This window comes from Bufo gargarizans, chromosome 2 (genome assembly GCF_014858855.1).
Source record: "Bufo gargarizans isolate SCDJY-AF-19 chromosome 2, ASM1485885v1, whole genome shotgun sequence".
In the NCBI taxonomy this organism is placed as follows: Eukaryota; Metazoa; Chordata; class Amphibia; order Anura; family Bufonidae; genus Bufo; species Bufo gargarizans.
Window position 1 is genome coordinate 505,465,067 of NC_058081.1, and position 257,340 is coordinate 505,722,406.

The following is a 257,340-nucleotide window of genomic DNA, read 5'->3' on the forward strand; positions in this document are numbered from 1 at the left end:
ATCCGTTTGAAGATGCCACAATATGGCTCAATCTTCAAGCGGATCCGTCCCCCATTGACTTTACATTGAAAGTCTGGACGGATCCGTCCGAGGCTATTTTCACACTTAGCTTTTTTTAGCTAATATAATGCAGACGGATCCGTTCTGAACGGAGCCTCCGTCTGCATTATTACGATCGGATCCGTTCAGAACGGATCGAATCGAACGCTAGTGTGAAAGTAGCCTTACTCATACAGCTTCCGGCCTGTAAGATCCAGGGGGCTGGATCTCACAGGCTCGTCACCGGAAGGCTGCGCCGATGCCTAAGGAAGGCATCGCGCTGCCTTCTATGCCATCGGGTCCCTCCTATACATTATAGGAACATATCAAAGGTTTTGATTGGAAGTGGTCGGAGTGTGGAGATCCCACTGATTGTTAGCATGGTCTCTCTCGTCGCGGCTTGGCATGCATGATCCCCATTTAGTATCTAATGGAAACAACACAGGATGCAGTGATGCAGGTAATATCAGCCCATGCATTGTGTCACAGTATGACTGTCAAGCAATTGTGATTATGGTCTCATTGATTGGTTTGTTTATAACCCCTCTGTTTCAAACTCATCATTTCATGAATATATGGTGCATGTAATATTAGTCCCTGCACTGTTGCATAGTATGAATGCTAAGGGACTGTGACTAATGTTGTTTCTATCTGTTGGTTACAACTCTGCTGAATTGTTTTGCCATAAACTCTGTATCTTAGGAGTACATGTGTTTACAACTGGTTCCATTTTTGTGCGTTTTGCCCCATATCAATGCGCTGTTAGTCCATTAAGAGGCCGCACACTTTTTATGTATTGACCCATTTAGGTATTGTCCCCTGATGAACCCTCTGTTGCATTAAGAGGGGGAAACACGTTGGGACCTGTGAAATTGGGATACATCTTGTAATTAAATCTTGTAATAGGATCTTTTCAAGGACAGTTCAGTCCTAGGTACGCAGACAGAGTACACCTACCACTAAGGTGTATCTCTGGGCTGAGCAGCTGTGGAGGGAAAGTTTAGGGATAGTTATTCCCTGTATCCCAGTTTCTCAGCCTTTTACCGCCCTTCTTTTACCGTTGATAGCTTTCTACGCCCCAATTAGGATGCTTTATCCAAGTTGTAATTTTATTTTATTGTGATTATAACTAAAAGTTAAGTTTTTAGGTCCTTGCCCTCAGTGATACATTATATACATTAGCAAGGATCAATTGCCAATATACCTTCAGTGGATACAGCAAGATAGCCTCAATAGAAAGTCTTTGGGCAGTGTGAAGAGAGAGTCAGATATTTGATCACTTCTCTATCCTCATTCTAGTGATCTCAGTGTTGCTCCCTAGGGCCATGCAGTGAAAGGGCACACCCTGGGTCTGGGGCTCCTACCTGCTTGTAGTTGGGGTGCCTGTGATGGTATAGGTGCAAAGCAGAGTGTGTAGAGTACAATGGCCACCGTATGGTGTAGGACCAAGCCAAAGGTAGAAGAATAGACATCTCTCTTTACTCAAGTGAAAAATGGGAGTTGTAGTACATCCAATTATAGCAAACACAGGTCCAGCTACACAATACAATTCACCCCCAGATAACGATGTATAGATCCAGGCAAGGTTGGAAGTTATGGCCCTCTTTCCTCTCCATCTTGCTAAAGTCTATCACTATCACTAGAATCTATGACTGGCAATAGTACTTGCAATAATGGCTTTATTGTCCTCTGCTGGATAAAGGGTTTTGAAGGCACCTCTGGCCAGAATGTGTGCCTTAGAGCAGTAAAGTCTTGGCAGCCTCTGGTAAAAGGTTACCTTACTGACTCCAATGCTCAGCCATACAAATTCTAAGTTCTTCAATTCTCTCTTTTGTCTTTCTCCTTCTTTAGATGAAACAGAGATCGGTGAGTCTCCTTAGCTTTCTGGGCCTAAGAAACGGGAGCATGAGGCAACAGCTTCCTCTCTCTTCAAACTCTCACTCTACACAATCAAACTGAGTTGCGGACTGATCCTAGATCCCCAACCAACTTTCTGCAAGGGCCGAGCCAAGATTGTTAACCCTGGCTGTGCCACCCATACACATCTATACTGGGCATAATACACAATAGTGTTATATATTTGGTGTTTATGATAGGGCAAATAATTTACAGGCAATCCTGATGCATCAATATGTAAGGGCACAACTACATGTAATGTATTTGCTGGGAAATTTGCAGCAGAAATCTGCAGCTGCAAATCTGCACCAAAACATGGAATTTTGTTGCAGATTTTGTTGCTCAGTTTCCTGTGGGAAAAAAAAAGCCTATCACGTAAAAAGAAAAAAAAACACCGCCCTCCCTAGGGTCTCCCATAATATTGCTTCCCTGATCCCCACATGGCCTCCACTGATTATGTGTGATCACATGTGGCCACTGTAGTTGGCTGTTATTAGCATCACTGGAGTTGAGTATACAGCTTGGGGGAGGGCATAGTGTGTTTTTTTTTTTCCGTTTTTTTACAATGAGTAAATGCAGATTTCACTTTTTATCTGTTGGTAGTCTGCAGCAAAATCGGCCCAAACTGGGGTTTATTACTGCTTTTGACCCCCCCACTGAACGCAGTGGGGAAAATCTGCAACACACATTAACATGCCGAGGATATAAAAATCTGCACCGCAGGTCAATTTCTGCATGGAAAATTTCCACAACATGTGGAAGAGGTGTTTTCAGATCTCATCCACTTTGTTGTTACCGTATTCCACAGCAAATTTTTCATCAGAAATTCCAGATGAAAAATATACAGCATTTCTAGTTAAGGTGGCTGCGACATAAATATACCTTTGTGCCTAAACTTTTAAAACCCCTGCAAACTTTTAATGCCCCTGCTATTACCACCAATGAGTGCTGACTTTATACTCGTCTCCCTCTCGATCTCTATGTCGTGCCTTGGAGCTTGTGTGTGTGTCTGAATATTCATACAGAAATATAGAAAACTCTGAAGGGTTCACAAACTTTCTGTACTTGGAGCATTTTTCTTCTAAGTCTGTGTTATACTGTTCTTCTGTTATTCATTTTGGACATGTATGAACATTCTGACGAATGGGTGCTAACATTCCTCATGTCAGCAGGCTGTGTAAGGCTAGCCGTACTTGATGCACGGTTTGACACTGGTACTCGCTACAGGTGTAGTCCAGCAACTAGCGGTGATCCGCCTGTATGGGCAGCCTAAGGACACACCTCCCACACTCAGCTGTCAATATATTCATACATTTCCGGAAGGAATAACAGAGGAGCAGCACAACTCATTGTTCTAAGTACAAATGCTCCAGAGTTGTCATTTCACTGGAGAATACAAGTATGTATGGCGGTTTCACACTATAATATAATAAAGCTGCTTTTTTTGTCTGCTTTCTTTTCAAGGAAAAAAACATTGTATCCAGATGTTGTATGCTGTCCAACAGGAATGAAAAAAATGCTTCACAAACACTGCAATTTTTTGTAGTTTTGATTTAAGACCGTGCACTACCCCATTACAGCGAACTTTGAAATTGTCATGTTATCTCATGATACTTATAATATTGTATAACACACATAAGTTTATATGGATTAGTCATGGTTAACAATCCTGACTCTGCCCCTGTAGGAAGCTGGGAGGTGGACTTAGGTCTGCCCCTAGTTTAAACATTTTTCTGTTACGGCGTTAACCATTGGAGATATTTTCTTATATATTTAAATAGTTTGGACTTTTTGGATGTGGTAATATGTGATATATTTATTTATTTATTTATTATTTATATACTTTATATATAAAATTGGAAAAGGGGGCGAGTTATACTTAATATTTTGGTGCTTTTTTAAATTTTAGATTTTTTTTAAAGTTTTTTTTCATAACTATTTCCCCACTTAGAGGCTAGAACCTGTGATCTTTTAATCCCCTGTCCTATTCACCCTGATAGAGCTCTATTAGGGTGAATAGGACTTCACACTCTCCCTGCTGCCCTGTGCATAGTGCACACAGCAACAGGGAGCTTACCATGGCAGCCAGGGCTTCAGTAGCATCCTGGCTGCCATGGTAACCGATCGGAGCCCCAGGATTGCACTGCTGGGGCTCCGCTCAGAAGCTGCCACTGCCACCAATGAAGAGGAGGGGAAGGGACCTGTGGCTACTGCTACCAATGATTTAAATAGTGATGGGGGTTGGGGGGGCGCACTGCGCCACCAATGATTTTAATACTTGGGGGTGGGGGGAGGGCACACTGCGCCACCAATGTTTTTAATACTGGGGAGGGTGCACTGCACCACCAATGATAATTAACGTTTAATACAGAAGGCGGGTGTGTCGGCGGCAGAATCACACAGCCGGCAACCTGCCTCTGACAGGGAGCTGCAATCAGCGGCAGCAGTTAACCCCTCAGGTGCGGTACCTGAGGGGTTAACTACTGCTGATCGCAGCTTCCTTTCATAGAGGCTGGGCAACGGCTATGTGATTCTGCGCCCAGCCTCCTGTATTTGAATTAAACTTTAAAGAGGACCTTTCATGGGTCCAAACATAATAAACTAAGTAGCAGAACATGTAGGGGTTAATGCAGGGATGTCCCTGCACTTACTATTATTTCTGTCCGGCGCTCCGTTGCGCCGCTGTGGCCCTCGTTACCTTCTCCCGCGCTATATGCTAATCACTAGCATCGGAACACCAGGGAGGAGACATCAGCTTCTCTCCCTGGGCGTTCCTTCTCCTTGGCTGTAGCGCTGTCCAATCGCAGCGCAGAACGTCACAGCCAGGGAGAAGGTGAGTTTTTTTTCTCCCTGGCTGTGACGCTCTGCGCTGCGATTGGAAGCGGAAGTCTCCTCCCTGGTGTTCCGATACTAGTGATTAGCATACAGCGCGGGAGAAGGTAATGGGGGCCACAGCGACGCAACGGAGCGCTGGACAGAAATAAAAGTAAGTGCAGAGATATCCCTGCATTAACCCATGTTCTGCTACTTAGTTTATTATGTTTGGACCCATGAAAGGTCCTCTCATTGGTGGTGCAGCACCGTCTCTCCTCATTGGCAGCGTGGCACAGAGGGGAGGGAGAGAGTGACTCCTTCTCCCCTGTGCTGCCGACTGCTGAGGGAACATGAGCGTGCTCATTTTCTGTGATAGCGTGCTGGACGGATTATCGGCAAGGTTAGATGCCAATACCAATAACTTTGAAAATCATGAATATTGGCCGATAATATTGGTAACCCAGATAATCGGTCGATCCCTAGAAGCTACATGTGCTCACTCCTCAAAGGACTTGGCCTACATCCCAGAGAATCACTATCTCTGAGGACAAAACCATCTCTACTTCACAGTGCTCCAGAGAAAGAAAGATCTTGAGGGTCCAGAATCTGCAAGGCCGAGCATTGGAGTCAGTCAGAAAGGTATTTGCTGTTTAAAGGGCATCTGTCAGCAGATTTGTACCTATTAAACTAGCTGACCCGTTACATGTGCACTTGGTAGGTGAAGACATCTGTGTTGGTCCCATGTTCATATGAGTCCACATACCTAAGAAAAATCATGCTTTAATATATGTAAAGGAGTAGTGATGGACGAACATCTGCTGGGACGGTTCGCGAACGCGATCAAATGTTTGCGAACCGCAAGTTCGCGGCGGGTCCCATTCATTTTAATGGCAGGCGAACCTTCAGCTCATATTTGCAGCCAAAAAATAATTACTAGAAGTGCGCAAATAGTCCCACAACATAGACAGTGACATACCAGCTGTATTATTCGAATTTGCGATCTCCATAAAAAAAAAAGTGGAATATCGGCAATAAAATTTTCGCGTACGCGCATGCGCAAATACACTATACAGTACCCAAATGCACTATAAAGAAAGTATATTGATATATAACACCCCGCTTCAATCTGTTTTTTTTGGGGGGGCGACTGGTATATCACACCAGTAGAAATTATTTGTTCCGATAACGCTTGTCCCTCTATATACCTGCAGTATCGCAGCAAAACCGCACCCAACTAGAAAGTATATTATAACATTGTACAAGGAAGGCAATCCATTAGAATATACATGAAGATAAAATGTAACATTTAATAATTTTACTATGAGGGTCCGTTCACATGTCCGTAAGTGTTTTGCGGATCCGCAAAACACGGACACCGGCAATGTGCATTCTGCAATTTGTGGACCGCATAACGCCGGCACTATAATAGAAAATGCCTAATCTTGTCTGCAATTGCGGACAAGAATAGGACATGTTCTATTTTTTTGCGGAAACGGAAGCACAGATGCGGTAGTGCGGATACGCAAATGCGGATGTGGATTCGCAAATGCGTATGCCGACAGCACATTCCGGCCCCATTGAAAATGAATGGGTCTGCACCGGTTCCGCAAAATCGCAGAACGGATGCGGACCCATTTTGCGGACGTGTGAATGGAAAAGATATACCTCAAAATGAAAATAAATTAAATTAGTAAAGTTAAGCAAAAAGCATAGCTGTGGTAGGCAATAACAAGTGCTCGGCGGCACCAAATCAGAAACCATATGTCCTACTACAACCCGGGGGGTTCCAGTGCACATCCATGAATCCCGGAGGGAAAGCAAAAAACATCCATCCCTGGGCTAGATGATGATGTGGTATTGAAGGACAGGGTGGGCAAAGAACTGTCCCTGATATTGCCCTACAGGGGGGTTGTATTCTTGCCCTGATAGCCTAACCACAGACCACCGGCCCTGATAAGAGCGACCCCGTCCAGAACCTTACCCTATATAAAAATGGCCCTAGTAAGCCCCTAGGCCCCTGACTTACAGGTGATCACTATATCGATCTATGTGTTTTTGACTCATTATAAAAGTATATTATAAGTATATCGCACCCCTCTGTGTATCACACCTATCGATAGCACACCTATACTAGTGCTTAAAAAGACTTTTGTGGCCCTATTAGCTAGTGTTTGGTGTCCCTAACAGCCTGTCCCTGCTCCACACAGCAACCTCTCCCTACACTGGCAAAACACTGAATGCAAAATGGTGGCCAGATCAGGTTTATTTATGGGGTAGGGGGTATGTCCATGTGCTGAAACATCTCAATTGGCTGTCCTGTACCACCTGATGGATGTGTCATGGGTCAAAGTTCTTCACTATGTAAAATAATATGGCGGGCGCGAATATCTCCATATGTTCGCATGTTCGGCAAATCGCGAACACGCAAAGTTCGCCGCGAAACGACCGCCGGGCGAAGCGCAAGGCCATCTCTATAAAGGAGCCTCTAGAAGCAATGGGGGCGTTGTCGTTACACCTAGAGGCTCTGCTCTCTCTGCAACTGCAGTATAAACATTATCACGCCCTGCCCTGTCAATCAAAGTGGAGAGGGCGCAACAATTGCAGAGACAGCGTTGCCTCTAGGTGTAACTGCAACTCCCCTGTTGCTCCTAGAGGCTTATTTGCATATGTTAAAAATGAATTCGTCTCCACAATGCGGTGACATATGAATGTGGGACCAACACATGTTTTATGTCTCTGTTTGACGTATATGTTACAAAAAAAAGATACAAAAACGCGGCACAACAGGTTCCTGAATCCCGCACAGTCCACTAAAAAAGTTGAATTTTTTTTTTTTTATAATGGAACCCTATAGTGAACGGATAGTCTGAGGCATCCGTTCGACGTATGTTTTTTGTAGAAGTTAAAAGGATGGGAAAAACATGATGTGAACCCACCCACATTCGCCTTCAGCTGCCAAGCACTCATGTAACAGGTCAGCCAGTTTCATAGCTACATAGCCCTTTAAGGCTAAGGCCTCATGCACACAAACATATTTTCTTTCTGTGTCCGTTCCATTTTTTTGGCGGACCGTATACGGAACTATTAATTTCAATGGGTCTGCAAAAAAAACTGAAATTACTCTGTGTGCATTCCGTTTCCGTATGTCCGTATTTCCGTTTCACAAAAAAATAGAACATGTCCTGTTATTATCCGCATTACCAACAAGGATAGGACGGTTCTATTAGGCGCCAGCTGTTCCGTTGCGCAAAATACGGAATGCACACGGACGTCATCTGTATTTTTTGTGGATCCATTTTTTGAGGACCGTAAAATACAAGCGGTCATCTGCATGAGGCCTAATAGAGACTTTGCTACTGTGAGAGGGACATTGCTTATACCCCGTTCCACATGGTTTGGCCCACTGTATCTTAATCCTTTATCTCTCAGTTGGAACTTACAGACAAGTTTGAAAGTCTTAGATTCTGCAGAGAGAGAGACTTTGGAAAGATAGAGAGGAATACTATAACTCCTATACTTATTATGTCTATCCATCGAACTGTGCATTTGTGAATTGTTTGGAACTGTGTTTTGATACAGTCGGTTGAACTACTACTCCCATTCTGCACTTTATTAAAGAAAGACTTCTTTATTTTCTACCTCTGGCATGGTTACTGACTCCAGCAACATACATTGGCCACACCACCCACATCTCCAGCCTGCACATGCACCAAACCACCAACACCAAGGGCACCTTAACTACCATCAGGCAGGTGCCCTAACATCAGGGATGACCCAAGGGAAGATAGGGTGATTCCTCCTGTCACTGCCTGGCCCTTGAAGGCATGGGTGTGAAGATGACCACTGTAAACTCCCATCCTCTTCTCTGCTCTTCCAGGGCTTACGGCAACAGTTTCTTGTATTTTTTTTTATGCTTTTTTTTTTTACTTGCAGCTTGCTCTGGGTGTGACATTTTTACACAGGTTTCCTACAGATTTCTCTATTGGTTAAAAAAACTTGTATAAAACGCATGAATTTTATGGCATTTTTGGCAAGCCAAGAAGCAGCAAGAAAGGGTACTCAGGGTTAACATACATCTCTTGGCTGGTCAGCACTAGCTCACTTGCATTGTTCTATTACATTACCGAAGCGGAATAATGAAAATGAGGGAAGATCCAGATCCATCAGATGACAGACAGTAACGACACCAGGCAGCAGGGGTAGACTGGGAACGTAAAGTGGCCCTGGAAAGAATGTAAAAGTGGACCTGTAAGAAACGTAAAAGTGGCTCCATGTTGAAGTTAAGTCCAAACTGACAGAAGGTGGGGCAACACAAGTAGATAGGGCCAACACATGTAGGCAGAGAGCACAGAAGTAAGCGGGGACAGCAATACGTCAGGGCAGAACAAAATACCCAAAGCAAAATCAAATACCACAGCACAGAGAAAATACTGCCACCACCGCTACAGTATGAAACGGTATCATTGTCCTGAGGACAGCAATACAATTGAATTTAGGAAGGCGACTGCTGGCCAGATGTATCATTAATTAATGCTGAGAGCATTAGATCTTTGTGTTCCTGGCTGGTGTCCATGAGAAGGCCTTGGGTGGCCCCTTGGGCATTGATGCAGCATGCCACTCAGGACACATGGGAACTGCAAAATTACTGTAAAACTGTATTATGTGTTGCATGTCATTTTGTATTACATCACCTGTTGTATCCCTGTTCATAGGCTGGTCAAGTGTATTTTATACACCCCACCACTAGAGGGGGATAGCACTTAGGCCTAGTGTGGTAGGTAGAGAGAGGAGAGAAGAGAGGAGTAGAGTTAGTTGTTAAGCTAAGACTACACATCACAGAGTAGTGGGTGAAGTCAGAAGCAGCAATCAGGTAGTGCCGAGGTATGAGGAGCGGGAGAGCGTTTTCCTCCTGTGGTCCTCTTAGTTCCTTTCATCCTACAACCAGAGGATAGATTTGCTTCCCTGGAAGAAATCCAAGCAGAGAGACATCGGTGATAACAGCCACTACCTAAGGCTTAACGGGCACCTTTGCAAATGGTGGAGGACAATCTAGCTACAGGCATCCTCACCATAAAGTATAGAAGACAGATTAGCTACCTGTTCAAGGGCTTGGAAGATACAGAAATAATAGGACTAAGCATACCAGAAAAGAGTACTACAGAACCACAGCCTGAGTCAGAACCTAGCCAAACCTATTAACAGTGGATCAACAGAATTCCTCTAAATATCAAGAGACTGTATTCTGTCCGGATGTATATGCCACTACGTAAACCAGCTACAGTAAAAGTTGTGAGTTGTATCCTACCACTGTCTACCTCATTCTTCAATATTACTACAACTGGTTGTACCACCAAAAACGGTACTGGTGTCACGACAAATACCACCAAGGGACCCAGCCGCAACAAGCACCCTAAGCACCACTGTCATCAAGGAAACCTCAACCTCCATCTAGGCTGGTGCTTCCCTACCACAGAGTGTGCCCCGGAGGATTTCATGCTGTCTTCCTCATCACTGTGCTGCTGGCCCAGGGAGGCTTTCTACGCCGGAAAATTTCCCTGTAGGGTCTATGGCCAGTCTGCTCCTGCCAGACAGACTCCATTGACTATAATGGGGTCTGGGTATTTTTAGTGGAAGCTGTGATGAAGTCTCCAACGAAGATGTGAGCATACCTTAATAGTTATTACCATTAATACATTCCAAATCCATTCCCAAGGGGGTCATCCCACAAGTTAAAAATTATTTTTGTACTCGCTTATCTGGTTATCTGGAGGACCTTCTTCCCTTTCCTGCATCTCCCAAGAAGCTTTGCAATTCACTCTTGTTAACCCCTTCCTCTCCGCATGGTGAAGTGGTAAAATGTGTAGGAGAAACGGAGTTTCTCTGCTGTCATGCAGGGTCATTATCAGACATTATAGTGTGATGTTCTTGGACTGACAACTGAGAGTTTTGTCCACTCACATGTGACCATTTGCTGGCTGCAGCAATACCATTACTAGGGATGATGACATGTCACTGATCTAGCCAGCAACTGTTCGCCGAGGTCACATGTCCTAGTTGAAAGATGGGTTTCGTCACAGTCAACACAGACACCAACAATCAAACATGGTGATCGTAGTTTGATGGTGTGGGATGTTTTTCTAGTATACTGGGCCTGGGTGACTTGCCATGAATTCTGCTCTCTAAAAGAAAATCTTGAGGGACAATTTCCTGTCATCTGTCCGTGATCTGAATCTCAAGTGAAACTGGATTATGCAGGAAGACCATGACCTGGGGAAATAAACAAATCCACTCTGAATGGCTAAAAAGTATGTATGTTTGTTCACTCTGTCAGAGTTGCTAACCTTTTTGGCTCATAGGTTGACCATATGGACAAATAAGACAACCACTTTAGCTCCAGTATTGCTGCATACCCTTCATATAAATGCATCCATCCTAAGGACTGCATGCTTAAACCCCCTCCCAATCTGACCCACATGGACACACAACAACCATATTTCTTGGCAAATAATTTTTTTGCCACTTGGCTACATTTACTACACACAGGAACGTTTGGGTGAACCTGATCAATTGTGGCACTTTATGCACAAAGGCATGTCCTGGCCCTCTCACAAACTAGGGACCAGCAGTGCTTGTGCACCGCCAGTGGTTTGCCCAGGGTAACCACTCGTCAACCCTGACCAACCTTCGTGATTGCATGAGTGCATCTGGGAGACCTAGACCAACCAAGCCCCATATAGCATAAGCATGTCTCCACCCAAACCAGAGAGCCATGACACCTAGCAACGCTCTAAAAACAGATATAGAAGAAATTTAGCAAGCTGGTGTAAAGGAAAATTGGCCTATTTGCTCATAGTAACCAATCAGATTCCACTTTTCATTTTCTAAAGGAGTTCTGAAAAATGAAAGGTGGAATCTGATTGGTTGCTATGGGCAACTAACCCATAGACCCTAGATAAATCTACCTCAAGGTATACAGTACACTAACTTACAACAAACCTGATTATAAGGTGGACTTTCAGGTCTTCTACACCTTAGGCTAGGGCTACACAATGACATTTGTCACAGCAATGTCGCACAATATTTTTTGTAATGATAGTCAATGGTATCGCACTGCAACATGACAATTGCATCCAAGTTGGTTGAAAAGTGTTAAAAATAGCCAAGCTGCACACTCAGCTATTTTCAGTAGTCCCTTGGAAATGAATAGTAAGCGTACTGCGCAAGCGCAGCCACCACTCCATTCACACCTATGGGGTTGATGGAAATAGCCGAGCCAACGCTCAGCTATTTTTGGCACTCCCACAGAAATTAATGGAGGGCGTCAGTGCCTACGCGTCGTGCTCCCCTTCAATTAGTGGCAGGGGCCTAGCTGTAGAGGAAGCAGGGGACCCTCAAAAGTATTATACAATGACATTATGTACAGTGACACTGTAGAAAATGGACACAGCGGATGCCGGGCATTGTCTGAGAGCACAATCTAGACTAGTTAGTTAAAAAATTTGCTGTGGGGTCCACTCAGTTGTAGTCTACTGCTTTGCAGGCTTCTTTTTAGAGATAGGTGTGGGTCCCAGAGGTGGGACCTGCACCTATCTGACATTGGTGGCATCTCCTAGCGATATGCCACCAATGTTTGAGATGACACAACCCCTGTCATCTCAAACATGGCAGGTATAGAAGGGAAGGGACCCTCATAGAAGGGACCCTCATTTATAGCCAGAGTAGAAAGTATGGAAAACCCAATCAATGCAGGAATTAAAGGGGTTTTCCAAGATTTCAAAAGTGATGACCTACTAATATCTGATCGGTTGGGGTCTGACCCCACTGATCAGCTGTTCTGCAGTAGCTCCAGCACCGGAAACCACAACTCTGCCCATTTTTGTAGTGGAAGAAGTTTGCTGCAGTGATGGGAGCAGCACCATACTTACCAGCACTGCCCACCGTACAATGGATGGATCTCTGTAGTTCTGTCGCTAGAGCTACTGCACAACAGCTGATTGGGGTTGGGGTGCGGGACCCCTGACAATCAGATGTTCATAGCTTATCCTTGCTAAATCGCTGACCACCCCTTTAAAGGGGCTTTCCAAGATTTTTGAGTGATTTTTGAGTGATGACCGACCTATTCCCTGCATAGGTCATCAGTATCTGACCAACTGTTTGAGAAAGCACTGGTGCTCACAGTAGCACCGCGGCCTTCTCCGTGAGCTGCTCCTAGGCTACATGAACATTTCGTCACTGGCCTAGAAAAAGTCGTGAGAAGGCCGCAGCATTACTGCAAGCGCCGGTGCCTTTTCAAACGGCTGATCAGAGCGGATTCCAGGTGTCGGACCCCCACCAAACAGATACTGATGACCTATCCAGAGGATATCCATACGTGTGCATGAGGCCTTATAGTATTGGTATCTTAGGGCCCAGGTGTGCCCTCTAGGCATCCTCTATACCCCCTGATGGCTACAACATTGGATCATGTACATGTGAGTACAGCCTGTAAGGTCTCCTGTACCCACAATCTCAGCATCACTGATGGCACAGTGCCAAGGCGGATGGGTGACTTGCTCGTAGTTTCTGTCGCCCCTTTCTTGGCCTATACACCAGCCTCCACATTGTTATATCCATTACACAATGCAAAGGCAACATATAGGGTTTGTATAGTAGGTAGTGGGGGAGGGGGAGCACATCACTACTCTGGCGATGGTCCCATGTACCCATAACTCTGCTTGGTGTGTAGTTTAGGTACCCTTTGGGTATGTTCACACAACAGATTTTTGGCACGGGTTTCAGCCGAATCTGCCCTGAAACCGCCTCCCATTCAATGGGGGGGCCGCGCCACAGTTCATTTTTTGAACGTGCAGTTTTTCAGGCTGTTCCAAGAACGTACATGTCCATTCTTGGCTTGGTTACCGCGTGGACACCTCAGAAAGTTGTAGCGGGATCCTCTGCTCATGGTTTACCTCCATTCAGAATCCGAACCGTGGCAGAAACCAGCTCGGTCAAAATCTGTGGTGTAAACGCACCCTTTTGGTAATTTGGGTTCCTCCTACATGAACGTTTCTGGTAACTTGTATTCTCTGAGATGGTTTCCAGCAGATGTAGGTTCCAGAGGTGTTAGACCGTGTTCAGCATATAATGGTAGACCTGAGTAAATAAACTGAGGATAGGTCATCAATTAAAAAAAATTCTCTGAAAACCCCTTTAATTACATGGACAGCCCATTGATTTCAGTTGGAACTGTGTAATACTCCAGTTCTCCTGTGGTGGCGCTGCAGATAGCATAGCTAATCAGTGTGATCAGCACATAATAATGCTAAAAACAACCCCTAGTGTGGACATTCTGGTACTTGCAGTTCCACAGTCTGTGCAATAGCTCAGATAACCAGTATAAGAGTAATATAAGAATAGCAAAGTCTTTCTGAAACTTGTAGTTCCACAGAAGCCAATATAAGAGTAACAGAAGACTTAGCAGTGTCATTCTGGAACTTGTAGTCCCATAGAAACTCTTTCATGGCTGGAGACCTTCAGTGGCTGCACAGAAAGCAGTTTTAGTAATGCAGCCTGCAGATGACACCTCAGCAGTCCACACCTCCAGCCTGCAGATTGTCTGAAGCAGTGAGGAGGCATCCAGTTACATGTGCCCAGCTGTATGTACGTGGCAGTCTCCCCAGCCTCCAGCAGGAGGGGCCAGGCTGGGTGTGATCACAAGGAGGGGGCTGCTAACTTTTCTGCACTACCCCCAAAGTTAGAAAGTTCTTTTTAGGTCTGGAGTCCCAGCCCCATTGACTCCTCATTGGTCTAGACGTACAAGGAAGCTGCGTTAAGTGACTTTACTCAGCGCTCATCAGCCTCAGTTGCCACCAGTTCACACTGACACCATGGCTAGTGCCAGGCACCGGAATAAAAACGCCGCTCCAGAGAGCAACTCCCAGGCTGCAGCTGGCAATGACGTGGCAAAGAAGACCCCCAAAGCCAACAAGGGCTCCTCGTCCTCGTCCTCCTCCTCATCGAGGAGACCTGGGGTCTTCAGCAAGCTCCTGAGCTGCCTCTTCTATGCGGTTGTGGTCGCAGTGGCTGCTTGCACCGGCTGGCTGGTGTATAGCCTCCTGGAAGAAGTCTCAGTGATGAGCAGCAAACTGGGCCACTTATCAGACCAGAAGGGAGAACTGGCAGAGACGGTGTACACCCTCCAGAAGCAGGTAAGTGGCTACATCTGCACAATTTCATTCATTACTGATCAGTTTGTGGGTCACCCAGCTTTCCCAGAGTCCTGATAGGCCAGGCCACCTAGGTATGTAGTCCTGCAGGTTTCCATGGAACAGCTGACTGACTTGCTATAGTAGTCTTTACCCAGAAACCTATAATTAAGAACCAGCTTTTCTTGTCTGTATATATCGCCAGCATATACTGCAGAGAAGGAAGACATATGAGACGAGGAGCAGTTGCACATAGCGACCAATTAGTCTCAGAGGCACGCTGACCGGTTGCTACGGGCAACTTCACCAGTGTTGGTAAATCTTCCCCGTCGTTGCAGTTGGGCGTGAATTCCCACCTGTAAGCCATCTCCATGGTGTTTGTTGAACAGGCTGCGCCCCAGTGCACTGTAGGTATTGGCCTAGGGTCAGATGAAATTAATGGGGCCCTTTGATGAGTACAGCACCTGATGTACTAGGTCAACTTTTGCATACCAGTTAGGCCTTATGCAATTTGCGGAACGGAACGGGCGGCCCATTGTAGAAATGCCTATTCTTGTCCGCAAACCGGACAAGAATAGGACATGTTATATTTTTTTTTTTGCGGGGCCACGGAATGGAGCAACGGATGCGGACAGCACACTGAGAGAGTGCTGTCTGCATCTTTTGCGGCCCCATTGAAGTGAATGGGTCCGCACCCGATCCGCAAAAACTGCGGCTCGGATGCGGACCAGAACTACGGTCGTGTGCATGAGGCCTTATAGTATTGGTATCTTAGGGCCCAGGTGTGCCCTCTAGGCATCCTCTATACCCCCTGATGGCTACAACATTGGATCATGTACATGTGAGTACTGCCTGTAAGGTCTCCTGTACCTACAATCTCAGCATCACTGATGGCACAGTGCCAAGGCGGATGGGTGACTTGCTCGTAGTTTCTGTCGCCCCTTTCTTGGCCTATACACCAGCCTCCACATTGTTATATCCATTACACAATGCAAAGGCAATATATAGGGTTGGTATAGTAGGTAGTGGGGGAGGGGGAGCACATCACTACTCTGGCGATGGTCCCATGTACCCATAACTCTGCTTGGTGTGTAGTTTAGGTACCCTTTGGGTATGTTCACACAACAGATTTTTGGCACGGGTTTCAGCCGAATCTGCCCTGAAACCGCCTCCCATTCAATGGGGGGGCCGCGCCACAGTTCATTTTTTGAACGTGCAGTTTTTCAGGCTGTTCCAAGAACGTACATGTCCATTCTTGGCTTGGTTACCGCGTGGACACCTCAGAAAGTTGTAGCGGGATCCTCTGCTCATGGTTTACCTCCATTCAGAATCCGAACCGTGGCAGAAACCAGCTCGGTCAAAATCTGTGGTGTAAACGCACCCTTTTGGTAATTTGGGTTCCTCCTACATGAACGTTTCTGGTAACTTGTATTCTCTGAGATGGTTTCCAGCAGATGTAGGTTCCAGAAGTGTTAGACCGTGTTCAGCATATAATGGTAGACCTGAGTAAATAAACTGAACAAATAATAGTGTCTCCAGTAGCTGTAATACACTAACGTTACACCGATATGCCATCTCTGGTGGAGGTGGATGACCCTCGTTTTATATATTTGCCACCACTTCATTCATGGTTGTGCTGTGTTTGCATTTAACCTTAGCTGTAACTTTTTTTTTCCCCAGATTTATTTTTGGGTCCTACGTAAATAAGTGGTGGACGGTAGGATGTGTACAGTATTTATGTACATGCACATATGCCTGGAATGAATGAATGGCTCAACTCCCCATAGCAGATGGCCATGTCCTTTACTAGAGGACACACGCAAGTTCTCTGGGTTGACTATATCCTTATGTACATTGGTGTTCCTGGTATTATCTCAAACTTGCTAGGGTGTAGTCTATTACTTTGTGTAATTAGAATCTTTATGGTCCAGATTACATACTGCACCATTCACCAGGACGAGTCCAGTAGACCATAAGCTATTGCAGGCTCTGTATGAGCTGCTTATGGACTGAAGGGACATTGTGAATTTAATATGTGGTAGGCAGTGCTAATAATTTGTATTCGTAGACAGTTGTTTTATGTATTTTGTATGGTACCCTAATAGGTCACCCATAAAGGGCCTATTGGGTCTCCATCAGACACCATATTATGGAGATATTCTTACCTAGAAGCATGAAGGAACAATAATCTGGTCAACAATTGTTTCACTGATGCAGCCATATACATTTTAGTCCAAAGTTACTATTACAGTCGTTCCAACTGGTCATACAGCTTCACCAGTGATATTTCTGGGAAAGCAAATGGGGTCGACTTCTTTCCAGACTATGGCTGTGTCTCATCAATCGCCAAAAAGATTAAGTTTCACCCAACAAGCGTTCATAATGGTTGACATTATTCATTTTCATCATGTTCAATCTAATGCAGTCGGGGAGATTTATCAAACTGGTATAGAGGACAACTGGCTTAGTTGCCCATAGCAACATAATAACATAGTACATAAGGCCGAAAAAATACATTTTGTCCATCCAGTTCGGCCTGTCATCCTGCAAGTTGATCCAGAGGAAGGCAAAAAAAAAACCTGTGAGGTAGAAGCCAATTTTCCTTACTTTAGGGGAATCAAAAATTCCTTCCCGACTCCAATCAGGCAATCAGAATAACTCCCTGGATCAACGATCTCTCTGATTTTCCCAACCAATCTGATTTCACCATTAATTTTTCAACGGCCACCACCGCTGCTGGATAGTGTGCAAGCACGGTGCAAATCTGCTGACAGCTGCCCTTTAGTCTTAAAGGGGTTCTGCGCTTTATTTAAATTGATGATCTAGCCTCTGGATAGATCATCAGCATCTGATCGGTGTGGGTCCGACACCCGGGACCCCCGGCGATCAGCTGTTTGTGAAGGCAGCGGAGTTCCAGCAGCGCCGTGGCCTTCTCACTGTTTACCGCTGGCCCAGTGACGTCACAACTGGTATCAACTTGCCTGGGCGGGGCTAAGCTCTGCTCACTTGAATGACAAGCTTAGCCCCGCCCAGGCAAGTTGATACCAGTCGTGACATCACTGGGCCGGCGGTAAACAGTGAGAAGGCCACGGCGCTGCTGGAACGCCGCTGCCTTCTCAAACAGCTGATCGCCGGGGGTCCCGGGTGTCGGACCCACGCCGATCAGATGCTGATGATCTATCCAGAGGATAGATCATCAGTTTAAACAAAGTGCAGAACCCCTTTTTAAATTTAGACCACTTAACACTTAACCAGGCAGGTAGAGATGTGCCAAATTTCTTACAATGGCACATTGCAATACTTTTCAGACACTTTCCTCTTGCCTATGCGAATTCTTGCTTTTCATACTTTAGACCAAAAAAATGGTAACGTCATTGATTAGTCTACAAAGATGACATGCATGCAGATGCCTTGTCATACTTCTGGTCCAGTGAAGACTGGGTAGGTCATCAGTATCTGATCGGTGGGGGTCCGACACCCAGGACCCCTGCTGATCAGCTGTTTGAGAAGGCAGTGGCGCTCATAGTAGCACCGCGGCCCTCTCTAGTCTAGGATACGTGATGTCAAATTCATCAGTTACATGGCCTAGGCACAGCTCAGCCCTATTGAAGTGAATGGGACTGAGCTGTAAAACCAAGCACAGCCGCTATCAAATGGACGGTGCTGTGCTTTTTGAGCACGGAGAAGGCCCCCGGCGCCTTCTCAAACAGCTGATCGGTGTGGGTCCCAGGTGTAGGACTTCCACCGATCAGATACTGATGACCTATCCAGAGAATAGGTCATCAGTAGTTAAAGTCTCTGAAAACCCTTTTAAGACTTTTCGAGACACTTAAAGGGAACCTGTCATCTTCAATTTAGCTATTAAACTTATCCTTTCTAAATCTTTATTGTGTGTCCCCAGTCATATAAATCACAATTTAGAATTAAATCTGCTGCCGATTTACCTAACTAACAATCTTATCTTCACTTCCCGGCATAATAAATTTGAGGTACTAAATTTGGGGTTCCTCAGGTGGGCCATAACTACTCTTGCAGCATGGGCATGATCTTCCTCTGTTTTGGAGATACTCTCACCCAGCTATCTGGCCATTATCAAAGTTGCTTGAATTGTTATCCGTGGCCAAGTTTCCTGCTTCTGAAACATGAACTTTAAGAACTGACCGTCCAAATGACAGATGCCATTGTCACGTGATAATCAACATTTCACCAGTTGGGTAGTTTTAATTTTATAGCTGATCGATGTATGTCTGTATATAATATGATTACGGGTTCAAGCTGGTTCCTGCTAATCCTAGGATGTTTTCATTGAACGAGAGAGCATCCTAATTGGAGGCGAGCAAGTCATAAAACCTGTGACATCTTTCATGATCCTGCCAATTGCAATGCTGGGTTGTCATTACATGTCAAGAATGCTGTTTTTCTAGTAGCTAATGCTCCAGGCGGTTCAGCTTGGCTACTTCCTTTCGAAGCCAACATAGCACATTTGCAACCCTGACGTGCACTGAAGCGTCTTCTCATTAGTCTATATAGGCAGAAAGAAAATTTCATCTATGTGGATTTCATGGGAGCGTTTTCAGATGTTCCTTTTTAATTTTACAGTTTTTCTTGGTTGGAATCAATATCAAAATAAAAATTTGCTAATTCATGAAATAAGTCAGTAACACTGATGGTTTGGTCTACATAATGGTACTACTAAATGATAAATACTGTATATTGTAAAATGATCTTTTACATAATGGATATTTCCATAGGGCCCCTGTCTGCCATAGATGTTGTGTTTTTTTTTAAGATCTTGGCATCCCAAACAGTGGTGTGTACCTAACATTGAGGCTGACCAAACGACTGTAACAGTCAGTAATAGTTAAAATGGTCCTCCTTTTAAGATTATTGACATTCTCTAACTTTAATTTCAGGTCGATTTACTTGAAAAAGCAGTTGGAAGAGTAGAATTTATCTCTAAAGACATTCAAGAAAAGCAGCAAAGACATGACACTTCTATCAAGAATTGTGAAAAGGAACTGGATGTTGTTGGTGTCATCCTTAAGAAGCTGCAGAAAGATCTATCGACTGTTATCCAAGATGTAAAAGATCAAGGTGATCGGGATCTTGACCTCTTTGACCAAACCATGCGGGAAAAATTTACAGAATTAAATAACTCCATTAATGAAGATCTCGCTGAACTTGCTGAGGTACAGAAGTCAAGCCAGGAAGAGCTTAACAATGTGAAGGCCAAAATTGCTTCGTTAGGAGACTTAAACGCCATCAGTGACGATTTGAAGTCCTTGAAAGAGCTCACCTCTGAATTAAAATCCTCATTTAAATCTAAGGAAGAGTCTATTGACTGGTTAATGAACAATGCCTTAAATATGGATTCTGTTACTGCCAACAGTAATCAAATTGAGATTCTCAAAAATGAACAGGATAACTTAAAGAGAGATGTAGAAGAACAAAAGGTGGCAGTGAAGAACATGAGAGAAAATATTCTGACAACTGAAGATTCCAGCCTGAAAGGAGAACTTGACAGAGTCCTCAAGGAATTTGAACAAATTGCCTCTTCTGTCAAAGAGATGGAAGGTAATTATATATCCGCTAACAATGATTTACTTAAAGAAATTGAGACAAACAGAGATAGTATGGAGTTGAGACTTAAAGCCTCTGGAAAGTATAATGAACAGTGATGCATCTGCTCTCGGATCTTTAAAGGACAGTTTTGAGGAATACAATAGAAGAATTAATGCTGTAGAAGAAGCCATCACTGGATTGAAGCACCTGTCTTCCGATGGTCAGGGAAGCCCTGAAGTATCTGAAACACTGTCGACACTGAAAGAAGCTCAACAAGCATTATCCCAAAAAGTAGATGAGCTGAGATCTTCAATGACAGCCCTACCAAACTCTGCTTCTGACTTTGAAAAATTGCAAGTGGAGGTGACTAGCGTCTTAGAAGGTCACAAGCTGCAGGTTGATGAGTTAAAAGATGACTATGAGAAACTAAAGAGTAGTGTTGGTTCTTCCGAGCAGGCGTCTGGCATTGATGGTTTGAGTTCCTCAATTAAAAAACTGGAGTCTGATTTACAGATGATGAGGGGGGCTGTGGACAGTTTGGTAGCCTATTCTGTGAAAACTGAAATCCATGAAAATGATTTGAGGTCTGTGAAGGAGACCCTTGAAGACCTTAAAGAAAGTACTGATAAACTGTTAGTTAAATATGAACAAATCCAAGAGAGTGTATAACTGAGCCAAATCTGAGCAGACCAATGTAGGGAAGTTAGTTCTAAATATTTTCTCATTAAAGTGTTTTTGTTTTGTTTTTTTCAGTATTTTTTTATTTCTTTATTTCATGAGAAACGTATTTATAATATCTTTTCCATATTTATTTATCGATAATGCATTGTGTGAAAGTAGACCTGTCCGCTCTTCTAACATATTTCAGTAAATTTATTGTATTCATTATGAAATAATAATTCTGGAGCCTCTTTTCTTAAAGGGCATCTGTCAGCAGATTTGTACCTATGAAACTGACTGGCCTGTTACATGTGCACTTGGCAGCTGAAGGCACCTGTGTTGGTCCCATGTTCATATGTGCCCGCATTGCTGAGAAAAATTATGTTTTAATATATGCAAATGAGCCTCTAGGAGCAATAAGGGCGTTGCCGTTACACCTTGTGGCGCTGCTCTCTCTGCACTTTGACAGGACTAGGCAGTGAAAATGTCATAATGCCTGGGCCTGTCAATCATAGTGAAGAGGGTGCAGCATTTGCAGAGCAGAGCCTCTAGGTGTAATAGCAATGTTCTCGTTGCTCCTAGAGGCTCATTTACATATATTAAAACATCATTTTTCTCAGCAATGCGGACATATATGAACATGGGACCAACACAGATGCCTTCAGCTGCCAAGTGCACATGTGACGGGTCAGCCAGTGTCATAGGTACAGATCTGCTGACAGATGCCCTTTAACAGTCTGTGGTATGCTGTCCCTCCATTAAAGGGGTTGTCCAGGTTCAGAGCTGAACCTGGACATACCTCCATTTTCACCCAGGCAGCCCCCCTGACATGAGCATCGGAGCAGTTCACGCTCCGATGCTCTCCTTTGCTCTGCGCTAAATTGCACAGGGCAAAGGCATTTTTCTGAGTTCCGGTGACGTACCGGGCTCTCTATGGGGCTGACAGGAAGCCCGGTGACGTCACCGGCACTGATGGGCGGGATTTGGCTCTTCCCTAGCCAGTAAAACGGCTAGGGCAGAGCTAAAGCCCGCCCCTCAGAGCCGGTGACGTCACCAAACACACCGCTGGGCGGAAGTTACCGCCCGGCAGTGTGTTATTGAAAACACAAGAGCCTGTTCCCTGCGCGATCTAGCGCAGGGCACGGGAGCGCATCGGAGCATGAGATGCTCCGATGCTAGGCTCAGGGGTGCTGCCGGGGTGAAAATAAGGGTATGTCCGGGTTCAGCTCTGAACCCGGACAACCCCTTTAATCTTCCTACAAATGGAAATTAACAGCTAGGTATTACCATTCCCCTTATCACTAGGGTGTGTCCCTATATACTTGACAATATCCAAACTGACCGTGTCGGTTTGTAGTGACTCATCTTATTGATAAGGGTAACTTTAATGCCAAGTTGTCAATGTATTCTTACATTTACAAAAGTAATAACAGAGGAGTGGCACAATGGAAAGTTCTAAGAAATGCTTCTTCAGATTTATCATTTCATGGGGGACATTAATACTAAAAATTAATTTTAAGTGAGCTGACAGATGCACTTTAATAGTACACCGTTTGGTGGTAAAAGCAGAATTGCGTTATGGATTCTGTTACCATGGACCATAATGCAATTCTATGATGGAATGCATAACGGAATGCTTTTAGAGGCATTCCATCATAATAGAAGTCTATGGCCTGCAAAACGGATCCGTCCCGTTTCCATTATGCAGGGGAGTCCTCTCATGCGTAACGGAAAGGATTCGTTAGGCAGGCCGAAGACTTCTATTATGACGGAATGAATAACGGAAAGCTATATAGACGGAAAACTAAAGTTATATCTCTTGAAACGCAACGATGAAAAAAGGAAGAAAAACGCTTGGTCAGTAAGGCCCAAAACAGGCTAGTCACTAAGGTGTTGTCTCAGGAAAAATAAAACGCCTATCCCTTATTTACAGGGTAGAAGATGTTATCACCATGGGTCCACCCACTGGAGTCTACACCAATCACAAGAATGGGGGACCCTCATTTGAATGGAGTGGTGCTTGCTCACGCACAAAGCCGCTCTATTCAACTCTGAGACTGTGGGAGCAGCACTCGACTATCCACCTAGTGTATATATGTATATAAGTTGGTCAGCATATATACTCAGCCAAGAAGATGGACTTCCTCCTAACAAGTGCCTACAGATCAGAAAGCTTGGCAGCTAGTGGTTAGAGCTAACTTCCTGAGATAACAGGCATATTATCCTAAGATGATATGGCGGTCAGCATCTTGTCCGCACCAATTCTCACTAACAAAGTGCTGTAGAGATGTCCTTGTTGGGCAGGTTGTTAGCTCTACAGCAACGAGGGGGGTGTTTATTATATAGACAGGTTATCTGAATGCAGCTTACTAAGGAAGGACGGGGTCAGCTGCTCATATGTATTTATAGCCGGGGCTTCGTCAGGGCTAATCACGGCACAATACCGCAGTCACATCTCCAAGAGATCAGTAGCCAAGAGTAGGAACCTATTACTGCAGGGGTACTGCTTATAATGATCATTTAAATTATCTTTTAGGCACATAGCCACAAGTGCCCAGGATTCATCTTCTGTCTGTGGTGACTTTTTTTTTTTTGTTTGTTTTTTTAACCCCTTCCTGACAGCGATTTGCGAGGTAAGACGGCCAGAAAATGGCTGTTTTTTATTTTTTTACGGTGTTCGCCTGATGGGGTAGATCATGTGACATTTTTATAGAGCCAGTCATTAGGAACGAGGCGATAGTGGAAACTTTTATTTTTCTAAAACACTTTTTTATTTTAAACAAAACTTTTTTTCACTTTTTATTTTTGGCCCCCTATGGGACTGCAACATTTTAGGGCCCCTGTTTCAGTGCAGTACAATACACTCTGTATTGTACTGCAATTAAAATGTCTTGGCTGGGCTTCATAGGCTTCCATACATGGCAGCACCCAAGGCCTTTGCAATGGCTGACAGCCATCAGCCCCTCAGCACGGGGGGCTGATGGAGAGAAACAGGGAGACCACCTCCCTCTGCGAACCTCCTATATGCCGTGGTCAGCATTGAATGCCCAACGCCGAGATGCAACCCTATCCCGGGCCTAGGAGAATGTGGTAATACTTGATGGTGTACCCAAACAACCTGGGGCCGAGTCGATGTTTCCCCGTTTTGTGGTCCACCAGAATAATGCTATATCAGGTAAACCAGCTGCGGGGTGAACCTGTTGAACAGTTGGTAGTGCCCGGGGCCTATTGAAAACTCGTGTTAGAGAGCCCACCAACATGTTCTCGGGGGTCATCTGGGACTGCAGAAGACACAGGACCGGATACTGCAACGGTTTTACTGGCCCAGTGTCTTTAGAGAGGTGGATGACTTTTGTAAGTCTTGCCAAACCACTAGCCCCCAGCACCTTTTCCGCAGTCCCTTAGTTCCCCTCCCGATTATCAAGGTACCATTTGAGAGAATTGCTATGGATCTCGTAGGCCCAGTACCGAAGTCCGCCAGGGGGCACCAACACATCTTGGTCCTCCTGGCCTACGCCACTTGGTACCCGGAGGCGGTGCCACTGCGACATACATTGGCCAAACGCATAGCAAAAGAGTTAATAGAGATGTTTTCCCGAGTAGGGATACCCAAAGAGGTTGTGACTGACCAGGGGATTCCTTTTATGTCCAAGGTCATGCGGGAGCTCTGTAAGTTGCTGAATATCAAACAGATACGGACATCCGTCTATCACCCGCAAACTGACGGCCTAGTAGAAAGGTTTAACAAACGTTAAAAACTATGTTAAAATGAGTAGTAGCTAAGGATGGAAAGGACTGAGACCTCCTTCTGCCCTATATTATGTTCGCAGTGCGAGAAGTGCCCCAGGCCTCTACTGCATTTTCACCCTTTCGAACTAGTATATGGCAGACATCCATGTGGTCTGTTGGACATAGCCAAAGAGTCGTGGGAGCAACAACCCACACCATATAAAAGTGTTGTTGAATACGTCACCCAGATGCAGGTATGTATGGAAACCGTGTTGCTGCTGGTAAATGAACATATGAAGGCAGCTCAGCGGGTGTATAATCAGCAGGCTCGGGTCCGGATCTTTAACCTGGGAGATTGGGTTTTGGTTCTGGTAACGACAGTGGACAGTAAGTTACTGGCTAGGTGGCAGGAACCCTACGAGGTATTCTAAAAGGTTGGAGAAGTAAACTACAAGGTACACCAGCCAGGGCGGTGGAAGCCAGAGCAGGAGTACCATGTGAATTTACTGTGGAAGGATAGGCAGACCAGTACTGAAGATGGCCTGCGGCCGAGTTTTCTAGGGGGAGAGGTTCCGGCCTCTAACTCTGATGTAAGGGAAGCGGCTGCCACAGTGAAGATTGCTGACAGCCTCTCCTCTAAATAGACTCAGGACGCCAGGGAGTTTGTCAGCAGGAACACCGATGTGTTCTCAGACCTCCCTGGACGCACTTCCATAATCCATCATGACATTGTCACCGAGCCTCAGGCCAAAATCCGGTTGAAACCATACCGGGTACCCCCATAAGAAGTCTTTAGCCCAGTCGAACCTCGATAATCTCGTGAACTTGAGACATGAGCTTAAAACCTTGCTAAATGTTAAAGCGGCCAATGCATATGCTAGACTCAGACATAAACAGTACGCCCACGGAGATAGGGGCAATAAGATGATGTCAGTCAAAAAGAGGATTGAGCAATCGCATATTAAACAGATGAAATCCCCAAAGGGCGATTTAGTTTCTTCCACCTCTGGCATTGCAGACATCTTAATTTCTTATTATCAATTCTTATATCTTATATAATATTCACTCACAAGAAACGGGTAATGCTCTCTCTGAAAGGAAAATATTCATAGAAAACTTCCTTTCTACTCTAAATATACCGGTACTAGGTAGTGCGGACACGGATCCACTCACTGCCCCAGTGACCATCGAAGAATTTCAGAAAGTTCTCCGTACTGTGCCGAATGGGAAGAGCCCAGATCCAGACGGGTTACCTGCCTCTTACTATAAGAAATTTTTAGCGGTATTAGGTCCTCATGCAGCAACATATTTCAACTCTTTAGTTGATGGTACTCCCCCAGCGCACCAGGCATTAGAGGCACATATTGTTGTACTGCCTAAACCAGGCAAAGCCCATCTAGTTATAGGCCCATCTCACTTCTAAAAGCAGACATTAAAGTATGGGCGAAATTGCTAGCTTTTAGAATTGCTCCCCTACATCCTGGGCTTGATACACCCTGACTAGTCTGGGTTTGTGGGGGGTAGGGAGTGCAGTGATAACACATTTAGATTATACCAAGCTATCGAATTCGCTTTAACACGCAAATCTCAACTAACGCTACTCAGCATTGATGCTGAGAAGGCGTTCAATAGAGTGGACTGGTGCTATATGGAGACAATTCTTCATAGATTCGGATTTCCACCCCAGTTAATCAAAGCAGTGCTGTCCCTGTACACCTCCCCTCAAGCCAGGATCAGAGTTAATGGTGTGCTCTGTCAGCCCTTCTCTATCTCAAACGGAACCCGGCAAGGGTGCCCCCTTTCACCCACGCTTTTTTATCTTAGGGCTCGAGGCCTTATTGCAGGCAATTAGACAAAATACCCAAATACGTGGTTTGGATGTAGGACCACAGACACACAAAATTGCTGCGTTCACGGACGACATGTTACTCCTGTTGTCGGACCCGTAGGAAGCTTTCCCCGTAATTCTAGACCTTTTTGAGATGTTTGGGCAGATGTCCAATTTTAAAATTAATCTATCTAAATGTACAGCTATGAGCATTAAAATACCTTCAAGTTCTGCTTCAAAATTAGCTGAAACATGTCAGTTTACATGGGCAGACTCACATATAAATTACTTAGGGATAAATGTCCCGAAGAATCTGAACCAAGCCTTCCAAATAAATTACCCTCCCCTCCTTTCCGACATACAAAAACAACTAAAATACCTTCAGATCCCCTATCTCTCCTGGATGGGCAGGAAAAACATGGTTAAAACTTATGTCATGCCTAAGTTACTCTATTTAATGCAAACACTCCCCATTCCCCTACCGGAATATTTCCTGCTATCAGTGCGACGAGTTTTTTCCTCCTTTATCTGGAAATCAGATAAACCACGCTTGGCCTACTCTATCCTAACCAGACCAAGACACCAAGGGGGTTTTGAGATGCCAGACATTAAAAAATACTACCTGGCCATCCAATTGAGACTTTATTCAGAACTCGTGGGGCTCACCCTAAAACCAGGTTGCTGCATCGCCAAGAATCTGCTCTCCCCCTCTTGCCTGGCATCCTTATGGAAAGTGCAGGCCCCGAGGAGTCCTGATCCCCCATTTCCTGCCCCCATTTCAGGGGTCCTTAACTCTTGGGCGAAGTTGGTTCTGAAGCTTAATCTCCCCAGAAGCCCCTCCCCTTTTATACCCATAAAACTTCTACCGTACTATTTTCAACCTGAATAAATGGATGCAGGCGGCATTTGGTCCTCCTTTGGAAATGCTAGTGTTGGGGATGTGCAATGAGCAGGACCGTGGTACGGTTAGGCGTACGCCAAAATTATGCAGTGGGTCCGGATATGGGTATATAGGTCTATAGTTTTTGTTCGTGACGCCAATTGCAGAGTGCGCAGGGTACAGTCTCAGGGCCCTTTAAGGTGTTGCAACTCACGTACCAGGTTAGGAATGCCAGAGTGAGGTAATGTCTTGGTGTAGTAGTAGGTATAGTGTCAACGGTGTCTCCTACCTTTAATGTCCATGCACAAGGTGTCCACAAATATAATCAATTGGGGGATATATGACCCTAATAATAATACTCAAGCTAGGCCCTGTGCCCAGGGGTGACTCCTAATGGTGGAGACCCCCCGTCCTCGAACCTTGCTGGCAACTCCTAGTTCGCCCTACAGTGTGCGGGCTGGTAATAACCTTATTGGTGGACTATATTGGGCATGGACAGAAAGGATATCCCCTGAATGCACAGTGTATACTACTCTATCGGTAAGGATACCAAAAGGTACACGGTGCAACTGACTACAACACAAAACAAAAAAACAACACCTAAGAGGATACCTAATAGAGACACAGACGTATCTGTGCTCAACCCCAACGCGTTTCCCCCACTGTGTGGGATCATCAGGGGGCAAATGGATAATATTAAATGATTACAGTGATGGATGTCCAGCAGAGGGAGGCCCAGACTGGGACCACCCCGATACACCTGTAGGACAAACCAAGGTTTAAAATGACGGTTAAGAGAGGATGTCAAATGACGGTCATAAACAAGATTTAAAAGATTGGACCAGATGACCTTACTGGGAGGAACGAAGGGAGGGAAGGAACAGGCATCAACAGTGAAGATGTCTGGGACACGCTAATTTAGGTATAATGGAACCACGATGGAAATCTGTAGGAAAAAAGAGAGAAACATACAGATGTATATCTATACACATATATCTGTCGCCAGACACCAAGATAGAATAAGTGAGGGACCATCAACAAAACGAGGGGCCTCATTAAAGAGGGGAAAAGTCTTAGAGATCGGCTGGTGACCAGTCACTTTACAACACCTGTCAAAGAGGGTACATGGCTGGACCGTCGGCCGTTAGGCGTTTATAGATGCGGCGGATGCAAAGCATGTGAATATGTTAATACAGCTAAGAGTATCATTGGATCAACAACGGGTCAGACCTTCTTGATACGTGATTTTATTAATTGCAGATCGAAGGACCTAGTATACCTCTGCCAGTGTAGTTGCCCCCTGGACTATGTTGGCAAGACAGTCAGAGAGTTCAGAAGACGAATTCTCGAACATGTGAATGACGTAAAGAATAAGGAAGTAACCCCGATTGCGACACATGTAAATGAGGTCCATGACGGTAACCCGAGGTCCCTCCGTTTTACTGTTCTTGACGTGGTTCATCCGTCCCCCCGTGGGGGTGACTGGGATAGGAGAATTCTACAAAAAGAATGTGAATGGATCCATAGACTCCGGTCCCAGTCCCCCCTAGGGCTCAATGAAAGACTCACATTCTCATGTTTCCTGTGACTGAGTTTACTTTCTGGCCCTATGGTCTATCCCTGGTATACTCTCCTGTCTTCCTTTCCCCTTCCCCTTCCCCTCTCCTTTATTCCCTTGCTACCAACGGGTTCGGCTGATTGTTTCGTCCCAATAGACTGTGCCTGGTGCGGGAAGCACCTATGTGTTATTATCATTGACAGTGAATAAATACATTTTTCACTGACTCATATATCTGTGACATATCTTTCATTATATCTATGACTGCACGTCTACATTTGTCCTATGCCCCTTTTGGCGTAACCACTCCCCATTAGGTATTTCTCATACCTCTCACCCCAATATGTGTAATAATCTGGCTAATTCTGGCTCGTTCGGAGATGTTTCATCTCCTCTTTATCATGAGGGATATCTCTTTGCCATATCGATTATACTATGGTTAATTTCTTTTTACTATACTCCAGATGCACATACTTTTATGGCCTGACCTGCTATGCGTTCCAGTGTGGAGCGCAGGTCCACCGGTGATGACGTATTAATGGGACGCCACTCACAGTCTGCAGTTTGCCAGCTTGCAGCGCAGGGTGCCTGACGTCACATCCGGGCGCCGATACCGGAAGTCCTGTGTGCGGCGTGCGTTCCACGGTGGAATGCACATATTACCATCGGCTGTCCAGTGCACAGCATCGCCACCACATGGGGTCATTATTCAATTCATTAATGGGCGGGACTGAGTATAAGAGGGGGTGGCCGTCCATGGCTAACTGTTGGACCCTGGGAGAAGTCATCTATCATGGGAGCATAAGCAGTCTGCCGGCACTAACAGTGAGTAACCCCAGCTACCACACTACATGTGTAGCAGGTCACTATGTTTATACGGGAACAAACGCCTGATTACATGCTTTTGTTATTTAGGGTATGCAGGAAGAATGGCCTCTTTATTCTCAGGGACAGTCTGATTTGTCTTAAGGTATGCCCATTTGCCTCATTTAGGCTCTGTCGTATAGCACTATGAGCGTTTCGCCTTATCTATTGGCCATCTTGACTTTTTTCAGTTTATCGTTTTTCGTGCTACATCACTTGGCTATACTGTATCAACAAGGTGGACGCTGGCCTTGTCTAAGAGTGGGGGTACATCCATATGCATTAAATACCTCCTCTGGACACAGTGAGTGACTCTCTTTAATGAGGCCCCTCGTTTTGGTGATGGTCCCTCACTTATTCTATCTTGGTGTCTGGCGACAGATATATGTGTATAGATATACATCTGTATGTTTCTCTCTTTTTTCCTACAGATTTCCATCGTGGTTCCATTATACCTAAATTAGCGTGTCCCAGACATCTTCACTGTTGATGCCTGTTCCTTCCCTCCCTTCGTTCCTCCCAGTAAGGTCATCTGGTCCAATCTTTTAAATCTTGTTTATGACCGTCATTTGACATCCTCTCTTGACCGTCATTTGACACCTTGGTTTGTCCTACAGGTGTATCGGGGTGGTCCCAGTCTGGGCCTCCCTCTGCTGGACATCCATCACTGTAATCATTTAATATTATCCATTTGCCCCCTGATGATCCCACACCGTGGGGGAAACGCGTTGGGGGTGAGCACAGATACGTCTGTGTCTCTATTAGGTATCCTCTTAGGTGTCGTTTTTTTGTTTTGTGTTGTAGTCAGTTTGCAGTGTCCCAGGGGGTCAGTAGTGTATGCTGGGCTCTGTAGTGCAGATTAACCCACTAACCTGGGATCCACTGTCGTCTTCAATCGGGGCAAATACTGGAACAGGCAGGTATTTAATGTTCGTGACGCCAGTGTCAATTAAACGGTGACACGCCGTGTATAGTAATGTGGAATAACGGAACAGCCACGGGTTAGCCAACCAAAACTGGAACTTTACTGAATGTCAGTGAGAATCATACATGGACGCAGTTGGAAGCGCAGTTCCATGGAAGACAGTTGGTTTCTATTTGAATACAGTTGGTTCTTAGAAGTACAGACCGGCCGGTTTTAGCAATGTTCTTTACAGAGTGTTAATTACAGGAGATGCAGTACAGGCGGCTTGCACACTATTCCTGACTGGTCCTGAAACATGTGACTTATTCTCCAAGGTCTAATGCCCTATATCTGGCGTATCCTTGAAGCTGTCTTTATCTAGTACCTCCTCTGTTATATTAAGTACCTCTTGCTTTATCAGATTGGCCTCTGTGGTATTCTGTGTCCTCAGGCTGTTTAGCTATGCCCTTCTTGCTTCTATGAATACGGACTCAGGAGGGGAACCTGCTCCTCGGATCTGGAATCCGGTCACAGGGCTTACTCTACCCTCTCAGCCCTGAGTCTAGAAACTTCTCCTCTCCTGAGCTAGGCCCTAGCCTATTTATACTGAACTGGGGGCTCCCTCTGCTGGCTGTGACAAGGATTGCCGGTAACCGGCCTGACTGGCTTAAAGGGAAATACACATTCAAATCTAGCAGTGTCGGGTAGCCTACCCGTATGCTGCAAGTTGCACCGTGTACCTTTTGGTATCCTTACCGATAGGGTAGTATACACTGTGCATTCAGGGGATATCCTTTCTGTCCATGCCCAATATAGTCCACCAATACGGTTATTACCAGCCCGCACACTGTAGGGCGAACTAGGAGTTGCCAGCAAGGTTCGAGGACGGGGGGTCTCCACCATTAGGAGTCGCCCCTGGGCACAGGGCCTAGCTTGAGTATTATTATTAGGGTCATATATCCCCCAATTGATTATATTTGTGGACACCTTGTGCATGGACATTATAGGACTTATTATGTGTTGTATGAATATTAATAAAGATTATTTACTATTAAGGGTTATACTGTAGCTGGACTTGCAATTGTTCCCTTCAACCCATTGCATTTAATTATATCCATTAAGGCTGGATTTTGTGTCTCCTACCTTGGTACGGCTGGACTCCTGGATCCTTGCTCACTTGCAATAAATGAGTGGGTTGCTAGGGATTTAGTAGCAATGAATAAGATCCAGGCTTCGAATATAATTGTGGGATTTTACTAGTTTAGGGATTTTATGAAAGACACGGAGGCGAGTATTGCTTAACTCTTTCTTTACTGAAACAACAGCAGCAAAGAAAACATTTCTCCAATGAGAATATAAGTCCCTCCCCCTTAGTCCCCCATAAAGGGACCTCCTTCATATCTCCACTTCCTCTTTCTTTGGTAACGGAACTGCAAACCGAAACTGGAACCGCCAATAATCAAGAAGAAACACCGGCGTGACCTCAAACGATGCCGAAAAATGGAACAATCCCCAACCGGAATCCTGGTTGGACGCGACAACACTGGGGAACATCATTCACAGGCTGCTGGGGCCTGGAATGAACCTGGGAAGAAAATTAAATATAAATAGCAAGGAGCCGAGGATGGACTCCAAACAGTCGTACTGATAAAGTAAAAGACAAGGTTAACATATGAGTCAACAATCTATATATCATAAAGAAATAGCACAAAAAATACAATGGGGAGGGTGAAAAAACGTGGGTGGGACAATACTCGCCTCCGTGTCTTTCATAAAATCATGACGTCATAAACTAGTAAAATCCCACAATTTTATATCAAGACACGGAGGCTTATATTGCTAGTTCAAAGCCGATTCACAATTGAAGAAAACACATGCGGACCCGATCTGAAATAGAATTCCCTGAACGTAGAAGCCCGAGACCAGTCTGCCAGTCTCATGACGTCCTCCAATTTAGCCCCCGACAGGGTCAGGGACGTGGCCGAGGCTCCTCAAACCGAATGAGCCGTGAAGATGAAGGTATCAATGCCAGACAGGGATAAGATCCATTTCACCCAACGCTATAAGGTGACACTGGTGACCAGAAGGTGAGGCCGGCGGAAGGAAATGAACAATTGCGAATGAGATGTAGTCCGCAGAGGCGAAGTCCGAGCCTTGTATTCCTTAAGGCATGCAACCGGACAAAGGATCAAGGACTCCGGAAAAGCCGGATGATCCACTGACCTAATACTGGTTTTAGTGCGCCTTCCGGGGTGAAGGAGCGAGCGTCGTAGTCCAACGCCCGCACGTCCGACACCCTTTTACAGGAGACGAGACAAAATAAAGTAACTAACTTGGCCGACAGCTGGCGTAAGGAGAGCTCCGGATTGACCGGCCAAGCCGACAGAAAAGCTAAAACTGTAGAAACGTCCCAAGAACTCGAAAAACTAGGACGGGGAGGACGGGTAAAGCGAGATCCTCTAAGCAGGCGAAAAACGAGGGGATGGCGCCCAGCCGGGCAGCCCTCAAACCCCCTATTGCTGGACGAAATAGCCGACCTAAAAACATTAATGGTACGATAGGCCTTACCGTCCCTGTACAAGGAAGAAAGAAAAAGGATAATATACTTATATTTACTGAGGCCGTAACGGGATCCAGGTTCCTAAGCAGGCACCAATCAGACCATGACTGCCATGCAGACTTGTAAGCTCTTCTGGTCCCGGGGGCCCATGCGCTCTCCAGTAGGAATCTAGCCGTCTCCGAAACATCTGAGGGTAGACTGGGATTCCCAAAATCCTGCAAGCCAGCATGCGCAAAGAGTCGGAAACTACTAGAGCATGTGGTTGACCCAACGGCCCCTGTAACAAAGACGCCGATTGAGGCAACAGGGGACTGTCCACCAACTACTCCAGGAGTTGCAGGAACCAAGATTGAGTGCTCCAAAATGGGATCACTAAGACCATGTCCGCCGACTGGTGATGCACCATGGCCAGAACCCATGGAATCAGGGAGAAAGGTGGAAAAGCATACGTCAGGCTCCCCGACCACTGGTGCAGGAACGCATCCACCGCTTCCGCGGATGGGTCCGGCCTCCAACTGAAGTACCTGGGCAGCTGGGCGTTCCATCGAGACGCAAAAAGGTCGATGGAGAACGGACCCCAGAGGGATAACACAGAGGCGAAGGTTCCCTCGTCCAACTTCCAGTCGCTGGAATCGGACATGAAGCGAGAACTCCAATCGGCCCAAGTATTGTGGAGCCGCGGCAGATATTTCGCCACCACCTACACATTGTTGGAAAGGCAAAAATCCCAGAACTCCTTGGCCAGATGTGTCAACATCCTGCATCGGGTACCCCTCATGGAGTTGATATACCGGACTGCCGACCAGTTGTCCATCCGTAGACGCACACACGCCCTGGCCCTTCCTTTGGCGAAACTGTGGATCGCAAAGGATCCCGCCAGGAGCTCCAGAGCATTGATGTGCAGACTCGACTCGGAGGACGCCCAAGGGCCTCCGGTGGACACCCCCTCGCAATGGGCACCCCATCCCAGAAGGCTGGCGTCGGACTCCACTACCAGGTCCGGACGAGGGCCAAAAATGGCCCTGCCATTCCATGCTGATATGTTGGCAATCCACCAAACACGTCCCGAGTGTCCGAGTCCAGTAGGATCAGGTCCGCATAAGTTGCTCCCGCCTGCAGGTGGGCAATCTTTAGCCGTTGTAAGGCCCGATAATGCAGTGGGGCTGGAAAAACCGCCTAAATGGAGGATGATAAAAGACCTATCACCCTGGCCAGCTGGCGAAGGGACACCTGAGGTAAAGACAATGTGCGACGTAATTCCTTGCGAATCGCACGCACTTTCACTGGGGGAAGGCTGAGAGTCAAAGCCTCTGAGTCCACCAGGAACCCCAGGAACTCTATGGTCCTGGACGGGACCAAGCAGGATTTCTCCCGGTTGATAATGAAGCCCAAGCCGGTGAGAAGGGACATCGACAAATGTAGGTGATCCAGGACGGTGGAGTAATCCCTGGCCATGATCAAAATGTCGTCCAGGTAGACTATGAGCCTCACCCCCCTGCTGCGGAGCCAGGCCATGACTGGGCGTAGTAGCTTGGTGAAGCACCACGGGGCGGACGACAGACCAAAGGGAAGACACGTGAAACGCCACAGGGCGTCCCGCCAACGGAACTGTAACAGGTCCCTTGAGGATGGAGCAATCGGTACTGTGAGGTACGCATCTTTTAGGTCTAGTTTCACTAGCCAGTCGCGTGGGAGGAGCATATCCCGGAGGAGGTGGATGCCCTCCATTTTGAAATGACCGTATCTTACAAGGAATTTAAGGCCTTTAGATTTATTACTGGCCGGAATTGACCCCCTTTTTTCTCCACGAGGAAGATGTTGCTGATCACTCCCAGCGGGGCCTGGGAAGCAGGCTCTATGGCCCTCTTTAGGAGCAATTTGTTTAATTCCTCGTCTATGAGGGATTGGGCAGACAGTGCTGCACGAGTGAGCGGAGGAGCCTCCATGAGATATGGGTCTGATACCAGTTCTATGTGGAAACCTCGTATCGTGGACAAAATCCACGGATCCGAGGTGATCGCGGCCCACACATGCGAAAAGAACCGGAGTCTGCCCCCTACACCCTGATCCGAAAAAGGGGAGAAGAACCGGTTGACTTACCAAAGGGATGTCGAAGGTTCGGCTGTCCTCGATAGGATCTACCTCGTCCAAAGGAGCCCCACGACAGGGAGAAGGAAGGAGGTTGCCTCGGGTCCTCACCGGAGGACTGGAAAGATGATGAAGAGGGGCCTCGTCCCGAGCCTCGGGACTGGAAGGAAGAACGGCCGGCCAGACGGCCCCTTGAACTGCCGGCCGTGGAGGAAACCCGGTTACTATAAACCTTGCGCATAGTGGTTTGCGCCTTATCAAGGGCCGTAAATGTGCCCACAAATTTCCCCAGCTCCTTAAAAAAAGGGGTCACCAAACAGGACAGGACACTGAGACAGGGAGCTGGTGAGGGCTTAGGAAACGGAGCCCATTGCGGACAAAATGGCGTCCGAAATGGACTGCTGTAAAGCCCTAGCCTGGGCATCTGCCGTAGGAGGAATAGCTGCCCCGGGAGGGAGCACCGCCTGGGGTACGGCGGCAGCAAGGTTAGCCTCCAGAGTGGGGCTGCTTATCAGCAAAGCAGAGGGGGCTGGAACCAGGGACATGATGCAAAAGACCCCAGTGGCGTTGGAAAGAATGGGATAATAGATTAACTATACCTAAAATAGAGAGGGTAAATACTAATCGCAGAACCCAGAGGCTAATAATCAAACCGGACAGTAGCGGCAGAACAAGGTGACCGTTGGCAGCAGGCACTATGGCGTCCGAAATCTCGCGAGATCTCGGACGCCGAAGGTGACCAGAGCACAGAAGGGAGAATGATCGCGAGACTTCGGGCGCAATCCAAGATGGCCGCGGAACTCTCGCGATACCAGGATCGCAGAGAAGAAGGCCATAAGAAGAAACAAGATGAAAGGGTGCCGGAGAGACTGTCCAGAAACCACCGGAGGGGGAAACTTTCCCCCCCAGGAAGAAAAAGGGGCAGATAAGAACCGGAAAGAGGGTAAAGATATAAAAGAAGGAAATATGAGGGTAATTAACCCCCAAGAGGAAAACTACGGGGGGAAAAAGGCACAATCCCAAGGACACAATCCCAAGGAAGGAGCAGCAGTGTAAAATAACCGAAAATAAGCTATAGAACATAAAAAATTATCAATATAATTAGACAAATCCCACCCACAGCCCCAGAGGACTGTGGTGGGGTACTTAACTGAACAGCAACAGCAAAGAAAGAGGAAGTGGAGATATGAAGGAGGTCCCTTTATAGGGGACTAAGGGGGAGGGAGTTATATTCTCATTGGAGAAATGTTTTCTGTTTGTCTTCTTTGCTGCTGTTTTTTCAGCAAAGAAAGAGTTAAGCAATATGAGCCTCCGTGTCTTAATATAAAATTCAACTTGTCTTTACTTTGGTGGCAGCATTAATCCACATGAGATACAGCAATAGTCCTTGGGTCCCAGCAGGTATTGACAATGTATGGCAGGGATCAATATCTCTTCTGCATCTAGCATGTGCCTGGAGCTCTCTTGCAGGATTAATCGTCTGCTTATGGCTCTGTAATATGTGGCAGGAATCTGTTTTCTGCTGTGTATGGGACTGACTAGCTGAGAAGGAATTTGGCTTCTGGATGGTACGCACAGTTATGCTCACAGGGAATGGTTCATCCTGGAGTTCTGGAGGTGGCTGATTGCTTGCCACCAGTTGAGGCTGAAGGCTCAGACTGGGAATGAAGATCTTTGGTCTCAACCGAGACAAGATCCTGGCTTGGGATCCCTATCTCTGGGAGCTCCTACTTGCACAGCCTTCCCCTAGCCGGGGTGGCTGGAACACTAAACATTAACTTCCTTTCCTCCCCATGAGACAGGACATGGGCCAGACCACTTCTGCTCATAGAGGGGAAGTTAAACTGGAATGTACTATTCCAGTTTAGAAACACTAAACTGACACTAAGGCCTTGCTAAACATTGCTGCCACCTGCTGGTGTACATGGAAATTACAGCAAATACATGTAACAGGCTTAGAAAATGCACATTTGTGAGGAATATCAAATAAAATCACATTAGATGACAAGGCACATGTTACCAACAAATAGTAGCCGGGAAAAAGAGTTTAGTAACATAACTCTGGGATGTTACAGATGTACTTAGGGGTTGGGTGGTTCCTTCGTTGTTGGACCTCCAGACATCGTATCGAGCCTCAAACTGGTCTTACCTTCATTATACTCACTTTTCTAATATCTGCCAGCAGTATATAAATATTGCACAACGGGATTACAGCCCTTTCTGGTACGATGCCATCCGGGAATCTCGGGCCCCTCACAGACGTTTGATCTCACTTCTGTACAACAAAATACTTGACGCTGATGCAGAGGGCGAGACCCATTTTATACGAGCATGGGAGGAGGAATTGGGTCTCACTTTTTCAGCTGACAAAGTCACGAGGATCCTTAGGCATTGTCATGGGTCCTCGAGATGTATCAGGATACAGGAGAATGCCTACAAGCTGCTTACACACTGGTACCGCACCCCTGACAAATTGCATAGAATAGACCCTTCAACATCACCTACTTGTTGGAAATGCTACACCGAAATTGCCACAGCCTTCCACATATGGTGGTCCTGTAAAAAAATTTAGCCCCTTCTGGAAGTCAGTCTCCTTGGCCATACAACAAATTTGTTCCGTAGACACTCCCATTACTCCTCCCATGGCTTTCTTCAATTTGCACAACACCCACTATCCCCGTATACTGGATCCCTGATCTCGCACCTATTAGCTGCCGCTAAATTGCTCATTCCACTAAACTGGCTGTCGGTAAGCGCACCTACACTGGTGGGCAGGATCCAGAGGATTCAGGAAATCAGGATGGAGTAGCTGTCAAGCTGGGAGAGCCTCTTCCACGACAAATTCCTGGACATTTGTTCGCCATGGTTTACTTGGTCCAAGGACCACTCTAATATTACACGCCTCACACAGTAACGCTCAAATAAGCGTTTCTGAGGGACTTGTCTCTTGGCGCCCCGTTAGACTCCCGCCCATGCCTCTTTTTCCTGCACTTTCACTTATATTCGGAAGCTCTGTCCCAATTTATACCTGTCAGCTTTAATAACTACTTTATCATATGCTTTATTATCATGTAACTCTACTCTAACATTTCATGCAGTTTTGTGACCCGTGGGCTTGTTGCCCTTGTTGTTTTCATTGTCATTGCATATCAATTGTACCATGTAACAAAGATAAGAAAGAAAGAAAGAAACCATACCAGGTACCCGAGGCTCGGCGACAGGCCATCTCTGAGGAAGTACAACTAATGCTGCAACTAGACATCATCGAGGAGTCTAGAAGTGAGTGGTCCAGCCCTATAGTACTGATACCCAAACCGGACGGGACATTGCAGTTTTGTAACGATTTTTTAAAATTAAACGAGGTATCTAAGTTTGACGCGTATCCCATGCCCCGGGTAGACGAGCTGATTTAGAGTTTAGGACAAGGCCACTATTTTTCTGTTTTGGACCTCACCAAAGGGTACTGGCAGGTACCCTTAACGGAGGCTGCCAAAGAGAAAATGACCTTCATCAAACCGGAGGGGCTGTACCAGTATAAGGTGTTACACTTTGGTCTGCATGGTGTTCCCGCCACTTTCCAAAGGCTAATGGACATTGTGCTGCGACCACATTGTCTGTACGCTTCAGCTTACCTGGACGATATTGTCATCCACAATACCGACTGGGAAAGTCACCTGCCCAAAGTGCAGGCTGTAGTAGACTCCCTTTGAAAATCTGAATTAACCGCTAACCCAGAAAAAAATGCATGATAGGGTTAGAGGAGACAAAATACCTGGAGTATGTCGCGGAGTGATCAAACCCTAAGTAAACAAAATAGAGGCGATAAGAAATTGTCCCCTACCTGTCACCACTAAACAAGTAAAGTTGTTCCTAGGAATGATAGCCTATTACATGAGATTTGTTCTCCACTTTGCCACAATAGCTACACCCTTGACAGAGCTCTTGGGATGAAAATCAGTGATGGTTCGCTGGGATGAGCGGGAGGAAGAGGCTTTTTCCACTTTGAATTCGGCCCTGTGTGGGTCACCGATTTTCGTGATGCCCGACTTCAATAGGGAGTTCGTTGTACAGACAGATGCCTCTGAAGTAGGCCTCGGAGCTGTACTCTCTCAGGAAGTCAACAGGGAGGAGCATCTAGTTGTCTTTTTAAGCCGCAAGCTCACCCCAGCCGAAACCAGGTATATAGTGGAGAGAAAGTGCCTGACTATCAAGTGGACACTCAAGTTTGTCCGCTACTATTTGTTGGGGAGAAAGTTCCGCCTGGTGACTAACCACTCCCCTCTCAAGTGGATGAGCCAGGCCAAAGAGAGAAATGCCAGAGTCACCAGGTGGTTCCTGTCCTTACAGAACTTTAAGTTCTCCGTGGAACATATGGCAGGATGGTTGCAGGGAAACGCGGATGCCCTGTCTCGGGTATATTGTATGGCAGGTGTTTACCTCCTCAGGGTTGAACAAATGGGTGTATGTAAGAAGGTAACTGGAATCATCGTGGATGGAAGGTATGTGTCACCGAGGTTCCTGGCCTCGGTGAAGTAAGAGTTGGTATTTTATGTGTCAGCAGCAGCTATTGCTAAATGACACCTTGAGAGTTAGCATGGCTGTCATAGCTGATCTGGGATGGCTCTTACTGGGAGTAGTCAAAGTGCTGGGTGGGTGACTACTCCCCATGTTCCAGGCCGGGTTTTGCCAGGCATAAAAACCAGCGAGCACTGCCAGGTGTGTGGATTTACCTCCCTCTGACAGTGGAGCTCAGAATTTGAAGTTTGAGCTGGGCTGGAGGACTCAGGCCCCTCTAAAGGCGAAGAGGCCGCCTATGGACTTGATGAGGCTGAACTGCTAACAGGGTGTGGATTAACATCCAGGAGAAAAGGTGAATTTTATTGTTTATGGACTTTCCTTGTGTGTGAAAAAACATAAAGCCACCTGTGTTTCGCGATACAGTATACTGCATCCGCTAGTTCTAACTACCAGAGCGAATCCCCACAGCTGCCATATGGACACTGTGCCATGGATTTGACACAAAACATCGTAGATACACTTCACTGTGCATTATAAAGAGAACAGCTATGATATATTCCACAATGTCCAGAAATTTCACTGGACTTTACTGCTGTGTAGACACCAACAAAATGGTGCTCCACAGCGGTATTGAAAAGACTTCCTTTTGCACACAGTCATGAGGGGAAGTGTGAGGTCACCATCAAGGAGAGGGCCAAGCCAATTTTGTAGCAACCAGATTACAGTTAGGGTGCATTCACACGACCGTATAAATGGGTCCGCATCCATTCAGCAATTCTGCGGAATGGGTGCGGAGCCATCTATTTAATGGGGCCGCAAAAGATGCGGACAGCACACAGTGTGCTATCCGCATCCATTGTTCCGTGGCCCCACAAAAAATATAGAGCATGTGCTATTCTTGTCCACAACCACGGACAAGAATAGGCATTCTCTATATAGCTTCGGCCATGTGCGGACCGCAAAACACTTACGGTCGTGTGAATGCACTCTTAGCTTGAATTCACCACTTTTTCATGTTAGCTTCCTCTGCTGGTCAACAGTGGGAAATATGAAATATTATTATTTAATTTTTCATATTTCCAGATAAGTGAAAAAAAAATTGACAAAAGTATTTAATCTTAAAGAGGAACTTTCATCTGTTTTTACTTATAGCAGCTAAATACGTGTACTTGGGTGGTACCTGCGCTGATGCTGCCACCCAGTTTTATTTTTTATTAAACATCGCCCCTGGCACCTTCTCCTTCCTGTTCCGATGCTCGGTGTTTGCATACTGAGCATGAGAACTTCAGGAGGGCGCAGTGGGGCGTCACTGCGCCCTCCTGAAGTTCTCATGCTCAGTATGCAAACACTGAGCATCGGAACAGGGAGGAGAAGGTGCCAGGGGCAATGTTTAAAAAACAAACAAAAAAAACTGGGTGGCAGTGCAGGTACCCCCCAAGTACAGGTATTTAGCTCCTATATGTAAAACAGATGAAAGTTCCTCTTTGAAAAAAAAATGGATGACACTTTCCCTTTAAAGGGCATCTGTCAGCAGTTTTGTGCCTATGAAACTGACTGCCCATGTGCATTTGGCAGCTGAAGGCATCTGTGTTGCTCCCATGTTCATATGTGTCCGCATTGCTGATAAAAATTATGTTTGAATATATGCAAATGAGCCACTAGGAGCAACAAGGGCATTGCCTTTACATCTAGAGGCTTCTCTCTCTCTCTCTCTGCATCCGCCCAAACCTCTGCACTTTGATTGACAGGGCCAGGCAGTTAAAACATCATCATGCCTGGTCCTGTCATTCGAAATGGAGAGGGCACTGTAGTTGCAGAGAGATCAGAGCCTCTAGGTGTAATGGCAACGCCCCCATTGCTTCTAGAGGCTCATTTGCATATATTAAAACATCACTTTTCTCAGCAATGCGGACACATATGAACATGGGACCAACACAGATGCCTTCAGCTGCCAAGTGCACATGTAACAGGTCAGCCAGTGTCATAGGGACAAAACTGCTGACAGATGCCCTTTAACCACCTCCCGACCGCTGTACGCACCGATGCGTCCGGGAGGTGGTTGATTTGTTCCTCCTGGACGCATCGGCGCGTCTTCTCGCGAGACGCGAGATTACGTCACAGCCGGCCCGCGCATGCGCATCGCGGGCCGGCATTTCGAAGCAAAGTATTTCGTCAGCAGCCTGCCGGCCACGATCATTGGCTGGCAGGCTGCTGATTTTTAAAAAATCCAATCAGCAGCCATTTAACCCCACATCAGTCGGTTGGTTCCAGCAGAGGAGCACACATCACTGTGAGTACCCACTACACCACACTTAGCCCCCAGATCACCCCAATTAACCCTTTGATCACCCCTTTGATCGCCCCTGTCAATCACTAGTGAAAGGAAAAAAGTGATCAGTGCAAACTGTCACTTTTTTTTTTCACTGGTATTGACCGTTAGGTTTCAGTATAGTTTAGGCCCCTTGGTTATGTAGTTTAGGGATCGGTTAGCGCCCAGCCCACCGCACCGCAGTCCGTTATTCGCTGATTAGCGTATCGCTAATCAGCATTTGTACTTTTATAGTATCTGGAAGTGATCAAAACTGATCACGGTCAGATCTATAATTGTACTAGTGTCACTTTAGTTCTCCCTCCACCCAAAACGCAGTGTTTGCCCGATCAGGCCTGATCGGTCGCCCACACGTGCGTACACCCACGCCCGCCCCACCGCAGTGACAAAAAAAAATTTTTTTTTTTGATCGCTGCACATTCACTTTACATGCACTGCGGCGATAAAAAAATCTGTTTTGATATTTTTTATCAACCGCAGCAGCCTCCGGTACTTCGCTAGCCTCCCATTTGTAAGACAGGCTTGCTTTTTTTTTTCTTGGGTAGTCTCAGGGAATACCCCGAAATTTAGTTGCCCACATGTCTAACAGGGGGTATTCTTCTGAAGAGGCCTACAGGCTTCTGACCCAGTCGGATGAGGAGTGGGAACCCTCATCTGATGAATCCAGCGGGTCAGAATACGAACCTGTAGAAAGCAGTGGCTCTCTGACCCAAAGTTCGGACGAGGAGGCTGAGGTCCCTGATAGCAGCAGGCGTACCCGGCCCCATGTCGCTAGACCGCAGGTTGCGCAGGATCCGCTTCAAGAGCAGCAGAGTGGGGCTGGTGCTGTCGGATTACGTGGTGAGGCATACACCAGCAGCCCAGCCCTTCCCGGACCTAGTACCAGCACTGCCGTAGAACATGGTGAAGTAGCGAGCACCAGAAGGGCAGTTGAAGCTGGTACGGTGGCACGTGCAGTAGTGACCCCGTCGCAGCCACCGCAAAGACGTGCCCGTAGAGCCCCTAGAATCCCAGAGGTGCTGGCAAACCCTGATTGGGAGTCCCCAACTTCAGCCGCACCCGTAGTTTTCCCTTTCACCGCCCAGTCTGGAGTTCGGGTTGAGACAGCTCAGATCGATTCGGCCCTGGGATTTTTTGAGCTGTTCTTGACTGCGGAGCTTTTAGACTTAGTCGTGGCAGAGACAAACAGGTATGCCACACAATTTATCACCGCTAACCCGGGAAGCTTTTATGCCCAGCCTTTCCGGTGGAAACCAGTCCAAGTTTCCGAATTTAAAACTTTTCTGGGCCTCCTCCTCAACATGGGCCTGACAAAAAAGCATGAATTGCGGTCATATTGGTCCACGAACCCGATTCATCACATGCCCATGTTCTCTGCTGCTATGTCCAGGACACGATTTGAGGTCATCCTGCGTTTCCTGCACTTTAGTGACAACACCGCCTCCCGTCCCAGGGGCCACCCAGCTTTTGACCGGCTCCACAAAATTCGGCCCCTCATAGACCATTTCAACCTGAAATTTGCAGATTTGTATACCCCTGAGCAAAACATCTGCATAGACGAGTCCCTGATACATTTTACCGGGCGCCTTGGCTTCAAACAATACATCCCAAGCAAGCGCGCCCGGTATGGGGTCAAATTGTATAAGCTCTGTGAAAGGGCCACAGGCTATACCCACAAATTTCGGGTCTATGAGGGAAAAGATCAGACCCTGGAGCCGGTCGGTTGCCCTGACTACCTGGGGAGCAGTGGGAAGACAGTTTGGGACTTGGTGTCACCCTTATTCGGCAAGGGGTACCATCTTTATGTGGACAATTTCTACACAAGTGTGGCCCTCTTTAGGCATTTGTTTCTAGAACGGATTGGCGCCTGTGGTACCGCGCAAACTAGTCGCGCGGGCTTCCCCCAACGGCTCGTTAGCACCCGTCTTGCAAGGGGGCAGAGGGCCGCACTGTGTAACGAAGAACTGCTCGCGGTGAAATGGAGAGACAAGCGTGACTTTTACATGCTCTCCTCCATTCACGCAGTCACGACAATACAAATTGAGCGAGCAACCCGTGTCATTGAAAAGCCCCTCTCAGTCCACGACTATAACCTCCACATGGGAGGGGTTGACTTCAATGACCAGATGTTGGCTTCGTATTTAGTTTCCCGACGCACCAGACGCTGGTATAAGAAGGTGTCTGTATATTTAATTCAATTGGCTCTGTACAATAGTTTTGTTCTCTACAGTAAGGCTGGGAGAACTGGATCCTTCCTCAAATTTCAGGAAGAGATCATCGCGAACCTCCTGTATCCAGGAGGTTCCGTGGCCCCATCCACCAGTGTAGTTAGCCGTCTACACGAGCGACACTTCCCCAGTGTCGTTGCTGGTACCTCAAACCGACCGCCACCCCGAAAAAAATGTCGTGTCTGTAGCAGGAGTGGAAGAAGGCGTGACACCCGCTATTTCTGTCCTGACTGTCCCGACCACCCTGCCCTATGCTTAGGGGAGTGTTTCCGAAAGTACCACACACAGGTACACCTAGCATAGGGATCATCTCACCAGGATAGGCACACAGGGCTATTAGGGCCCATTCACTCACAGCTGCTGCAAACGTCTCCTTTCACATGGGACAAAGTGCATAACGCACTTCGCCACATCTTTGGGCGATTTGCGCTTTGCACATTGACCCATGGGGAAGGAGAGGTTTGTTCTATAAAGGTAAAAAACAAACAAAAAAAAAACAGGTAAGCAAACAGGTTAATGTTTAGTTCCAAAAGTTAAAGTTACATGTTCTGTTCCAAAGTTAATAAAATTATTGCGTTGTGGCCTGGTTTTTTCTTTTTTTCTTTTTTTACCTTCCAGGTGGACCAACCGATCTACTAGCTGCAGCACCGATGTGCATTCTGACAGAAGCATTGCGCTGCTGTCAGATTACATGCAAGTCGGTGTATGCGGCGCTGCAAGACGGGATTTTCTCCTCTGCAGTGACAGATACGTTTGCCGAGGCATACGAGCTGAGGAGGAGGCGGCGTTCCTATGCTTTGGCAAGCACTTTGTATATATATATATATATATATATAAATAAAAAAATCCCGGCAATGATTTATTCATCCACATCGATTGATGTGAATGGAGAAATCTGGTTTGCCAGGGCATACGAGCTAAGTGGGTATGGATGTAGGGCGGAGCTCCTATGTCCTGGCAGACGCCTTTCCCCTCCATTTTTTTTTTTTGGCAGAGATTTTTTCATCCACATTGATCGATGCGAATGAAGAAATCTGTGCCGTTCATTTTTTTCTTTCAGCCCAGAGGCTGAACGGAAAAAAAAATCTCATTACCTGTATGCTCAATATAAGGAGAATAGCAGAAACTCCTAATGCTGGCCATACATGTAATGATTGCGGAGATCCTCAAATGCCAGGGCAGTACAAACACCCCACAACTGACCCCATTTTGGAAAGAAGACACCCCAAGGTATTTGCTGAGGGGCATATTGAGTCCATGAAAGATTGAAATTTTTGTCCTAAGTTAGCGGAAAGTGAGACTTTGTGAGAAAAAACAAAAAAAAAAATCAATTTCCGCTAACTTATGCGAAAAAAAAAAAAAAATTCTATGAACTTGCCAGGCCCCTCATTGGATACCTTGGGGTGTCTTCTTTCCAAAGTGGGGTCACATGTGGGGTATTTATACTGCCCTGGCTTTTTAGGGGCCCTAAAGCGTGAGAAGAAGTCTGAGATCCAAATGTCTAAAAATGCCCTCCTAAAAGGAATTTGGGCACCTTTGCGCATCTAGGCTGCAAAAAAGTGTGACACATCTGGTATCACCGTACTCAGAAGAAGTTGGGGAATGTGTTTTGGGGTGTCATTTTACATATACCCATGCTGGGTGAGATAAATATCTTGGTCAAATGCCAACTTTGTATAAAAAAATGGGAAAAGTTGTCTTTTGCCAACATATTTCTCTCACCCAGCATGGGTATATGTAAAATGGCACCCCAAAACACATTCCCCAACTTCTCCTCAGTACGGCGATACCAGATGTGTGACACTTTTTTGATGCCAAGGTGGGCAAAGGGGCACATATTCCAAAGTGCACCTTTCGGATTTTGCAGGCCATTTTTTACACATTTTGATTGCAAAGTACTTCTCACACATATGGGCCCCTAAATTGCCAGGGCAGTATAACTACCCCACAAGTGACCCCATTTTGGAAAGAAGACACCCCAAGGTATTCTGTGAGGGGCATGGTGAGTTCCTAGAATTTTTTATTTTTTGTCGCAAGTTAGTGGAATATGAGACTTTGTAAGAAAAAAAAAAACCATCATTTTCCGCTAACTTGTGACAAAAAAAAAAAAATTCTAGGAACTCGCAGTGCCCCTCACGGAATACCTTAGGGTGTCTTCTTTCCAAAATGGGGTCACTTGTGGCGTAGTTATACTGCCCTGGCAATTTAGGGGCCCATATGTGTGAGAAGAACTTTGCAATCAAAATGTGTAAAAAATGGCCTGCAAAATCCGAAAGGTGCACTTTGGAATATGTGCCCCTTTGCCCACCTTGGCAGCAAAAAAGTGTGACACATCTGGTATCGCCGTACTCAGGAGAAGTTGGGGAATGTGTTTTGGGGTGTCATTTTACATATACCCATGCTGGGTGAGAAAAATATCTTGGTCAAATGCCAACTTTGTATAAAAAAATGGGAAAAGTTGTCGTTTGCCAAGATATTTCTCCCACCCAGCATGGGTATATGTAAAATGACACCCCAAAACACATTCCCCAACTTCTCCTGAGTACGGCGATACCAGATGTGTGACACTTTTTTGATGCCAAGGTGGGCAAAGGGGCGCATATTCCAAAGTGCACCTTTCGGATTTCACCGGTCATTTTTTACAGATTTTGATTGCAAAGTACTTCTCACACATATGGGCCCCTAAATTGCCAGGGCAGTATAACTACGCCACAAGTGACCCCATTTTGGAAAGAAGACACCCCAAGGTATTCCGTGAGGGGCATGGCGAGTTCCTAGAATTTTTTATTTTTTGTCGCAAGTTAGTGGAATATGAGACTTTGTAAGGAAAAAAGAGAAAAAAAAAAATATCATAATTTTCCGCTAACTTGTGACAAAAAATAAAAAATTCTAGGAACTCGCAGTGCCCCTCACGGAATACCTTGGGGTGTCTTCTTTCCAAAATGGGGTCACTTGTGGTGTAGTTATACTGCCCTGGCAATTTAGGGGCCCATATGTGTGAGAAGTACTTTGCAATCAAAATCTGTAAAAAATGACCGGTGAAATCCGAAAGGTGCACTTTGGAATATGCGCCCCTTTGCCCACCTAGGCTGCAATAAAGTGTCACACATGTGGTATCGCCGTACTCAGGAGAAGTTGGGGAATGTGTTTTGGGGTGTCATTTTACATATACCCATGCTGGGTGAGAAAAATATCTTGGTCAAATGCCAACTTTGTATAAAAAAATGGGAAAAGTTGTCTTTTGCCAAGATATTTCTCTCACCCAGCATGGGTATATGTAAAATGACACCCCAAAACACATTCCCCAACTTCTCCTGAGTACGGCGATACCACATGTGTGACACTTTTTTGCTGCCAAGGTGGGCAAAGGGGCGCATATTCCAAAGTGCACCTTTCGGATTTCACCGGTCATTTCTTACACATTTTGATTGCAAAGTTCTTCTCACACATTTGGGCCCCTAAATTGCCAGGGCAGTATAACTACCCAACAAGTGACCCCATTTTGGAAAGAAGACACCCCAAGGTATTCTGTGAGGGGCATGGTGAGTTCCTAGAATTTTTTATTTTTTGTCGCAAGTTAGTGCAATATGAGACTTTGTAAGAAAAAAATAAAAAATCATCATCATTTTCCGCTAACTTGTGACAAAAAATAAAAAGTTCTATGAACTCACTATGCCCATCAGCGAATACCTTAGGGTGTCTACTTTCCGAAATGGGGTCATTTGTGGGGGTTTTCTACTGTCTGGGCATTGTAGAACCTCAGGAAACATGACAGGTGCTCAGAAAATCAGAGCCGTTTCAAAAAGCGGAAATTCACATTTTTGTACCATAGTTTGTAAATGCTATAACTTTTACCCAAACCAAAAAGGAGGAAAAATTTATTTGGGTGGTAAGTTGCATGACCGAGCGATAAACGGTGAAAGGAGTGTAGTGCCGAAGTGTAAAAAGTGGCCTGGTCATGAAGGGGGTTTCACCTAGCGGGGCTGAAGTGGTTAAGTAGCATCTTTTCAGGGGCATCTGCACTCTCTTATAGAATACATGTAGTATTTCTACTGTGAGAAACAATATAATACAACTATACCAATATTGGATATTGAGATGCATTTAAAGAATAAAAAATTACTTTCAGTGGTTACTTCATCTAAGGTTCAATTTTGCCTATAAATATGGAATAAAAAATGGAATACCGGTGTGTTTGTGTACATGAATAGGTCTGTACGTGCTATTGTATGATCGTAGCAGTCGGAGTACGCCTAATGTTCCAACCCAAATCCTTGCATTGTGCCACTTCCATGGACAGGAGAGGATATTACCATGTGCCAGCTTATATGGAGACAATTATGTGTTATATATATATTTAAGTCCTTGAAATAAATTGAGTGAACCAGTTCCACCACATTTTCTCCTTCTCTCTAACCACCATGGCTGCAAAATAAGAAAAAGAAGAAAAATAAACCAAAAACAAGGTCATGATGGCATTTCTACTTTTGCCTGGGGCTGGAGGGAACTGGGTTTGGCTTTAATGAGATCTTAAAAAGGCATAAACCCCCCCAGTAAGGCTGGGTTCAAAGATGCGGGTGCGTTGCGGGAACATGCGTGATTTTTCCCCGCGAGTGCAAAGCGTTTTAATGCGTTTTGCCCACGCGTGAGAAAAATCGTCATGTTTGGTACCCAGACCCGAACTTCTTCACAGAAGTTCGGGTTTGGGTTCAGTATTCTGTAAATTTTATTATTTTCCCTTATAACATGGTTATACAGGTAAATAATAGCATTCTTTAATACAGAATGCCAAGTAGAAGGTCAATTGAGGGTAAAAAAACAACTCACCGCCTCCAATTAATCGCATAGCTGCCGGTCTCCTGTTCTTTCTTCAGGACCTGTCAAAGGACCTGTGGTGACATCACTGTGCTCATCACATGGTCCATCACTACACCGCCCCTTACAATGTCCAGCTAGTTACATACACACTCTCCTATCACTGTTCCTGCTGCTGCTTTGACACGCCCAACATAACATAATATAAGGAGAAGCTGCATGGACATGGTCATGTGACCAAAACCCAGAACAGAAGATAGGAGCAATAAAGGTAAAAAAAAAACATTCCAAAATTACATCTACCTTCATATATTATGATATTAAAGGATGTTTATGCCAATCAGAAAACCCATTTCATTTTAAAAAGGGGTTGTCTTCATGAGAAGAGAACCTGACAACTTAAAGGTAAAATAAACATAGATAATTAACCCCTTCACCCCCAGCGACATAATAGTACAGTGCTTGGAGGGTTTTTAAAGATGGCGCCCGCTCCTGAGCGATGCCGGTGCCATAGCTGCGGTTGGCCGCCTGCTTCTTATAGCAGACACCCGCGGCTCATATCCGCAACCGGCAGTAATGCAGATTGCAGACATTTAACCCCCCAGATGCCGTTGTCAATCGCTGAGTGGCGATCAGAGGAGTCGGAGCTTGTGTGCAGGAGCCCCTGTCTCTGTGAATGACAGGAGGCTGCTTGCTGCATAGTATTTCCTATGGAGCCCTTGCCAGTAGAAAAATCATCAGATCGTCCCGCAAAAAATGGGCCCCCATACAGCTCCATACACATAATTTTAAAAAAAGTTACAGGGGTCAAAATATGGCGGCAAAAGAATAAAACAGATTTTTTTCCCACTTTTTAATTTTTTTTATCACTATCAAAACACAAGAAAAACTATACATATAAGGTATCGCTGGATTAGTAGTGACCTGTAGAAAAGTAACTGGTCAGTTTTATCACACATCGAACGTTGTAAATAAAAAAAACCGTAAAACTGTGGTGGAATTGCTTTTTTTTTTTTTTTTTTGCAATTTCACCCCATTTGGAAAAAAATATTCCCACTTCCCACTACATCATATGCAATATTAAATGGTGGCGTGGAAAGTACAACTTTTCCTGCATAAAACAAGCCCTCATATGGCTATGTAAACAGAAAACGCAAAAAAAAATAAAAAGGTGAAAGGGTTAAACCAGTGTTATTTGTTTACATGGTAAAAAGGTCCAAACGAAAAGCTCTGGGATGTACAAGAGGCAAGCAACTACATGAGCATATGGCCTCATGCACACGACCGTTTTTTTTGGTGATCCGCAAAAACGGGTTCCGTAGTTCTGTGATCCGTGTCCGTTTTTTCTTCAGTGGGTCTTCCTTGATTTTTGGAGGATCCACAGACATGAAGGAAAAAGTCGTTTTGGTGTCCGCCTAGCCGTGCGGAGCCAAACGGATCCGTCCTGACTTACAATGCAAGTCAATAGGGACGGATCCGTTTGACGTTGACACAATATGGTGCAATTGCAAACGGATCCATCCCCTATTGACTTTCAATGTAAAGTCAGGAGTCCCTGATATACCATCGGATCGGAGTTTTCTCCAATCCGATGGTATATTTTAACTTGAAGCATCCCCATCACCATGGGAAAGCCTCTATGTTAGAATATACCATCGGATTTGAGTTAGATTGTGGAAACTCAGATCCGACAGTATATTCTAACACAAAGGCGTTCCCATAGTGATGGGGACGCTTCAAGTTAGAATATACTACGAACTGTGTACATGACTGCCCCCTGCTGCCTGGCACCACCTGATCTCTTACAGGGGGCTGTGATCCGCATAATTAACCCCTCAGGTGCCCCCCCCCCGATCATTGGTGGCAGCGGAGAGTTTAATCGCTGGGTCTCAGGTCTCAGATCGGTAACCATGGCAACCAGGACGCTACTGCAGTCCTGGTTGCCATGGTTACTTAGCAATATTAGAAGCATCATACTTACCTGCTGCGCTGTCTGTGACCGGCCGGGAGCTTCTCCTACTGGTAAGTGACAGGTCTGTGCAACACATTGCTTAATGATCTGTCACTTACCAGTAGGAGGAGCTCCCAAACAATAGAGGGAGGGAGAGGGGGGGGGGCCTCACTGGCCACCTATGAAATTAAAACTGGGGAGGGAGGGGGGTTTGCCCCCTGCTGCCTGGCAGCCCCTCATCTCTTACAGGGGACTATGATACGCACAATTAACCCCCCTTATACGGATCACAGCCCCCTGTAAGAGATCAGGTGGTGCCAGGCAGCAGGGGGCAGTCATGTACACAGTTTGTAGTATATTCTAACTTGAAGCGTCCCCTGTGTTAGAATATACTGTCGGATCTGAGTTTTCACGAAGTGAAAACTTAGATCTGAAAAAGCTTTTATGCAGAGTAGCCAAAGGACACAGATCACGGACACGGATGACAATCCTTGTGTGCATCCGTGTTTTTTCACTGACCCATTGACTTGAATGGGTCCGTGAACCGTTGTCGGTCAAAAAAATAGGACAGGTCATATTTTTTTGACGGACAGGAAACACGGATCACGGACGCGGATGAACAACTGTGCATTTTCCGAGTTTTCAACTGACCCATTGAAAGTCAATAGGTCCGCAGAAAATCACGGAAAACGGAACAACAGACACGGATGCACACAACGGTCGTGTGCATGAGGCCTATCTTTGTTAAAAACCACAGTAATCCCAGAAAAGCCCTTTAAGGCCTCATGCACACAACTGTATGTATTTTGCGGTCCGCAAAAAACTGATTTGCTAAAATATGGATGAGGTCCGTGTGCATTCCGTATTTTGCGGAACGGAACAGCTGGCCTCTAATAGAACATTACTATCCTTGTCCGTAGTCCTTTTTTTGCGGACCCATTGAAATAAACAGTTCCGTATACGGTCCGCAAAAAAAACTGAACGGAACAGACACTGAAAGAAAATACGTCTGTGTGCATGAGCCCTAAGACGGGCTTCTCTCATCGTCCCTGATCAGCAGTTATCACGGGGTGGGGTGATGTGGGGGGTCAGTTTTCCCCCATTTCCACTTTTGGACATTTGCTGTATCTGATTATTGCAGCTTATCCTCACTGAAGTAACAACCATTGGTTACATCACAAACCTTTACTACCATTATAAATTATAGGGGAGATTTATCATCTCACTTGTGCCAGAAGTGGTGTTAAAGTATTACTCTGGGGGGTCATTTATTAAGACGCCAGTCTTATAGCTGGTGGTGGACCCCGCCAAAGTTATGACAAGGCTCTACATAACTTTGGCGTATCCTGCGCCAGTCTAAATGAAAGACAGCTTTCTTGCTGGCTTAAATTTAGACCATTTTCTGCTAGTCTGTCCCCTTCCCTGCCACGCCTCCTTTTTTAGACCTGGCATGAGCGGGGAATAGTTGCAGATTGTGGCGCAAATAACCTTTGTGCCGCAATCTCCACCAGAAATACGCCTAAAATGGATTTTATGCCACCCTTGCCACTTTCCCTGAAATGGTTATGGCAAGGACGGGAAGGGGGCATGGCCAACCACTCTAACAAATTTATCTTCATTTACACCAGTTTTCTGGCACAAATTAAGCCCGAAATCTACAGCAGCTCTGAGCGGTCATAAATTTCTGTTTAGGCGCACGGATTGCAGGAAGGTGCACCTCGTCATAAATTAGGCGCATCCTCCAGCGGTCCAGGGGATTTGAAAATCGACTAAGTGCCAGTCTCGATAAATCTCCCCCTATATGGACATAAGTATTGGAACATCTACACTACACGCCTACAGGATCTTTTGTGAAATCCCATTCTAAATCCATAAGCATTAATATGGAGTTGGTTCCCCCTTTCCAGGTATAAGAGCTTCCATTCTTCTTGGAAAGCTTTCTACAACAGTAGAAGTTGGAAGTTAGAATTTTTGCCCATTTGTCCAGAAGAACATTTGTGAGGTTTGACATTGATGTTGGTCAAGAGGGGCAGTCGATGTTCTAGTTCATCCCAAAGGTGTAGAACAGGGTTGAGTTCAGGGCTCTATCCAAGCCAGTCAAGTTCTTCCACAAAAAAATTCACTTGACCATGCCTTTATGGACCTTGCTTTGTGCACTAGAGCATAGTCATGCTGGAACGGAAAAGGTCCCCCTCGGAGATGGCTCTCCCACTTTATACTAAGCCCAGCCCCTGTTGATAGTATCGGGGGGAAAAGTGTAGAAACCCTAGATGTGCCATTTTGCTAACTGTTTTCAACAGATTTTTGGCACAGACACATTAATGAACCTGGGCCATAGTTCTTTAACATGCAACAGAGGTGAGTATATGTGATATAGGAGCACAGTTTCATCTTTTGCCAAAACGATAGAGGAAATCGAAAGCTAGACAAGTGAACTATTGAGCGATTCTGGTTGCCATGCCAATTGTAAGAGCGTACGGCAATTATAGCACACATCTCCATGTAGAGAGCTGTTCAACAATGTTTGCTCAATTTTTACAAAGCCATCTATAATAGATGCAAAACAAAAAGCATTGTGGTGCGACCTACAGGTACCAGGCCATTCCTGGCTGTGTTTCATGATTCACATGATGATTTTTGAGACTTTTGTCTCCTTAAAGAAAATGTTAGATATAGGGTATAGCATAAGGAGATAATCAGCACGGGACAGTACTGGTGAGTACATGCTTTCATTCTATTTTGCTGGATTCACAGCAGCACTTCAGTTTCTGTTGTTCTGCTCTGTTTTATGAGCTGAATAGCGAAAATAATGGAAGTGCCCATGCCATCAAATGATGGTAAAGAATGATGTCTGGCCACATGGACTATAATGTTATCCGTTTGGTCTCTGGCATTTTACCAGACAAAATAGTGCACAGTGTTGTGCTATTCTGTCCCCTATTTTTTACAGGCTCTACAATGGAAGCCCCTAATGGAACATCCAATGCAGATGTGAACATCGCCTTAAAAGGGATTGTCTGACTTTGAAAAAGTCACTTTAAAAAGCAACCATCATTTAAATCTTTTCTTCTCTTCTCCATACCATCATTTAAATCTTTTCTTCACTTGTCCATAAATCAGTAGAATAAGCAAAGAATAAGACATTTTTGTAATATAGCTTATTAAAGAAAAATTCCTCCGTCTCCACTTACCAGGATCCTGCCCTACGCTGATCACTCACACTCAGGAAACCACTCAAGAGTTACTGTGAGATCAGGTTACACTTGCCACCTCTAGTAGTCCATGGAGAAGGGAAGAAGAAGAGGGAGCAAATGCAAAGTAAGGGCTCTTTCACACCTGCGTTCTTGTCTTCCGGCATAGAGTTCCGTCGTCGGGGCTCTATGCCGGAAGAATCCTGATCAGTTTTATCCTAATGCATTCTGAATGGAGTGAAATCCGTTCAGGATGCATCAGGATGTCTTCAGTTCCGGAACGGAACGTTTTTTGGCCGGAGAAAATACCGCAGCATGCTGCGCTTTTTGCTCCGGCCAAAAATCCTGAAGACTTGCCGCAAGGCCGGATCCGGAATTAATGCCCATTGAAAGGCATTAATCCGGATCCGGCCTTAAGCTAAACGTCGTTTCGGCGCATTGCCGGATCCGACGTTTAGCTTTTTTAGAGTGGTTACCATGGCTGCCGGGACGCTAAAGTCCTGGCAGCCATGGTAAAGTGTAGCAGGGAGCGGGGGAGCAGCATACTTACCATCCGTGCGGCTCCCGGGGCGCTCCAGAGTGACGTCAGGGCGCGCCACGCGCATGGATGATGTGATCGCATGGCACGTCATCCATGCGCATGGGGGCGCTCTGACGTCACTCTGGAGCGCCCCGGGAGCCGCGCGGACTGTAAGTATACTGCTCCCCCGCTCCTACTATGGCAACCAGGACTTTAATAGCGTCCTGGCTGCCATAGTAACACTGAAAGCATTTTGAAGACTGATCCGTCTTCAAATGCTTTCAGTACACTTGCGTTTTTCCGGATCCGGCATGTATTTCCAGCAAGTGGAGTACACGCCGGATCCGGACAACGCAAGTGTGAAAGAGGCCTGAGATAGACACAGCTGCTGCTGAGGCAACGGCCTCCTTGCTTCAAGTCACGGTAACCACGCCCCCTTGCTTGCCCCTTTGCTGTGACTGACAGCCGGCAGTTCGGCAAAGCTAGCCGAACTGTCGTGCATAAGCGCCGTCAATCACAGTGAAGGGGCAGGGAAGGGGGCGTGGTTACCGTGGCTTGAAGCAAGGAGGCCGCTGCCTCCGTGATTTCAAGCCTGACTAGAGAAGCGCGCCGCCGGGAAGGCGATTAAAGATCGTTTTTACAGCTTCTGCTTCATCTGCCTGCAGGACGAAAATGATACAAACATGCTGCTGGCTACTTTCAGGTACTGCTGCCGGCTTGGGATGTTTGTTGGAGTTGACAGATTCCCTTTAATGAAAGCTGTTATTATAAGGTAATTACAGATCTTTTGACAATCATTGACAGGCTATGGGTCCATTCACATGTCGGCAATTTAATTCTGCATTTTGCGGAACGGAATTGCGGAACCATTCATTTCTATGGGGCAGCACGATGTGCTTCCCGGATACGGAATTGCGGACCTGAATTCCGTTCCCGAAAAAAAAAATAGAACATGTCCTATTCTTGTCCGCAATTGCGGACAAGAATAGGCATATTCTATTAGTGCCGGCGATGTGCGGTCCGCAAAATGCGGAACGCACATTGCCGTGTCCATGTTTTGTGGACGTGTGAATGGAGCCTAACTCAGGTAGACATGCCTAACCCTAATATACTAGCAAATAAAATTAAAAAATGACCATTACCCTTTAAAGGGGTTTTCCAGGCACTCCCACCATTTAGCTGTATGAAGAGGAGCCACGCATGCGCGCCGTCTCCTGTCTCTCTTCCTGCTTGCCACAGACATAGCAGCAACAAGCAGGAAGAGAGACAGGAGACTGCACACGCACACGGCGTGTGCCTTCTCTTCATACAGTTGATAGGCGGGAGTGCCGGGTGTCCGCCCCCTACTGATCTGATTAGGATGATGATCTATCCTGAGGATAGGTCATTAATATTAAAACAAAAATCACATTTATAAACGAAAAATCACAGAAAATAATGCACTAACACAATAGATGCAGCAAACATTATATATATACTAAGCCCTCACTCTGATATGGTAAAATCTGAGACTCTCAGACAATATATTTTGATCAAAACACATCTTTGCCCGCTTACCAACGCCAAGTTAGTCTCAGTCAGGCAGGACCTACTCTGTTTAGTGCATTATTTTCTGTTATTTTTCTTTTAGAAATGTAGCCATGCATATCCGCATATTAATTTATTACATCGTAAAGGATGTTTTGTATCTTTTCTGTGATTTTTGGTTAGTCTGTAGTATACACTTGAAGGAATGGCACCTTCAAGTGTGAATGCGTTTCTATTTTATCTTGGGAGTAGCATTCTTGTGCAATTTATCCCCAACCTTTCCCACAGGTGACCTTGATTAGGTGGTAAATATAGCTATGAGTGCTCCTACTCTCATTGGTTGCTTGATGCACACAGAGGTAACAAGGAGCAGCACACTATATGTGCAGTGTCTCCTCTCCTGAATATAGATGCCCAACGGCATAGGTAGGTTTAGAGTAGGACCTGCCTGACTGAGACCACCTTGGTGCTGGTAGGCGGGCACAGATGTGTTTTGATCAAAATATATTGGCTGACATTCTCAGATTTTGTCATATCAGAGTGAGGGCTTAGTCCATATATTATGTTTGCATCTATTGCGTTAGTGCATTATTTTCTGTGATTTTTTTCATAAATATTAATAGCCTTGAAAACCCTTTTAAAGTTGTCAAAACAGGCACTTCCAGGATCTGAGTGGGTTACAGCCTTATTACAGATCTCCAGTATTAGGGTGCTTTCACACGCAGCAGATTTGGTGGCAGAAAATTCCACGACTGAAAATCAGTTCCATCCACCTTAATGGGGCTTGCAGAAATCCATATGCTTACTGCCCCATTGAAATGAATGGAAATAATTTTCAGTTGTGGAATTTTCTGCCACAAAATCTGCCATGTGTGAAGGCACCCTTACTGAAGAGAATACTGTGGCATGTACAGACAGCACATAGAGTGCACTTGGCACAATAGGGAATAGCAGATATTGTGTGCCAGCTTTGCCATGTGCATAAGATCCAAAAATGTGGCTTTCTACATTACCAAGAAGTATATTCATTGTAAAAGCCACTTTGAAATGATCAACAAATTTTGCCAGGCTGAACGTAGTTGCTATGAGTTCTTGAGTAGGAGTTGAAAACATGACTGTTACTGAAAATAAAATGCATACAAAGTAATAAACGTATTTAAAAAAAACACTTTGATTGCAATGTGTTGTGTACAATATACATTGCCCCCTTCTCGATGGAGATGGTTCAAACTCCTACACATTGCTAATTTTATTACTTAGATCCAGGACTTCAGATTTCATCACAGTTATGTTGTACATTTTATCACTCAGCAGGTTTATGTCTTTTTCTCTGTTCAGTATATCAGATGCCAACCGGCCAATCCTAGCAGACAGATCATTTATCATGGCTTCTAAATGAGCAAAGTCCTTCTTGATTGTGAAGATTTTGGGTTTGAGTTCATTGGCAAAATTTACGGCCTGTAAGACCTTCAATCTGTCGCTCTCCAGACTGGAGAGTTTATCGGAATTGTCAGTGAAATTGCCCCTGAGCTCCATTAGCCTTATCTTTATGAGATCTATTCTGTCCGAATTTCTAGACACCGAGCTCTTCAATGAAGTCATGCGGTCGATACTGTTGGCTAAAGCATCTCCAATTTTTTGTGCAGTGTTCTTCTCAACTTTCTCTAATTTTTCCTCCAACTCATTGATAGAGTCAGTCAACAATTTAATGTCAGTCTCCATCCCAGATATCCTCCTCACATCGGTCTTCACGGTGGCAATCTTGGCAGAAACTTCTTTAGAGATACTTGTAGTGGTCTGTTCAACTTGGGAAATAGACTCTTCAAGGGCAGTAAGGTTGACTTCCAGCTGTTCTCGTTTGGCAGAAATAAGACTTATCCATTCCTCAATATTGACAATGTCTTTTTGCAGAAGCTCCATACGCTGAGAGATCTGAAGATCCTTTAGCTTTGTCACAGTATGTGTGGTTTCTGCCATCTGAAAAATAAGCAGAAAAATGTAGCTTTGAAATGACAAAACAGATAGAATAGGTTGAAGGGTATTTTTCAGGACTTTAATATTAATGGCCTGTCCTTAGGATAGGCCATCAATGTTTGATTGGTGGGGTCCTTCAGCTGAATGAAAGGGCTGAGGTGGTTCAGTAAATGCCATGTCCATTCATTGTACCAGGTATTACAGGTAAATCCTATTCACTTGAGATTGAGATGCAGCGAGCTGACATACCAGATGCAGCCACTATAAAAAGTATTGCGCTATGGTGGTGAACAATGAAGTAGCCTCAGGCCTTTCAGTCAGTTGATCGGTGGGAGTCCCATGAGTTGGATTCTCTCCAGTTTAATATTGAAGGCCATCAGTTTTGTAGTCTTGGAAATCCCATTAACACTACCTTTTAATTATCACACCTAGGATCTATATAGGTAATGTACATAGGTAGAAAAAGACACAGGTCCAGCAAAGTTAAGCTTTTTCAGGTCAATTATACATAATGCTAATTTAATTAAAATCGCCATGTATTATTTAACCACTTCAGCCCCGCTAGCTGAAACCCCCTTCATGACCAGAGCACTTTTTACACTTCGGCACTACACTACTTTCATCGTTTATCGCTCGGTCATGCAACTTACCACCCAAATGAATTTTACCTCCTTTTCTTCTCACTAATGGAGCTTTCATTTGGTGGTATTTTATTGCTGCTGACATTTTTACTTTTTTTGTTATTAATCAAAATGTAACGATTTTTTGCAAAAAAATGACATTTTTCACTTTCAGCTGTAAATTTTTGCAAAAAAAAACGACATCCATATATAAATTTTTGCCAAATTTATTGTTCTACATGTCTTTAATAAAAAAAAAAATGTTTGGGCAAAAACAAAAATGGTTTGGGTAAAAGTTATAGCGTTTACAAACTATGGTACAAAAATGTGAATTTCCGCTTTTTGAGCACCTGTCATGATTCCTGAGGTTCTACAATGCCCAAACAGTAGAAAAACCCCACAAATGACCCCATTTCGGAAAGTAGACACCCTAAGGTATTCGCTCATGGGCGTAGTGAGTTCATAGAACTTTTTATTTTTTGTCACAAGTTAGCGGAAAATGATGATGATTTTTTATTTTTTTTCCTTACAACGTCTCATATTCCACTAACTTGCGACAAAAAATAAAAAATTCTAGGAACTCACCATGCCCCTCACAGAATACCTTGGGGTGTCTTCTTTCCAAAATGGGGTCACTTGTGGGGTAGTTATACTGCCCTGGCAATTTAGGGGCCCATATGTGTGAGAAGAACTTTGCAATCAAAATGTGTAAAAAATGACCGGTGAAATCCGAAAGGTGCACTTTGGAATATGTGCCCCTTTGCCCACCTTGGCAGCAAAAAAGTGTCACACATGTGGTATCGCCGTACTCAGGAGAAGTTGGGGAATGTGTTTTGGGGTGTCATTTTACATATACCCATGCTGGGTGAGAGAAATATCTCGGCAAAAGACAACTTTTCCCATTTTTTTATACAAAGTTGGCATTTGACCAAGATATTTTTCTCACCCAGCATGGGTATATGTAAAATGACACCCCAAAACACATTCCCCAACTTCTCCTGAGTACGGCGATACCACATGTGTGACACTTTTTTGCAGCCTAGATGCGCAAAGGTGCCCAAATTCCTTTTAGGAGGGCATTTTTAGACATTTGGATCCCAGACTTCTTCTCACGCTTTAGGGCCCCTAAAAAGCCAGGGCAGTATAAATACCCCACATGTGACCCCACTTTGGAAAGAAGACACCCCAAGGTATCCAATGAGGGGCCTGGCAAGTTCATAGAAATTTTTTTTTTTCGCATAAGTTAGCGGAAATTGATTTTATTTTATTTTTTTCTCACAAAGTCTCACTTTCCGCTAACTTAGGACAAAAATTTAAATCTTTCATGGACTCAATATGCCCATCAGCAAATACCTTGGGGTGTCTTCTTTCCAAAATGGGGTCAGTTGTGGGGTGTTTGTACTGTCCTGGCATTTGAGGGTCTCCGCAATCATTACATGTATGGCCAGCATTAGGAGTTTCTGCTATTCTCCTTAGGGTCCATTCACACGTCCGTTTTTTCTTTCCTGATCTGTTCCGTTTTTTCAGGAACAGATCAGGACCAGATCTGGACCCATTCATTTTCAATGGGTCCTGGAAAAAATCGGACAGCACAATGTGTGCTGTCCGTTTCCGTTGTTCCGTTCCGCATGTCCGTTTAAATATAAAACATGTCCTATTCTTGTCCTGAAAAATCGGATCCTGGTACAATACAAAGTCAATGGATCCGCAAAAAACGGATGACATTCGGATGTCATTCCGTATGTCATCCGTTTTTTGCGGATTCCGTTCCTGGAAACACATAACAATTTTTATTTTTATTTTTTTTTCTCAAAGAAATCCAAACAACTTTATTTGATTATTGAAATGTATACATGCTCCCGTTTTTTGCGGATCCGCAAAAAACGGATGACATACGGATGACATACGGAAACATTTTCAGGAACAACGGATCCGCAAAAAACGGACCGTTTTTCAGGATGAAAAAAAACAGGATGTGTGAATGGACCCTTATATTGAGCATACAGGTAATGAGATTTTTTTTTCCGTTCAGCCTCTGGGCTGAAAGAAAAAAATGAACGGCACAGATTTCTTCATTCGCATCGATCAATGTGGATGAAATAATCTCTGCCCAAAAAAAAAAAAAAATGGAGGGGAAAGGCGTCTGCCAGGACATAGGAGCTCCGCCCTACATCCATACCCACTTCGCTCGTATGCCCTGGCAAACCAGATTTCTCCATTCGCATCAATCGATGTGGATGAATAAATCATTGCCGGGATTTTTATATATATATATATATATATATATATACACAAAGTGTTTGCCAAAGCATAGGAACGCCGCCTCCTCCTCAGCTCATATGCCTTGGCAAACGTATCTGTCACTGCAGAGGAGAAAATCCAGTCTTGCAGCGCCGCATACACCGACTTGCGTGTAATCTGACAGCAGCGCAATGCTTCTGTCAGAATGCACATCGGTGCTGCAGCTAGTAGATCGGTTGGTCCACCTGGAAGGTAAAAAAAGAAAAAAAAAAAAAAGAAAAAACCAGGCCACAACGCAATAATTTTATTAACTTTGGAACAGAACATGTAAACTTTAACTTTTTGAACTAAACATTAACGTGTTTGCTTACTGGTGTTTTATTTTTTTGTTTTTTGGTTTTTTTACCTTTATAGAACAAACCTCTCCTTCCCCATGGGTCAATGTGCAAAGCGCAAATCGCCCAAAGATGTGGCGAAGTGCGTTATGCACTTTGTCCCATGTGAAAGGAGACGTTTGCAGCAGCTGTGAGTGAATGGGCCCTAATAGCCCTGTGTGCCTATCCTGGTGAGATGATCCCTATGCTAGGTGTACCTGTGTGTGGTACTTTCGGAAACACTCCCCTAAGCATAGGGCAGGGTGGTCAGGACAGTCAGGACAGAAATAGCGGGTGTCACGCCTTATTCCACTCCTGCTACAGACACGACATCTTTTTCGGGGTGATGGGTGGGTTGAGGTACCAGCAACGACATTGGGGAAATGTCGCTCGTGTAGACGGCTAACTACACTGGTGGATGGGGCCACGGAACCTCCTGGATACAGGAGGTTCTCGATGATCTCTTCCTGAAATTTGAGGAAGGATCCAGTTCTCCCAGCCTTACTGTAGAGAACAAAACTATTGTACAGAGCCAATTGAATTAAATATACAGACACCTTCTTATACCAGCGTCTGGTTCTGCGGGAAACTAAATACGGAGACAACATCTGGTCATTGAAGTCCACCCCTCCCATGTGAAGGTTATAGTCGTGGACTGAGAGGGGCTTTTCAATGACACGGGTTGCTCGCTCAATTAGTATTGTCGTGTCTGCGTGAATGGAGGAGAGCATGTAAACGTCACGCTTGTCTCTCCATTTCACCGCGAGCAGTTCTTCGTTACACAGTGCGGCCCTCTGCCCCCTTGCAAGACGGGTGGTAACGAGTCGTTGGGGGAAGCCCGCGCGACTAGTTCGCGCGGTACCACAGGCGCCAATCCGTTCTAGAAACAAATGCCTAAAGAGGGCCACACTTGTGTAAAAATTGTCCACATAAAGATGGTACCCCTTGCCGAATAAGGGTGACACCAAGTCCCAAACTGTCTTCCCACTGCTCCACAGGTAGTCAGGGCAACCGGCTCCAGGGTCTGATCTTTTCCCTCATAGACACGAAATTTGTGTGTATAGCCTGTGGCCCTTTCACAGAGCTTATACAATTTGACCCCATACCGGGCGCGCTTGCTTGGGATGTATTGTTTGAAGCCAAGGCGCCCGGTAAAATGTATAAGGGACTCAGTCTACGCAGATGTTTTGCTCTGGGGTATACATATCTGCAAATTTCAGGTTGAAATGGTCTATGAGGGGCCGAATTTTGTGGAGCCGGTCAAAAGCAGGGTGGCCTCTGGGACGGGAGGTGCTGTTATCACTAAAGTGCAGGAAACGCAGGATGGTCTCAAATCGTGTCCTGGACATAGCAGCAGAGAACATGGGCATGTGATGAATCGGGTTCGTGGACCAATATGACCGCAATTCATGCTTTTTTGTCAGGCCCATGTTGAGGAGGAGGCCCAGAAAAGTTTTAATTTCGGAAACTTGGACTGGTTTCCACCGGAAAGGTTGGGCATAAAAGCTTCCCGGGTTAGCGGTTATAAATTGTGTGGCATACCGGTTTGTCTCTGCCACAACTAAGTCTAAGAGCTCCGCAGTCAAGAACAGCTCAAAAAATCCCAGGGCCGAACCGATCTGAGCTGTCTCAACCCGAACTCCAGACTGGGCGGTGAAAGGGGGAACTACAGGTGCGGCTGAAGTTGGGGACTGCCAATCAGGGTTTGCCAGCACCTCTGGGATTCTAGGGGCTCTACGGGCACGTCTTTGCGGTGGCTGCGACGGGGTCACTACTGCACGTGCCACCGTACCAGCTTCAACTGCCCTTCTGGTGCTCGCTACTTCACCATGTTCTACGGCAGTGCTGGTACTAGGTCCAGGAAGGGCTGGGCTGCTGGTGTATGCCTCACCACGTAATCCGACAGCACCAGCCCCACTCTGCTGCTCTTGAAGCGGATCCTGCGCAACCTGCGGTCTAGCGACACGGGGCCGGGTACGCCTGCTGCTATCAGGGACCTCAGCCTCCTCGTCCGAACTTTGGGTCAGAGAGCCACTGCTTTCTACAGGTTCGTATTCTGACCCGCTGGATTCATCAGATGAGGGTTCCCACTCCTCATCCGACTGGGTCAGAAGCCTGTAGGCCTCTTCAGAGGAATACCCCCTGTTAGACATGTGGGCAACTAAATTTAGGGGTATTCCCTGAGACTACCCAAGAAAAAAAAAAGCAAGCCTGTCTTACAAATGGGAGGCTAGTGAAGTACCGGAGGCTGCTGCGGTTGATAAAAAATATCAAAACTGATTTTTTTATCGCCGCAGTGCGTGTAAAGTGAATGTGCAGCGATCAAAAAAAAATATTTTTTTTTGTCACTGCGGTGGGGCGGGCGTGGGCGAACGCACGTGTGGGCGACCGATCAGTCCTGATCGGGCAAACACTGCGTTTTGGGTGGAGGGAGAACTAAAGTGACACTAGTACTATTATAGATCTGATCGTGATCAGTTTTGATCACTTCCAGATACTATAAAAGTACAAATGCTGATTAGCGATACGCTAATCAGCGAATAACGGACTGCGGTGCGGTGGGCTGGGCGCTAACCGATCCCTAAACTACCTAACCAAGGGGCCTAAATTATACCTAAAACCTAACGGTCAATACCAGTGAAAAAAAAAAGTGACAGTTTGCACTGATCACTTTTTTCCTTTCACTAGTGATTGACAGGGGCGATCAAAGGGGTGATCAAAGGGTTAATTGGGGTGATCTGGGGGCTAAGTGTGGTGTAGTGGGTACTCACAGTGATGTGTGCTCCTCTGCTCCTCTGCTGGAACCAACCGACCAAAAGAAGGAGCAGAGGAGCACAGCAGCCATATAACCCCATCATATTTACTAATATGTGGGGTTAAATGGCTGCTGATTGGATTTTTTAAAAATCAGCAGCCTGCCAGCCAATGATCGTGGCCGGCAGGCTGCTGACCAAATACTCTGCTGTGAATTGCCGGCCCGCGATGCGCATGTGCGGGCCGGCTGTGACGTAATCTCGCGTCTCGCGAGATGACGCGCCGATGCGTCCAGGAGGAACAAATCAACCACCTCCCGGACGCATCGGTGCACTAGGCGGTCGGGAGGTGGTTAATAAGTATCTAGTTTTTGGGATGTTGTCATAATACCTGTCATTAATACCTTGTGGGGTAGAGCACTCCATAGTTTCACTACACTAACTGGAAAAAAGCCTTTCTTATAGTCATGTCTAAATCGCCTTCCCTTCAAACTAAAATCATGTTCCCTGTGTAAGAAGGTACACGGAATCATTGTGGATGATAGGTATGTGTCACCGAGGTTCCTGGCCTCGGTGAAGTAAGAGCCAGTTTTCATGTATCAGCAGCAGTTGCTGTTTGACACTTTGCTATTTGGTATGGCTGATTCGGGAAAGCTCTTACTGGGAGTAGTCAAAGTGCTGGGTGGGTGACTACTTCCCACGTTCCAGGCTGGGTTTTGTCAGGCCTATAAAAAACAGCCAGCAGTTTCAGGTGTGGGAAATTATCTCTCTTTGACATTGGAGCTCTGGAAATCTCTGTACCGGGATCTGAGCCTTTTGCCAGGCTGGAAGTCTAAAATCGGGAGGACTGCTCTGTTCTGAGCTATGCCGCCTGACTCTGGGTAAATAAATCCAAAAATCCAAAAAGAGGAATAGGGAAACAATGTATGCTGCACTGAGCAGGCAATATAAACCCTACCCCCAATACACGTACAAGCCTCCAACCCCCACTGATAAATATACAACAACTGCAAAATAGGAACAAGGGTGAAATAACAGCACCTATAGCTAGCCCATAAGCAGTATGGAGGGACAACAATAATAGTAATAAATAACGTTATATGCCCCCTGAGAAAGCGGAGGAGCGAAACGTGCGCCGGGGTGCGTTCTCTGCCAGACCTGGGTTTGTTCAATCTGTGCCTCCTATCAACTCTAGGTAATATGTTATAGTATATCACAGATCACAGGTTTTATCTGGTTATAAACTCTAAAATCTTTGCTGCTTTTGCTGCTACTGTTTGGCATTGAGCACTGCTGCTTAGCTTACTTGTAACCAGAATACAAGAGAAGTCCTTCTCTTGTTTTCTTATCCCGTTTTATTGTATTTAATGTATATGCAGTAATGCTATTACTACACTACTTTACATTAAAAACACATCTGCCAAGTTCCTACTTGTGCTGCCAGCTTATCTAAGTCCTTCCATAATATTTTACAATTATAAGCTCATTTACAAATTCTTATAGGGCTTGTAGCCATCCCAGTGTTGGTTCCCCTCAGACCAGATGGTCCACTGCTGACAGGCCTACACAATTAGCAGCGATCACCGAGGGAAGTTCCCTCTTTTACCTCTACATGCCTAAAGGTCCTTTTACACAGGCCGACACAGTGGGCAGTTATTGAGATTGAACTATTCGTTCCCAATAATTACCTGCTTGTTATAGGAGGTGATTCCAGCAATCACCTCCACTGAATGGGGTCGAGGCCACTACTACAGTGATCATGTTCCCCCAGTACACGTTCATTGCTTCTGGTCAGCAAATCACTGTTTACACAGCCTAATCTGCTGCCCAGAAATGATGATTTAGGTGATTGCACCAGTGATGTCCTGATGATTGAGAATTTCTTTTTTCATGGGGTGATTGACGGCACCTTTTTATAGGACTATTATCCGGAAAAGTTCCTTAAATAAGCTCCCTCCCGATTATTGTCCTGATATATGTAACAGGACTATCTAAACATGACAAACATAATAAGATAATTGCTGAGCAAAATAAGAAAATGATCTCAGTTTCCACAGCAACAACTCCAAGTCTCAGACGTCTCTTTGAAGGGAACAAATAGTCCATACGTTTCAAAGATATTGAACCTGCTTTACATAAAGCAACAGTCTCATATCACAGCACGACGACTAATGAAAATGTTACTCTTCTCTCTGAAATCTAGGAAAAAAACACTTTCATGCAACCTATTAGTGAATTAGTAGAGAGGGTCTCCAGTTTAGGATCTTCATCTCTTGGTCAGAGTGAAGAGAGCTTACATAGATGGCTCTTGCTCTGGAGGATGTGTCCAGCATTACACAAACAACCAATGGATTTGAGTGGTCATGATGCAATGCTTAGTTCCCCTGTGGTGGCGCTAAAGAGAAATTCAACACTTACTGGCAGGTTTCCCCACAGGTTGCTGAAGGTCCCAGCAGGAGGACAGTTTATGGTCAGCTTTTGGTCAATCTTCTTACAAATAGAGATTATCTACAGTGGACAACCCCTTTAATGTGGTATTCAAAAAGTATTTTTCACCTATCCACCTAATAAGTGATACATGATTAGATTGGTGGGAGTCTGACCACTGGAACTACCAGCGATCACTAGAATGGGGGAACCTACCCTCTAGCTATATGATCATAACAAGGAGGACATCGAATAGGGTGTGGTTCGCATCTATGTCCGTAAAGTGAATAGTCCAGCACAAATGTACATTTTGATGCATTAAAGGGATTGTTCACTAAGGGGAGCAGGGGGTTAATAATGTTTCCTAAACTTTAAAGGGGTATTCCCCTAAACACAGGATGGGGGATAAATATTCAATTGGTGGGGGTCCTACTGTTGGAACTCCCACTGATCATGAGAACGAGGACCCTGTACCCCTCTGAAATCAATGGAGCAGCAGGTTGGGCATGTGAATTGCCGCTCCATTCATCTCTATCGGAATGATAGAGACAGCCAAGCAGAGCGCTCAGGTATTTCCAGAACTCACATAGAGATAAAGGGAGCAGAAGTGCTCATGCTTGACCTGCTGATCTGTTTACTTTGGAGCACTCCAAGGGGTATATGTTACCTGTTCAAGAGATCTGCGGGAGTCCCAGAGCTAGGACCCCCACTGATCTAAAAGTTATCCCATATTCTGTGTATCAGGGAAACTTTTAACAACCAGAATACCCCTTTAAGAGTCAGTCCATGTTTTACAGACCCATTCATATTTTCCCTGCAGTGATAGCTGTGTAACACCCCAGAGTGGTGTTATCAATCCTATACCCTGCTACTAACTTTAGTGGTCTAAAATATATGTCACCTGTGTATTTCTGTCCAGGTCCTCTACACTGTGCATTCCTAATCTTGTTATGCAACTGTTTATTACATGTAATGTGCCTGGTTCACCAGCAGGTGGCAGCGTAAATGGCAGAGCTATCCTTAGACAGAATGGGTCTCACCATTCCATTCTCCCCCCTTTGGGCAGAAGTGGGCCAGTCCTGCTTGCTACCAGAAGGAGGGGTGGCAGTTCTAGATTATTCCGGTTTAGACTCCATGTTGGAGCCGAGAAGACCTGAAAGTAGCAGTCAGAGAAAATTATTCTTTGGCTGAAAATAATTTACTTGCTGAGTGTCAGGAGGGAAATAATAGCCAAAGACACCCCATCCAAGGCTACCAAAACAGACCTAACGTACAGAAACAGTGCAGCACAGAGCAAGAAAGCCAAGTATTGAAGCAAGCCTGTCAGTACACCAGAGAAAGCAGAGTTATTGAGTTTGCCTGCCAGTTTATGCCAAAGCCTGCTGGCACCAAGACAAAGCCGGCAAATTGTTGACTTGAATAAACTTTCAACCAAAGCTGCCGTTTAACTTCACAACAAGGTCTGGACTCAGTTATTTTTCCTTCATCCCTCAATTATTCCCCTTTTATTTTGCTTCGGAGCCAAAGCCTGGGGTCCAGCACTATCCAGGTAGGAGCACCGTGACACATAAAGAGACATTTAGGCTGCACTATACCACTCTACATTTCTTCTACACCTGGGACACGATGGGCGCCCTGGGAAGAGGGGGGCGCGTTGCAGCTGTAGAGGAAATGTTGTGCCAACTGCATCTCAAACTAGTGACAATGGCTGAAGGCCAAGAGCTGAACCTGTTGGTGAGGTGGCAGTCTTTAGGGAGCTTCATGAGAGAACCCCATTAACATTAGTGAAGGTCCTATTGTCAAGGTGCCTGACAAAATACCTGTATGATTCATTGAAAATCAGTGAAGAGGCCTGAACACTTTGGGACTACTAGATTTATCTCAAGCATTGGGTTGCGATCTCACACAGCAAACACAGTACGTACATTCCGACTGTAAGCAGTGTTGCACTGAGAACAATATATTTAGACAATTTTTTCGAAACCTCCTTTAAAAAAAATAATAATTAAAGGGATTGTCCAAGCTATTCAAAAAGCTCCCAAGAGCCAGTGATATAATAAAAAAAAGGTATACTAACTAATTTTATCCCGCTCTGCTTCCAGCACTGCCCTCCATCCTCCCTGTTGGAATCTATCTACTTGGCCTCTTTTTGGATAAGCATACCACTCGGCATACAGTACAGACCAAAAGTTTGGACACACCTTCTCATACAAAGAGTTTTCTTTATTTTCATGACTATGAAAATTGTAGATTCACACTGAAGGCATCAAAACTATGAATTAACACATGTGGAATTATATACATAACAAAAAAGTGTGAATCAACTGAAAATATGTCATATTCTAGGTTCTTCAAAGTAGCCACCTTTTGCTTTGATTACTGCTTTGCACACTCTTGGCATTCTCTTGATGAGCTTCAAGAGGTAGTCACCTGAAATGGTTTTCACTTCACAGGTGTGCCCTGTCAGGTTTAATAAGTGGGATTTCTTGCCTTATAAATGGGGTTGGGACCATCAGTTGCGTTGTGGAGAAGTCAGGTGGATACACAGCTGATAGTCCTACTGAATAGACTGTTAGAATTTGTATTATGGCAAGAAAAAAGGAGCTAAGTAAAGAAAAACGAGTGGCCATCATTACTTTAAGAAATGAAGGTCAGTCAGTCCGAAAAATTGGGAAAACTTTGAAAGTGTCCCCAAGTGCAGTCACAAAAACCATCAAGCGCTACAAAGAAACTGGCTCACATGCGGACCGCCCCAGGAAAGGAAGACCAGGAGTCACCTCTGCTGCGGAGGATAAGTTCATCCGAGTCACTAGCCTCAGAAATCGCAGGTTAACAGCAGCTCAGATTAGAGACCAGGTCAATGCCACACAGAGTTCTAGCAGCAGACACATCTCTAGAACAACAGTTAAGAGGAGACTGTGTGAATCAGGCCTTCATGGTAGAATATCTGCTAGAAAACCACTGCTAAGGACAGGTAACAAGCAGAAGAGACTTGTTTGGGCTAAAGAACACAAGGAATGGACATTAGACCAGTGGAAATCTGTGCTTTGGTCTGACGAGTCCAAATTTGAGATCTTTGGTTCCAACCACCGTGTCTTTGTGCGCCGCAGAAAAGGTGAACGGATGGACTCTACATGCCTGGTTCCCACCGTGAAGCATGGAGGAGGAGGTGTGAGGGTGCTTTGCTGGTGACACTGTTGGGGATTTATTCAAAATTGAAGGCATACTGAACCAGCATGGCTACCACAGCATCTTGCAGCGGCATGCTATTCAATCCGGTTTGCGTTTAGTTGGACCATCATTTATTTTTCAACAGGACAATGACCCCAAACACACCTCCAGGCTGTGTAAGGGCTATTTGACCATGAAGGAGAGTGATGGGGTGCTGCGCCAGATGACCTGGCCTCCACAGTCACCGGACCTGAACCCAATCGAGATGGTTTAGGGTGAGCTGGACCGCAGAGTGAAGGCAAAAGGGCCAACAAGTGCTAAGCATCTCTGGGAACTCCTTCAAGACTGTTGGAAGACCATTCCAGGTGACTACCTCTTGAAGCTCATCAAGAGAATGCCAAGAGTGTGCAAAGCAGTAATCAAAGCAAAAGGTCGCTACTTTGAAGAACCTAGAATATGACATATTTTCAGTTGTTTCACACTTTTTTGTTATGTATATAATTCCACATGTGTTAATTCATAGTTTTGATGCCTTCAGTGTGAATCTACAATTTTCATAGTCATGAAAATAAAGAAAACTCTTTGAATGAGAAGGTGTGTCCAAACTTTTGGTCTGTACTGTATATCTTGAGAGGAGATAAAACAGCTCCCAGTGACGGTCTGCTCAGTGTGCACAGCTCCATACCTGACTGCTTTCCAAAGAAGAGGGTGTATTATTTAGTAATTCATCTTGTTGTGCCCTTGAGCTATACTTCTAAAAAAATTTTTTGAATGGTGTAAAAAAAATTGCACACGACCATATGTATTTTGCGGTCGCAAAAAACGGATCCGTGAAAAAAAAAAGGATGATGTCTGTGAGCATTCCATATTTTGCGGAACGGAACAGCTGGCCCCTGATAGAACAGTCCTATCCTTGTCCGTAATGTGGACAATAATAGGACATGTTCTATTTTTTTGCGGAACTGAAATCCAGACATACAGAAACGGAATGCACATGGAGTAACTTCAGTTTTTTTGCGAACCCATTGAAATGAATGGTTCCGTATATGGTCCGCCCAAAAAAAATGAAACCGACATAGAAAGAATATACGTTTGTGTGCATGAGATCTAAGTAATAGGCCTGTTAGTGGAAAACCAGATACAACCAGGGCATCAGTGATATGACACCTGCCATGGTTTTGCACAGCATTATACAGCTCACAAATACTTTAATCCAAAGAACACAATGATCACTTAGTTCATACGTATTTCTTATTTTATTGTGAAAAGATACCTGATATGAAAATTATCTTGATACAGAAAAATTTAAAGGTAGGTAAACTTTTGCAAAGTGGTCTTTTATTGCATCTCGACATCAAAATGAAAAATCAAATGTGCAAACAGTCTTGATTAAAAATCTCCTACCATTTTGTGTATACAGCTCCTAGGATGATTACAAACTAATCCTGCGGGTAGTCATCTTTGCCATCTGTCTCTTGCTAACCTACTGAATGTATGGAGTAGGACAACACTAAATTTTGTTTGTAGTCTGTTACTATGGAGACACATAGTATACACAAAAGGTTAGGAAATTTTAATTAACCTCTTCTACCCCTGGCGATTTTCCGTTTTTCACTCTCTGCCATAACTTTTTTTAATTTTCCATTCACATAGACGATTGAGGGCTTGTTTTTTGTGGTACAAGTTGTGCTTTCTAATGGCACCATTTATTATTTCACACTACATGGTGGGAAGCTGGAAAAAAATTCCAAATGGGGTGAAATAGGAAAAGTAAAACCCACAATTTTGCCAAAATTTTATGGGTTTTGTTTCTATGGCATTCCCTATGTGCTAAAACTGACCTATGCCCTTCATTCTCCAGGTCATTACGATTGCGGGGATTCTACATTTATTGTATTTTTTTTTTTTTTGCGTTTTAATACTTAAATTAAAAAAAATATATAAAAAATTGTTTTTATCGCCCTATTTTAACCCTCATAAATGCTGTGTGGGGGGTTAATTTTTTGCCAGATCTGTAGTTTTTATTTATACCATTTTCAGTGTGTGTGACCTTTTGGTCACTTTTTATTAAATTTTGTGGGAGGTGAAATATTTTAATAGTATGGGCGTTTTTGCACATGTTGATGCCTATGATGTTGTTGTTTTTTTTTTTCATTATTTGTATTCTGAGGAAAGGGGATAATTTGAATATATATCTATATATATATCTATATATATATATTTATATTTTTTTTTTATTCACGAAAATTTTTATTAATTTGCAATAAGGCAATACAATCAATTGACAGAGTTGTAACAATGTATCAGTCGAGTATAACAACATCTTCACTTATGATGATCATGCATATTACGACTTGAGCCTAATATCATGCAACCGTTAGATTGCCACTTCTGTATATAAATGGAAATAAATCCATTAACAAATAGAAGATTCTGTACATTGCAATCTGGTGCTGCCACCTGCAGGCCTACATTTGAAGATGCTTATAAAAGGCATCTGAGCCTCATTAGGCTCCCCCGAATTACTGAACAGTATCAGATTGGCAGGGTCTGACTTCTGGGCCCCTACGATCAGCTATTTAAAGAGGCCTAAGCGCTCCATGAGCGTTTAGGCCTCATTCTAGGCCAGTGACGTCACCACACTTTAGTCAGGTGACCTAGGTGCCGCTAAGTCCCATTCAAGAGAATAGGGTTGAGCTGCAATACCAAACACAGCTGCTATACAATGTATGGCACGGTGCTTAATAAGCTGTGAGGAGAATGCAGCGCTCACCGGAGAGCTAGTGAGTGCAGTAGCCTCTTCAGACTGCTAATCAGTGGCAGTCCCGGGAGACAGACCTGAGGATATGCCATCAATATCAAATTCATGGATAACCCCTTTAAGACTATTTGTAAAGTTGCTTGAGTTTTCATTTTAGGTGCATTAAAGCAATAAATAAATAAAAATCTACATTTTCTGTAAGTTCACCTTTTAATATCAGGTCTGACATTCTGTTTAACGTCTTCATTCTGGGCTTTGGAGTCAAGGAGGCAGTCCTTTTCTTTGATAGACAGCCTTCATGTACGTCTGTCACTCACTAAAAGGCCAGCCTCCTTGATTCCAAAGCCGAGAATGAGCAAGAAGTTAAACAGAATGTCAAAAAGGTGAACATTCACTTAAAATTTGAAATTGTGCCCAGTATAATATTCATTATCACTGATCATAAAATTCTGTGCAGGATCCCACTTGCAGAACACGTCTCATAAATTTGTAGGCCTTCCAGTCCTTGAAACCCATCAGCAGGAACTTCTAGAGCAGTCAAATTTCTGAAGCTTACATCAAAGAAAATCGGTGAGATTTTGCATGTCTACAGTGCCTAAAAAAGGTTAAAGATTGACCCCCCCCCAAAAAAAAAATAAAAAAAAATTCTGTCCCTTAAAGGGGTTGTCTCATCATAGACAATGGGGCATATTGGAAGAATATGCCCCCATTGTCTTATAGGTGCGGGTCCCACCGCTAGGACCCGCACTTATATCGAGAATGGAGCCCCGCAAAGTGGTGGCTGGAGGACTCCGGTCTGGCCACCACCAAGCTAGCTACCCATAGAAGTGAACGGGAGTGTAATGCACATGCACGGCGGCTGCGCATGCGCAGTGCACCCTCCTTCATCTGCGGGGCTACGTTCTCGATATAGGTTCGGGTCACAGTGGTGGGACACGCACCTATAAGACAATAGGGGCATATCCTAGCGATATGCCCCCATGGTTCATGATGAGAAAACCCCTTAAGTTTAATTTTAACTTTCATCTGATTCTCTCTCTTCTAAAAGAGATTTGTCATCAATTCTTGACAAAACATTTGCCTTCTCCTTCAAAACTGATACATCGTTTTGCAGTTTTAGGATGGTGTTATCATACTGAATACTTTCCAGTGCATGCTGGATCTCCAAAGTCTCGGTGATGATTTTCAGCAAGTTGTCCTCAGTGTTAAACACTTGCTCTGTCAACTTATTTATCTTTTTGTCAAAGTCCTGCATCTCATTAGACACCTTTAGAAGACTACGTACAGCAGTGTCAATCGTTGGCAAATTCTTGATGCATTCAGTCAGTTTAGGTTGGAATTCATTCATGTTCTTTTTTACTTCTTGGTTTGTATTGGCCAAATCATCTTGCTCCTTTTCCAGCTCTTTGATAGCATTATCATCCCATTCGAGAACCTCAGAAATCCGTTGAAGGTCATCATCTTCCTGTGTTTTCAACGTTCTGAAGTTTCGAAGGGTCCCTGATTCAAACTCTTTAAGTTTCTCAGAGAGCTTCTTGAATGTTTGGTCAGCAGAGTTGACCTTCAAAGTCATCTGGTTATGGAATGTCTTGGCTTCGGACTTAACAGAATCTGTTTTGAAGTTCATTTCATCAAGACTCTTTTTCCATGAATCGGTGACATTCTGAAACCTCAGGTTGATAATCTTCATTTTTTCATAGAGTGACCTTTCATGGACTTGGATGTGATCAATATCATTATACAGGTTAGTCAACTGCTGCTCTAGTTTGCTCACTAGAGAAGATGATGATGTTGCTTCTGCTAGGACCTCATCAGTAGACACGAGCTGAAAAAAAAGGTCCATGTGCTTAGTGTAACACAATGTACTGTGTGGAAAATAATCATAAACACAGCGTGATCATAAAGAAAGATTTAATGAGATTTCCTTCATGGAAAGACTGCATAGTTGGCTTGCATCCGTCAGGAACCCAATTTTAATGGTCTATTCTGTAGAACTAATAGACTTTCTTTAAGGATCAGTTGACATGGCAGTGCAGAACATGAAGACTTAAAGCACTTCATCAAAGTGATGAACAAAGAAGGGTCACAATTATTTGCGTGTCATAGGATCATGTATTTGAGTGAGCTGCATGAGAAGTGTGGTCACATGCAGCAGATGTCAGTAGGGAAGGATGCCACACCAATGAGTAGAACTTGCAGCCACCAGTCAAAGGTAAGAGTCTTTTGGCTTTGTGGCTCCTTACTCAATTGTAGTATTACTAAATATGACCACTATCTTTAAGTATTGACTCATGAAAACAACTCCCTTATTTTAGCCAAAGTGAAGAGTCGTTAACACAGAGAGAAATTCAGCAGACATAGACAGAGTCTGCCATGTATTTCCTAGCTGGACAATCTTAGTGTGTAATATCACATTTCTCCTCTAGTGGTCACTGCAGGGAAAATGTGTGGCAGCTAGTCTATATGCCAAACCAACTGCAATCAGTTGATCGATGGAGGGCGGGGGCCAGCTTCATTTAAAGAAAAAAACTGTGGTGGGGGAGGGGTGGCCCTTTTAACATTTTTTGGCCGATATTGTTTTTAATCTTTATTACAAGTCGTTCAAATGCCAGAAAACATATACTTTCGGTTCATTCCAGGCCCGTCTCCTGCAATGCTTTTATGCACAGAAACCAATGTGCTTTGTGACTGCGGTAGTTGGCAGTGCAGCACCCTATGGTACTGGGGGTGGCGTATACATAAACTTTTGAAAAGCCTGTGAAATCACTTCATAACTAAGCAGGAGTATTATCTGGGAAAGCTGTGAGACAAACGTCCCCTCTGCCCCGGTCATATGCTTTAGAAATGGGTGTGAGACATATTACTGGGTATCAGAGCCCTTTCTTCTAGAGAGCCATGTGAGTAGGACCTGATCAGAGCAGGTGTACAGCCATTGAATGTGAACAATGGCTCCATTCATTGACAGGAAGCAGAGATTTTGAAAATAGTGAGAAACTAATGCACAAAGTTTCGAAATATTTGCATAAACATCTCCTCCTGTACCTATAAATCCCTTACGCCCTGCGCTCTACCATAACATAGGTATATTGTGAAAGCAAGATGTCACAACTCATGTAAGATTCATGAAGAATGGGATCCTGCCCTTGTGTGTCTCAGTGTGAAGAAATAGGACACAGTCTTTTCCATCCCGCAGAAAGCGAAGCTCAGGAAATGCCCTGGAACGCGCTGACACTGATTTACCCTAATTAAAATTAATGACTCATTATTCTTTGCCATCAAGCAGAGATACAATGTGACTGCAATGCCAAGGAGATGATGACCAGCCAGGTTAGGTACACATTCCTGTTCATGTGACATGGGGACACTGTGGTCTGCACTACTGCTATGCAAAGTTGGCACCAGGGGTTTCATTCCAACATATGCATCACTCTGCCTAACTGCCCATAAAATGCATGAGCCCCTTTGCCGCCCTATTTTATCAGAAACTGCAATGTAAAAGCTGGGCATACAAGTGTATGTGGCAGAGCCCGTCACTTTAGGGAGGTTCAGCTGACCATCATGGGTGGGGCCTCCATACAAACGACTGCTGTCCGGGGGAGATAAGGATTAGGCATGTTGGATTCAACTGCCTGATCCTTTTGTTAACAGGGAGATAAGCTGCGGCCAGGTGTCTGGCAGAGGATTTCTCCCCCGTCCCCTATATCAATGCTTGGCCGAACCAAGCATGCATGTATATATGGCCAACAGCAACCAAATGTGTATGGCCAGCTTAAGATGCTGAACAGAAAACTTGCTGTGCGTAGGAATATATCTTTAGATACGTAAGGGCTTCATTTTTCTGATATAGAGGTCCATATCTCCTGCAGAGACATGGGGGGAGATTTATCATGAGGGGAACTTTATTACAGTTAGTCTGTGATTCCGTAACTAGCGCAAAATCTATCAATCATCACATGTTTTAAAAATTTGGCCTATCTTATACACTTTGCCCCCCAAAAAAGATTTATCAAACTGGTGTAAAATAGAACTGGCTTAGTTATCCATAGCAACCAATCAGATTCCATCTTTCCAACTGAAAAATGGATCCGTGAAAAATGGCCCGCAAAACACTGAAAAAGCCATACCATCGTGGGAACAAGCCCTTAGGGGAAGATTTATCAAACTGGTGTGAAGTAGAACTGGCTTAGGTGGCCATAGCAACCAATCCGATCCCACCTTTCATTTTCCAAAGGAGCTGTAAAGAATGAAAGGTGGAATCTAAATAGTTGCTATGGGCAACTAAGCCAGTTCTACTTTACAACAGTCTGATAACTGACCCCCGGCTAGAATGAGACTGCACAACGGTGTGATTTTTTGAAAAAGTCACATTTGTTAAATCTGAGTTATACCTATCTTTAGATCAGGGTTTCTCAACTCCAGTCCTCAGGACCCAGCTACGGATCAGGATTACAGAATATCCCACAGAATGAATACCTGTTGTAAGTCCTACTGCATGGACACTAATTATATCACCTGCTCAATACTAAGGAAATCCTGAAAACATGACCGGCAGGTGGGTCCCGAGGACCGGAGTTGAGAAACCCTGTCTTAGCTAAACATGCCCACTTCTCCGACCACTTTTCAAAAGTGCCAAGAGTTGCACAAAAGATAAATAAAAATCATGCCAAATTGTGCAACTTTTTATGTCAGAAAATGGGCATACTGCGTTTCATAAATATTTCTCTTACATGATAAAATTTTGGATACCCACAGCCACCACTAGAGGGAGCTCACGGCATACTGTTTTACTATTGAGTTCTGTGTATAAACACAATGCAGTAAGCTCCTCAATGCCCCTTACGCTGGGTTCACACCTGAGCGTATTCGATAAGCGCTGTTTACAGGCGTTTTTATCAGGGGTTTTTGAGGCGTATTTTGGGGCCTTTTTTGTATTTTGGAAACACGCGTAGTACGCGCGTTAGTGTGCATAACCACAGAGGCATTCAATGAAAAACTGCCACAAAACGAGCGACAATACGCCCCAAAGAAGCTCCTGTACTTCTTGGGGCGTAGGGCGTATCGTACGCGCTGTAAAACGCTCAGGTGTGAACCCAGCCTTAGTGGTGGCTGAAGTTAGTTTTCACATCTCTGTTTACCTGATCTGGTATGCTATTCTGGCAGAGTACAGCCTGCTGTATGCAGCTGTTCACTGCCGGACCCCACTGCGGATCTGGAGGGCTTCCAACTGGTTTCCAGCACAAGGGCAAACACCAGATTTTGTGTGGCCGAAACCAGACAATCATGCTGGAAACCCGGCAGTGAACGCCAGTACCTGGCTATGCTGGATATGGCGAATGCCGGCAGGCTGCCAGAGTTTTACGCTCTCTTGATTTCTGTATCACACAAAAAATAAATAAAAAAAATGTACAATTTCACAACTTTCATGGGGACTTTAGTGTGCCCCTTCTTGGTGGGTGTCCATATATGGATAAGCCTCTTTGAATGGGGCTAATTCGCAGTCAGACCTGCACTGTTCAAACTACAAACCTGCAGCAGAAATCAGAGACTCAGTCTTGGATTTGTAACATGTCAGGCTTTTCCGATGCGTTATTAAAACCATGTGAGCTTTGTTACCATACCCCAACAGTTCAATAGTATAAATTGCAGCCACCACTAGAGGCATGCTGGGAACTCAATAATAAAACTCTATGCAGGAAGCTCCCCCTAGTGGTGACTGAAGGTTGTCAGAATTTTATGGTTTTACTTGGCTTATGCAGAGGATTTGGGGCTCTGTGCCATTACAGTAAACAGAACTTCCGTCACTATAAATGCCGATAAGACATATGGGCGGTGGTTGTTTTTTAGAAAACCAATCTTTTTAAATTGCTTACATCAGACAGGACAACCCCTGAGCACCAATATTACAACCAGTAGTATCAAAAGAATTAAGCATTCCTCTGCATGTTAAAAATATACAACCCCCATTAGTTATTAGGTTATATGTCATCACAGCTCTATTTTAGTGGATCGCACTGTATAAAACGATGCGTTTTGTCCATTAGGTTATGTTTACACTGGTGTCATGGCTTCTGTTTTAACAAAATCTGTTAGTATGTTTAACAGATTTGGGCTAGGACACAATCCCATGCCCCTATATGCATCGGTGACCATATGTACAGTATACTGCTTGAGTAAAGTAATAAACGATGGTGAAAGAAACCAATTGGACAGATGGTTTCAGCATTAGCAAAAGACGATCTATAAAGAGTAAGTAAGGAGTAAGAAAAAAGGATGATCCCGGTAAGCTCCTTATAAACACTGACCTCTCCTTTAGGCCTCATGCACACGGCCGTTGTGCGGCCGTTCCGTGCATTGCACGGGCAACATCTGTGCAGTGGGCCGGACCCATTCAACTTGAATGGGTCCGTTGTCATATTTTTGCTGTGTGGACAGACATGTCAAATTTATTTGCGGTGCGGAACAACAGAAATAAACACCACGGAAGCACTCCGTAGTGCTTCTGGTGTTCCGTTCCATGACTCTGTTCTGCATCTCCGGAATTGCGGACCTATTCAAGTGAATGGGTCCACATCCGTGATGCACACGGCCGGTGGCCGTGGATTGCCGACCCCCGTTTGAGGGCTGCAATACGGCCACGGCCGTGTGCATGAGGCCTTATTTCCTATAACTGACTGTCTATGACATTGAGGCCAATCGAGAAAGAAAGCACTTTACAACATATGTAATTAAATTGTGAAAAATAAATACTATATATATATATATATATATATATATATATATATATATACACACACACACACACACACACCATAAAACACACAAAACTTAGGCTGAGTTCACACGGGCGAGATTTCCGCGCGGGTGCAATGCAGTAGGTGAACGCATTGCACCTGCACTGAATCCTGACCCATTCATTTCAATGGGGCTGTGCACATGAGCATTTTTTTTCACGCATCACTTCTGCAATGCTTTAAAATCGCAGCATGTTCTATATTCTGCGTTTTTAACGCAGCCCTGGCTCCATAGAAGTGAATGGGGCTGCGTTAATAACGCATTGCATCTGCAAGCAAGTGCGGATGCAATGCGTTTTTCACTGATGGTTGCTAGGAGATGTTGTTTGTAAACATTCAGTTTTTTATCACGCGCGTGAAAAATGCATCAAAACGCATTGCATCCGCGCGGAAAAAACTGAACAACTAAACGCAATTGCAGCCAAAACTGACTGAACTTGCTTGCAAAATGGTGCGAGTTTAACTGAACGCACCCTGAACGCATCCGGACCAAATCTGTCACGCTCGTGTGAACTCAGCCTTAGACATTGTCGTGCGTGAAAATATTATGTGGATCCGCTGCAGAAATCAAGGCTGTCCCTTGGAACTCCATGTGGATTAGCCCTGTTCAATAGGACTAATCCAAGTGTGGCTGCCCACCACGGGTTCGACATGGAAACCACATCAAAAGGTGATAGGTCACTTCTTAATATAGAGTCAAGATCTGTGGCCATATGAATGTCAGTGAATATTTTAACTGAAAACAATGGGCCACGGATTTCATGTTGATTTCTGCCTGGAGGACCATGTATGAGGTTTCTCCAAGACCTGAAGTCCATCTTGATGACCATTTTTATTGCAGTTTACATTATATCCGGTTAAAGCAGAAGAAATACTTTTTTAGAAACACTGTGATCAGGTTTAGGGCTGCACAGTTCAATTTGGTTATCCTCCAGGTGCACTAAAATGTTGGTATTACCATAACCTCAATGTTACCAGCATACTGTGAACATGAGTTCACTGGGATACATAGAAAAAGGAAGAAGGACATATGTGCACCATATTATAGTAAAGCAGTCGAGTGGCTAAGAGGAGAGGTGGCCTCAGAATAAGTGAAAAACGTTAGATGGGGAAACCTACATACCGAATCTGATCGGAACAAATAATTAAATTACCTTTCCAAATATTTGGCTGACTTTTTCTTCCAGCGCATGTAGCTCTGATGAGCGAGACTGCAGAGACTGGTACTTCTGCTCCAGGGTGGTGAAGTTCTGGGACTGCTGAAACACCATCCTGAAATGTGGAAATGATGAGCAATGAAACACAAGAAAGAGAGGTACATATACTAATGAATTACTAAAGAGTATCCTGTTCAAAAGATTGGGGCTGCAATACCAGACCTAGCTAGTAGACAGGAAGGCAAGGTCTTGGGGGAAAAAAAGCAGATCCTTTCTTTTTCTTCAAATCTGAAAAAAAAAAACTTGAAGAACAACCTTGGACATTTATCACCTATCTGGAATATAGATGATACATTTCTGATTGTGACTTGGGGTCCACTGTCGGACAAAACTCCTTTATGGTGGCTTCAAGCAGACTGTTCTTGGTGTTTTCTTGGTGTGAGACATTTCAAAGGTTTTGATCGATATTGGTCTGAGTGCTGAGACCAGGGTTGTTGCGATACCAAAATTTTAATTTGATTTCGATACCATAAAAAAGTATTGCGATACTCGATACCATGCGGAAAAAATAAAACACCCAAAAAGCAGAGTGCATTCCGCATTAAAAAAAAAAAGGTGAATTGCGCAGTTCACCGCATAGGAGTTTTTTTTTATATTTTAATAGTTTGAACTTTTCGAATGTGGCGATATGCAATATGTTTATTTATTGTTTTTATATTTTATATGTAAAATTGGGAAAGGGGGTTAATTTGGTGTTTTTTTTAAACTTTCTTTTTTTTTACTTTTTATTTAATAACTATTAGCCCCCTTAGGGGATAGAACCTGGGATCTTTTAATCCCTTGTCCTATTCACCCTGATAGATCTCTATCAGGGTGAATAGGACTTCACACTCTCCCTGCTGCTCTGTGCACACAGCATCAGGGAGCTTACCATGGCAGCCAGGGCTTCAGTAGCGTCCTGGCTGCCATGGTAACCGATCGGAGCCCCGCGATTACACTGCTGGGGCTCCGATCAGACGCTGCTACTGCCACCAATGAGGAGGAGGGGAGGGGACCCTGTGGCCACTGCCACCAATGAGGAGGGGACGCATTAAGTATGGGTTCTCACAAATTTTACATGAAAAAATCCACAAAAATTGTATAAACAGCATGTAGTTTGTTTAACCGCAAAAAAGACTATGGGGGAATCTATTCGAGTTCCTACGCTGGTTCTTTGGTGTAAATAAGTTGCAAATTTTTAAACAAGCCCTATTTTGCTACCAAAATTGCGACTCTGCCCATTTACAAGGCAGAGGGTGTTGATGGTTGATGGAGGGAGGGGGCAAGGCCTTATCTGCAGGCATATTCACTAATATTTATGCCAGAAAACTGAAGTAAATTTCAACTGAAATCTACGCTAACTCTGGATGACATGTCAGTCTTAGGTTACTTTCACACTCGCGTTTTGGCTTTCCGTTTGTGAAATCCATCATGCTCTCACAAGCGGCCCAAAACGGATCAGTTTTGCCCTAATGCATCAGTTCGCCTCCATTCTGTCTCCATTTCGCTATTGAGGCGGTCTGTCTGATGAAACTGAGCCAAACGGATCCGTCCTGGCACACAATGTAAGTCAATGGGGAAGGATCCGTTTTCTCTGACACAATCTGGTACAATAGAAAACGGATCCGTCTCCTATTGACTTTCAATAGAGTTCATGACGGATCTGTCTTGGCTATGTTACAGATAATACAAACTGATCCGTTGATGACGGATGCATGTGGTTGTATTATTGTAACGGATCAGTTTTTGCAGATCCATGACGGATCCGCCCAAAACGCGAGTGTGAAAGTAGCCTAAAAGGGGTTCTCCCACAAAATATATTCTACGGTTTTTAAACCAGCAACTGGATCTGAATACTTTTGTAATTGCATGTAATAAAAAATTTACCATAGCCACTAAGTTATTCAATAAAATGTATCTGTATAGCGCCACCTGCTCTTTTTTTTCTTATTTCTTTGACCGGCTCACAGAAATTGCCGCACATGCTCAGTTTTATCCTTCAGCCGTCTCCTGAGCTGTGATGGGGAGAGCATGGACACGCCCCCTGAGCTGCAGCAGAACAGACACTCCCCTTGAGCTGTGATAGGGAGAGCTGAGACACACCTCCTGAGCGGCAGCAGAACAGACACTCCCCTTGAGCTGTGATAGGGAGAACATGGACACGCCCCCTTAGCTGCAGCAGAACGACACTCCCCTTGAGCTGTCAGCTTGATATAAATCTAGCAGAGCAATGAATGGGGGAGATCTCTGGGTCCATGTGAGGCACAGGGCTGGTTCTAGCTTTGTTAGAAAGAGGTTGTCATGTCCTATATAATGTCTGATTTTCATTTTTTACATTAGTCATGGGATAACCCCATTAATATATCCCCTCAATGTGTGAAAGAAGCCTATGGCCAACACTAAACACTAGAATACCGCCCACTATGGACAGCGTTCCTTCATCGGCTCATCAGTGCAGGAGACCGCTGCTATTACATGCATACCCCATATAAAATTATTATTTGCAGGCAGCAAATCGTACAGTCTAATCACGGTCTGCTGCCTGCAAATAATAATAGCAGCGGTCTCCTGCACTGATGAGCCGATCAAACTATGATTTTTTTAGCCTGCTTACTCATTCATCGGGTAATCGGTGGCAGTATTACACTGCCAGATCATCGCTAACGAGCGTTTCTAAAAAGGCTTGTTAGCAAGGCCAACTATCTGCAGGTTTAATACTGCCCTTGCAGTGCTTGGCAAAATACAATAAAAAAGTATTTTCCCCTTACAAACGGCTTTATTTATGTAAAAAAAAAATATATTAAAACTATAGAAAATTTATATTGTTGTGTTTACAACAAACCATACAATAAAATTATCAGATTTTAATTTTTTTTCTGTATGGTGAAGTTTAAAAAAAAAAAATCAAAAACAAAATTGCAGTTTTTTTTGTTAAGTCTACCTCCTGAAAAATACAATAAAAAGCAACCAAAAAGTTCTATGTACCCCAAAATTGCATGAAAACTACAGCCGGACCGGCAAAAGCAAGCTCTCACACAGCTCTATTGATGGAAAAATAAGGGGTTTTTGAATGCAGCAGCACAAAAAATATGTTAATAAAAGTTTATATTGTATAAAAGATGAAAAACAACAAAAAAAAATGATGACCTGTCACATGTGCACTTGGCAGCTGAAGGAATCTGTGTTGGTCCCATGTACATATGTGCACGTATTGCTAAGAAAAAGGAAGTTTTAATATATACACCTAGAGGCTCATCTCTCTCTGCAACTGCCTCGTCCTCTGCACTTTGATTGACAGGACCAGGCATTATGATGTTTTCACTGCCTGGTCCTGTCAAAGTGGAGAGGGTGCAGTGGTTGCAGAGAGAGCAGAGCCTCTACGTGTAACGGCAACACCCCCGTTGCTCCTAGAGCAGGGGTGCACAGCCCAGAGCCAAGGTTTGCGGCCCCTGTCCTACTGGACAGAAACACAGCTGATCGTGCGATCAGCTGTGTTTCTTCCTGGAGCGCCGCACAGGGAAGGATGACAGCTGCTGCCCCTGCACTGTAGCAGGAGTCTCGAGCAGGATGGGTCCCCGGCTATTGGTGAGAGTGGGGGAGTCGAGGAGAAGGCAGGCACAGTTTATCAGCGCTTCTGCCTTCCCCCCAAGGAACGCTCTGCAGTTCAAAAAATATAAAATAAATATACTGGTAAAACTAAAAAATATATTAAAAAGCCCTGTGTCATATAATAAAAAGCTGCAAGTTATTTTGGTAGTCCAACAACTATATAAATTACAAGTGTTTAAACCCTGTGCGCTAAACCACAAAGTGACTGATCATTAAAGGGGTTCTGCACTTTGTTTAAACTGATGATCTATCCTCTGGATAGATCATCAGCATCTGATTGGCGGGGGTCCGAAACCCGGGACCCCCGCCAATCAGCTGTTTGAGAAGGCAGTGGTGCTCCAGCAGAGCCACGGCCTTCTCACTGTTTACCGCTGGCCCAGTGACATCACGACTAGTATCAACTGGCCTGGGTGGGGCTAAGCTCTGTTCCCTTGAATGGAGCTTAGCCCCGCCCAGGACACTGATACTAGTCGTGACGTCACTCGGCCAGTGGTAAACAGTGAGAAGGCCGCGGCGCTGCTGTAGCACCACTGCCTTCTCAAACAGCTGATCGGCGGGGGTCCCAGGTGTCGGAACCCCGCCGATCAGATGCTGATGATCTATCCAGAAGATAGATCATCAGTTTAAACAAAGTGCAGAATCCCTTTAAGGCCTTTTTCAGCCTGGACATTAAAGGGTTACCCAATAAGTTCTTTCCCCACTAGTAAGGCCTCATGCACATGACCATACCGTGTTTTGTGGTCTGCAAAACACGGATACCAGCCTTGTGTGTTCTGCAGAACTGTTTTGCAGAACGGAGCAACGGATGCGGAGAGCACAGTGAGTGCCGTCCTCTGCGGTGTAGGACCACTATAACTGGGGGCAAGAGGAGGTAATAACCAGTGAGCGCCGTCCTCTGTGGTGAAGGAATGTGTTTACTGGTTATTGTAGGACCACTATATCTGGGGACAGGAGGAGGTAATAACCAGTGAGCGCTGTCCTCTGCGGGGAAAGAAAGTGCTTACTGGTTATTGTAGGACCACCATATCTGGGGGCAGGAGGAGGTAATAACCAGTGAGCGCTGTCCTCTGCGGTGAAGGAATGTGTTTACTGGTTATTGTAGGACCACTATATCTGGGGGCAGGAGGAGGTAATAACCAGTGAGCGCCGTCCTCTGCGGGGAAAGAAAGTGCTTACTGGTTATTGTAGGACCCCTATAACTGGGGGCAGGAGGCAGTAATAACCAGTGAGCGCCGTCCTCTGCGGTGAAGGTAAGTGCTTACTGGTTATTGTAGGACCCCTATAACTGGGGGCAGGAGGAGGTAATAACCAGTGAGCGCCATCCTCTGCGGTGAAGTAAAGTGCTTACTGGTTATTGTAGGACCCCTATAACTGGGGACAGGAGGAGGTAATAACCAGTGAGCGCTGTCCTCTGCAGTGAAGTAAAGTGCTTACTGGTTATTGTAGGACCCCTATAACTGGGGGCAGGAGGAGGTAATAACCAGGGAGCGCTGTCCTCTGCAGTGAAGTAAAGTGCTTACTGGTTATTGTAGGACCCCTATAACTGGGGGCAGGAGGAGGTAATAACCAGGGAGCGCTGTCCTCTGCAGTGAAAGAAAGTGCTTACTGGTTATTGTCTCGCTGTCTCCATCTCCCGGAGCACCTCTCCATCAAATGACTGACTTCAGCGGTGAAACGCTGCTTGTGGCCACATCACCACTGAAGCCAGTCATTGGCTGGAGTGGCGCATGTGACTATACCCATAGCCAGCAATCTCCCCGTGTAATGAGGAATGTGCTGCCAATAATTAACAAAACTTAGGGAGCAATGACTGTGATAGCGATCATTCCTTCCCATTCACTTTGCATCGGCCTGCTAATAGGCTGATGCAAACAAGCGCTGATTAACTTTATTTTAAATTTTTTCTGTGGCCCCTTGAAAGAGAGCAATGTGACAATGCGGCCCCCAGACCAAAAAAGGTTGTGCACCCCTGTCCTAGAGGCTCATTTGCATATATTAAAACTTCATTTATTTCAGCAAAGTGTGCACATATGAACATGGGACCAACACAGATGCCTTCCGCTGCCAAGCACTCATGTAACAGGTCAGCCAGTGTCATAGGTACAAAACTGCTGACAGATGCCCTTTAAGAGTGTGCACCGTTTAAGGCTAGGGCTACACAACGTCATGTGTCGCGCGACACATAGGGCACAACTACACGACAGTCACAAATCAATTTTCAAATAGATTTTTTGCGACTGTCGTGTTGCAGTCGCAGTGCGACACCATAGACTATCATTATAAAAATTGTCGCGCGACATTGGGGCGACAAAATGTCGCCGTGTAGCCCTAGCCTAATGCTTAAATGGAGTTTCCAGGACAATTAGCACTGTGACTGGAAGAGGAAGCACAGCTCCAGTCAAAGTGGGGTGCTCGTGTCCGGTTACTGCAGTTTAGCTCCCGTTCACTCCGATGGCCGCGGAGCTGCAGTAACTCAGTACGGCTTCATTTAAGTTCTAGTTCCAGCGCTGAAGGCTGCAGGGAGCAGTTTATCGGTGAGAGTTCAGGGTGTCGGACCCTCACCAATCAGATATCCTGAGGATAGATTATCAATTTAAAGAGCCTGGAAAACCCATTTAATTGTCCCTGTGTAGTAGCTGCAGTAAGACTGAACACTTCCTTGCCGTACACCTAAGGCAGGGTTCACATCATGTTTTTGCCAATGTTAACGGATACGTTTTTTTTTTACAATGGTGACAAATGCCACTGTATGAAATAATTAGAGATATCGGTATAACGGATACGTTTTTAAACGTGGGATAAAAACGTGATATGAACTAGGGCTGGGCGATATGGCCTAAAATCTATATCGCAATATAATTTGAAGCATGTGCGATATAACGATATATTATTTTCTTCTGTATGTATACAAATTACATGACCATCATCATGTCCCCCAGCCAGTGCCATCAGCCCCATGCCATTGCTACCATCATCATGTCCCCCAGCTAGCGCCATCAGCCCTATGCCATTGCCATCCACCCCCTGACCCTCCCATCCTCCGGTAGATTCGGGCCCCTGCTAATATACTTACCTTTCCTGCAGGGTGCGCGGCTGGCTGATGGAGTCCGCAGGAAACGGGCTTACCCCTAATTTGAATGCTTCCGTTACTGATTATACAACCGTCTGCATCCGTTATGAACGGATCCGGTTGTATTATCTTTACCATGGCCAAGACGGATCCGTCATGAACTCCGTTGAAAGTCAAGTTTTCTATTGTGTCAGATTGTGGTAGAGAAAATTGATCTGTCCCCATTGCATTGGGGGTCATGCCGGATCCGTCTTGCTCCGCATCTCAGGACGGAAAGCAAACTACAACATGTTGCGGTTTGCTCTCCAGTCTGGGAACGGAATGGAATGCATTTTGGAGCATTCCATTCTGTTCAGTTACGTTTTGTCCCCATTGACAATGGATGGGGACAAAACTGAAGTGTTTTTTTCTGGTACTGAGCCCCTATGACGGAGCTCAATACTGTAAAACTTAAACGCTAGTGTGAAAGTAGCTTAAGGCCATTCAGATCTGCCATGCAGACCTTATCAAGGAGAGGGGACAAAATAGCGCAGCATGCAGCACAATTCTGTCTGGTAAAATGCAGGGTCAAATAAAGGAAATCTGACGGACTCCATTATGTGGGATTTTGATACTGATGACTTATCGGCGGGATAGTACAATGTGACGTTTAGAGCAGCACTCAATCACCGTGCAGACCTTCACTGGAATGCACCAGCCATCCCCCACAGATCCAAATTAGGCCAATCGATCAGCCTACAAACAAGTTTGACGGCAGTATCTCCAGAAATAAACTTTTATTCATAGTGGGTCCATGAAAAAACGTGCAGCGTAGCCAAAAAGTAGTGCAACGTTTCGACTACATAGTAGTCTTTGTCGAAACATTGCAATACTTTTTGGCTACGCTGTATATTTTTTGCATAGACCCACTATGAATAAAAGTTTATTTCTGGAGATGCTGCCGTATGCTTATCCGCAGGATAGGACCTCAGGGATGGGAAAACTGCGGCTCTTTAGCTGTTGTCAAACTACAACTCCCAGTATGCCCAGTCTGCCTACAGCTATCAGCCTACAGCAGGGCATGATGGGATTTGTAGTTTTACAACAGCTGGAGAGCCGCAGTTTTCCTATCACTGGGATAGGTCATCAGTACCCGATTGGTTGGGGTCCGACACCCGGGACCCCCATCGATCAGCTGTTTTTAAAAGGCACGGGCACTCCTGTGAGCGATCCAGCCTTCTCGGCACTTACTCCTCACCGATCAGATACTGATGACCTACTGTCCTATCCAAAGGATAGGTCATCAGCATTAACATCTCGGAAAACCCCTTTAATAGGGTCTGTCCAGTACCGTTCACGCAGAGCTTCTGTTCCTCTATAATGGAGCAGAATAATAGAAATAAAAAACACAAATGTGAATGTGGCCTCATGTGAAGTCCTGCTATAGATCAGAATTAGTGTTGAGCGAACTTGTGTTTTAAGTTCGGCGTCTAAAGTTTGGGATCAGGTTATCGAAGCATCGCGTTATGGATTCTTCATTCTGTTATGGTCCGTGGTAGCGGAATCCATAACACGATTCTTCTATAACCCGAACTTTAGACGCCGAACTTAAAACACATTTTCGCTCAACACTAATCAGAATGGATTATGTCACTGTACTATCATTCCCGAAGATGTCACACTTACCATGCCAACGCCACACACACTGCCAGGCACAAGGAACACAGCACCGTCCGGAAATCTACATATGAGGATCCGCTGGCAGGAACTGGAGAGTGATCCCTGATCTTCTTCTGCTTCTCCTCCTGAGGACGCTGTCCAGATCCTGCTCCATCCTTCAGCTCCTTGGTGGACGGAGAACTTCCTTTCTTTCTTTGCTTCGCTTCACTAGACATTATGAAAATCTCTCTAGAAATATCCTATATCTGCATTACCAGCCAGTCTACAGCATCATTCTAGATAGATCACACAGGTGGTGGGCAAAGTCCTAAAAAGTTATTTAAAAAGTTTCTAAAATTTACAAAAGTTAGTGAATTTAGGGGGGAAATACAGAAAATGTGGTTGCTATGATACAGTAAATGGCAGTATGGAGCCCTGATCACCTCCCTGTCTATGTGGCAGCCAGATCCACTCTCTCACCCATCTACTAAGCAGCTGGAAACGGGAGGAAGCAGCTACGGCGGCGCGTATGGGCCAAACCTCCTTTCTTTTCGTTTGCAGCTGTGCGTGTGAATAGTCATTTTTCGGACAGTTGTGTCTTCATATTAAGAACGTGCAGTTTCTTGCCAAAATATACGCTAGTTTACAAAGTTATTAGCAGGTTTTTATATTATACAGGTCTTATTTTCACTGGTGACCTGATATATCACAACCTGAAAGCAGGAATGCTGCTATACTGCCACAACCTGAAGGCAGGAAAGCTGCTATACTGCCCACTCGCGAGAATACAGACACTTCTTGTGGATTTTATGTGTGCATTCATTCATTCGGGTTGTGCTTTCGGAATTTTGCCCTCAACAAAGATGGCCGCTGGAGCAGCTTCTGAGGGCTGGTCTGCGACGGTGGAGGCGGAACGTTTGTTGACAGGCGCCTGAGGTAGTGGGAAGGCTTTTCGGCTGCACCCTTGAGCTCTTCCCATGTGTTTGGGCTGCAGTGGAGGCAGGCATGGATGTGCTGGCTGAGGAGTTTGGGACTCTGACCCAAGAGCAGCTAATAGCTCCTGTGGATACGGTGGAGGTGAGATGGCAGGGACTGTACAGGTGGAGAAGACTTTGTGTTCTCTTTTTAGTTATGTATGCACCTACTGTAGTATATGCAATCAGTATGTCATCCCCTCTCACCCAGAGGAGTACAATTTGCCCCCATGTGATCTAAGATGAGAAAGATGGCTGAACTGTAACATTTGAAGATACAAAACCAAGAAAATAGTTGTGCTAGTGATGAGCGAACGTGTGTCACTTATGTCTACGTGCGCGTTTCTTTACGTAGTCACCAGAGCGGAAGACACTAACAGTGCAGCTGCTCAATCAAACCGCCGTTGCCGTCCACGAATTGCGGATCCCGAAAATATGGATACCGGCCGCGTGTGTTCAGCGTTTTGCAGAACTTCCTGGCCCTCTATGGAACACTATTGTCTGTAAAACGGACAAGAATAGGACTTATGTTTTTTTTGCAGGTGAAACAGAATAGACATGGATGCGGATGCTGTCCACATCCTTTTTGGCCCCAAAGTTGGTCCATATCTGACCCGCAAAGATGCCTTACCCATAAGGGCCAGTTAGGCAGTTTGCCATGTTTTTAATATTAAAATTGCATATTCTTTCTTTTGCAGGAAAAATGGAAGTTGCTGCCGGCTTTTTTAAAGGTAAATATGTTATATTATTAAAGGGGTTGTCCACACCTTTACTATTGATGGCTTGTCCTCAGGGGCGACAATGGTCCGATACCCTCGCTGATCAGCTGTTTCAGAATAGCTCTGGTGCCAGAACTACGCAACTGCATCTATTCTGCAGTGGATGATGCTTGTAACGGCAGCCCTGCTCCCATTCACTTCAATGGGAGCAGCGCTGAAGTAGCCAGCTACATCCACTACACGATGGGCAGAGCTGTGCAGTATCGGCATTGGAGCTACTCTGAAATAGCTGATCTGCGGGGGTGCAGGTTGTCGGACCACCATCCATCCTATCCTGAGTATGTAGACCATCAATAGTGAAGGTGTGAATAACCCCTTTAAGCTATTTAGAAACAAATATCGTGTAAAAGGCAATCTCAAGAACAGCGTTTTCCATACAAAATAAGAGCTCATGCACACAACTGTATCATTTCAGTCCGCCTTTGATCTACATTTTTTGTGGATCGGATGAATACCATTCATTTCACCGGTGTTCCACAAAAAACATAGAACGCGTCCTATTCTTATCCGTTTTGCGGACAAGGGTAGGATATTTGTAGTGGTGGTGTGCACACGTCCTTTGCACCTCCCATTGTTTTCAAAGGGAGCCAGTGATGAAGATGGCAGAACGAAAGCAGAGAAGGGACAAGCCCTGAGGTCTTCAGTGACGTCTTCCATTGAGAAGAATAGGAGGCAGAAAGAACACGGTCGCTGGTGGAATTTCGGCACATGCCAAAATTACATGGGGGAAAAAAAATTCGGGAGCTCATGCTCAGGGGTTTATTATGGCACAGTGAAATTTCCAAGTAGACCCAAAGAACGTATGGGCTCTTACTTCTTCTCTGTATTCCTACGATATTCATAATTGGCGTGCTCCATTCAATACCATATCACAGAGAAATTCTCCTCTGGAAGCATTGTTTCTAGGAGAGAATACCTTTGTAATATTTTCTGATATGGAGACACCATACATCTACTTCACTAAAAGTTGTAGCACTGGATTCACATGTCCGTGTTCCAGATGTGTTCTACGAGCTCGCAGCATCATTCCCTAAAACTGTATACGTACGTCCACGTGGATCAATTCTGGATTCTGCAACAAATTCCCGGAGAAATCCTCAACAAATGGTGCTGACCTGGCTTGCTTCTTGTGTTTTTCAGGTGAAGGGTCTTGTGAAGCAGCACATAGACTCATTCAACTATTTCATCAACGTGGAGGTAGGTTGTCCCCATGAGGAATGCTGCTTTTGCTCGGGTGAGGGGATGATGGCGCCCGGCTCGTCATGTAGTTGTAGCAGTGCAGACTGGGACATGACGTAGGAGTAGTGACAGGTAACGTCATAACAATTCAGACCAAGTAGCAGTAAGACGGTTACCCTTCTTTTCAGTTATAGATTTGACAGATATATTCTGTGCATGATGATTACAGTAATGCACCCGTGTGTCCGTCTTATGACCGTATGAAAGCTTCCATTCAATGGCGGTAAGCGGAGATCATGAAAATCATGATAATTCAGACCAGAATAGTCCCTTTAATATGCAGGCTACATGTAATAGATTTATGATCAACCATACATGACATCTGTATGTGTATAAAGGGGTTTTAGGACATGTCATAAAGCGCTGCTTGAGGTCCGACAATTGAAAATGTCACACAACACTTTCTGTAACATCCCATCAGTATAGGTGGACAGACCCCCACAGTTTAGTGTTTTATGATGAGCCATTGACCTTTCATACAATGAGGAAAAAGCCCTTTAAAGGGTAAAAAAAACCACAGAGGGCTGATTTACTGTTACTGTCTTATAAGTAGTCTGTCAGCAGTTTTCACCTCTCAAAACTGCTGACAGCACTAAAAAGGTGACAGGATGAGCTATGTAAACTTACTTTAACTGCAGGACCAAGAAATCGAATTCCTCTGGTGCTGTGATCACAAGTGCACAGTAGACGGTCCCTTCTTGTGTAGGGTGCTGGGCTCTCTACTGGGTGCTCCACCAGCCCCTCCCCTCTGACTCATGGCACTATAAAAATCCTTGTGGGCTTATTCACACAACCATATGAATGAGTCTGCATGTGTTCCTCAATTTTGCGTAACGTGTGCATGCCCATTTATTTCAATGGGGCATCAAAAGATGCAGAGGGCACACCGTGTGCTGTCCGCATCCGCACTTCCATTCCGTGGCCCCGCAAAAAATATAGAGCATGTCTTATTTTTGTCCGCAATTGTGGACAAGAATAGGCATTTTCTATGATGGTGACGGTCTTGTGCTATCCACAGATTGCGGTACGCACACAGGCCGGTATCCGTGTTTTGCTGATCCGCAATTTGCGGACCAAAAAACACTACGGTCGTGTGAAAGCGCCCTATGCCAAAGCTGTTATTCAGGGCAAAGTGAAGTCACTGCAGAGAGCCTAGGCCTGTGCACATAAAGGAACCCCTCCTGGGAACTTGTGCTCACATGCTAGAAGGATTAAAACTTGGATTAATCAGTCATTCGACCTATCAGGACAGTCGCATACGGTATGTTTACACCGCTTTGCCCATCACCTATATAGTGCTGTCAGCAAATCTGAGATCAAAACTGCTGATAGACTTCCTTTAAACTTAGGGTACTTTCACACTAGCGTTATTCTTTTCCGGCATAGAGTTCCGTCCTAGGGGCTCAATACCGGAAAAGAACTGATCAGTTTTATCCTGATGCTTTCTGAATGGAGAGCAATCCGTTCAGGATGCATCAGGATGTGGTCAGCTCAGTCTTTTTGCCTTTTCAGGATGGAGATAATACCGCAGCATGCTGCAGTTTTATCTCCGTCCAAAATTCCGGAACACTTGCTAGGATCCTATAATTTTTTCCCATTGACATGCATTAATGCCCGCCCTGAGTGTTCCGGCAAAACAGATCCGGCATGTGAAATGTGAAAAAAATGGCGGATTCGTTTTTCCGGATGACACAGTAGAGACGGATCCAGCTTTTTAATGCATTTGTCAGACGGATCAGGATCCTGGCTTAGTTGCCCATAGCAACTAATCAGATTCCACCTTTCATTTTCCAAAGGAGCTGTCAAAAATTAAAGGTGGAATCTGATTGGTTGCTATGGGCAACTAAGCCAGTTCTACTGAACACCAGTTTGATAAATTTCTTTATCTGTGTTGATGTGACTTTTGGTGGCGGTGACCTTTATTCTTAATAATCTCGCACATTTAGCTTGGGAAATTTCCCCCTGGAGAGACCATAGCTCATTTTGTAATGACTTCTTTTATTTTTTGTATCAGATTAAAAAAATAATGAAAGCCAATGAAAAGGTGACAAGTGATGCAGACCCGATGTGGTATTTAAAGTAAGTCTGATGTTTGTACCACAAGTAGCATTGCAGATGGGGGTCATGTAGACAGATTTTACGCTTGTTTCAGATATTGTTAGATGCTGGCTCTGACTGGGCTCATGGACAGTTGCTTCTTGCAGAAGGGATTTAAAGGGGTTTTCTGCGACTTAAATACTGATAATCTATCCTCTGTATAGGTCATCAGTATCTAATCAGTGGAGGTTCAACACCCGGGACCCACACCGATCAGCTTTTCGAGAAGGCACCTGTGCTCCAGTGAGCGTCGCGACCTTCTCCCTGCTCCTCAAGCACAGCGCTGTACATTGTACAGTGGCTGTGCTTGGTATTGCGCTCAGCCCTGTTCACTTTTATGGCCCTGAGCTGCGCCTAGACCATGTGACTAATGAACGTGTCGTCGCTGGCCTAGGGAAAGCTGAGAGAAGGCAGCGGCACTACCATCCAAAACTGCTGATTGGTGGGGCTCCTTGGTGTTGGACCCCACTGATTACCTACTGATGACCTATCCTGACTACAAAAAAAGTCTCTTCTGTAGTCAGGGTCTGTCGGTAGAACCTCCTCTAATGCTAGCCATACATTTGTGATAGCTGTTGGCTGACTAAATGCTCAGTCAACAGCTGTCTCTCCCAACCCTCCCCATACACATCCGTGCTTGGCTGAGAATGCATGTTTTCTGAGTGGGGAATAAGCCTGTTCCAGGCACCGCTGGAGTACAAAACTACAAAAAGATTGGGCATGTTGAAATCCAGCTGCCCAATCCTTCTGTCTCTAAAACATCTGCCATCTGGGCCAGGTTTAGGCATCCGCTCTGATCTCACACGGCAGACTGCAATGACTGAGCAGTGCCAACTCGTCAGCAGGGGTGGATTGATGAAACTATAGGGTTAAGAGGAGGTACTAAGAAGTAGCTGCCACACACACAGTAAGGGGTACACGGGTACCTAAATACAGTTTAATGACAGTATAAGCTTTTCCATTTTTTTTCTTTTTAAAAGGGTTTCTCTGGTTTCAGAGAGAGAACCTCTTTCGAAAAAGAAGTAAGCTTTACTTACCTGACAGATCCAGCACAGGCACTGTTTACCTAGCTGCTAGCGTTGATGTGACATGAACAACACTTGACTGCTGAGGCCAGTTGCTGGCCTCAGCAGTGTACTGGAGAGGTCAGGTATTGGCTGCAGCTGTCGCATGTTGTTGATGTAACATCACCGCTGCAGCTAGGGAAACTAGCGGCAGTGCTAGATCTGTCAGGTACAGAAGGCTTAGTCAGTGTTTTATTTGCAGGAGGATCCCATCTGTTGTCCGTTTTTTTTTTTTTTTTTTTCTGAAACCGGTCACATTTCATCTGTATTAAATGTTTCCCCTTTAATAATCGCTTTTCAGGTACCTCAATATTTATGTGGGTGTTCCAGATGTTGAAGAGAGCTTCAATGTAACCAGACCCGTATCTCCACATGAGGTAAATGCATCAGTTGTTAGTGTCGCGTGGTCCGGTCTGACATTGACTGTGTGAGCATCAGTTTCTAACTTGTACTTTTATTATTTTATTTTTTTAGTGTCGGCTTCGAGACATGACCTACTCTGCACCAATCACAGTTGATATTGAATACACAAGAGGCAGCCAAAGGATTATCCGCAATGCTTTACCTATTGGCAGGTAAGGCCTGTTTTATGTCTGGCGATAGTATTTCCAGAAATAGGGACCAGAAGAAGCCATTTTGTGTGCAGCTCTGCAAAGGATCATGGCACAACCAAGCGGCACAGCCGTGTTGAGGTCTAGTGAAGTATGAAATTTAATACAAGCATGTTTTGCTTGGTGGTATTTGCATTGCATTTGTGTTTGGCGTGTTTGAGAAAACTTAGCATGTATGGCGTTTTTCAGGAATCTCTGCATGAGTTAGCAAAAAAAAAAACTGCGGCACTCCAGCTGTTGTGAAAATACAACTCCCAGTATGCTCTATTCTCTTCTGTTCTCAGAACTTCCATAGCAGAGCAAGTGTTCATGCTGGGAGTTGTAGTTTCACAACAGCTGAAGGTTGCTGAACCCTGGTCTACAGGCATCTTTAAAGTTTAGGGATCACAGACATATTTTATGTAGTCCCTACATGTTCACAAGTTAAAAAGTAAGGCTTGATTGACACGACCAGGCTCAGTCTGGGAAACACGGCCCATGTGTCAGTCGTTGATGGGAGTACAGTACAATAGATCTTCAATCAGATAGGAACTGTCTATCATAAACCACTATGATGTAGTTAGTTCAGGCAGGGGAGCTGCAATCAGTTCGGCCGCGACACGGGCCAGACCCAGCATGGCCGTGTGAATCGGGCCTAATTGGACTGTTGATCGATTAACCATTTCATTTGGTCTGACCGTAACCTGTTTACCTTGTTATTTTTGACAAATTAGGGTGTCTTCACATGCAGCAGGAATGTTGCAGGACTTTCTGTGACTGAAAATAATTTTCCATCCACCCGAATGGGGATGTTTAGGCAGAAAGCCCCTTAAAGCTGAATGGAACAACAGATTTTCAGTCACAGAAATTTCTGCAGTAAAATCTGCCACCTTAAGTAGAGAAAAGGTCTGGAGTGGATTCCAAGCTTCCTGCTCCGCATACGTCACAGTACACCCTCTCCTCTTCAGTGATTCCGGCATCGCTTTTCTTCCTAGTGTACTGTGACGTATGTGGCGGTATATATTGATATCAATAACTGGGGTCCGACTACCGGCACGACTCGCAGTGTAATCTTGAAGAGGAAGCATTAGGCTACTTTCACACTTGCGCTTGATCGGATCCGTTCTGAACGGATCCGATCATATTAATGCAGACGGAGGCTCCGTTCAGTACGGATCCGTCTGCATTAATAACATAGAAGAATTTCTAAGTGCGAAAGTAGCCTGAGTGGATCCGTTCAGACTTTCAATGTAAAGTCAATGGGGGACGGATCCGCTTGAAGATTGAGCCATATGGTGTCATCTTCAAGCGGATCCGTTCCCATTGACTTACATTGTAAGTCTGGACGGATCCGCACGGCCAGGCGGACAGCTGAACGCTGCTTGCAGCGTTCAGCTGTCCGCCTGTCCGTGCGGAGGCGAGCGGAGCGGAGGCTGAACGCCGCCAGACTGATGCAGTCTGAGCGGATCCGCATCCATTCAGACTGCATCAGGGCTGGACGGAAGCGTTCTGCTCCGCTCGTGAGCCCCTTCAAACGGAGCTCACGAGCGGACAGCCGAACGCTAGTGTGAAAGTAGCCTTACTTGTACGAGCGCCACCTTCTCTTCAACAGCTGATCGGCAGGGATGTACTGGCTGCACAACCCCTTCATTTTGTAGCTTTTCTCTATGGTAGTAATGAACTTTTCTCTTCACAGAATGCCAATCATGCTGCGAAGTTCTAACTGTGTCCTTATGGGCAAGACTCCAGCTGAATTTGCAAAACTAAATGAGTGCCCGCTGGACCCTGGTGCGTAATAAAAGTGCATTGTATAGAGCTTATAACAATTATATGTTGGACACTATTTTAAAAAATTTAGTCGCCATAGTTTCAGCTGTTGTGAAACTACAACTCCCAGCATGCTCCATTTATTTCTATGGGAGTTCTATGAAGAGCACAGGAAGTATGCATGCTGGGAGTTGGAGTTTCACAACAACTGGAGTGTCGAAGGCTACCCTGCCGTAGTACATGATCAATATCGCATAATTGGTGTTTTGTTTTCCTGACTACTGGGCTACCACCAATAATTAGTATAAAAGGGCCTCGGTAAAGCATACTCCCTGGACCAGTGTGTACATGCTTCTGAGCTTGGTAGTTCGGCTGAGCTCTGTTCAGTGAAGGAGGATACACCGCAGTACTACTGACAAGCTGATGTGCCTGGCTCTTCATTGAATTGGTTGATGGTTATATTGTACTTGTAGAAGACTATTTCTCATATGTTACATATAATATACATGTATAAAACATATACATGAGAAGTCTGGCGAGGAAAAGAAGTCTTGGTATAGATTTCCTACAATGCAGGGTTGTAGTTACAAGTCCAGGTTTGTCTCCAAGATGCAGATCACCGGATTTAACCCCTTAGGGACCCATGACGTACCGGTACGGCATGTTTCCCGAGTCCTTAAGGACCCATGACGTACCGGTACGTCATGAGTTTAAATTGAGATTGTGGCGCCCCAGGGGTTAATCCGCACAGGATGCCGGCTGAAATCATTCAGCCGGCATCCTGTCACAACGCCTGGGGGGGTCATGTGACCCCCCCGTATCGGCGATCGCAGCAAACCGCAGGTCAATTCAGACCTGCGGTTTGTTGCTATTTCTGCTGGTTCTGATCGCGGCGATCAGAAACTTTAGTGTGGCACAAATCTATAGTGATCACCCCCCCTGCACCCCTGCATGATTTTAGCCTGGTGGGAGGTGCAGGGGGGGTGTTGCGGGCGGTGTGGGCGGTGCGGGAGGCGGGCGGTGCGGCAGGCGGGATCGCGATCCCCCGCCCGCCTCCCGCCGAATAATCGTTGGCTTCTAGTGGGTATACCAGGGTGCCAGCACATTGCTGGCACCCTGGTATAAACGGCTGACATCTGTAAATGGATGTCAGCTGTTTAACCCTTTCCATACAGCGGTCCGTACGGACCGCTGTATGGAAAGAGTTAACAGTAAGATGCGGCTCCCTCCCTCTCCCATCGGGGGGCTGCTGTGCCTTTGCAGCCCCCCGATGGGAGAGGGAGAGAGCCCCCAGACAGCCCCCCGAAGCCCCAGTCCTTACCCTTCCCCGTCTGCGAAGTTGTGGCAGACGGGGAAGGTTCCCATGGCAACAGGACGCCTGCTCAGGCGTCCTGCTGTCCATGGTGCTGAACAGATCTGTGCTGAAAGCATAGATCTGTTCAGTGTAAGTAAAATACAGTACAGAAACATATATAGGTTCTGTACTGTATTATGCAGACACCAGACCCACTGGATCTTCAAGAACCAAGTGGGTCTGGGTCAAAAAAAAAGTAAGAAAAAGTGAAAAAAAAGTGAAAATCAAAAAACACATTTATCACTAATTAAAAATGAAAAAAATAAAATTCCCTACACATGTTTGGTATCGCCGCGTCCGTAACGACCTGATCTATAAAACGGTCATGTTACTTTCCCCGCACGGTGAACGCCATAAAAATAAAAAAATAAAAACTATGAGAAAATTTAAATTTTGCCCACCTTACTTCCCAAAAAAGGTAATAAAAGTGATCAAAAAAGTTGCATGTACGCCAAAATAGTGCCAATCAAACCGGCATCTCATCCCGCAAAAAATGAGACCCTACCCAAGATTATCGCCCAAAAACTGAAAAAACTATGGCTCTTAGACTATGGAAACACTAAAACATCATTTTTTTTGTTTCAAAAATTAAATCATTGTGTAAAACTTACATAAATAAAAAAAAGTATACATATTAGGTATCTCCTCGTCCGTATCGACCGGCTCTATAAAAATATCACATGAGTTAACCCCTCAGGTGACCACCGTAAAAAAATAAAAATAAAAACGGTTTAAAAAAAGCAATTTTTTGTCATCTTACGTCACAAAAAGTGCAATAGCAAGCGATCAAAAATTCATATGCACCCCAAAATAGTGCCAATAAGACAGCCATCTCATCCCGCAAAAAATGAGACCCTACATAAGATAATCGCCCAAAAACTGAAAAAACTATGGCTCTTAGACTATGGAGAAACTAAAACTTTTTTTGTTTTAACAATGAAATCATTGTGTAAAACTTACATAAATAAAAAAAAAGTATACATATTAGGTATCGCCGCGTCCGTGAGAACCTGCTCTATAAAATTACCACATGATCTAACCTTTCAGATGAATGTTGTAAATAGCAACAAAAAAAAAACGGTGCCAAAAAAGCTATTTCTTGTTACCTTGCCGCACAAAAAGTGTAATATAGAGCAACCAAAAATCATATGTACCCTAAACTAGTACCAAGAAAACTGCCACCTTATCCCGTAGTTTCTAAAATGGGGTCACTTTTTTGGAGTTTCTACTCTAGGGGTGCATCAGGGGGCTTCAAATGGGACATGGTGTAAAAAAACCAGTCCAGCAAAATCTGCCTTCCAAAAACCGTATGGCATTCCTTTCCTTCTGCGCCCTGCCGTGTGCCCGTACAGCAGTTTACGACCACATATGGGGTGTTTCTGTAAACTACAGAATTAGGGCCATAAATAATGAGTTTTGTTTGGCTGTTAACCCTTGCTTTGTTACTTGAAAAAATATATTAAAATGGAAAATCTGCCCAAAAAGTGAAATTTTGAAATTGTATCTCTATTTTCCATTATATCTTGTGCAACACCTAAAGGGTTAACAAAGTTTTTAAAATCAGTTTTGAATACCTTGAGGGGTGTAGTTTCTTAGATAGGGTCACTTTTATGGAGTTTCTACTCTAGGGGTGCATCAGGGGGCTTCAAATGGGACATGGTGTCAAAAAACCAGTCCAGCAAAATTTGGCTTCCAAAAACCAAACGGCACACCTTTCACTCTACGCTCTGCTGTGTGGCCGTACAGTAGTTTACGGCCACATATGGGGTGTTTCTGTAAACGGCAGAGTCAGGGCAATAAAGATACAGTCTTGTTTGGCTGTTAACCCTTGCTTTGTTAGTGGAAAAAATGGGTTAAAATGGAAAATTAGGCAAAAAAATGAAATTCTCAAATTTCATCCCCATTTGCCAATAACTCTTGTGCAACACCTAAAGGGTTAACAAAGTTTGTAAAATCAGTTTTGAATACCTTGAGGGGTGTAGTTTATAGAATGGGGTCATTTTTGGGTGGTTTCTATTATGTAAGCCTCGCAAAGTGACTTCAGAGCTGTAGTGGTCCCTAAAAATTGGGTTTTTGTAAATTTCTGAAAAATTTCAATATTTGCTTCTAAAGTTCTAAACCTTGTAACATCCCCAAAAAATAAAATATCATTCCCAAAATAATTCCAACCTGAAGTAGACATATGGGGAATGTAAAGTCATCACAATTTTTGGGGGTATTACTATGTATTACAGAAGTAGAGAAACTGAAACTTTGAAATTTGCAAATTTTTCCAAATTTTTTGTAAATTAGGTATTTTTTTATGCAAAAAAAATAATTTTTTTGACTTCATTTTACCAGTGTCATGAAGTACAATATGTGACGAAAAAACAATCTCAGAATGGCCTGGATAAGTCAAAGTGTTTTAAAGTTATGAGCACTTAAAGGGACACTGGTCAGATTTGCAAAAAATGGCCAAGTCCTTAAGGTGAAATAGGGCTGAGTCCTTAAGGGGTTAAAAGGGTTTTCCAAGATTTTTTTTTAATTGGTCGGTGTCTGATCAGTGGGGGTCCGACGCCTGGGATCTCCACCAGTCAGCTGTTTGAGAAGACGCCAGCGCTCGCAGCTTTGCCTAGGGCCGTGGCATCATGTTTATAGGTCACATGGGCTAGGCGCAGCTCTCCACCATTGAAGTGAATGGGGCTGAACGAAATACCTAGCACAGCCACTATACAAAGTACGGCTCTGTTTGGTTAGCTGAGAGAAAGGTATGGTGATACTGTGAGTGCCGGTGCCTTCTCAAACAGCTGATCGGCAAGAGTCCCTGGTGTTAGGACGTCTGTATCGTGGGGGTCTATCTAGAGGATAGGTGATCGGTAAAAAAAAAAAGTCTCGTAAAAGCCCTTTAAAGGTATATTGTATTGCAATTGTATGTTAATTGTGGTTAATACTTCAATCCAATAGTTTCTAATGTAGGCACAAGAACTACACATCAGAGATTTCTCCTGCCTTTTTTCCCCCCTCGCCTCCTTGCTTTTAATGGTAGGCCTCCTTTTTTTTTTTTTTTTTTTTTTTTTTCACCTCTGTGAATTTCGAACACGTGGTCTCCATGGACCGCTCATGTACCCATTGACTTTAATGTGCTCTCGTTTGTATGATTACGGATCCCTCACACAAGTTATAGTTTGGGATGAGCGAATCGACTGGATGCTTCATTCGAAATCGATTCGCCTAAAACGTTGTAATACTGTACGGAGCGGGAGCTCCGTACATGATTAGAATGTATTGGCTTTGATGAGCCAAAGTTATTACTTTGCGAAGTCTCGCGATACTTCGTGTAATAACTTTGTGAACGAATTATTACTGTAAAAAACCTTGAAACTGAACTCCTGCTCCGTACAGTATTATAAGGAACTTTTATGTGAATCGACTTCGGATGAAGCATCCGAAGTCTATTCGCTCATCCCTAGCTATAGTCTAGGGGTCTGTGAAAGCCACAGAGACAGCAGATGTCATCCATTATTTTCATGGATCGCTTCTAGGATATGCTCTGGAAATTAATTTTCAGCCTAGCGGTGGCCGTGGAATATGGATCACACACAGAGGACACAAACAGACACAGACATGTTTACGGATGAACCGCGGATGTCATCATGGTCTTGGACGTGTGAAAGAGGCCTTATGGTGGAGGATTACTAGGCTAGGTTATACTACTGTTCAGACCTCATGTGGCTTTTGACTGTGACTTGCAATATGATGGATATTTGTTTTTCAAATCAGTCTTTATTTTTTTATTTTTTACAGGTGGTTACTTCATTGTGAAAGGAGCTGAAAAAGTAATCTTGATTCAGGAACAGCTGTCAAAAAACAGGATTATTGTGGAGGCTGACAGGAAGGGAACTGTGGGCGCCTCGGTTACAAGGTGTGGTTCAAGAAATTCTGTAAAGACACCTTGACTGTTTCCTGTGTCCTTACTTAAAGGGGTTGTCCAGTTTTATGATACTGTTCACCTATCCTCAGGATAGGTCATCAATATCAGATTGGTAGGGGTCCAACTACCAGCAACCCCACCGATCAGCTGTTTGAAGGGGTTGGAGTGCATGTGTGAGCTCTGCATCCCTTCTAGCGTTTACCTACTAGTGTAGTTACAGCTTTTTGTCCTATTCTCTTCAATGAGAGATGAAGCTGTAATTACCCTGCACCGACGCTACAATGCCGTACAAGTAAAGATTGAAGGGGATTCAGCCCTTGCAATTGAGCTGTGGCCCCTTCAGAGAGCTGATTGGACCATCAGTTGGACCCCTCCTCCTGCGACCAGCAATTAACAATGTGAGAAGCTGCAGGTAGCCACATACTTTTATCTATAGAGATAGTGACCATTCAGATGATTTGCTGACTGTGAAATACTTGGTGGCACTTAGTTCTAGTTAATAGAGGGGAGTCCTCAAGTCCTCAGCGAAGTTCAATACCCTTCAGTAAACATGTGGTCATGGCTTGTACAGTTGGGACACCCCTTTAACCCCTTCAAGACACAGCCTTATTTCACCTTAAGGACCAGGTCATTTTTTGCAAATCTGACCAGTGTCACTTTAAGTGCTGATAACGTTAAAACACTTTGACTTATCCAGGCCGTTCTGAGATTGTTTTTTCGTCACATATTGTACTTCATGACACTGGAAAAATTAAGTCCCAAAATTAATTTTTTTTGCATAAAAAAATACTAAATTTACCCCAAATTTGGAAAAATTTGCAAATTTCAAAGTTTCAGTTTCTCTACTTCTGTAATACATAGTAATACCCCCAAAAATTGTGATGACTTTACATTCCCCATATGTGTACTTCATGTTTGAATTATTTTGGGAATGATATTTTATTTTTTGGGGATGTTACAAGGCTTAGAAGTTTAGAAGCAAATCTTGAAATTTTTCAGAAATCCAATTTTTAGGGACCACTACAGGTCTGAAGTCACTTTGTGAGGCTTACATAATAGAAACCACCCAAAAATGACCCTATTTTATAAACTACACCCCTCAAGGTATTCAAAACTGATTTTACAAACTTTGTTAACCCTTTAGGTGTTGCACAGGAGTTATTGGCAAATGGGGATGAAATTTGAGAATTTCATTTTTTTGCCTAATTTTCAATTTTAACCCATTTTTTCCACTAACAAAGCAAGGGTTAACAGCCAAACAAGACTTTATCTTTATTGCCCTGACTCTGCTGTTTACAGAAACGCCCCATATGTGGCCGTAAACTACTGTACGGGCACACAGCGGGGCGTAGAGTGAAAGGTGCGCCGTGTGGTTTTTGGAAGCCAGATTTTGCTGGACAGTTTTTTTGACACCATGTCCCATTTGAAGCCCCCTGATGTAGAAACTCCAAAAAAGTGACCCCATTTTAGAAACTACGGGATAGGGTGGCAGTTTTGTTGGTACTAGTTTAGGGTACATATGATTTTTGGTTGCTCTATATTACACTTTTTGTGCGGCAAGGTAACAAGAAATAGCTTTTTTGGCATTGTTTTTTTTATTGTTATTTACAACATTCATCTGACAGGTTAGATCATGTGGTAATTTTATAGAGCAGGTTGTCACGGACGCGGCGATACCTAATATGTATACATTTTTTTTATTTATGTAAGTTTTATACAATGATTTCATTTTTAAAACAATTTTTTTTTTTCGTTTCTCCATAGTCTAAGAGCCATAGTTTTTACAGTTTTGGGGCGATTATCTTAAGAAGGGTCTCATTTTTTGCGAGATGAGATGACGGTTTGATTGGCACTATGTTGGGGTGCATATGACTTTTTGATCGCTTGCTATTACACTTTTTGTGACGTAAGATGACAAAAAATTGATTTTTCTACACCGTTTTTATTTTTATTTTTTTACGGTGGTCACCTGAGGGGTTAGGTCATGTGATATTTTTATAGAGCCGGTCGATACGGACGCGGCGATTACCTAATATGTATACTTTTTTTATTTATATAAGTTTTACACAATGATTTCATTTTTGAAACAAAAAAAATGATGTTTTAGTGTTTCCATAGTCTAAGAGCCATAGTTTTTTCAGTTTTTGGGCGATTATCTTAAGTAGGGTCTCATTTTTTGCGGGATGAGATGACGGTTTGATTTTTACAATTTTGGAGTACATGCGACTTTTTTGATCACTTTTATTATCTTTTTTGGGGAAGTAAGGTGGGCAAAATTTCAATTTCATCATAGTTTTTTATTTTTATGGCGTTCACCGTTCGGGAAAAGTAACATGACCGTTTTATAGATCGATACGGACGCGGCGATACCAAACATGTGTAGGGAATTTTATTTTTCTCATGTTTAATCAGTGATAAATGTGTGTTTTGATTTTTACTTTTTTTTTACTTTTTTCACTTTTTTTTTTGACCCAGACCCACTTGGTTCTTGAAGATCCAGTGGGTCTGATGTCTGTATAATACAGTACAGTACAATATATATTGCACTGTACTATATTTTACTTACACTGAACAGATCTATGCTTTCAGCATAGATCTGTTCAGCACCATGGACAGCAGGACGCCTGAGAGGCGTCCTGTTGCCATGGGAACCTTCCCCGTCTGCTCAGTTATGTTCAGAACTGCGCAGACGGGGAAGGGTAAGGACGGGGCTCTGGGGGGGCTGTCTGGGAGCTCTCTCCCTCTCCATCAGGGGGCTGCAAAGGTACAGCAGCCCTCCGATGGGAGAGGGAGGGAGCTCCCTGAGCTGTTAACCTTTTCCATACCGCGGTCCGTACGGACCGCGGTATGGAAAGGGTTAAACGGCTGACATCGCATCACCGATGTCAGCCGTTTATACCAGGGTGCCAGCAATGTGCTGGCACCCTGGTATACCCACTAGAAGCCAACGATGATTATAATGGGAGGCGGGCGGGGGATCGCGATCCCGCCTGCCGCACCGCCCGCCTCCCGCAACTGCCACACCGCCCCGCACCGGCCCCGCACCGCCCACAAACCGCCCCCTGCACCCCGCCACATAAATGGAATTCAGGGGTGCAGGGGGGGTAAAAAAAAATCGATTTGGGGCAATTTTTAGGTTTCTGATCCCTGCGGTCAGGGACCGCAGGGATCAGAAACTACATAAAGCGATCGCCGATGGGGGGGGTGCCGAAACTACCCGATCGCCGATACGGGGGTCACAGGACCCCCCTCGGCATTGAGCCTGAGTGCCTGGCTGTGTGTAACAGCCGGCACTCAGCGCTGTCACCATGTCTGCAGACATGGTGACAGTTTTATGCCATGACGAGTATACTAGTCATGGAGTGCTAAGTAGCAGTGCTCCATGACTAGTATACATGTGATAGGTACATCAGATTGTCACACTCCTTCTCTGATCGCTTCCCTGACAGGAATGGGGACGATCAGAGAAGGAGAGGCACACAGTCCCTCCCTAACCCCCCTTACCTGCCCCGATGCGCTGCGATTGGTCCCTCTGCAGTATTGGACCAATCACAGCGATCGTGGGCGGGTCAGGGGTCTAATACAACTCCTTCCGGCTTCTAGGGTTGCCTAGCAACCCCAGCACGCCGGCTTCACTGAATCTTCAGCGCTCAGGTCCCTGCGCTGACAGTGAAGCCGATCACGTACATGCACGTGGGGATGCGGTGAGGCACCACATTCCCCCACGTACATGTACGTGATGTTGCGTGAAGGGGTTAATGCAATGTGAGTATCGTACACCTCCGTTTATAATAGTCTGAATAACTATAATTGAAAGTCCTGTTGCATGACCCTGTTTCGGCTAAGCTTTAGCTGTTAGATGGCCTCACATATGATTCTAGATTATTTTAACCCCTTACCAACTTGCTCTGTGCACTCACAATGCAGGGAGCAAGGTGTTCCTGTATTTCACTGTACATGAACCTGGTGGCCTTATGTCTTTTTTTCAACAGTTCTAACTATGTAACTATGTACGGCACAGTGATAGGGTGAGCACAGGAGCTGTACTTTCCTGATCAGGGCAGGGTCTGGCTGTTACTGCAGTATCTGCCAGCACTGGACGTAACTTAATACGGGCGGTGTAACCCCTTGGTTACAGCGGTTAATGCTGACCACTAGTCTTGAGCAAATCGAGATTTGTATCCTCTCCATCCTGCTACTTCTATGGTACCTACCTATTGAGATCGATTACAGGATTGTCTATTTTGCACTACCTTTCTTCTTTTTTAACAGCCAAAATGGTCACATTTTCATCTCATTTCTTATCTCTCGTGCAGCTCTACCCATGAGAAGAAAAGCAGAACCAACTTGGTTATGAAACAGGGGAGATTCTATTTAAAGCACAATACATTGTCAGAAGATATTCCTATCGCCATTATCTTCAAGGTGGGTTCAGTAGCCACTGCATATAATAAAAGTGCAAACATGTTCCCATTAATAAGGATGTATATAGCATCATATTCAAATGGGGATAATAATACATTACAAGTTAGTCTACTTTCACACTGGCGTTTTGGCTTTCCATTTGTGAGATCCGTTCAGGGCTCTCACAAGCGGTCCAAAATGGATCAGTTTCAGCCCTAATGCATTCTGAATAGATAAGGATCCGTTCAGAATGCATCAGTTTGCCTCCGTTCTGCCTCCATTCCGCTCTGGAGGCGGACAGGAAAACGCTGCTTGCAGCATTTTGATGTCCGCCTGACGATGCAGAGGCAAACGGATCCGTCCTGAGACACAATGTAAGTCAATGGGGACGGATCCGTTTTCACTGACGCAATCTGGCACGATACAAATGGATCCGTCCTCCATTGACTTTCAATGGTGTTCAAGACTGATCCGTCTTGGCTATAGAAGACAATACAAACGGATCTGTTCTGAACGGATGCAGACGGTTGTATTATCTGAACGGAAGCGTTTGTGCAGATCCATGACTGATCCGCACCAAACGCGACTGTGTAAGTAGCATTAGAAGTTTAATATAGCAGTGCATCTGTAAAAATGGCAGTGATACTGTATAACAATGTGACTGGTCTCTTAATACACTGATGGCAAAGGTTTAACTCGCCTTACACTTTGAATGTATATACTGTTAAGAGACCAGTGATGATTTTGAAAAAGTAGATTCCTTATAAAAAATGCCCTTTAAAGAACATTTATGGCACCTCTCCAATCCTCATCTATTAGGAATGTTCTGCTTAGCAACCCCACCCTTAGTTCGCCAGAGCATGGATGTGCTTTCAATGGGGAGAAAGTGATTTATGATACAGTTAGTTTCTTTTTAATTGTAGGTCTATTGTACTGTACTCATGAGTACAGTACAATAGATCTGCCATCAGATAGGAACTAGCTGTATCATAAATCACTATGATGCGGTCAGTTCGGGTCAGGGGAGCAGCGATCAGTCTTGGGAGATGCTTCTGAAACATTGACCATGTTCCCTGGACAGAACACAGTCTGGTGAATCAGCCCTAAAGGTCCTTTTACGTGGAGTGATATTCAGGCTGATTATCAGGGATTAGCGTTTGTATAAATGCTTGTACCCAATAATCTGCCAGCGTAATAGGTGGCGGTTCGCAAACGTTTCTTCATCGGGTGATTGTGTCGTTCTGCTGGTATCAAGAATTATCATTCCTGTCCAGCAGATTGTCCTGTCTAAACGTCGATCTGCTGCCCAGAATTGTCCCCAAACAGTGACGATCAGCCCTCATCTCTGCAGACGTATCCTCCTATCCAAATTTATGGTGGAAACTCAGACTAGAACTCTTATGTAGACCACTTAAAATGATTTTCTCTTAAGACACATATATAGCACTTTCTAGGGCCCCTGTACAACTACAAGAATGGGGCTGCATGCTCCCTTGATCAAAATAGGAAGGTAGTGCATACATGATTACTGTATAGTGAAGTCTATGGGAGACTGTCACTCTGCTCTTTCTTCCCTTTACTTTAATAATGGAGGACCAAGTGCTCGGGATCTATTACAGGTCCTAGTAGACAGAACAGACTAATCAGTATTTTATGACTTGTCCCAATGGTTTTTCCATAAAAGTCTCAAGGAGAAAAGCCAGGGAATATAGATAATTTGAGCCATTAATGAATGTAGATTGTAGGGTATAAAGGTCTTTGTGTTAAAAGTGTTGTTCGGGATTTTTATACTGATGACCTATCCAAGGGATAGTTATCAGTATCTGATCGGTGGAGGTTCGACATCCGGCCCCCCCACCAATCAGCTGTTTGAGAAGGCATCGGTGCTCCAGTGAGCGCTGCAACCTTCTCCCCGCTCCCCAAGCAGAGCGCTCATGGCAATGCTTAGTATCGGGCTCAGCCTCTTTCAGTTCAATGGGCTGAACTGCTCCTAGGCCACGTGACTGATGAACGTGTCGTCACTGGCCTAGGAAAAGCTGAGAGAAAGCCACAGTGCTACTGCGAGCACCGGTGCCTTCTCAAGCAGTTATGGTTGTCTGTCCCCCACCGATCAGATCTTTAGGATAGGTCATCAGTATGAAAATCTTGGAAAACCCCTTTAAGTCATGCAGGAAAATAAACTAAAGACCTAGGGGCAGCTAGGGATGGTTAGCACTGGTGCCTTGCAGCGCTGGGGTTCTGGTTTCAAATCCGACTATGGTCACCATCTGCATGGAGTTTGTATGTTCTCCCCGTGTTTGCGTGGGTTTCCTCCAGGTTCTCCGGTTTCCTCCCACACTCCAAAGACATATGATAGAGAACTTAGATTGTGAGCCCCATTAGGGACAGAGTGATGCTAATATCTCTAAAGTGCTGTGGAATATAGTAGTTCTATATAAGTGCATGCAATAAGACATGTGTGCTACTGTTTCTCCAGAACTAACCTAAAACTGTGGACAAATCCCATAATACTAAAGTGGTAGTTCCATGTCCAAAGTATGGTTTTAACTGGATGATTGGATGCTGTTGAACAAGGTATTTTGGCATCCTTTCTGAAACTAAGGACACCCCCACCGTACTCGCAGATCACGTACAACTTGCTCAGTGTCAATATTGGTGCAATACTGCCACCATGTGGCCAATTCAAAAAGGCCATCAGTCTCATTTCCACATCAGGGAGTGTGGCATTTTTAGTCATTGGTATTCAGGGACTGTGCATATGCTGTAATGTGTGCTCGGTCAGAATGTCTCTTGCCATATACATAGATTTGTGCGTGTGCTGAATTTCCTGCAACAAATACGATACCATTGTGTTCTGCATTTAATATCACTGCCAAGTGCCTTTTTATACTAAACTCGTTTCTCAATTAAAAACTAATTGGGATTTTAAACTGGACCTCCAGCCTCATTATAATGGAGTCATTATGTACTCGCAGTGAGGCAGATACCAGATACTCGTCTTGCGTTTTAGTCAGGGCTGTTCTGACTCTTGCAATTCATCACACTGCAGCTCTGACGTCTTCATAAATGGCCCATAATTTACCAACTCATTTACTGTGGTAGAATGGTAACATTAGTCTTTTTCATACTATCATTTAAGTCATCAGGCTACTTAGAACTTAAAGAGCAACTAAACCTTTATCTAAACTTTTCATATGTGCTCCCTAATAAAACTATCTTTTAATATACTTTATTCATGAATTTTCTATTTTTACTACTCTTTTTATTTGTTTTCCTACCTAAAGCTCACCATTCCCTGGTGCGCTTAAAACTCTGTCCTCTGTACCTTTGTACACCGCTGAGCTGTCAGCGATGTACGGAGTACATTTTATGAATGGGCAGCAGCAGCGCTGTGAGTACGGGCAGGAGTGCACATTGCTGCTGTTGCCTGTACTCCGCTCAGCTAATCCAGGCATAGTACAGGGTACCACATGTGCCATGCCAAGAGTTAGTAATAGTCCACGGAGCACTGGCAGGAGCTGCAATATGCACTCCTGCCCGTACTCACAGCGCCGCTGCGGCCTCTTTGAGAAAATGTGTACATCGAGGATCGTCCAGTGTCTTGACGGACAGCCAATTGGATCCTCCGGCTCAGTGCTGATGAAATTTTTATGGGTCTTCCACTTGACTTTTTTGTTCCATAACCCTCAGGATCATTTAAGAAATTCCAAATGACTGTCTTACTGCGTCCCACCTCAGCAGCGATGGCGCGCTGTGAGAGACCCTGCTTATGCAGTTCAACAACCCGACCACGTTCAAAAAGGGAGAGTTTTTTTGCCTTTGACATCACAACGTGTGACTACCTGACAGAAAATGACAATGAATCCACATCTTTGCACAGATTTGGCCTTTTAAAGGCACGTGGTCCTAAAATTTGGATCAGCTGAAAAACAGCCTGTTTCAGTTTAATCGTTATTTTCAATTAATTGAATGCTCAAAAAATGTTTTGTCTCACTCTCATTCTTCTTGTTGCATGTTGAAGCTCTACTTGGAACCTTGTTAAGATCCAACAATGTAAAATAGGATTTTTTGCCATTTTTCAAGTGGTCTTAAACTTTTGATCAGGGTTGTAGTATAAGAACTGGAGAGGTGAGAAGTGATTTTTCTATCACCACTAGAACACCCTTCTTATCACTAGTATAAGGACAGGGAAAAACACGGAAGAGGTGAGAACTGATTACCTATCACCACTAGGACATCCTGCTTATAACTAGAATAAGGACAGGGGAGAACACAGGCAAGGAGAGAGCTAATTTTCTATCACCATTAGAACACCCTGCTGCTTATGACTTATTTATTATAAATAAAAAAAAAAGGGACTTTGATAGAACATATATATTTGTGATTAACATTTCTAACTTTTCTAAATTTATATGAAAGTTAATAAATTCATTACACAATATTAATAATTTTTTTTTTTTTTTAAGCTGGAGTCAGTACATTTCTGCTGACTTCACCCAAAACTAGCTTTGACTCCGACACAGCCCTAGTTTTAGTTCCTTTGTAGTATATATTCATCCTGTTATTGTAATGGAAAATGCTCAGCAGCCGGAATGAACAAGCAGAGCTGTAGTGTAAAGCAACAAACAAGCTACTAAATTAAAGGGGAATTATCAGCTTGTAAACTCCCCTCCCCACACACAGACCACTACCACCACCACCAAATTACACTCAGCAGTGTAAAGGATGCTGATTATGTAATTAGTGCCTTTTAAAGGTGGGGAATCTTAAGCTTCCTGAGTCTCCCATGAGAAAAACCGAAAATTACAACCACAGAATTGCCTAAGGGTACTTTCACACTTGAGGCAGAGGATTCCGGCAGGCAGTTCCGTCGCTAGAACTGCCTCCCGGATCAGGCAATCCGGACGGAAACTGATGGCATTTGTCAGACGGATCCGGATGCAGATCCATCTGACAAATACATTGCAATACCGGATCAGTCTCTCCGGTGTCATCCGGAAAAATGGATCCAGTATACTTTCTTTTTTTTTTTTTTTTTTTTTGCATGCGCAGACCGAAAAGCCCGGATCCGTTTTGCCGGAACATTTAATGCTGGATCCAGCACTAATACACTTCAATATAAATGAATGCATTCCGGCAACTGTTCAGCATTTTTGGCCGGAGATAAAACTGCGGCATGCTGCGGTATTTTCTCCGTCCAAAAGATGTATGTAAAAGGGACTGAACTGATGCATCCTGAACGGATTACTCTCCATTCAGAATGCATTAGGGTAAAACTGTTCAGTTTTTGTCCGGTATTGAGCTCCTGTGTCGGAACTCTATACCGGAAAACAAAAACGCTAGTGTGAAAGTACCAAAAGGGTTTTCTGACCAGGTCTCACTAAATATTTTTCAGCAGTTTGAGGGTACGGGAACACAATACAGGTTCTACATTGGATCTGACCAAAATCCTCCTGACAGGTCTGTTTTAGTAACTACTTGTATTCCCCATAGAGCATCTATTCTTAGGACTCTGTTGTACCATTCCTTTATTATTCCTGCTAGAAGTCATGAATACATTGCTAAGAGTTTGCTATAAAGGTCCAGATGGGTGTTCTCACTTGGGGGTGTGTCCCTGCACAGTTTGACACTCACTGATTGGATAGTTTCAGACTGTGCAGAGACACGCGCCCCATAAGTGATAACACCCAGATGGACTTTTATTGCAGACTACTGGCAAGTCATTAATAAACTTCTAGTTGGAATAACACAGGAATAGCACAATGTAAAGACCTAAGACTAGATGCTCCAGAATTGTCATTACACAGGGTCCTCTTTAAGGAGTGTTTTTAGCAAGGAGGAGTGTATGATTATATCATTTGAGGTGATTCAATAAGATTTAGCGTTTTCATTTTTCCTTCAGAACTTTTTTTTTCATTCATGTATTCATATGAGGACTTATTTATATTGTGGCATATAATGTAGTGGTAAGCAGGAACAAATTTCCAAATGGAGTGGAATTGGAAACAACCCACAATTTCTCCACAGTTTTACGGGTTTTGTTCCTAGGGCGTTCCCTTTGCGGCAAATCTGACCTGTGCCCTTTATTCTCTGGGTCAGTACAATTACAACGATACCACCAGGGGCGTAGCTAAAGGCTCATGGGCCCCAGTGCAAGAGTTCAGCTTGGGCCCCCATTCCCTCAGTGCTTTGTGGCCAGGGGCAGGGAAGCACATAGCGTTTCTGCTGCCTGAGGCAAAAATTGAAACAGCACACTACACCCCCCCCCCCCCCCTTACCCCTTCCCTCCAGCCAGAGGTGTAACTTGACCAGCATGCACTTTCTATAATACCGGTGTCTTCTTGTGCACCGCAAGGGTCTTTGGGTCCCTCAGGCTCCTGGGCCCGGTAGCGACTGCTACCTCTGCACCCCCTATAGCTACGCCCGTGGATACCACATATGTATAGGTTTTTTATGTCTAAATATTGTAAAAATTACCTTTTTTTTTTTTTTTTTTTTTTTTTTTTTAAAGGGAGTCTGTCACCACATTTGAGCATATTAGACTGATCAAATAGCGTTATATGTGCCACCGAGAACTTAAAAACTGTACCTTTTGTTGTATCTAATGGAGTTTTCTTATCTCGAACGATTGAGATGCCGCCCTGGGCACTTGAGAGGGCGCATTTACAGAATTTTAAAAGTTCTTTTTTGGCTGAAAGAAAACTCCATTAGATACAACAAAGGTACCGTTTTTAAGTCCTCGGTGGCACATATAACGCTATTTGATCAGTCTAATATGCTCAAATGTGGTGACAGACTCCCTTTAACCGCCTCCGGACCGCCTAACGCAGATGTGCAGTCCGGAGGCGGCAGCGCTGCGCAGAGTCACGCATATACGCGTCATCTCGCGAGACGCGAGATGATGCGCTTTGCCGGCCCGCGCATGCGCAGTTCGGGCCGGCATTTCGTCAAGGGGGGTCGCGTCATCAGCTTGCCAGCCAATGATCGCGGCTGGCAAGCTGATGATTTTTTAAAAAAACAATCAAGTGCCCGATAACAGATCATATTAGTAAATATGATCTGTTATATGGCTGCCCTGCTCCTCTGCTGGTCCTTTTCGTCGGTTGGATCCAGCAGAGGAGCAGGCTTCACAGTGAGTACACCAAACACCACACACTAGCCCCAGATCACTCCCCTGCACCCCAATTAACCCTTTGATCACCCCTTTGATCGCCCCTGTCAATCACTAGTGAAAGGAAAAAAGTGATCAGTGCAAACTGTCACTTTTTTTTTCACTGGTATTGACCGTTAGGTTTTAGGATAGTTTAGGCCCCTTGATTAGGTAGTTTAGGGATCGGTTAGTGCCCACCGCACCGCAGTCACTGATTCGCTGATTAGCGTATCGCTAATCAGCATTTGTACTTTTATAGTATCTGGAAGTGATCAAAACTGATCACGGTCAGATCTATAATAGTATTAGTGTCACTTTAGTTCGCCCTCCACCCAAAACGCAGTGTTTGCCCGATCAGGCCTGATCGGTCGCCCACATGTGCGTTCGCCCACACCCGCCCCACCGCAGTGACAAAAATATATATTTTTTTGATCACTGCACATTCACTTTACACGCGCTGCGGCGATAAAAAAATCAGTTATATTTTTTATCAACCGCAGCGGCCTCCGGTACTTCGCTAGCCTCCCCTTTGTAAGACAGGCTTGCTTTTTTTCTTGGGTAGTCTCAGGGAATGCCCCTAAATTTAGTTGCCCAAATGTCAAACAGGGGGTATTCTTCTGAAGAGGCCTACAGGCTTCTGACCCAGTCGGATGAGGAATGGGAACCCTCATCTGATGAATCCAGCGGGTCAGAATACGAACCTTTAGAAAGCAGTGGCTCTCTGCCCCAAAGTTCGGACGAGGAGGCTGAGGTCCCTGATAGCACCAGGCGTACCCGGCCCCGTGTCGCTAGACCGCAGGTTGCGCAGGATCCGCTTCAAGAGCAGCAGAGTGGGGCTGGCGCTGTCGGATTACGTGGTGAGGCATAGACCAGCAGCGCAGCCCTCCCTGGACCTAGTACCAGCACTGCCGTACAACCTGGTGAAGTGGCGAGCACCAGAAGGGCAGTTGAAGCTGGTACGGTGGCACGAGCAGTAGTGACCCCGTCGCAGCCACCGCAAAGACGTGCCCGTAGAGCCCCTAGAATCCCTGATGTGCTGGCAAACCCTGATTGGCAGTCCCCAACTTCAGCCGCACCTGTAGTTCCCCCTCTCACCGCCCAGTCTGGAGTTCGGGTTGAGACAGCTCAGATCGGTTCGGCCCTGGGATTTTTTGAGCTGTTCTTGACTGCGGAGCTCTTAGACATAGTCGTGGCCGAAACAAACAGGTATGCCACACAATTTATAACCGCCAACCCGGGAAGCTATTATGCCCAGCCTTTCCGGTGGAAACCAGTCCAAGTTTCCGAAATTAAAACTTTTCTGGGCCTTCTCCTCAACATGGGTCTAACTAAAAAGCATGAATTGCGGTCATATTGGTCCACGAACCCAATTCATCACATGCCCATGTTCTCTGCTGCTATGTCCAGGGCACGTTTTGAGGCCATCCTGCGTTTCCTGCACTTTAGCGACAACACCGCCTCCCGTCCCAGAGGCCACCCAGCTTTTGACCGGCTCCACAAAATTCGGCCCCTCATAGACCATTTCAACCTGAAATTTGCAGATTTGTATACCCCAGAGCAAAATCATCTGCGTAGACGAGTCCCTAATACATTTTACCGGGCGCCTTGGCTTCAAACAATAGATCCCAAGCAAGCACGCCCGGTATGGGGTCAAATTGTATAAGCTCTGTGAAAGGGCCACAGACTATACCCACAAATTTCGGATCTATGAGGGAAAAGATCAGACCCTGGAGCCGGTCGGTTGCCCTGACTACCTGGGGAGCAGTGGGAAGACAGTCTGGGACTTGGTGTCACCCTTATTCGGCAAGGGGTACCATCTTTATGTGGACAATTTCTACACAAGTGTGGCTCTCTTTAGGCATTTGTTTCTAGAACAGATTGGCGCCTTTGGCACCGCGCGAACTAGTCGCGCGGGCTTCCCCCAACGGCTCCACCCGTCTTGCAAGGGGGCAGAGGGCCGCATTGTGTAACGAAGAACTGCTCGCGGTGAAATGGAGAGACAAGCGTGACGTTTACATGCTCTCCTCCATTCACGCAGACACGACAATACAAATTGAGCGCGCAACCCGTGTCATTGAAAAGCCCCTCTCAGTCCACGACTATAACCTCCACATGGGAGGGGTGGACTTCAATGACCAGATGTTGTCTCCGTATTTAGTTTCCCGCAGAACCAGACGCTGGTATAAGAAGGTGTCTGTATATTTAATTCAATTGGCTCTGTATAATAGTTTTTTGTTCTCTACAGTAAGGCTGGGAGAACTGGATCCTTCCTGGGTACAGGAGGTTCCGTGGCCCCATCCACCAGTGTAGTTAGCCGTCTACACGAGCGACATTTCCCCAATGTCGTTCCTGGTACCTCAACCCAACCGTCACCCCGAAAAAAATGTCGTGTCTGTAGCAGGAGTGGAATAAGGCGTGACACCCGCTATTTCTGTCCTGACTGTCCTGACCACCCTGCCCTATGCTTTGGAGAGTGTTTCCGGAAGTACCACACACAGGTACACCTAGCATAGGGATCACATCTCACCAGGACAGGCACACAGGGCTATTAGGGCCCATTCACTCACAGCTGCTGCAAACGTCTCCTTTTACCTGGGACAAAGTGCATAATGCACTTCGCCACATCTTTGGGCGATTTGCTCTTTGCACATTGATCCATGGGGAAGGAGAGGTTTGTTCTATAAAGGTAAAAAAAAAAAAAAACAGTAAGCAAAAAGGTTAATGTTTAGTTCAAAAAGTTAAAGTTTATATGTTCTGTTCCAAAGTTAATAAAATTATTGCGTTGCGGCCTGGTTTTTTCTTTTTTTTTTTTTACCTTCCAGGTGGACCAACCGATCGACTAGCTGCAGCACTGATGTGCATTCTGACAGAAGCATTGCGCTGCTGTCAGATTACACGCAAGTCGGTGTATGCGGCGCTGCAAGACGAGATTTCTACTCTGCAGTAAAAGATACGTTTGCCAAGGCATACGAGCTGAGGAGGAGGCGGCGTTCCTATGCTTTGGCAAACACTTTGTATATAAAAAAAATATATAAAAAAATCCCGGCAATGATTTATTCATCCACATCGATTGATGTGAATGGAGAAATCTGGTTTGCCAGGGCATACGAGCGAAGTGGGTATGGATGTTGGGCGGAGCTCCTATGTCCTGGCAGACGCCTTTCCCCTTTTTTTTTTTTTGGCAGAGATTTTTTCATCCACATTGATCGATGCGAATGAAGAAATTTGTGCCGTTCATTTTTTTTCTTTCAGCCCAGAGGCTGAACGAAAAAAAAAAATCTCATTACCTGTATGCTCAATATAAGGAGAATAGCAGAAACTCCTAATGCTGGCCATACATGTAATGATTGCGGAGACCCTCAAATGCCAGGGCAGTACAAACACCCCACAACTGACCCCATTTTGGAAAGAAGACACCCCAAGGTATTCTCTGAGGGGCATATTGAGTCCATGAAAGATTAAAATTTTTGTCCTAAGTTAGTGGAAAGTGATACTTTGTGAGAAAAAAATAAAAATAAAAATCAATTTCCGCTAACTTATGCCAAAAAAAAAAAAAATCTATGAACTTGCCAGGCCCCTCATTGAATACCTTGGGGTGTCTTCTTTCCAAAGTGGGGTCTTTATACTGCCCTGGCTTTTTAGGGGCCCTAAAGCGTGAGAAGAAGTCTGGGATCCAAATGTCTAAAAATGCCCTCCTAAAAGGAATTTGGGCACCTTTGCGCATCTAGGCTGCAAAAAAGTGTCACACATGTGGTATCGCCGTACTCAGGAGAAGCTGGTGAATGTGTTTTGGGGTGTCATTTTACATATACCCATGCTGGGTGAGATAAATATCTTGGTCAAATGCCAACTTTGTATAAAAAAATGGGAAAAGTTGTCTTTTGCCAAGATATTTCTCTCACCCAGCATGGGTATATGTAAAATGACACCCCAAAACACATTCCCCAACTTCTCCTGAGTACGGCGATACCAGATGTGTGACACTTTTTTGCAGCCAGGGTGGGCAAAGGGGCACATATTCCAAAGTGCACCTTTCGGATTTCGCAGGCCATTTTTTACACATTTTGATTGCAAAGTACTTCTCGCACATTTGGGCCCCTAAATTGCCAGGGCAGTATAACTACGCCACAAGTGACCCCATTTTGGAAAGAAGACACCCCAAGGTATTCCGTGAGGGGCATGGCGAGTTCCTAGTGGAATATGAGACTTTGTAAGAAAAAATAAAAATAATCATCATTTTCCGCTAACTTGTGACAAAAAATATAAAAGTTCTATGAACTCACTATGCCCATCAGCGAATACCTTAGGGTGTCTACTTTCCGAAATGGGGTCATTTGTGGGGTTTTTCTGCTGTCTGGGCATTGTAGAACCTCAGGAAACATGACAGGCGCTCAGAAAGTCAGAGCTGCGTCAAAAAACGGAAATTCACATTTTTGTACCATAGTTTGTAAACGCTATAACTTTTACCCAAACCATTTTATTTTATTTTTTTGCCCAAACATTTTTTTTTTTATCAAAGACATGTAGAACAATAAATTTAGCGAAAAAATTATATATGGATGTCTTTTTATTTGCAAAATTTTACAGCTGAAAGTGAAAAATTTCATTTTTTTGCAAAAAAATCGTTACATTTTGATTAATAACAAAAAAGTAAAAATGTCAGCAGCAATGAAATACCACCAAATGAAAGCTCTATTAGTGAGAAGAAAAGGAGGTAAAATTCATTTGGGTGGTAAGTTGCATGACCGAGCGATAAACGGTAAAAGTAGTGTAGTGCAGAAGTGTAAAAAGTGGCCTGGTCATTAAGGGTGTTTCAGCTAGCGGGGTTGAAGTGGTTAAATATCACCATATTCTGACTACTATAACTTTCTTGTAGTTATATAGCTGTGTGTGACTTTTTGCTCACGTTTTATTACATTTTTTGGGTGAGAGAATCAATAAAAAAAGGTGAATTGCCCATTTTGACCCTTTTTTCTGTTGGAAAATATTTTTATATTTTAATAGAACAGGCGTTTTTGGGTGCGGTGATGCACATGATGTTTATATATTTTTTTATTTATGTATTCATTTTTTTATTCTACAGAAAGGGGGGGTGATTCATTTTTTAAAAACATTTTTTATGGTTTTGTAGTGCATGTTTTATTATATTCTGTACCATTATGTTTATTATATTGGCCTGACACCTAATGGCTAAAATGAGAATTGTAGCTTCAATACCCTGGGTCTGTTCAGAGACCCAGCATATTGAAATCAATTACCGGCATCCTCTTTGGCCGTAGAGGATGCCAGTAAGAAGCCTGCCACACTTGATCACGGCATCTAAAGGCTTTTATTTCCGGTCGTGGTCATTAGCCGCGGTCCCCTGCTGTTTAAAACAGTGGAGAACCGCTGGCCATGGTGTCTGTGGCACGTGCGAGTGGGCGCCATGATTGCCCATCGCACCAGTACCGTACATGTACGACGCTGGTAGCAAAAAGGTTAATTCGGTTTAGTGGTCTAGTGACCTGAATAGACAGAATTTATAGGTCAGACCTCTCATTGGGTTTGGACTAATACGTATATTAGTTTGAGACCTTTGAGCTGAGACTTGCGGTCATTATACAGACGATGAATATATAAAGATACATTCAGGATAGATACTTCAAGAGACTTGTAGGAGCAGGAAGGCTGATGGATGGAGGGTTTTATATGACTAGTGTGAGGAAGCAGTGGTGGTTCCCCCATATTCTCATATGGACCTACCAGTGCGGAGCAGCTTCATTACTCCTCAGCAGATTGAGGCGCCCAGCAGCTCAGTATGGACATTAATAGAAGTATATAAGAGGAGGTTATACCAGAGCCAGTTTTTATTTAATGAATCCCCCATGTTTTACTCCTAGTAGATTTCTGCTTGTAAGGCCTCATGCACACGACCGTGGTGTGTTTTGCGGTCCGCAAATCGCGGATGGTGTCTGTGCGCGTTCCTCAATTTGGCCGTGTGCATGAGGCCTAAGGGGCACAAATTGAATCCAGATATATACGGGCTGCAGTTTACTTCCCCTAGCAGTGGCCATGTCAAGATCTATGCAAACCATGATATGTAAAGGGAGCTCCAGCCACTATTACATCCGTAATAGGAGCATCGGTACTAGCTAGTTCTTAGAGACAGTGGGCACCCCTCTGACCGAACTTAAATGGTTTGTCTCACTTTAGCGCATGGCATTAGACAGTTACTACAAGGCACTTACTAATGTATTGGGATTGTCCATATTGCCTCCTTTGCTGGCTGGAATCATTTTTCCATCACATTATACACTGCTCATTTTCCTGGTTACGACCACCGTGCAATCCAGCAGTGGTCGTCGTGCATAAACGCTATATGAAAAAGCACCGGACACTCTGGTGGCCAGGATCGTGGGAGCATGCATAGGAGTTGAGTAGCGGCTTTTGTCCCAGTCACCTCGTATCTGCACTGCAGCGGGGGCCATAACTCCTGGATACGAGCAATGTATAATGTGATGGGAAAAATGAATCAAGTCAGCAGAGGAAGCAATATGAACAATCACTGTACATTACACGATAAAAGTAATTTCTGAAGTGAGACAACCTATTTTAATGTCCTGTCTTATGTATAATTACTCTTTTTGGCACAAATATGATTTTGTAACGGCCTTTGAAAATCATTTTCAGAGTTTTTTAAATGATTTCAAGACGTATTAGTTATTGGGAGTCGCTTGCCAACTTTATGTGCTCCCTTCTGGTGATCAGTCATTGCCGTAGACTAAGGAGACCACAGGCACCGCTCTTGATCTTGAACGTTTTTGATCACGGCTGCCTGCTATGTTCAGTGCACATGGAGGGAATGCAGCTTATTTCGTTTTTGTTCTTTAATACCATAAAAGCCACACAAAATCATCCAAATGGCTCTGATTAGAATGTGTTGTTATTCTGGAGGACTGACATTGATATGGTTTATATGGATGTGTTCAGACATTTTCAAAGGGATATTCCACCTTTTATGTAAGATGGTTCAATATTTTGTAGACCTAGGTGTCCTAAACGCCATCAGAGTCTTTATGACGATCCACTTGCAGGTGCTGGTATTGTGTCCTTTTTCCCTGCACGCGTCTTCAATCTTTCCATGTAGAAATTAAATGGTGACTTGTTTTTCTTGTATAATGTGTACCTGAGGCTGTGTGGCAGACTCCATAGTTGCCGTATATTGCCCACACAGTACAGCAATTCAGCACTATACTATGCCTACAAAGCCTGTGTAATACTTTCATATAGTGTCCAAATAATACCACCACCACCACATAATGCATAAATAATACTCACATACAGTGTCCACCTAGAACAGTCATTCACACCCTATATAATACCACTGTAAAATGTCCAAATAGTGAGTCTTTTGATGGCTAATTTAACTTTGCGTGGTCTACAGGGGTCCCGGACAGTTGTCGCCCACGTATTATCCCAGGTAATGCTTCGTTAGAATGGAAATAGAGATTCGGTTGAGTCATTCCATTTTGTACGTTTGTGGGAAACACTTGGAGATAAAGATGGGGGGGAGGGGCGCAGCGCCTCAACCCAACTCACGTAATCGGCCAAGAACCTTGGCCTCCTCATTCATTTCTATGTCCCACCATTGTAACTTATTGTTTGGTGTAATCACCTTTCACAACAACAAGCGAAAGCCCAAAGATGTCCGCCAGATTCTGGAGAGCTGCAAAAAAGTCATTTTGTGTTCCTTTTTACTACCACGTTTATGTTCACATGCCATAGTATTTAACCTCCCGCTCTAAAACCGATAGCAAATCGCCTTTAATACCTTGTTCGAGCTCTGCTATTGTGCAGCCGACTTTGCCAGATGGCTGGATTTTACACATGAGCCCAATAAGTACCTGAAAGTAATTCCTTCAAGCGGCTCAGCATTCGCATAAGCAAATGTCACAACGTGAACACGGACAGAAATTACTTTTTCTTTATTTTTTTTTCTTCTTTTTCCGTTCCTGTAGGCAATGGGTGTTGATAGTGACCAAGAAATTGTACAAATGATTGGGACAGAGGAACACGTGATGGCGGCTTTTGGGCCAAGTTTGGAGGAGTGCCAGAAAGCACAGATCTTCACCCAGATGCAGGTGGGAATTTTTTTTATGTGGGCGATATGCCTCATTTCTCAAGTTCTCATGTTTGTATGTTTTGTTTCTTGTATTATATTTTTTAGTTATATATACCGTATATTAACTTATTATGCACATTCCTAATTCTTTATTTAATTTTATGTTGTTGGAATGCAGCCCATGATACAAAGCTTAACAAGGTAGAGAGAGAACCTCAATTACAAGGCTTCTAGGTTGGACTTAACACTAAATAAAGTTTTATTGTTTTTATTTTTTCACCCTTTTGATGTGACCCGGCTGAATAGGCTCAAAATGCTACATGTGTTTTTAGTTACAGCAACAACTTTTTTTTTTTTTTTGCTTTTGCCTTTTAGGTTAGTGTAGATTAGTTTTTTTTTATTATTTGTACTATGACATTTTGCAATACTACAAATACTAGCACAAGTATGGGACTTTTATCCAGGATTGAGTTTTAGTTGTCTGCGCTTCTACAATATCTATTGTGGGAATTGTGTACATCAGGACAACCAATAGCATTAAATGATTGCACCTTCAGCGCTTTGGGCACCATGTCATACCACACTTCTGCACCAGCAGCCGCCAGAGTAGTTTAGTACGGATACCCACAGTAGACACTTGCAGTGACCAATAGTTTGTTGTTTCTTTAATACAGGCTTTAAAGTATATTGGTAATAAAGTAAGAAGGCAGAGGATGTGGGGCGGAGGAGGACATAAAAAGTCCAGAGTGGATGAGGCTCGTGAGCTCCTAGCATCGACGATACTGACTCATGTTCCGGTACGTAGCCTAATAATAAGGGTTTGGACCTTATCTGGTCCTTATTCTGATCTGCCAATTTATTATGTTAGTGTTACCTTTTAAGTTAATCAGTGGCAAAATGTTTCTTATTTTGTATTTTCATGTTATGTTATTTTCTGTCTTGAAAGTTAAAGCGGTTATCTCATGATTAATGTAAAAAAAAAAAAAAAAAAAATTAGAACCAGCCCTGTACCTCACATGGATCCAGAGATCTCCCCATTCATTGCTCTGCTAGATTTATATCAAGCTGGCAGCTCAGGGGAGTGTCTGTTCTACTGCAGCTCAGGGGGCGTGTCTCAGCTCTCCCTATCACAGCTCAGGAGGCAGTTGAAGGAGGAAACTGAGCACGTGCGGCCATCTTAGTAAGCCGGACAAAGAAGTAAGCAAAAGAACAGGTGGCACAATACAGATAGCTTTTTATTGAATAACTCAGCGGCTATACAAAGTATTTAATTACATGCAATTACAAAACTGTTCAGGTCCAGGTGCTGACTTAAAAACTGTTGAATATTTTTCATGTGGGAACCCCTTTAATGACCATCATTGGAACATTTTTCTTTTCTACAATTTGCAACCAAAATAAGAAAGAAATTAAGTTTGCAAATAGTCTTGCCTGAAATTAGAAATGTCCATGCTATCTTGTGTATACAGCACAGCTGCTATTCAGACCTATGTTTAATCATGGTTACATAGTACAAACAAACCCTGTGTAGTCTGATCTCGCAGTCATACTCTCTTCCATCACTCCCATACTTCTTGCAAACATAGATTTGATCAGACTACAGGGTTTGCGTGTGTTAGATTAAAATAGAGACGCATAGGTCTGAATAGATGTATAGTAGGTGGTTTTGAATGAAGAATAGTTTTACTTCTTAGATGAGGTAGGCATGGTATTAAATATATTAAAGGGGTTATCTATTTTTATTTTATTTTTTAATCTCCACATAGCCCTGTTTTAACCCAAAATGGACGGGGGTTGTGCAGCTCTAGGTTCAGGCAGCTCACAGTGCCCTGACTTGCGGCTGTGCATAGTATTGCAGCTTAGCCCCATTCACTTGGATGGGACTAAGCTTCACCTAGGCCAACTGACAGATAACTGTGATGTCTTGTGGCCCAGAAGAGACCTAAGCACTAATCGGCGGGAGTGTCTGGAGTCTGACCCCTGCAGATATCATATTGATGACCTTTCCTGAGGATAGGCCATCATTTTGAAAATCCCATAGAACCCCCTTAAAGTGTTTTAGACACCTTTTTTTTTTTTTTTTTTTTTTTTTTTTTCCAACTTGCCTGATGGTCTGCTCCCATAGGTTCCTCATACTGAAGTGCTCTCTGCTTTTAAAGTGCACCACAAACCCTAAACTCTGCACCAAGGGACATCTGCAAGATCCAACCAGGAAACCCCTTCCGCTGTCACCGAGGGCAGGGTTTGTAGAACAGCCCATTGCAGAGGGCACTTCATCATGAGGGACCGTGTAGAGCAGGATTCAGCAACCTTCGCCACTCCAGCTGTTCTGAAACTACAGCTCCCAGAGTGCTTCATTCACTTCTATGGGAGTTAGAAGAACAGCTGAGCATGTTGCATGCTGGAAGTTGTAGTTTCACAGCAGCTGGCTGCCGAAGGTTGCTGATCCCTGGCCTAGAGAGCACTTGCAAACGCCACGTATTAAAACTTTTATTTTGAACCTGTGGAGCAAGTATAAGGCCACATTAAAATTATGGTGGAAACAAAAAAATGGCTGTCTTTGATCCTTTTTCAAATTATTATTATTATTTTTTTTGACTGCCATTATTCACGGAAGATGAAAAAAATGTGATATGCCAGTTTACTGTGCGATACTGTAGGCGCTACTAATGAGGTCATCCTATTAATACAGAACCAATGCTGGTGCACAAAGTGCTTCTAGATTTGTGCTAGTGTGGAGCTGCTAGAACTCCTTATTGCCTCCATGCACATGGCCCTGTGGATATACCATAGGTCAATAAGGGGAATCTGCTTGTGAATGTTTGTCATTGTAAAATATAACGGAAGTGTCATTTTTCAATAGGTAAAGGAATTTAACTTCAGAGCAAAATGCTTCTACACTGCGGTCATGGTCCGGAGAGTGATCTTGGCTCAAGGAGAAAATAAAGTCGATGATCGAGATTATTATGGGAACAAGAGGTTGGAGCTTGCAGGACAGGTAGGGAGATCCCCCTAGTACATGGCATATATATGAAGAAAAAGTTTACAAACTGATAAAAGAAACCCAAATGGCAGGTGACCCTAATGTAAAATTTGTATAATCACCATTTGCCGTGTGGTAATAATCTATTATACCGTTGTATCTTTAATGCAGGTAAAGGCTGGCGGTGTAGGGATTATCCAAATTTTATCCGAAATTTATCTCTTATAACTCTGACTTTGTAGATCTAATAGGTTGCTGTGGACTTCACCCCCAGTTCTTGTCTGCACCACTTTTCATTCATGGGGTCCAGTACTACTACTAATGGGGTCTGTCTTTATCTTGCATCACTCAAGGTGGCTGCGTGCTCTGAATGTCCAAGTACTAGAGTCCCCACTGATGGCTGGAGTGTTTTAGGTTGCAGTCACTTAGTGTGCACTTTACGCCAGAGGTGAACGTCCGTTACACAAGTTTCAATATGCAGCTAATGTGTGACATTGCAGGTGCTAAACAAGAGTTTGTGCAGCAGCTTGTGATCACTATGGAGGAAGATGCACAATAGCTGGATGAACAGAGGAACCTCCTTTGGTCCCAGTACACCGTGGTATGTGGTCCTCGATAGGTCATCAATATCTGATTGTTGGGGGTGCCGGTTGTTAGGCCCCTTTCGATAAGTTGTTAGGAGTGAGAAAAGAGCTGGAAACACGGCTTCATTCAAAATGTGATGGCTATGCTGGGTTACTGTAGCTCAGCTTCCATGACCCAGTTTAGCTCTATTCCCAGCAGTAGTTCTGGTGTTGACAGATGCAGGTAACAGCTGATTGGTGGGGTATTTAACACCCACAGATCTAATATTGATGACTTCTCCAGAGGATAGAAGAAAAACCAATAGATGACGGCAGCATATTCAAAACAAGGGTCCTTTATTCACCAAACGTCCATGAACAATGTACAAAAAAGTATATAAAAGGCAAAGTTTCGGCTACATTCTAGCCTTTGTCAAGCATGTTATTAAGTGACTATTGAAAATATTTAAAGTGCTTCATGTCCCACCCACCATCATTAAAAACCAATCAAAATGTCTCAAAATATTTGGGATCCACCTACTCATTAAGATCTCTCCAATGAATACCTCTCCTCGATAATGAACGTCACCTTAATCAAACGTGAACTAAATAAGTGATTACCTTATGTGATCATACGTGTTCTCCACGTGGTAGATGGCGGGTAATGGAGTCCACATTACATGCACACCAGTTCCATCGCAGCGTCTATCAAATTCCTCCGCACACGCTCACATGCAATCCTATCACTTCCGCCGTGCCGGCATGACGTCAGTTCGCCATGTGATACAAACAGGTCACATGTCACACTCGAAACTCCGCTGACAAGAAGAGTGTCCATATCTCCATGGAGATCGGCACACCGCGGCGCTACAGTCTCTGTCACATGATCCCCTCAGTAACAAACAATCAAAGGGTTTTCCCCGCCTCCAAGGAGATCAATCGTCAACAGCCGCATAGCTAAATAAGACACAGAAATAAGAGGAGACATCCATGTATTATATCTTCATATATCATACTCGCCCAATCTATAAAGTCATTATAAATACCTCTTACTAGTACATAATGTGTATCCACCGTCCGCCATATTCCACCTAAAAAAAGACAAAAACACGGTTAAGAATAGTACAACTATAAAAATGATATATACTCTATACTGATGAATATTAATTATGAACTTATTCAATACCACTTACATTTGAATTCAATATTCAACCCGAAGGGTTGTAGAGACCTCAAAGTAAAAATCCACCTCAATTCTTTTTTTTGAAGAATCACCTCTCGGTCACCTCCTCTCCTCAATGTCCTCACTGAATCAATTACACGGAGCCTCAATTGGTCAATTGAGTGACCATAGTCTATAAAATGTTTTGCAACCGTTTTTTCCACCATCTTTTTTCTGATAGTACTTTTAGGTTTATTGATTCTTTCCCTGATTTCCAGTCATCTCCCCAACATAAATGAGACCACATGGGCATTGGATCATATAAATGACATTCTTAGATCTACATGTGTAATAACTTCTAATATTGAATGTATGTCCAGTGTATGGGTGTGCAAAAGTGTCCCCCTTAATTAGGTTATCACAATTGCAACAACCCAAACACGGAAAATTGCCCATTTTTCATGGGGCCAAGTAATGTTGTCTCTCAACAATTGTACCACCTATATCTGCCTTAACCAACTTATCATGTAGACTAGTGTTCTTTTAGTAAGCCATGAGGGGAGGTGCCTTGAATTCTCGTATTTCACGTAGGCCTCTTTGCAAAATGTGCCATTCTTTTCTCAAAATTTCCGCTATCTTACCACTATATGTGCCAAAAGATCAGGGGCGTAACTAGAAGTGACTGGTCCCCACAGCAAATATTTGTAAGGGCCCCCTCCAGCACGCTTCGCACTCCACTCCTTTGGCACAGTGTAGCGGTATACTGTATATTGTGTGGCACAGTGTAGAGGTATACTGTATATTGTGTGGCACAGTGTAGGCTATATGTGTAGAACATAAACATATTTCATATGAAAACTTACAATTACTTGGCTTGGCCCTTGGGATCTCGGACGCCACTTCCACACTTTGGCCGGGGGCTCGGTGGAGCTGATGTTGTGTTTTATCCTAATGAGAGAGATTTCATAATAAGGATTTGGAGAAGGGGCAGAGGAATAGCAGAGCAGGGAGAGGCTGGTGCTGCTACTAGGGGGTCATGCCATGGGGGAGTAATAAAGCCCACCATAATGCCCCCCCAGCAGAAATAATTCTCCTTATAATGTGACAGTGCAAAAAATACCCCCTTGTAATGCCCCCAGTTGAGCTAATGTCCCCATAGTGCCCCCATAATGTCCCAGTATAAAATACCCCTATATAGTGCCCCACATAATGTACCATACCCCCTTGTAATGCCCCCAGTTGAGCTACTGTCCCCATAGTGCCCCCATAATGTACCAGTATAAAATGCCCCATATATAGTGCCCCAGTAGATGCCCCTCAGTGTCCGGCCTCTGATAGGCTGCTGGCCTAGTGTCCCCCATAATGCCCCCCAATAATGTGCCAGTAAGTGTCCCCATAGATGCCCCCCCATCATGTGCCAGTATCAAGTGCCTCTCTCCTCCCGCCCCATGTCCCAGTATCATAGTGCCACCCCCCATGTGCCAGTATCAAGTGCCTCTCTCCTTCCCACCCCCCCCCATGTGCCAGTATCATAGTGCCAAACCCCCCCATGTGCCAGTATCAAATGCCTCTCTTCCCCCCCATGTCCCAGTATCATAGTGCCATCTCTCCCCCCAAAAAGTGGCAGTATCAAGTGCCTCTCTCTTCCCCCCATTGTCCCAGTATCATAGTGCCCCCCCCATGTGCCAGTATCAGGTGCCCTCCCCCCACCCCCATGTGCCAGTATCAGGTGCCTCTACCCCCCCCCCCCCCCCCATGTGCCAGTATCAGGTGCCTCTCTTCGCCTTCCCCCCCCCCCCCATGTGCCAGTATCAGGTGCCTCTCTCCCCATGTGCCAGTATCAGGTGCCTCCCGCTCCCCCCCCATGGCAGTAACAGTCGGGTATTAAAAAAATAATAAACACTTATACTTACCTCCATTTCAGCGATGCGATGCAGCCTATTCCTATGTCCTGCCCTGTATGTCCATATATGAAGTCAGTGCTTGTATTTCAGAAAAGTTTCTGCTGGGATTCGAACCCAAGACCTTCTGTATCTGTCCCAGCACACCCAGCTCTGCTACATCTATATATCTCTAAGTATTGCTATGCAGTAGATGGCTATATAGAGATATAGCAAAGCTGAGTGTGCTGGTGCAGCTGATGTGTATAGATGTTGCAGAGCTGGGTTTGCTGGGGCAGCTGTCATATATAGAGATATAACAGAGCTGAGTGTGCTGGGACAGCTGTCATATAGAGATATAGCAGTGCTGGGTGTGTTGGGGTAGCTGTCATGTGTATAGATGTACACTTAGCCAGCTATAACAGTAGAAGTCTCATATTTTTTTCAATCAGTGGCAATGCAGTCCTTATGGCTGTGTGGGTAAATGCTTTGCCTCTGATACATGGAGGTTGTGGGTTCGAATCCCAGACACATCAGGTGACTTCAGAAGACAGTAAGATTAGATCACATTAGCGAGGGGGCCTGGTCCGCTGCCGCTGCTGCTGTGAAGGGGCCCTGAACATTAAGACAAGAATCGATCATATTTAACTAACTTGAAAATAAACTGTCACACACGCTGCCCGGACCCCGAAGCAGCTGCTTCCCCGGTAGTAACGCCACTGCAGAAGATGATACAAAGGAAATCCTATTTCCCATCTCCTTAGTTTTAGACCTCTTCTGTAAAGTGACCTCTCTGTCAATGGCCAATACCTTATTACGGGATCTCTCCAATAGTGTACAGGAGATGTTTGGAGAATCTATTGCACATCTCAACAACCCTATTATAAAATTTATCGTCATCGGAGACCTCTTTTGACCCTCAACAATTGACTCCACGGTAATGATTCAATCATTCATCGTGTATGGTCACTATCATAGCTTAACAAATTATCAGTGGTTTTCTGAAAAAAAATCTGTCTTAAGAATACCTTCTTCCACATAGACTCCTCACTTCCAAAAATTTGAATTCCTGATCTGATACCTTTTTGGTTAATTGTAGTCCAGGGACTGTTCTATTCAGATGCTGGTTGAAAGTCTCCAACCCTTCCAAAGTCCCACTCCAAACCAAGAAGACGTCATTGACGTAGCGCCACCAGCACAGGATCCTCGCCATAAATGCAGATTGATACACCAGCTAGTCCTCCACCTGGGCCATGAAGATATTAGCGTAAGTTGGGGCCAAATTGGACCCCATCGCTGTGCTCTGCTTCTGTTGTTAATAGGTGTACCCAAAGAGGAAATAATTCCTCCTGAGGACAACCTCCAGCAGGCGGAGGACAAACTGGGTAGCACCTAGAGAGGACCCCATATCGCATATGTACGCAATACTCTGTCCAGGAATATAGCTATGGTACTAAATATTAAAACCCTACCCGATGCTATCTGTCTACCAGGGGGATCAATGAGCCCCTTATGGATTTTTGGAAGTACATATATTAAAAGGGTAATGGGATGTTGCACTTTCAAATATTTATCAGAATCCATAATAACCACTGCACCCCCTTTGTCCGCGGGTTTTATTATAATCCTGTTGATCTGTTAGAGACCTTTAAGCATTTATTTCCTGTTTAGATAGACCATGTACATAATTCTTACTTAATTTTCTAATCTGTTTGGAGAGTAAGGGAGCAATTTAGGGAGAATTATGTACATAATCTATCTAAACAGGAAAGGAATGCTTTAAAAGGGTTCTGCACTTTGTTTAAACTGATCTATCCTCTGGATAGATCATCAGCATCTGATCGGCGGGGGTCCGACACCCGGGACCCCTGCCGATCAGCTATTTGAGAAGGCAGTGGTGTTCCAGCAGCGCCGCGGCCTTCTCACTGTTTACCGCCAGCCCAGTGACATCACGACTAGTATCACTGGCCTGGGCGGGGCTAAGCTCCATTCAAGTGAACAGAGCTTAGCTGCGCCCCGGCATACTAGTCATCACATCACTGGGCCGGCGGTAAACAATGAGAAGGCCGCGGCGCTGCTGGAGCACCACTGCCTTCTCAAACAGCTGATCGGCGGGGGTCCCGGGTGTCGGACCCCCGCCGATCAGATGCTGATGATCTATCCAAAGGATAGATCCTCTGTGCTTCCTGCATCTGTATGCTGTCCATCCCACAAAATAATATTTCCTTTACTTGTCTGTAAAGTGGGGATCCATTGAAGTCAATGGATCCGGAACAAAATGTGGCCTGCAGACGTAAAAGCATCCGGTATTTTGCAGGATTACGGACTGCAGAATGCTTACAGTCATGTGCATAAAGTCTTAATTTCAAGAAAATGAAAATTATGTAGTAAAACTAAGAAACCCAAAATAGGGTCAATATAAACTACAAATTACCTGCAAGAACACAAGCCCTCATCCAGTTTTGTCAACAGGAAAATAAAACCATATTCTTTTGTTCTTAGAATTGGTCGATTAAATAATTGCAAAAGCAAACACAATGCAACAGCACTCTGCAAGCACAAATAATGAAGTCAATACAGTAGTGCCAGACTCGCTATAGAAAATGTACTAATGCTAATGGCAAATACATTTCTGTACAAATTACTTGTGCCAGTCTGCCAAGGAAATAATTGATCTTTAAAGCCCCCAAATAGGCCAGTCTTTAAAGAGGTTGGAAGAGCGATTGCTGCCCAAATAAAAATCCATCATGATGCCAATGGCTACAGGTTCTGCTCCCAGTTCACTCAATTTGTAAAGGAAAAGTGGAGCATTTGTCCATTTAAAGCAGATTAGCTTTCTTTCCATAAGAAAAAGAAGGGATCTGGTTGTTATAGGCAGACGCTTCACTTTTCCTTCGCACCAGTTTTGATAAATGTCCCTGTTGTCTAAATGAATTTGACAAAATCAAAGCGTCTTTTGACTTGTATTTTACGGACCAGCAGCTTGGCGAAACTTTTCGCTCATCTCAGTCTGTTTTCTTACTTTATTTTTCCATTTTCTCCTGTACAAATTCCCCGTTCTGTCTGTATAAGCTAGATTTGGCAGCCGTTTCCATTTTGAGCGTCTTCCCCGGTAAAATGTTCAGTTCCAGCAGAATACATACTGTTGCATAGAAAGGAGAACTGTTCTCAATGTGTTCAGATCACTGGAAGAGACGGCTCTGGCAACAATGGCTTGCGGAAGACTGTATTGTGTCTACAAAGAAAAAAGAGAATACAAAATGATGTGATTTTTCTGCTAATTTCACACCCCACGGGAAAAAGAAGTATGAAATGGGCTCCAGCTTAAGATAACAGATGTGGCCCCATAAGCCAAACCACTAGAGGATTGGGGTAGGCCCTTCGCCAGCAGAGGTGTTAGCAAGACCTACCGATTTGAGACTTAATCTTTTCACCTTGCGCCTCCCTCTTCTTAATGTGTTCATTATTTGTGAAGCATTACCCTGTCTCTTTTGTTTCGCCGTATTTTTCTGTGTCTAATGCAGCTTGCTTTGTGAGGACGAGATATGGAGCAGGCCTCGAAATCCACCACCCTGCACGGCAAGGGATTTCTGCCTTGTGACAAAAGAATAGCGCATTGACTTCAGAGATTGCCTAATCCCGGCTGTTCTGATAATGTAATTAAGGCTGCCTAATGTCTTTAATTTTGCATCCGGTTTGTGTGAAAAGGAGAATTTGGCACTCTAACAGCTTTAGCGCTAAATAGCAATCTCAAGGCGCCTAATTAGAATTCTCTGACATCAAGCTAATTGGCGAAACTGTTGCAGCGGCTTAAATTCTTTCATATTTTTCTGCCCCTTTCCCCCCCCTCCCCTACTATTATTGGTGTCTTGTAAACTGTAAAGTCTTTGACTAATGTGAATTGGAAAATCGGATGGCTGTTAACCTGTACAGTGCCAGAAAGGTCACGTTACTAAACTCTCTGCTGATATACCTATTGTAATGATTAAAGGGCTTCTCCGGGCTGTAGATATCGATGACTTTTCCTCTGGATAGGTAATCAATATCAGATCAGTGGGGGTCCAACATCCGGCAACCCTACCTATAAGATGTTTCTGGAAACTGTGGCACCCCTGGGCTATATACAGTATACAGAGCTAGAGGCAGACAGCTCTTTACATTGTCTAGTGGCCGTGTTGAGGTACTGCAGGTCAGCACTCATTCTAGTCAGTGGGCGCCGAGCTTCAGTACTCTGCCGCCCGATACTACAAAATGTATGGAGTAGTCTTCTGCTCCTTACACCCAGAAACAGCTGATGGATGGGGGTGCCAGATGTAGATCCACCACTGATTCTATAGTAATGACCTATCCTGAGGATCGGTCCTCAATATCTGTAGCCCGGAGAAATCCTTTAGTGTCCTGGACACTGTGACTATATGTAAGACTTTGAATGAGATGGAGATTTATCACGACTGGTGCACAAATCTTGATATCCACTGCAGTGCCGGGGGATGCACCTAATTTATGACGAGGTTCAGGCCTGGTCATAAATTGGGTGCATCCTCTGACAGCCTGTGCGTCTAATCAGAAATCTGCCATAGATTTCTTGCTTTATTTGGGCCATTCTCCCCATTTCAGAATGGTGGCGAGGGCCATTCTCCCCATTTCAGAATGGTGGCGAGGGCCGCATAAACACTGGGAGTTACGACACAGAGTTTGCAAATTTTTAATGCCACTTGCGAGAGAGATGTTAAATCTCTCCTGTTGAATTTATTACCTTTTTATCATCTTTTTTTTTTTTTGAGAAAATGCAAATAACCTTGGCTATTCCGGCATTGTTCTTTGCGTTTTTATATTATCTATCATGTAGATGGAGATAACAAATGCTTAGTGTTTTTTTAAGTTTTAATTTACGCAATAAAAACTTATTTTAGGTTAGACAAAGTTGTTTTTGGGAGCAACATTCTGGGAGCAATTTATTATTTCATAGACATAGCAGCTTGAGTTTTTCTTTATATTTTGTCAGATGACTTTATGGACTCCATTTCTAATCCCCCCCCCCCCCACACACACACAAATAGTAACCATTATTAAAACATGAAAAAAAGCTTTGTCTTTTAATGAAATTTTATTGAAGATAACTAACGCATTGGTACCCAACGATTGGTTTGGCGGGTGCAGATGACCAGACATTGGCAGCCTTTTGGTCAATAGCGACCACTTCATCTAAAAGTTCTAAAGGGGTTGTGCAGTGCAAAAATATTGATGACCTAATCTCAGGATACGTCATCAATATCAGATCATTGGGGGTACGCCCGCCCGGTCGATCAGCTGTCTGAGGGGTGTGCTGACTCATTTGCCATGGCCGCGTAGGGTAATAACAACTGTTTGCCCCTTGCACTTGAATGGGATGAGCAGTTGTAATTACCCTGTGGCGGCGAGACGATGTGCAAGTAATTTTAAAGCAGAAGCGAGTGCTGCTAGCCCTTCAACCAACTGATTGCGTGGGTGCTGAGGGTTGAACCCCTGCTGATCTGAGGATACGTCGTCAATATTTTTGCATTGCACAACCTATTTACCGGTAAATGCTGGAGCTAGCTCTGATCTGGCGGGAGCCCAGCTGTGCATTACAGCCACACTCCCACCGCAGTCTCATGGGCAGAACCCACAAAATCTTCACGACTGAAATATCCATCATTCGGGGTTAATTGGGTATTCTAGCTGTTAGATATTGTTTAAGTCGTCAGTATTGGATTGGTGGGGTCCCGCACCCAGCACCCCCACCAAACAGCTGCTTTCAGCAATTGCCAATGCAGGTAACTAACAGCGGACGGAGCTGGAAGCAGAAGGCCCCATCCAATCTGAAGTGGCTATGGTGGAGTGGGCGCAAAGCTGTAGTACACCGACATGACTATTACACAGTTTCTGTCACCTGCTGCAAAGCACAGCTGATTGATGGGGTGCTGGGTGTCGGACCCCAAACACTCTGATATTGATTACCTGTGCGGAGGATACCTCTTTAAGTTTTTGGGTGCCCTAATATTGCCATGGAGTTTTTGTGTCAATCGACAACATACGGCGGTAGGATCGCCACTGTGTGGGCATTTTGCAAGGAAATTGCTGTAAGGCTAGACTAGACTATTTAGAATTTCCCGTACTAGGTCAAGTAATGTACATTTATTTTTGGTTTGCAGCTGCTTTCACTCCTATTTGAAGACTTGTTTAAAAAGTTTAATTCTGAGATGAAGAAGATTGCTGACCAGGTCATTCCTAAGCAAAGGGCTGCTCAGTTTGATGTTGTCAAGCATATGCGTCAAGACCAGATCACCAATGGCATGGTGAATGCCATCTCTACGGTAAGCAGAGAGGATTGCTTTACGTTTTATTTATTTTGGGAGCCTCAAAGTGTTAGGGTACAGGCGCACACGGAAGAAAATCTGCAGCATAACTGGACGAAAAACCACAGCTGCAAAATCGGCATCTTGTGGATTTTGGGGTGGAAATGCTGCAGATTTGGCAATCTGCTGGATATGTCCATAACAAAAGTTTACATGCTGCAAAAATCCTCGGCGCATGTCAAATTATGTGCAGATTCTGGCGTGGATTTTCCGAATGCAGTTATACTGTGGAGAATCTGTGCCATTTATGCTACTTATAGCTGTACCCCTATAGCGTGTCCTAACAATATCCTCATACTGTTATACATTTATTACCCCTTTGATGGTACTGTGGGATGATGATTGTTGCTTGCTGATAGATGAGGACTGTGATTCCCTGTAATATGTTGGTGTAGAATGTGTTGGGGGCTCGTATATCATATTTGTAGCTCTGGGTTGTCACAGACTTGTTAACTTTTGCACTGTCTATTTAGGGCAATTGGTCGCTGAAGAGGTTTAAGATGGACCGCCAAGGTGTGACGCAGGTGCTCTCGCGATTGTCCTTCATATCCGCCTTAGGAATGATGACAAGAATATCTTCCCAGTTTGAAAAGACGAGAAAAGTCAGTGGCCCTCGATCCTTGCAGCCTTCACAGTGGGGTATGCTGTGCCCTTCCGATACTCCTGAAGGAGAGGTGAGCATTTTCTTAGGAACCTTTGTTCAGCTATAGGAGTGTCTACGTTTACTTACCTGTGGCTCTGCATATCTTGAAAAACTACAACTCTCAGCATGCCCTGACACTATGTATCAAAGCACTTGAGTTTTATAGTTTTTCAACAACTGGCGATCCCACAAGTTACATACCGCTACCCTACATGCATTCCTCTCTAGGCTGTATCAGCTGCCTAAGGATACATGCACACGAACGTTGTTTGTTTCCGTGTCCGTTCAGTTTTTGTTTTGTTTTTTGCTGATAGGATGCGGACCCATTCATTTCAATGGGTCCGCAAAATATGTGGACAGCACACTGTGTGCTGTCCGCATCAGTATGTCCGTTCTGTAGCCCCGCAAAAAAAAAAAATAGAACATGTCCTATTCTTGTCTGTTTTAGGGATTGTTACAATGGATCCGCAAAAAAAAATGATGGCATAAGGATGTCATCTGTTTTTGTTTTAAAGTTTTTTTCCAGATCTGCAATTTGCGGACCGCAAAACACATACGGTCGTGTGCATCTAGCCTAAGGCTAGTTTCACTTTTGTGGACTGTACTCTGGCAGGCTGTTTCGGCATAGAATGCCGAGAATCTGCAGACAGAAACAGTTGCGTGCAGCGCTTTTATGTCCAGCTTAATCCCGGGTAGCGGCCATTATAGTCAAAGGGGCCGGCGGGGAATTCCGGTAACATAATGCAATGCCGGATCTATAGAACTCTGGCAGCCTGTTCTCCGGTGGAACAGCCTGCCGGAGAGCTGTGCTGCAAATGTGAAAATAGCATTAAAGAGGACCTGTTACCTCTCCTGACAAGTCTGTCTACTTGCATCTCCGTGTAATAACAGTTCTGAAACATCTATTCTTATGACTCTATGATGTGCTAGCCTTATTAGTCTGAATTTCTAGCAATTTGAAGTGAAGGTCCAGATGGGTGTTACCAGTTAGGAATGTGTCCCTGCACCTTGACATTACTACCCCCCCCCCCCCTCCCAAACTGGTAACACCCAGAAGGACCTTTATTGCTAGTGATTCATTCAGAACTTCTAGCAGGAATAATAGGAATGGCACATCCTAGAGTCAACAAAATAGATGCTACAAAAATGATTACATTAGGGATTCAAGTAGTTACTAAAACAGACATGTCAGGAGAGGGGACAGGTCCTCTTTAATGGGAATGTCACCTATATTTTTTTTTTCTATCAGTTGAAACCAGGTAGTCATATTTTTTTTATTCTGATTGATTGTAAACCAATGACCATCACCTATTGGGAATGGTGGATCCTGTGTTATCTGTGTATATACGGTAGATTTTCTTTCAGTGTAGTCTTGCCCGTGGTCTCCACAGAACGGGAAGTGTCAGCCTAATATGAGGCACTATGACCAGTTTGAAAACAGCAAGAATTTAGGATATTTTTTAGACTTTATTCTCTCTCACTGCATGTTCTCCTTTTTATCTTCTCCTACAGGCTTGTGGTCTAGTTAAGAATCTTGCACTAATGACACATATCACAACTGATATGGAGGATGGACCCATAATTAAATTGGCCAGTAACCTAGGAGTTGAAGACGTCAATCTGCTGTGTGGTGAAGAGCTGGCGTATGCAAACGTCTTTATCGTTTTCCTCAATGGTAATTTACGTCTTGATGTTATATACATTATTAGATGGTGGCATTCTTCCCTTACCCTTTATGCTCCTTACACAGTACGATCACCTGATCAGTGCCCGATGATCACCCAGATCGGGGAAGCGAGTGCACCGATCAGCTATGCTTTATTCTTGAAGAGGATCTGTCCCCTCTCCTGACATACCTACTGTTTATTCCAAATGAAATAATGTTCCTGCTTTCTGTTGTTCCTGTGTTATTGCTCCTGAAAATGTATGACTACATTGACAACTGAGCATTATCATTCCCCTTGCCAGTAGGGGAGCCACTGTGTAGTTTGGCATTGTCTGATCAGAGCTGTCTGTGTCGGTACACATCCTGTTGACAAGGGGAGTGTTAAATCACAGTTGTCAATACATTCCAGGAGGAATAATAGAGGGATAGCTCAAAGCATTGTTTTAAGCAATGGCACTCGAGCATTGGAATTTCATAAAGAATACTTGTATTTCCTAGACAGATGCATCAGGAGAGCCGCTAGTTCCTCTTTAAGTGCCCCTACACTTAAGATAGCTGTTTGATGCATGTTCATGTGGCCGGCAGCAGCTCCTCCGCCATACATATGCCAAGGCTGAGCATGCATCTGTCCTCAATGGGGGTAGGTTTATTTCTTGCAGGAACAAAGGATTGGACATGTTTAAAGGGAATCTGTCAGCTCCGAAACATTCTCCAACCTAGAGTAAGTGTTGTATAGTGTAAGCGAAGCTGAGTCCAGTTATTTAATTTTTATTTTCATACTCTCTTGTATTCTGACTCTGTGCTCCAACAAACCAGCAGTAAAATGGACTCCTGTGCTTAAAGGCTATGGACACCTTTGTGCAGGGCTGGTGCAAGGATTTTTGCCAACACAAGCGAAGCTACATTTTGGCTCCCCCTCCCCCCACCTCGATGCTCACCTGGCCCTGGTCCCGTCTGCAGCAGCAGCTGGCGCCCTCTAAGATGCACCTAGGTTTTAGAGGAGGATAATAATAATAAAAAAATATCTATTACACCTCAGGTCATACCAGCAATCAGACCCCCAATGTTAATCAGACATCAGCCATCGTGCCCCCCCCATGTCAGCCATCGTGCCTTCCCCATGTCAGCCATCGTGCCCCCCCCCCCATGTCAGCCATCGTGCCCCCCCCCCATGTCAGCCATCGTGCCCCCCCCCATGTCAGCCATCGTGCCCCCCCCCCATGTCAGCCATCGTGCCCCCCCCCCCCATGTCAGCCATCGTGCCCCCCCCCCATGTCAGCCATCGTGCCCCCCCCATGTCAGCCATCGTGCCCCCCCCCATGTCAGCCATCGTGCCCCCCCCCCATGTCAGCCATCGTGCCCCCCCCCCCATGTCAGCCATCGTGCCCCCCCCCCATGTCAGCCATCGTGCCCCCCCCCCCCCATGTCAGCCATCGTGCCCCCCCCCCCATGTCAGCCATCGTGCCCCCCCCCCATGTCAGCCATCGTGCCCCCCCCCCATGTCAGCCATCGTGCCCCCCCCCCCATGTCAGCCATCGTGCCCCCCCCATGTCAGACATTGTTCCCCGGTCACCATCCCCCCTCCATTTATGATTGTGGTTTGCCTAATAATTATTAAAAAACACATTTATGCCGTGCACTCTGTCGCTAGTGCACTTATCAGTGATCACCTACCCACCTGTCCTGCTGCTACGGCAATCTGGCTGTGTGTGAGTCAGACTCACAGACACAGTCAGTCCCTGCTGCCGTCCGCCCCTGCTGGGACATTCGCCAGTCACACCTCCCTGGCCTGACCCTGTGACCATGTTGCTGATCCCATGCCGCTCTGTAAGTAAGGGCCGGGGCCACACGGCACACGCAGGCTGGGGCTGGGCGGGCGGGCGGCCGGCAGAGCAACTCACAAGTGATTTAAAAAAAAAAAAATATTCATTTTCCCGCCCTCCCCCAGGGTGCGCCCTAAGGCAGCCGCTTGGTCTGCCTTATGGTAGCGCCGGCCCTGCCTTTGTGCACTAAAAATCAATAACCCCATTTCTTACTGTAATGCAGCACATAATAAAATTGCACTGGTTTGTTTACTGGTATCAGCTTTGCTTCATATGCTCTCAGAAATGCTTTTCTATGAGTTTTACTCACTGCTGTCATCTCCTGTGAGGCTCTGTGGGCATTCCTGTGGATTTCACATGCAACAGCGCAAGCTCTGCTGCCCCGCCCCCACATCCTGTTACACAGCACAAGCTCTGCTGCCCCGCCCCCGCGTCCTGTTACACAGCACAGCTAGCAGCCACCTACATATAGGCTGCTGGAACTTACAAGATTTCATTCCAATTCACAACATGGTGAGTCTCACAGTATGCTACAACCTATAGTCAGCAGATCTATTTCTCACGTTCCATTCTGTAGAAAGTCCATTATTTGTAGACACAATAGATATTTCTGCTGATAACAATAGTGCAGCGATCTACAGTCAGAACCATGGCGTTATAGGCAGGATATAGATCTCATTACTGACAGCTCTCACTACATGCACTCTCCTCTGAATACAGTATTGTGTGCAGTCCGCACAGTGAACAGTCACTTGTCCCACACAGATTAGTACAGTGTGACGACACACAATTCTGTGTACACATAGAAGTACACAGGGGGAGATTTATAAAAACTAGTGTAAAGGAAAACTGGCTTAGTTGCCCATAGCAACCAATCAGATTACTCCTTTAATTTTTACAGCTCCATTTGAAAATGAAAGGAGGAATCTGGTTGCGATCGGCGACTAAGCTAGTTCTACTTTACACCAGTTTGAAAAATGACATATATATATATATATACTGCAAGGAAAAGGGGGTCAGTCAGCAGATCTCAATGTGAAGGTGCAAACAAAATACAGTGCAACAGCACTCTGCAAACAAAATAAAGTACATAAATGTCATGATAATGATAAATGTTATAATATTAATCCTATGCTCATTTATTTATTTTTCAAATCAGATAGTTTTTATTGTAACAGCGCCACATTTCGTATAATATCCAACATGTATCACACAGTAAAGTGCTATATAACAGTGTATAATCACCCATAGTGTCTTAAATATTACAAAAGTTGACTTACAGGCGCATAGAATGATTACAAAGTAAATATAATAAACAATTTTATACCTTAATCTCCGCCCTTCTACCCCTGCCCCCTCTCCCCACCGGTTTCAGGAGTCACCAGCACTCCCACGAGCCACTGCATACATTTGTGACATCCAGGGGTCCCACAAATTCTCAAATTTGTTTAGACAGCCCCTTTTTTTTTCATACGGAATCATGGTATTCAACTTGTGCGTAAATTTTCCGATTGTGGGGGGTGCAGCTTGTATCCAGTGTAGGGCTACCAATTTCCTAGCCGTATACAATAACCTACCTATAGCTATTTTGGACACCTGTTCAGTGCTTATATCCGACACATATCCTAAAATACACACCTTCAGGTCATGCGGAATGCTTACTAAGTACGCTCTTTGAATGATGGCAGTTACCTCCCTCCAATAGGCAGCCAGAGCCCCACATGTCCATAACAGATGTATAAGATCAGCGGGCTCCGTACCACACCGCGGACATTTGGCATCAGATCGGTAACCAATACGATGTAAAAAGACTGGTGTTTTGTACACCCTGTGTACTATAAAGAGTTGCGATAGCTTTCCGCTTTCACCTAGAGAGGACATTGGCACTGCCTGCAAAATATCTGGCCATTGCTCATTCGTGAGTTCCCCCACATCCGCCACCCATTTGAGCATTTTGTTCAACGGATAAGATTCAAGGTATTTGTCCAACAATAGCCTGTAGGTTAAGGAGATCATTCCCCTATTGCCCCCGCCTGACACAATTTGGTTCAGCGCTGCGTCCCTTTGAGCTAGTACTGCCCCGTTTTTCATCATTGTATTATATGCATGACGCAGTTGCAAATATTGGTAACAGCGTCGATGTGGGATACCATATAATTCTTGAATGTTGGCAAAGGACCTAAACACCCCACTGTCAAGAAGATGTCCTAATCTAGTCACCCCCTTCTTCCGCCATTCCTCAAAGCCTGATAAGGCCGTAAATTCCCACAAGATCAGGGTTCCGCCACAACGGTGTATATTCGGTGAGACCAGAGATCCCCCTCAAGTGTTTAATCCGTTGCCACACCGAGTACATTGTGCGACAGATGGCAATTCCAGATCCCGCCGTTTTCGTCTCCAACAATGACATCAATTCACTGTCCTTCAAGCACGGTCTATACATCTGACCCGTCATATCTGATGTCCTAAAGTCCAGCCAACCTCTAAAATGTTGGCTTTGTCCAGCCAGGTAATACACCCAGGGGTTAGGGACTGCCAATCCCCCCTCCTTCTTACCGTATTGCAATGTCTCTAGTTTAGTTTAGTTTAATTCTAGCCTGTCCCCTACGCCATATGATATCTCTAAAGATTGAGTCAATCACTTTGAACCTGTCTCGGGACAACCAGACTGGGGCATTATGTAGGATGTACAAGAGCTGTGGCATCAAAATCATCTTAATTAAGGCCTCATGCACACGACCGTTGTGTGCATCCGTGGCCGTTGTGCCGTTTTCCGTTTTTTTTCGCGGACCCATTGACTTTCGGAAAATGCACCGTTTTGCAGCCGAGGCCGTGATCTGTGTATCCTGTCCATCAAAAAAATATGACCTGTCCTATTTTTTTGACGGACAACGGTTCACGGACCCATTCAAGTCAATGGGTCCGTGAAAGAACACGGATGCACACAAGATTGGTGTCCGTGATCCGTGGCCGTAGGTTGCTTTCATACAGACGGATCCGAAGATCCGTCTGCATAAAAGCTTTTTCAGATCTAAGTTTTCACTTCGTGAAAACTCATATCCGACAGTATATTCTAACACAGAAGCGTTCCCATGGTGATGGGGACGCTTCTAGTTAGAATACACTACAAACTGTGTACAAGACTGCCCCCTGCTGGCCGTGATCAGCACAATTAACCCCTTCAGGTGTGGCACCTGAAGGGGTTAATTGTACTATCATATCCCCCTGTAAGAGCTCAGGGCTGCCAGCTCGCAGGGGGCAGACCCCCCCCCCCCCTCCCCAGTTTGAATATCATTGGTGGCCAGTGCGCCCCCCCCCCCCCCCTTCCCTCCCTCTATTGTAATAAATCGTTGGTGGCACAGTGTGCGCCCACGATCGGCCCCCCCTCCCTCTATAGCAGTAACAACATTGGTGGCAGTGTGCGGCCTCCCCCCCTCCCGATCATTGGTGGCAGCGTAGTTCCGATCGGAGTCCCAGTTTAATCACTGGGGCTCCAATCGGTAACCATGGCAACCAGGACGCTACTGCAGTCCTGGTTGCCATGGTTACTTAGCAATAGTACAATAGTAGAAGATTCATAGTTACCTGCTTGCTGCTGCGATGTTCGTATCCGGCCGGGAGCTCCACCTACTGGTAAGTGACAGGTCTGTGCGGCGCATTGCTAAAGAACTGTCACTTACCAGTAGGAGGAGCTCCCGGCCGGTCACAGACATCGCAGCAGCAAGCAGGTAAGTATGAATCTTCTACTATTGTACTGGCAGCCCTGATCTCTTACAGGGGGATATGATAGTACAATTAACCCCTTCAGGTGCGGCACCTGAGGAGTTAATTGTGCTGATCACGGCCCCCTGTAAGAGATCGGGTGCTGCCAGGCAGCAGGGGGCAGTCATGTACACAGTTTTTCAGTATATTCTAACCTGAAGCGTCCCCATCACCATGGGAACGCCTCTGTGTTAGAATATACTGTCGGATCTGAGTTTCACGATGTAGCTCATATCCGACAGTATATTCTAACATATAGGCGTTCCCATGGTGATGGGGACGCTTCAAGTTATGTTCGGGTGTCCGCCTGGCCGTGCGGAGGCAAGCGGATCCGTCCAGACTTACAATGTAAGTCAATGGGGACGGATCCGTTTGAAGATGACACACTGTGGCTCAATTTTCAAACGGATCCGTCCCCCATTGACTTTCAATGTAAAGTCTGGACGGATCCGTCTGAGGCTACTTTCACACTTAGAAATGTTTTAACAATATAATGCAGACGGATCCGCTCTGAACGGAGCCACCGTCTGCATTATATGAACGCAAGTGTGAAAGTAAAGGGACTCCTGACTTTACATTGAAAGTCAATGGAGACGGATCCGTTTGCAATTGCACCATATTGTGTCAACGTCAAACGGATCCGTCCCCATTGACTTGCATTGTAATTCAGGACGGATCCGTTTGGCTCCGCACGGCCAGGCGGACACCAAAACGACTTTTTTTTCATGTCCGTGGATCCTCCAAAAATCAAGGAAGACCCACGGACGAAAAAACGGTCACGGACCCCGTTTTTGCGGACCGTGAAAAAAAAAACTGTCGTGTGCATGAGGCCTAAGTTTGTTCTACCTACTACCGATAAAAATAATTTGCTCCAAGCTTTACCTTTGTTCCGAAAAGGCCGTAAGCAGTGGGGCAAGTCCTCAAAGTCTGCAAGTCTGGGAGATATTCTGATGCCTAAGTATTTAAACTCCTTTACACACTGAATTCTGTTATCCAGTATCACCTGCGACTTGGGTTGGTCATCTAAAAGCATTAGTGCGGTTTTATGCCACTTAATCTTTAGACCGGACACACACGCAAATCTATCAATGAGGGACATGACAGCTGTCACATACGTGGATGTATCTCCTAGAAATAGCAGGGTGTCGTCTGCATACAGCGCCACCTTATTGTGTATGGTGCCATATCGAAAACCTTGTATCAGAGGAGATTCACGCACTGCCGCAGCCAAGGGTTCGCCAGTGCAAACAACAACGGTGACAGAGGGCACCCTTGTCTCGTACCGCGTTGTAATTGAAATCACACCGACATACCCCCATTCGCCTTAATTCTCGCCTTAGGGCTAGAAAAAAGAACCTTGACCCAGGAGATAAATCTCTGCCCAAAACCCCATAGTATGAAGCATGCACCACAGATATTGCCACTCCACACTGTCAAAGGCCTTGGCTGCATCTAAAGAGTGGACCACTCTATCCCCCATGTTATCCGACAGAATCTGTAAGCTGGCAAATACTCTACGAATATTGATAGATGTGGATTTTTGCGGCATAAGGCCTCTTTCACACTACCGTTTTTTTTTCAATGGTTCCGCAAAAAAAAAACGGAATGTACTCCGTATGCATTCCGTTTCCGTATTTCCGTTTTTCCGTTCCGTTTTAACATAGAACATGTCCTATTATTGCCCGCAAATCACAGTCCGTGGCTCCATTCAAGTCAATGGATCCGCAAAAAAAACGGAACACATACAGAAATGCATCCGTATGTCTTCCGTTTCCGTTCCGTTTTTTCCTGAACCATCTATTGAAAATGTTATGCCCAGCCCAATTTTATCTATGTAATTACTGTATACTGTATATGCCATACGGAAAAACGGAACGGAGAAACGGAAACACAACGGAAACAAAAAACAGAACAACGGATCCATGAAAAACGGACCGCAAAACACTGAAAAAGCCATACGGTCGTGTGCAATAGGCCTAAAGCCTGTCTGATCTGGGTATATAATAGACAGTATCACCTTAGACAGTCGTGCAGCCAAGGCCTTTGCCAGGATCTTTACATCAACAGAGAGCAGCGAAATTGGCATATAGGAATCTGGCGAACGGGGGTCTTTTCCAGGCTTGGGCAGAACCACAATAACCGCCTCTTGCATTGAAGTAGGTAGATACCCCACTTCTAGGGAATGATTTAACACCCTCAACAACTCTGGGAGCAGGACATCATTACATTGTTTATAGAGTTCTGCCGGAAGTCCATCCATCCCCGGTGCTTTATCATTGGCCGTAAGTCTCACCGCCTCCTCTAGCTCAGCCAGATCCAACGGGGCGTCTAAGAGATCGCTGTCCTCCCGCGAGAGTTGCGAAAGGTCAGCCTCCCGCAAAAATTCCTGAATGTCTGACTCAGGGCATGTCAGTTTAGAAGAGTATAAAGCTGCGTAGAAGGAACCTAGTCTAAGCTGTCCGTCTGGACCCACCAACCCAGTGATACAAGTAGTTCCCTGCTGCGCTTTGGAAATCATAGAGAGCATATGTCCCACTTTCTCTCCCTCAGCAAAGAACCTCTGCTTGTAGAACATAGGCTTCCTCTCTGCTACTTTAAGAAAATGACATCGAAAGACTTCCTGTGCAAGCCGCAACCTCTCACTGTTCTGTTCAGTAGGGACTTGGGTAAAGGGTAACTCCGCATTCTCCATATCTAACTGTATTTGAGCATCTGACTCCCTAGACTTGGACTTAATCCTACTGATGGACTTAATTAGGACAACTCTCAGATATGCTTTGGATGCTTCCCAAATTGAGTGTATAGAAGCTGTACCCTCATTAATAGTAATGTATTCTTTCATCGCAGTTTTCACCTCCTCCATATCTCCAATGAGATGCAACCAAAAGGAATTCAGACACCACAGTCTTGGTCCCGGTCTAGCCCCCTCGGCGGAGAGTGGTCCGACAATGTTCTAGTTAAATAGTCAGTACTGTGCACTAATGGGTACATATGGGCAGTTACCAACCCCATGTCAATTCTAGAAAGAGACATATATGTAGAAGAACAGCAAGAATATTTCTGTTCCCTTGGATGCAGTTCCCTCCAAACATCTATGAGGCCCACTTCTCTTAGTAAGCGACCAAAAGGGGTTTCTTGCCTGACAGTGTATTGGATGCCAGTCTACACTTATCCAGTCCGTCGTTAACCACATTATTAAAATACCCAACAATCAAGCTGGGCACTGCAGGATACTCCGCCATAAACTCTAACACCGCACGGAGCGGCCCAGAGGCATACTGCGGAGGGATATATAGCGTCACCAGCACCATACGCATCCCGTTGACCTCACAGTAGACACAGATATATCTCCCCTCAACATCTACACATTCCCGCAAACAGTTGAAGCGCACATTATTATTAACCAATATACTGACTCCTCAGGAATATGCGGAGAAGACGGAGTGAGCAGAGTAACCCACCCATGATTTGTGAAGTAAATGCACTTTGGATTTAAGCATATGTGTTTCTTGTAGGCAACAAATGGCCGGCTGAAATTTCAATAAATACAAGAATATAGCATTTTGTTTAGTAGGTTCCGCCATTCCCCGCACATTCCAACTGAGCACCCTAGTCACCGAAGCCATAACAATTCACCAACATAATCCACAGTATCGACCCCTCATGCTATCTGTCCCGCCACATTAGCATGCTGAAACCGGAATTCTTCCCCCTTCCCCCCTCCCTCTTTAGACCAACAGAATGCAATGAAACATTTGAAAAAAAAAATAAGAAAAACTGTGAGTTCGTATATAGGTGCAGTCCAACCTCGCAACAGTACGGTGAAAACAACTCAGTTCCCGCTCCTGTGACGGGTTGTCCCGATATTGAGACCCGAAGGCCTCTGCAGTGTCCACAGCAGAAGAACTGATCAGAACAAAAACAATGCGCTGATGTTACTCACTCCACAACCACAAATGAATTAAGTGTCCAAGTTCTGATGTCTGAGCTGCCGCTCATTCTTATCAAGCCACTGTAGTGCAGCTTCCGGGTCTTCAAAGAACAGCGCCGATCCAAATGCAACCACCTGCAACTTGACCGGAAAGATCATGGAGTATTGTACTTGTAGTCCACGGAGCCTTCTTTTAATTTCCACAAACCGAGCCCTCTTTTTCTGCACTTCAGACGAGTAGTCCGGAAATATGGAGACCGCCACTCCGTTAATCCGGAGCTCCGGATGGTTCCTGGACTGTCGGAGTATTATGTCTCTATCTTTATAATGCAGCAACTTCGCTAGAATCGGGCAGGGTGGGCGCCCTGGAGGTAGTGGCTGTGTTGGAACACGATGCGCTCATTCCACCGCATAGAAGGACGTTAGGCCTTTATCTTTGAACTTGTCAGCAAGCCACTTTTCAATAAATTCGGTAGCATTCACTACTTCCGCTTTTTCTGGTATTCCAACCAGACGAATGTTATTCCGGCGTGTGCGCCCCGTTGCCGTATTGAGGACCGCATTTGCAGATCCACAATACACGAGTGCCAGATGTGGACCCATTTACTTCAATGGGTCTGCAAATCCGGAAATGCGGAACGGAACCCTACGAAAGCACTACTGAGTGCTTCTGTGGGGTTTCGTCCCGTACTTCCATTCCCCAAAAATATAGAACATGTCCTATCTTTTTGCGGAACGGCCGGATCACGGACCCATTAAAGTGAATGGGTCCACGATCTGCTGTGGCTGCCCCACCGACGGTGTTCGTGCATTGCGGCCAGCATTTTGCGGGCCGCAGCACGACCACAGGGTGCACACGTTCGTGTGCAGGAGGCCTTGGGCCCCTTGCAGACAAGCGTATCCGGATTAGGTCCTGATGCGTCCAGGCAAACCCGCGCGAGTAGGTACCCAATTGCAGTCAGTTTTGACTACGATTGCGTTCCGTTTCAGTTTTTATTGCGCGGGTGCAATGCGTTTTGCACACGCGTGATAAAAAACTGAATGTGGTACCCAGACCCAAACTTTATCACAGAAGTTCAGGTTTGGGTTCGAAGTTCTGTAGATTGTATTATTTCCCCTTATAACATAGTTATAAGGGAAAATAATAGCATTCTGAATACAGAATGCATAGTACAATAGGGCTGGAGGGGTTAAAAAAATAAACTTTTTTACTCCCCTTACTCCACTTGTTCGCGCAGCCGGCATTCTGTATTCAGAATGCTATTATTTTCCCTTATTACCGTGTTATAAGGGAAAATAATAATGATCGGGTCCCCATCCCGATCATCACCTAGCAACGGTGCGTGAAAATCGCACTGCATCTGCACTTGCTTGCAGATGCCTGTGATTTTCACGCAACCCCATTCATTTCTATGAGGCCTGCGTTATGTGAAAAACGCACAAAGAGGAGCATGCTGTGATTTTCACGCAACACACAAGTGATGCGTGAAAATCACCGCTCATGTGCACAGCCCCATAGAAATGAATGGGTCCGGATTCAGTGCGGGTGCAATGCGTTCACCTCACGCATTGCACCCGCGCGGAAATCTCGCCCGTGTGAAAGGGGCCTTATGCTCACAAAACCTCAATTCTTTTTCCGTACAGCTGCTGAGGGGGAGAGTTTAGAAATCCCCATACATATTAGATGGTGATCCAGCCTAAATCGGCAGGTTTTGTTGAGTTTGATGTAATGTGTCTGGACACCCTTAGGCTCAAAAGCCCATATGTTTTCCCTTTCTTAACCACATAATTTCGGCTGTTCCCCCTCAGCAGAGTCTTTCTTTTTTGCCAAGTTCCTCCCATTTAAGAAGTGAAAACCTCATAATGCTGGTTAGGACTCGTCTTGTACCCATGCTGTGGTGTATGTACTTGTTACCACCCGTGGGTACAGTAAGAAATCCTAAGAGGTGCATTGTATGGAGCGAGGCTAATTAGTAAGATCTGTTCTAGGAGGATTCTACAGTATATAATTGACCTAAGATTAAATTATTTCTATACTTTAAATCCTTCATTAATAATTTTAGTTTGTAAATGTTCAGGGTCTTACCTATAGCAGCCAGCTGGATATCCAGAGTGCCATTCCCTAATATACAGGCTGAAGTAATTGGAACGTTCTTCTTAATATTGGAGTAAAATGATATAATGACTGTGAATGTTTTTAAAATATCCCTATGAAGAAATATTCATGTTCCACGCCCCATGAAGAAACATTAAATTACTCCATTAAATCAAGTGCGGAGGATAAGTTCATCCGAGTCACCAGCCTCAGAAATCGCAGGTTAACAGCAGCTCATATTAGAGACCAGGTCAATGCCACACAGAGTTCTAGCAGCAGACACATCTCTAGAACAACTGTTAAGAGGAGACTGTGTGAATCAGGCCTTCATGGTAGAATATCTGCTAGGAAACCACTGCTAAGGACAGGCAACAAGCAGAAGAGACTTGTTTGGGCTAAAGAACACAAGGAATGGACATTAGACCAGTGGAAATCTAAGGGCTATTTGACCATGAAGGAGAGTGATGGGGTGCTGCACCAGATGACCTGGCCTCCACAGTCACCGGACCTGAACCCAATCGAGATGGTTTGGGGTGAGCTGGACCGCAGAGTGAAGGCTAAAGGGCCAACAAGTGCTAAGCATCTCTGGGAACTCCTTCAAGACTGTTGGAAGACCATTTCAGGTGACTACCTCTTGAAGCTCATCAAGAGAATGCCAAGAGTGTGCAAAGCAGTAATCAAAGCAAAAGGTGGCTACTTTGAAGAACCTAGAATGTGACATATTTTCAGTTGTTTCACACTTTTTTATGTATATAATTCCACATGTGTTAATTCATAGTTTTGATGCCTTCAGTGTGAATCTACAATTTTAAGTCATGAAAATAAAGAAAACTCTTTGAATGAGAAGGTGTGTCCAAACTTTTGCTCTGTACTGTATATAGTGTGTGTGTGTATGTATGTGTGTGTGTATGTGTGTGTGTGTATGTGTGTATATATATATATATATATATATATATATATATATATATATATGAAAAATGGATTGAGAGATGTATAAATTTGAATGCATAGTTAAAGTAATAGTGATGCGTAGATATTCTATCTACTGTATCTATATGTAGATTTCTTGCTTGTTGCTCACCTGTCTAGTGTGTAGTTATGTATTTCTATACTCTCTAATCTATCTGCCTCCTATATATCTCTCTCATGTCGGTCTCGCACTTTGATACAGTACAGAAAGTCTCCTCCCTGTAGGATGGCCTACGTAAACTGGCCAAATGGGAGAAAAATGGCAAATGAGATTTAAAGGGTCTGATCAGAACTCCCAGAAGTCGGCTCTATTGATTGTGTAGTGGATGGAGCTGGTTATAACAGCGATGAACCCTGTCTCTTCAATGGGAGCAGCATGACAATAACTACTTAGTGGACGGGCCTGTGTAGTTCTGGCCCTGGAGCTACACAGAGCAGCTGATCGGCAAAGGGTGCTCAGTGGTGGACCCCAGCTGATCAGTCACTTGCTGTTCGGATGCCTGGTCCTGAAATCTTGCACTTCATCGGCGCATGGCATTGATCTCAGGAGGCATGGGGTGGGCTGGATACTTACAGTGGCCCCATGTTGTAGGTAGGTTTAAATTGACAGAAGGCAGGGACAACAGAAGTAGTCAGGGCCAGCAACACCTTAGTGCAGCACAAAATACAGTCCCCAAAAAAGCAAATACCACAGTGCAGCACAAAATACTGCCGTCCCATCACATTTTGTTTTGTCACACTATCCTAAGGACGGCAATACAGTTTAAATTCAGGGGGAGGCCTGCGGCCGCCGGCCAAGTGCATGAGTACCTGATGCTTCAAGCATTTATTATTTAATGTTGAGAGGATCAGATCATTCTGTACCTAGCTGGTGGCCATGAGGAGGGCTTAGGCAGCCCGCTGGGCATCGGCCCACTGGGAGATTTTCCTGAAGGGTCTATGGCCAATCCGCCCCTGCAGGAGGCTCTCTGCTGTGATCAGTGTCTACTCAGTATGCCTAGGTTAATAGGGTTGGTCATGGTGACGGATTCTATTTAAGAAAAAAAGTGCAATTTTGTCACAAACTTCAAAGGTATTAATGTACAATTATGGAACATGCTCTGACAGTTTTTGGTAGTGGCTGAACGTGTGGATAGGTTTAGGAAGAGGTTAGATGTCTTCCTTGAAACTCTTAATATACAGAGTTACTGAAAGAAGTAATTCCATCTGAAACATTTCTGGCATAGCAATAGGTACCACCACTAGTACCTGCTGTTATCTCAAAAACAGGGCCCCACCATGAGTGGAAAGCACACTACTACATGTGTGGCCTTCTTCATTCATTACTTTGGGACTTCTGAAAACAGCGTGGCTCTGGCTTGGCTCTTTTCTAAAGTCCCATAGTGGTGAATAGAGAGGATGCTGTGCATGCGCAGTGTGCTAATGTTTAGTGCCAGGATCTGTTCTTGAGATAGGTGCAGGTAACACCTCTGTGACCCACTCCTATCAGACAATTCTGTTGATAAACCATAAATGTCATAGATGGGACAACCCTTTTAAAGGAGTATTCCAATCCTTTTATATTGATGGATTATCCTCAGGATATGACATCAATATCTGATTGGCAGAGGGCAGACACCCCACACCCCTGACAGTATTTTGTTCTGCAGTAGCTTCCTCGCATGATGTACAGCTCTGTCCATTGTGTGTTGGATGGAGCAGGTAAGTGCTGCGCTCCTCCCATTGAAGTGAGTAGTAGCAGAGCCGCAGTAACCAGGTCCATCTGAACACGGTGGACAAAGCTGTATACTGCCGACACTGACTTCTGATGCTAGAGCTACTGCAGAACAGCTGATCTGCAGGGGTGCGGCTTGTCTGCCCTACTGTTCAGATGATAATGGGGCCATCAACAATAAAAGGACCATAAAACCCCTTTAAAGGGGTCGCCCGGACCTATACTCAAAATATTTGCGGACAGGTGAGTCTGCGTTTTTATGTTCAGGGCACAGGCTCAGATGTTAGGGGTTGTGTGCTCCAAGGCTGGACAACCCCTTTAATGTTGATCCAGGGATCTGTCCGATTGCCAACGGGTCAGGAAGGATTTTTTTCCACTTTATGATGAATTGAGTCTCTGCCATCTAGAATGGTTTTTGCTTTCCTCTGGATCAGTTTGGGTTTGTAAGTATTAAATGGTTGAACTTGATGGACTTTCAACCCACTAAGGCTTCTTTCACACTAGCAGCACGGACCTCCGGCAGACTGTTCTGTCGGGTGAACAGCCTGCCGGATCCGTCCTGCCGCTAGTGACCGTGTGCCCAAGGACTGCCACTCAGTCCCCATTGATTATAATGGGGGCGGGGGCAGAGTTCCAGTTAGGCACGGCGAGAGGCTGCCGGAATTAATGTTGGACATGTCGTAGTTTTATTCCGACAGCCTCTCGCCGTGCCTCTGCCGGAACGCCGCACCCGCCCCCATTATAGTCAATGGGGACAGAGCGGCAGTTTTGGGGCACACGGTCACTAGCGGCAGGAAGGATCCGGCAAGCTGTTCACCCGATGGAACAACCTGCCAGAGGTCTGCGCCGCTAGTGTGAAAGTAGCCTTAGGGTACTTTCACACTAGCGTTATTCTTTTCCGGCATTGAGTTCCGTCCTAGGGGCGCAATACCAGAAAAGAACTGATCAGGATTATCCCCATGCATTCTGAATGGAGAGAAATCCGTTCAGGATGCATCAGGATGTCTTCAGTTCAGTCTTTTTTACTTTTCAGGACGGCGATAATACCGCAGCATGCTGTGGTTTTATCTCCGGTCAAAGTTCCGGAACACTTGCCGGAATGCCAGATCCAGCATTTTTTCCCATTGACATGCATGAATGCCGAATCTGGCATTGCTGTCTGCGCAATCTCAGACCGCAAAAAAATAAATAAATAAAAATGCCAATGCATTTGTCATACGGATCAGGATCCTGATACGTATGACAAATGCCATCAGTTTGCATGTGTTTTGACGGATCCGGGAGACAGTTCTGGCGACGAAACTGTCTGCCGAAATCCTCTGCCGCAAGTGTGAAAGTACTCGAACTATGGAAGTATGTCTGTCTGTCTTAAGACTATCTACCTATAAAATGTATTAATAATTTAATTTCCTCCATTAAGGAAACATTCTTGGTGTTATTCGAGACCACCAGAAATTAGTGAACACCTTCCGATTAATGAGAAGAGCTGGTTATATCAATGAATTTGTCTCCATTTCCACCAACCTTACGGACAGATGCGTGTACATCTCCTCTGATGGAGGTCGGCTTTGCAGGTAATTATTTGTACAGGAGAGAAGGGAATAATTGGTCTTAAATAATGACCGGTGGATAATAAAGGTGCTAAGTAGAGGCTGCTGCAGATTGCTTGTTAGGATTGTGTGTACTTGAGAGAAAAGCAAGCGCCCCGAGGCCGCTGATCCTTTCACACTCTGCTGCTTCTTCTGAGCACTCTTGACTTTAAAATTTTGCATGCCATCCATTGTGCTTGTGTCTCCACTTGGAGGTGAGACGCAAAAGGTCCACACGCCTCTGTTCATAGACATGACTAATAGACTTTTAGGGATAGTTACTGCAGCAGCTTTGTTTCCAAACGTATTTATTAGTATAACGGTAAAGATGGAGAAAATGTATATAAGCATGTAAATTATGACATAAAAAATGACCATAGATCTCCAATATTATTGAATACTGTCAAATATAGTTTGAAGAGGTATGAAGTAACAGAACAAAACATATGTAGAATAGTAGGAAGTTAACGAGCAGTCAAGTCGTCAGTGTACTAAAGTAGGTGTGTGTGTGTCCCGTGTTGCCTTATTGCAGCCCACATACGGCGGATCCGCAATACACGGGACACCGGCCGTGTGCATTCCACATTACGGATGCGGACCCATTCACTTGAATGGGTCTGGAGATGCGGAACGGAAGCACTACGGAGTGCTTTCGTGGGGTTCCGTTCCGTGCTTCCGCCCTGCAAAAAGATAGAACTTGTCCTATCTTTTTGCGGAATGGACTGATCTCTGACCCCATTCAAGTGAATGGGGTCGCGATCCGCATGCGGCTGGCCCACAGTCGGTGCCCGACTGCCCGTGCATTGCGGACCGCCCGTGTGCAAGAGGCCTAACCCTGTGAATAACTGCCGATACCGAAATTGAGAGAGACCTTCACCTGGATGCAATACGAGTCCCTGCAGATATTAGGATATAGTGTAGCAGCTTTATAGCCGGTGGTGTTCAATGTTGGAGGTTTAAGGCCTCTTTTGAAGTTGGCCCAGAATCTTCTCCCTATGGGACAAGTCCACCAAACGTGAAGGGTGTTACCGATTTCTTGGCAAGCCCTAAAACATAAAGGAGAAACCGTTGGATATATAAGGTGTAATCTAGAAGGCGCCATATAAACCCTGGGAAGTATATTTAAAGTGGTCTCCATTAAGGTTACCTTACTGAATGTCGTCCAGAATTCGTGCCACTGCTGCAATGTAAGGGTCTCCCCCCAAATCCACCCCCCAACCATACATAAACACCAACTTGAATCAGAAAGTGTCACATTTAAAATAGAACCAAGAAAGGAGAGGATACCCCCTCCTGCAGCATCTTTTTACAGGGATTGGTTGGAAGGTTTCATACACATGACAGTGTCCATATTTTGGCCCACAAGAGATGGGTAACTTCCATGTGCATTCTGCATTTTTCTCAGTGTGCTAGTTGCTGAAAAATACAGTCGTGTGTGAAGCTTAAGGGCTCATGCACATAAATGTATTTAGTTTCCGTGTTTCCATAGAATGAGGACCGCAAAAAATGCGGACAGCACACCGTGTGCTGTCCCATAGCCCTGCGAAAAAGATAGAGCGTGCCTTATTCTTGTCCGTTTTGCAGACAAGGCTAGGCATGGTTACAATGGATCTGCAAAAAAAATGGATGCAACTCAGATGTCACACGGACATCAGTATTTTTTACGGATCCGTGTTTTGTGGACCGCAGAATACATACGGTTGTGTGTATGAGCCTGTGTAATGAATCTCTCAAAATTGAAGAGATTTCTGCTTTCCTTTTACATGTAATTTAATTAGCTGTACTGGACTTTTTGAATATTCAGAAATATATTTTCCATGTAATTACTGTATCCATGCATTTGTGGACTCTGCTGACTATTGTATTTGTTTAAATTTTTGTACCAGCTTAAAAAAACGCTCATTAAGGCCTTTCACACGGGCTTTGCGGGAAAATGTGCGGGTGCGTTGCGGGAACACCCGCAATTTTCTGCGCGAGTGCAAAACATTGTAATGCGTTTTGCACTCGCGTGAGAAAAATCGCTCGTGTTTGGTACCCAAACCCGAACTTCTTCACAGAAGTTCCGGCTTGGGGTCAGTGTTCTGTAGATTGTATTATTTTCCCTTATAACATGGTTATAAGGGAAAATAATAGCATTCTGAATACAAAATGCATAGTAAAATAGCGCTGGAGGGGTTAAAAAATAAAATAAAAATTATTTAACTCACCTTAATCCACTTGTTCGCGTAGCCCGGCATCTCCTTCTGTCTCCTTTGCTGAACAGGACCTGGGGTGAGCATTAATTACATAAACAGGACCTGTGATGACGTCACTCCGGTCATCACATGATCCATCACATGATCTTTTACCATGGTGATGGATCATGTGATGACTGTGACGTCACCAAAGGTCCTTGTTGCTACAAAAAGCTAAGATCAAGACAGAAGGAGATGCCGGCTACGCGAGCAAGTGGACTAAGGTGAGTTAAATTTTATTTTTATTTTTTTTACCCATCTAGCACAATTTTACTATGCATTCTGTATTCAGAATGCTATTATTTTCCCTTATAACCATGTTATAAGGGAAAATAATAATGATCGGGTCTCCATCCCGATCGTCTCCTAGCAACCGTGCGTGAAAATCACACCGCATCCGCACTTGCTTGCGATTTTCACGCAACCCCATTCACTTCTATGGGGCCTGCGTTGCGTGAAAAACGCACAAAGAGGAGCATGCATGCGATTTTCACGCAACGCATAAGTGATGCGTGAAAATCACCGCTCATGTGAACAGCCCCATAGAAATGAATGGGTCGGTATTCAGTGCGGGTGTAAAGATATGCACTTTAAAAGCAAAGAAAATCCTGCACTTCTGACTGTACGGCTGACTGATTGCAAGAATCTAAGGCTACTTTCACACTGGCGTTTGGCTTTCTGTTTGTGAGATCTGTTCAGGGATCTCACAAGCGGTCCAAAACCGATCAGTTTTGCTCCTAATGCATTCTGAATGGAAAAGGATCCGCTCAGTTTGCATCAGTTCAGTCTCCATTCCGCTTTTGCTGCTTGCAGCGTTTTGTTGTCCGTCTGACGAAACTGAGCCAAACGGATCCATCCTGACACACAATGTAAGTCAATGGGGACGGATCCGTTTTCACTGACACAATATGGCACAATACAAAATGGATCCATCCCCTGTTGACTTTCAATGGTGTTCAAGATGGATCAGTTTTAAATGTACGGCCTGTACCACTGATAATGACTTGTTTTTGTATGTTGTACCCTGTACAATTTGTTCACTTTATTGAAAATCAATAAAAATTATATTAAAAAAGATGGATCCGTTTTGGCTATGTTAAAGATAACAAACTGATCCGTTCTGAACGGATGCATGCAGTTGTATTGTCTGAACGGATGCGTTTGTGCAGATCCATGACGGATCCGCACCAAACGCGAGTGTGAAAGTAGCCTAAGACTAAGGGGGGTCATTTATGAAACTAGTGTAAAGTAGAACTGGCTTAGTTGTCCATAGCAACCAATCAGATTCCTCCTTTCATACCGGACAGCTTTTTTGGAAATTTAAAGGTGGAATCTGATTGGTTGCTATCGGCAACGAAGCCAGTTCTACTTTACACCAGTTTGATAAATGACCCCTTAAGTTTGGCATGCTGTCAGAAGCGATCTATTGAGGGGATCCACAGGTGGAGAGGGATCCATAGCAGAAGTGCACCCAGCAAAAGCCCAATCCACTTTAATGAATGCTGTGGTGACAGTAGTTCTACATTTGACCTAAACGCTGAATCCACAATTACCTTCCGCCAAGGTGGGCATAAGTTAATGGACAAGAGCTAGGTGACAATTGCTTAGCACAAATTTCCTCTTTCGTTGTCATTTTCGTTTTAAGGGTCCATTCACGCGTCCATAGGTGTTTTGCGGTCCGCAAATTGCGGATCCGCAAAACACGGACACCAGCAATGTGGACCGCACATCGCGGAACTATAATAGAAAATGCTTTTAGAATAGGACATGTTCTATTTTTTATTTTATTTTTTAAGGGAACGGAATTGTGGATCCGGACAGCACATGGCATCCGTTCCGGCCCCATTAAAAATGAATGGGTCTGCAAAATCTGAAACTGATGCGGAAAAAATTTGCGGAGCTGTGAATGGACCCTTAAAGGCATCTGTCAGCAGATTTGGCTGATCTGTTACATGTGCATTTGACAGCTGAATGCATCTGTGTGATATTTTATCAATCTGCTCCTCCATTTCTAAATGAACTGACACAGGTAAAATTTACTGGTTGTCAACCACTTATGATAGCCATTGTAATGCTTATAAGGGTGAGCATTTTATTTGCTAGTTTATTAGAGCTAGGCATGTATACCTGAGTTAGGCTGCTTTCACACTGGCGTTTTAGCTTTCAGTTTGTGAGATCCGTTCAGGGCTCTCACAAGCGGTCCAAAACGGATCCGTTTTGCCCTAATGCATTCTGAATAGAAAAGGATCCGCTCAGAATGCATCAGTTTGCCTCCGTTCAGTCACCATTCCGCTCTGGAGGCGGACACCAAAACGCTGCCTGCAGCGTTTTGCTGTCCGCTTGACGAAACTGAGCCAAACGTCCTGACACACAATGTAAGTCAATCTGGCTCAATAGAAAACGCATCAGTCTCCCATTGACTTTCAGTGGAGTTCATGACTGATCCGTCTTGGCTATGTTACAGATAATACAAACGTTCATGACAGATGCATGCGGTTGTATTATAGTAACTGATCTGTTTTTGCAGATCCATGACGGATCCGCCCAAAACGCGAGTGTGAAAGTAGCCCTAGTCTGTCAATGATTGTCAAAAGATCTGTAATTACCTTATAATAACAGCTTTCATTAATGTCCTCTGTCCCTTTCCACTGCTCCCTTAAAAGACCGTTGCTAGGTCTCGTCTGTCTTCCTTTCAGTATAAACAGACGGAGGGGCGGTCCTTCACACTGCATGCCTGCATTAGGCTTCAGAGTGAGAAGGAGTGTCTCTCAGTAATCCAATCTGATTGGCTGGCAGGGAGCTGCTGGCTACAGTAAGTGTGTATGGGAAGTGAGGGAAAGCAGTTTTGGCCTCGGAGAACTGGCAGAAGAGCCATCTTGAGAAGGTCCTCATATTGTAAATGTTTAAACAGCGGTAACGAAAGAAAAAAACTCAAGGAAAACAGTGGTATGTGAAGAAACTAAAGATTGCTTTATGCATAATGCTGTAGCAGCAGTAACATATGCTAACATTGATTTTTTTTTTTTTATGAAAACATGACAGTTACCCTTTAAAGTAGAACCCAAATTGCATATAAATGCACGGGGCACCCACATCAACTTCTGTTGCACTTTCGGTACTAGCATTTTATTCTTGAAGCAGGTAGCTCAAGAAGAACAAGGTGGCCCTGCACTATATAAAATTATGGTAAAGCTCAGAAATAAGCGACCACATGAAATAAGTCTATTACTTTGCCATCACGTCACTATGTCAGCACGAGGTTGGTGGCATTGCCGGATCGATTAGATAAATAGTGTCGTTTACAAATGCCTTCTAATTACGAAGGAAAATCGTCTGAATCTTACAAACGCTAATTAATATTTCTTTAGGAGCAGCTAATTCTTTGAAAGGGATCACTCAACTGGAAAATGTAATGCTATTGTATGGAGGAAATAAAGGGGCCTATGGCAACAGTTTGCACCTGGCGAGGGCCTATCAATCACGTACCATCATGTGTGCCTCATTGACAGGAGATACAAGTTTATTAGGCTAAATAGAGCGGTTTTATATCAATAGAACCAGTCATAAGCTGCGGGCCAAATTACAGGCACAATGCATGTTATCTGCTAGTCCTCAGCAATATGGCCGACCCTCTTTTGCTAGTTGTCCTGCAAGCCCCAGTACTGTCTAGAACAGCTGGGGTCCCCTGAGGTTTATACGTACGGGATAGTTCTCCCACACAAAGGATCTGGCACCAATGGAGGAAACTGCCCACATACATTTGAGAATAGGAGCTGCCAAGGTTTACTTGGGTTCTGACATCCCTAAAAGCCTCATATGTCTTGTTGCCAGAACCAAATGCAGAATTTCTGGTTCCCATGTAGATTTGTTGGAGGGTAGGTAAAAAAAATTTAAATAATAGTAGCAGGCACTCACTATTACAGCTGGATACGTGTATAATTTATTAGGATAATAGAATATAAATAATATGTAAATAAAAATTAATAAAATCGAATAGCTATGCGTCCTCAGCTAGTTGACCGAATTAGCTGGATATATTGTATATACTTTGATGAAGCAGCTCAGTAAAATGGATGGTTAACAGTTGGTTTGTGGGTTTGATGCAATTGATAAGTTCCAACGTAACAGTTATTTAAACAGAAAAGGTCCCCATGCTGAGTACGCCAGATATGGTGATCAAATGATTGGTTATACACACCGGAATGCAGACAGCGGAGCCTGATTTGACACTGCAAACAAATATCTCCAGAACAATTTTACACCTTTTGCCTATTAGAGTAACTCACGTTTTCTGGGGGTGATGTCGTCTCGAGGATGTGCCTGGACGCGGCGTCCCGCGTGGTCTATGGCACTGCTCTTACCTCTGGTTCTGACCTCCCCTTTATGGAGTTCTCTGTATAGATGCTTTCATCCTTCGGTGAAGTAAATTTGAGCATAACGAAGAGCTGGAAGACCAATTAACACTAATTAGGTCAATTGGCAACATGATTGGGTATAAAAAGAGCTTCTCAGAGTGGCAGTGTCTCTCAGAAGCCAAGATGGGTAGAGGATCACCAATTCCCACAATGTTGCGCAGAAAGATAGTGGAGCAATATCAGAAAGGTGTTACCCAGCAAAAATTGCAAAGACTTTGCATCTATCATCATCAACTGTGCATAACATCATCCGAAGATTCGGAGAATCTGGAACAATCTCTGTGCGTAAGGGTCAAGGCCGTAAAACCATACTGGATGCCCGTGATCTCCGGGCCCTTAAACGACACTGCACCACAAACAGGAATGCTACTGTAAAGGAAATCACAGAATGGGCTCAGGAATACTTCCAGAAACCATTGTCAGTGAACACAATCCACCGTGCCATCCGCCGTTGCCAGCTGAAACTCTACAGTGCAAAGAAGAAGCCATTTCTAAGCAAGATCCACAATCTCAGGCGTTTTCACTGGGCCAGGGATCATTTAAAATGGAGTGTGGCAAAATGGAAGACTGTTCTGTGGTCAGACGAGTCACGATTCAAAGTTCTTTTTGGAAATCTGGGACGCCATGTCATCCGGACGAAAGAGGACAAGGACAACCCAAGTTGTTATCAAGGCTCAGTTCAGAAGCCTGCATCTCTGATGGTATGGGGTTGCATGAGTGCGTGTGGCATGGGCAGCTTGCATGTCTGGAAAGGCACCATCAATGCAGAAAAATATATTCAGGTTCTAGAACAACATATGCTCCCATCCAGACGTCATCTCTTTCAGGGAAGACCCTGCATTTTTCAACAAGATAATGCCAGACCACATTCTGCATCAATCACAACATCATGGCTGCGTAGGAGAAGGATCCGGGTACTGAAATGGCCAGTCTGCAGTCCAGATCTTTCACCTATAGAGAACATTTGGCGCATCATAAAGAGGAAGGTGCAACAAAGAAGGCCCAAGACGATTGAACAGTTAGAGGCCTGTATTAGACAAGAATGGGAGAGCATTCCTATTTCTAAACTTGAGAAACTGGTCTCCTCGGTCCCCAGACGTCTGTTGAGTGTTGTAAGAAGAAGGGGAGATGCCACACAGTGGTGAAAATGGCCTTGTCCCAACTTTTATGGGATTTGTTGACAGCATGAAATTCTGATTTAACATATTTTTCCCTTAAAATGGTACATTTTCTCAGTTTAAACTTTTGTTCCGTGACTTATGTTCTATTCTGAATAAAATATTAGAAGTTGGCACCTCCACATCATTGCATTCAGTTTTTATTCACGATTTGTATAGTGTCCCAACTTTTTTGGAATCCGGTTTGTAACTGCTACGTTGGAACATATCAATTGCATCAAACCAACAGTGACTGTTAACCATCCATTTTACTGAGCTGCTCCATCAAAGTATATACAATATATCCAGCTAATTCAGTCAACTAGCTGAGGACGCATAGCTATTCGATTTTTATTAATTTTTATTTACATTTTTTATTTATATTCTATTATCCTAATAAATTATACTTGTATCCTGCTGTAATAGCAAGTGCCTGCTACTATTATTTCAATTTTAAGCCTGGGTGAAGCACAGCAAGAGCACCGCTACCGCTAAGTCAGACGGTGGAAGCACGTCATCCTAGCCCTTCTTTTATAATTAGGTACATTTTTTTGCATTTTTTATATTACCAAGCTACAAAATTCACTTAAATGTAAAGTTTATATTATAGGGCAAGTACTACCTAGATTACAGCCTCCAATGAGTGAGCAGTCATACACTATCAGTCTGGATATTTTAAAGTGTTTTCTCTGTAGTTGCTTGGAATATTACTATACCAAGCACCACCTTCTTTCAAGTAAATTTTTTCCTCTGTCTTGAAAACGGTTGTATGATAGAAAAACATGTCTGCCTACCTCCAAAAACAGCGCTACTCTTATCTATATGCTGTCTTTCGTTTAGCAACTCCACCCCGTTCACTTTAGGCCTCTTTCCCACGGGCGTGTGTGCCCCGTGGCCATGCTGCGGGCCGCAATGCACAAGCACAGTCCGTAGGGCAGCCGCAGCAGATCGCGGACCCATTCGCTTGAATGGGTCTGCTATCCGGCCGTTCCGCTAAAAGATAGGACATGTTCTATCTTTTTGCGGAACGGAATTATGGGACAAAACCCCACAGAAGCACTCCGTGGTGCTTTCGGAGTGTTCTGTTCCGTGGTTCTGTTCCGCACCATCCCGCATCTCTGGATTTGCGGACCCATTGGAGTGAATGGGTCCGCATCCGTGATGCGGAATGCCCACGGAACGGCACCCGTGTATTGTGGATCTGCATGCCCATGGGAAAGAGGCCTTAATTGGTTGTAGAGTAGTACAAAAATACTGCTGCTCTAAAGGGATTGTCTGCATTGGATATGGTTTTGAGCTGATGGGGGTATTCTCCTGGTAAGGCCTCTTTCACACAAATGTATATTTTTTTCGTTTCGTTTTTGCGGTTTTTCGAAGAAAAAAAAACGGAATGTATTCTGTGTGCATTCCATTTCCATATATCTGTTCCGCTAAAAGGTAGAACTTGTCCTATTGCCCGCAAATAACGTTCCGTCGTTCCATTCAAGTCAATGGGTCCGCAAAAAATACAGATGTGTTCCGTATGCATTCTGTAAGTCATCCGTATTTTTGCGGATCCATGCCCACGTGTTTACTGTTTACAAACATTACAGTACATTACAGTAATGATTGCAAATTTTCTGTTTCCGTTTGCGATCCACAAAAAACTGATTGCATACGGAAACCATATGGAGATGTTTTTGCGGAAATACAGAATGGAAACGGAAACAAAAAAACAGAACAAAAGATCCGTGAGAAACGGACCACAAAATACAGCAAAACACATATGGTCATGTGCAAAAGGCCTAAGGCTACTTTCACACTCACGTTTTGCGCGGATCCATCATGGACGGATCGGTTCAGATAATACAACCGTCTGCATCCGTTCAGAATGGATCCGTTTGTATTATCTTTAACATAGCCAAGACGGATCCGTCTTGAACACTATTGAAAGTCAATGGAGGACTGATCCGTTTTCTATGGTGCCAGATTGTGTAAGTGAAAACGGATCCGTCCCCATTGACTTACATTGTGTGTCAGGACGGATCAGTTTGACTCAGTTTCATCAGACGGACACCAAAACGCTGCAAGCAGCGTTTTGGTGTCCGTCTTCAAAGCGGAATGGTGACTGAACGGAGGCAAACTGATGCATTCTGAGCGAATCCTTTTCCATTCAGAAAGCATTAGGGCAAAACTGATCCGTTTTGGACCGCTTGTGAGAGCCCTGAACGGATCTCGCAAACAGCCAAAACGCCAGTGTGAAAGCAGACCAAGGCCCCTTTCACACGAGCGAGTTTTCCATGCAGGTGCAATGCGTGACGTGAACGCATTGCACCCGCATTGAATCCTGACCCATTCATGGGTCCGTGTACATGAGCGTTGTTTTTCACGCATCAGTTCTGCGTTGCGTGAAAATTGCAGCATGTTCTATATTCTGCGTTTATCACGCAGCCCTGGCCCAATAGAAGTGAATAGGGCTGCGTGAAAAACGCATTGCATCCGCAAGCAAGTGCAGGTGCGATGCGTTTTTCACTGATGGTTGCTAAGAGATGTTGTTTGTAAACCTTCAGTTTTTATCACGCGTGTGAAAAATGCATCAAAACGCATTGCACCCGCGCGGAAAAAACGAAACAACTGAATGCAATCGCAGACACAACTGACTGAACTTGCTTGCAAAATAGTGCGAGTTTCACTGAACGCACCCTGAACGCATCCGGACCTAATCCGTCACGCTCGTGTGAAAGAGGCCTTAGGCTAGGTCTACACGACGACATTTGTCGCGCAACATTTTGTTGCACTAATGTCGCGCGACAATTTTTATAATGGCAGTCTATGGTGTCGCACTGCAACATACTGCGACGCAACAGTCGCAGAAAATCCATTCGAGATGGATTTTTCTGCGACTGTTGCGTTGCAGTCGCAGCATGTTGCATGTTGCAGTGCGACACCATAGACTGCCATTATAAAAATTGTCGCGCGACATTAGTGCGACAAATGTTGCGCCTTATCTGTCGCGCAACTTTTTGTTGCGCAACAAATGTCGTTGTGTAGACCTAGCCTAACCCTAAGTTCAGACCTGAACGTTTTACAGCGCGTTCCTACGCGCTGTAAAACGCTGAACAAGGATAAACCAATGATTCCCCATGGGAATGGTTCTCACCTGGGCGTTTTACAGCGCGTACGATCGCGCTGTAAAACGCCCAACGCTCAAACAAGTTCTTGAGCTTTTTTGGGGCGTTTTGTCGCGCGTTCCCGTACATAGGTATTCGGGAACGCGCGACAATGTGTGTTCGCTTCTCTGTATGCACGATTGTAAACGCCGGTACAATCACGCATACAGAGCGCTCCTTTCAGAAAGCTCAGGTCTGAACCCAGGCTAAGGGTCACCTCCTAGCTGAAGAGATCTGTATTCTGTGGGTCCTGAGAAGGTCTCCAGGTATCAAGTAAAAGCAGAGAACACCTGTTTCTCAATTTAGGTGCTTCCTTCTCAATATGTTGTGCCCTTTGGGTTGTAGAAAACTATGTCCTACCCACTTCCCTAACCTTGACCAAAAATGTAAAAAACTAATGAATGATAAATGGTGGGGGAGGGGCATTGTCTATCTACATGGACCACTACATTTACCCACTTCTCTTTGGGGCAGACATATAGACTTGTCTATAGTACAGGGTGGGCCATTTATATGTATACACCTTAATAAAATGGGAATGGTTGGTGATATTAACTTCCTGTTTGTGGCACATTAGTATATGTGAGGGGGGAAACTTTTCAAGATGGGTGGTGACCATGGTGGCCATTTTGAAGTCGGCCATCTTGAATCCAACTTTTGTTTTTTCAATAGGAAGAGGGTCATGTGACACATAAAACGTATTGGGAATTTCACAAGAAAAACAATGGTGTGCTTGGTTTTAACATAACTTTATTCTTTCATGAGTTATTTACAAGTTTCTGACCACTTATAAAATGTGTTCAATGTGCTGCCCATTGTGAAACTACGGATACTGGAAGCCTGTGCTAGCATTTCTCCTGCGGTGTTGCTATCAGTGTGTGAAGAGTGGGAGAAGAGGGTTGCATTGACAATCCAACACAATGGGCAGCACATGGAACACATTTTATAAGTGGTCAGAAACTTGTAAATAACTCAGGAAAGAATAAAGTTACGTTAAAACCAAGCAAACCATTGTTTTTCTTGTGAAATTCCCAATAAGTTTGATGTCACATGACCCTCTTCCTATTGAAAAAACTAAATTTGGATTCAAAATGGGCGCCATGGTCACCACCCATCTTGAAAAGTTTCCCCCCTCACATATACTAATGTGCCACAAACAGGAAGTTAATATCACCAACCATTCCCATTTTATTAAGGTGTATCCATATAAATGGCCCACCCTGTAGATACAAGCATGCTTAGCGGTTTCCATCCACCTCTACATACTTCTCCTTAGATTAGAGGAAACCAAGAACATGGGTCATATATTTCAGGTTGTTCTGGTAGTCAGAAGTTGTTAATTGGAATCCATGCAGTGCAGAGAGGTCTCTGACAGAATCATATAGAGATGCAAGCCAATCCATGGTCAGTACATGAATTCACTAAAGATCTTGTGGATGCCATGTTCTAACATCAAGTAGTGTTCCTTCCCAGAAGAAGGAAGCAAATATAACAGCAAAAGGTGGAATAATGCCATGTTTATGTCCATCAACCAGATCTGGCGGCTTTGGTGTCCACATTTATTTGGATGGGACTACACATAACAAGATGGCCTTGTATTATCCACCTACTTTACCAGGTTCACTTACCCTCTAGTTGGTTGCCTGCATGTATGGGTAAAATGAAATATTGCTATCCAAGTTCTGATTTCTTTCATATCTATTTCTTACAGACCCTACATTATTGTTAAAAAACAAAGACCGATGGTGACCAACAGGCACATCCAGGAACTGTCCCAAGGCTACAGGTTAGTAGTAAAACCAGTTACAATAGTTTATTATAAATTAGACAATCACTAAAGATCAGTGCCCCAATATTTGTGGAAGACTTGCCTTATGCAGGTTTTCCTCCTGATGTAATGCCACCTGTCTCCCTGTGGTAGGGCAAACTGCCCAGACATTGCCCTGGCTATGTCTTGGGTATGACAATAGGACCATGCTCTGGCATAGTGCTGCCACGTAGTGGATAGTAAATGCATAAGATATGGAGTAGAGATGGGTCTATAATGAAGCCAGCATGGCAATCGGGTGGTCAGCTGTTCTTGGGGGACGAGTTTGGCAGGGGTAGCTGCAGCCACCCCTACAAGTTCCTCTGCAGCGGCTTGTATTAAATGGCTGCCATTCTAATGAATAGCTGCTGATGTAATGCAGAAGCCACTGATACTCCCTCTCCGTGATGTCTATATACCCTAATGGCTTTTAAATTAGTAACATTATACAAGAAAGAGTTGTGTATAACTTACATGATGAGGGACATTTCCTAAGGTATTTACTCCACTAGAATGGCATAAAAAATATGTGCACCATTAAGGGTCCATTCACACGTCCTGTTTTTTTTCATCCTGAAAAACGGTCCGTTTTTTGCGGATCCGTTGTTCCTGAAAATGTTTCCGTATGTCATCCGTTTTTTGCGGATCCGCAAAAAACGGAAACATGTATACATTTCAATAATCAAATAAAGTTGTTTGGATTTCTTTGAAAAAAAAATTGAAAAAAAAAATAAAAAAAAAAAAAAAAAAATTTGTTATGTGTTTCCAGGAACGGAATCCGCAAAAAACGGATGACATACGGAATGACATCCGAATGTCATCCGTTTTTTGCGGATCCATTGACTTTGTATTGTACCAGGATCCGATTTTTCAGGACAAGAATAGGACATGTTTTATATTTAAACGGACATGCGGAACGGAACAACGGAAACGGACAGCACACATTGTGCTGTCCGATTTTTTCCAGGACCCATTGAAAATGAATGGGTCCAGATCTGGTCCTGATCTGTTCCTGAAAAAACGGAACAGATCAGGAAAGAAAAAACGGACGTGTGAATGGACCCTAATTGTGAGTTTTTAACCTTTTTAACACTTTTCTAAAGGGTGGGGCTTAGTGCAGCCCGTGGGGTTTACTATAACTCAAAAACTGGCGTAGACTTTAGTTTATGGTGCACAGACTGCCAGCCATGTGCCTAATTTATTAAGATGTGTCTGCCTCCTAATAAACTAGGTGCATTTCATTCCAGCGCAAGGAGATTATGGGAACATCAGTCTTGATAAATGTCCCTCGGTGCGTTTCACTTTGTAATCGGCATATGCAGTTATAGAAATGACAAAGGCTATTGAATACGTAATTGTCGAATAGAACAAAGTGAGGGATAATACCAGGATTTGGACTTCTTAGTTCCATATTAAGAGAGAGAGGTAATATCATCAAGAGTATAGAGGCGCTCTTAAAGAGAACCTGTCATCAACTTTATGGTGCCCATACTAACGGCAGAATAAAGTAAAGACAGGTGAGTTGATTTCAACGCTCTATCATTTAAAAGTAAGTGGTTGCCAAGAACCGTTATCACATTCATTGCAGACTGGGCCTGGAAAAGAGTCACGGCCACCTGAGAAGAGTCCTGGTTATTCATGAAGTCCTGCTCTCCTGCCCACCTGCTGATGACTGACAGGCTTCTACCTAGATTTCTCTCTAGGAGAGAACTGCCAATGATCAGCAGATGGGTGGGAGAGCAGGAGATTATGAATAACCATGACTCTTCTCAGGTAGATTTTACTCTTTTCAAGGCCTGGGCTGCAATGGTTATGATGCTGGTTCTCAGCAACCACTTAGTTTTAGCTCATGAGTGACACACCGCTGACATCAGCATTTCTGTCACTATTTTATGCGGCCTTCAGAGAGGTTAGCATAAAGTTGATGACAGGTTCCCTTTAAAGTGATAAGGAGGACTACAGCTGGTTCTCTCAAAGTGTCTTACTCCTTGTGCCTGGCAGACCACTTAAGCAGGTGACTGCTTCTGGGATTGGAGATGTAATTATTTGAATGCCAGGACTTGGTCCTCATTATTTCACTGACCATTTGCAGGAGCTTTGAGGATTTTCTACATGAAAGTCTGGTGGAATATTTGGATGTGAATGAAGAGAATGACTGTTACATATCCCTGTATGAACACTCCATAAGCAAGTAAGTTACCTTTTTATCCTTAAGGTGTAGTTGCCGTGTTTTCATGTCTTTTTCTTTCGGAGGTTTCACAAAAATCTGTCCTAGTTATGTGATTTGTACGTTAATGTAACTCCTATATCATTCCATGAAGTGGACTGAAATGTGTAACTTTTCAAACTGTATATTGTGGGGCACAGTGTATACTGTATATTGTGTGGCACAGTGTAGCGGTATACTGTGTATTGTGGGGCACAGTGTAGCGGTATACTGTATATTATGGCGCACAGTGTAGCGGTATACTGTATATTGTGGCGCACAGTGTAGCGCTATACTGTATATTGTGGCGCACAGTGTAGCGCTATACTGTATATTGTGGCGCACAGTGTAGCGCTATACTGTATATTGTGGCGCACAGTGTAGCGCTATACTGTATATTGTGGCGCACAGTGTAGCGCTATACTGTATATTGTGGCGCACAGTGTATGTTTTATGTGTATAACAAACATACTCCACATGAAAACTTACAATTACTTGGCTTGGCCCTTGGGGATCTCGGACACCACTTCAAAGCTTTGGCCGGGGTCTCGGCGGAGCTGATGTTGTGCTTTATCCTAATTAGAAAGATTTCATAATAAGGATTTGGAGAAGGGGCAGAGGGGTCACAGAGCAGGGAGAGGCTGGTGCTGCTACTGCTACTAGGGGGTCATACCATGGGGGAGTAATAAAGCCGACCATAATGGGCCCCCCCCCCCCCCCCAGTAGAAATAATTCTTCTTATAATGTGACAGTGCAAAAAATACCCCCTTGTAATGCCCCCAGTTGAGCTAATGTCCCTATAGTGCCCCCATAATGTGCCAGTATAAAATACCCCTATATAGTGCCCCCAGTAAATTCCCCCATAGTGCTCCTCTCCCCCCTTCCTGCTAGTTCCCCCCATAATGTACCAGTATAAAATGCCCCATATAGAGTGCCCCAGTAGATGCCCTCAGTGTCAGGCCTCTGATAGGCTGCCGGCCTAGTGTCGCCCATAATGCCCCCCAATAATGTGCCAGTAAGTGTCCCCATAGATGCCCCCCATCATGTGCCATTATCAAGTGCCTCTTTTCTCCCCCCCCCTCATGTCCCAGTATCATAGTGCCATCTCCCCCCCCCCCCCACAAAAAAAATGCCAGTATCAAGTGCCTCTCTCCTTCCCACCCCCCATGTGCCAGTATCATAGTGCCAAACCCCCCATGTGCCAGTATCAAGTGCCTCTCCCCCCCCCCCCATGTCACAGTATCATAGTGCCACCCCCCCCCCCCCCCAAAGTGCCAGTATCAAGTGCCTCTCCCCCCCCCCCATGTGCCAGTATCATAGTGCCAACCCTCCCCCAAAAGTGCCAGTATCAAGTGTCTCTCTCCTCCCCACCCATAATGTGCCAGAATATGTAGATAATCCACGGCACACCAATGTCTTTTGATTGCAAATTTATTTATGGTACAAAAATTCAGATTTTTATTTTTTTTGTCAATATATGACTAATCGCGCCATGGTTATAATACAAACATGTATATGATATATTTGTTAGGCCATAATGTTTCCCAACGTTTCGGTCCTGTCAAGACCTTTCTCAAGGGATCGTGGCCAAGCTGCAAGCGGGCATTGACAGCTGCCCCAACACACCCAGCACTGCTATATTTCTATATGACAGCTGTCCCAGGACACTCAGCTCTGCCATATCTCTATATATGATGTACACTTAGCCAGCTATAACAGTAGAAGTCTCATATTTTTTCAGTCAGTAGCATTGCAGCTCTTAAGGCTGTGTGGGTAAATGCTTTGCCTCTGATACAGAAGGTCATAGGTTCGAATCTCAGCAGAAACTTTTCTGAAATACAAAGATACAGAAGATCGTGGGTTCGAATCCCAGACACATCCTCTCCTGAGATGACTATACCTGGGATTCGTAAATGAGAAGTGTGCAAGTTGCCGGCCCTGCTGGAGTCACCCCGTCACCGGTGTTACCCGGTGCGGTCTGCACCCCCCTTTTAACGCTGCCTGTCCCAAAAAAAAGTCACCACCAAAAAAAAAAGCCTTTAGCTTTGATTACGCATTCGCTGTTGGATTGTTTCGATAAGCTTCTGCAATATCAGAAGAATTATTTCCATCCAGTGTTGCATTAAGATCTTGCATTGATGATGGTAGAGTCTGACTGCTGCGCAAAGCCTTCTCCAGCACATCCCAAAGATTCTTAATAGGGTTAAGGTCTGGACTCGGTGGTGGCCAATTCATGTGTGAAAACGTTGTCTCATGCTCCCTGAACCACTCTTTCACAATTTGAGCCCGATAAATTGTGGCATTGTCATCTTGGAATATGCCCATGCTATCAGGGAAGAAAAAAATCCATTGATGGAATAACCTGGTCATTCAGTATGTTCAGGTAGTCAGCTGACCTCATTCTTGGAGCAAATACTGTTTCTGAACCTAGACCCGACCAACTGCAGCAACCCCAGATCATAGCACTGCCCCACAGGCTTGTACAGTAGGCACTAGGCATGATGGGTGCATCACTTCATCTGCCTCTCTTCTCACTCTGGAACAGGGTAAATCTGGACTCATCAGACCACATGACCTTCTTCCATTGCTCCAGAGTCCAATCTTTATGCTCCCTAGCAAATTAAAGCCTTTTTTTCTGCTTTGCCTAGCTGATTTTTTGGTTTTCTTACGGCTACACAGCTGTTCAGTCCCAATCCCATGAGTTCCCTTCGCATTGTGCGTGTGTGAAATGCTCTTACTTTCACTATTAAACATAGCCCTGAGTTCTACTGTTGTTTTTCCTCGATTTTGATTTCACCAAACGTAAGTGATCGACGATCACAATCATTCAGGATTTTTTTCCCGCCACATTTCTTCCTCTAATACAATGGGTCCCCACTATCCTTCCAGTTTTTAATAATGTGTTGGACAGTTCTTAACCTAATTTTAGTAGTTTCTGCAGTCTCCTTAGATGTTTTCTGCATGTTGTAATCCAGCGGAGTTCAGCACTCAGTACCTATTAGGCCAACTTAAGTTTCTCTAATAATGTAATAATCGCATTATCAGAGAAAATCAGTTCTGGTAGTTTAAGGGGTTGTCTAGGATTATTTTATTTTTTTTTTACAAAAGCAGCGCCATCTCTGTCCACATGTATGTGGCATTGCAGCTCAGGCCTATCCACCTCATTGGAGCTGAGCTGCAATGCCAAACACAACCCTAGTGGAAAGATGTGGCACTATTTCTGAGGGAAAGTAGCCATGTTTTCTGTAATTCTGGACAACCCCTTTAAGTTGAGACATCCTCTGGTAAGAGCTCGATATATAACCCATGCATTTCATTTCAGAAATGATTGGTCTTTGTATGATGCTTTTATACTTGATAGTAATGTATGTTTGTGTTTTTTAGGCACACCACCCATTTAGAGATTGAGCCCTTTACTTTGCTTGGGGTTTGTGCTGGACTCATCCCGTACCCGCATCACAACCAGTCCCCAAGAAACACTTATCAATGTGCTATGGGAAAACAAGCAATGGGTAAGATTATGATTGCTGGTATATTTTGTTTGAGTGTGACATACAGGCATATAGAGGCAGGGGTGCACCACCAATGAGGCCAGGTTAGGCGATCGCCTCAGGCAGCACCATAAAGGGGCAAGAGGGGGGGCAGCGAAAGGGCCGTGAGCCATGAGCGCTTTCATTGTGGCAAAGGGGTTAGGTTAAGAAATTGTCATGGGGGGTTTGAAAGTTGCGCCATTTCCGGCAGCAGAAACTACCCCTGATAGAGGTAGTCATCAACCTGTGGCTTTCCAGACGGTGTGACACTGCATCTCCCAGCATTCCTGTTAATAGTGGCCAGTGCAATATGATGACTCTTAGACCTAGATAAAAGGATGCTCACATGAAGGGGGTGTCAATGAAGAACCAGCAGGAAATGTATTTTTATAGGAGTGAATGGTAAAAAAAAAAAAAAAAACACAACATACAACTCAAACTTAGTGACCCAAATTACTGTGTCTGTGTTTAGAATCTAAAAATGACATATATTGACTCAATTTAGATCGATCAACCAGGTGATTTAATAAGGCTTATTTCACACTGCCGGCTGGCGGTTCCGGCATAGAATGGCCCAACAAAAAACACTGCTTGCAGGTCGGAACAGCCTGCTGGATCAGCAAATGCAAATTACTTATGGGAAAGGAGCAGATCTTAGTGGGCAAGGGGCAGGCCCTAAGATGCCCCAAAATTGCATCACAATTCTGGCGTGAACTCCAGTCTTAGATTAAGCAAACTAATAGCCGGAGTGTGTTTTTATAGGTGTCCTGCGGCGGCTTGGGCGCGCGACCAGGTGTCCTGCGGCGGCTCGGGCGCGCCCAGGTGTCCTGCAGCAGGTCGTATAAAGTTCAGTATAGTGCACACTGCAGCTGCTGAAGAACCTCTTTTAGTAAAGATGGAATACAACACAGAAGCCATTGTTTCGCACAATAGATGGATCCTGCACGAGGAGATAAGCAGCGCACGCTGCTTATCTCTGTATTGCTTCCAGCTTGATATCAGAATGTCAATTTTTTTTTTATGGTACAAATATTATCCATGCATAGTCCTTATAATTATATGATTTCCCAATAAAATGATTGTGATAGGAACACTGCCGGCAATGACCTATAAGATAATAGCCTGAGCTGCTCGTAAAGCCGGACACCAGACTCATCCCTCATATGTAGATTTTCAGGTGCAAGAAGAAACTCGAGGGTCTCCCAGTTTTTGCCTTTCTTCGCTGGAAAACATTTAGTTTCCTGCCACACACAGTCAGACAGGATCAGTGTGGACAGAAAGCCAATTCAGCCTCGCACAGTCCTTTTGTCGTCCTCCCCATGAATGAGATTTTTCTTCTCCCTCTCTTTTTTGTTTGGAGTGTCATTTGCAATTCATTGTCTCTGTTTTCTGAGGTTGGTGTATTCAGCTGTTCTGACCCCGGGTCCTGCACATTTAGCTCCTTGGATACAATGCGCTGACGTCACTGTCCATGGCAGGATACAAAGGCTGCGAGATATCTTAAGCAATAAAAAAAGGCCTTTGTTTCTGTTTATTACGAAACACCTGAATAAAGATAAAAACCTCACTAAAGAAAAGGAAAGATGGCACCAGACGCCCAACGAGTAGGAATATGTCACAAAGGAATGAATACAGAGAACTGGAGCATCAGCGCAGGGATATACCCTGTGTATGTGCAGCTTGTGTGTGGGATGCAGCGCCACTGTTGTCCGCAGGCTTTGTCTGATATTGCAGTTCAGTCCCATTTACTAGAATATCTGCACTGCCAGACAGAGCCCCTGGACAAGGGCTAATCTATATCATATTTGTATCTATTATTATTTATTATTAAAGCGCCATTCATTCCATAGCGCTGTACATATGATAAGGGGTGCACATACATAATACAGACAATTGCACTAATCATAAACAAAATGAGTTACAAACTGGTACAGAAGGAGAGAGGGCCCTGCCCGTGAGGGCTTACAATCTACATGGTATGGGAGAAGGACACAGTAGGTGCGGGTTAAGTTGGTAATGGCGGTATAGAGGCAGCAGGGTCACTGGTTGTAGGCTTGTCTGAAGAGGTGGGTTTTCAGGTTTCTTTTGAAGGATTCCACTGTAGGTGAGAGTCTGATATGTTGGGGTAGCGAGTTCCAGAGTATGGGGGATGCACGGGAGAAATCCTGGAGTCGATTGTGGGAAGAGGCAATAAGAGGAGAGAAGATCTCTCTCTATCTTTCTACTTGTCTCATAGCGGTCGGTCTGTCTGTCTATGTATCTGTCTATCTCATATTTATATCTGTCAGATATTATCTATGGATTTGATATCTCTTGTCAATTCATCTGCTAACGATCAACCGATTTTTTCCTGTCTGTCATATAGATATACATGTGTGTAAAAATTATATTTGCATTTTTAGTTATTAGTTAATAATATTAGTTTTAATTTTTCTGGATTATTGTTGGAGAAAAGGAGATTAGATAGATTGGAAAGATGAGCTTCTTTTAATCCAGCATTAATAGAACATAAATGGTCTGTCTCACTTTAGCAAATAGCATTTATCATGTAGAGAAAGTTAATGGAAGGCGCTTACTAATGTATTGTTATTGTCCATATTGCTTCCTTTGCTGTCAAGATTCATTTTTCCATCACGTTATACACTGCTAATTTCCATAGTTATGACCACCCTGCAATCCATCAGGGGTGGTCGTGCTTGCACACTATAGGAAAAAGTGCTGGGATTGTGGGAGCGCATCTAGGCTAGTGCTTTTTTTCTCTAGTGTGCAAAAACGACCACTGCTGCTGGATTACAGGGTGGTCGTAACCATGGAAACTAGCAGTGGATAATGTGATGGAAAAATGAATCCAGCCAGCAAAGGAAGCAGTATGGACAATCACAATACATTAGTAAGTGCCTTTAAAATGTTCCAGGTTGTCACATATCCTGGGTTATTGGTGGTCTATACAAAAGTACTGTTAATGTACAATATGATACTAAAACATTTGTTCTTTAACGGGGATCTGTCACCAGGGACGTTCTTATCCAATTGTATAGACACACAGCGCTGTTCCTGAGTTATGATCTTTTTATTTGTAGTATGCAAATTAGGTCTTTGGTGCAATTAGGGCGTCACCATTGCCGTTGTTGCACCCAGCCCCTTCCCAGGTGCTTTACCCCTGCTGGGCCCTGTCAGAACAGAGAGTGAAGTGCTGGCCACAGAAATGAGTGGAGCAATGACGACACCCTTATTGCAACAAATGCCTAATTTTCATATGATGAAAAACCATTAACACGGGAACGGAGCCGCACATCAACAAATCAGGTGAACCACAGCTACGGATAGGAAGGTTGCCGGTGACAGATTCCTTTTAGGGCCCATTCACACAGCTGTATGAACGGGTACGGACCCATTCATTTTAATGGGGCCGCAAAAGATGCGGACAGCACATCGTGTGCTGTCCGCATCTGCAGTTCCATTCCGGGGCCACAGGAAAAAAAAGATGAACATGTCCAATTTTTGTCCGCAATTGCAGACAAGAATAGGCATTTTCTGTGATGGTGCCAGCCATGTGCAGTTGCGCAAATCCGTGTCTTGCGGATCCGCAAAACACTCCAGTGGTCTGAATGAGCTTTTAAGAGAAATTTCCTAGGTGCTTCTCTCTGCTCTGTCTTTTGCTTATGGTCTCTTGAAATGTCATATTAGATTACAGTTCTGTGCTGTATCAAATGCATTTCACTATAAATGCAGTGGTGTAAGCAACAGTGGAGAGCCGCAGGTTGCATATTTCAGTATGGCGGTAGATTCCTGACACACAACGTAGTCAGTGCATGCTGGGAGTTGTAGTCTCACAGCATCTGGAGAGCCCCAGGTTAGCAGACCTCTATATAATGTAGTATGCCTATTTCTTTGGCTCGATGTTGGTTTCATTAGACTCAACCTTTATCAATTTTTAGTGTTTCTTTGTGTGTTATTAAACCACCAAAACGCGCTGCATTCACTGCTCCGGATAAAGTGCTTTGTGCTTGGGACCTTTTGTTGTTTGGAAATCACCTGCGTAATAATCTCAGTCATTTTCTACGGCTATAAAATGTTTTGGAGGAATTTTCAGCCTAACAATACCAAACATCTGACATGTTATGACCTGAAACCATCTAGAACCCCTTGTGTTGTTCTGTGGTGGGCTAATCACATCAGTATGCTGGGACTTGGCTTTTTACAGCTACATGCAAAGCACTGAACTATTAAATATGGAATGCATTTAATAAGTAAATATATTTTATATGTAATATCTATCTATGCTATATATCCCCTATCTATCTATCTATCTTATGTCGATCTATTTATCTTTCACCTATCTATCTATTATTATTATTATTATTATTATTAAAGCGCCATTCATTCCATGGTGCTGTACATATGAAAAGGGGTGCACATACATAATACAGACAATTGCACTAATCATGAACAGGACGAGTTACAGACTGGTACAGAAGGAGAGAGGATCCTGCCCGTGAGGGCTTATAATCTACAATCTATCTCCTATCTATTAGCTATCAACACTGCCTGTCCCAAAAAAAAGTCACCACAAAAAAAAAAAGCCTTTAGCTTTGATTACACATTCGCTGTGGCATTGTTTAGATAATTCTTCTGACATTGCAGAAGCTTATTTCCATCCAGTGTTGCATTAAGATCTTGAATTGATGATGGTAGAGTCTGACTGCTGCGCAAAGCCTTCTCCAGCACATCCCAAAGATTCTTAATAGGGTTAAGGTCTGGACTCGGTGGTGGCCAATTCATGTGTGAAAATGATGTCTCATGCTCCCTGAACCACTCTTTCACAATTTGAGCCCGATGAATTGTGGCATTGTCATCTTGGAATATGCCAGTGCCATCAGGGAAGAACGAATCCATTGATGGAATAACCTGGTCATTCAGTATGTTCAGGTAGTCAGCTGACCTCATTCTTGGAGCACATACTGTTTCTGAACCTAGACCTGACCAACTGCAGCAACCCCAGATCATAGCACTGCCCACAGGCTTGTACAGTAGGCACTAGGCATGATGGGTGCATTACTTCATCTGCCTCTCTTCTTACCCTGATGCGCCCATCACTCTGAAACCGGGTAAATCTGGACTCATCAGACCTTATGATTTTCTTCCATTGCTCCAGAGTCCAATATTTATGCTCCCTAGCAAATTAAGCCTAGCCTTTTTTCTGGTTTGCCTCGCTGATTTGTGGTTTTCTTACGGCTACACAGCTGTTCAGTCCCAATCCCTTGAGTTCCCTTCGCATTGTGCGTGTGGAAATGCTCTTACTTTCACTATTAAACATAGCCCTGAGTTCTACTGTTGTTTTTCCTCGATTTGATTTCACCAAACGTTTAATTGATCTCCGATCACGATCATTCAGGATTTTTTTCCCGCCACATTTCTTCCTCTAATACAATGGGTCCCCACTATCCTTCCAGTTTTTAATAATGCGTTGGACAGTTCTTAACCTAATTTTAGTAGTTTCTGCAAATCTCCTTAGATGTTTTCTCTGCTTGATGCATGCCAATGATTTGACCCTTCTCAAGCAGACTAACATCTTTTCCACGACCACGAGATGTGTCTTTTGACAGAGAAGCAACTCATTGCACCACTTTGGGTTAGATAACTTATTGCCAGCTGAAAGATAATCGCCCATGCAGTAATTATCCAATAGGAGGCTCATAACTATTTGCTTAGTTAAATCCAGGTGGTGACTTTTTTGGGACAAGCAGTGTATCTCCTATCTATTATCTATCTATCTGAGTCCTGAACAGCTCACAAGTTGTCTATTTGCCACATTCTTTCCTTTATATATCTAAGCAAAGTTGGCATCCAGGAATCTTTGAAAACCCTCTGTACCAATGGGATAATGGCAGCTAAATGTCTTGTTCCCGTAGTAATAAATACTACTGAAACCAATCTGAATAAACATTTTAATGACTTGTAAAAAGAGGCCATTTGCATAGTTGCCAATTTTTCAGAGACAGTCCCTGCAAATTCAGGCTGTCCTGTGTAAAAATGGGCATATGTAAGCTCAACCCATAAACAGGCAGACCCAGGTGTGCTTATGTAGGTCCTGTACATAAGTAGACTTTCTTGGGTAAGTTTGGGGTTGGGGGTTGCATGCCCCAAATTCTCCAACTATAATGGCGGTAAGTATGCATTTGAGGGCTACAATTTAGATGTAATAGAAGTTAAGTCCAGTACTACGTCCATCTACAGTACAGACCAAAAGTTTGGACACACCTTCTCATTCAAAGAGTTTTCTTTATTTTCATGACTATGAAAATTGTAGATTCACACTGAATGCATCAAAACTATGAATTAACACATGTGGAATTATAGACATAAGAAAAAAGTGTGAAACAACTGAAAATATGTCATGTACTTCAAAGCAGCCACCTTTTGCTTTGATTACTGCTTTGCACATTCTTGGCATTCTCTTGATGAGCTTCAAGAGGTAGTCACCTGAAATGGTTTTCACTTCACAGGTGTGCCCTGTCAGGTTTAATAAGTGGGATTTCTTGCCTTATAAATGGGGTTGGGACCATCAGTTGCGTTGTGGATACACAGCTGATAGTCCCACTGAATAGACTGTTAGAATTTGTATTATGGCAAGAAAAAAGCAGCTAAGAAAAACGAGTGGCCATCATTACTTTAAGAAATGAAAGTCAGTCCGAAAAATTGGGAACTTGCGAAAAATACAGTAACTGCACCGTTGAATGGCAAATATTATTTTCTTTTGCCACTAATACATGCCAAAAAAAGCTGTCCCCAAGTGCAGTCACAAAAAACATCAAGCGCTACAAAGAAACTGGCTCGCATGCGGACCGCCCCAGGAAAGGAAGACGGCAAGAGTCACCTCTGCTGCGGAGGATAAGCTCATCCGAGTCACCAGCCTCAGAAATCGCAGGTTAACAGCAGCTCAGATTAGAGACCAGGTCAATGCCACACAGAGTTCTAGCAGCAGACACATCTCTAGAACAACTGTTAAGAGGAGACTGTGTGAATTAGACCTTCATGGTCCAATATCTGCTAGGAAACCACTGCTAAGGACAGGCAACAAGCAGAAGAGACTTGTTTGGGCTAAAGAACACAAGGAATGGACATTAGACCAGTGGAAATCTGTGCTTTGGTCTGATGAGTCCAAATTTGAGATCTTTGGTTCCAACCACCGTGTCTTTGTGCGACGCAGAAAAGGTGAACGGGTGGACTCTACATGCCTGGTTCCCACCGTGAAGCATGGAGGAGGAGGTGTGATGGTGTGGGGGTGCTTTGCTGGTGACACTGTTGGGGATTTATTCAAAATTGAAGGCATACTGAACCAGCATGGCTACCATAGCATCTTGCAGCGGCATGCTATTCCATCCGGTTTGCGTTTAGTTGGACCATCATTTATTTTTCAACAGGACAATGACCCCAAACACACCTCCAGGCTGTGTAAGGGCTATTTGACCATGAAGGAGAGTGATGGGGTGCTGCGCCAGATGACCTGGCCACCACAGTCGCCGGACCTGAACCCAGTCGAGATGGTTTGGGGTGAGCTGGACCGCAGAGTGAAGGCAAAAGGGCCAACAAGTGCTAAGCATCTCTGGGAACTCCTTCAAGACTTTTGGAAGACCATTTCAGGTGACTACCTCTTGAAGCTCATCAAGAGAATGCCATGAGTGTGCAAAGCAGTGATCAAAGCAAAAGGTGGCTGCTTTGAAGAACCTAGAATATGACATATTTTCAGTTGTTTCACACTTTTTTCTTATGTATATAATTCCACATGTGTTAATTCATAGTTTTGATGCCTTCAGTGTGAATCTACAATTTTCATAGTCATGAAAATAAAGAAAACTCTTTGAATGAGAAGGTGTCCAAACTTTTGGTCTGTACTGTATATCTCCCACTTGAAGTTTAAAGATGGCAGAATGGGCCTAGGCAACAGTACTACACTGGAAGCAGCAACAAAAGTGAAGCTTGTGGTGGGGTACAAATGGCTTGAACCCTGCATATGCAAATGGTTCCAACACTTTTGAACTTCTGTGATTGCACACCTAGCTGGAGTGATCCTTAAATAATAATTTGCTAATATTTTGTTAATCGAATATATATTTTGCTTTATAGGATTCAGTCAGGGACTGAAAAGACCCCACACAGGCTGCGCTGATATTGCGCTCCAGAGCACTGCAGGAGCCTAGCACTGACTTTAGCCGGGCTCCTGCTGTAATGGCCGGCATCAGAGTTAACTCCAGTGCTGGCCACTTAATTCCCTAGATGCTGCGGTCAGTAGTGACCACGGCGTCTAGGCAGTTACACAGAGGCTCCTTATCACCATTAATCCCCCACAAACCCAGCCACAGGGAGCCAATGCATTGCCTCAGCAGCCAGGGGCCTAACCAAGGGCCTCAGGCCTGCCATGACAGTATATCTTAGGCCTGTGCACATAAGCAGTATTTTTCACGCATCACTTGTGCGTTGCGTGAAAATCGCAGCATGCTCCTCTTCGTGCGCTTTTGACGCAACACAGGCCCCATAGAAGTGAATGGGGCTGCGTGAAAATCGCAAGCATCTGCAAGCAAGTGCGGATGCGGTGCGATTTTCACGCACGGTTGCTAGGAGACGATCGGGATGGGGACCCGATCATTATTATTTTCCATTATAACATGGTTATAAGGGAAAATAATAGCATTCTGAATACAGAATGCATAGTACAATAGCGCTGGAGGGGTTGAAAAAAAATATATAAAAAATTTAACTCGCCTTAGTCCACTTGCTTCGCGCAGCCGGCATCTCTTCTGTCGTCTTCTTTGTTGTGCAGGAGGAAAATGACCTGTGGTGACCATGTGATGAGCGCAGTGACGTCAGCACAAGTCATTTTCCTACTGCACAGCAAAGAAGAAGAAAGAAGCAATGCCGGCTGCGCGAACAAGTGGATTAAGGTGAGTTCAATAATTTTTTTTTTTTTAACCCCTCCAGCCCTATTGTGCTATGCATTCTGTATTAAGAATGCTATTATTTTCCCTTATAACCATGTTATAAGGGAAAATAATACAATCTACACAACACCTAACCCGAACTTCTGTGAAGAAGTTCGGGTTTGGGTACCAAACATGCCGATTTTTCTCACCCTACGTGCAAAAACGCATTAAAATGTTTTGCACTCGCGCGAAAAAAATCGCGCATTTTCCCGTGGCGCACCCGCATCTTATCCGGGCCAAAAACATGACGCCCATGTGAAAGGGGCCTTACGGTCGTGTGAATGCACCCTTACACTGTGCCGCAGAAACAGCCTAATATACTGCCTGTCACTGTTACAAGGTGCATTATAAAAACAATGTTCCCTAGTGAGGGTAAAAAGAATAATTAAAGTTAAATGTATTTGTATAAACAAATTTTATTTTGTAAAAGTGGTAAAACCCCTGACACAAATCTATGGTATCATTCTAAGTTCACCACAACCACACCACAAGTATAATAAAGGCGATTACACTGCCTTGTGAAAAAGTAAAAAAAAAAAAAAAGTAAAAATAATGAAATTTGTTTCTGCCCACCTACAAAAAAAATGTTAATCTGTAAGTCCCATGTACACCAAAATATTCTCGTCCTGCAAAAAGTCCATATGCGGCTACATTGACGGAAAAATTAATTCTGACTCTTGGAATGCGACAACATAAAAAAACTTTTTTTTTATTTTCCTTTTTTCATGAGATTTGCTATTGTTTTGCAAAAGTAGTAAAAAGAACAAACGACTACAGATATTTGATATCATCTTAATCTTACTAACCCATACCTCACAGCAAACATCATAAATTAAAAGTGCAAAAAAAAAAAATTGTGGAAAAGTTAATCAATAAGTTATATGTACACCAAAATGTGTCACTAAAAACTACAATTAGAAAGAAAATTATAGTTTTTGCCAGAAAGAGCTAAATATAAAATAATCAAGAAAAATGTATAAAACAAAATAATTTTTCCTAATTTGAAAATTGCCCAAAATCATTTTTTTATTTTTTTGGGTAAAATCACACAGCCCTATACCGAATCTACAGCTTTTGCAGAACTATCAGTGCAGTAGACTTTTTTTTTATTGGCTTGTGGCTGCTTTGATTCTTGGTCTTTTGCACTACAAATGTTGAATATGATTTTTGCTATTTCTTTGGTTATATTTTGTCTTTAGGGACTATTGGATACAACCAGAGGAATAGAATCGACACATTAATGTACTTGCTGGCATATCCACAAAGGCCGATGGTGAAGACAAGGACTATTGAGCTTATAGACTTTGAAAAACTTCCCGCTGGACAGAACGCCACTGTGGCGGTGATGAGTTACAGTGGTTATGACATTGAGGATGCCCTTGTATTAAATAAAGCTTCATTAGATAGAGGTAAGTGAGATTTATGGTACGGCTAGGTATACAGTAACATCCAGTTAGTCCTGAATTAATGGGTGCCTGCTGCATACTGTTTGTATATTGAAGTCAGTACTGGCACAGTATGCTATAGGCTCCCTCTAGTGGTGGCTGCAGTAACCTGAATTACGGTAATTTTTTAACACTGTGTCAATGAATGGCTTTGAAGCTTTGTATCAGAAGAATTGATCTAAACTTTCTTGAAAGATATATTTAAAAATAATTCATTTGGACCTGAAAACAACATGATGAAAAAAATGAGCACTGATCTGCTTGAATATTACTGACTGGTGCTCGATAGTGGCTGTGTAAGAGGGCCCTTTGTATCTAGAGCTGCTTTTCTTTCTGTGAATGGGGACAGGAACTTTCATAGTCAGGTATGTGGAGTTTAAAGATTTCAGCCTTGTAGTTGTCTTCCAGTAGTCTCTTCCCTGCTCCTGCTTTGGTTGGTGCATACAACAGTTCACATACTCTGCTATTAGAGTTTCCATTTGTTACCGAAAAATGGCTATAATATTATGGACACGCAGTTTAAAAAAAATAAAATAAAAAATAGAGGCTGATATTAATCCAAACTGAATCTGGCCTTGGCCCTAGCAATGCATTGGATGTGGCGACTAGGGACGTCAGGGCCAATGCTTCTGTTAGACCGTTTTGGTAAGAGGCCTATATTCTTTAAAGGGGTTATGACATGATGTAAAAAATGAAAATCAGACATCATATAGTACATAACAATACCATTCTCACAAAGCTAGAACCAGCCCTGTACCTCACATGGGTCCAGAGATCTCCACATTCATTCATACATTCTGCTAGGTTATCTTCAGCCTGGGAGCTTAAGCATCGTGTCCCTTCTTCTGCGGTTCTCTTCCTGTAACTGACAAAGCTTCTAAGAGAAAATATGGCCCATGGCAGTTCAATATTTAGACGGAGCATGTTTGACCAGCGCAGTGAGACGGACAAAAAATAAGGTACAGAGCAAAGAAGTAGGTGGCGCTATACAGATACATTTTATTCAGTAACTCGCTGGCTATGCTACATTTTTAATTACATGCAACTACAAAAGTATTCAGCTCATGGCACTGGTTTGAAAAATGTAGAATGTTTTGTGACACAACCCATTTAAGGACCAGGTGTCTCTATCTCTGTATCTCTCTCTCATTTATTCTGTTTATCTCTAGAAGGGGTTTAAATGGGTTATCCCACCACTGAATAATGGGCTATGTATCTGATCAGGGGGCATCTGACCACTGGGACTCCCACCGATGACAAAATGAGATGTTGGAGTGAATGGGTGGGCACACGTGAGACTGCTGAAAAGAAGCAGAGTACAGCATTCTGCTATCTCCGACATTCCCATAGAGTAGAATGGAAAGGCAACTTGCATTTGTAACTGCTGCTTCTTTCTCTCTGGAACTCGGGCACCTTATTCTTGTGAATTGGGGAGGTCCCACTGGTTGTGCCCCAATCAGATAGGGAATAAGTTGTTATAGTGGAACAAACACTTTTAACCCATTGCCTGGCAGTCAAGTGACCGCATCTGTCTTTTGTTATCATATGCACAGCTTTTAATGAGTGAGCTACTGTAGAAATGACCATTGAGTGCCGGGGGGCGCTGCTGCAAAAAGTGCACCGCAGGCTGCAGTGCTTCAGGCTCAGTATATGAAGCAGCTCGACTCTGCTGTGAGTGACGGCTGTAGCTGCCAACCAGGAGACGGCTACACCAGTCTCTAACAGCAGAGGGATAGGGTTGTGGAGATGCTCCCGAAGCACTGCAGGCCGAGGTCTACTTGAAGGAGCTGCATCCATGTCATTTACGGTTCATAACTCCTTCCAGGGATAGATGTGTCTATATTACCTCCTTCTCGCCGCCTATATCTGTCCAAGGGTTTTGCATCTACAAAACTGCTGATAGATTCCCTTTCAAAACTGCCGACAGCCCAATTTAACAGGCGCTTGTCAGGATGGAAGCGTTCCTCAGAAAACAGTGTGATGTTTGAAGCTTTCTATACATACAGAGTGGACTCACAAATCCATGAATATGGTGTCCAAACCTCTTTTGAACTTCTCTGTCTGGTTCTGCAGAATGTGGCATGCACTGATTTTGCAGGCCCGATTTCCTAAATACCGTTTACAGCTCTTTCCCTATCTTATTGCACGTGCCTGATGGGCAGTAGTGTGATTTCTGCTGCTGGGGCCATCTATTCATTCATACCTTCTGTTTGCAAAACAAATTTATTTTCAATCAGGCTAATTGGATTGACATATGGGGGGGGGGGTCATTAGTGAGAAATAAAGGAGTCTCTCCAGTTAGAAGGACTTGGATCATCCCTTCCTCCCATATACACACCACACACGCCAGTCTTTTCATCCCTCTAATAGACAAGATGGCCTGCATCGGTTGCTAGGCTGCCATAAAATTATTCCCCGACATCCATCTTTGACATTAATGTCTGCTTTGGCTTCTTTTTTGCCTGTGTCCACACAAGAGGGACTAAATAGGAGTTTTTTTGTTTGTTTTTTCGTCCTTCTGTAAAATAGAATCTATAAGAAAAGACCAACCTTGTTGCTGTCGACCATTGTTAGCATTCACGGTCGTCATTCAATGGCTTGCTCCCTGAGCTGTGTTCCAGGAGCCTTTTGGAGAAGTGGGCAGCAGTAATATCAAGCTTGCATTGCAGGCTGGGGGGTGCCCTGATGCCTATTATAGAGAGTGAGAATGTCCTTTATTTTCAATCAGGGACCCAGGGCTTTGCCTTATAAAACAATGGCAAAGAGGCGCCTGTCCACCAAGTGATGTTAATTAGAGGTGCCATTCTATTGTTGGGGGGTATTGAAGCTTGCTGTTCAGTGCGTGTCATTTCTTAATTCCAGACAGTCAAGTGGTGGACTCTGCAGGAGCTGGGCAGCCACACCACTACTTGCTACAGGATAAGTTTTCTGGTTACCATAGATGTATGTACTAGTTATCTTCTGGTTGATTTTTTTTCTAACTTGCCTTGTTTTATTGTTACCTACAATTGGTATTAAATCTGTGATTCGTTTGGTTACTATTAAGCAAGGTAAAAATCCCAGGTTATCATAACCATCTGTACTCTACCCCCACCAATCCCATGTGGAAACATTTGTGGCCTGTCAACCTGAGATTTCACAATGACCAAAAGTAGCCAAAAAGCTGTGTCTTAAAGGGGGTTGTCCCACAAAAAATATTCTACAGTTTTCAAACCAGCACCTGGATCTGAATCCTTTTGTAATTTAAAGTTTAGTATAGCCACTGAGTTATTCAATAAAATGTATGTGTATAGCGCCACCTGCTGCTTGTTCTTTTTCTTATCTGTCTGTCCACAAGCATGCTCAGTTCCATCGTTCATCTGCTTTCCAAGCTGTGGTAGAGAGACAGCTGGCAGCTTGATATAAATCTAGCCCAGCACATGGATCAATGAATCCATGTGAGGTGCAGGGCTGGTTCTAGCTTTGTTCGAAATAGATTCTAATGTACTATATGATATCAGATTTTCATCTTTTACATTAGTCCTGGGATAACCCCTTTAAATGTTAGTCTTGTAGAATGAGCCATATACTGTGTTAGGATTTATGGATGTAACACAGGAAAGACCACCAATAAAGCCATTCCTGATGTTATTACATCAGGTTGTAAGCTAAAAGAAGAAAATCTTGATTTCTCTGCCCCTGTTTGTAAACCACACAAGGTAAGAGGTACTTTAGGCAATTATCTTCTCCTCATACTTGCCAACATTCTTGATGGTGATCGTAGGAGATTAGGGTATGCGGCAGCGCGCTGCAGTGAATTTTCCAGGACTAGCCATGTTGCTTTTCACCAAGCCACACTCCCTTTCTTTTTGGCCAGGCACCCTTGTGTGCCATGGCACTACCCGCTTCCTCTGTATTTGGTTTCCAGGGCTGTATCTGATGACAGTCGTGGTACCACACTTAGGTACGGGCTAATATTTGGGACATGCCAGAAAGATTCCTCTGCATCTGGTAGGTCCACCTCTTTCCTGGAGCTTCCCAGACATTCAAGGAGAGTTGAGAAGTATGGATCTGCCATTACATCACATGACTCGCGCTTTGACTACCTGAATCCTACAGGACCGCAAGTCTGTCTCTCTATGCAAGCCAATGAGACTCACATTAAGCATCTCATAGGCTTGCATAGTCTTCCCCCATCCATATGGCCTATTAGGGCATGTGTACTTCTTAAAGGATGGGGGTACCCCTGCACGTGACCTCACTGAGACAGAATGGAGAACTATTCTGTACAAACAACTCCCGTTCTGGTGGACTCTAGCTGTCCTTGTATTACATGGACGGCCATTCTTCTAACTGCCTGGCTGGCCACCAGTGTGCCTGGAGCAGGACCTGGTATAAACCGCTGATCATCCTGGTGGCTGCACATTGGAAGTGGTTGTGTCGGAGACCATTCCTTTGTATGATTATATTTTGGCTGCCTGTAGCCACCATTGAGTTACTGTCAATTGGAGGAGTGAGCATTTAAGCTCCATGTGAATTTAATGGGTAACAAAATAAAAATATGACAATTTGCTAGTTTATTAGAGCTAGGCATGTATACCTGAGTTAGCCTGTCAATGATTGTCAAAAGATCTGTAATTACCTTATAATAACAGCTTTCATTAATGTCCTTTGTCCCTTTCCACTGCTCCCTTAAAAGACAGTTACTATGGCTTGTCTGTCTCCGGCTAGGAAGACAGAGGGGCGGTCCTTCACGCTGCATGCCTGCCTATGTTAGGCTTCAGAGTGAGAAGGCGTGTCTCTCAGTAATCCAATCTGATTGGCTGGTAGGGAGCTGCTGGCTACATCAAGTGTGTATGGGAAAGCAGTTTTGGCCTCAGAGAACTGGCAGAAGAGCCATCTTGAGAAGGTCCTTATATTGTAAATATTGAAACAGCCGTAACTAAGGGAAAAACTCAAGGAAATCAGTGGTATGTGAAGAAACTAAAGATTTCTTTATGCATAATGCTGCTGCAGTAACATATGCTAAAATTGATTTTTTGATGAAAACATGACAGTTGCCCTTTTAAAGAAGAATGCTCGTGTTTGTTGATAGGAAGCAATGGCAGGGGTATCAATTAATGTATAACAGAATAGATTCAGTGCTTGTCTAGTTGCAGAATCTCATATGATCCATGGAAAGTTATAATTAGGCCATATGTTCCACAGCTTCCATACATGGCATTGGGGCTATTTCATTTGTGTAACCCTCGTGTTAAACTTTTGCTGCTTTCATCCTAGGCTTTGGACGTTGTCTTGTGTACAAAAATGCCAAGTGTACTCTGAAGCGCTACAGCAACCAGACGTTCGATAAAGTGATGGGACCTATGCTAGATGCCACCACACGCAAGCCAATTTGGAGGCATGAAATCTTAGATGCTGATGGCATCTGCTCACCAGGTGACTATCACTATGACTGTGTATCTGAATCTGCTGCCCAAGAAAAGCATAGCGGGATGTGACTGGGGTCAGTCTAAATTCCATTAAAGTAAGATGCGCCAAATTTATCATGAAGCTCACATTTCTTTATAAATATGGTGCATCTTCAGTCAGTCCATGTGTCATAACTCTACCCTAGATACAAGCTGGAGTAGAATTTGAGCTGTGATTTATGCTGATTTCTGGTATAAACTGTAGTACATCTGTCAGCCAACAGCTGGCTCCACCCTACGCCACGCCAACTTAGTCATGTTTGAAAAATGTGAAATGTTACAGATTAAAGCTCCATAATTTTTCTTTTTTTAGTGCCATTCTGGGGATTTTGATATTGATTGCCTATCCTCAGAATAGGTCATCAGTATCAGATTGGCAAGAGTCTGAGTCCCGACACCTCACCGATCAGCTGTAAGAAGAGGGCGCGTCGCTCCATGAGCTCTTCCTAGGCCATGTGACATGTTCATTGGTCACATGACCTTGGCACAGCTTGGTCCCATTCAAGTGTATGGGGCTTAGCTGCAATAACAAGGACAGCTGCTACCCAGTGGACAATGCTTTGCTTGGTAAGCTGCCCCCAGAGGCTTATTCACACAGCTGATCGGCAGGGCTCTGACTCCCAGCACTCGTATTGATGACCTGTCCTGGATCAATATGAAAATCCCAGAAACCCCTTTTAAGTGGCATCTAACATTGATAAATCTGCCCGATAAACTAAAAGTTATCTGTTTCTCCGCCAACTCATAAGGGATAGATTTGACTTTCTGGCTCACATAGGGCCAATGATACGTCCAATTTATTAAGTGGCCTTTACGTCTTAATAAATTACGTGCACGTCGCACCAGCGCAAACTAGATCAAAATTGGAGTATGAAACCCCAGGAGCTGTTCACCCTGGGGACATTTTCTGCAGACCTCCCAGCATGGCCGGACCCGTGGTGATAATCATATTTTCCTGATCCCCGCAGTTGGCTTCCGGCTCCATCGCTGCTCTGCTGGCTCCACAGGTCCTTCGAACATCCATTTTTGACGCGGCTCATGTAACTGCTGCAGCCAACGGCTGGCTGCTGTAGTGTCACCTGCGTGTCACGTTACTGGGTCACTTGAGCTGACTGAACAGAACATGGTCTGTAATTGGCAGAAAGGCAACACTGATCTGCAAAAGATACAGGCGTGTGCATGGCCCTATAGAAATGTCCTCCAAAGAAAAAAAAGTAAATGGCACACAGATTAAAAATACAGTTATGTGCATGAGGTCGATATTGGGACTGCTGTAACGTGTTTTTTTTTTCTCCAGTTACCTTAATTTTAATAATGAAATTTTTTTTATATTTGCACATCCCAGTGTATTAATAATGGTTAATTTCAGCAATATTATTTTGTACATTTATATGACGGTATATAATCCTAGGCCTTGCCTTTCAGGCTGCTGTGTGTCTGACTTGTGTATTAAACTCTTGCTTTTTTTTAACTCTAACAATTTTTTAATATATTTTTTTAACTAGGCGAAAAAGTGGAAAACAAACAAGTGCTTGTCAACAAGTCCATGCCAACTGTCACCCAAACTCCTCTAGAGGGCAGTAGTGTGCCTCAGCAACCACAGTTTAAAGATGTGCCTGTAACGTAAGTCCCTTTGAGGCGTTCAAAAACTTTTCGAAACTAAAGGGTCTGTAGATTTGACGAAGGGTAATTGCATCATATTATTTTAGTATACATCATCTGATTAAGGAACTATTCCTATAATAATCTACCTCTTAGTATATCTACCTACGGTACACTCGTGTCATTCTGTTTAACCTAGGTGCATGTACACTAAAATTCCTCTACTACTGCAGCTGATGGTCCAGTAACCCTAATATTCCAGCATGGGACATTCCACATAATGACCTTTCTTGATAGCCCAGCAATACTGTGGTGGCAGGTCTTCAGTGGGTCAGCATTGGCAGATAGTATTCGTATGTAGGCCACATATCTTGGATTACACTACTTCTATGCCCCTTTCGCTACATACATTGCTAATGGCTGCAGTGACTGTGGTTAACTCAGCACAAGCGCCAGTGTCCTGGCATCTATGCACTAGTGGTGACCAACTAGGACCACTGCTGATCACCGGAGGACCTGTTTTTATGTCAGCGAGTGTTATGTAACCGTCCATTAATCCAGACTTTCCAATGGTTAGGAAGATGTTGGTTCTGTGTATGTGTATTGATGTGACAGCAAGCAATTGTAGCAACTCTAGCGCGCGATTATGCTTAGTTGTGGGTCTTCTCCTAAATCCCAAATCCTACTAAAATTATGTTTTCTGTCTTTATAGCTACAAAGGCTCCACCGAGTCTTACATTGAAAAAGTCATGATTTCCTCTAACGCAGAAGAAGCGTTCCTCATTAAAATCCTACTAAGACAAACAAGGAGACCTGAAATTGGTGATAAATTCAGCAGTCGGCATGGACAGAAAGGTACAGTACTGTGCATCAGCTTATCGGTCACCGTGTAGTGCCCGTTGGGTGAGCTCTTGATACCTTGGACTTCATAGTCAGTTCACTCGGATATCGTCTTGGTGCTATGTGGTCATACACTAATGCCGGTTACTGCCGTTATGATGTCTGCTCCTCTACTAATTCACTATGTTGGTTTAGCCCATGTTTGGCTGCTCGACTGGATATTGGCTACTTCACGATGTTTCCATCTGATGGGGAACTGCACCTCCTAGCGATATGCCCCCAATGTCCAAGATGGGAATAGCCTGTTAAAGGCGTTGTCTTAATTCAGGAAATGGCATTTATTATGTAGATCAAGTTAATACAAGGCACTTACTAATGTATTTTGATTCTCCATATTGCCTCCTCTGCTGGATTGATACATTTTTCCATCACATTATACAGGGCTCGTTTCCATGGTTATGACCACCCTTCAATCCAGCAGCAGTGGCCATGATTGCACACTATAGGGAAAAGTGGCGTCCTAGGCTCACTCCTACTGTACCAGCCACTAGAAAGGCCGGTGCTTTTTCCTGTAGTTTTCAAACATTGGGGGTCCCAAGTTACTCCTCCAGGCCAAACTGCAGTGAGGAGGAGTTTGGATGGAGCAGGGGTCAAGTATGCATACTGTTGCTTTATTCAAAGCTGCCTTATTGTAGACTGCTGCCAATGCCCTCATAAACCGCTAGAAGTAATAATAGAGGAATGGAACAACACAGACTTGTATCAAAAAGGTGCTCCAGAATTGGTATTGCATAGGGGATGCAAGTAGTTACTAAACAGACATGTCAGAAGAGGGGACAGGTCCTCTTCAAAGAGAGCCTGTCACCACAAAATGCGTTGCAGTCTGCAGGGCAGCATGTCTGTCTGCCTCTTGTCTGTCTGCCTCTTGTCTGGTCTGTCTGCCTCTTGTCTGTCCTGTCTGTCTCTTGTCTGTCCTGTCTGTCTCTTGTCTGTCCTGTCTGTCTCTTGTCTGTCTCTTGTCTGTCTCTTGTCTGTCTCTTGTCTGTCTCTTGTCTGTCTCTTGTCTGTCCTGTCTGTCTCTTGTCTGTCCTGACCCCGGGTCCTGCACATTTAGCTCCTTGGATACAATGCGCTGACGTCACTGTCCATGGCAGGATACAAAGGCTGCGAGATATCTTAAGCAATAAAAAAAGGCCTTTGTTTCTGTTTATTACGAAACACCTGAATAAAGATAAAAACCTCACTAAAGAAAAGGAAAGATGGCACCAGACGCCCAACGAGTAGGAATATGTCACAAAGGAATGAATACAGAGAACTGGAGCATCAGGGCAGGGATATACCCTGTGTATGTGCAGCTTGTGTGTGGGATGCAGCGCCACTGTTGTCCGCAGGCTTTGTCTGATATTGCAGTTCAGTCCCATTTACTAGAATATCTGCACTGCCAGACAGAGCCCCTGGACAAGGGCCTAATCTATATCCTATTTGTATCTATCTTGTATCTATTGGCTGTATCTCTCTCTGTTTTTACCTCTTATCTATCAATCATACATATATACAAACAACTCTTAATAGATGTTGTTTTTTCCTTGTTACAATGAGGAGACACAACTACCTTCTCAACATGTAACGATTCAGGAAAAAAAACTTTTAAAAAAAGTTCTCCAGCAGCCATCCTGGTCATGCACCTCGCCCTCCCCACCCATCTAATGCTCCCTGGCATCACTGCTTAGTCCTCTGATCTGTAAACCCTTTTTGTTGGAGGTGCTAATCCGTTTTCACATGACAGACTGAGAAATGTTCTTAAAGACCAGTCATATATTGATTTCTTTACATCAAAGAAACAGCCCTTTCTATTTTTTTCCTCTGAGCTCTACAAGTTAGAGGAAATATTGAGTAAAGAAATCTTTAGTGTTTAGGAAACAGAGTTTTCTAAAAGTTTGTAGATTTCTCCTTTTTCAAAGGCCATTGAGGTGTTGATTTAAGTGCCCCCCCTTCTTTATGCAGTAATACTTTGTTGTAAGCCTTGCTTGCTTACAGCTAATACTTTGTGCTCAATTGTGTTTCAATTCTCTATTTCTTCTGCTTTGTAATAAAATGTAATCACGTTATCAGGGCGCCTCATAGTCACGTTTTACTGAATCTAATATAGAGTGCCAAGGTAAATGTAGGTCTAGTACTTGTGGTGATGCATTCAAGGGGTTCTCTAAAAGGCTTATTTATTAAAGATGTCTAACAGAAATAGCCATAGCAGCCAATCACATCTCAGAGTTGGTGTCTTCGTCTTCTCTGCTCTAAAATGGAAGATTTACTGTGATAGGTTGCCAATTCTTGATTTGCTAAATGAGACCCCCGAGGGCTTATATACTTTGTTAGAAGTTTGTGTCCAAATGCCGATCAGAATTGGGGGCCTACTTTACATACTACTGGTTTTCTCTGGACATGGTACCTTATGGGATTGACACATTTCTACCTATTGATACTGGCTGCAAAAAAAAAAAGACGGGCGAGGGGCTTCATGTGAGCACTTTATTACCTTACATCCCAAATTGTCTAATTACTCTGTTCTTTGGAATCATCTTTGGTGGAATATGGTAAAGGAGTGAATGCCGACATAGCTAGTAGCTACAACATTAAACATCTCTGGTGGTCTAGGGCAGCAAGGACTTAATGCCAGCATCCCTGGTGGTCTCGTGTTGTGAAGGGAATAATTGTACCTGGTTTCTAGATGGTTACTTCCCCCTCCAGGTTCTAGTAAGGTCTCTTTTATGGAAACTATACACCTCAGATTCCTCCTGATCTTTTCAGAGCATACATATGTTCTCAATAGTTTGAGGAAAATATGTTGCCACCAGACCACTTTGGATCGGCTTATCTTCCATTACTATGAAGGACCAGACATGTTCAGATCCAACATACCCAATCCTTATTTCTGTGACATCTGCTATAGGGGGAGATTTGGCACACTCCCATACACCTTAGATTAATGTCTGTTGTGTATGAGGCCTTTACAGGAAGATGAATACAATTATTTAAAATCTCTTCTGCCATGTAGGCTCCGTCCCCTTTGAAAAGTGGCAAGCATGGCATAAAAGGGGAAAAGAAGGAAATTGTTGCACAGAATAAGCCATGTGCAGAAATTTGTAACTTTTCAACTCCAGAAAACTGTTGAAGAATCATCATTAATTAAAATGTTAAAATGGTCATAGAAGGGATAAAAACAAAAAAAAAGTGATACCTTAGCTACCCCGCACCCAGCTACTACCGACTCAGCACACATGAAATGACTTGTACTGGAGGCGGGTCACATCCAGTGATTGGCTGAGCAGGCAGTCTAGGTCATTTCCTGTGTGTGAAGCTGGAATCGGAGCAATGTTGGAACGGCAGCTGCAGGGATGAGGCGAGTAATGGTTCTTCTTTGTTTTTTTTTTCTTTTTTTCTTTTTGTTATTAAAAATTTCTCAATGGTTTAAAACTTCCTGCCAGTATTTAAGTCCAGCAGCCCGGTCACTTACTGGCTGGGTGGCAATCCTAGATATGTGTTATCTATGTGTCCATCACATGACTAAAACTATCCACTAGAAGTAGTGGAAGTTTCTGTTAAATGGCAGCAAGCAGAGATTTTAAAAACCATGGCAAATTGGTATACTTTAAAATAGTGCAACTTTTTATTGTACACTCATTAAAGGGTTTCTGTCACCAGAATTAACGATTAGCGATGTGCTAATGTCAGCAGAATCCAACTCTGATATTTTTGTTTATTGATGCCCCCCTTACTGCACAATTCTTACTTTTGTAATATGCAAATTAGCCTCTAGGAGCAGGGGGGGCGTTGCTCCTGGTTAAACGGCACTGCGCAGGCGCAAGACTTACCCAGCACATAGGGCCAGCAGGAGAAGACAAACGCTGGCCTGTCAATCAATGACGGCAGGGCGTGGAATAAGGTGGGAGTACAGAGCCTCTAGGAGCAGGAGCAACGCCCCCCCCCCCCCCCCCCCCCCCCCCGCTCCTAGAGGGTCATTTACATATTACAAAAGTAAGAATTGTGCAGTAAGGGGGCATAAATAAACATAAAAATCGCAGAGTTGTATTCAGCTGACATTAGCACATAGCTAATATCAGACAGTTTAAGAGGGTTAATTCTGGTGACAGAAACCCTTTAAGTGTTATCTGCCGAAACTGGAATGCCGCTTTTAAAACGGTAAAGGAGACGGAAATCAACACCAATACCTTACTGGTTGTTGGACTAGATGTCCCAGTATGCCGCCTTGTTCTGGCTGGAGGGGCTACAGGTGACTGTAATGTGATCACAGTAAAACTTGTATCAGAAAGCTGAAAGGAAAGCAGTCTGTGAGTATAATAGATTTGAGATACACAAGGACGCTTACGTTTTTCCCTTAGACAAATGTCCGTCTCTTGCACAATAGCGATGAAAGCAGACTGTGCTGGGTAGGTTCCCTCATAAATAAGACACCCCCTTCTGTAAATACATACCCATTTAAAATGACCAACTAATTGGCCAGTTCCAGCAAGAAATAGCAGCGACTGAGGCTCCTTTTCATCCTCTAGGGTCTTAGTCCATGTCCCGAGTTCCATCTATGAATTCCGCATTAAATGCTCATTTGAAGGTGAGCAAATATTTAGATCCCCCTCCCCAAGCTCATTGAGTGACCCACCGACCTCCCAGCACATTGTTCAGACAGTGGTATTGGCTCGCTCTCACTCCCAGTTTATGGCACAGAATAAAATTACAGTTGTGTCCTCTGACAGTTCTCAACTAAGCACACATTGTTACACCAGTAGTTTTTTTTTTTTTTTTCTCCAGTGCGTGTGTTTTGCAAGTTCCTGCGGTTGCCTTATAATAGGGCAGGATCATTGTGAGGGTTTCAATTAATCAGTTCCTTTGTGTGCTTACCACTATGCAAATGCATTACTCTGAGCCTTTCCGGGGCTTCTGGGAATGCCATGTTACAAATGTATTGTCCTCTTCACAAGTTTTAAATGGAAAGCTAATATAATTTCAATCTCCTGTTTAACCGGGAAAGGCATACACAGCCGAATTGTTTTAATATTTACTGAAAACAATAGCATTCTTATTTTTTCTTACACTACACGTTGTCTCAATTACTGTTAAAGAAAAGCATTGAAATGCACAGGTAAATGATATAGTTTGGTAACAGTATTGCTACTTTTTTATTTAAAAATGACATTTTAAAAAATATATATTTGAGTTTGAAGTAAGTTGAAAATATTTTGCATACATTTTTTTTATAAAGTTAAAAAATAAAATGAAATAAAAAATATATATTTTTTCCCTTTTCAAAATCACCTTTTAAATATAATTTTTTTTAAAGTTTTTTTTATCTTCATAAAATAAATTATAATTGCATATAATTTTTTTTTATTCATTAAAGTACCGGTATGTACATCTTGGTAAATAATAAAATAGTCATTGAAAACTAAATTATATGAAAAAAATAAAAATAAATCATATATATATATATATATATATATATATATATATATATATCTATTGTGTGTGTGTGTGTGTGTGTGTATATATATAAAATGTAAAAAAATCTACTGTTAATAATTATACAATCATCTTATAAATAAAACATTTTGGAGACTCAGTTGATCAGATCTTCTGTTTTCTGCATTAAAAGCTCTTAATTTTAATATTGGTCCTGTAAGTATTCATTACTTTCAAACTATAACTTATTCTAAGCTCATTACGGCCCCTTTGTGTTCTCCTGTATTAAAATCTGTCAGCTATGACTGGTCTTGCAGGCACAGTCAGCAGAGCAGAATAAGTTAATTATTTACTTGTGTCACTCGGCCTCTTGATCTAATGAAATGCACAGCTGTGTTAGATCTGCGGATGGATGTGTAGATCCCATTGTTACACGAGTCAGCAGAGGGTAGGAGCCGCTATGATGGAGAGTCCCCACTTCTTTCTGCTGTTTTGCTTTTCTGTGTTGATTTCATGGTTCTTTTATCACTCACTTTCACACAAAACAAACAACACAGCGACTGTCTGCTATGGGAACCGCTTGGCACATAAAAGGGGTTCTCAGGGGTTGGCGCATTCAATGTTACCTTCAGCTTAGGTTCTGGTTAGCAGTTGTGCAGGACTTTGTATCATTAATATTAGCCTGCCATACAAATTGGATCTACTTCTTTTTATATTTTGTAAGTTAAGATGAGCATTGGTGAGTATGCACCATCTGACCATGGTGCAGCAGTGGTCCTAAGGATATCTTGAATACATTTTTTTTTCAGCAAAAGTTCCTAAGTTAAAAAAAAAGAAACTGTACGTGGATATATATACTGTGATTATTTAGATTTGTTGCAGTGCAATTTAATGCAGCATTTAAAAAAAAAAAAAAAAGTCAAAATAACATTTTTATACACTGTAGGTTCCATGATTAAGACATTGATATATAATTATCTGGACAATCCAAGAAATAATTTTTTTTTTTTTAAGGCTGTGGGAGGGAGTTATTACTTTGACGGAAGTGAAAAAAATGGTGTAAGAAGGTCCTAAAAAAGCAGGCCCCTTGTCAATGTTTCCAGGTTTTTTTCTAAAAGAGCATAACCAGGCAGAGGTTTTAAGTTCACGTCTGAGACATTTGTAATGAGAACGTCATTGGAAAATGACCACCGACCATTAGGCCTAAAAATATGTCAAGACTTCTTGTTCTTCGAGATCAACTACATGGGCCATAAACACTATGGACAGGAGAGGACCTCCTTAACTTATGTGGGAGAGTTTTCTAGGCATGTTCTGTGAGCTATGCACAAGTCGGGAGGGAATATATAAGCTACGATATTGCCTATTGTGAATGGTGGATCCTGTGTTATCTATGAAGAGGTGATACTTGTTATAATTCTGCCTGTGACGGCTACTAAAAAGTTACCTGTACAGAATGTGTGAAGACAAATATATCTAAAATTGTGTAAATATATAATGACATGGAAAATTAAAACAAAAATAAAATGTTTAACATAAAAAGATGATTTAAAGGGGTTGTCCAGGCTTTTAGTAAAAGCCCGGACAACCACTTTAAACAATAGGTCATTTTCTGATGATACGCTCCCTTTAGCAGTGTCAAAATATAGGAGTTCATCTCAGACAGTGAACACATGTACACAGCCACATTATATTGTTCATATTATGGCTAAAACATCCGATCCCCTTGAGGTTCTACTGAACTCGTATCAAGATGACCATAGTGTTTGGTTCAGTAGACCTGTGAAATGTCCTGTAAAATGTGGTCCTGTTACAGAGAATGACCACTCGTGCATTTCAGGATCTGTCCAGATCCTGTTTTTATATAGCTCTGACTAAAGGATCTGACACATGCAACTGTATAGATGTACAGATAGATCCATATGTTGCCTATAGCCTCTCATTAGATATTATGTTTTCTTATTGGATACCTCTGCATAGAATCAAGTAGTCGTCTACTGTTCTATTCTATACAGCAAAAGAGGTGTACCAATATATACCAGCCTGATGAATTCCAAAATCCTTCTGGTGGATGGAGCCCTGTGAGATACTTTTGAGCCGAGTTTACTGTAGGGCCGTAACATTTTGAGAAATAGTGATTTAATGTTTTTTGTTTTGTGTTCTTTTATGTAGCTTTATAATTTAAAATTTTGTAGCATTGTGTTTCATTAAAATTATATTAGGGTAGTTTCTTTGAAGTAGATTTTGGTGCGGATTCCACTCCCAAAACACATGCCCAAAGCGCTTGAAATTTATTTCCATTAAATTAAGTGGGGAAAACGAATGTTAATTCATAAAGTGTTTTTTTGGCTTGTGGTTTTAAAAGCAATCTGTCAGCAATAAAACATCCCCAAACTAGAGTAAGCAGTGTATAGTATAAGTAATGCTTCTCAATGCGTTTTACTGCTGGTTTGTGGGAGCGCAGTGTTGGAATATGAGTGAGCATGAAGATGGAAATTACATATTTGGACTGTGCGTACATGGTACTATAGTTTGGGGAGTGTTTCTGAGCTGACAGATTCCCTTTAAAAACCGGATCACAGACAAAAAAATTAACGTGTCCATTTGTGTCCCATACGGAACCCACGTCCAGAGTTTCCATTGAAATCAGCTGGATGAAAAACCACATCAATACTGCATAAAAAATGTGTCTGAATAATAACCGCAACTTAAAAAACCATGACGGATTGGCACAGAAAAAAAACCCTGAAATACCCTTACTATTTCAAAAGTAAATACCCAAAAAATAGTGAATTTATATATTTTTTTCCCCCCTAATATGTGTTAACTAAAACATTTTGTGGGAGTACTACATTTTTTTCTCTGACCTGTTAGAAGGGTCCGTGATGTAAACTGCAGTGAAGGTAATCTTATTGGTGACTGTATCTGAGTTATAACCTCCCTTCTCATCTTTAGCTCTGTGACCAGCACTCGGATAGCCATCTGACACAGGACGCCAGTTACTTCTGTATTCTTTTTTATGAGACTTAACATTGAGGCTCCCATAGAGAAGCTGGCTTCCTGTCCACGAATAAGATGCTTTGTTATTTGGAGAGTCAGTGTGTTGATCACATGACACAGCTGAGTATCAGAAGGGAGATTATAACGCACAAATATAGTCACCGGTAAGAAAGTTACATCATGTACAGTACCGTTCAGGTCAGAAAATAAAAAAATGTGTGTGCTTTAAATATAAGTCTTGGGTATACAGAGAGAAAATTGTTTTGGAATAGTTTTGTTAATGAAAAGAAGTTCCACAGATTCACTTTTTTAATTCCCTTTATCTCTTTATTTTTCCCCATCAGGTGTATGTGGTTTAATAGTGCAACAAGAAGATATGCCATTTTGTGATACAGGGATCTGCCCTGATATTATCATGAATCCTCATGGCTTCCCATCTCGTATGACGGTTGGTGTTACTATTTATTTTATTTTATGTAAAACAGTTTTGCACAGTGGAATTTTTTTCCAGAGTTTTTTTAAAATAAAATAATCAAAAAATTGTAATACTTTGATGCGGTGAGTAGCAGTTATATCAGGCAGTTGCACCACAATTCTGTCCTAATTTGAGCCAAAAAAAAAACTGGTGCACGTGTTTTGCACCTCACCCCCCAACAAAGGGGTGTGTTTCACGGGATAGGGTTTTGACTTGGGCTTTATTCACACGTCAGTGTTTTTGCCAGTGATTTCCATCAGTGATTGTAAACCAAATCTAGGAGTGGCGGCTACACAGAGATAAGGTATAAGTGAAAAATCTGCACCAGTTCTGTATGTAGACCCGCACCTGGTTTTGGCTTACAATAACTGATGTAAATTGCTGACAAAACACTGACTGTGTGAATAAGGCTTTAGTGAGAAAGGGGTGTCGATTAACCACCGAGTCCAGCTCGGGATGTGGGAAAAGTACGAGCTCGGGCAGAAAATGGAGGGGGAGGGCTGCTTTAGCTGCTGATATCTCCTGGATGGTAGCAGCTAGAAGCCTGCAACTGTTATTTGAAAGCTGGCATTCCAGGCTTTTATACAAGACCAAAATGACAGCATTACTTCAAGCAACATAGGACATTTCACTGTTAGAAATCAAGTCGGAAATAATTGTTTTATTTCCCCCGAGTTGGGAATAATTGTTTTATTTCCCCCGAGTTGGGAATAATTGTTTTATTTCCCCCGAGTTGGGAATAATTGTTTTATTTCCCCCTAAAAATAAAATAAGTTATTTAATACACTATATATACCTAAAATTATTCCTAAAAAAACCTACAACTAAGGGTACTTTGACACTTGCGTTGCTTTATTCCGGCAGGCAGTTCCGTTGCCTGAACTGACTGCCTGATCAGGCAAACTGTATGCAAACAGATGTCATTTTTTCTGACTGATCAGGCATTTTTCAGACTGATCAGGATCCCGATCAGTCTAAAAAATGCCTGATCAGTCAGAAAAATGCATTGCAAAAACGGATCCGTTTTTTTCTCATTTTTAAAGGTCTGCGCATGCGCAGACCGGAAGGACGGATCCGGCATTCCGGTATTATGAATGCCGGATACCGCACTAATAAATTCCTATGGAACAAAATGCCGGATCCGGCATTCAGGCAAGTCTTCCGGTTTTTTTTTTTCGCCGGAGATAAAACCGTAGCATGCTACGGTTTTCTCTTTTGCCTGATCAGTCAAAATGACTGAACTGAAGACATCCTGATGCAAACTGAACGGATTACTCTCCATTCAGAATGCATGGGGATATGCCTGATCAGTTCTTTTCCGGTATAGAGCCCCTGTGACGGAACTCTATGCCGGAAAAGAAAAACGCTAGTGTGAAAGTAGCCTAATCCAGTAGCCTAAAAAAAAAAATCTAGAAGAATAACAATTATAAAGTTGTCACTGCTAGAACACAAAGGGGGGGAAATATTATTTTACTAAGGGGTTAAAATGCTATAGTGTCCCCTGAGTTGTGCGCCAACAAGATTTACTGCAGACACACATTAAAAATCTACATTAAAAAAGTGACATTTTTGGGAGTGTTTTTCCAATTTTTAACAGCACTGTGCACTAAAATTTTGCCACACAGAAATCCAACCAATAGGTAGTAAAAAGTTAGACAAAAGTGTCTACCCATGCACTAAGCTTATCATTCAGCATAAACCACTTTGAATCTTTGATGCATTTGTCAGACGGATCCGCCTCCGGATCTGTCTGACAAATTCCATCATCGGTTTGCATACGTTTTGCCGGATCAGTCGCCAGAACTGCCTGCCGTATTCCTCTGCCGTAATTGTGAAAGTACCCTAACACTTAAATGGGAGCTGAGCTGCACCAACCTGGCTTTGCCTACTTCCAGCTCCTTCTTGTGTCAGTTGTGGTGCCTTCTGCGAACAGCTGATCGGTGAGTTTGTTAGTTGTTAGAACCCCACTGATCTGATATGAATGACCCAGCCTAAAGCTAGCCTAATGACCCTAGCCTTTTAGAAACCTACACAAACATGGGAAATAGATACTCATTGTGTAGATGTCAACCTAGGATCCCTGTTTGCGGGCGACGCTTGTGTTCCGAGCATTACTGATCTAAAAGGACACGCAGTACTAATACTAATGGAATGGTTTGCCAGTCTGACAGGCAGTGGGCACATTCCAAGAGGAGGCTGGGACGATCTGTGTCTAAAAGGGGAGAATCCTGTTAATGGTGTTTATATGAACGTGAAACTAATAAACCTCCAGCTGCTTGTAACATTGTGGTCAGGGGACGACTGTAAGAAGGATGAGTAGTAATCCAGAGCAATGTTATTTGTCACGGTCTATAAGATTGCGGTGGTCTCCAGATCGCAATTATTAGGAGATAACTGTCAGGTTGAAACACTGTCATTTAGTGCAGTTACTACAAGGCAATGCTGTTAACCCTAAACAGTTTAGGACACCTATAAAATGCCCTAATAAAAAAGTAGTTGGTGCACCTGCATATACCGAAAAAGCGGCATCTGTCAGCTAAACCTCAGACTGTCCTGACCTCTATCTTGAAGGTTTTTTATTGTTTCAGTTCACCTAAAATAAAGGAATAAACATTGTAAATTATCTTCAATATCTCATACTGTTTTCTGCAGCCCTACGTGTCCTTGGTAAAAGACTGCAAGCAAATCATGTGTGTAGCCATAACCCTGCATGTCACGCCTTAAAGGGGTTATGCCATGACTGACGTAAAAAAACATCCGATAGTACGTGACAATCTCTTTCTAACAAAGCTAGAACCAGTCCTGTACCTCACATGGATCCAGAGATCTCCCCAATCATTGCTCCAGTTGTTCCGCTAGATTTATTTCAGGCTGGCAGCTGGGGGGGCGTGTCCTTTCTCAGGGGTGTTCCGCTAGATTTATTTCAGGCTGGCAGTTTGGGGGGGCGTGTCCTTTCTCAGGGAGTTTGTCCTTCCTGCTACAGTTATTTCCCTTTATATGACACAGCTTCTAATAGAAGATATGTGACAGTTGAAGATTTAAACTGAGTGCGTGCGACCACCTCGGTGAGGTGGACAAGAAATAAAGAAAAGAACAAACTGCAGGGGGGCAATTGAGATATATTTTATTGAATAGCTCACTGGCTATACAAAATTTTTAATTATATGCAATTACAAAAGTATTTAGATCCAGGTGCTGGTTTGTAAAATGTAAACTATTTTTCATGGCAGAACCCCATTATTAAGGATTTGTGGAGTGGTTTAGCTATGGAAATAGACCTCTGCATAAGTGCTGTAAAGGATATTTGTTGCTTTTTCCCCCCAAATGTATTGTAGCAGTAAGATGAATTATGGTAAGACATAGGTGGACACACCTTCTACCACGTAGAATTCTATTTAATTCCCAAAAATGTTTCCGTGCTTGTCTCTCTGCAGGTTGGGAAGCTAATCGAACTCTTGGCTGGAAAGGCGGGGGTCCTGGATGGAAGGTTTCACTATGGAACAGCCTTTGGGGGCAGCAAAGTAAAGGATGTGTGTGAGGACCTCATTCGATATGGTTATAATTATCTGGGGAAAGATTATGTAACATCTGGCATAACTGGGTAAGGACCTGCAATAATGCCTTTCTGAACAGTGACCTGTAACCACCTATGGTGGCAGGAACTTGAAGAACTCTGTTATGGTGGCTTAGCCCCATACACTTAAATTGAACCGAGCTGCTATACAGGCAAGGGCGTAGCTATAGAGGGTGCCGAGGTAGCAGTCGCTACCGGGCCCAGGAGCCTGAGGGGGCCCAAACACCCTTGTGCCACATAAGAAGACACCAGTATTGTAGAAAATGTATGCTGTGATGGCTCTTTCATAGATTTTGTACTGGGTCCCAGAATCTTCAAGTTACACCTCTGGCTGGAGGGAAGGGGTTAGGTCAAGAATTTGGCATGGGGAAGGGGTGCCATTTCAATTTTTGCCTCAGGCAGCACAAAGGCTATGTGCTCCCCTGCCACTTGCCACAAAGCACTGAGGGAAGGGGGGCCCAAGCTGCACCAGGGCCCATGAGCCTTTAGCTACACCTCGGTTTACAGGGCACCACTCATGGACAAGAGTGGCACTGTTTCTGGGGAAAAGAGGCAGACCTGAACCTCTGGAAGGTATTTCAGCAAGCAATAACTCTTTAACCCAATGGGGTTTTCCATCATGTTGCTGGGCACCGTTGGATTGGCCTAAACCACATTACAAATTATAATGTCACAGTGTGATTTCACTGTGAGCGGACCTGGGGCTGTGTGTCTGTACAAGCATTATAAAGAAGTTGACCATGTAGCTTTCTTGCAATATGGTAGCAAAAATGGAGTCTGACTGTATTTCATTAGAGGTGCAATTTCTGAGTTGCCTTCCATTGTAACAAAAACTCTCTGTATTTGTCCTCCCTCATAGAGAACCTCTGGAGGCCTACATTTACTTTGGCCCTGTGTACTACCAGAAGTTGAAGCACATGGTGCTGGATAAAATGCATGCCCGAGCAAGAGGACCCAGAGCCGTTCTCACAAGGTAACCTCACTGTGAAAAATCTCTTTGTTCTGTGTTGTCCAGTTTGGACACCTAACTAGTCTTTAGGTGCTCTCCTGCTAACTGCGATAGTCTCCCTTGTTGGTCCCCTGTGACCTGCTGTTGTAGCAGCAATGTTAGCAGTAAGGGTCTATCTTTTATTTATTTTTTTCGCACCATGTCCTAAAACCTTGGTGCGTATTTGTTTAATTTTTTTTTCATTTTTTTCCCTCCTCTTTTCCAGCCATAACTAGCTGATGTCACGTGCATTCGCCCCATAAGATGCAGGGGCATTTTCCCCAACTTTTGGGGGGGGGGAGGGGTGTGTCTTATAAGGTGAAAAATACGGTAGATTTTGTTATATTTGACTTTAAAAAATTGAGAACAAAAATTTGATGATCCGTTGTGTGAGGGCTTGTTTTTTGTGAGGTGAGCTTTTTTTTTTTTTATCATTTGCATTGTCCGTGTCCGTGCTGAAATGAGCAGGTGGTCAGTGATGCATCCGTGAAGCTGTCTGTTAAGGATCCGTGTTGGGCCCGTTTTTTGCTGACCGTGTTGCATCCGTGTTTCACTGACACTGAACAGCTGAAAAATAATTTTCAAAGCATCTCTTCTTAATGATCCATAGACTATAATGGACGTGATGGACCCTTGAACAAAGACAAAATAGGGCATGCATCCGTGCTAAAAACGCTGTTCCACGGACTGTGTTAAAACACTGATGTCTGAATACACACATTAAAATGAATGGGGACGTGTGCTGTCCATGGAGAACATGTACCGCACACGTCTGTGAAACACTGACGTGTGAATGAGGCTTTACTGTTAACTGTGTAGGATAAATTAGCATAATAATTTCTGGGAGCAGCTAAACCGTTTGTTCTATTTTTTTTTTTTTTTTTTATAGGTTACCAGGGAAAGGGAAGGGATTAGAATTTTTTTTATTTCCCATTTTTTATATATTAGGTTTGGGATGTGTGTTTTTTTTTTTTGTTTTGTTTTGTTTAACACGGAACCTGTTATGTTAAACTTGATGTTTTAGCCAAAGGTATTATGCTATGGAACAGGGGAAGTAAAGCAAATTAATGTATAGTTTGCGGGAAAAGATTCAGTAAAACTTGTGATATATACATTTAAATTCCTGCTCATTCTGGGCTTTGAAGTCAAGGGGGCGGTCCTATCAGTGATTGACAGCCTTCTAACTGTGACTGTGTATACAAGTATAGCTGTCAATCACTGATAGGACCGCCTGCTTGACTTCAAAGCCCAGGATGAGCAGGAATTTATATTTGCAAATTACAAGTTTTACTGACTTTTTACCGCAAGACTGTATATCAATCTGTTCAGCTCTTGCTGCTCATGGTGCCTGTATCTTTTATTACATTTTCATGGTAACAGGTTCCCTTTAAATATTTCTAAATCTTAATTCAACCGACTTTTACTTTATTTTAATTTTTTTAGTTCCCTTAGGGGACTGGAATAATTTGAACACTAGTACTATAAACTGTAAAACTGTATTGCAGTGTGTAGTGATTTTACTGATCTCCTATTACACCCTGCCTGTTCACAAGGCCATAGGCTGCCGTGGCATCCGCTCAGCGCCCGATGTTTATGTAGTGTGGCACCTGAAGGATTATTGACCAAGAACGGAGTTATTGCCAATCCCAGTCGCTGCATGTTACACAGCCAGCATCCTCCACGTATGGAGCGTGCTCCAGAGCCCACCACATATTTCTTCTGTGCACATCCCCTGTATTTGCATGGTGGATGTCACCAATGTGTTTAAAAAAAAAAAGAGCTTTTCCCATTTCTGCTTGTACAAGCACTTATTGTTTCATGCACTTTTTAAATCAATTCCTCTCAGTTTCCAAGATCTCTGTTTGCAGCCAGTGAATGAGCACCTTCATTGTGTTTATCCAGCAGAGGACAACCCGTTTTGGTCATCTGACGCTGCTGCAGAGATCTAATAACTATAGTGTCCATTACATGACCAGGACAGATTCCCATTCTGTGGAAGTAGACTATGAAGGTCCCCATTCAGAGACTGCAGTCAGAGATCTTGAAAACTTGAATTAAGTTGATACCCAAAGTCTATTAGAAAATTGCATACCTATTCATTGTACAAAGACTAGGCTGTATTTGCCGAAAGTGGATTACCATTTTAAGCCCGCTCGGGACCCTGCCCAGTTTCTACTAGACGTGGGTATTTACTATAAATCCAATCTCCCAGACTTGAGTGTCACTGCACGGTCCTCAGTGGGGAGAGGTGACCTGACGGCATCTGTTCCAGACATGTTCAGAAAAGGCTCAGGACAGCAGGGCTGTCAGTAAAAGCTGTGACCGTCTCCTGTGTGTAATCAGAGTCCGCTTTTGGATGTGAGCTATTGCATGGGGATGTTTCCAAAGTAAATACCTTGTGCCGGGCTTTGTATTTGTGTTCTTTTTTTATTTTACCATTCTATGCCTGAAGAATTTTTATTTTTTTCTCCCCTCCACCAAAAAATTCCCTTAAACACCTGTGACTCGAGAGGCCTGTCCTTATCATTTTTAGTAGGATCACATATACCATGTGCTTGTTCATTTTATTCTTCACTGCACTCTGAGCTCTCTGGGGGGGTAGTAGGAGATGAGTAGTTATGTGAAAGCTCGTCAACTTTTTCCCCCTCTGCCTTGTTCACAGGCTGTACACGTGAATTTGGGGATCCTATGACACTTATTGGGTTATACACACTATGTATGGCTCACAGCTCGTATACACGTGTCTTGCATATAGTATCTGTACATTTATGTATACATATATGACCATGATTGGTTTGATCAGCCTGACAGTAGTGCGAGTACCAGCCACATGAGTGAGATCTGTGCTTGGAGCCTCCGTTTTAGTGGCAATGCTAGCTATGTATGGGTGTGGGTGTATTTGACACAGCAATGTCAGTGTGAGTGTAGGAAGAGTGCTACATCAGTTTGAGTGATTATGGTCATCAGGGACTATACTATACGTATTTGTTGTTACAGTGTCAGTGATGTGTGCCAAATTATCCGTGCATCTGAAATTCATTTTCCATTCTAATACTTGTGGTTTCTGCATGTAGCTAGTTCATCAGTTAGATGGTCGTGAGTGTGACATCTTTCTCAGCAGGAGTTACTGTGGGTGCAAGTTACGGTATGTGATTGTATTGTCAGACTGTCGCATCTTTGAGTGATGGCCATGACGTAATTAAAAGTGCAAGTGTCTCGAGTGTGTGTTACTTCAGTGACGTCGGTGAGTGTGCGAGTATGGTCAGTGTGTGAACGACACCAGTGTGTTACCTTCTGAGTGATGGTGATGTTGGTGAATTGTGGTCAGTGTGACAGTGGCCAGTACGAGTGTTAGACTGCCCAATTTTCCAGCAGATTATTAGGAACCACCGTAACAGCGAACACTCGTTCCCGACAATCTGCCCACCTAAACATGCCATTGATCACCTGATGAATGACCAAAACGCACATTCATTGAGTGATCCCATCGTTCGTGCAGGGACATCAATCATCGTTTCTGGGCAGAAGATCGCGCAGTCTAAACAGCGATCTGCTGCCCAGAAATATTGATTCTGTATGAGGACGTGGGATCACAGTAGCAATTCATTCGTCCTCATACAGTGAAGGAGATGGCTGCATGTAAATGCACGGTCTCCTTTACTGACTGTCTGTGTCGCATCGTGTGGTGTAAACCCGCCTTTAGTAATAACTATGTATGTGTGAATAGCGTACAGTGTCTTTAGACCCTTTCACATTTTGTTATGTTGTGGTCTTGTGCTAAAATAAAAATAAAATTTTGCCCCATCGATCTGCACTGAACACCCCATAATGAGAAAATGAAAGCAGAATTCTAGAATTTTTTAAAAAAAGGAAAAACTATGGACATAATTATTCAGACCCTGTACTATGACATGAAATTTAACTCTGGGGGGGCCTCACATCTTTGAGATGTTGCTACACCTTAAATGGAGTCCACCTGTGGTAGGTTCAGTTGTTTGGACGTGATTTGGAAAGACACAGCCCTGTCTACATAGTCTCACAGCTGGCAGTGCATATCAGAGCAAAATCCATGCCATTTCAAAATTCCACACTGGTTTTGATGTCGTTGTGAACCTTCCCATTTCAGTGGGACATTGGGATGGAGAATCTGCACCAAGAATGGACATCTCACTTCTTATGTCAGGACCACAGTTTTTAAAACCAAGAGCTGGAAAAAGTGTTCCAAGAGAACTCTCGAGTGGTCGTCTTATAGAAATCAGTGGAAGGTGGACTGCACATGTTTTGCATGTGGATTATAGAGGTGGAGTCCAAGTTGAAAAGACTGTGTGTGGACTCACTCTTAGGGTCCATTCACACGTCCGTTTTTTCTTTCCTGATCTGTTCCGTTTTATGCGGAACACATCTGGACCAGTTCTGTACCCATTCATTTTCAATGGGTCCTGGAAAAAATCGGACAGCACAATGTGTGCTGTCCGTTTCCGTTGTTCCGTTCCGCATGTCCGAAAAAATATAAAACTTGTCCTATTCTTTTCCACAAAAATCGGATCCTGGTATAATACAAAGTCAATGGATCCGCAAAAAACGGAAGACATTCGTATGTCATTACGTATGTCATCCGTTTTATGCGGATTCCGTTCCTGGAAATTAATTCCTGCCCACAGAAACTTTTTTTTCATTTTTTTTTCAAAGAAATCCAAACAACTTTATTTGCTTATTGAAATTTATACATGTTTCCGTTTTTTGCGGATCCGCAAAAAACGGATGACATACGGAAACATTTTCAGGAACAACGGATCCGCAAAAAACGGACCGAAATTCGGGATATAGAAAAATACTGACGTGTGAATATAGCCTTAGAGTATAAGAAAAGACTAGTTGGCTGTCTAATATGAATTTATGCTCTTCATGCATTTTCAAGACATTTTGTCAGATAGGTAATTCCAAAGTCTTTTAGTGACGACTCCAAGGAGCTGTAAGACCTTAATAACTTGGGGGAAACTTTTTCTAGAAAGCCCTGTCTCTATACAGTAGACGTTTGGTCATAATTTTGCTCTTCTCTCTTGTTTCTCCAGGCAGCCTACTGAAGGACGATCCCGTGATGGTGGATTGCGTCTTGGAGAAATGGAACGTGACTGCTTAATTGGTTATGGGGCCAGCATGCTGCTACTGGAGAGACTGATGATTTCCAGTGATGCCTTTGAGGTGGATGTTTGTGGACAGTGTGGATTACTTGGTTATTCTGGCTGGTAAGTCTGTGTGTAAATACATAGCCCTGTAAAAGTATTCACCCCCTTATACTATTCCTTTCTGTTTCATTGTGTAACTACATTGGGTCACATTTGTGCACAGTACATTGACTTCAATAGGAACTCCATCAATATAACTCTATGGGGAATTTATAATTTTGTGTCTCCGTTTAGGAGCTAAAAAGTGATGTTTCTCGCCCAATTTCCTTGGGGGACACAGAAGACCTTGGGTATAGCTCATCTCCCTAGGAGGCGTGACACTAAGTGAAAACTGTTAAGCCCCTCCTCCATCAGCTATACCCTCAGCCTGGAGAGAGAGACTGCCAGTTTTTGCTTAGTGTCCAAGGAGGCAAGACACTCCCTGCTACTGCAGGGCTGTTTTCTCCTTGTTTAAATTTTGATTTTTACTTTTTTCTTTTCTTTTTGTTCCAGATCATCAGGGACAACAGAGACGCACTAGACCTCTCTGTTTCTCCCGGGGTTGAGCTGCGCCAGTGCCGGTCACCCGCACTGCTGCCTCCCCCACAGAAGACAAGGTGGATCAGGGCAGCCCAGCTCCCCTACATCCCGCCAGCGCAAGGGTCGCCCGCACGCCAAGTCCCTCTCCCAGCGTCCTGCCACTACGGTGCCAGTAGCTGAAGGGGCGACCCTGCTGGAATGGACCGAGGGTGAAGACGACTATGGTGAGAGAGTGGCTTCTCCAGCCCTACGTCCCCCACCCCCTACCCTGGTCTCCTGCGTGCCTGACCCCCCATACTTGGACCCTTCGGTCACTGCTGGACCTAGGCTGGCCCCTGGGGTGCTGCGGGGCGACATTCCACTCCCTGCTCCCTCTCCTCCCTTCTGGCCCTCATGGGACATTTTAGCAGCAGAATGCTGCGAATAGGCAACCACATCGCCTCCCTTCACTTATCAGCGTCCCTCCTGGGAACGCTGTGCTCACATCCTCACGGGCACCTGGTCTCAGGGTCCCCCCATCCCCTCACCGATGCTCTGCTCTGGACCGGGGGCCTTTTGCTGACGGCAGTGCTGCTTGGGCGACCGCACCTCCGGCGCTTCTTCCCGGCCTGCTGGGCCGCACTTCCTTCCCGGCCCCCGACTGTTCCGGCCTGCGGGGTGGACTCCCGCGGCCGGCATTTGGCTTGAGCACGATGCTCCAACGATTCCGGCCGGCCGTCGGCGACTTCCGGCCGGCCGGGCGCCGCAAATTTTGGCCCAGGCTTCGGGCCTACTGGGCCGCATTCCGGCGCTCCACCCGGGCCCCTGACTTCCGGTCCGCGGGGTGGGCTTCCGCGGCCGGTTTGTCCAGGCAGTCCGCTCCGGTTTCCTGTGCGGCCCCGGTCAGCCGGGTGCCGCAGAAAATTTAGGCCCCGGCTTCACGGCCTGCTAGGCCACAAACTTCCGGCCTCTGTTGGAGGGGGCGGGAACTTCTCCGGGCGCGAATTCTTCCCGCCTGGAGGTTCCCCGCCCCCAGGGGATCGCGGCGCCGCCTCCTCCTCCCTTCCAGGTTGGTTGGCTGTTAACCCTTCGGGTACCGGCCTCCGTGCTTCAGTTTGTTTTGCTCGGCTGATGGGCCTTTTTGGCTGGCGCGCCCCCCCCCCCCCCCCCCCTCTACTTCTATGCTGGGCACCTGTATGGTGGCACTTCTTCTGCCTCAGTGAGGCTATTTTTTATTTAGAAATGCATAACATGGTTAAGCTAATGGATTTCTTGTGCGCTGCGCAGGACGCTGCAGCCTTATCTCAGTAGCGCCGCCTGTATGCGTGCTCCTTCCATGAGCGGCATGGTGTCGCACTCCCCGGCTGGTGCATGTTTCCCTTCTTTGCCCTCTCCGGGATACAGCGCTGGCCAAGTGCATGCGCTCTCCTTTTTCTTCGGTTGGCAGAGTTCGTCACCCTCCAGCTATGGTAACTGCCATGTGCAGACAACCCCTTCCTAGGCGGGATACTGCACTCTCTCGGGCTGCAGGCTTGCCTGGTGCATGACCCCCCGCTTAGGTGGAATACTGCACTCTCACCGAATACGGTGTTGGCCATGTGCACGAGAACGCTGCACTCATTGGATTCGCTGCAGGCCATGTGCACAACCCCCTTCCATAGGCGGAATGCTGCACTCATTGGATTCGTTGCCGGTCTTGTGCATGTCCTCCTTCCATAGGTGGACTCTGCACTCTCACCAGATACGGTGTTGGTCTGGTGCACGACCCCCTTCCATAGGGGACCGCTGCATTTTCACTGGATTCACTGCCGGCCATGTGCGTGATTCCTTTCCATAGGCGAAACGCTGCTCTCACTGGATTTGATACCGGCCATGTGCATGACCCCCTTCCATAGGCGGAATGCTGCACTCGCTGGATTCGCTGCCGGTCTTGTGCATGACCCCCTTCCATAGGCGGAATGCTGCACTCACTGGATTCGCTGCCGGTCTTGTGCATGACCCCCTTCCATAGGCGGAATGCTGCACTCACTGCATTCGCTGCCGGTCTTGTGCATGACCCCCTTCCATAGGCGGAATGCTGCACTCACTGGATTCGCTGCCGGTCTTGTGCATGACCCCCTTCCATAGGCGGAATGCTGCACTCACTGGATTCGCTGCCGGTCTTGTGCATGACCCCCTTCCAGGGGCGGAATGCTGCACTCACTGGATTCGCTGCCGGTCTTGTGCATGACCCCTTCCTCTAGGCGGAATACTGCACTTCATTGGTTATGGTGCTGGGCAGCCGGCCATGTGCATAACCCCCTTCCATAGGCGGTATGCTGCATTCTCATTGGATTCACTGCCGGCCTTGGGCATGCCTTCTTCCCTCAAGCGCCATGCATACACCCTCACTGACTGGGGTCGTTCTCTCGCTGATAAGTTGCTGGCCGCGTGCAGGACCCCCTTCCATGGTGGGACGCTTGCAACTCACTAAATCCACTGCCGGCCATATACATGTTCCCCCTTCCGTGGGCGGTGTACGGCACTCTTACTGGATTCGCTGCCGGCCATGGACATGTCTCCTTTCCTCAGGCAACATACACACACTCTCACTGACTGTGTTTGTTCTCTCGCCAGTGTGCTGCTGGCCAGGTGCCTGACCCCCATCCATGGCGGGGTGCTCGCATTCTCCCTGGTTGCAATACTGGCCATGGGCATGGCTCCCCCTTCTGGGCGGCATACTGCACTCTCACCGGATACGTTGCTGGCCTCTAAGATGGGTGGAATGCTTGCACTCCCATTGGATACGGTGCTGGCCTTGTGCGTGACCACCCCTCATTCCATGGGTGGACCTTTTGTACGCTCACAGGACTCACAACTGTCCTTGTATGTGCTGTGCTGGACTTGTACTTGTCCCCATTCATTGGCGAAGTAGTTGTACTCTCACAAAATTCGGTGTTTGGTGGATTATTGCACACTCACTTAATGCTAGGATTACCCTGTGCATGTCCCCTTTTCACTAGGTGGACGTCCTGCTGGATGCGGTGTGGCCATGTGCATGGCCCTCTTCTGGGCGGAATATGGTATGTCTTCCTTCTCTGAAGTAGGTGCTGGTCTTGGGCATCACCCCCTTGTGGGGCGGGCTTTGCACGCTTGCTGCCCGCACTGTTTGCCAAGTACATTGCCCTCTCTTCTGGGCGGACTGCTTGCGCTCCGTCGCATGCCATACTAGTCTTGTGTATGTCCCCCCTTCCGGTTGCACTTTGCACTTCTGTGGTTTTTGTGGGGCTCTGTGGCTGGCCCTCCTTGCTGTATGACTATTTCGCAGTGGGCGGACGCTCTTGGGGGCTGCTACTCTGTGCGTTGTTGGGCCGTGTATGCCTTCTCCTTCCGTAGGTGGGTTGGCTTTCTCACTGCTTATGGGGCTGCTTGTACGTATGCCTCCATTCTTCCTGCGACTTGTCGTTTTTCTCTTGGGATACGGTGATTGCCGCCGGCCTCGCACTCTTCTCTGAGGAGATCTTTCTGTTCACCTGGCCTGGAAGGGCTCTATTGTTCTCTACTGCAGCGAGCTGGGTGGTATCCATTCTCTGTTCGGAGGGTATATTTGGTGTTTCCGTTGTGACGGTATCCACCATATTCGTTGGCCCTTCCGCCTGGGGAGTGTTTGTGGTTCCTGGATGCGTACCCATTAGTTACCCTGTGGCATTGCTTCCCAGCGCAAGCGGTCACATGGTCGAGAGTGCTGTCTCCAGCGTCCCTTGCAGTCTACGTTGGCTCTGGCCGGATTACGGTTCCCTCGCCTGTTGCCATTCCTCCTCTTGGATGCGTTTTGGTTTGAGTCCTTCCTGTTGGCACCCTCCGTGCTTCAGTTTGTTTTGCTACCAGGTTCTAGCCGCTCTTTTCGAGCAGGTCGCCCAACTTCTCTTGGTTGCTCGATTACCGAGGTCTCAGGGACCTCCACTTTCGATTCGTTAGGGTATTCGCCTTCTGCGAATTGGTGAGCCGGACATCTCGGAGTAGCGGAGTTCTGCTTTTGAGCGGTCCTGTGGCTTCCCTGTTGCCCACTCCTCCTTGCGGTTGGAGGGTGTCATCCGTCTTCTCGGCTATTTTTCTCTCGACGGCTCTGTTTTGGCTTCTCCTGGGTCAGTTTTATTTCGATGTGGCTTCTGCCCCGGCCAGGCTTCAGGGGCTGTTTCTTCACTGCCCTCCCCCCTGGGGAGACCATGGTTGTTCATATGGATGGTCCCGGTGTTCCTTATGACCTCGTACTGTCTCCATTGTTCACACTGGCTGTACTAGCTGTGTGCCTATTACCGGGTTTGCCGCATTCTGTCCTCCCGCTGGGTGCAGATTACTTTTACCATTCTGGGCGCTGGTCCTGCTTGGACTTTACCTTCTCGGTAACCTGGCGTGCCTACTTTCTTCTGTCAAGATTACCCTTCAAGCCCCCACTTCGGGTCTGTAGAACACCTTACTGTGGTGGCTACAACGACGAGGACTTTAGCCTGACTTGTCCTGGAGTCTGTTGGAAACTGGCCGGGTCCCGTTCGGTTCCTTCCGTTTGTCCATCTGCTCCCCCACTCCGCGTGGATTCGGGACGGCGTTGCTCGGGGGCCGACGGGACCGGTTTTCCCAACCTTTTTGCCGTGTCACTGATTTGCGCTTACTCGCATTGGATTTCCTCCCGTCTGCCCAGACGAGTCCAGCGAGCACACTAGTGTTCGCTCCTGGCCGTGCTTCGTCCGGGTTCTGTTGTCTGACTTAGGGTCTTCCCTGGGGTTCTTTAGGAAGCTGGGCATTCACCCAATTCTGCCTTTCTCTTCCCGTGATTCGGTCTTCTCCAGTCTGGCCTGGACCTGCGACTGGGACTCTGTTACTTGAAGTGTCTGCAGTTTTTTGCTTGGACATCTCCGACTCTTGTCGACGCTCGGTCTCTTGTTTCCAGGAGGTCCGCGCCAAGGTTCACGGCTCCTGGGTGCTTTCCTCCGCTTAACCACATGGCTATTGCTGTGGTTACTGCTCAAGGGCAGGGCTCTGTTTTTTTGGTGTCACCGTTCATTTCACCAGAGCGGTTGGTGCCTCCGGGGTGCTTCGCCTTGGTGCTGTGGTCCCTCCCCTCTTGGACTGCTTTTGAACGTCCCAAGGTCTTCTGTGTCCCCCAAGGAAATTGGGCGAGAAAACGAGATTTTTGTATAACTTACCAGTAAAATCTCTTTCTCGCTCTTTCCTTGGGGGACACAGCACCCACCCATTCATTGGTTTTTTTCTGCACGGTTTCCGAGTTTTGTTTACCCGTTGGGTAGTTGGCTTGTTGTTTCCACTTGTTGGACTTTGCCTTTTCTCACTACTTGGACACGCAACTGGCAGTCTCTCTCTCCAGGCTGAGGGTATAGCTGATGGAGGAGGGGCTTAACAGTTTTCACTTAGTGTCACGCCTCCTAGGGAGATGAGCTATACCCAAGGTCTTCTGTGTCCCCCAAGGAAAGAGCTAGAAAGAGATTTTACTGGTAAGTTATACAAAAATCTCGTTTTTTGCGGGTGCCATTTGTGCATACAAATTTGACACCTTTTTGTAATTTTTACGATGCTCTTGCCACTTTATGAAAGTAGGTGCCGGCGGTTAGCTGTGTTAGAGATGCACTAGATTTGCACAAGAAAAGATGCGATCTTACTCCAGTAGTGGGTTGGCATAAAAAAAACTGGAGTAACATCTCTAGTAAAAAGATAAAATAAAATGTTGTCTAAAGATGCACCAAAATTATCAGACAGAAGGCGAGGTTTAGAAAAATTTGGCACAAATTGTGGCAATGGAAGCTCATGAAAAAGTGACTTCAAATAATTCTGATAAGTTTCCCCTCTGTAAGTCTATGGGGAGATTTATCAAAACTGGTTTAGTTGCCCATAATAACCTAGGGAACCTTTTTTCCCCTAAAGTGAAAAAAATTGGATTCTACCTCCCAGGGGTTTCTTTTGCCTTCCTCTGGATCAACTTGCAGGATAACAGGCTGAACTGGATGGACGGATGTTTTTTTTCAGCCTTATAAACTGTTACTATGTAACGAGATTCCACTTTTAATTTACCAAAGGAGCTCTGAAAAATGAATGGTGGGATCTGATTGGTTGCTTTGGGCAACTAAGCCAGTTTTCCTTTACACAGTTTTGATAAATCTCTCCCTTTGAGTTTATTTGAATGGGTCCCGTGGCCACTTCTTTCCAGTCATCAGTGGGGGTCCCAAAAGCAAAATACCCGATGCTCATGTTTTGCTTTACAATCAACATGTAAAATGTGAGTTGTAAATTTCGTAATAATTTAAGGGAAGTGGTATGTTTGTGGCCAGGATGGAACTATAGTGTAACGTAAGCCGAAGTACCAATAAAATTTTGGCAGCGATGCTTTCTTTTTTTTTTTCATCCCCACCTTTCAAGAGCCATATTTTTCAATCCACATAAACATATGAGGGCTTGCTTTTTGGACAAGATGTATTTGTAACACTGCCATTTAATGTTTCATATCATGTACTGAGAATAGAGATGAACACATCGATTCATAAATATAGATTTGTCTCATCAAGCAGGGTTCTGCACCTATGATAGGGTGTCCCCAAAGATGAGGATGCTCCCCCGTCACTTGATTAACAGGGCTTGGCAACTCAGCCCTAGCAGAACCAAATACCACAGTGCGGCATTAAATACTGCACTGGCAGAACCAAATACCACAGTGCGGCACTAAATACTGCTGCCCACCCCACAGTATGAAGCTGTATCTTGCTCCTATATTAATTAATGCTGAGAGCATCAGATCTTTATGTACCTTGCTGATGGCCAAGAGGAGGGATTAAGTGGCCCCCTGGGCATCAGCCCACCATGAAATTTCCTTGTTGGGTCTATGGCCAATCCTCCCATGCGCACCAGCACCGCTGCTCCAAGTAGTAGAACAAATACAGAGGCTCTGCTTCCACTACTGGAGCAGTGACTGCACATGCGCCGCTACACTTCTGGGCAGTGGCGCGTGAACAGTCTCAGTAGCAGAAGCAAAGCCTCTGCATTTGTTCCACTACTTGGAGCAGCAATGCTGTCCAGCCCTGGCCTTCAAGTGGCAGGGGAGCGTCCTCCGCTTCGGGGACACCCCATCGCAGGAGCAGAACCCTGCTTGATGAGACAAAGCCATTTTTACGAATCAATTTGCTAATCACTAATTGCAAAACTGTAGAAAACTGAATTGTGGGGAGGATGGAAAAAAAATATCAGCAGAATTTTCAATGCCAATCACTTTCTCCACTCACCATTATTACTCCGGCCATCATCATCATCGCTCTCTCCACCAAGTGTCATCATTATGAGTGAGATGTGTGTGTCCATGCGTCATGAGTATCAATGCTTGCAGCACTGACCATCATTGTCATCACTCTTACCCGCCATTATCCATCACTATCACCATAACCCTCATCTTCACTATTATTCCTGATCAGTTTGTATATGTTTTTTAGGTGCCATTACTGCAAATCATCCTGCCACGTATCTTCACTGAGGATTCCCTACGCCTGCAAACTCCTGTTCCAAGAACTGCAGTCGATGAATATCATACCCAGGCTTAAGCTGTCAAGATACAATGAGTGACCATTATGCTGTAGACCTTGGACTTCTTTTTAAAAATGAATAAAACAGGGAGAAGTAAGGATTAGGACTGAGACAGTGTGCTGCAGACACTGATTTATTTATGGACTTCTCGCTGTCTGTAGGACTGGCACCATGCCACAGATGCAGGCAGACGGATATCTGGTTCTCAGCATGTACGAGGAGTACATCTAATGAAGCTTTGTATTATATTTGTAAAGTTATAAATGTTCAGAGAACATTGAAACCCAGTGACGTGAGGAGATGTTTTGTTGATTTTTTATGATCATCGTCTCAAACGTTAATAAAATATGAAATTGTGACTTATTTCCTGGTTCTTTGCTAATTTTCCTAGTTACATGGACACTATATTTAATCTACATAGGCTTCATTTTTAGCCAAGGAAGCACAGGCCTTGTTTCCTGTAGCAGCCAACCACAGTGCAGCTTTCATTGTTCCACGTGAGTTTAACAAATAATCGCTGAGCTTTGATTGGCTGCCAAGTTTTGCATCTTTTTTTTCGTTCCTTGACAAGCTGAGATGTGTGACACTGTGGATGCATGGTGATATCCATTAGTTTACTCCCTTCTGTCACTTGGTCTTCTGTCACATCTGCTTCTAGGAAAGCTACAACCAGTATGGCTGTACCTACAGCACTTATCATCCAGCTTTCCTGACACCAAATATGTGCACTCCGTATCAATTCATAAAGTATTACATCGTCCATTCAGCAGTCAATAGAGCTGTGTGACATTCCCTGTGTAATGGAAATGTCCGCCATGTTGGTTTCTTTGGTGTTCTGTTATGCGTCCATGTTATGACGGAATGTGAAATGTCTGACGGGTTAGTCCATACTCGTATTCCAGTATAACAATGCTGGAGCATCTTTGTCTGCATTGCGCCGATCCTCTGCTATTCCTTTTGGAAATATGTGAAAAATTGCAAACTGCATTACCATTCCCCTTGTCAAAATGGTATGTCCTTGTCAAAATGGTATGTCCTTGTATACTCTGATGCTCTTAACACTGATAGACATTGTTAGAGTCGGTATGAGGCACCAAAATGGGGAATGGTAACGCCTAGCTGGCAGATTATTAATAAGTTTGTAAATTTCCAGGTGGAATAAGACTTTCACATGAGCGAGTATTCCACGCGGGTGCAATGCGTGATGCAAACACATTGCACCCGCACTGAATCCCGACCCATTCATTTCAATGGGTCTGTCTACATTAGCGTTGGTTTTCACGCATCACTTGTACATTGCGTGAAAATCGCAGCATGTTCTATATTTTTAACGCAACGCTGGACCCATTGAAGTAAATGGGGCTGCGTGAAAATCGCATCCGCAAGCACCTGTGTGAAGTTGGCACCCCATGTTCTTAAATTTCAAAAAGAAATACGCCATTCGTTTGTGCTGCGTTTGTGCTGGTTTGTGCCGCAAAAATGAACGTTTGTGCCGGTTCGGTTCCTGAGATATTGCGCGTTAGATTTTTATGAAGCCCCGCCCATTTTCCCCCCCATGTTCTTAAATTTCAAAAAGAAATACACCATTCGTTTGTGCTGCGTTTGTGCTGGTTTGTGCCGCAAAAATGAACGTTTGCGCCGCTTTGGTTTCCGAGATATTGCGCTTGATTTGCTGAAACCCCGCCCACTTTCCACCCCATGTTTTTAAATTTCAAAAAGAAATACACCATTCGTTTGTGCTGCGTTTGTGCTGGTTTGTGCTGCAAAAATGAACGTTTGCGCCGCTTTGGTTTCCGAGATATTGCGCGCTTGATTTGCTGAAACCCCGTCCACTTTCCACCCCATGTTTTTAAATTTCAAAAAGAAATACACCATTCGTTTGTGTTGCGTTTGTGCTGGTTTGTGCAGCAAAAATGAACGTTTGCGCCGCTTTGGTTTCCGAGATATTGCGCTTGATTTGCTGAAACCCCGCCCACTTTCCACCCCATGTTTTTAAATTTCAAAAAGAAATACACCATTAGTTTGTGCTGCGTTTGTGCTGGTTTGTGCTGCAAAAATGAACGTTTGCGCCGCTTTGGTTTCCGAGATATTGCGCGCTTGATTTGCTGAAACCCCGCCCACTTTCCACCCCATGTTTTTAAATTTCAAAAAGAAATACACCATTCGTTTGTGTTGCGTTTGTGCTGCAAAAATGAACGTTTGCGCCGCTTTGGTTTCCGAGATATTGCGCTTGATTTGCTGAAACCCCGCCCACTTTCCACCCCATGTTCTTAAATTTCAAAAAGAAATACACCATTCGTTTGTCCTGCGTTTGTGCTGGTTTGTGCTGCAAAAATGAACGTTTGGGCCGCTTTGGCTTCCGAGATATTGCAAGCTTGATTTGATGAAACCCCTCCCACTTTCCACCCCATGTTTTTAACCCTGACTCTAGACCCCCCAGGTGTGCTGCAGCTTGCCCCCCCCACAACTTTTTTGGGGGCACAAGCATATTATATTTTCATTTCTGCGTACGCTGACTGTTAGCGCATCGCACGCCCCACCGCTGATCAACTTCGGACGGTTGATCAGCGAGTTTGAATAAAAAAAAAAACTCATTTTTGGGCCTTTTTTAATTTTTTTGTCTGTTAGGTTTAGGGTAAGTTCCCGAACACCCGTCCCCCTACACACACGCACACCAAATGAAGTTTATCACACACACACACTCCCCTATGGCCCGCCGGATGTTCTAGGCGGCATATGCCCAGCTTGCCTCCGAGTCCAAGAGCCCCAGTGAGGACGAGGATAACCCCACTTTCCTTTTGTCATCCGCGTCCTCCTCATCATCTAGCGATGATGATGAGACCCCAAGGCGGCGGAGACGCCGCCAGGTGGAGCAAGCAGACCGCCATGCTAGGGACCCTGTGGCCCACACCAGGACGAGAAGCTCTGGGGCTCGTACTAGTTTTCCGGCCCACCAGTTAAGTCCACCGGAGCCCCCTACCGGTGAACTTGTCTGGTATACCCCAGAGCGTTTTGAGCCCGTGATTCCTGATTTTGTAGGCCAACCAGGAATCCAGATTTCCACAGTGGGCTTCACTGAATGCGACTACTTTAGTCTTTTTTTCAGTGACTCCTTTGTGAATCTGATGTTGGAGCAGACGAACCTGTACGCCCCACAGTTCATTGCTCAACATCCGGGCTCCTTTTTGGCTAGGCCCGGTGGCTGGACTCCCGTCTGTGCAGCCAAGATGAGGACGTTTTGGGGCCTCGTGCTGCATATGGGCCTAGTCAAGAAACCTAGTGTCAGGCATTACTGGAGTGGGGACATCCTCTACCAGACCCCACTTTACAATTATGCAGATAATGCAGCATGTCCCCCCCAAGGTGATCCTGCCTATGACCGCCAGTACAAAATCAGGCCGGTCATCGATCACTTTGGGGCCAAATTTGTGCAGGTCTATGTACCTGGAAGGGAAGTCGCGGTTGATGAGTCTCTCATTGCTTTCAAGGGGAGACTCATTATCCGCCAGTATGTTCCCTCTAAGCGGGGGAGGTATGGCGTGAAGCTGTACAAACTTTGTGAGAGTACCTCAGGGTGCACTTACAAGTTTCGTGTGTACGAGGGGCGAGATTCCCGTATTCAACCCCCAGAATGTTCCCCCACTCTGGGTGTTAGCGGGAAACTTGTGTGGGACCTTATGCACCCACTGCTAGATAAGGCTTACTACCTGTTCGTGGATAACTTTTATACTAGTATCCCCATAGTTTTATATCCGATTATCAGTGGCTAAAATGGGGAAGGGGAACATAAATTTAGTACTCCATGGAAGTGTGGTACTCCCTGAAGCAACCAATAATGCAGAGGCCCAGATGATCGGGGCACGTGTCACACTGAGTAGTGGTGTCCTTCCGTATCCCCCTCCTGCGACACACTCTGCATCATTTTTGGGTCCGCCCTTCTTTCCAGTATGGGGGACCACACCTGGAAAGTGTTGGCCAGGGACGATCCGGCCGCCTCCAGTTCCCGAGGTACTCTGGCCTGCTCTTTCCCGGTCAGAAAAGATCAGGTCCTTGAGGACTGCCTCATAGAACTGAAGGAATGTCCCTGTGCTGCCAGCGCTTCGGGACGGCACAAAAGAGTTGCACATGGCAACCTGTACCAAGTAGACCGCAACTTTTTTATACCATGCCCGGGTTTTGCGCATGGCGTTATATGGCTCGAGGACTTGATCAGGGAGATCAACTCCTCCCATATATGGATTCTAGTCGACAATGCAATCAGGCTTGAAGACCGTTGCCGCGGTACCTCGCACAGGGACAGGGGTGATGCCGTTACCGTGAATTGTGGACAGTACAAGGACATCCCTCTTGTCTTATATCTGACCAGCAACAGGTTTCCACTGGTAAGTGCACGGGTCGCACCCCTAGGGATAGGTACCTGGAAGGGGTGGGTGGGGAGGCTGCGTTAATTTTTCTGCACGGTCCCACAAGCGAACGTGGATCTGGCGGCGAGAGACTGGAACAAGGGGATACTAGTATAAAAGTTATCCACGCAAAGGTGGTAAGCCTTATCTAGCAGTGGGTGCATAAGGTCCCACACAAGTTTCCCGCTAACACCCAGAGTGGGGGAACATTCTGGGGGTTGAATACGGGAATCTCGCCCCTCGTACACACGAAACTTGTAAGTGCACCCTGAGGTACTCTCACAAAGTTTGTACAGCTTCACGCCATACCTCCCCCGCTTAGAGGGAACATACTGGCGGATAATGAGTCTCCCCTTGAAAGCAATGAGAGACTCATCAACCGCGACTTCCCTTCCAGGTACATAGACCTGCACAAATTTGGCCCCAAAGTGATCGATGACCGGCCTGATTTTGTACAGGCGGTCATAGGCAGGATCACCTTGGGGGGGACATGCTGCATTATCTGCATAATTGTAAAGTGGGGTCTGGTAGAGGACGTCCCCACTCCAGTAATGCCTGACACTAGGTTTCTTGACTAGGCCCATATGCAGCACGAGGCCCCAAAACGTCCTCATCTTGGCTGCACAGACCGGAGTCCAGCCACCGGGCCTAGCCAAAAAGGAGCCCGGATGTTGAGCAATGAACTGTGGGGCGTACAGGTTTGTCTGCTCCAACATCAGATTCACAAAGGAGTCACTGAAAAAAAGACTAAAGTAGTCGCATTCAGTGAAGCCCACTGTGGAAATCTGGATTCCTGGTTGGCCTACAAAATCAGGAATCACGGGCTCAAAACGCTCTGGGGTATACCAGACAAGTTCACCGGTAGGGGGCTCCGGTGGACTTAACTGGTGGGCCGGAAAACTAGTACGAGCCCCAGAGCTTCTCGTACTAGTGTGGGCCACAGGGTCCCTAGCATGGCGGTCTCCTTGCTCCACCTGGCGGCGTCTCCACCGCCTTGGGGTCTCATCATCATCGCTAGATGATGAGGAGGACGCGGATGATAAAAGGAAAGTGGGGTCATCCTCGTCCTCACTGGGGCTCTTGGACTCGGAGGCAAGCTGGGCATATGCCCCCTAGAACATCCGGCGGGCCATAGGGGAGTGTGTGTGTGTGATAAACTTCATTTGGTGTGCGTGTGTGTAGGGGGACGGGCAGGGGCGTAGCTAAAGGCTCATGGGCCCTGGTGCAAGAGTTAGGTTTGGGGCCCCCCTTCCCTCAGTGCTTTGTGTGTCTTCTTATGCAGTACAAGGGTCTTTGGGCCTCCTCAGGCTCCTGGGCCCGGTAGCGACTGCTACCTCTGCACCCCCTATAGCTACGCCCCTGGGGACGGGTGTTCGGGAACTTACCCTAAACCTAACAGACAAAAAAAATTAAAAAAGGCCCAAAAATGTGATTTTTTTTTTTTTATTCAAACTCGCTGATCAACCGTCCGAAGTTGATCAGCGGTGGGGCGTGCGATGCGCTAACAGTCAGAGTACGCAGAAAAAAAAAATATAATATGCTTGGGCCCCGAAAAAAGTTGTGGGGCGGGAGGGGGCAAGCTGCAGCACACCTGGGGGTCTAGAGTCAGGGTTAAAAACATGGGGTTGAAAGTGGGAGGGGTTTCATCAAATCAAGCTTGCAATATCTCGGAAACCAAAGCGGCGCAAACGTTCATTTTTGCAGCACAAACCAGCACAAACGCAGGACAAACGAATGGTGTATTTCTTTTTGAAATTTAAGAACATGGGGTGGAAAGTGGGCGGGGTTTCAGCAAATCAAGCGCAATATCTCGGAAACCAAAGCGGCGCAAACGTTCATTTTTGCAGCACAAACGCAGCACAAACGAATGGTGTATTTCTTTTTGAAATTTAAAAACATGGGGTGGAAAGTGGGCGGAGTTTCAGCAAATCAAGCGCGCAATATCTCGGAAACCAAAGCGGCGCAAACGTTCATTTTTGCGGCACAAACGCAGCACAAACGAATGGTGTATTTCTTTTTGAAATTTAAGAACATGGGGTGGAAAGTGGGCGGGGTTTCAGCAAATCGAGCGCAATATCTCGGAAACCAAAGCGGCGCAAACGTTCATTTTTGCAGCACAAACCAGCACAAATGCAGAACAAACGAATGATGTATTTCTTTTTGAAATTTAAAAACATGGGGTGGAAAGTGGGCGGGGTTTTAGCAAATCAAGTGCGCAATATCTCGGAAACCAAAGCGGCACAAACGTTTATTTTTGCAGCACAAACGCAGCACAAACGAATGGTGTATTTCTTTTTGAAATTTAACAACATGGGGTGGAAAATGGGCGGGGCTTCATAAAAATCTAACGCGCAATATCTCAGGAACCGAAGCGGCACAAACGTTCATTTTTGCGGCACAAACCAGCACAAACGCAGCACAAACGAATGGTGTATTTATTTTTAAAATTTAAGAACATGGGGTGGAAAATGGGCGGGGTTTCAGAAAATCAAGTGCGCAATATCTCGGAAACCAAAGCGGCGCAAACATTCATTTTTGCAGCACAAACCAGCACAAACGCAGCACAAACGAATGGTGTATTTATTTTAGAAACTTAAGAACATGGGGTGGAAAATGGGCGGGGCTTCATAAAAATCTAACGCGCAATATCTCAGGAACCGAACCGGCACAAACGTTCATTTTTGCGGCACAAACGCAGCACAAACGAATGGTGTATTTATTTTTGAAATTTAAGAACATGGGGTGCCAACTTCACACAGGTTCCGCAAGCAAGTGCGGATGCGATGCGTTTTTTCACGGATGGTTGCTAAGAGATGTTGTTTGTAACCCTACAGTTTTTTAGCAAGCGCGTGAAAAACGCATCAATGTGTGCATTGCACCCGCGCGATAAAAACGCGATCACATGCTTGCGAAATCGCGCATTTTTCACTGAACGCATCCGGACCTAATCCGCTCACGCTCGTCTGCAAAGGGCCTAAGGGTTATGTACACATGGCTAAGTACTTCGCCTGTGGAATCAGCGTCAGAAAGCCACTAATCAGTGTGTGACCATCCGCCCTGCTCCCGGGTCCGAAATCAAGGCAAGGTGGCTCGGGAAGCGTCTTTTTGCAGCATGCTGCAAGTAGAAGCATCGGTCACTGACCCATCACAAACATGTAGAAAGACCGGCACTTGCTTCATGCAATGTAACGCTTTATTGTTGCATCAATATGAACGCACTTCGGCTCAGGCACGAGCCTTCTTCAAACGTGTCAGAAATGAATTTGTTAATCTGAATTGGGGGACATCGCTGCGTTCTGCTGATGTAGAATCACAATTCCCACTCTTAATTTTTCAGCGGACATTGAGAAACATAAATGATTTGAGCGATCTCTGTCTTTGTACAACGCTGCAGTATATGTGGTGCTCTATGTTCGTGCTCAGTCCTGCGGTATTACTTGTAGTCATTTGTCTTCAGTTTAGCGGAGATAAGTGTTGGAAATAATAGAAAAATATAGTAAAACCTCTCTTGAAATGACCTGTATCTGCATTGAAACGTGACCCCCCTTTAGCTGCTTTTGTACTCAAAATTGTCTGGCTATTCCAGAGTTGCTATTCAGCCCTTTGTCTCAACCAGGTGGCAGTGTTGAGCACTTGTATGTTAAAGGCAATCTGTCAGATCTTTACCTATGAAACTGGCTGACCTGCCCTTTCACACGGGCGAGAATTCCGTGCGGGTGCAATGAGTGAGGTGAACGCATTGCACCTGCACTGAATCCGGACCCATTCACTTCAATGGGGCTGTTCAGAAGAGCAGTGATTTTCACGCATCACTTGTGCGTTGCGTGAAAATCGCAGCATGTTCTATATTCTGGGGTTTTCACGCAAAGCAGGCCCCATAGAAATGAATGCGGCAGCGTGAATATCGCATAGCATCCGTAAGCAAGTGAGGATGCAAAGCGATTTTCACGAATGGTTGCTAGGAGATGATGTTAAAAAATGTATTAAAGATTTTCTAGCTTCATTCAGCAGAACCTGCGCTGACGTCACCGCGCTGTGAGCGCAATTACGTCATCAAAGGTCCTTTTGCAGGTCCTCAAAGAAGGATAAAGAAGACAAGGCCGGCTGCGCGATCAAGTGGATGAGTTAATTAGTTTTTTCTTTTTTAACCCCTCAAGCCACATTTTAGTAAGCATTCTGTATTAAGAATGCTATTATTTTCCTTTATAACCATGTTATAAGGGAAAATAATAACATCTACACAACACAAAAACCAAACTTCAACATTCAGGTTTTTTTTCACACACGTACAAAACGCATTGCACCCGCGCGATAAAAACTTAACAACCCAATCGCAGTCAAAATTGACTGAAATTGTGTGCGCACTCACGCGGGTTTTCCGCAATGCATCTGGAGCAAATCTGGGACACCCGTCTGAAAGAGGCCTAAACGTTATCACCCCTGGCCCTGTCAATCAAAATGCAGAGGGAGCAGCAGATTCAGAGAAAGTATAGCCTCTAGGTGTAATGGCAACGCCCCCATTGCTCCTAGAGGCTCATTTGCATATATTCAAACGTCATTTTTCTCGGCAATGCAGGCACATATGAACATGGGACCAACACAGATGCCTTCAGCTGCCAAGTGCACATGTAACAGGCCAGCCAGTGTCATAGGTACAGATCTGCTGACAGGTGCCCTTTAAATAGTCTTCCATTAAACATCCCACCACCCCATCGCACTGCATTTAGTAGAGCCATCATTTTATTTTTAAAATAATTTTTTCAACATTTGGCTGGGATTCATTCCTGTTTTTGTAAATTCTTTATTTAGAATTTTTCAATTTTTCAATTCAATACTAGACTTGAATCAGATATTGAACAGGATACATTAAGTAAAGCGAACAACCTCGCCATGGCAATTTGTTAAGTCAAATAAGCTCAATATCCAATGAGATAACACATAGACATATGTAGGATAGCATGAAACAACTGGAGCGACGCCAGCCGTATAAAGAAAAGGAGATCATTCCTGTTTTTGATTTTTAAAAAAGACAACATAAGGATCACACCAAAGTGACCTTCAAATACCACAAATGAGCATATTGTAAAAAATAAAAAGTGGAAGAATCAATTTTATTGCACTATGCTATGCAACAACGCTTGTATTAACACTATATTACAATGCATTCTGTCCTGCATTGGCTAAAGGGGATTGCACGAGATTAGGGAAATGTCCCCCAGAAGCTTTGCTGCCCCTCATGTCCCTGTTTCTGGTATTGCAGCTCATCCACATCATTCAGAAATGCTAATAGAGTAGCATCCAATGCAAGTAAATTGTCTTTTCACCCTCCTTGTTGTTTTTTTATATTATCTTACAGTAAGGCTACATGCACACGACCATGCCGTTTTTTGAGGTCCGCAAACCTCGGATCCGCCAAAAACTGAAGCGGCCCATGTGCCTTCCGCAATTTGCGGAACAGAATGGGCGGCCGTCAATATAAATGCCTATTCTTGTCCGCAAAGCACGGACAAGAATAGGAAATTTTATATATTTTTAGCGGACCCAAACAACGGCCGTGTGCATGAGGCCTAAATCTCATTATATGACATGCTTGGTTTTTACTAGTCTGTGCTTACATCATGTCAAAGTATTCCCTCGGGTATATGTCAGAAGTATTTCCCAATGTATACCGTTGATTGAAGGCTTTAATATCTAGGGGTCCAGCAGCGTTTGTATCCCATAGGGTCCTGTTGTAAAATATGCTGTACATGTTTTTACTGTATGTAAGGATTAGCACTGTTTTTTAGGCTATTGCATACAGAAAGTGGCATCTGACACTTTTGGGCACATGAAGAAAACCTATAAAACTCCACTAATACCGCTGTATCTGCGCTTGCGCGCTGCTCTGCTCACTATGGGCAGAGGCACTGATCTTAAAAGTGTGCATGACCGGCGCTTGCACGAGATCTGTGAGCCAGAGGAGGAGGATGAAGTAGGAGAGGAGGGCCAGGGGACTACAAGGGGAGCGGTTATGCCAACACACCAGTGAGTGGCCTCGGCACGTGCGAGACCTAATCTGCATATCTTTATAAAGTGTTTTTTTTCAGCTTGGGGACGTGGGACAGACATGAGATACTATTTTTATGTTGGGCAACTGTGCTATAACGTGATATGGGCGGTCTAAAACACTCAAAGTAGGTAACAGACTACCTTCCCAACCAGCGCTGTAGCTGGCCGGGTCTTTAAAGATGCCACAGGGTGCCTGCTGTTTCATACAGACACCTGCGGCTAATGTCCTGGTCGCGGACATTTTACACTTCAGATTCCGTGGTCAATCTTGACCATGGCATCTGAGCGTGTGATCGGAGGAGCCGGAGCTTGTGTGCAGCAGCCTGTCTTCGTGAATGACAGGAGGCTGCCACACAGTGTTTCCTATGGAGCCCTTGACTGTAATAGGACTCCATAGGAATTTAGTAATTTTCTCATAGACGCCAATGCAAATCACCCCCCTTTCCCCCAAAAAAAAAATAAGTTAAAAAAAAGTTTAAATAAAAAAATGTTAAAAATACACCAATGATATCGCCATGTGTGAAAACACCCATAGTATAAAAATATCTTGCCCATACGGCGAAACGGAAAAAAACATCAAAATGGCTAATTCGCCTTTTTGGTCGCTTCTTTTTCTACAAACAAATTAAATAAAAAGTCATACACACCCCAGAATGGTATCAGCTCTGTACACATAATCTGTAAAAAGTTGTTGGGGTCAAAATATAGCGACGAAAAAATAAAGCTGATTTGTTTTTAATTTTTTTTCTTATTTTATCACTATCAAGATGCAAGAAAAACTATACATATCACCGGATTCGTACTGACCTGTAGAATAAAAGTAACTGCTCAGTTACATCGCACCTCATAAATTAAAATTTAAAAAAAGTCGTAAAACTGTGGTAGAATTGCTTTTTTTTTTTAAACTTCACCCGATTTGGAATTTTTTCCCCGCTTCCCACTACATAATATGCAATATTAGGGCTCGTGCACACGACCGTATGTATTTTGCGGATCTGCAAAAAACTCGGATGACGTTCTTGTGCATTCCGTATTTTGCGGAACAGCTGGCCCCTAATAGAAAACTACTATCCTTGTCTGTAATGCGGACAATAATAGGACATGTTCTATTTTTTTGGCGGAACGGAAATACGGACATACGGAAACGGAATGCACATGGCGTACCTTTGTTTTCTTTGCGGACCCATTGAAATGAATGGTTCCGCATACGGTCCACAAAAAATAAATAAACTTAACTGACACAGAAAGAAAATACATTTGTTTACATGAGCCCTTAAATGGAGGCGTTGGAAAGTACAACTTGTCCCGCAAAAAACTAAAATGCAAAAACAAGCAAACCTCTGGGGTATGCTGTGACACAGATTGCTGGGTCTTATCAGGATAAAATGAGATAAAACACATGACATACAGTGGTATGTAAAAGTCTGGGTAATCCTGGTCAAAAGAATTGTTACCGTAAACAGTTAAAGGGGTTTTAGGGGATTTTAATACTTTAACCCATCACCAGTCATCAATATCAGATTGGCAGGGGGCAGACACCTGGCACCTGAACACCATAAAAAATCTGAGGATAGACCTCAAAAGAGCAGTGTTTGTTTGATGGCCCAGGAATCTCACAGAACTGGAAGACTTGTAATGAAGAATGGATGAAAATCCCTCAAACAAGAATTGAAGGACTCTTAGCGGACTACAAAAAGCGTTTACAAGCTGTGATACTTGCCAAAGAGGGTGCTACTAGGTACTAAGCATGCAGCGTGCCCAAAGGTTTGCTTCAGGCCCTTTTCCTTTTTTGTTATTTTGAAAATGTAAAAGATGAAAATAAAAAATATAGTTTTTGCTTAAAATACAAGGAGAGTGTGTCATCTTTAACTTTACGCCTTTTGGAGATCATTTTATCTTTAACTTGCTTAACTGTTCACAGTCATTTTGACCAAAGGTGCCCAAATGTTTGCATGCCCGCTGTATAACATTACTGAATAGAATACACCTGTGCATGATAAGTCAGCAATTTGAAGAGATCGAAAAACTCGTATGAGCAAAAAAAGCAATGAAAGAGCAGAAAGATTCTTGAGAATGGGCTCTGTCTTTGTAAGATCAGAGACATGTTGATATATATTGTATTTCTGACCAGTGACACAAGGCAGTAATGACCTAGAACAGGGGTAGGCAACCTCCAGCACTCCAGCTGTTGTGAAACTACAACTCTCAGCATGCATACTTGCCCTGCTCTTCTCAGCACTCTCACAGAAATGAATAGAGCATGCTGGGAACTGTAGTTTCACAACAGCTGGAGTGCCGAAGGTTGCTGACCCCTGACCTAGAAACATCAATTGCACTGCTGCATATACATTTAGTGTGGCCGCATTTAACCCCTTAGTGACCACCCATACGTGTTTTTACGGCGGTCACTAAGGGGCCCTAGGCTGGGCCGCCCCGTTTTTACGGAGGCCCAGTCTAAGCGCTGCACGGCTCCCCCGTGCAGTGGGGAGCACTGACCCGGCTCTCACATGAGAGCTGGGGCCCTGCTCTAACGGCCCTGACCGGCAGAAGTGCCGATCCGGGCTGTTTAACCCTTTACATGCAGGGCGCAATGGCGCCCGCTGCATGTAAAGTGGTGACAGGGAGCGGACTCCCTCTGTCTCCCATCGGCACCCCGAAAATGCGATTGCAGGGTGCTGATGTGTTGGGAAGCTTACCTCGCTTCCGATCAGGGCCCCGAGCCTGTCTGCAGTTCTCTACAGCAGGCTGTGCCTCTCTGGCGAAGCCTGCTGGTCAATCTTTGAATAGCATTGCTATCGAAATGTAATGCATTATAGAGATAATGCATTACATTTTAAAAGCAATCAAAATACTGTATATTATAGTCCCCTTGTGTTAAAAAAAATTGAAAAAAATACACATTTATTAAATAAAAAGATTTCCATAAAATAAAAAAATATGCTTCTTTTTCCATTGAAAATACGCTTTTCAATGAAATAAATTGCAAAGAGAAAATATCCCCCATATGTTTGGTATTGCCACGTTCGTAACGACTCAGACTACATAAATATTACATAAATTATCCCCTATGGTGAACGCCGTTAAAAAAAAATATAAGAATTTCTAATTTATTCTTACTTTCCACCGAAAAAAACGTAATAACAAGCGATCAAAAAGCGGCATTTACTCTAAAATGATACCAATGAAAAATACAAGTTGTCCCTCAAAAATCAAGCCCTCTCAACTCCATAGAAAAAGAAAAAAAAAGTTATGGGTCTTGTGAAGTGGCAATGCAAAATCATTTTTTTGCTTAATAAAAGGGTATTTAGTATCACTGGCCCCATAGAAAGTCATGGGGTCCGTAAAAAACGGATAGCACGCGGAAATGCATCCGTTTTTTGCGGACCCCTGGACTGAAAACATTCTAGGAAACCCCATTCTAGTCCTATTTCAGTTTTTTTGCGGACCGTGAAAAACGGATGACACACGGAAGCACCACGTCCGTATACTACGGACTTACGGAACGGAAACGGAGAGATAACTGGAGACATATGGAACACACGGATCTGTGATTTGTGGACCGCAAAACCAACACGGTCGTGTGAATGCTCCCTTAGGGCTCATGCACACGACCGTATGTATTTTGCGGTCCATAAAAAAACTGATCCGCAAAAAATACGGAACGGACACGGAAAGAAAATACGTTCGTGTGGTTGCAATGCGTGAAGTGAACGCATAGCACCCACACTGAAACCTGACCCATTCGTTTCAATGGATCTGTGCACATATGTGTTGTTTTTCACGCTTCTTTCTGCGTTGCAAGAGAATTGCAGCATGTACTATTGCGGTACGCCGCCCTGCAGGGTATTGCGATGGTGAGGTCATGGTTACTTAGGCAAACGAGGGTTGCTCTGGGTTACTCACAGTTTCTTGAAAGACCCTGGGCAGGCGTACAGCAGTGATGGAGAGGCTGGCACAGAATACCTCTGGGGCACTCTCAGTGTATAGGGACCAGGCCTGATGGTAGATGAGGTGCCCTGGATGTTGTGCCGGGGCAAGGTCCCTTTAAGATTCATGACGCCAGTGCCTGTAACGGTGGCACACCGATTTATGATAGGAATAATTGAGGAACACAATGTTGTGGTGAACCAAAACTTCCTTTTACTGGAAACAGTTAACTATATATAGTCTAGGTTCAGTTCCACATGGCAGTAGCAGTTATATGCAGGCTTTTACAAATGGTCACCAAAACTTTTATCCTTGGTCACCAAAACTTCCTCAGGTATATATATACTTGCATTAAGTAAGATCCTTCTGCCCTACAGCCCTCAGGTTGGCTGGTTGCTCTTCTGCTCTGCTCTGCACTTTAGTTGTGGGAACTGCAGGTTTCTCAGGAGGTAACTTCTTCCCCTGGTGGCAACTAGAAGCCTGGGCTGTCTAGCTGCATGTCAGGAGGTGGCCCTCAGCTCTCTCTGGCTAAAGTGCACACTCTCTTCTGTCTCTCCACAGACTCCTGACTACACAGACCCCTTTCCCTGAACAGGACCTGACTATTTATACTCGGGGTTCCTTAGCTCCCTCTACTGTCTAGGAGGAGGAACTACACCCTAATAGGCCTGATACACACACAACAGGGAAAAATACACATAAAAGCATAGCGATATACATTAAAATGGACTGTAAAATACAATGCCACTGTTCCTCAAGAGTAGGAGAACAACGTGGCCCAATTGACCCTTGTGTAGATCTTACCATTTCTACAGTACTCAAGGAAGAAAGCATGACTTTTTTTTTAAAGATCTTACCATTTCTACAGTACTCAAGGAAGAAAGCATGACTTTTTCTCCTGTCAAAAATAACTGATCTCTGACAGAAATGACACAAAGGATGCAAAATGAACCCAATGGATGATCAAATTGGATGATTACATTTATTTAATTTTTTTGCAGTTCTTCTAACTGATCAGCAGAATAGATAAACCGGTGATGTAATCGAAGCCTAGGTCTTAAATTGATTTAAAGCAGCTCTTTCAGAAAAACTGAGATTATCATAAACATTACTGAGGTCATTTATCAAGCTGGTGTAATGTAGAACTGGCTTAGCAACCAATCAGATTCCACCTTTCATTTTCCAAAGGAGCTGTCAAAAATGAAAGGTGGAATCTGATTGGGTGCTATGGGCAACTAAGCCAGTTCTAATATACACCAGTTTGAAAAATGACTTCATATAAGGCTAATTTAGAATAAAGTTATTAGCCCACCATTGCACCCTGTGGCAAATCAGTTTTTAATTTTCAATTGCTGTTGGTTATGTCCTGCGTGGGAGTCTTATAATGTAGGACGTAGGAAGCCTCATTGGTAAGAACAAGGATGTGGTCACCTGATCTGTTGATGTCAGGACACATCTCACTGCCCTAAACAAGATGGGACAGCAGATACATGACAAACCAGGAGGCAGGATTCAAACATGGGGGGTAGGTAAGAGAAAACTGCAAATGAGGTAAATTAAAAAAACAAATAAACAAAAACCCAATCCAATGAGGAATGGGAGCTAGAGTTATTGATGAAAATACACAAAGTGAAAAGTAGTTTATGGCACAAACTCTTTAATTCCCGGTAACAATCCAAAATAGGAGATCTAGATTTACGTTTGAGATACTACCCCATCTAATCTATATACCACTCACTATATCGGGGTTCAGCAACCTCTGGCTCTCCAGCTGTTGGGAAACAACAAAAGTGCATGCTGGGAAATGTAGTTTCACCACAGCTGGAGTTCTGGAGGTTGCTGATCCCTGCACTAAATTATGGCTTTAATTCAGTTTTTCATTATTTTTGTCTCGTCGCACCAATATAGGGCAGAAAATGAGATAGACATTATTATTTCTTATTGTAGAAAATTCAAATAGTATCCATTTGACCAATAGCAAAATGTATATTATGCAAAAATGCCAGTGTGAAACATACAAGATAAATCCAAAATAGTCCCATAAAGTGCAAAACGTTTGAGTCACTGACACTATAGGAAGAGAGTCTGACATAAACCCAAACTCTGTAGTGATGTTCCAGAGTGACATGCCCTTCTCAATCTTGCTTAAGGCTGAGTTCACACGGGCGATATTTCCGCGCGGGTGCAATGCAGTAGGTGAACGCATTGCACCTGCACTGAATCCTGACCCATTCATTTCAATGGGGCTGTGCACATGAGCATTATTTTTCATGCATCACTTCTGCAATGCTTTAAAATCGCAGCATGTTCTATATTCTGCGTTTTTCACGCAGCCCTGGCTCCATAGAAGTGAATGGGGCTGCGTTAATAACGCATTGCATCTGCAAGCAAGTGCGGGTGCAATGCGTTTTTCACTGATGGTTGCTAGGAGATGTTGTTTGTAAACCTTCAGTTTTTTATCACGCGCGTGAAAAAAGCATCAAAACACATTGCACCCGCGCGGAAAAAACTGAACAACTAAACGCAATTGCAGCCAAAACTGACTGAACTTGCTTGCAAAATGGTGCGAGTTTAACTGAACGCACCCTGAACGCATCCGGACCAAATCTGTCACGCTCGTGTGAACTCAGCCTAAGAAAGGGGGGTGTTCCCCTGAAATGTTGCTACAGCGTGTGTGTTTATTTTGAACTTAGTGTGCTCATAGCCCCTAGGGCTGTTTGCACTTCATAGGGCTATTTTGGACAATGCCTTCAGTAGAGATATATCTTCGTGTTAGGTGATGTAAATCTTGGCATGGAGGCAAACCATAGTACCAGCTCTGAACAGAAAACACAAATGCCACTCTATTGGTGGATAAAATTTAGGCTTTTCATGTTTTTTCTTTCCATGTTACTATCCTGCAGTTTTTGTACTCTCCACTAAACCTAATATGTCAAGACTTCCTGTTCTGTAGAGATCACCTCTCAGCAGTCATCTCATTATCATTCTAGGCAGGTTGTTTTGTCTTTATACATATTCACACAGTGTGCAGTCTGACATTTAGCATAAACCATTCCTGTCTTCCAAATAAGAGGACTGTTCTTTGTAGTCTAACTTGTTTATTGGTAAAACAGGATTGTTTGTTAAAACGACAAGAATACAAATAGCAAGTATAAGTATAAAGTATAGATGGCCATATCTCCAGAAGGATATTGATACTTTGGAGAGAGTTCAGAGAAGAGCTACTAAACTGGTATATGGATTGCAGGATAAAACTTACCAGGGAAGATTAAAGGGCCTTAACATGTATAGCTTGGAAGAAAGACGAGACAGAGGGGATATGATAGAAACTTTTAAATACATAAAGGGAATCAACAAGGTAAAAGAGGAGAGAATATTTAAAAGAAGAAAAACTGCTACAAGAGGACATAGTTTTAAATTAGAGGGGCAAAGGTTTAAAAGTAATATCAGGAAGTCGCCACCGTTGAGAATCAAATAAATGATGTATGCAATATGTGTATTAAGTACTGCGCGACATGTACCCCATATATTTTCCCTGCCTGCTGGCACTTGAAAGGTCCGCAGTGTGTAAATACAGAAACTCACAGATTTTAGAATACCTCATCCTGGGTTTTCATCTGCGAGGGCTGTTTCTCCTGCGTCTTTCTGGATTTTTCTTTTTTCTTAAGTGCCGTTTGGGATGAGGAAAGGTGCAGGGGGCTGGACCCTAGTAGTTATTAGTAATTTTTTGTAAAGAGGCCGAATACATACAGACAAAACAACCAAGAATTGCCGCATTTTACTACAACCCAAAGATACATAAAAGTATAACAGACTCCACGGGAAGACCTATAGTATCAGGAGTGGAATGCCTGACTAGCAATTTATCTGAATACATAGATTGCTTCCTACAACCATGTGTAGACCTGCTACCAACAAACTTGAAAGACACCCAACATATCTTAAACATCCTAAATTAGGTGAAATGGGAACCAAATTACATCCTAGGGACCCTGGATGTCAAATCCCTATACACCATCATCGAAAATGAGAAAGGGTGCGATGCAGTAAAAATGTGTCTACAGAATCAGGGAATCCTTGCAGATAAACAAATAGATTTTATCGGTGAATGCATCATGTTCATTTTAGAGAGAATTTTTTTTTTATTCGAGGACAAGTTTTATATGCAGCAGTGGGGTACCGCGATGGGGACGAGATTCGCACCGGGGTTCGCAAATATATATATTGGCCAGTGGGAACATCAAGTCATCTATCCCCACGGCCAGCTCCGGTCGAATCTCGTCCTATCGAAACGTTTTATAGACGACATTATATTCATCTGGGCGGGGGAAAAGGAAGAATTGAATAAATTTTTCAATGAAATCAACAATAATGAATTTCATCTGGAATTTACACCAATGTTCAGCACCAGCACAATTAACTTCCTGGATCTCACCATCTACATAGAGGATGGTAACATACAAACAAGGACATACAACAAACCGACAGATGTAAATAGCTTCATCTCCCGTGAGAGCTGCCACCTTCCACAGTGGCTGGAAAACATTCCAAAAGGACAATTCATGAGAATAAAACGTAACTGCACAAAGGAAAATGAATACCGAGCAGAGGCAGACAAAATGCAGAAAAAATTTGAAGATATATAGGACGCACAAAAAGAACCATAAGTAAAAGAATAGGGGAGCACATCTACAATATAGGAAGAAAATATGAGAATCACCCGCTCTCTAGACACTATAAGGAAAAACATGGGGGAAACAATAGCGGTACCACTTTTTGTGGAATAGAAATGGTTAAAAAAGACAAAAGGGAAGGAAATTACATCAAAAAAATGTCCAGAACAGAAAGCCATTGGATATTTAATTTAAACACTCTGGTACCCTCAGGACTAAACTCTGAGATAGAATTATTCGCCTTTCAATAACATAAAACTAGAATGCCAGGAGTGAAGGGGTTAAGGAAGGGAGGAGATACGGACCTTTAAAAGTAGCACTAGGAACTAAGAGAAGCATCCCTGACGAAGATTAGCGAACTAATCGAAACGCGTTGGAGTAACTCTGGTCCACCGTAGCTTCTGTCATGACGTCACGCGGCGCTCCATGCGAGCGCAAACAAGCGGCTTTTTCAAACAACGAGCTGTGCCACCGGCCAGGGCAAGCTCTGGATTTTACAAAAAATTACCAATAACAACTAGGGTCCAGCCCCCTACACCTTTCCTCATCCCAAACGGCACTTAAGAAAAAAGAAAAATCCAGAAAGACGCAAGAGAAACAGCCCTCGCAGATGAAAACCCAGGATAAGGTATTCTAAAATCTGTGAGTTTCTGTATTTACACACTGCGGACCTTTCAAGTGCCAACAGGCAGGGAAAATATAGGGGGTATATGTTGCGCAGTACTTAATACACATAATATCAGGAAGTATTACTTTACTGAAAGAGTAGTGGATGCATGGAATAGCCTTCCTGCAGAAGTGGTAGCTGCAAATACAGTGGAGGCGTTTAAGCATGCATGGGATAGGCATAAGGCCATCCTTCATATAAGATAGGGCCAGGGGCTATCCATAGTATTTAGTATATTGGGCAGACTAGATGGGCCAAATGGTTCTTATCAGCCGACACATTCTATGTTTCTATGTACTATAACATTTGCATTAACACTGAAGCACATGGTAAAATGGCTGCCTGTACATAAGATTACATGTCTAGCTAACAGTATTAACAACTCCCTGAGTAACAATTATCCGCATTTCCGGAGTGCACCCCCGATCTTCCAGTCCGCGGTTCTGGAAAAAAATAGAACATGTCCTATTCTTGTCTGCAATTGCGGACAAGAATAGGCAATTCTATGGTGGTGCCGGCCGGGTGTATTGCTATGCGCAATACACTACGGACGTGTAAATGGACCCTTACAACTACCTGAACAGCTCTGCATAACATATGTTCCTGAAACAAAGATAGATCTCTCACCAGATATGATTTTACAAGGATGGTAGAGTTTAAGGGGGAGATATTGTCATGCCCTGCTCAGACTATGTGCGGAGGTCTGCCAGATTAGCAGCACGCGTCTAGTTTTTGTTTTGTTTTGGAGTTGTGCTAGATCCGCCTCCCTTCAGGTGCACTGGGTGGGGTCGTTGGTTTAAATTACTCCCCCTCCCAGCGTTCCGTGCGGGTTATAGCTTCTGTCTGGCTTTGGAAGCAAGGAAGGAAGGATTGGCTGTTCCTGCTCATATAAGATAAGTTGGTTTCTGATTTCTTGTGAGGTCATATTAGGCCATCTAAGTCTCCGGTGGCAGTAGGTTTATTCTTTGTAAAGAAAAAGGATGGATCGCTGAGACCTTGTTTGGATTTCAAGGAATTGAACCGTATTACGGTCCGGGATCCGTATCCCCTTCCTTTGATCGCCGACCTTTTTGATCAGATTGTTGGAGCCAAGGTGTTCTCCAAGTTGGATTTGAGAGGGGCCTTCAATCTGATCAGAATCAAGGAAGGGGATTAGTGGAAAACGGCCTTCAATACGCACGAGGGTCATTTTGAGAATCTGGTTATGCCTTTTGGGTTGACGAACGCGCCAGCGGTATTTAAGCGATTCGTCAATGACATTTTCCATCATTTGGTGGGGAGGTTTGTGGTTTACTTGGATGACATTTTAATTTACTCTCCTGATCTGAAGACCCATCAGGATCATGTGAGACAGGTTTTGACAATCCTTCAGGAGAATAAATTATGTGCCAAATTGGAGAAATGTGTGTTTTCTGTGCAGGAGCTTCCGTTTTTGGTATATCTGCTTTTTGACTCTGGTTTTCGTATGGACCCCGAAAAGGTCCGGGCTGTTCTGGAATGGGACCGACCAGAGAATCAGAAAGCTTTGATGCGGTTTTGGGGGTTTACTAATTATTATAGAAAATGTATTTTGAACTATTCTACCATTGTAAAACCTCTGACTGATATGACTAAGAAGGGCGCCGACGTCTCTGTCTGGTCAGATGAGGCATTGCAGGCCTTTTCGACTATTAAGGAGTGTTTTGCGTCTGCTCCCATTCTGCTGCAGCCCGATGTGTTTCAGCCATTCGTGGTGGAGGTTGATGCTTCAGAAGTGGGGGTTGGAGCGGTGCTGTCGCAGGGTTCATCTCCTGGCAAATGGGTCCCGTGTGCTTTTTTTTTTCCAAGAAGCTCTCGGTCGCCGAGAAGAATTATGATGTGGGAGATAGAGAGTTGCTGGCCATCAAGTTGGCCTTTGAGGAATGGCGTCACTGGTTGGAGGGGGCGTCTCACCCCGTTACTATATATACGGATCATAAGAATTTGGCTTACCTGCAATCTGCCAAGCGTCTGAACCCTAGACAGGCCAGATGGTCACTGTTTTTTTACCAGGTTCAATTTTGTGGTTACTTTTTGCCCGGGGGTTAAAAATGTCAAGGCAGATGCCTTGTCTCGCAGTTTTCCTGGGGGATGTGATTCAGAGGATCCTGCTCTGATTTTAGCTGATGGGGTGGTGGTCTCCGCTCTGTACCCCGAATTGGAGATGGAGGTGTTGGGAGCCCAGGAGGGGGCTCCTGGTTCTTGTCCCCCAGGGAGGTTGTTTGTTCCTGAAGGACTGCGATACAAGGTATTCAAGGAACATCACGATACTGTCCTTGCTGGACATCCTGGTGGTAAGTCCACCTGTGACCTTGTGTCCCGGAGGTTCTGGTGGCCCGGGTTGCGTAAGAGCGTTGAGGATTACGTGGCAGCTTGTGAAACCTGTGCACGGTCATAGGTTGCTCATACTCGACCGGCTGGTTAACTTCTTCCTTTGTCTATTCCGTCTCGTCCTTGGACGCACTTGTCTATGGACTTTATTACGGATCTGCCGAGTTCCTCCGGGAGAACAGTAATTTTGGTGGTAGTGGGCCGTTTTAGTAAAATGGCTCACTTTATATCATTAACTAGTCTGCCTAATGCCAAGACTCTTGCGCAGATTTTTGTTTATAATATCGTGAGATTGCATGGTATTCCTTCGGATGTGGTTTCTGATAGGGGCACGCAGTTTGTCTCCAGGTTTTGGAGGGTGTTCTGCTCTCGGCTTGGCATTTAACTTTCATTCTCTTCGGCTTTTCATCCGCAGTCGAATGGACAGACAGAGCGTACTAATCAATACCTGGAGACCTACTTGAGGTGCTTTGTCGCTGAGAATCAGGACTGGTCCTCATTCTTGTCCCTAGCAGAGTTTGCTTTGAATAACCGTAGGCAGAAGTCCACGGGTAAGTCGCCATTTTTGGGCGCATATGGTTTTCATCCTCAGTTTGGTACCTTTTCTGGGACTAGTTCCTCTGGGATGCCAGAGGAGGAGAGATTCTCTTCTGCCTTGTCTTCTATCTGGCGGAGGATCCAAGTGAATTTGGAGAAGATGGGTGAGAGGTATAAGCGAATGGCTGACAAGAGTCGTGTGACTGGTCCGGACCTGTGTGTGGGTGATCTGGTGTGGTTTTCCACTAAAAATATTAAACTGGGAGTGCCATCTTGGAAACTGGGTCCAAGATTTATTGGTCCGTACAAAATATCTGCGGTGATCAATCCAGTAGCGTTTCGGCTGGATCTTCCGCAGACTTGGAGGATCCATGATGTGTTCCACAGGTCTTTACTGAAAAAATATGTGAAACCAGTGGAACCATCACCATTGCCCCCTCCTCCTGTTCTGGTCAATGGAAATTTAGAGTTCGAGATCTCCAGGGTTCTTGACTCTAGAGTTCTTCGGGGTTCCTTTCAGTACCTGGTACACTGGAGGGGATACGGCCCTGAGGAAAGGATGTGGGTTCCGGTGCTGGATGTCAGTGCCAGCCGACTGGTGAGGGCTTTTCACAGATCCCACCCAGATAAGGTTGGTCCAGGGTGTCCGGAGGTCACCCATAGAAGGGGGGGTACTGTCATGCCCTGCTCAGACTATGTGCGGAGGTCTGCCAGATTAGCAGCACGTGTCTAGTTTTTGTTTTGTTTTGGAGTCGTGCTAGATCCGCCTCCCTTCAGGTGCACTGGATGGGGTTGTTGGTTTAAATTACTCCCCCTCCCAGTGTTCCGTGCGGGTTATAGCTTCTGTCTGGCTTTGGAAGCAAGGAAGGAAGGATTGGCTGTTCCTGCTCAGATAAGATAAGTTGGTTTCTGATTTCTTGTGGTTTGCTGTCTAGGCTGTTTGAGTGACGTCTGTCCCCTCCAGGTTCTGAGGGAGCAGGCTGCCCCTATTCCCCTTTCACCATCTCAGAGATTCTAGGTTATTTTCAGCCCAGGCACGAGGACACATTATTCCCACCTTCAGGGTCTGAATGTGGGCATAGCAGTATAGGGAGAGCTGTTAGGGATTTGCTAGGAGGTGACCTTATCCCCAGCTTCTCGACTAGAAACTTGTTGTTTATTTAGCTGTGTATCTGATATCATGTCTGCTGTGACAGATATGCAAAAGGACAGCTCTACTGATGTGTCCTGGATGTCCAGGATGCTTTGCACTCAATGCAGTGCACCACCCACAATGCAGTAGTCTTTGTAACAGGAAAAACAAAGTGCAATACAACTTAACACCACTAGATGGTGCTACAGCCACATTACACACTTGAGAAAGACTAGCAGAATGAACTAGAATCATTTTCTAACCCTGCTGGGCAGAACACAGGTAATACCGCTATATAGATAACACAGAATCCCCCACTCACAATAGGTGATATCACAAGTGATCTACTATCTATTCAGATATGAAACTTAAACTGAGGGAGGACAAAGTTAGGGATTATGCTGACAATGGTTCTGAAAACTTAATGTGATTGCGCTCAGACTGTATAAGGTATAAATTGCTACTGGTGCTAAGTCACTGATCACACAATCAAGGCAGTGCTCCCTTTATTTTGAGTTCTGCAGCAAAATATATGTTTAGCATACCTCCCAACTTTTGAAAAGTCTTGGAAAAATAAAAAAATAAATCCTTCTTGCTTCACTTAAACAAGCACTCATTTACCTATTTTGACAGAAAAATAAAAAAGTTATGACTTTTGAAAATCGAAGATGAAAAAAAGCTAAAAAATGGCAAGCTTTAAAGCAGTTTTCTGGTTTGCATCAATATCCTTTAAAGGGGTTATCCAACCCCTATAACAACCCCCCCCCCCCCCCCAATGCCCGGGACCCTCATATAGATTATACTTACCCTGCTTCCCGGCACCCACTTTGCTTCTGATCCCTGCACGGCCGCCATTGCATCTCCCCGTCGCGCAGATCAAAACATCCAGCCAATAGCAGGCTGCAACGGGGAGGAGCAGGGGCGGATTAAGTGCATTATAGGCCCGGGGCTGTCTACCCAACTTGGCCCCCCCCCCCCCCCCCCCCATTTTAGTTTAGTTTTTTTTTTGTATGAAGAGGCTGCGGTGCTTTATGAGCGCCACAGTCTCTTCTTAGGCCATATGACATCTTCAGACAAAAAAAAAATACCCCAAATTGGGTCCTAAACTGAAAAATTTGGTCGTCAAATTTAAAATATATATAATTGTAATAAAAAAGACATGGAGGAGAATACAGCACCACATACCTGTTACATCCAGTGACATCTCCTGTCATGTAGACCTTCTATTTCCTCTTCTCCTCCATTTGACCCAGACCACCATGGCAAATTCTTTCAGCCACATCTCGCCTCTACAGAGTTTGTAACACAGACACGTTAGATTTCTAAATTTTTCCATCAAGCTCCTCATCCTGGTGTCCCCACAGTATCATCCTGCCACCTCCAATACTTTGCCCGTTGTGCTCCCCAATGCCCCAGGAACTATACTGCTGAAAAAATAGTGACCCTGATAGATATAATTGGGGTAATTTATCAAACTGGTGTAAAGTAGAACTGGATTTCCAAAAGAGCTGTCAAATATGAAAGGTGGAATCTGATTGGCTGCTATGGGCAACTAAGCCAGTTCTGCATTACACCAGTTTGATAAATTACCCCAAATGTCACTATAGTGTCCACAGCAGCTATAATGTCCCCTAGAGACCCCCAGTAATAATACCACCCTCTATTGTGCTCCAGGCAATAATCCCTGTATAGTGTCCCCAGAAATAATAGAATTGCCCCTATAGTGCCTCCCCAATAGCAACACCCCCATATAGTAATTTCCACCACACTGCCCCCACATAGTAATCCCCCCATAGTAATTTGCCCCCACACAGTAATTTGCCCCACACTGCCCCCACATAGTAATTTGCCCCACACTGCCCCTACATAGTAATTTGCCCCACACTGCCCCCACATAGTAATTTGCCCCACACTGCCCCCACATAGTAATTTCCTCCACACTGCCCCCACATAGTAATTTCCACCACACTGCCCCCACATAGTAATTTCCACCACACTGCCCCCACATAGTATTTTGCCCCCACATAGCAATTTTCCCACATAGAAATTACCCCACAGTCCCCACATTGCAATTTCCCCCACACAATAGTTTCCCCCACATAGTAATTTGCCCCCACACTGCCCCATATAGTAATTTGTCCCCACATAGCAATTTCCCCACACTGCCCCCACATAGCAATTTGCCCCCACACTGCCCCATCTAGTAATTTGCCCCCACACTGCCCCATCTAGTAATTTGCCCCCACATAGTAGTCCCTCTCATAATAATTTGCCCCCACATAGTAATTTGTCCCCACATAGTATTCCCTTTCATAATAATTTGCCCCCACACAATAGTTTTCCCCACACTGCCCCCACATAGTAATTTGCCCCCACATAGTAATTTGCCCCCACATAGCAATTACCCCCACATAGCAATTACCCCACACTGTCCCCACATAGAAATTACCCCACACTGTCCCCACATAGAAATTACCCCACACTGTCCCCACATAGCAATTACCCCACACTGCCCCCCACATAGTAATTTGCCCCCACATAGCAATTACCCCCACACAATAGTTTCCCCCACACTACCCCCAGATAGAAATTTGCCCCCACATAGTAGTCCCTCCCATAATAATTTGCCCCCACACAGCAATTTGCCCCCACACAATAGTTTCCCCCACACTGCCCCATCTAGTAATTTGCCCCCACATAGTAGTCCCTCTCATAATAATTTTCCCCCACATAGTAATTTGCCCCCACATAGTATTCCCTCATAATAATTTGCCCCCACACTGCCCCATCTAGTAATTTGCCCCCACATAGTATTCCGTCATAATAATTTGCCCCCACACTGCCCCATCTAGTAATTTGCCCCCACATAGTATTCCCTCCCATAATAATTTGGCCCCATACAGCCCCAACATTCCCCCCCATGTTCGATCGATTTATCTTCCCTAATAGGTCCTCCTGTGTCCCCCCCCCAAGTAGGCTAATGAAATAAAAAAATAAAAAATGAACAAAAAATGAAAAAATAAATACTCACCTATGTCCAGGGCCAGGCGCTTGCTCGCAGAGGAAGGCGGGCGGGATGAGTCAGGCGCGTCACAGTGCTGCGTCCCGGCACAGGCGCGCGATGACGTCATCACGCACGCCTGCACCGGGATTTCACTACCGCATAGGCCTCAGGCCTACAAGGCCTATGCGGTGAATGCCGGTGATCGGCAACGGGACAGGGAGCTATGCGCTCCCATGCCCCGCCGCAGTATGTGGGCGTTCGGGTCAGCGTTGGGCCCCCCCAGCGGTGCTGGGCCCGGGGCTGCCGACCCGAACGTCCCTATTGTAATCCGCCACTGGGGAGGAGCCTTCCTAGCATTGCGGGTGACTCTATGGTGGGAAATCAGAAGGGTCACGGGTAGTGGGGTATGTAACTAGCTGGGTGGGAGGAGCTATAAACTAGCTGGGTGTTAGGGGCATTGATAGGGAAAGGGTGTTTATGTAACTAGCTGGTGTGAGGAGCTATAAACTAGCTGGGTATTATTAGAGGAGGTGCTTGCGTACACTGCTGGCACAGTATTGGGGGTGGCAGGATGGGGTGTTCAGAAGGTGGGGAGGATTATATAAACGTGGGAAACTAAAGATGTCTGTGTGTCAAACTCTGAAGAGACAAGGCATGGCTGAAAATAGATCATGGCGGTCTGGTCTGAATGGAGAAGATGAGAAAGAGAACGTCTACATCAGAGGAGACATCACTGGATGTAAGAGGTATGTGTGCTGTATTAGGCCTCATGCACACGACCGTTGTGTGCATCCGTGGCCGTTGTGCCGTTTTCCGTTTTTTTTCGCGGACCCATTGACTTTCAATGGGTCCGTGGAAAAATCGGAAAATGCACCGTTTTGCAGCCGAGGCCGTGATCCGTGTATCCTGTCCGTCAAAAAAATATGACCTGTCCTATTTTTTTGACGGACAACGGTTCACGGACCCATTCAAGTCAATGGGTCCGTGAAAGAACACGGATGCACACAAGATTGGCATCCGTGTCCGTGATCCGTGGCCGTAGGTTGCTTTCATACAGACGGATCCGAAGATCCGTCTGCATAAAAGCTTTTTCTGATCTAAGTTTTCACTCCGTGAAAACTCATTTCCGACAGTATATTCTAACACAGAAGCGTTCCCATGGTGATGGGGACGCTTCTAGTTAGAATACACTGCAAACTTGGTACAAGACTGCCCCCTGCTGCCTGGCAGCACCCGATCTCTTACAGGGGGATATGATAGCACAATTAACCCCTTCAGGTGCGGCATCATATCCCCCTGTAAGAGATCAGGGCTGCCAGGCAGCAGGGGGCAGACCCCCCCCCCCTCCCCAGTTTGAATATCGTTGGTGGCACAGTGTGCCCCCACCATCGCCCCCCCTCCCTCCCTCTATTGTATTAAATCGTTGGTGGCACAGTGTGCCCCCACCATCGCCCCCCCTCCCTCCCTCTATTGTATTAAATCGTTGGTGGCACAGTGTGCCAACCACCATCGGCCCCCCTCCCTCCCTCTATTGTATTAAATCGTTGGTGGCACAGTGTGCCAACCACCATCGCCCCCCCCCCCCTCTATAGCAGTAACATTGGTGGCAGTGTGCGGTCTCAACAGTAGAAGATTCATACTTACCTGCTTCTTGCTGCTGCGATGTCTGTGTCCGGCCGGGAGCTCCTCCTACTGGTAAGTGACAGTTCTTTAGCAATGCGCCGCACAGACCCTTCACTTACCAGTAGGAGGAGCTCCCGGCCGGACACAGACGTCGCAGCAGCAAGAAGCAGGTAAGTATGAATCTTCTACTGTTGAGACCGCGCACTGCCACCAATGTTACTGCTATAGAGGGGGGGGGGGGGCGATGGTGGTTGGCACACTGTGCCACCAACGATTTAATACAATAGAGGGAGGGAGGGGGGCCGATGGTGGTTGGCACACTGTGCCACCAACGATTTAATACAATAGAGGGAGGGAGGGGGGCCGATGGTGGTTGGCACACTGTGCCACCAACGATTTAATACAATAGAGGGAGGGAGGGGCACACTGTGCCACCAACGATATTCAAACTGGGGAGGGGGGGGGCTGCCCCCTGCTGCCTGGCAGCCCTTATCTCTTACAGGGGAATATGATAGTACAATTAACCCCTTTAGGTGCCGCACTTAAAGGGGTTAATTGTGCTATCATATCCCCCAGTAAGAGATCGGGTGCTGCCAGGCAGCAGGGGGCAGTCTTGTACAAAGTTTGTAGTGTATTCTAACCTGAAGCGTCCCCATCACCATGGGAACGCCTCTGTGTTAGAATATACTGTCGGATTTGAGGTTCACGAAGTAGCTCATATCCGACAGTATATTCTAACATAGAGGCGTTCCCATGGTGATGGGGACGCTTCAAGTTAAAATATACCATCGGATTGGAGAAAACTCCAATCCGATGGTATAAAAGAACTCCAGACTTTACATTGAAAGTCAATGGGGACGGATCCGTTTGAAATGGCACCATATTGTGTCAACATCAAACGGATCCGTCCCCATTGACTTGCATTGTAATTCAGGACGGATCCGTTTGGCTCCGCACGGCCAGGCGGACACCAAAACGACTTTTTTTTCATGTCCGTGGATCCTCCAAAAATCAAGGAAGACCCACGGACGAAAAAACGGTCACGGATCACGGACCCACGGACCCCGTTTTTGCGGGCCGTGAAAAAAAACTGTCGTGTGCATGAGGCCTTACCCTGTATGTTTTGTAGGGCTGTATGTAATGTTTTCCAAGTATGTTTTTAACAGTAGGGCTGGATGTAAAGGGTTAGGTTGAGAATTTGGCATGGGGGGGGGGGGGGCATTGTTTCAATTTTTGCCTCAGACAGAAAAAAGGCTACATCCAGCCCTGATTCTAGTGAGCATGTTTACAATAGTAAGGACAGCTTTAACAGATTGTCCAAGGTGTCACATCCTGATACAGACTTTTGCCACATGACTGAACCTGTCCACCAATCGCTAGACTTTGGGCAGCAGTAGCAGACTTTCTATCCACCTTTCTAAGATTGAAAGGGGTGGACTGGTAACTTAAAGTGGCCCTAATTATTTTTTTTAAAGTGGCCCCAAATTGACAGAAGGTAGGGCCAATATAAATAGGCAGGGCAAACATAAGTAGGCAGGGCCAGTAATACTGTAGTGCACCACAAAACAGTGCCACCCCTTCTGCAGCATTCAACTCTATCATTGTCCTGAGGACGGCAATACAGTTGAATGCAGGGGGGCATTTCCTTCCACCAGCCAGGTGCTTAAGTGCCAGATGCTCCTAGCATCAATTAATGCTGAGATCATCAGATGGCTATGTACCCGACCAGTGGCCATGAGGAGGGCTTGGGTGGCCCCCTGGGCATTGGCCCACTGGGAAATTTCTTTGTAGGGTCTATGTCTAGTCCACCCCTGTGTATTAATGTTCTTCTGTAATCCCTTTAAATATCTTCTAGGGCTCTTTTTGTAAGAAGAGTGGACACATCACATGAGAATCTTTCTGAGGGAATCTCTTTATACAGCGTTAGTACTCCAACATTGAGTATGTGGAAACTGCAGGTTAATCAAACATATTCAAACATTGCAAATGCCCAAATAAATTGGACCAGGTTTGGGGTATTTGGTAAAGTGGTTCTCTTGAAAATTAGACACCTCCAAAATTGTGCAGTAGTGGGTTTACTCTCATGTATCTATAGTTTTCCAAGACACATCTGACAATATTGAGTAATTACTATATTTACACCAGTTCCTAGATATTACTGGTTGTTGTGACTATTCTGGATATTTTATACCGGCTTTATAGCTCCATGGTCTTTTCACCAATTTTCAGATTGTCTCTGTTGATTTTCTATTTGCTCGCTGCAAATGGTTTATGAATGATGACATCTTTGTATGTTGTGTATTTTCTCCATAAAACGAGGTAAAAAAATTACAATGGAATACAATTTCTTCTTATAACCAGCAGAGGTCACTACATGCAGAAGACTTTTAGTCGCTGACTAGAATTCTTCATTAATGATGCAATCATTTTTCCCAACAGCTGTGGTTTCAGGCTAGCTTCCCCCATAATAAACCTTATAGATACAAGGTATAACAATATAATGTCATATTATCAGGGATCTTAGTGATGGACAGAAGACATCTTTGTGAACCCTCATATAGTGGGCCCCCCAGCTCTTTGGTTGTGGAGTATGAAGTATAACAATGGGTACAGAGTCGTCTAATCTCCCCAGCGTCTGTGTGATCACTTTTCCCAGGACCGGTGCACAGTCAGTCTTACATGTCTGCAGCACTTTCCTAACATGCTCTTAATATGCCTCTGAACTTGTGAGATTGTCTCAGTGGGAGTTAGAGGCGAGTCCCCAGCCTGTGATTTGCCTGTGGAGTAAATCTCTGTTCTTTTATGAATAGCAGCCTGATAGATTTCAGAAGAGAGGCCTAGAGCTATTCAATATGAGCAGCAATGACTTGTTGCAATGTTGTGACAGCTGACCCCTAAGGGTCCATTCACACGGCCGTAATTGCAAATTGCCGATCCGCAAAACACGGACACCGGAAATGTGCATTCCGCATTTTGCGGACCGCACATCGCCGGCACTCTCATAGAAAATGCCTTTTCTTGTCCGCTATTGAGGAACGAAAGTGCGGGTCCGCAAATGCAAATGCGGACGGTGCATTTCGGCCCCATTGAAAATGAATTGGTCTGCACCTGTTCCGCAAAATTGCGGAACTGATGCGGACCCATTTTGCGGACGTGTGAATGAACCCTTAACCTTGCGTTCATCAGTTGGGTCCACAGAGGACTGTGCCAGTCTATATGGTTCTAACTAGAGATGAGCGAATTTCTCAAAAATTTGATTCGGCCAGTTCGCAGAATTTTTTTTAACAAATTTGGTTCGATCCCAGTTTATTTGCGGTGAATCGCGTAAAAAAACGGCTATTTCCTGGCTGCAGAGAGCCTTTATAGTGGTGTAGAACAATGTGCCTTACAGAAACACGCATAGGGAGTCTGCTGTTGTAGTGAAATAATACTGTGAGTCAGTATGACATGCAGATGACAGGGGTCGCTCTTAGAATCACTGCACACTTCACTTATTTGGGCAGTCACGGGGTCAAAACTGACCAAATAACTCAAGTGTGAACTCATCCTTACAGGTCGATGTTAGCGTCAAGAAGAAGCGCGCTCCTTTTACACCGTCGTCAGCTGATTCCACATAGATTTCTACAGAATCTCTTCTATTAAACGCTTATACAAGTAGAGCCCCCCTGACAGAGTGGAGAGGGTGTCAGCAGTAAGTTTGTGTTGATGTCACTGATTATTTTGCCCTTCTTCTGATCCGTCAGAACCATAACCCCCAAAAAACGAATCCTGTCTGTGGAGCATCCGCCTTTACTCGGTCAGCATTTGGTCAGTAATCCATGAGTATTCAATTGTCCCTGCAGTAGAGGCTGAGGACACGGTGGAGGATGAGGAGGTAGAGGCAGACATTTTCGCAGGACCAACGGTATGAGAACGTGGAGGCGGAAGCGACATCACCTGGCCAAGTTGCTGGTGTGGCTGGGCAGGAACCACATTTATCCAGTGGGCCGTAAAGGATATATATTGTTCTTGACAATAGTTATAGCTACCGACCAATTTTCCCAAAAAAGGCTGTATCACAAACAAATTTCACCACTGAATGGCTAATCAATGGAATGTGGTTTATACAGAAAGTCCACAATCGCCCATCATTTTTCCCAAAAAAGGCTGTATCACAAACAAATTTCACCACTGAATGGCTAATCGATGGAATGCGGTTTATACAGAAAGTCCACAATCACCCATCATTTTTCCCAAAAAAGGCTGTATCACAAACAAATTTCACCACTAAATGACCATGTAAATTCACTGCAGAACGGCTAATAACACATACTTATTTTTTCCATTAATACACCCCAACAATGGCAGTATAACAATGTCGGTTCACTGCAGACCGGCTAATAAGACGTATTCTTTTTCCTATTAATACACCCCAAAAAAATAAAAATATAACAATCACAATTCACCGCTGAATGGCAAATATATTTTTCTTTTGCCACTAATACATGCCAAAAAGGGCTTTACAACAAATAACTGCACCGCTGAACAGCAAATATATATATTTTTGGTGCCACTAATACACGGCAAAAAGGGCTTTACAAGATATAACTGCACTGCTGAACGACAAATATATTTTTTGGGTGCCACTAATACACGGCAAAAATGGCTTTACAACATATAACTGCACCGCTGACCGGCAAATATATTTTTCTTTTCCCACAAATACACACCACAAAAGGCTTTAGAACATATAACTGCACCGCTGACCGGCAAATATATTTTTCTTTTTCCACTTATACACACCACAAAAGGCTTTAGAACATATAACTGCACCGCTGAAGGGCAAATATATGTTTCTTTTGCCACTAATACACGCCACAAAAGACTTTAGAACATATAACTGCACAGCAGAACGGCAAATATATTTGGCATTATGGGTGATTCCACCTTCCCAGAGTTCCTTGCTCCATGTCCTCACACCTGCAGCAGCCATTTTAGGAAAAAATGTGATTCGTTACCACCAAGAGTGAGAAAATTTGGCTTCAGTGCGAATAGAATTTTTCCTGACATTCAGATCGAATTCCACTTCGTCAACTTTGATTCGCTCATCTCTAGTTCTATCATGACAGGCTTTGGGGTAATAATGTGCCCAACCAACCTTCCAGTTTTTTATTTTATTTTACATGATCGCTGCCAGGGGGATCGTAGAATCATTTTCTGATGAATTTGTGGCTGGAGGATGTACCTCTATTATCTGATGATTAGGACCATTTCCTTTTATATCTTAGCAACTAATAATTCCCCATTTTACAGGATCTAGACTTAATGCAGTTAAAGTCTTAAAAGGGTTGTCTGAGATTTTCATATTGATGGCCTATCCGCAGAATCCCCTTTCTAGAACCCAATGCAGAGTCATGTAGGGGGAGTCCAAATACAGAGCATTTGGCGGGTTCCATAAGTCCTATAAACTTCAAGGGAGAGAGCTACGCATACCTGTTTACAGGATTTTCCCTGTATGCGGTACACTGATTTGCCAAATGGGGCGTTGGGCGTCTGTCAGACATTTTGCCATACATGTCTGAAAAGGGATAAACCCTTTAGCAGTATATCTAAAAGATTGGGAATGAAGACTAGAAAGTAAGAATATTTTCCTGCCTCATATCTATGAAGTCATGCTATGACTGTGGTAATTGTAGCGATGATCACCAATATCACATTGCTGTAAAAAAGTATAAGATAATCACATCCCTCTGAGATAATATATTAGTGATCGTTTACTTAATCTATACTTTCAGGCTATTACCAGGCATTATACTTATGTAATATACAGGGATCCCTCTAGCTGAGCAGTGTTGTTTATGTCCCAGCAGTTTGCCTGACCTCTCTGAGAAGGAGGTGACAGTCCCAGTTATGGTACATTATTGGTGAAAGCCCAGGAGCAAATCTCGGCAGGGATGTTTAGACTCACAGTGTGCACACAATCTGGTCTGGTTAAGCAGCATAAGACACTGTGGGACTATGTAACTTCAACAGTAAATTCAGCTACCCCCAGGTGCACCAGGGAATAACATGAGGCAATTGAGATTAAAGGGGCTGTAAAACAAAATATTGTGGCTCATGGTTGGACTTGAAAATGGCATTCAAAATGTGCAACATATTTGGGCACTAAAAGCCCACTTTACCTAAAGAAACACTAAAATACCAGCAGGATATTCTTCCTGATCATGCACTATTTTTAGATTGTTATCCAAACAGTACAATTTTGGAAAAGAGGTGGGGAGACCAACCCCAGCTTTTATAAAGCCCTGGACTATCCAACACTCTAGTTCTTTGTGAAGAAGACCAGAAGATGAAGCTCCCTTTTTTCAAGTTAGGTTTCTATCAGACTGTTTATGCCAAAAATGCCATTCTGTGTTTTCTCATGCATTTCTAGCGTTAGTGACTCTAATAATGGGTTTTAAATGAATAAAGCACAATTTAAAAAGTGAAATTAAAGAGAACCTCTCACAGAATTAAAACCTGTGGAACACCTTCACTCACTGCCACAACTGGTTCTGGCACTGCTTTTCTTTTTCTTTTAGCGACAGCCTCCTTGTTCATCCACAGTTGGTGCCATTCATTTTTGGGCGATGAAGGCTAGTAGCCAGTCTCCACCACTCAGTGTTAATGACTGAGGGGTGACATTCTGTTGACAACGAGTAGTAGGGACCACTCATCTGACCATTCACTAGTATTGGGTGCTGAACTGATGGCATCAATTGTGAGCAGAGTAGCTAGAAGAAATAGAAAAACACTGACTGAACCAGTGAGGAGGTGGCTACCGTGGCTGTAAAGGTACGCTGGCAGTTTTAGTTTTGCAAGGACGCGACAGATCCTCTTTAAAGATAAGAAATATAATCACCTTTTGACACATCGCAATATTACGGTCATGAGATGTCATTTCACCTGACTGAGGAGGCCATTTCTTTGATATTTTGAAGGAAACATTGCAGTGGTGGAATGTGATTGTGCAGCAAGCCCAGGAGAGGGGGAGGATATAGATGTTATAGTACCAAGAATGATGGTCATAGTACTCACTCACTCCAAGCAGTGATGGGAAGGCTGCACCTGTTCTTCCCCTTGGGGCACTCTCTGGTTTTGGGGTCCTCCTGACTGATGTTGGTTGAGGTGCCCTTGATGTTGAAGGTCTTGAGGTGTAAGGCAAGGTTCCTTGGTGCAGCTGCGGATATTGGTGCAGTGTAAGGGTGCAAGAAATAATGAAGCCAGATTAACAGCAGAACAGTTCTTTACTGAAAGATTAAGTTGAATTACAGTTCTCTACATGCACTGGACTGGCACAGAAATGCACTTTTCACAGTTCTTACAGGTGACATTGCTGCACAGGTAGTTAATAGGCCAAGGTGTTCCTTTAAAGCAATTCTGACACTGCACTTCTCTAGCTGAATTTGACATAAGGATCTAGGCATGGAATGCAACACTTTCGGAAATGCAACCTGAGGGCGGACCCTAAATGTCAGACAGGGATGCTTTTACCACAAAAAATACATTAATCCCTGTTTTGCAGTGTACCACTGCCCTGCGGTTGGATGCTGCAACTGTCTATCCAATCAGGCAACCCAGTGTTGCATGCACAATACCATATACTCTGTGTAAACAGTGGGATCATTGGGAGCAAATTGAAACTAACCCACAGAAATATGATTGATAGATGGATAGACAGACAGAAAGATAGATACATTCAGGTCCATAAATATTGGGACATTGACACATTTCTAATTTTTTTGGCTCTATACACCACCACAATGGATTTGAAATGAAACAAACAAGATGTGCTTCAACTGCAGACTGTCAGCTTTAATTTGAGGGTATTTACATCCAAATCAGGTGAACGGTGTAGGAATTACAACAGTTTGCATATGTGCCTCCCACTTGTTAAGGGACCAAAAGTAATGGGACAATTGGCTTCTCAGCTGTTCCATGGCCAGGTGTGTGTTATTCCCTCATTATCCCAATTACAATGAGCAGATAAAGGGTCCAGAGCTCATTCCAAGTGTGCTATTTGCATTTGGAATCTGTTGCTGTCAACTCTCAAGATGAGATCCAAAGAGCTGTCACTATCAGTGAAGCAAGCCATCATTAGGCTGAAAAAACAAAACAAACCCATCAGAGATATAGCAAAAACATTAGGCGTGGCCAAAACCACTGTTTGGAACATTCTTAAAAAGAAGGAACGCACCAGTGAGCTCAGCAACACCATGAGACTTACGGAAAACAACTGTGGTGGATGACCAAAGAATTCTTTCCCTGGTGAAGAAAACACCCTTCACAACAGTTGGCCAGATCAAGAACACTCTCCAGGAGGTAGGTGTATGTGTTTAAAAGTCAACAATTAAGAGAAGACTTCACCAGAGTGAATACAGAGGGTTCACCACAAGATGTAAACCATTGATGAGCCTCAAAAACAGGAAGGCCAGATTAGAGTTTGCCAAACATCTAAAAAAGCCTTCACAGTTCTGGAACAACATCCTATGGACAGATGAGGCCAAGATCAACTTGTACCAGAGTGATGGGAAGAGAAGAGTATGGAGAAGGAAAGGAACTGCTCATGATCCTCAGCATACCACCTCATCAGTGAAGCACGGTGGTGGTAGTGTCATGGCGTGGACATGTATGGCTGCCAATGGAACTGGTTCTCTTGTATTTATTGATGATGTGACTGCTGACAAAAGCAGCAGGATGAATTCTGAAGTGTTTCGGGCAATATTATCTGCTCATATTCAGCCAAATGCTTCAGAACTCATTGGACGACTCTTCACAGTGCAGATGGACAATGACCCAAAGCATACTGCAAAAGTAACCAAAGAGTTTTTTAAGGGAAAGAAGTGGAATGTTATGCAATGGCCAAGTCAATCACCTGACCTGAATCCGATTGAGCATGCATTTCACTTGCTGAAGACAAAACTGAAGGGAAAAGGCCCCAAGAACAAGCAGGAACTGAAGACAGTTGCAGTAGAGGCCTGGCAGAGCATCACCAGGGATGAAACCCAGCGTCTGGTGATGTCTATGCGTTCCAGACTTCAGGCTGTAATTTACTGCAAAGGATTTGCAACCAAATATTAAAAAGTGAAAGTTTGATTTATGATTATTATTCGGTCCCATTACTTTTGGTTCCTTAACAAGTGGGAGGCACATATGCAAACTGTTGTAATTCCTACACAGTTTACCTGATTTGGATGTAAATACCCTCAAATTAAAGCTGACAGTCTGCAGTTAAAGCACATCTTGTTTGTTTCATTTCAAATCCATTGTGGTGGTGTATAGAGCCAAAAATGTTAGAATTGTGTTGATGTCCAAATATTTATGGACCTAACTGTGGATAGATAGATAGATAGATAGAATACACAGAATACACAGATCACACAGATCTCATAGGGCCCCCTGCCCAACTCAGTTTCCCAGTCAACAATCACTCCCATTGCAATGCAGAGTGCAAAGTGTAACGACCCAGATTTCTGATTATTTTACATTTTTTTTTTTTTGTTAAGCTGAAAAAATGTAATTAAAAAAATTGTAATAAAAAATTCACACCTAGACTCACCTACTTTACCTGACTTCTATATCAGTAAAGTGGATCAGACGCCTCATAAATATGGTGCTCATTTTGAACACCATATTTCTCAATGTGTTCATGACAGACATGTATTCATGACAGACATTGATAAATCTCCTGCTTCCCATCTATTACAAAGATGGCTGCCTGCAGTCACAACTAGGGAGAGCTCAGTGCACAGGAGTTTATGTTGCTACAATTGACTGAATTGGAACCTGTTTACGCTCAGCTACCCTTAGTGGTGGCTGCATGAAAATGCTGTGCTTTTACATCGGGAAGAGAAAAGACAGCGTTCAGTGCCAGACCTCTCTTTTCTGCGCCCGTAGCAGTCACATGAACGGCCTCCATTGAATGTACTCCACAGGTAGATAGATTGATAGATAGATAGATAGATAGATAAATCATAGATGGATAGATAATAGATAGCTCATAGATAGATAGATTTTAGATATAAGATGTCTAGAAAGATAAATAAATAGAATTATAGATATTAGACAACTAGATGGATAGATAGATAGATAGATCATAGATAGATAGATCGATAGATAGATCGATAGATAGATCATAGATAGATAGATAGATCGATAGATAGATAGATCATAGATAGATAGATATGAGATAGATAGATAGATAGATAGATAGATAGATAGATATGAGATAGATAGATAGATGGACAGATAGATCATAGATAGATAGGAGATAGATCATAGATAGATAGATAGATAGATAGATAGATAGATCATAGATAGATAGATAGATCATAGATAGATAGATAGATAGATATGAGATAGATAGATGGATAGATAGATAGATATGAGATAGATAGATAGATATGAGATAGATAGATAGATATGAGATAGATAGATAGATATGAGATAGATAGATAGATAGATAGATAGATAGATGGACAGATAGATCATAGATAGATAGGAGATAGATCATAGATAGATAGATAGATAGATAGATAGATCATAGATAGATAGATAGATCATAGATAGATGGATAGATAGATATGAGATAGATAGATGGATAGATAGATAGATATGAGATAGATAGATAGATATGAGATAGATATGAGATAGATAGATAGATATGAGATAGATATGAGATAGATAGATGGATAGATAGATAGATCATAGATAGATAGGAGATAGATAGATAGATAGATAGATAGATAGATAGATATGAGATAGATAGATAGATAGATAGATGGATAGATAGATAGATCATAGATAGATAATTAGATAACTGGTTGGATAAAACTTGTAATTATTCACATGACTTGCTTAGGATGAACCAGTGTATTTCTACCACTCCCTGGCGTACAATGGTCACTAATATGTCGTCTTTTCGTATGATCTGTAAGTTGTTTCTTTGTTGCACTATAATAAAGGGAACGGTCTTCTCCATCCAGTTCTGCTTTATCTGCAGTAATTGGCTTAGAGGTTTTGACATCACCTACAGTAATGTAAAAACAGAAAAAGGCTGAGCCCCTGGCCTGGTGGGTAAGAGAGGTCAGGCTCCACGCCTGCACCTGTCAGCTCTAATGAGATCTTAATGAGCCCCAGGCAGTGGCACCTCTTTAACACCACGTCATTAGCAGGAAAGTGATAATGACAGGACAGAGACCTAGGGACAGAGGGCACACTTCCTGTTGTGCCTGTACCGATACATGATGCCCCCACTGGGTTTTTTAAATAGCCACGTCAGTTCAGTAAAAACGGTGTATGCCTGGTATTACTGTCTTTTTAAAACGCATATCGATCATTACTACTAGAGATGAGCGAAGTTATGGGAAATTCAATTCGGCTGCTTTGCTGAATTTCTTACAGAAATTCGCTTTGTGACGAATTACTTCATCACAAAGCGCAGTTTTTTGTATATAGCGGGCGCAATGACTGGAAATGGCGATTGCACCATTCCCCGTCATTGAACCCCTCAGATGCCGCGTTCATCGCTGATCGCG

The 257,340-nt window shown here is 44.3% G+C and overlaps 3 protein-coding genes across 4 annotated transcripts; 2 read left to right on the forward strand and 1 right to left on the reverse strand.

Annotated features, from left to right (window-relative positions):
* Positions 1 to 14,473: 14,473 nt before the first annotated feature.
* Positions 14,474 to 21,242, forward strand: CKAP4 (cytoskeleton associated protein 4). Its single transcript, XM_044277928.1, is given in 3 exon segments — positions 14,474 to 14,936; positions 19,847 to 20,578; positions 20,580 to 21,242. Coding segments are annotated over 3 exon segments (1,638 nt in total). The 5' UTR covers positions 14,474 to 14,615; the 3' UTR covers positions 21,165 to 21,242.
* Positions 21,243 to 57,202: 35,960 nt separating this feature from the next.
* Positions 57,203 to 89,770, reverse strand: LOC122926535 (IKBKB interacting protein). 2 transcript variants are annotated; one of them, XM_044277930.1, is made up of 3 exons: positions 89,298 to 89,770; positions 80,912 to 81,029; positions 57,203 to 58,622 (listed from the first exon to the last, which is right to left on the reverse strand). In XM_044277930.1, exons 1-3 carry the CDS (start codon positions 89,504 to 89,506, stop codon positions 57,879 to 57,881), a joined length of 1,071 nt encoding a protein of 356 aa, XP_044133865.1. In that variant the 5' UTR covers positions 89,507 to 89,770; the 3' UTR covers positions 57,203 to 57,878. The 2 variants fall into 2 exon arrangements, with proteins under 2 accessions (XP_044133865.1, XP_044133864.1); XM_044277929.1 differs by lacking the exon at positions 57,203 to 58,622 and adding an exon at positions 73,854 to 74,791.
* A 454-nt stretch (positions 89,771 to 90,224) lies between these two features.
* Positions 90,225 to 217,785, forward strand: POLR3B (RNA polymerase III subunit B). The gene is made up of 28 exons (XM_044277931.1): positions 90,225 to 90,347; positions 90,943 to 90,975; positions 92,164 to 92,220; positions 94,277 to 94,341; positions 95,725 to 95,800; positions 95,898 to 95,998; positions 97,710 to 97,801; positions 102,918 to 103,035; positions 107,361 to 107,469; positions 122,596 to 122,718; positions 123,374 to 123,496; positions 125,563 to 125,697; positions 135,461 to 135,622; positions 136,138 to 136,338; positions 137,820 to 137,982; positions 153,688 to 153,841; positions 166,523 to 166,597; positions 168,711 to 168,809; positions 172,209 to 172,336; positions 182,535 to 182,744; positions 188,040 to 188,198; positions 189,736 to 189,853; positions 190,545 to 190,687; positions 199,486 to 199,589; positions 203,051 to 203,217; positions 204,050 to 204,163; positions 209,251 to 209,424; positions 217,332 to 217,785. The coding sequence occupies exons 1-28, from the start codon at positions 90,276 to 90,278 to the stop codon at positions 217,459 to 217,461; spliced, it is 3,405 nt and encodes a 1,134-aa protein (XP_044133866.1). The 5' UTR covers positions 90,225 to 90,275; the 3' UTR covers positions 217,462 to 217,785.
* Positions 217,786 to 257,340: the final 39,555 nt, after the last annotated feature.

Bases quoted from the DNA above. Each gene is read 5' to 3' on its own strand.
- POLR3B (XM_044277931.1), top strand. From the start codon at position 90,276: ATGGATGTGCTGGCTGAGGAGTTTGGGACTCTGACCCAAGAGCAGCTA. The intron at 95,999-97,709 runs GTAAGGCCTGTT...TTCTCTTCACAG, and splicing joins AATGCTTTACCTATTGGCAG to AATGCCAATCATGCTGCGAA. The intron at 168,810-172,208 runs GTAAGTTACCTT...TGTGTTTTTTAG, and splicing joins TATGAACACTCCATAAGCAA to GCACACCACCCATTTAGAGA.
- LOC122926535 (XM_044277929.1), bottom strand. From the start codon at position 89,506: ATGTCTAGTGAAGCGAAGCAAAGAAAGAAAGGAAGTTCTCCGTCCACC. The intron at 81,030-89,297 runs GTAAGTGTGACA...TCCACATTTCAG, and splicing joins GTGTGTGTGGCGTTGGCATG to GATGGTGTTTCAGCAGTCCC. The intron at 74,792-80,911 runs GTAATTTAATTA...CTTTTTTTTCAG, and splicing joins TCAGCCAAATATTTGGAAAG to CTCGTGTCTACTGATGAGGT.